At 38.6% G+C, this 288,358-nt stretch overlaps 8 protein-coding genes and 1 long non-coding RNA gene across 10 annotated transcripts; 6 read left to right on the top strand and 3 right to left on the bottom strand.

Moving 5' to 3' along the window:
• Nucleotides 1–5,407: 5,407 nt before the first annotated feature.
• Nucleotides 5,408–14,526, top strand: LOC117293149 (lens fiber membrane intrinsic protein-like). 2 transcript variants are annotated; one of them, XM_033775386.1, is made up of 4 exons: nucleotides 5,408–5,462; nucleotides 6,342–6,419; nucleotides 11,183–11,320; nucleotides 12,274–14,526. In XM_033775386.1, exons 1-4 carry the CDS (start codon nucleotides 5,426–5,428, stop codon nucleotides 12,540–12,542), a joined length of 522 nt encoding a protein of 173 aa, XP_033631277.1. In that variant the 5' UTR covers nucleotides 5,408–5,425; the 3' UTR covers nucleotides 12,543–14,526. The 2 variants fall into 2 exon arrangements, with proteins under 2 accessions (XP_033631277.1, XP_033631278.1); XM_033775387.1 differs by lacking the exon at nucleotides 6,342–6,419.
• Nucleotides 14,527–17,965: 3,439 nt separating this feature from the next.
• Nucleotides 17,966–23,949, top strand: LOC117292780. Its single transcript, XM_033774933.1, has 5 exons — nucleotides 17,966–18,374; nucleotides 19,288–19,435; nucleotides 20,704–21,255; nucleotides 22,107–22,250; nucleotides 22,952–23,949. Exons 1-5 carry the CDS (start codon nucleotides 18,249–18,251, stop codon nucleotides 23,185–23,187), a joined length of 1,206 nt encoding a protein of 401 aa, XP_033630824.1. The 5' UTR covers nucleotides 17,966–18,248; the 3' UTR covers nucleotides 23,188–23,949.
• Nucleotides 23,950–29,321: 5,372 nt separating this feature from the next.
• LOC117292981 lies at nucleotides 29,322–34,950 on the bottom strand. Its single transcript, XM_033775168.1, has 3 exons — nucleotides 34,671–34,950; nucleotides 33,472–33,890; nucleotides 29,322–31,831 (listed from the first exon to the last, which is right to left on the bottom strand). The coding sequence occupies exons 2-3, from the start codon at nucleotides 33,826–33,828 to the stop codon at nucleotides 31,667–31,669; spliced, it is 522 nt and encodes a 173-aa protein (XP_033631059.1). The 5' UTR covers nucleotides 33,829–33,890; nucleotides 34,671–34,950; the 3' UTR covers nucleotides 29,322–31,666.
• Nucleotides 34,951–69,602: 34,652 nt separating this feature from the next.
• On the bottom strand, nucleotides 69,603–73,377 carry LOC117292814 (UPF0472 protein C16orf72 homolog). The gene is made up of 4 exons (XM_033774975.1): nucleotides 73,047–73,377; nucleotides 72,094–72,177; nucleotides 71,217–71,513; nucleotides 69,603–70,858 (listed from the first exon to the last, which is right to left on the bottom strand). Exons 1-4 carry the CDS (start codon nucleotides 73,243–73,245, stop codon nucleotides 70,662–70,664), a joined length of 777 nt encoding a protein of 258 aa, XP_033630866.1. The 5' UTR covers nucleotides 73,246–73,377; the 3' UTR covers nucleotides 69,603–70,661.
• A 1,330-nt stretch (nucleotides 73,378–74,707) lies between these two features.
• Nucleotides 74,708–109,459, top strand: LOC117292200 (ubiquitin carboxyl-terminal hydrolase 7-like). The gene is made up of 34 exons (XM_033774161.1): nucleotides 74,708–75,090; nucleotides 85,177–85,347; nucleotides 86,092–86,194; nucleotides 86,733–86,828; nucleotides 88,714–88,784; nucleotides 88,968–89,032; nucleotides 89,588–89,676; nucleotides 90,896–91,004; nucleotides 91,434–91,564; nucleotides 91,877–91,931; nucleotides 92,548–92,628; nucleotides 92,872–92,962; nucleotides 93,596–93,678; nucleotides 94,025–94,134; nucleotides 96,089–96,242; nucleotides 96,658–96,802; nucleotides 97,475–97,544; nucleotides 97,844–97,975; nucleotides 98,287–98,449; nucleotides 98,893–98,992; nucleotides 99,945–100,037; nucleotides 100,507–100,574; nucleotides 100,804–100,904; nucleotides 101,317–101,470; nucleotides 102,327–102,394; nucleotides 102,943–103,051; nucleotides 103,477–103,554; nucleotides 104,519–104,619; nucleotides 105,550–105,649; nucleotides 106,217–106,333; nucleotides 106,927–106,998; nucleotides 107,404–107,452; nucleotides 108,088–108,138; nucleotides 108,768–109,459. The coding sequence occupies exons 1-34, from the start codon at nucleotides 75,027–75,029 to the stop codon at nucleotides 108,869–108,871; spliced, it is 3,348 nt and encodes a 1,115-aa protein (XP_033630052.1). The 5' UTR covers nucleotides 74,708–75,026; the 3' UTR covers nucleotides 108,872–109,459.
• Nucleotides 109,460–117,118: 7,659 nt separating this feature from the next.
• Nucleotides 117,119–147,262, top strand: LOC117292581 (transmembrane protein 184B-like). The gene is made up of 7 exons (XM_033774689.1): nucleotides 117,119–117,623; nucleotides 124,818–124,983; nucleotides 138,935–139,025; nucleotides 139,762–139,932; nucleotides 141,078–141,247; nucleotides 142,144–142,376; nucleotides 143,770–147,262. Exons 1-7 carry the CDS (start codon nucleotides 117,261–117,263, stop codon nucleotides 144,040–144,042), a joined length of 1,467 nt encoding a protein of 488 aa, XP_033630580.1. The 5' UTR covers nucleotides 117,119–117,260; the 3' UTR covers nucleotides 144,043–147,262.
• Nucleotides 147,263–151,560: 4,298 nt separating this feature from the next.
• LOC117292490 (protein BUD31 homolog) lies at nucleotides 151,561–154,730 on the bottom strand. Its single transcript, XM_033774552.1, has 4 exons — nucleotides 154,540–154,730; nucleotides 153,664–153,786; nucleotides 153,083–153,249; nucleotides 151,561–152,633 (listed from the first exon to the last, which is right to left on the bottom strand). The coding sequence occupies exons 1-4, from the start codon at nucleotides 154,631–154,633 to the stop codon at nucleotides 152,583–152,585; spliced, it is 435 nt and encodes a 144-aa protein (XP_033630443.1). The 5' UTR covers nucleotides 154,634–154,730; the 3' UTR covers nucleotides 151,561–152,582.
• Nucleotides 154,731–154,820: 90 nt separating this feature from the next.
• Nucleotides 154,821–204,927, top strand: LOC117292491 (tubulin-specific chaperone D-like). Its single transcript, XM_033774553.1, has 31 exons — nucleotides 154,821–155,040; nucleotides 156,480–156,628; nucleotides 157,297–157,398; nucleotides 158,425–158,574; nucleotides 159,571–159,626; nucleotides 160,315–160,397; nucleotides 160,964–161,013; nucleotides 162,525–162,570; nucleotides 163,392–163,524; nucleotides 164,230–164,375; nucleotides 165,089–165,149; nucleotides 166,064–166,138; nucleotides 166,655–166,749; nucleotides 167,337–167,396; nucleotides 168,528–168,682; nucleotides 170,086–170,282; nucleotides 171,202–171,275; nucleotides 172,046–172,163; nucleotides 173,422–173,482; nucleotides 174,070–174,187; nucleotides 174,792–174,908; nucleotides 175,401–175,519; nucleotides 176,240–176,331; nucleotides 177,191–177,331; nucleotides 178,146–178,229; nucleotides 179,203–179,358; nucleotides 183,005–183,143; nucleotides 183,801–183,919; nucleotides 184,142–184,219; nucleotides 185,186–185,275; nucleotides 204,719–204,927. Exons 1-31 carry the CDS (start codon nucleotides 154,842–154,844, stop codon nucleotides 204,828–204,830), a joined length of 3,375 nt encoding a protein of 1,124 aa, XP_033630444.1. The 5' UTR covers nucleotides 154,821–154,841; the 3' UTR covers nucleotides 204,831–204,927.
• A 49,935-nt stretch (nucleotides 204,928–254,862) lies between these two features.
• LOC117292758 lies at nucleotides 254,863–261,237 on the top strand. Its single transcript, XR_004519318.1, has 3 exons — nucleotides 254,863–254,968; nucleotides 255,959–256,040; nucleotides 257,705–261,237. It is a non-coding gene; the product is annotated as an uncharacterized LOC117292758 (long non-coding RNA).
• Nucleotides 261,238–288,358: the final 27,121 nt, after the last annotated feature.

The following is a 288,358-nucleotide window of genomic DNA, read 5'->3' on the forward strand; positions in this document are numbered from 1 at the left end:
GGTTTGAGGAAGCTATCAACAAACTCAGAAATGCGCTCTGTGGGGCTACCATTCCCAGATACAATAGGTCTCCCCGGGTTATTGGGCTTGTGTATCTTAGGTAGAAGGTAGAACCTTGCTGTACGGGGGTCATGTGGGAGGAGATAGTTAAATGTATCTTTCTCAATATCATTGGCATTATAAATCTTAACCAGGGTGTCACTGATATCTTGGGAGAAAGATTCAGTGGGATCAGAAGCACATTCAATGTAATGATCAGTGTTACTGAGCTGTCTAAGGCCCTCAGCAATGTAGTTACTTTATTATTATTATTAAAGTCACCTGGAAGTGGTATTTTTTCAAAATAAAGCTTTTGTCACTAATATATGTGTTTTGATGAGTGGAATGTGAATAAACAGTTAACTAAGGTTTTTAAAAAATCAGTTCTTATGTTATTTACAAATTTAAGGGTAGACACCGACCCGAGAGGGCGCTGTTCGTGACGTCAATCGAGGCAGACTTTGCCTGTAATGCGTAGAGTAAACACAAATGTAAAGTACATGTACGGACCAAGTCGTGAGTTTGTACGTTTAAAAAAAAATAAAAAAATGTTTTTTTTCCGGCAATGCCAACCAGGTGTATTGCTGCTGAATGCAGAAAAACACTTTTTGAAATGTACCAACTCACGAATTGGACGTATATGTACTTTGCACGTGTGTTTACTATACGCATTGCATGCAAAGTCTGCCTCGATTGACGTCACAAAAGGGGTAGGCGGAGTCAGCCCCCCAAACAACTTTATATATTTTTTAAACATATAAATCGTGACAAACAATTACTAAAAAAATTGTTTTATTGTTCGTAAGCATATACTCTTATGTTTGAAAGAAAAACAATTCTATTTCCAGGTGACTTTAACAACAAAACAACAACAACAACATCAACAACAACAACAAACAACTACAAACAAACAAATAAACAAACAAATAAACAAACAAATAAACAAACAAATAAACAAACAAATAAACAAACAAATAAACAAACAAATAAACAAACAAATAAACAAACAAATAAACAAACAAACAAACAAACAAATAAACAAACAAAAACATTCGCATGTTAGTCTCCACATAATGTAGGAAGAAACTATAAATAAAATAGTAAACTTGCGGGTACAACCATGAAGCTATAACAACCACGTGTAAACCTCTTTTGTAAGTGTGGGCTCTGAGAAGAGCCGGTTTGGTCTCGACGTTTCGAACAGTATACTCTGCTCGTCTCCAGGAGAAACATTTGCTTAGGACAGAAGGTCAATGTATGGTGTACTCCCGAAGTGCTCTTTTGTTTTGCTTGCAGCGTGGTTAGTTACCTTCAAGTTGTCTGCTTAAAGGTTGCCTCATTTAACAAGGCCTGGTTCGGCCCCATGATCAACGATCGAGCAGTCTAGGTCTATCGATATGCATTACGCTACCTTGTCAAAGTGTTCAGAGGTTTTTAAAGGCACTGGCACTATTGGCAATTACTCAAAATAATTATTGGCATGAAAAAAACCTTCTTGGTGACGACTATGGAGAGCTTTTGGAAGTATAACACATGGTGAGAAACGGCTCCCTCTGAAGTAACGCAGTTTTGAGAGAGGGGTAATTTCTCACTCAATGAAAGGACTTGAGGCCTGAAGGCTTTTTTAGGTATCTGAAAGTATTGCAACAAGGGTGTTTTTTTCTTTCATTATTCTCATGCAACTTCCACGACCAATTGAGTCCAAATGTGCACAGGTTTGTTATTTTATGCATATGTTGGGATACACAGAGTGAGAATACTTGTCTTTGAAAATAATTACCAAATGTGTCCAGTGCCCTTATTACGAAATTGCCACACTCGTCACCGTCGTTTCCGATTAAAAGTGCATTGTCAGCACGTTTCGTTACTGCATTATTTGTAATGGAAACAAGAAGGAAATAACTATATTATACATAAAACTAACCCCAACAACAACTCATACTGGAAATAGATTTCTAACTGATATTTAAATGCAAAGTTCGTTCTGCAATACAAAAGTGATAGGCTAAGTGTAATCAAATAAATGTTGTATGACGTAAATGCTCCCCTGACAACGAGCGCGGGAAAAAAAAATGAAATACAACAAATTCTGGTTGTTTTGTTGTTGCTGGGAAACCATATCAATAATAATCTTCAGCTTGCTAAAAAGAACCTCTCGACACTCAACCGAAACGTGACATATCTTGTTAAGAGAAGAAGAAATTGTCCCCTACGTCTTGAGATGCGTCTAATATAAACTGTCTGGATGTCTAATGATCCAGTGCCTGTATCAGGGTCCAAGGTTCTAGTATCCTTCTTTCAAAAACAATGCAAGAGGTGCATGTTTTAAAGGGCCTCACCACCTTTGGGAATATTATCAAAGACCAGTATTCTCACTTGGTGTATCCCAACACAATGCAAAACGTAACAACTCTGTGAATATTTTGACTCATTGCAAATGAGTAATGAAAGAAAAAAAAACCTGTTTCACAAATTTGTGTGCTATCGAATGTCTAATGAAAGTTAGCCTTGCTCAAGGCAGTCGTATTATTGTCTTCAGGTTTGAGGTCTTTCTCAAAACCTACCTCTTTCTAAAGAACTACGTTACTTCAGAGGGGGTCGTTTCTTACAAGGTTTTATACTATCAACCGCTCTCCATTGCTCATTACCTTTTTTTGCCTTTTAAAAAATTATTTTGAGTAGTTACCAATAGTGTCCTGACCAGTGCCTTTAATCCGAGGGGGAGGATAGTTGTTTGTGATGTGATGAGTTCTTGGTAACGGTCTTAGAGATTAGAATATCTTGCAGTTCTTTATTAGGCACGTCTTGCCTGGTTTCCTTTACACCACCTTGATACGAACAAACACAGATGAGGAGGCTTTTAAGAAAGTGTAGAAATGAGGGTTGACCTTTAAGGAACACGAATTGCCCTGGATCGGTCGAGTTGGTCTTTGAAAAACGTTTGTAACCGTTTGTTATGAAATTCATAAGGTTGGAAAGATGTGGTAAAAGTAGAACACAATGATCCACACAAGTATCACTTGAAATTGCGTGGTTTTCCTTTTACCTCGTCGACTAACACGGTCAGCCATTTAGGAGTCAAATTTGGAAAACCGTGCAAATTGTGCGGATCAAATTGTATTATACTTTTAAAACATCTTTCCAACCATTATGCATGTTATAATAAACGGTTACAAACGTTTTTATATACCAACTCGTCCGATCCAAGGCAATGTGTTCCTTTAAGGCTGGACAGGACGTACATTTAAAACAGAGAAGTCTTTATAATAGTACCGGGATTCTCCATCATTAACCTTAGTTGTATTTAAAAGCTAATATTATTTTTGAATGTTTATGACTGGATTAAATTGCATGACATTGTGTGTGGTGCATATAATGAAGACACCGTTTAGAGGCACCGGACACTATTAATTATTAATCAAAATAATTGTTGGCTTAAAAACTGACTTGGTAACGAACAAAAGAGAGCTGTTAATAGTATAAAACATTGTGGGAAACGGCTCCCTCTGAAGTAACGTAGTTTTTGAGAAAGAAGTAATTTCTCACCAAAATATTTAATTGAATCCGAGACCTCAGCTGCTGAGGTCTCGGATTCAGACATCTGAAAGCACACAACTTGTGCGACAAGGGTGTTTCTTCTTTCATTATTCTCTCGTACTTCGACGAGCAATTGAGTTCAAATTTTCAAAGGTGGATTTATTTTAAACACATGTCATGACACGGCGAAACGTGCGGAAACAAGGCTGGGTTTTCCCGTTATTTTCTCCCGACTCCGATGACCGATGGGCCTAAATTTTCACAGGTTTGTTATTTTAAATGTGGGCCTTTACTTAGACAATACTGTTTACCGATGTTGTGCGATTGCTTTAAGAAAGTTTGGGTGCTACGCGGTTGTATTTTTATTACATAGGTTGTTTTACCCGAAAGTCTGTATAGCTCTACTAAACAATTCGACGTATTATTTTTCTCCTTTTTGATACAATGCAAGTAACAGCACATTATTATATATTTGTTACCATGAAAATATAACCCCGGTTGGCATGGTAACAGACATACACGCACTCAATCGAGCGGGAGATACTCCCGCACATTAGCCACGCTCCCTTGCCAAGGGGTCGTGTACAGACCTGGCCGAGTGTGTTATAATATGCCGGTTTCCATCTAAGTTTCCATATATAAATGCATTGTAATAGAGGGAAGTGATGGCAACGCGGTATTAGCCATTAGAGGCACCCTAGTCCTTTCCCCTAGTGTAAATAATACATGCTTTTTTGTGCAAGGTAACGGAAAGATATCAACAAGAATAAAAAGAGATGGATGTGCCGTGTAAACTAGAACACGAATCTTGACTTTTTTTCTTTCTTTTTTCAAATGAAAAACTTGGGACGTAGGTTTAGCTCGAGATAGGAATTGTGTGGTACTGGCCCGTTGCTCGTTGAGACAATAGACAATTTATATTTAATATATACTGTCCGCTCCGGACATTTTTGCATATGCAATCGTGTCCGGGGCTATGCAAAAACCGTCCGGTGGACATGTGCATGACTGTACATGTAAAGTGCGCGCGTAAGCGAGAGTGCATGCACTGAACCCACGTAGTATATGCAGCATGAATATTCACGTAGTTTATGATTGCAGCGAATACCCAACAGCCGTACATTTCCCATGTCATTCATGACATGCACTTAGCTTGTACAAAAACGGCGTACGTGTTCCGTCGACCAAGGGCGTTTAATTTACTGCAAGGACGGTTTTGCACGGGGGCGGACACAACTGCATATGCAAATGTGTCCGGCCGGACACAATTGCATTATGCAGCAGCGTCCGGGCGGACACGATTGCATTATGCAAAACCGTCCGGCGGACGTTATTGCATATGCAATACTGTCCTCCGGATAGTATTGCATAGAGGACATTATTGCATGCGACACCGGTCTACCAGATTTCCTCCTCCCATTCTTAGGGGTCAACAGAATAATATTTGACACTGGTTCATCTTTGCTCCTGTATGCAGTGGGCAGCAAAACACATCCTTCTCTGTCTGATTTTTGCTGGAGCTTGGGTATAGGTTCCCATACAAGACTTTGTTGGTCAAAGATAAAGAGGAACACATATAAAGAGGACCTTTGTGTTCAAAATATTTGAGAAGATGTTTTATCAGGGTATGGAACGAACAAAATAAAGCCCAACAGAAGTTTCCACACACCACAGGGATGCAAAAATATAAATGTATAGCTTTGATTGTGTATTTACGTATGGTTGTTTTTCTGCTCTTTTCATAAACTATCAGTAGGATCACCTATTTACCTGTTTGCAGGGAACGGTTGAATATTTTCTCTAACTTTTTTTTATTTCGTTTACAGATTGGGAGTGTTTAAATATCATCATGAATCTATCCACCATGAAAAACGCCAAGGAGTTGTGTAAGTACCCCCCTCCATCACCTCTTTCCTTATTACTACACTTTTCACGACCCCGCCCAAGACTCTCGCCCGCTACAACGTTAATGGGTATGCCGCTTTCAGAGTTCCCGGGTAGGGAACCTTGTTGGTCAACAGCCTTGGGGATGAGGATGATCTCAAAACTAGACTACCACGATTTAATTTTTCCGAGCGCCATTTTCTTTTGAAAGCAGCACATACGTCATGCATGAAGGAAAATAATGCATGTTTAGTGTTTCAAATCGATGATGGTTGGGTGCATTGTGCTGTAAACCCAATTGGCTGACAGATCAAAATTCACATGAGTCTTAGAATCTTAAGAAACACACACACTACAAACTCAAACATTGCACTTAAGTAACTTATTAATGAAATGGAATCTGATTGTATCAGTAAACAGCAGTAGGTTATCGCTAAGCTTTTCACTAAACGTCAATGGAGCATAGAAAAATGGAGGAAGACTTCATAAGGAAGTTTTTAGTACGACGTTTTTATTAACACTGGCTTGGAACATGTGTCTTTGGTCTGTTCGTATAACACAAATCAATGTGCAAGAATATGTAACGAAAATGAGACAGACATATGGAGTTTCCAACGCTGTTAATGAGGAGTTGCACAATTAACTACAATGTGATTGCACGTGGTGATCTTTACTTATTAACGACTGCTTAAAAAATGTGTCAAAAGACTGACAAAGTTTGGACGTTGGTGGCAGCATCACATGCATCACCAAAGGGATCGTGTATAATTATTGCCCTTTAAGGCAGTGAAGATCGTAGTTCATTAGAAAGTAAAGGCGAGTCTTTAAAAGATTAATAATCGTATACCCAAACTGCTTGATTACTTATTGACTGCCGACAGCTCCTTTGGCTGGGGCAATATCGAACAGGACAAAACCAACCGAGTTTACTCTAACAAAGGTTATAGAGACATCAGAAGGTTAGTGTTTTTGTTGCTTTTTTTCAACTTCTTTTTATTCACTCACGCAAATCTATTTCTCATAACATGATGAATTAACACTCATTCTGTGGCAGTTTTCTTGTATTTTTTTCTTAATCTTTCCGCAATTTTTATGTGTTCATTGCACATGTGCACTGGCAAGGAATGCCAACATTTAAAACTCGATGCACAAGTGACACCCATGACACTAATCAGAAAGAAGAAGCAAAACACAATTTTGGAAGAGGTTTTATTTTTTAACTTGAATATTAAATTGGTTTAAGTGTTTCGTCCGTCTGTCCGTATTCACGTTTAGGCTTTTAGTCCTTGACGTATTTTTGTGTTCTACTATTGGCTTTAGACCTAGGCCTTATTAATACTTTTTTATCTGCAAATTAACATTCCTTTTGGTAAACCATTTGGATTAATTCCATTAAATATTTTGTTGATTTGTTTATTAACCTGCCATCTTTGTTAACATTTTGTTATTATTTTATTAACCTTAAACAAATACACTAATTATTTTAACAACACTCCCTTCAGACCCCATCCCCCAAAAATAACAATGTTTTTAATGAGAAATAAAAGACTAACAAACAAAAAACTAACACACAAAAACTTGTCGACCACGTGAGAACTCTTCTTTGTGATACCATTGTTTGCAACCGTAGTTATGGTTCCCGGAAAGCGGGGGCGCTCAAACTGACAACAACAAAAACACGCTCACACATATACTGATCAATCATTGAACAATCTGCTGGAAAAAAACATTGTATACAAACAAGAAGAAGAATGCAGTATCTTAGAGTTATAAATGCGGTTTTTTTTGGTAACGGGAAGAAAAATTATCACACGACTATGAATAGCATGTACGTCGATGTCATCTGCAGAAATCATAACTTTCTTTTTGATGAGAAACAAATAATTTGACCCAGGAAGGGACATGCACAAATTAATTTTGTGATGTACTCAATATAGTCCTCGCGTTAAAATGTTGTGTTTTTATATTTGGCAGGGGTCTGGTTTTACACATTTCTAGATAAGATAAGATAAGATAAGATAAGATAAGATAAGAACTTTATTATCCCACACGGGGGAAATTAAAACTGGCCTTGATTTAACAGTAAAGACAAAAACACTAAATAAATTGTATAACAATACACATACAGATAACAATATAAATTAAGAATATCAGGTATAAAAATATGTTTCTTGCATGGATTAACACAATTATGCACAGCAATATTTATATACAAGGTCAAATGTACACAAGAGAGGTCCTTAAAACCGACAACGACAGTTAATTTTTATACTTTTGTGTAACCTTGACAGCCACTTGTAATCACTGTGTATGTCTAAAGATTTAAAATAAATAAATAAAAATAAATTACCTTCACAGTTTGATGACATGTGAGTAAAGTTTGGGCTCTACAATTTTGTACGAAGATGTTTTTGCTTCATCCCTTGTTGTTGTGGCGTCCAATGACATCATGATGTCTTAAAATATACCAATTTTCCCCAAAGTGATGACATCAAATGTTTTGAATGTTGACAATTTTATTGCACTATAAGGTTATCGAACATAATGGCAAGTTAAAGTCAAATTATACCATTTTAATGTGAGGTTAGAGATTTGTAATTTTCCCCTACTGACATGAGGACTCTATCGATTGAAAAATGAGTGCATCACAAAACTGAATTGGTAATTTCCCTTCCTCTTTTATGTTTTTACAATCTAAAGAATTGAAAAACAGAATCTTTTTAAAAGTGTAGACGTCCCGCGGGGTCTCATTCTTCAAAAATAGCTCTTGATATTGTAAAAATAATGAGCGCTTGATGCCCGCTGGGGCAGATAAAGGGCTACAAGTCAAGAAACTGGTATAGTAGGCCTATACTGTATTTTGTTATTACTATGATTATTCAGAATAGTCTATTCCTGGAGATAAGAGTGGAGGGCGCACAGACCTGACAGATATATAGAATTGAATCTGAGGCAATTAGCAATTTCAAAATCCAAAGCGCGAACTCATTGGAATATAAGTAGACATAATGTATAAGTTTGCAAATCAGGAAAAAGCAAAATTGAAAGTTGTATTACTTATTTTTTTTAATAGACAGTTGCCAATCACAAGGCCATCAAAAGGTCTCCCAAATGCAATGGTTTTTAAGTGCGAGATGTGTATTAGAAGAAGAAATATAAAAGTAGAAAGTAGGAAGATGACCATTGATAAAAAAAACCCGGCATTTAAAACATTTTGATGATAATTTGTTAGGGGTTAGATTTGAGGTATCGGAAATAACTTGGTTTGTGCTATGTAGAGCTATTTTCAAATCAGGCAATTTTTTGCCTCAGCTTTGCTGATTTGCGGTGTTGCCATATCATGCTTGGGTGTCCATGCTTACATTCTAAGCAATTTTCTAAGCAGCTTAATATTCTTTGCTTAGCTTTATTGTTGCCTCTTTTTCTCTCTCTCTGGTCTTGCTTTTTGTAGTACTGCTGTATAAAGCAAACAAAAAAGCAGCAGCTGATATCATCGCAGGCAGTTTTTAAATGTATGTGACCACAGTGACATTGTTGGCCCACAGGTAGTTGTATGCTTGTTACCATCTAGGGTGACATAATTAGCTAATTGTACAACAAGCAGTCATGTAAAATCTTCCTTAATTCTTATCGACAATAATTTGTTTTATCTCTTCTGTAAATAACCCGGCAAACAGCCGTTCAGAGTTGAATTGACGTTATTTGAAACAACGGCCGCATTTTGAAGAAACGTCCACTAACACTCAGGTTTTAAACGTAATGCGAGCGGGCATTTTTAACTTATGTGTGTCTTTTGGGGCTCCCGTATCCCTTGATGAAGTCGGCAATAATTGTTCAGATTTAAATCGTTAATCTGGTAAGTTTGTATCAATGTGGTGTATATGTGAAGTAAAATGTGCACGGGTTTCTTAGGTAAATCTTAGCACAGAGAGGGACAATTTGTTTGTATCCAATTCTGGCACGGACACATTTGTGACCATCCACCACCAATAGGCTGTAAAGTTGCACTTGTACATTGCAGAGCCTATTAAATTGTTTGGGTTTTCAAGAAATCTTTGAGAAATCTGAATAAAAAAGTAGGTGGCTTTGAGAAATCATAACTTCGTCAAGAAAAGTTTGATTTAAATGTGGATGGTATCATTTTGAAGCTGATTACACACTCTCTCCAAAAATGCATTGAGCCCATAACAGTAAAAGTGTCAACTTTACAGCCCATTGGTGGTGGATGGTCACATTTGGCAATTATCAAAGACCATTATTCTCACTTGGTGTATCCCAACATATGCATAGAATAACTAACCTCGGAAAATTTGGACTAAATTGGTCATCGAAGTTGCAAGAGAATAATGCAAGAAAACACCATTTGTTGCACAAGTTTATGTGCCTACAGACAAAAGGTTTCAGGCCTGAAGTATTTTATTATTTGAGTGAGAAATTACCTCTTACTTAAAAAACTACGTTACTTCGGAGGGAGCCGTTTCTCTCAATGTTTTTACTTTATAAACAGCTCTCCATTACTCGTTACCAAAAGGTTTTTAGTGCTCAAAATAACTTGGAGCTATCACCTACAGAGTCCAGTGCCTTAAACACATCTTAGCTGTTTGTGAATAACATTTGGCTTTATTACTAGAACACCATTAACATAAGAATACATTAATTATGTTTCGGAATTATTACTAATTTCTTTGGAGAAACTAATTGTCTCTCTTGTTCACTTTTCATACTTCAACCTACAATCATGCACCCTTTTGCTGCATTTTATGCTAATTTATTGTTCTTTCATCAAATCATTGTTTCCAAGCATTCTTACACAGCATTATTAATGTTTAAACGCACCCACATGCGTGTGTGATCGGCAGACATGTTTTTTGAACTATCTGCTTAAAGTGCAATCGGTCTGTATGGGCCAGGAAAAGTCCTTATGGGAACAAATAGGGCCACCATGAAAAATATAAAATATGAAGACTCGGCATATACAATTATACACTGCAAGAACCGAGGTGTTACAATTGACACCGTGGGTATAGTCACATTAATATAGACAACTAAAGGGGGAATCCAAGTTAACACCACAGGGTGTTGAAATAACACCAATGTAATTGTGTTGGCAAAAATAAGTGTTATTTTGTCACTAATGATGTAAATTTCGACCCATTTTCGGTAGATGTTTCACAATACATGTGGTGTCAGTTTTAACAGCCCAGTTTTTGCAGTGTTAGTAAAAAGGTTTAGCTACATGTTCGTTGATGACGTCATCACTGTTTGCCAATTCTAGCTCGCGCACAGGGATATTAACATTGACAATGGTAAGTTTGATAAGCTGGGCAATTTTTCACATGACGTCCGCGAAAAAATATGTCCTACTCCCACATTGACGTTCAGGTAAATACGTGTCGCTAAACTTTCACACATAATTTTTACTATCTTTACTATTTTTAGTTCCCGCATATCAAGTAAAATATTACTAATTAAAATCATGAACCTAAAAGGAACATGTGAAAGAGGGGATTGCACAGTACGTTGAAGATAAAGGTTGTCTGTACAAACAACCGTTCCCATACCAATTAAGAAAACCCTGAACATTTCGGGCAGCGAACAATGTGAACATCGATTGTGAAGTGGAACATTTGCCATCAATCTGTTCTGCGACACAAGTCAATACCATAATGTTATTAATTTGTGATTAATTTGTTTTGTGTGTCTTTGTCTGTATTTTCTCTAGTATATTTCCAGTCGATGCTGGCATTTGAGCTGATTGGAGTTGCTGCAACTCTAGCGGGATGTTGCGTTGCTGGTATAGCTATCTTCAAGCAGCAACCTCTAGCAGTACTCGTTGCTGCATTTACAATGTTCTTTTCAGGTGGGTAATTTCTCATATTTAAGAGCAGTACTGCTCAATGATAGAACAACTTCGTCATCAACATTTGCACTGGAATAGTTTCGTTGATGTTGATTTTGCCGTTGCTGTTACTGTTGTTGCTGCTACTGTTGATTGATGTGGCTATTGATATTGCTGTTGCTGCTGTTGCTGTTGTTGTTGTTGTTGATTGATGTGGCTATTGATATTGCTGTTGTTGTTGTTGCTGTTGTTGTTGTTGATTGATGTGGCTATTGATATTGCTGTTGCTGCTGTTGCTGTTGTTGTTGATTGATGTGGCTATTGATATTGCTGTTGCTGTTGTTGTTGTTGTTGATTGATGTGGCTATTGATATTGCTGTTGCTGCTGTTGCTGTTGTTGTTGATTGATGTGGCTATTGATATTGCTGTTGCTGTTGTTGTTGTTGTTGATTGATGTGGCTATTGATATTGCTGTTGCTGCTGTTGCTGTTGTTGTTGATTGATGTGGCTATTGATATTGTTGTTGTTGTTGTTGTTGTTGTTGTTGTTGTTGTTGTTGCTGCTGCTGCTGCTGCTGCTCCTGTTCTTCTTCTGATGATGATGTTGCTGTTAACGTTGTTGTTGTTGCTGATGCGTCCATTATTAGTGTTGATATTATTGTTTCATTGCTGTTCCTGCCCCTACTGTTGTTGTTGTTGTTGTTGTTGTTGCTGTTGCTGTCGTTGTCGTTGTCGCTGTCTTTGTTGTCGTTGCCGTCGTTGCCGTTATCGTTGTTGTTGTCGCTGCCGCTGTTGTTGTTATTGTTGTTGTTATCGTTGTCGATGTCGCTGTCACTATTTTGTCGTTGTGTCGATGCCGTTGTCGCTGTCGCTGTTGTTGTCATCGTCGTTTTCGCTGTTGATGTCGTTGTTGTTGTTAAAAGTTTTGGTTTTTAAATTTAAATTTAATTTACTTTTTTTTTTTTTTTTTTACAGGAATGTTCATGTTGGTTGGACACTCTATGATGCTGAGTATTCATACATCAAAAAATAACAATAATGAGTCATCCGGGGGTGGGTGGCATCACGGATGGTCATTTATTGTCGCCTGGCTTGCATTCGGCCTATGCCTTGTAGCAGGAGTAATAAACTGTATTGTGTACAGAAACTTCCGTAAGATGTCAGAGGAACTGACTGGGACGCCCTCTCGTGTCAAGTATGCCAACAGACCACATCCACCCGTCAATCTTGGGTCAAGCATTTGAAAGCACGCCATAGTGGCGAGAATGACGTCGCTGCGTGTTGCAGCCCGTAACAAAATAATGTTGCCTAATTTTGTGTAAAAGAACTGTTTAAAACAGTGCATAGTAAAATTACATTTTATCGTGAGTTACTGCAGGAAGTAGTTCTTACTCGTCGGGGAAACTGTGTGGCAAAGTTTCGTAAAAATTAGCAGTACATTATAGATTCATTTAATTATCTATATCATTTTTAAAAAAGTACAATCTTTGTTTCAAAACATAATTTCTGCAAGAGGTTTTTGTTTCTGTTGTTGGTATAAATAACTTACGACGTGAACATTTTAAGCATGGTTTAACTTCGTATTGTCAGTGCCTTTTTTACTTGTCCTTTTCCTTGTACATTCATGAGATTTATATACATTGAAAATATTTATTGGAGTGATTGTCAGATGTTTATAAAACGTTTGATAATCCACATAGAAGAAATATTACCTTAATATGCACAATTAACAATTAACATTTTAACAAGACTCTCATGATTTCCAAAGTCACCAGAGAATCAAATGTTACAAGTAACGGGCACAATCCGGATGGTAAGAAAGTTTGGTACTTTTGGACGTGAGATTGTATGGTGACCGTCTTCCCTATAGCAGTTGCACTGGCAAACTTGCATATTAAAGACGTTTCACTTCTAGCAAATCATTGTTTTTACCCCAGGAAATTTGGGTGTCCAAAACAGTATTTCCCAACAGGTCAAGGCAGTTTGTGTGTTAGGTTGCAATGGAAAACTGCTGGGCCACCATCTGCTTACAAGAATTGCTTGCAAGTTTGCTTCAGTATGGGTGGACTAGAAACTTGGGTTAGGGCAGCCCTACGTGAGGAGAAAACGTCTGATATTTTTTTCCCCCACATTTCTTCTGATATACATCAATGTGCACAACCATAAAAAATGCGCTGTTTAAGTGCATCCTCAGCACATGCAGTAAACATAAACCTATCATTACAAGCCAATTAGTTGACGATAAATCTTATGTCTTTTATAGTCTTTTGGAGGTTTTCTTCTGTACAAATATTTGTTCTAAAATATAATGTTAGAACGGGCTCTACAAGTGAAAGCAAACCGACTCTTTTACGACTGTGAACCTTTAACTGAATCATTGTGACCTCAAAATTTAAAAATATTCAAACACTTCCGGGAGCTCGTTTAAAACAGGTTACACTGGGGCCATTCCTGAACACATGATTTAACTTGTTCAACTGTTGTGGCGTCTATTGCTTAATGACGAACAAACCAAACGGATGCTGAGTGATGAATTAAAAAATTAGTTCGCCAAATTAAAGACGGTTACATTTCAGGGTCTTGGACGTTCAAGTCTCGCGCGTTTTCGAACATTTTGGGACCAGTCCCACGTACTTTGGGACCACGTGCGTATGCACGCGAGCTACTGCCATAGCTATTGAGCAATGCGGCAATGCCTCTTACAAAATGGTGGACAAACTATGACCTTCTATGAACCAATGTTACATCTTTCCTATTCATTTGTCTAATTGTTAATAAGGGGAAAATGTTCGATGGAACATTTAAAAAATCGATCAAATGTAACAATGAAAATGTTGAAATTAGTTTATATATTAAATCATAGTAAATATCCATCCAGACCTATGAACTGAAATGCATGATTTGTTTTATGACCGATATAAAGGTAATTAATCTGAAAGCTCACTCTGTATTTCGATTTAGCCAATCGTACCTAATGCGCACAAAATCAAGTCAAACATACGCAGTTTTATAATTAAGATTATTTTGTTTTCCTGATTATTTTTTTAAGTTTTTGTTGTTGCTTTTATTGAAACTAGAGGATCGGAATAAACCGACTCTTTCATGAATCGGTTGCAAGGATTTAAGTGGACAGCGCTAGATTGCTCAAACAACCACTGTTAAAGGCAGTGGACACTATTGGTAATTACTCAAAATAATTATTAGCATAACATCTTACTTGGTGACGAGTAATGGGGAGAGGTTAATCATATAAAACATTGTGAGAAACCGCTCCCTCTGAAGTTAAATAGTTTTCGAGAGAGAAGTAATTTTCCACGAATTTGATTTCGAGACCTCAGATTTAGAATTTGAGGTCTTGAAATAAAGCATCCGAAAGCACACAACTGGGGCGACAAGGGTATGTTTTTCTTTCATTAATATCTCGCAACTTCGACGACCGATTGAGCTCAAATTTTCACAGGTTTGTTATTTTATGCATATGTTGAGATACACCAACTGTGAAGACTAGTCTTTGACAATTACCAGTAGCGTCCACTGTCTTTAAGATCATGCACCATGCTTTAATAATTGCTATATCAGCGTCACTGCTTGTGTCTTTATACATCTCTAAGTAATTATTAATATTTCAACAAAATAAAAAAATTATAGATTTTATCGGGTGTCATCGAAGAGTGAAGAAAATGATCTGTTTATTTATGGAGGTGAAACAAATTAAAATTGAAAACTCGTTTTCACTGGTAAATACTACTATGAAAAGTATAAAGTAAAACATTTATATATTAATATTCCATAATATTATCTATTATTAATCGTATTCTTAAGTATACAACTATGCACGAATTTGGTATGTTTATTAATGACAGTTGTAAAAATCATCTTATCAACGTTTATAAAAGTGTACAGAATTATAACAAAATGATATTTGGTTCCAGTGTATTGATACAGTCTTGGCTCAAGACGTTGATAGTGAACAACGCTCAGATGTAAATCGCTACAGGGCGCCCTCTGACGATATGATTTAACCAACGTGACTGGTACAAGTCGTCAGTCAAGTTGGTTAATCCATGGTTTATCATAACTGAGCGTAGTAAACTATCCACTATCGATCACTGACGTCTTGAGCCAAGACTAGTATTTATATGAATGTGGGGAAAGAAGGAGCCGCAATACGTAGCCGCGGGACGGTAGATTATGTGCCTCTTATTACATCACAGAAAGTAAAGAAGTTCATTTAGCATTTAGAAACAATTATCTTTATAACTTGTTATATTCACTTTATATGCAATGTAACTATCCAGGACCTACTTCTCAGTGAGTTGTTTAACCATTTTCTTCTTGTCGCAGTTTATACTTGCTCAACAGAAATAGTAATCGAACTCTGCAAAAACATATTAATCGTTCTTAACAGCATATTTACCCATTGTAGGCCTACTACAACCCTTGCCAACTATAGCAATCCGTTTGAAGTGAACCGATAATGTTTAGTGTCAAAGGCATTTCAATTCAGGTTTGCCAGTTATAAAGACTCATTGACATTGCCAAAGTTTGCCGAAATGTTGATTTTTGTTTTCTTCTTCTAAAACCTGAAATTTTAAGTCACCAGAAATTTTGAACCAACAGCTGTTTATTTGACGATAGTTACAAGCTGAGCGCTCAAACTGAAGACATGAAGTCAGAGTTTCTTTAGTTGACAGTTTAATATTATTATTTACAAACTACATCCAAATATTTTGTTTAGAGGAAACGTCCGTTGTAGCCTTATCAATGTTGTTTCAGCAAAGATTAAAAAGATTATATGAGTAGACTTGTGCAAGTCTCACCTGTCTTCGAACGTTTTAACCCGCTGAAGTGCGATGTTTTGTTCGAACACGTGCCAGACTTTTACGGTCTATTACCACCGAAGTTTTGTGTACTTAACATAGTGCACCTAATTTCATGACAGTATTCAGTCACGTAAGAATAATCAACATAATACATGCATTTTTGCCAATTTGTATTGGAAAAGGAATTCTTAATTTTGAAGATTTTGGGAAAATGCACTCTTACTGTTATAGTCTGTTTTATCGATTTGGAGCCAAGCGTCTGGTTGCATGTTTTTTTTATTGTAGTGATGGTTCTAATGTTAAGCTTTAAATGAATTACTTAAATGAGAGCACTCTTTTTTTATGATAACTGAGTTGTTTATTTTACGTTCTGTGGTCGTTGAGGGTGAGGTTTCTCTAGAATCGGGGCCCAATTTCATAAAACCTGTAGGCACAAAAACTTGCTAAACAAAGAGAAGAATTTAACAGAAAAAGCCTACAAGCCGAAATAACATTACATTGCTGTGACTGGTGCCCAACTGTTTTTGGGCCAAGTGCCTAACTTCATGGCTCTGCTTACCGTTAGCTTAAAGGAGCACGTTGCCTTGGATCGGACGAGTTGGTCTATAAAAAGCGTTTTGTAACCATTTGTTATAAAATGCATATGGTTGGAAAGATGTTTTAAAAGTAGAATACAATGATCCACACATGTTTGCCTCGAAATTGCATGGTTTTCCTTTAACTTTGCGAACTAACACGGTCGGCCATTTATGGGAGTCAAAAATTTGACTCCCATAAATGGTCGACCGTGTTTGACGACGAGGTAAGAGGAAAACCACGCAATTTCGAGTGATACTTGTGTGGATCATTATATTCTACTTTTAAAATATCTTTCCAGCCATAACAAACGCTTTTAAAGACCAACTCGACCGATCCAAGGCAACGTGCTCCTTTAAAGTCAGCTTAATATACGTCGAGCTTAATTTCACGGGTTAGCAGGGAGGTTTAGCCTGTGCGAGTTAAAGGGAAGGTACACGTTTGGTAAATTGTCAAAGACCAGTCTTCTCACTTGGTGTATCTCAACATAAGCATAAAATAACAAACCTGTGAAAATTTGAGCTAAATTGGTCATCGAAGTTGCGAGAAAATGATGAGAGAAAAAACACCCTTGTTGGACGAGTTTGACAAATAACCTCTTTCTCAAAAGCTATGTTCCTTCAAAGGGAGCCGTTTCTCACAATGTTTTATACTATCGACAGCTCTCCAATGATTACCAAGCGTGTAGCCTACCTTCCCTTTAAGGGGAAATTAAATTTGTATGTGCCTTTGGGGAGATAAAAAAAATGGTCGTATCGCACTAAAATTATTTATGGTATTTATTGACAATATTGATAAAAAATTTTTAAAGATTACTCGACTTGTTCTTAAGTTATTAAATCAATTGATATCAGAGTAAAATAAAGGAATTTAATTGATTTATTACGACAAACTGCTCTGTATTGTTTATTTGTGCTTAAGTCCCTCGGTTTGACACCTTACATAGCCTACTCCCAGTCGTCAGGCAGTGTACCCATAAAAAAATTCTATATGTGTCTCCACCCCCCCCCACCCCCTTAAATGGTCAAGCGGTTCTGTGATTTAAAAAAGAGCAAGGTCAAACGAAACCCTAGAATTCCAGCTTTACAAAGAATTCTGGCGTAACACAATGTCAAGGAACAATCACCGAGTCATACATGTGCCTTCCCGCAGGGTAAAAGAATTAATTCACTTGGGTAATACATATGGACATGAATCACCAATTATCTCACAGTTTGTTGATCACTTTGCAGCTTCACCAATGCTGATGGCTGAACTGTACGAAATGCACCACTAATAACAATGCAGTATATTAAACAATCAGTGCATAGTCTTATTATTCGACTTTGTGTGTATGTACAAAGTGCACATTCTTATCACATTGTTTCGTCCCTCGTGGTCTAGTGCATTGTGTAAGAGGTTAAGTACAGGGGACTACACATCCGGGTAGCATCTTGTGGTCGTGGTTTTAAGCAACATGGAGCCTGTGAACTGAAAGACATTTGTTCAGAGACTCGGCGTTGGCCGCCATTTTGTGGCGATTGGGTTGGTTCATAATAGTATTAATTGGCAATGGCAATGGTGTATGATGTGTGCATCGTCGGTGCTGGTATGTGGGGCTCCACAGCGGCTCGCTACGTCTCAGGACACAAGGATTTGACTGTGTGTTTGGTTGGACCCGAGGAGCCCTCATCACAGGTAGGATAGACTTACGGACCAGTAGTTATTAGTAATTTTTGCGTTCTGACTCTCTCCGCGACAAACATAAACGCCTTGGTCACACGTCTACAGGTAGGCCTATACATGCGGGGACTAGTTTCATGGTGGGGTCCCGCACTAAATAAACTGCCAAAAGCAAACAATGCCAATTGATCGATATTTGAAACAAATCTTGGGTGGATTTCACAAAGAGTTATGGACTATAGTCTTATCTCGAGTTAGGACCAGTTACTCGTCCTATTTCAGGACTATCCATGCAATTTGTTTATCTTCTAGTCCTAAGTTAGGACTAGTCCTAACTCTTTGTGAAATCGACCGGCTACTACAACCTTATTTTTCTTAGCCATATAATGTGTTATAAGCACTGTATACTCAGTACTTAGGGGAGTTATAGTGAACAAAAAACAAAAACAAATGCAAATCATTCTGGTGGGATTCAAACCCACGACCTTTGCGTTTAAACTAGAGCAGATGTCTTACCTTATACCACCGAATTAGCCCGGTGGCTAGAGGCAGTTGTTGACAGTACCGCAACGATATTTTATATGTTAGTTTTGCATCGGGGTCAAATCCCAATTTTTCGTTCAATGGAACCTGACCCTAATCTCAATTTTTCGGTCAATGGACACTGACCCGGAATGGGTCAGGTCCCAGGGGACCCAGCCATCCGGGTCAAATTTGACCCGCCGTGCAGTATAATCAATGGTTCAGAACTACGTGGGCAAAAGGAGCGTCACCTGATTTATCTAAAAAGATAACACTTCAATATCACACAATGGGGAAACATGACAAACAAGAACCATTACACACAAATTTCTGCCACAGCAGGGTGCATCATAGTCCCCAATTCTAGTTATTTTCACCTTTTATCAAACAGTCTTCATTTTTTCAGGAGTTTCCCACACGTGAAATCTTCGGTGCTCATTATGACGCGGGTCGCATCTACACCAAGTTCCATGACGCTGGTCACGTTGGACGTATCAGGAGTGTATTGAGTGAACGAGCAATAACAAGGTTTCCAGAGCTAGAGACACAATCCGGTAAACGAATGAAGTCAAAATAATCTGGCTTGAAAAAAAATCATTAGTTTGCTTCTGCTTTTAAAGGCAGTGGACACTATTGGTAATTACTCAAAATAATTTTTGCCATACAACCTGTCTTGGTGACGAGTTATTGGGAGAGGTTGATGGTATAAAACATTGTGAGAAACGGCTCCCTCTGAAGTGACATAGTTTTCAAGAGAAGTAATTTTCCACGAGTTTGATTTCGAGACCTCAGGTTTAGAACTTGGGGTCTCGAAATCAACCATCTAAACGCACACACCTTCGTGTGACAAGGGTTTTTCTTTCTTTCATTATTATCTCGCAACTTCAACGACCGATTGAGCTCAAATTTTGAGCTAGTCTTTGACAATTACCAATAGTGTCCAGTGTATTTAAGACGTGAAACTGATCCCTCGCATTGCACAATGCACGTCCACCATTCCAACCATTTTATGAGTCAACAATAGGGAAAAGGCAGCTGCACGTTACGCGAGCAAACATGTGAACGTGAACGTCAGAAAATTGTGTCGTTAAAATCTCACGTTTTTTAGCGTTAATGGAGTTACTATTTTTCACGTCAGGTACGTACGTGCGCACAGACGTCATACATGGGCATGCAAAAAGCCCAAAAATGGTGACGTCACCCAGAAACAACACCATTTGTTCACGAATTTGCTCGCGTAAACGTGCAGCTAAACCTCTCTATTGTTTGCACGCTATGTGGAAAACCAGATAATTCCGCCTTTCTCAGTGTTATACACATGCAACTGATCAATCAGTGGCACATGTTCAGAAAACTACGTTTAAAGGTGGAAATTTACCTGGAAGTCTGCTGCAACCTAGCGTTCCAAAGTCTTCGATTCCTTTGTGTACATGTTGACTCCTAAAATGGCGGACAGAATAGGCGCGTGTAAGTGCGCTGCAAGTTGTGCAAGGGTCACTATTTTAATAGGCCTTGTGCTAACAAGGGTATTTTTGCGGACAATTTCTATAAAAAATATTATATTTAATGGTGTTTGTACCAGCTTGTTTAGGTAGAATTATTTTATGTACATGCCTTTTTGGAGAGATAAATTAAGTGCGAATCCGATCCTGTTTTTGACCCATGTCTAAGAAGCCAATTTTAACAATTTATACGATGGCTCATGCATGTACATCAGTTATGTTGATAATGCTTTAAACAGTGTTCGCAGACATGCACACCGCCATTATGTTAAAAATTTGCCTAAAATTTTGACAATCTGTGCTTTATCTTATCATTACAGGAATGCAATTTTACAAGGAAGTTGGTTTCATCCAATTTGGCGACTGCATAGATGAATTTGACTCGATCCCAGAGGGCGGTGTTCAACATTCAGCCTCAGCCATACAGCAACTCTACCCGTACATTGACATCAGTGCAGACAGTCCGAACGGGATACTCGCCCAAACGAACGCAGGATACCTCATAGCACGTGACTACGTCAAGGCGCAGACATTGGTTGCCCGTCGACAGGGCTGTGACGTCATCACTGACGTAGTCAACCGAGTAACCAATGGCTTGGCTGGAGATGACCACGTGCTCGTTGAGACCGAGGGTGGGAAGAAACTGAGAGCGAAGCGCGTACTACTGTGCACGGGTGCCTTCACACATTTTAAAGATCTCCTGCCCGAGGGATGCAAATTAGATGCAATGGTCACGACTGACATTGCTGTTAGGTTTGAAATTGATGCCGAGTGTGCGGAGAGGCTTCGGGATATGCCTTCTGTGACGTCAGACTTTCAAGAGCCATCACCGAGAGAGTGTTATATCCTTCCGCCGATCAAGTACCCAGACGGTAAATTCATCCAACGGAACTGTTTTATTCATTTTTATTTATTTTTATTTTTGTTTTACGCTCGTGACCAACGAATGAAATGATTAATGCACTGAGTGGCCCAATAAATTATATCATGCCTTCGTGTGCCTGGAAGAAGGACTTTAAAAAAAGTGACTGAATGCGGTGTGCTAAACATTGTGTTTCAAGAAAACTAAGTGTGAAAGTATGATTGATTGATTGATTGATTGATTGATTGATTGAAGTTACTGTAAGAATGTTAATTCTACATGGAAATGGGCAAAAATGTCTTTGGATGGCAACAAAATGAAACAGTGGGCCTACTGCCACTTATTTGTTTCCCTTTTGTGTGTGTTTGTCAGGGGCCATTGTGTTGCTTTATTGTCTTATGTTACTGGAAAAGAGGTACTTTGTGTGCCTGACTGTGAAAAGGGCATTGGGGCATTAAACGCCCATCTTCCAGGGGCACTTTGATGTGGTGAATGTGTCAAAACAATACACTACAGTTCTCGTGCAGGTAGTTCTACCACACACAACCCTTCAATCAGTTCAATGCTTTCGAAGGAGTAGACCAACTAATATACCTTTATCATGGTGCGGCCATCTTGATTTTCTCAAATTCAAATTGATCTGATCAAACCAAGGCTGGAAGGAGAAATAGTCTGGTTCCTTCTTATACTTGAACGTAACCATATATTACTGTCATTGGATACAGGGAACATGACCAAGATTGTGGTAGCACGATTAAGGTCTATATATCTGTCCAAAGTTGAGGGTTGTTCATTCGTGGCATTTTATAAAGTGACCCGAGTTTTCATAATAACAAAGCACGGTTCGTTCTTTGAATGCAGGTAAAATTTACGTGAAAATAGGCCACGGCGGTTACTTAGAGGAAACGTTGTCTTCATTGGATGAAGTGAAACGATGGTATACCGAGCCAGCTGATATGGAGGTTGTAGACAAACTCAAGACAATATTCCACAGTATTATCAAAGGTAAGTAATCACAACCAAATTAAACCTAAGCCCCACCCATGAAACAAATTCGACATTAACATACTGTAAAGGCTTCTGAACTGACAGGCACCTCCGAATAAATAATTATTGTCCGTTTGTTCTAGCCTGTAATATTATTTAAATCAGAGTGTTAATGTTAAACTTCCCTTTTCCTTATAAACTCGGTTGCTGCTTTGGTGACGTTTATTTTTTGAATGCCAGTTAGCTGAAGGCGTTTATGTATTACTTATCTGACTCATTTAAAGATGCTATGTCAGATTTTTGGCGGCCCCCAACATTAAAAAATAGATTTTTTTTGAGTGAATGGTATAAATTTCAAAGAGTATCACCCGCTCTAACGGAAAAAAAAGTTTAACTTTTACTTTTAGTGGTCAGGAACCATGACAACAATTTAAAACGTTTCTTATAAAACACATAAGAATTGGTCAGGTGATATATTGTCGGGATCCCGACAAAAAATAGTTTTGAGGACTTTATTTCACTGCTACTAATAATTGGCGGACCTTTTCGAGCAATGGCTCAAATGAAAGCTTGTAACTTTCTCGAACCCCATCAAAATACCTATTGAATTTTAAATCAAAATGTTTTGGTCAAATCGGCAAAAAATCTGACATGGCATCTTTAAGTAGAACTAAAAGTATGTTTTATATTTGCCTTTTCGTAAAAAAAAAAAAAAAAAGGTGTCAAGCCGCTGTCAGAGATATATTACACATGTGCGGACTTGGACACAGCCACTCATCTTCCCTATTGCGGAATGGTTTCGTCCAGTGTCGGCGTGCTGGTTGGTGGAAACAGCTACGGAGCGATGATGGCCGAAGAAATGGGGAGGATCGGTGCCGATATGATCACTGGGAGGGGCGAGTGGGATTGCGATGTTCTAAAAGATGACCTGAGAGTTCGTTACATTTCAACATAATGTTAATTCCAAAGTGTTTGGCAGAGACTCGATCCGTTCCTAGATGGGATATTATGTAGTGCCAAGTTGACGTCACATTGAAGGGCAAAGCCGGTCATCTTTACGGATTGTTTGTTTGTTTGTTTCTTGAGGTGTGTGTTTTTCGATTATGGTCTTCCCGTCAAGGGAAATCAGCAAACTCCTATAAGGGGATATGGCAACAGCCAATCTCTTTTATACAACTACTACGTATATGATTATTATGAACTCAATGAACTAAAAGGGCCATAGACTATGTAAATCGGGCTTTTCTGGCGAAAAAAATGAGCGAGTAAGGAAAATTTGTTTTCAGTCTAAAGACTGCAGACCTTTTGGGCCTATGACCCTTTTCTCAACACTGAACGCACCTCTGCACAATGCGCGTTTACAATTTCCACCGTTTGGGGGGATTTAATTCCTGTGTCTACATTTCGACTTCCAAAATGACTGACAAGATAGGCGCGTGTAAGTGCGCTGCGCATTGTGATGTGCAAGGGGCGGCGGGGTCTATGTTATTTTCTTAAAATGTGTGTCTTTTGAGACTTCCATTTGGCTTCATTTTTATTAAAGCGCCCAATTAAGGGCAGTTAATGAGAGTTTTGTTTATCTGTTTTCATTGTGCCTTGCCCTTCTTGCCTGTCCCTATTTATCGAAAATAAACCATTATGGCCCAGTGAGTTGTCCTAGTTGTGGGGAACAGACTCTCCAGCCACACAAACAATAGTAAGAACGTATGCCCTTGGTGTCATTTCAGACTAAGAAATTTCTTGTTGATGCAACTGTAAATCAGTGCGGAAAATGACCATTGCTGAAATAGCGTCTTTAAATTATTTTACGTCCCAGCAAAACAAGCTAAAGTAACCCATATATTAATCAAGACTATAGTTGTCCGATCTAGACATTGTACGGATCGGGGTGTATATGACGATTGGTATGCAACCAGATTCACACCGTAAATTGCAGAATAATCCTCATGGAAAGGCACAAAGGAGTTCAACAAAGGGGGAAGGGGGTGGCCAAGGCAAATACGAAAGCGCTGATTGGAAATATTACCGGTTGGTATGCAAATTATTCAATTGATCATGGCTTCATTATGTGGTACGGTGTAGCCCCCCCCCCCCACCCTTTTGTGGCTTGTGTTCCTTGAATCTCAGGAATTCTTTAGATGACTGGGGGGGGGGGGTACTTCTGTTCAAGAGGGTAATAGTGCCTAAGATAAGAATAGGAACATAACGGACTTGGTATACAAATGTTCCTATTGTGGTGAGCGGGATTAGTTTTAGTGAGAGATGCATGATATTTAAGAACTGCAGTATGGAAGCAAAGAGGCTATCAATATACATGAACTTTACTGGAGAGCATTGTGCTGACTTACATTGCTGTAAAATGGCAATATTATTAATACTGCGTACACCGACATGGTCGTGTTCCGTCAAGGTACGTTTCTACCAGCAGAGGGCGCAAACCGGGATTTCGTTTTGATCTACAGCGCAATTTTGTTGAAAGAATCCTTCCTCCATGGTTATATGCATGCAGTAAATGAACGGACTGAAGTGAGTTCTTGGAGGAATTATAGAATTGTTGATTTTGACTAAAGTCGGACCATAAACGGGATGAAAACAGAGCCTTGAATTTGTCTCCAAGTATCGGCTGAGCTGGGGCATACATCTATCACCGATGCCCGATTCCCTGTAAATGTTACGGTGGTAGAGCGTATTAGAGGCCCTCGCCCGGACGTGCTGATGGGTCCCCGCGGATCTCCTCTCCCCACCAAGTGGACGGTCCAATCCGGTACGAGCACAAGCATGAACGAGAGGACATACCCGGAGGGTCCTCAGGGGGAGATGTCACCATTTGTAGATTCCATGATTGTGGTTCTCAGACAACAACCAAGGTAAGAAAAACATCATTCATTTCTAGGTTGAATTGTCAAGTTTAAATGAGTTGATGATTTTACACGTCTCTCAGCTATTTAATTTATAAACCAACCCGAGAATTGGTTAAAGAACATTGCCGTAACATTGTCGTGGCTAGGTTAAGGTCGAGTATGGCGATAGGTGCAGTCAGTCTCGGACTAGGATGGGGTGAGGGTCAGTGGTCTAGTGGTAAGACATCATGCTCTGGAGTGGCAATAGTCGTGGGTTCGAATCCTGTCGGAGTAATGTGCATGTGTTTATTTTTTTCAAAGGACTCGGGAAAGTATTGAATGCTTTACACATATCAGTGTGTGTGCGTGTGTGTGTGTAAAACCAAATAAAAGCTGGTTAACCAAGTCATAACCAACGAATATGCACGAGGTGATATTTCATTCAAAATATGATAACACTTTGTAGTGTGTGCCGCCCTCTGTTGACCAAAACATGGCTGCCAAACCACGCTGTAACACAGCTTTATATAATTGATATTATTGTACACCAGCGTGCCTCAATTTATTAATCATTTGCAGTAGGCCAAGGGCCTGTACCATGCACTCTTTCGAGTGGCAACTTTTAGTCACATAAGTGTTTGGGTTGTATAAATTAACATTATTATCTGTTCCCATTAATTTATTTGCTAGCACGTAAGTGAGAAATGAAGCAAGAAATAAAAGTGCCCGTTTTCAGCACAAAGATCGGTCCCATATTATGCAGTAAGAGGGCGCCACTCTCCAATAAAATCAACGGGGAAAATGTTTAGTACCTTAAGTTGAAGGAAGAGTTCGTTGTTTAGTAGTTTGGTGTTTTTACATTAATTTTAAATGTACATCAGAAATTAAAAGGGCTAGAGAGAAGATTGATATAAAGATGTTCGACCACAAAAAAAAAATAGTTTTCACCTTCTGTGAACATTCATGAAAAGTCTTGATTGGCCTAGACTGGGCCCCTGTCTTTATCCGCAAGGGTAAGCGAGCCTCGAAGTGTGACGTCAGATGTTCAGACTATGATTGGCCACGCTAGACTTGTTTGCCGGTAGAGGGCGCAATATCGGCTGGCTAAAGGCTAAAGGGGGGACTGGACAACTTGACGAATCTTGTTCAAACCTTGTGACACAATATCTCTCCACAAATCAAATTTGTATAACAAAATTTAGATAGTGCTTATTTCGAATGTGGCAAGCTACGTTTCTTTGGAATTTTGTGAATGTTATTTGTGACCCACTCTGTGAAAATAAGTCAGATGTCGCCCAATGCGTTATTGAGTAAAGGACAGTTTAATGTGGAAAATATTATTTGCATGGTAAACCTTTAGAACACTTATTTTTAGGCAATAAAGCTATTATGAATACAACAATTTTGTGATCATACTATAGTCTAATTTCTACCCTTTTGCGCGAAATGGTAGTTTTAAACATCACTTTACTTGTAATTCGTTTTTAACCAAATGATATACTGACTATTTCAAATGAGAGTAACTTAGCAACGCAATATATCCAAAAGCTTAGACATAATCATACCAAATAACTTCTGCTGGTGTGTTCTTTCCAGCATGCATATAACTCAATTTTGTCAACATCTGACTCATTTTCACAGAGCGGGTCACATTTTCTCGTTTTTGCCAGCAGATACGTTCGAAGAAAACATTTCGCTAAGGAATTTACTCTAGGAAAAAGCTTTAGATAGACACTACTAACTTGCCTCTTGCAAATCCTCTACTTTTGTGTTTAAAGCCATTGGACCCTTTAGCTACAGAAACAACAAAAACAGTTCACAGATTTACAAACAACTTACAGGGTTTACAGAAGGTAGTGGTGAAAGACTTCTCTTGAAATATTATTCCATGAAATGCTTTACTTTTTGAGAAAAACAGTAAAACAATATCTATTCTCGATATCGAGAATTACGGATTTATTTTAAACACACCTCATGACACGGGGAAACGTGCGGATACAAGGGTGGGTTTTCCCATTATTTTCTCCCGACTCCGATGACCGATTGAGCCTAAATTTTCACAGGTTTGTTATTTTATATAGAAGTTGTGATACACTAAGTGTGGGCCTTGGGTATTACTGTTTACCGAAAGTGTGCAATGGCTTTAAAGCAACACATTTTTTTTCTCTCAAATTGACAATCATAATCTTTGTTTCTTTTAATGGAACAGGGTTTAAATTAAAGCCATTGGACCCTTTCGGTACAGCAAAAAAAAAAGGTTCACAGATTTACAAATAATTTACAGGGTTTACAGAAGGTAATGGTGAAAGACTTCTCTTGAAATATTAGTCCATGAAATGCTTTACTTTTTGAGAAAACGGTAAAACAATATAAATTCTCGTTAGCGAGAATTACGGATTTGTTATAAACACATGTCATGACACGGCGAAACGCGCGAAAACAGGAGTGGGTTTTCCCGTTATTTTCTCCCGACTCCGATGTCCGATTAAGCCTAAATTTCCACAGGATTGTTATTTTATATATAAGTTGTGATACACAAAGTGTGGGACTTGGACAATACTGTTTACCGAAAGTGTATAATGGCTTTAAGACAAATTGACATTAACAACGACCTCCACCAGTCTTAAGAACTCATTCACCATTTTGTGTTACAAAAACGTTGCTTTTATGCAAGTGTAGCCTTGAATTTAATTTAATTATTGAAATTCAACGTGACGAGGAAATTTTGAGTTGGATGCGTGGGCAGAGGACAATGCAGTATGCCATGAATTAAACAATAGAGAATGTTGAAGACAAAAGAGAAAGACTGAAGTTTCATTCAACTTCGATTGTTACTAAGGATAATTGGACAACAAAACGCGAAAAACATTACCATGCAGGGCCACACCCTTTTGTAAATGTCATGTATTTTTGGTGCGAAAGAGTGACGCAATGAATTAACTTGAATGTAGAACAAAATAATTATTCCCGGTCTATTGTCTCGGCTGCCTTGACGAGTCGGGCTCTCCGCTGGGGCTGCGGCGCGACGGCCCCGGTTGCTAGAGCTAATGCGACGACCAACCAAACCTTCCTTTTCGTTACGTCAGGGTGGTTTTATAACTTTAATGTAAAATTCACTGTTGTTGTTTATGTTTTGTCTCCTTGCCGTTTGTGGACTCAGGCATAATACTGCAGATTTGAACCCTTTCAGTGGGGCTTTACTAACTGTTTGTTTTGAAGGTAGAAAATCAGCCGCTGTGGCAGGAGATTCTGCCCCGGAGAACTGTCCCACCGTATGGCAAAGTGTGAACAAACTTCACCTAATAGCGCCCTCTTTTGAATAATATTCTCCCTCATTGCTTGTTAATTTCCCATTAGAATCTCCTGGGACAGATCTCCCTATGACACTACCGGGACACTACTACCGTTTGCTTAGTGGATCGGGGGGGGGGGGACTTCTTCTTATAACCTTCAATGCCATGGGGTGAGTTATTATTTTTATCAACGTGGGCCCAATCATAAAGCTTGTAAGCACATATAGTATTGCTTAGCAGAGTTAGGTTACCAGCCCAATTACGATTGTGGCTGGTGCCCTAAATTCAATTTTTGCTTAGCAAAGAAAATGTTCAAGCAGTGTTTTTCTGCGTAACGGCTTCATAAAATTGGGCCCCGTTGCTGGTGGGGGATTATGTAGGCATTGATGTGACTGCCTAGTGCCTTTGAATCAGATACGCATTAGAGGTCCAGGATTTAAAGCCTACTGAATTATGTGTTGAACCATGGTTGAAACAATATTGACAGGTTGGCACAAAATAATGAGCAAGAAAATCTATTCGATTTTGGACTTGGTTTCGGGTTCGTCGATTACATAGGCCCCCTCTCAATAATTACTCCATAAATTAACTACAATGATAAGACAAAAATAAACTGGTCAATTCGAAACAAACAATTTGGAGATTTAACCATCAGAACTGTGTTATCTAGGAATGTAGCTCTTAATTGTTAAAGTGTTTCTAATTCCTCTTGTGAAACTACTTTACTCTGACACTTCTCTTTCATGTATACACAATTGGTTTTATTTTATTTTATGACAATAATAAATAATAACTTATAAAATATATATGACAATATAAACAATAATCACCACCATACGCAGGCAACTTTTTTATCGATTATTAACAAAATGAAAGTAACCTCACATCAAAAATTAGTGCTTTATCAATATTTGTATCGTACGCTTAGGCTGGCGATAAATAGCGCAAGTTAATTATTTTATACATTAATTGATTAACAAAAAACTAACACCAAATTGAGCAGGTTTTATAGTCACATTGGTCAAGAGTCATTGATTATCCAAAATATGTATACATGGCCTAGCTTAACTTCACAGTGACTTTCAAATGTCTCCATCACCCTGTTGTAGTGAAATCTTTAGCTCAATAGTATTTTGTAATTATAGCGCGCCCTCTTAGCGAATGATTTCTGGTCAACAAGTAAGCTTTTGGATATGTCGTTTAATCGCAGTGATATCGAAACGGCACTCCTGTGTGAGATTACTGCTCTCACGACTACGATCCGTAGTCGTGAGAGTAGTAGCCTCTACGCGACTTGCGACTTGTCTACAAGTCTAGTCAAACGAGAGTGTATACACACTCCACTACCAAACCCTACCCGCCCGTCTTGTGACAAGACTAGCTTCTACTTATTAGTTCGTTTTAGGGAAAAAACACAGGCATACAATTGCAGTTTGTCAAAAAAAAGAGGAAAGGATGCACAGCATTTGTTTTGACCTGTGTTTTTAAATGGATGGAAAGCCAAAAACGACAAAGATAGGTTGTATGTCATCATGGATACCAACAAAATGGCGCACAAAACTTGGAATGAAGAGCAAGTAAATTCATGTGGCTATCTTTCGATTCGTTTTATTTATATCTTGAATTTTTTCTCAGGTTGCCGCAATGAGCTTGTACACGTAAACAACTTTTGTCCCAGGGACGAGACATATAAAGGTCAATTCATCCACAATTTTCTTCGTTCTACACAACACTATAAAACAAATTCTTCTTCTTTTTGTGAGAAAGTAAGATTCGTGAAGTATAAATAACAAGTTGAGGTTAATTGCTCTTACACTTTAAGTTTAGACCAACATGATAATACACCCATACCGAGAAATATGATGCTTTTCTTGTAAAAGGTATGGTTTTCACAAACCCTCATCTAGGCCCATGCAGGTCTGTGTTGCATACACTCTGTGGACATGTACAAGTCCACACAGTGTTTCATGTCACTGAATTATGTGGATTTATTTAGCTCTCAGGTACACACTCCGTAACGCTTTATTAAACAATGCTGTATCTATCTCCCATTCGCTTTGTTTGCTCAGATATATTGTGTTTAGATTCCATAACTTAAGATAAACCTGCTTTGTAAAGTAACTACATGCTTTGTATCAAATAGTACTTGGAATACGATTTCATAATTAATAATAATAATAATAATAGTTACCAATATTTATTTACAGTAGGTTTGATAAATTATATTTACAAATACAACAATATAATGCACCTTCATCGATTCAATGAAATATCCAATGAACAAAGGCATGTTATGAAAATACATCAATATTACAGCTTTTGTTAACCGAGTAGCCAGAAAGCCCCCAAATAGTTATACAGATGGGGGGGGGGGGGGGGGGGGTGGCAACTTAAACACTAGTCATAACAGTTTACAGATTGATACACTCTGGGCAGAAAGGTAATCGAAAAATGGGTGTTTGGCAGTGAAAGCAATCTTGCTAGTAGACTATGTCATAATCTTTTAGTGGCAGTTCAAACTGTCAGTGACGAAATCTACATGTTGCAAAGTGAATGAAGCTCCATGGAAATTCATGGCTTCTTGATTCATTAAGCTTTTCCCCTTTTTTTTGACTGTTGGTTATCGAACATAAAGCCAAATTTTCTCTTGCAACTTTGGGTACATGAACATCAAACATCAACGCCTTGCAACATCACCATTATGCTATTTTATTTTCTACCCAATTTTCGGTAGGCCTAATGTATTACTCTTATCCTTGTGTATTAAAGTTTTACCGAGTGAGAGGTACACTCAAAATTGTCATTTAACCGAATATTGACCGCATTGTGCATACTTGTACCCATCAGTGTTACACAGAAAACGCTTTTTTTTTTTACAGTGAATAATGGGGCCATACTCATACAATTTTCCCAACCTCGGTTTGAACGAAACTGACCATCTGTGAATTTACGGCTTTGGCTTCGTGATTTTGGACTTCACATGCTTCAACAGCCATAGCCAAGACGCTGTGGCAGTCAAGCTTGGAGTTTGGGAAAAGGAATTTTGCTTTTAACATTACCAACAGCCAAAGCCAAATACACTCAATTCGCAAAGTTGGGCTTTCTTTGCAGTTGGGTTTAATTTGCAGTAATGCTTAAATCACATTTGGTCTATTAAATTTTGTGATAGAGAAAACCGCAGACTGTGTCAAAGAACTATCAAATACAGACCGTAGTACGAAAATACAAACGAAGCAAAAGCCTTCAGACTTTTGCACGAAAATGCACCACACAAAGCGCAGAAAGATTATGTTCTTTAGTTTTAAACGTCAAGACAATTTGGGTGGTACAAGTCTAAAACTCGATCAGTCTGGCAACCGGTAACATTTGAGCCGAGTCTGATGCAAGATCCCGTATGGAGGGAAATCTCGACCACTTCAACGGAGCACTCCCTGTGGGTTTGTCGCCTCACGATCCGGTGGAATGCCTGTAATAATACACAACAAAAAAGGAAAGTCATTATTATAGACATCAGTTTGATTATTTTTTTAAAAAGTTGTCAGACTGTAGAGGCTACTCCCTTTTGCACTTTGCACTCTCTAAAAACTCCCGAGTCAGAATTGACCCGGATTTGGGTCCCAGGGGGCCAGAACCATTTCGGGGTCAGTTTGACCCGGAATCCGTGTCAATGTGTCCCGGAATCCGAGTCAAAATCCCCGCTTTTAAACAAATTTCTGGTCACAATGACACGTTTCCAGTTTGAGCCGTCAGCAGTAAAGGGTCCGACACAACACCAACCGGGTCTTTTTAGAGCCAACGCCGACTCTAAAAGAGATTGTGACAGTCTGCTTGCACGAGTTTTGTAATACGTAGCTCCAATGAGTCTAGATCTATAGTCTCTGTAAAAAAAAAAAAAAAAATGGAGTTTATTTGTTTTTGCTCCATGATGCTTTACTTCTGTTACATAATGGGCGATATGGCCTGCGATCGCGAAAAACTCAAATTTAAGCGCCTGCTTTGTAATGAGTCTTTCAGGGCCTACTGGTACCCGTTTCTCGGTAATTTCTGGGTTGCGCTCCGCAAGCAAGTCCAGATAGCTGTGTATGAGAGTTGCAACATGGATGAACAAGTTTTCTTATAGGTCACTTGATGAATTTGTTGGGTAAGAATGCAGCACAATATAGTTATAGTGTAATTTTTGTATACTTTTTATTTTCTGTATATTGTGTAATTTTGTCTTTAAATTTGAGTAAATTTTTGAGTAAAAACAACTCAAGATGCAGTCTAGTCTGGCACCCTGTGTGTGCAAGCGCAGTTGTTGGGGTTCGAAATGGCTTCACATCACAGTTGTTGCAACTTCCCTGTAAATCCCGTATTCGTGTTTGAGATACCATTAATAACATTATTTTATCAAAGATCCTTAACGGACAATGGGTGCGATGACACACCAGCCCCATAAACAGGTTTTCCTTTGAAAATACTTGCATTTACCGACCCCCCCCCCCCACCAAAGAATTATGAAATATATAAAATGTTATCTCCTTAAATGTTTTGTCTATTCTCGCAGAGTCTTGATCACACAGAATGGCACACACATTTGTGCAGCAAGTGCGTTTTTCTTCCGTTATTCTCTTGTAACTTTGATGATCAATTGGGGCCAAATTGGGATTCAAATCCACATCATTATGCAACGTGGGTAAAACCAATAGGGAGTAAGGAGTACAAAATTAGGCCAATTAACCAATTCTTCAAAAACCAAGAAAAAACCATATGGGAATACAATGGGCCTACGACGTAAAATTAAGCTACATATGGGTTATCATTTAGATCACAAAAGTACAATGACGATGTCAACGAAAAACTACAATGCTGCATTATCATTCCATTTCGATAAGGGGTACAAGTACAATTGATACTCTCGATGGCAACAGAAACCCAGTCCCTGGGAATTTTTTTCAAGATACAGCAAATCTACTTGCCGACTATGTTTGACAATAAGACATTCTTGATGAACTGTTTGAGAGCCCATGGTCACAATGTTTTAATTTTTAACATGATACGAATTTTTTATCTCGGAATCTGATAACCTAGCTTAGTGTGTTCTAAAATGCGAGGGCGTTGGCCTACCTTTTTGCTATCTCTGTCTTGGTTGATGTGAACTTGAGATGATAAGCGTATAGTTGTCTCGCCCTTCTCCAACAGTTCCCTCTGTTGTGACGGGGTAATAATGACGTTATGGCTGATTAGTCTGGAATTCCTCGTCTGGCTCTCCGTCGTCGCGGACTTGCTGTTAGTGTTGGAGGGCGACTTGCTACTACTACTACTACTACTACTAGCGACGGTGTCGAGATCACGTTGAAGCTTTTGAGCGTTGTGTGGTGTTCTCCTCGACACGACACCTGCCCATGCCATGCTTAGACAGCACAGTAAGACGACGACAAGGAGGCAAGATGATTTAAAGCTGGCGAGATGTGAGGATTGCATGGTGGTGGTGTTGGTCTTTCACGGTGGTGGTCACACAGGCTGAGGTTCAAGTTATTTGAAATCTGGAATTAGAAAAGGGTGGTCTGTTTTGTTTACTTTAAAATTGAGAAAAACAATGATGGACTACTACATAGTAATACCAGACGATAATATTGATATTGATTGGTTGTATTCCAAGGCCTTATCGTCTTGGCGTGAAAGTCCCGACCCCTGGTGTGAAAAATCGATTCGTCATTTTACACAATTTGACATGTCCACCCGCCCTTATGATAAGTTCCGTCTTGAAGGATCTCGCTAAGGTTGTATAGAGCATCTTAACTGCCACCGTTACCCAAATGTTTTTGCCAAGCATGGGCTCGGGATCATCGGTACAGGCATAATTCTAGCCACATACATTACTTATCAGTTGAGCAGTAGGCTACGTTTTGCTCGAGACTAATTTAGTCTGTGCTGTGTTGGCTGGAACGCCTCTCTTTCAAAATAACTGTTTTTGTTGAGAGTGCCGCCTTTTTCACATTCTTCAAGTTATTTATGTGAACCATGCACAATAATATTTACTGCTGTATGAGAGCACTATGTGTACAAATAACGAAAAGCAGAGAGTGTCGATAATCGTGTACATCGTGAACGGCTTGTCGAGTTTACATCTGCTTATGAAAACTGTTTGTAATTGCTTAGGCATGGGTAAAGCAATGGCATACATATATAAATCGACTGGCATTAATAACTACATGTATGTATCATAACCAATCTCATAACAGTTCAGAAGTTTAGAATGTATCGTCAGGCAATCAAACTGTAAAAAAACAACATAAGAAAGAACATCGTAAAATTTAACTCACATGAATGTTGTCTGGCAGGCAGTACAGCTTGAAACGACGGTTTGTTTTTTGGAGATTGAGATTTATATAGATGAGATTGAAACTTTGCGCGAGAAGAGCTTCTTACGTTCACAGCACCAACTTTAACAGATTTGTGTTTGTTTTGGTTTTGAGTCTTTTCACAATGACGACTAGCCAAGTTGAAAATGATGTAAACCAGCTACCTCTTCTGTTTTACTTCTCTGTCTCGCGTTGATTTTTAAGACACTACCTTTACGATGACAAATCTCTCCTTATTTATGTCTTGGCGATAAGCCGGGTCCCGGCATACGCACGTGTTACCGGCGTTTATAAACTAATAGTAAAAAAAATCTTCAATGAACGGAGAGTGGCCAATCAGATGCCAGTTTTCGCTTAAGCGAGTTGGACTGATCGACTTATAAAACAGGAGGGGTGGTTTTAATAGTTTTCTCAATGGAGGGTGAGCAAACTTAAAATTATAACATAACGATTTACATAAGTAAGTAAGTGTTATTTGTATTACATGCATGGGTAGTTCAAAGACAACCTTGTCTGTATAAAGGTGTCTTACCGCTACAAACCGATCAAAACAAAACCTCCTGTTTAATCGACTCATCCGCATCGTACGTTTTCCAACGGAGGTTTTTTCAGTGACTGCCTTTTTAGGGCGAGCCAAAAAAAAAGGGGGAAAAAACCAGCACCTTGGGAGACTGCCAACTTTGAGGATCTGAACTTCCGAAGCCCTAGATCGGAATGTTTGGTGAACTCTGTTGACATCTTACATCGGGTGCAATGTCTGCAAAAGAAAACTACAACAAGCCAGCTCTAAAATGTTCCCACACTTTTGTACACAAACTTCAGTGTGTAATGGCCCTGGCATACCACGGCGTAACACGGCGTAATATATAAGGTCTGTCTCGATTTATGATGAAACTATTAATAGCTTGTATACAGTTTGATGTTGTTTACATAACAAAGTTGTCCCTTACCTTGGATTGGGAGGGGGTGGGTGGTAGAGTGTAGCTTTACAATGACTTATTATTAATGGGAGTAATTATCATCAATTGTATTTATGATACAACCTGCAGTTTTGTAATATCTCTTTTTGTGCATAATCTTATATTGCCTTAATTCGGCGTCTGCTGCGAGGACCTTTGTTTTATTATTAATAAATCATATTTAACGTTGTTTATTACCTTATGTTTTCTTCCTTTTTGTTTTAGCCTTAAGTTTTGTGTAGGCCACGCCGTTTTGCTTGCTATTCTAGTTACATTTGTGATGAACTTAGTTTAATTTGTGTTTTTAAAAATCAAGTTTTAATCACATCTGACCACCTTTGAGGAAAGGTAATACTGTAATAACATCTTACCTGATTATAAGTACAACAACTTTCGATAGTATTAAGTATTTTGGGAATCATTTCACCTCGAAGTATTGTGGTTTTGGACAAATGTAAGTTTCAACTCCTAAAGTTGAATCTGAGAAACGTTTCTGTCAGATACGTTTCTCAGGTTGTGCATTCTATACGGATCGTTCTTCCTGCGTAGATAACCCCTCCGGGGTGGATTTCACAAAGGTAGTCCTAACTTAGGACTAGTCTTAGGCAATGCTAAGAGATAGGACTGGTCCTAGGTTTGGACAATTAACCCATCCTAACTTAGGACTGGTCCTATCTCTTAGCATTGCCTAGGACTAGTCCTAAGTTAGGACTACCTTTGTGAAATCCACCCCAGTTTTTTTTGTCGATATATCAAAAACGCTACCACCTCATTGAAACGAATAGGATTACAACACTGGGATCGAACCAATCGAACTGTTTCAAAAACCAAAGGTATAAACTGTCTCTTTAGCTGGAACTATATGCTTAACGGCAACGGTGACTTTTAGTTCCTCTCAGCAATATTGTCTTTTTTAAGGTCCGTGTAATGCCTTTTATCGAGCTTTTGTTTTGCTGTACCAGTAACCTATTAATGATCCAATTTCATTTGGCAATAATGTATGGTAAACATTAATTTTATTGTTTAGATCGATTTTGGTTTGCAGTTTTCCAGATTCGACCATTTCACGCTGCCGTGCCCTGACGATATTTTCCGATCTAATTAAAATTTTGTTGACAAAAAATACACTGTTCAATGAAAAGCTTCTACCGGCCGTAAAATAACTCTATGTTCTATTACAGTTGACAAACAGGTTGGTTGTTACTACGTCATCATGACGTCACACAGGTAATCGTAACCTAATTACTACATAGCTTTCGAATGGTGATAGTCTCCGCGTATCGGGGCAAGGTTTCTAGACGTGTTTCAAACTGTATATAGCTGGCGGGGAGGCTAGCCGTGGTACAATGGTGTTGTTCAAAATCGATCTAAAGAACCACTATCCGCCCACGACTAAAGAGCTTGAGGTAAGCTATTACAGCCGGCCCCAGCTTGCCCGTACGTAACCTCTCGTAAACCCCACCGTCTCCCGGATGATTATGGGAAGCTTTAGAGCTCTCATCCTCAGCCTACAGACAGCTTACATCTTAATCTTGATGGAGTAAAAAGGGGAAATAACCCCTGTTTTTTAACCCCATTTTCTGTGAAAAGTTACTTGTTTTGATTCGAAGACAGTCGCTTTGTGTAAAAAATATCAGCGATTTAGGTCTGATATGCATTTCTACTAAAACGTTCAAGGTATGATTTAAGTTGTTTTTCTGACTGATTAAATTGTCCCAGTCTGCTCCATCACGCTAAGAGGTGCAGTGTCGGGAAAGGTCGGTGGGTCAGGTTCCACTTGATACTAAATAAACGATGATTATATAATTATATTATTCAAAAAAAAAAAAAAAAATGAGAATTGTTTTTCCTATGAGAATTTCCAGGTTAATTATTAGTACGAATAATTTATTTTGTGGAATTATTGCCACAACTCACAAAGGCTAACTGTTGGAGTTGTGTGAGCCGAAACGAGAAACAATATTCAGTTTTATTTGTGGTAGGAAAACCCAACTCAAATAGGGGAAACCCGCAATCGGGTGGGGACTGAAAACACAATCCACATGTTAGGCTTCGGTCTGAGGTGGCATTCGAACCAGGGTACGCAAAGGTGAAAGGCAGGGAAAATACCACTGAGCCAACCTGAATGTTTCGGTCTGAGGTGGCATTCGAACCATGGTCCGCAGAGGTGAAAGGTAGGGAAAATACCACTGAGCCAACCTGAATGCTTCGGTCTGAGGTGGCATTCGAACCATGGTCCGCAGAGGTGAAAGGCAGGGAAAATACCACTGAGCCAACCTGAATGCTTCGGTCTGAGGTGGCATTCGAACCATGGTCCGCAGAGGTGAAAGGTAGGGAAAATACCACTGAGCCAACCTGAATGCTTCTGTCTGAGGTGGCATTCGAACCATGGTCCGCAGAGGTGAAAGGCAGGGAAAATACCACTGAGCCAACCTGAATGCTTCGGTCTGAGGTGGCATTCGAACCAGGGTACGCAAAGGTGAAAGGCAGGGAAAATACCACTGAGCCAACCTGAATGTTTCGGTCTGAGGTGGGATTCGAACCATGGTCCGTAGAGGTGAAAGGCAGGGAAAATACCACTGAGCCAACCTGAATGCTTCGGTCTGAGGTGGCATTCGAACCAGGGTCCGTAGAGGTGAAAGGCAGGGAAAATACCACTGAGCCAACCTGAATGCTTCGGTCTGAGGTGGCATTCGAACCATGGTCTGCAGAGGTGAAAGGTAGGGAAAATACCACTGAGCCAACCTGAATGCTTCGGTCTGAGGTGGCATTCGAACCATGGTCCGCAGAGGTGAAAGGCAGGGAAAATACCACTGAGCCAACCTGAATGCTTCGGTCTGAGGTGGGATTCGAACCATGGTCCGTAGAGGTGAAAGGCAGGGAAAATACCACTGAGCCAACCTGAATGTTTCGGTCTGAGGTGGGATTCGAACCATGGTCCGTAGAGGTGAAAGGCAGGGAAAATACCACTGAGCCAACCTGAATGCTTCGGTCTGAGGTGGCATTCGAACCAGGGTCCGTAGAGGTGAAAGGCAGGGAAAATACCACTGAGCCAACCTGAATGCTTCGGTCTGAGGTGGCATTCGAACCATGGTCTGCAGAGGTGAAAGGTAGGGAAAATACCACTGAGCCAACCTGAATGCTTCGGTCTGAGGTGGCATTCGAACCAGGGTCCACAAAGGTGAAAGGCAGGGAAAATACCACTGAGCCAACCTGAATGCTTCGGTCTGAGGTGGCATTCGAACCATGGTCCGTAGAGGTGAAAGGCAGGGAAAATACCACTGAGCCAACCTGAATGCTTCGGTCTGAGGTGGCATTCGAACCATGGTCCGTAGAGGTGAAAGGCAGGGAAAATACCACTGAGCCAACCTGAATGCTTCGGTCTGAGGTGGCATTCTAACCAGGGTACGCAAAGGTGAAAGGCAGGGAAAATACCACTGAGCCAACCTGAATGCTTCGGTCTGAGGTGGCATTCGAACCATGGTCCGTAGAGGTGAAAGGCAGGGAAAATACCACTGAGCCAACCTGAATGCTTCGGTCTGAGGTGGCATTCGAACCATGGTCCGTAGAGGTGAAAGGCAGGGAAAATACCACTGAGCCAACCTGAATGCTTCGGTCTGAGGTGGCATTCTAACCATGGTCCGTAGAGGTGAAAGGCAGGGAAAATACCACTGAGCCAACCTGAATGCTTCGGTCTGAGGTGGGATTCGAACCATGGTCCGTAGAGGTGAAAGGCAGGGAAAATACCACTGAGCCAACCTGAATGCTTCGGTCTGAGGTGGCATTCGAACCATGGTCCGTAGAGGTGAAAGGCAGGGAAAATACCACTGAGCCAACCTGAATGCTTCGGTCTGAGGTGGCATTCGAACCATGGTCCGTAGAGGTGAAAGGCAGGGAAAATACCACTGAGCCAACCTGAATGCTTCGGTCTGAGGTGGCATTCTAACCAGGGTACGCAAAGGTGAAAGGCAGGGAAAATACCACTGAGCCAACCTGAATGCTTCGGTCTGAGGTGGCATTCGAACCATGGTCCGTAGAGGTGAAAGGCAGGGAAAATACCACTGAGCCAACCTGAATGCTTCGGTCTGAGGTGGGATTCGAACCATGGTCCGTAGAGGTGAAAGGCAGGGAAAATACCACTGAGCCAACCTGAATGCTTCGGTCTGAGGTGGGATTCGAACCATGGTCCGTAGAGGTGAAAGGCAGGGAAAATACCACTGAGCCAACCTGAATGCTTCGGTCTGAGGTGGCATTCGAACCAGGGTACGCAAAGGTGAAAGGCAGGGAAAATACCACTGAGCCAACCTGAATGTTTCGGTCTGAGGTGGGATTCGAACCATGGTCCGTAGAGGTGAAAGGCAGGGAAAATACCACTGAGCCAACCTGAATGCTTCGGTCTGAGGTGGCATTCGAACCATGGTCCGTAGAGGTGAAAGGCAGGGAAAATACCACTGAGCCAACCTGAATGCTTCGGTCTGAGGTGGCATTCGAACCATGGTCCGTAGAGGTGAAAGGCAGGGAAAATACCACTGAGCCAACCTGAATGCTTCGGTCTGAGGTGGCATTCGAACCATGGTCCGCAGAGGTGAAAGGCAGGGAAAATACCACTGATTCAACCTGAATGCTTCGGTCTGAGGTGGGATTCGAACCATGGTCCGTAGAGGTGAAAGGCAGGGAAAATACCACTGAGCCAACCTGAATGCTTCGGTCTGAGGTGGCATTCGAACCATGGTCCGTAGAGGTGAAAGGCAGGGAAAATACCACTGAGCCAACCTGAATGCTTCGGTCTGAGGTGGGATTCGAACCATGGTCCGTAGAGGTGAAAGGCAGGGAAAATACCACTGAGCCAACCTGAATGCTTCGGTCTGAGGTGGCATTCTAACCAGGGTACGCAAAGGTGAAAGGCAGGGAAAATACCACTGAGCCAACCTGAATGCTTCGGTCTGAGGTGGCATTCTAACCAGGGTACGCAAAGGTGAAAGGCAGGGAAAATACCACTGAGCCAACCTGAATGCTTCGGTCTGAGGTGGCATTCGAACCATGGTCCGTAGAGGTGAAAGGCAGGGAAAATACCACTGAGCCAACCTGAATGCTTCGGTCTGAGGTGGCATTCTAACCAGGGTACGCAAAGGTGAAAGGCAGGGAAAATACCACTGAGCCAACCTGAATGCTTCGGTCTGAGGTGGCATTCGAACCATGGTCCGTAGAGGTGAAAGGCAGGGAAAATACCACTGAGCCAACCTGAATGCTTCGGTCTGAGGTGGGATTCGAACCATGGTCCGTAGAGGTGAAAGGCAGGGAAAGAAACCACTGAGCCAACCTGAATGCTTCGGTCTGAGGTGGGATTCGAACCATGGTCCGTAGAGGTGAAAGGCAGGGAAAATACCACTGAGCCAACCTGAATGCTTCGGTCTGAGGTGGCATTCGAACCATGGTCCGTAGAGGTGAAAGGTAGGGAAAATACCACTGAGCCAACCTGAATGCTTCGGTCTGAGGTGGCATTCGAACCATGGTCCGTAGAGGTGAAAGGTAGGGAAAATACCACTGAGCCAACCTGAATGCTTCGGTCTGAGGTGGCATTCGAACCATGGTCCGTAGAGGTGAAAGGCAGGGAAAATACCACTGAGCCAACCTGAATGCTTCGGTCTGAGGTGGGATTCGAACCATGGTCCGTAGAGGTGAAAGGCAGGGAAAATACCACTGAGCCAACCTGATATAGTGTTTCAAAACGAAGGTCTCACAAAAACTTGTGATGCTATGTATACAATGGATCCTGCAAAATTGTACATAATAGCCGATTGACTCGTATCTTTCTAACATCTTTAAATAATATCTAATTAGAATTTAATTGTAAGATTTCGGGTCAAATAGGTCAAAATCAAACCTAGTGTCTTTAAAATGTTCCTTGTCGAAAGAGAATAGACAAATTCTTTGGCTAGAAAATCAGCATCTTCGCAAGTTGACTCTTACCTGTCTGGGATTTTTCCCTTATCTCTCTTCATCTTTCTCTTTCTTCGAGAATTTCCAAGTTCTTTTAGGGAGACTTAAAGTCTCCCCCCCCCCCCAAAGTCACCCAAAAACGTGTATTTTGGCTGCATCTCGCGGTGCAGTGCCATCATTTTCTTTAGTTAGATGTTGGAGAGGGCAGCAGCCCTCGGTGAGCAGATGGGTGATCCGAGTCTCTTGCCCGGGCTTTGACACGTCTGTGAGTCCCGTTTCTGTTTTGGTTTTCCGTACAATCTTCAGTTATTGGCTATACAGTAATTGTTCCATTCAGTGTAGATGTTCATATCTTTTCCCATAGGTCTACTCATCGGTTAGTGTACTTTTGAACTCCCCACATTCAAAACACGTTTAGCCATTGGCTGTAACTCAGTCGATAGGGATTTTTAGCAGCAAATCTGATGATGACAAAAGTGTCATGGTATACTTTCTGTATTTATTAACAAAAGGAGGGAAGGACGAAGAATAATCCAAAAAAAAAAATAATAAAAACAAGATTTCCAGCGTGGATATGAAGTGTAATTAGTACGTGGGTTCAGCTCGGATATAAATGCACAATTTAAATGACAATTTCTTAGAAAATGGTTATTACTGTAGTCCATTCCCATTAATCTGGAACGTGCGTGCATCGTCTAGTAACCCGTGTCAACCCCAACTGCCTCCCATGTCAACAGGTGCACAGTCTAGTCTTTGGAGAAAACAACCCCCCCCCCCCCCCCAGGCATAGATTGGATGAAATTTACTGTGCGGAACGCTACCATGCTTAATTCACACAATCGAATCTTATTTCTGATCTATACATAGACAGTTAAACCATAGAGAAAGGACACTATCCATATTGATACAGTACACATATAGATGGGTGTCCTTCATCAATAAGACTTGTTGGGTCTCTTGGAACATGCTTGGAACAATCTCAGACAGGAGGATGCGGGCATTGCCCTACCATTATTAGGCAAGATTACTGCCGGTCTAGTTGACGTAAAGAAGGGCGTAGGGGGGGGGGGGGCTTTTGGTAAAGTATAAGTATATAGCTTGGATATAGAAGGGAAATTAAAGTTATGTTGTGGTTGTTTTTGTTGCTTGTATTTTTAGTACATTTCATTCAGTCAATGCGCCACAAACCAAACTGTAGAAAAGCCATCGAATCAGATGTAGCAATCGATTGTAGCAATCAAAATAAGCAATGTGACTTTGTTTGTGGGTGATTGGGGTGTCTTTAAGTTCTCCTGTCCAATTTGATGGACAAAATAACATATGCATCAAATAACAAATCTGTGAAAATTTTGACTCAATTGTCATCGAAGTTGCTTAAGAATAACAAAGGAAAAAACACTCAAGTTGCACAAATTTGTGTGCTTTCTGATACTAAGAAAGGCTTCAGTTGAGTGAGAAGTTACCTGTTTCTCAAAAACTACGTTACTTTAGAGGAGCCGTTTCTCAAAATGTTTTGTATCAACAGCTCTCCATTGCTCGTTACCCGTGTCCAGTGCCTTTAAAGCCATTGGACACTTTCGGAAAAACAGTATTATCCAAAGGCCCAGACTTCGTGTATCACAACTTATATATAAAATAACAAACCTGTGAAAATTTAGGCTCAATCGGTCATCGGAGTCGGGAGAAAAAACCCACCCTTGTTTCCGCATGTTTCGCCGTGTCATGACATGTGTTTACAATAAATCCGTAATTCTCGATATCGAGAATTGATAATTGTTTTAATGTTTTCTCAAAAAGTAAAGCATTTCATGGAATAATATTTCAAGAGAAGTCTTTCACCATTACCTTCTGTAAACCCTGTAAGTTATTTGTGAACTTTTAATTTGTTTTCTGTTCCGAAAGTGTATAATGGCTTTAAGAGATTTTAATCAATTTATTTTCCGATACCGAATCCTTTTTCTTTTGTCTTAACACTACAGCTTGACATCTTCCGACACTACGTCTTCACACTGACGAGTCCGGACAAATTGCACTGTCACGATGTCCTTTATCAATAATGCATGTGGGTTATGTGTGGGCGCATGTTCAATATGCATTACTTCAGCCTTGATTCTGGTTAAGCGAATCATTTAATTAGTTTGGTACGGGATCTTATCAGATTTAGTTAGTCAATATTTGCATTCAAGGGTGTCTTTGCCTTCAGACTACTTGATTGTAAAGTCATCTTAAAGACACTCGACACTATTGGTTATTGTCAAAGACCTGTCTTCTCACTTGGTGTATTTCAACATATGCATAAAGTAACAAACCTGTGAAAATTTGAGCTCAATTGGTCATCAAAGTTGCGAGATAATAATGAAAGAAAAAACACCCTTGTCACACGAAGCTGTGTGCTTTCAGATGGTTGATTTCGAGACCTCAAATTCTAAATCTGAGGTCTCGAAATCAAATTGGTGGAAAATTATTTCTTTCTCAAAAACTACTTTACTTCAGAGATAGCCGTTTTTCACAATGTTTTATATTATCAACAGCTCCCCATTACTCGTTTCCAATTAAGGTTTTATGCTAATAGTTATTTTGAGTAGTTACCAATAGTGTCCACTGCCTTTAAAGGATTTGGGTACTGTTTGTAACACAAAACACGATGTCCACAGATTTGCATTAAATTTGCACCGTTTGAAGATAATTGTAGTAGAAAGATTACCTTAAAATATTAGTTGCTGAGTTGCTGTTTTTTTGAGAAATGAGTTAAAAAACGTCATGAAAATACATTTTAACACGCTAAAATAATTATTCGTCTCATGATCACCGAGACGAAAATATTTTCATTACATTGTTTTACTCATTTCTGAAAAACTACAGCACCTCAGCAAGTAATATTTTCAGGGAAGCTTTCTACTATCAGTATCTTCAAACTGTATAAGTTTAAATGGAAATCTGTTGACATCGTGTTTTTTTGTCCTTTAACCGTTTAGTTTTACCTATTAATATGCTCCGATGTTGTTAGCACTGTATACTCAGTACTTTCCCGAGCGCTGTGAACAAAATTCACAGGTACAGCACTCGGCTGGGATTCGAACCCACGACCCTTGCAATTCTAGAGCACCAACTAGAGTAACCAATTGAATTTTTACCAAGATGTAGAACTAAGTGGCAGGCCTAGTAAATGTAGAACTAAGTGGTAGGCCTAGTTAGTGTAATCGTTCGGGTAAACCATATAGGTAAACCATTGGTAAACCTTATCCATAGAGAAAACCATGTAAACAATGATAAACAATAATTTGGTAAACCCATCCATAAGGTAAACCAAAGGTGAACAATACATACACTACGGGTAACCCATATAGGTAAACCATGGGTAACTTATTGGTAAACCGCGAGTAACCAGCATGTGGGTCATTCCATGTCAGACCAACGCACTTTTTTACCTCATGTCTTCCGATTTTGATAAAAATTGCTGTGCTTGTAGGACCTAATGAGCAATGAATTCAAACAAATTTTCAGCCGGATCGGACTTTCCATTGTAAATTTTGAAGAGCCCAGTTGTTTCTTGGTTGATTGTGATAGAGGAAAACATGTTCTATCAAGTGATTTTAATTTTGTTGATTTTTGGAATGATGCATTGTTTCACAAATTGGGTCAAAGGTCACGATAACATATTAAAGATCACGGTACTTGTACAAAAATAGTCATAAAGTTGTAACTTTTGAAGAGCCCAACTGTTTCTTAGTGGATTCTGATAGAGGAAGACATGCTCTATCAAGATATTTTTATTTCATTGATTTTTGGAATGATACATTATTTCAAAAACTGGGTCAAAGGTCACGATAACATATTAAAGATTACAGTGACCTACATTTCAGAAAATTTATTTTTGACAAAAGAACCGATTTGAGCATGCAATTCTCATCATGTTAATACCAAATTTGCATATATGTGATGAGAATTGACATGGTTATGACATATTTTTACCAAAAAGGTGGTATTTTACCCTAAAAATGTCAGATTTTAATGGTTTCTGCCCTGACCACATGGTAAGTCCGATCGGGCTAAAAATGACTGTGCATTCATTGCTCATAAGGACCTACAATCACAGCAATTTTTATCAAAATCGGAAGACATGAGGTAAAAAAGTGCGTTGGTCCGACCTGGATTGACCCATGTACAACCTGTAAAAACTATTGGTAAACCTTAATAATCTAGTTGTTGTTGCAATGAAACGAGCCGGTTTTTGTTCTCCAAGTTTAGCCCAGTTTAGTTCTAGTCTTCGTCGGTAGAGACTAAAATTATTTTCAAATTACTCATTGTATTATTTTGTTCAAACGAGTTTAAAAAATCAGATTAGGGCGGTCCATGTTGAAATGGCAGTTCATTTTAAACTGAGCCTTTTCCCATTTTGATTTCTGTTTATAGAAACCTAACAAATCCCCATCCACTGTTATTATAATACACGCTGACTTAGTAGTACCCCAACCCCAACGACCTACATTTTTATGAACCGGGCCGTCCCCTCTCCCCCGCTTGGCCAGGATTTATTGCTTGAAGACGGTACTAGAGTTGTAGCGTCAACATGGGACGTCTGCCCCATATCAGCCCAGACAATGTCTCGTGAAAGAACAGAAATACTACTTGACCTCAGTATAAAATGAGTTTGCAATATTTCGTATATTGTGTTCGAGTGCCGGCTTCAACTCCAGTTGAGGGCACGTCGAAAAGACATTGTACAATCAGCAATATAGGCCATCAAACTTTCTGGGTTTGTTTTGTCTTGTTGTTTATGTGAAAGTTTAAAAAGTATAAGTCTATGTTGACAAATCCAATGTTGTACATGTACCTATTGGTGAGTGGTAATGGTCCCTACCGTAACACAGGTTTGGGCGTGTTTTGATGACATTTACCGTTCATGACCTGGTGGAGGCGATCTGTGCCGGAATTCATGAGCAGGTATATGGGGCATGAGCCCCGCCTCCTTGTTAAAAAGGAATCAGTAAATATATCAAATAATAATACTAATAATAATTAACCATTCTTATATAGCGCATAACACATAGAAATCAAACATGTCCCTAAGCGCGATTTCCACTCTTTTTTAAGTCAACAATGCTATCACCCTCCAAGAGGGTTGATATTTGGGCTTAACAATACACTATTTGTAAGGCACGTTGTGTATTTTACATTTTTGAATATTGAATTGAACCAAATTCAAATGCAAAGTGGTGATTACATCTTTACAGTTCACAATTTATAGAAACTTGCTAGTAGCCAGGCCATCCCCCACCCCTTATCGAAATATATAGGCCCCACAGTTTGGCTTTAACAAGAACGTTGAATATCCACATCCAGATCTTCTCCTTTTCCCGCTCGATCAGTAAGCGCGTCATAGAGTTTTCAAGTCACTTAAAAAAAACCTGGGTTCGTGACCTGAAAGTTGAAGAGGCCTTTACTCCGTATTGAAGAGGCTGTTGAAAGATCACCTCATTACTAATATTGAGTTATCAGTACGCCAAGGCCATGACTGACGCAATAGCTTTGGGTCCAGTGATTTCCATGAAATCCCTTCCGGTGCAGCACACAAAGTATAAACAATTGTTCGATTTTATTGTTCTTGAAAGCAAATCAAATATATTTCCATTCTTAGTACTACTTGTGGTTTCTTGTATATAGCGCTCATTTTTCGTCTCTCAGAGACGCTTAAGGCGCTTTAACTTTAATTTTTTTCCTGAAAGGTATTGTGGAGCTACGTTTTTGAAATGGGACTAATTTCTATACATAACAACAGTATTGGTTTACAAGGTGCTGGGGCACAATATTCAGCCAATCAAACCAGGAACACCCCTTGTCTGTTTGGAAGTGCACCGGGTTCTTTTACGTGCATTACACAACACACGGGAAATACGCGGCTTTACGTCCCTTCCGAAGGACGCAGCAATAATCGTGTCCTGCAGCCGATTTTACGAAACGCTTTGATTAATCCTATTTTGAGTAAGGACGAGTAACTCGTCCTAACTACGAATGGGTTTAATGCGTCCAACGTCTATGGATACAGAACTTAACTCGTCCTAAAGTCCCCCAACCGGGACTCGAAACAAGGCTCACCCACTACTACCGGGTAACCTGGTCAGACTCCATTCGGGAATAATTACCCTACACTTTACAGCCAAATAGGGTATTTTTTTAGAGGGCTGTGTAGAAAAGATGAGCCTTTATAGACAGTCAACAACCAGGGCAGAATATTTGACTATTTTCCCACAAACCATAAAAGCTGTAACCTTTAAATCTTTGAATTCAGATTTGTGGGTATGTGTGGAGGCTGTATACTGAGCAAGTTGGTGTAAACATGGCTTCCTTTATAAAATACAAATCGAGATGAGATTCTGCAAATAACATAAGAAACTGAAAACAACATTCACGTCATTGGTGAAGATGTGTTATCTGATATCACATTATTTAGGGGCAATTTGTTTTAAGTGTGCGCTGAGTGTATATGGCGCCTTAAGATTGTCTAATGGGTTATATTAGCGCTGGGAACCTAATGTGCCATCTATACTCCAAGGACCCCATAGTCACAGTGCAATATACAGTGGAAATTGCTTGGGTTGTTCATTCATACATAGAGCTAGCTCCTAGCTCTATGATTCTCAAACCATGAACCACGGACGGTCCATTATGTTGTATTACAGTGAAGCTTTCAAAACTGGCATTTGCTGACATTTTGACGCAATTCACCTGACGTCATCATTGCACATCTACATCCCCATCTATTCAGTTACTTATTGTTAAAACCTGTTCAGCATCTATAGACAAGGGTGTGGCTGCCGACGGTGGACGGTTTGTGTACTCATTAGGCGCTAAAGTATATACAAAAAAATTGAAATAAAGTGAAAAACATGACGCTGGTTGACAATACATTTTGCGTCATTTGTAAGTCGGTTCATTTTCTACATTACTTTTCCATTGCACAAACATCACACGCGCGCTATGAGACTTTTATCATGTTGCCACCATTTTGGTCATGTTCCCTGTATCCCATTACGAAGATGGATGTTAAAATTAATTGTTCAAAAACGGGAACCAGACTATTCCTTCTTCCCAGCCTCGGTTTAGTTATATACATTTGAATGGGGAAACAAATCAAGATGGCCGCACAGTTGATAAAGGCCATGATATCCTGCGACGCTCGCCATTTCGGTGGTCAATGATTAAACGTGTAACAAACGCGTGTCGCCTAAAAATGCGCACTATCCAACTTTGATAGTAGCACATGGGCGTTGAATCCCGAAATGGCGCAACTTAATTGACTCTCAAGTTGGCAGACCATGGGCAGACAGTGGCATGAGACGTCTGGGTAAGGGGGTCATTATTGGAATGCTGAACAGATCTTAAGGTCATCAAACCTTTACATCTAAAAGTCTACGACCTAGTTTATCTCTGTGTATATAGGCGTCTTTGATGTTTCAATTTCAAAGTTTATAAAAACGAAATTCCCCCCCCCTCTTTTCTCCAGAAGATGATCAGAGCATACTGATGAAAAAGTCGAGTTGTAATCAACGGTTCTTTTTTCAGAACCACCTCAACTCATTGAGAGATATTCATTACATGGAGCATGGAGGAACCGCAGACTTAGTATTCACACCGTGCAAAGTTTCAAACCCTACTTAAAAATGAATTAGTATCATGGGGTGGGACGTAAAGCCGTTGGTCCCGTGTGTTGTGTATCGCACGTTAAAAAAAACCCCAGTGTACTTATCGTAAAGAGAAAGGGTTCGCCTTGGTGTTTCTGGTTTGATTGGATTCATATTGCGCCACAGCACCTTGTAAACCATCACATGGCTATGTAAAAAGGAGTATTGCATGTCTCATAATTCAAACGTAGTCCCACATACCTTGCAGGAAAATACTGAACGTTGAAGAAAACGACTTGAGCGTCACTGAGCAAAGAAAAAGAAGCCGCACTTCTATTATTTTGTTCTGTCCCATAAATTGTTATGGAAGTAGAGCCTACATTTGCCTGCTAATGTTGCCAAGACGACAATTGCTATTGGACCTTGTTGTAAACTATGCCACTCATCTCAAATGTCTGCAAAATATTTGAATCATAGACATATAGTATTCTTGAAAAAAGATATTTGTTGTATGCATACTTCTCATGATGCGCTACCAAGTTTAAACCGAGCCTTGAAATAAACAATTATTTCTCCAGTATAATTAACAAGGAATCTATATATTTATTTATTTATTTATTTATTTATTTATTTATTTCCAGGCAAACAGTACATACAAAGAATAGACAATAAAAATGTGAGAGAACTATAAACCTTACTTTACTTTCTGGCGTTGACCCTTTATAAGTTTAATAATATTGATAAATAATCATTATTATGGTATATTATTATTCAAAACGTTTTCCATGATAACCAGGGATTGAATTAGGGGAAAGTAGCGGTTTTTCTTAATTTTTTTTTTTTTTTTTTTTTTTAAAGCCCTTTGTTTTCAAATATTCACCAAAGCTATAGGAAGTCAACAAACCTTAGCCTATAACAAATAGGCCTATAATGCGAAAAAACACCTTCTCTTTTTTTCCCTTTTCCCCCCACCATCTTACACTTAGGCCTACAGTACGCACTGCTCATTTTGACGAGGAAAACATTGAAACTAAATGACACTGATCTGCATAGCAACCTGTTGTTACAGGAGAATTTGAAACAGGAAATGTGCAATTAATGTTTTACAATCCATCAAGTTTCAAGTTGATGAATTAAACTTTACACAAATGGAAAACTCATTTCAAGATTCTTAGAAGAAAACTTCCTGGTGATGACTCAATTCTAATGATCTTTTCTTGTTAATGACTTTTTATTATTATTGTAAAACCTGTTTTTTAGCATTCCACTTTAGACCCTTCGTTGTCGCAGCATGTGCTTCTTCCATCATTTTTGACACTTTTCGGCATAAACGTCCGGTTACGTACAGAAACAAAACATTTTCAAGGTTACCCAAGAAACATAAGGTCTAACCCGGTTAGTTTTTCTCCCTTTTCCCCCATTTTGTTAAAGGCCGAGGTGTCGTACCCCCCCCCCCCTTGAGAGTTTCAGGAAAACAAACTTGTGACGCATGCTATGCTTGAATGTTCTTCAACCTGTTTACGTTGTTTTGAATCTTGACGTACACGATGTAGAGACTAAACTACAAAAATCACTCAACTCTCCAAGCCTTCTTAAAATCATCTTTAAAAATTACATCATTTTATAGTTGTCTCAGTTTTACAAATCCCCCGTCAGAATCAGCCTGGGATTGGGTCCAAATTGGCCATACACCGTGATGGTCCAGTGGTCAGACTGGACTTGCAACCACAATGTTGTAGGTTCAAATCCTTACAAAGCTCGCCCCTGATTTCACAATGACTGGACGTAGGGTGGTCGTCTAGTTGTTAAAATCAAAATTGATTTTTGCAATTCACAACCTTAGAAGATAGACCAATGTTGGTTGGCAAGTAAATACCATAGAGAATACTTATGCCTTGAGTTTTGTCTGCATCTGCTAGTTTGCACACCAACCAATGTGCGAGTATACTCCAGATGAGGTTTCTGCATATGTAGGTAGATGATGATAATGATGACTCGGGATGACAATGATGATGATTGGATGTTGCCAGATTGGTGTAAATATCCCCTTATGGGAGTGGAGTTCGTCGAGTAATCATCTTAACAAACCAACAAACCAACCAACAAACAAACAATAATTATTATTAAACAAACAATCAAACCCGTGTGTGGGTCAGCAAGGCACGTTATACCGGTCAACCTTACCCATAATCTTAATTAAAAATCACACATTGCTCATCCCGGTTTCTCATCAGTACGACCTCAAACAAGGGTCAGGCTGACCTTGAACGATGTAGGACTGGTTATGACCTTTGCCCCTGTAATTTACCAGGGGTCATTTCTGACCTGAGGTATCCCCACCAGTACGACCTCAAACCATGCTCAAACAAGGGTCACGCTGACTTTGAACAATATGTAGGAATGGTTGTGACCATTGCACGGCCTGTAATTTACCGTGCGGTGTCCTCACCAGTACGACCTCAAACAAGGGTCACGCTGACCTTGAACGATGTACGACTGGTTCTGACCTTTGCCCCTGTAATTTACCAGGGGTCATTTTCTGACCTGAGGTATTTTTGACCTGGGAGTTTTAGAGGGGAAGAAGCTGGTGGAAGCGTCCATCAACGGTGCTTTTGCAATAAAACAATAGCCATTAGGTCAATATTGTTAAAGCCACTCCAAGAATCTAACTTAAAGGAACATTTCAGAATTGGTTTTGCTAGCGAAAAAGTTGCTGGCAGTGTAAGCACTTTATGTAATCCACCGTATACATAAACTGACAAACCTGTAGAAGTTCGAGATCGATCGGCCATCTGGGTCACGAGAGAATAGTGAAAAACTTATTACAAATTTTGCATTGCTCACTGAGCGCTAAACTCCAAACGCGAAATTGGATTATTTATTTCTCATAAAATATGAAATTTCAGACAGAAATATTTCAAGGGCTGTTTTCTACTATCATCAACATTAGACCATGTAAGTTTTATGTAAATCTGTGGTCTTCACGATTTTTGTTTCTTGCCAATTCTGTAACGTTCATTTCAACTATGATTTGAGTATGCAGTGTTGATTGTTTTGGGGCACTTTCTGTTATATCTTTAGGACTCTAAAGAAATAACAGAAAGTGTTCATTTTATTTGGAGGGAGATCAACCTGTTGCTTTGGTTATTATATAGAATTCTGTTTATAAAGGACAGATCCGGACCAACATTTTAGGGGGGGGGGGTGCAAATTATTATCAAAGAAGGAGCATGTGAGCGCGAAACCTTTACAGCGTCCAGTAAGGGGGCCCGCTTAAGGGCCTTGGATAATGTTGCATTCTAGATGCTCTGTGGTACAATCTTAGGCAAATTAGAGGCTTATCGACAAAGAAAACAGAACAAAAAGGCTTATAATTTGAATGTGGGCCTTTTTGATTTTGGCAATACTTTAATTTCCATAACGTAATGCATTAATCAGTTCGAAACACATTTCTCAGCATTAGATTCTATGAAAATTCTTTTCAAAATGCATTTATTACACTAGGAGGGTGGGGGCATGGTAATCCCCCCACCCCCGCCACGGATCCGCCATTGTATGAAATTTCAGCTTATCAGAGCACTTCCGGAAAATCAGTTGTTGCATTATTTATCTTTTCTGGAGCAAGTATCAAGTGGTCCTGTAGTGTTTATTGTCGTTATCGTAGCGGAGCCAAGACAAAAATCCACGATTGCCGAAAAGTGGGACGGGTGGTTGACCCAAGCAGTGTACTGTTTCGTGACCCCTTTCAAAAAAGTGACAAAACCATTTCCGCTTTGGAACGAGCATTTAGTATTCAGACATACCATGGAGGTAGCCCTCCATGGACATACCAAGTAATGGTTATTAGATCGTCACCGTCACTTCACCTTACCGTGTCTGATGTCAATGCACCCACAAACCGTGGCCTCGCGAGGCCACGGTAACAAAGTTAGAAATGACCCGGTCACCCATAATAGTATTTCTTTCTACTCGACGACCTATATTTGAACCGAAGTACAATTCCAAGAGATGTGGTGAATATTCCCACAAACCAGAAGGCATAAACGTGTTGTATATATGTGAATATTATAGTATTACTGACCATTGGAAGTCTTTTGGCTTAGGGGTTTACAAAACAGGAACACTGGTTTGCCACCCCTTCAAGTTAGTTCAATAATCCTTGGGTGATTAAACACAATGAGAACGGAAACGGGGGGGGGGAGATAAAAGGGTGCGTCTTGTTTGACTGTTGGTGGTCGATTCGTGTAAAGAGACTGGAGGACGTTACCCTAGGGCTGGCGGCCTACTTTATTTGCAGATTCTTTTTTCCCCTGCATAGGTGGCCTCATAATTGTCCTTCAAATTAAACTAAAAAACCGCAATCGTGGCCTCGGGCAGGTCAGCATGCCCCACATATCATAACCCATCTTATAAAAACCGTCCACAGCTTGCGTGCAGTTCAAATGTCGGCAGTTTTCAGATGTCTTCCCCTTTCTTTCTTTTCTATTTTGTTTGTTTTCCTTTTTCTAAAGTGGACCCTCGGTGGATTCCCGCAGAGAATTTCAAGGAAACCTGTCAGGGGGTTTTGGCGCGCAAACTATCTCTTGAAAATGCAACTTTGCCCGTATCACAACTCAAAATGCTTTAGTGCCATTTCGAACGACCCAGGAAGTCAAATGAGAAAACACTGTATCAAGCTGTAGCCCCGTGTGACAGGAGTATGCCCCCGTACATACAGCCGAGTTTTTAGAGGCTCAGTCGGTCAGGTTTTGGTGAGGGAGTTGGCACTCTGTATTTGTGTACAATCTGTCAAAGTTGTAAGGCGATAGCCAATTTTATAACCGTGAGTACGGCTTGTTGAATCAGTTACAGTTTGAAGTGGAAGGTACGGTGAATACGCCGCGGGACAACACTTGAAAATTGTGTTGACGTTTTCAAATCAGGCGCCAAAAGACTACACGCATCTATACTGCATCATTGTTTCTGCAACCACACGTATAGTGCGGTGCCCTTTTTATTTCACATGCTTCAACTGGCAGGTAGAGAAATCATAACACTGAAGTGTTTGAATTGATGTTATGTGAGCTTAGTGTAAGATGAGACATTGGTAATTAGTCAGTGAAGACATCTCTTGTAGAAGTCACCCGAATGAAAACCGAGCCGTGGCGGGTAGAGAGAGGTGCGACTCGAATGTCCCGGTGATGATGGGGTCACGAGAAGTTTGTTTGGGGGTGTGTGGGTGGACATCCAGGGGAGGGAATGTGGACTCGAGCATAATAAAGAAGAAATCTGACTTATCAGAAGGAGTCCAATGTGTGGGCGCATTACGTTCACACCACTCATCCCTATGCTGGTATGCTTTTATCAAACAATCCGTAGGTATGTAAAACAAACAAAGGGAAAGAAGTTTGAAAATCCTTCTTTCGAAGAAGTGAGCCGAAGAATAAACATCTCTTTTTTACCAGGTATGATTGTGAAGTAACCCTCACCCCATTTGCAGGTTGTTGTTGGCTAGGTGCCAATGGTGAAAATGAACGTGCGAAAAAATAAACTAGAATGAAGTACTCACAACAATAACATTTAAATTCAATTCACTTGGCCGTGGCCGAGCGGTTAAGAGCACCGAAATCAAACTGATCAGCAGAGTGTAGGTTCGCGTCTACACATTTTGTCCTTTAGCAAGACGTCCTTCGGATGGGACGTAAAGCCGTTGGTCCCTTGTGTTGTGTAACACACGTAAAAGCATTTATTGTGGATGTTGTGACCAAGTTACCATCTTATAGAAAGAAGAGCTGCTATATAGTTGTGACCCAGTAACAATATAAAAAGAAGAGTTTCTGACCCAATAACCATCTTTGAAAGTAGAGCTTCTGACCCATTAACCCGCCGTCTTGTAAGTAGAGCTTCTGACCCAGTAACCATCCATAGAAAGTAGAGCTTCAGACCCAGGATCCACCTTTAAAAAAGACAGCCTCTGACCCCGATAGCCATCTTAGTAGAGCTTCTGACCAAGTACCATCATATAGAATAGAGCTTGTGACACAGTAACCATCTAATAAAAGTATAGTTTCTGACCCAGAGAAACCATCTTATTCTTAGAAAGTAGAGTTTCTGACCCGTGACCATCTTAGAAAGTAGAGCTTTAACCATCAAGTAACCATCTTGTACACAGTAGAGCTTCTAACCCAGTAACCATCTTATAAAAGTAGAGTTTCTGACCCAGCAACCATCATATTCTTAGAAAGTAGAGCTTCTGACCCGTAACCATCTTAGAAAGTAGAGCTTCTGACCAAGTAACCATCTTAGAGAAAGCAGAGCTTCTAACTCAGTAACCATCTTATAAAAGTGGAGTTTCTGACCCAGTAACCATCTTATTCTTAGAAAGTAGAGCTTCTGACCCGTAACCATCTGATAAAGTAGAGCTTCTGCTCAGTAACCATCTAATAGAAAGTGGAGCTTCTAACCCAGTAACCATCTTATAGAAGTAGAGTATCTGACCAAGTCACCATCTGATAGACTGACCCAGTAACCATCATATAGAAAGTCGGCTTCTGACCCATTAACCATCTGATAGAAAGTACAGCTTTTGACCCAGGGACCGTCTTGTAGAAAGTAGAGTTTCTGACAGTAATCAAATAGAAAGTAGAGCTTTTGACCCAGGATCCACCTTTAAAAAAGACAGCCTCTGACCCCGATAGCCATCTTAGTAGAGCTTCTGACCAAGTACCATCATATAGAATAGAGCTTGTGACACAGTAACCATCTAATAAAAGTATAGTTTCTGACCCAGAGAAACCATCTTATTCTTAGAAAGTAGAGTTTCTGACCCGTGACCATCTTAGAAAGTAGAGCTTTAACCATCAAGTAACCATCTTGTACACAGTAGAGCTTCTAACCCAGTAACCATCTTATAAAAGTAGAGTTTCTGACCCAGCAACCATCATATTCTTAGAAAGTAGAGCTTCTGACCCGTAACCATCTTAGAAAGTAGAGCTTCTGACCAAGTAACCATCTTAGAGAAAGCAGAGCTTCTAACTCAGTAACCATCTTATAAAAGTGGAGTTTCTGACCCAGTAACCATCTTATTCTTAGAAAGTAGAGCTTCTGACCCGTAACCATCTGATAAAGTAGAGCTTCTGCTCAGTAACCATCTAATAGAAAGTGGAGCTTCTAACCCAGTAACCATCTTATAGAAGTAGAGTATCTGACCAAGTCACCATCTGATAGACTGACCCAGTAACCATCATATAGAAAGTCGGCTTCTGACCCATTAACCATCTGATAGAAAGTACAGCTTTTGACCCAGGGACCGTCTTGTAGAAAGTAGAGTTTCTGACAGTAATCAAATAGAAAGTAGAGCTTTTGACCCAGAAACCATCTTATAGAAAGCTAAGCTTCTGGCCAATAACCACTGTAACAAAAGTAGAGCTATTTCTGACCCCTGTAACCATCTTAACGAGCAAAGCTTCTAGCCAAGTAACCATCTTAGTAGAGCTTCCTACCCAGTAACCATCTTAGAAAGTAGCGCTTCTGACCCGTAACCATCTTAATAAGTAAAGTTTCAGTCCAACTAACCATCTTAGAAACTACAGCTTCTTAAAAAGAGTAGAGCTTGAGTCGGGTTCGTGTCCTCAAAGAGCCGCCTTGGTATCGAGTCTCCCTCTTGGGTGCTTTGTAGTCCACGCCCAAACAAGACGACTAACCCACTTAAGAATTGTCCCACGAGGACAGCGTCGGCAGCCCGTCCTGTTAATCAGTTGGAATGCATTGCTGTCAGACGAACAAGGTCATCAGATATTAGGCTCAACATCCCCGCGGTTTACTTTACAACTGGCCCGCTTTCTGTTGCCTCGGCAGTTGCAACGTTTGCTTATGATGCCTTTACCTGATAAATTCAGCGTGGCAGAGACTTTGTTTTTATTGGTTGTTTCCTTACGATGACGTCTTTAATGTTTGTAAACGCATGTCATTCGAGGTAATGTTATGGCGAGACAATAATGTGAACATAGAGCAAGGAACAAATCCACAACATCTTTGTTACGGGGGAATATGGACAAACTAGCAGGCACTAATCTAAAATGTTTGTGTTTTTTTCCACACTTGCACCTGTAACAACCGGTAAAGATTATATGGATTAAACCAGTACAATTAAACTGAGTAAATGCAAACATTGTATAGTGACTTGGCAGCTTTGCGATACATGTGTGCTGAATAATACTCACGGTCAAACTCACGGCTGTTTATTTACAAACATCGTGTTCACGTACAGGGTGCGTCTCGTCCACGTTGATCAAGGATGGCTTCGCGTCGCACGCGGCCCGACAGTCACTTGACTCGAATTAGGGTCACGTCACACAATTTACATGCAACAAGTTTCAGCATTGTTTGAACAATATTTCCCATGCGCTACTAATGGTACTGAACTGAAGCATTTGTTTTCTCCTAGTTGTCTGTAAAATTTGCCTCGTGTGACCTGCCGTCGATTTCACAAACGCTTAAATTAGTCTGAACTCGAGTTAGGACGAGTAACTAGTCCTAAGATGAAGCTCAAGTTAGGAAGAGTTTTGTGAAATCGACGGCAGGCCCTTGACTCCGGTGTTGCATGCAATTATTATGTCCTCTTCGCAATACTATCTGGAGGACATTATTGCATATGCATTAATGTCCGCCGGACGGTTTTGCATATGCAATCGTGTCCGCCCGGATGCTGCTGCATAATGCAATAGTGTCCGCCCGGACACATTTGCATATGCAGTTGTGTCCGCCCCCGTGCAAAACCGTCCTTGCAGTATATTAAACGCCCTTGATCGACGAAACACGTTAGGTTAAGTGCATACACGCTTGCTTACGCGCGCACATACAATCATGTACATGTCCGCCGGACGGTTTTTGCATAGCCCCGGACACAATTGCATAATATGCAAACGTGTCCGGAGCGGACAGTATTGCATGGCGGACACAATTGCATCTGACACCGGTGCAATGACCGGTTTGTAATGGAAACTTCCCTTTATACAAAACCTCAAATGCTGCTTCACAGCACCGCTTGTTTAAAAGTTTAATTGACGTTAACTGTTTGTTTGTCACCCGTGGACTTCTCTCTTTTTTTTTCTTTTCTTTTTGGCATAAGGATGAGACACCACCCAAGGTTTTTGTCTGGAGGCTACAAAGGAGACGTTACTCAATGGCTTAACTTAATTACATGACGTAGAATGTTGAGTGGCTAGTAGTAGTACAGCAAAGAGCTATAGGGGTCAATGACCCTATCTTTTCAATGTCGATCAAACAATGGACTCTTAAATGTCATTGGCTCCTTGCCAGAAGTTGGGATAATGCTAAACTAAAGTGGATTTTTGTGGACTCTTGCCAACACATGGAGTGGGGGAAATCACAGCTGGAAAACTTCGTTTTTAGGATGTCACGAGAACTTTGTTTATATATATTTTTTATAAACAAACAAACAAACAAACATGAATCCATAACCAAAAGCCAATTACATACAAACAGGCAAACGAACAACAAACAAACAACCAAAAATTGCAGATGAGGTGTACTGCCTATACCATTCATGTGGCAGGGAGAAACTGTTCGCCTCCCCACCGTTGTAGGTAGGAAGATTAAAGTTTGTGAAGCACACATTCTTCAATAGTCCTCATTAAAGTGGAATAAAAGTTACACGTCTCTAATCTCATCACGTTAAAACATCAATTTATTTGAAACTTTATCGGGCGAGCATTTGAATCATGACGTCATCGGACATCAAACACGGGTCTGTATATTCCAAGGAGAACATTTTTGCGCCAGTCAAAATGTTCAAATTCAATGCCTTTTTAATCACACAAATTATAACACCTCTCTCTACAAAGATGTACAGACCATTATTTTGACATTTTACGCCATCCGGAACGCTTTTGGATTCATCAAAAATTGTATCGAGACAATGGCATGTTAGATCGTTTGAAGGTGATGTGTTATATAGACTTGTTTTCCACTTTCATATAATGAATGTTTTATCTATTGGGAAAATCAGTGAGTCACTTTAAAAATGAACATGAAATTTATACAACCCCCTGTCATGAGCGTTTTGCGAGCAAAGTGGTAATGCTTGAACAGCCTTACCCATAAGTGACGGGAGGCTATACAGAATAATTGCCAACCAAAATCCTCTACAATAAAGAATTCATGAGATCTCCGGAATACACAATGAAGCGTTCCGGTTACACGCAATGGGAGAGCGGGGTTACAACCAACTCACAAAATGTTGGGCACTGGTAGCGTTAACTCCCTTTACTGCGGTCCGCTGGCCAAATGCCAGTTATAACACATGAGGACAAGTCAAAAGTCTCTCCAAGTAGGTCGGGCTGGCTATAGACCATGTGGACTTTGTTTACAATAAGTGTGACATTGTACTTTCTTTGGCTAGTCTGGCAGGCAAGATACTGCACTGGTCATATGGGAAAGTTGACACTTAGTGGCATATAATTTCCACATAAATCCATATGTTATGAAAGTAAAAGCTGGACAAGTTTTGAGATGTGCTCCCTTTCAGCATATCAAAGTTGATAAGACTCAGGACAGTGCAATTTCCATAAAATATAAGATTGTATGTTTCCTTCCATTGGGCTGTGTACAAATCGTCATTGCAGGAAGTCCAGGCTTGGTGGCTCTTTTGTAAAACATGTGATGTCACAGGTCACATCGTCTACAGGTCAGTTTCGAAAAGTGCGAAATAATTACTAAAAGACCTATAACGGGCTAGTAAAAAATGAAAAGTTGACTGGTCCTGCTGGTGAGTCACTGGAGACTTAGGGTATAATTTACCTAAATTCACATCACTTTGTGATCGTTTTGTATACATAAGGTTTTTTTTCCAAGGATGTATTGTGGGTTGAAAAAAAAAAACACTGAGTGAAAAGTTACAAATTCACGTCTTGAATTGTTCTCCTGAAGACGAGCAGAGTATACTGTTGGAAACGTCGAGACCACACCGGCTCTTTTAAGAGCCACTCACTCCCCAAAATGAGATTTAATATTTTTACCTAAATTCACATCACTTTGTGATCGTTTTGTATAGTGCATAAGTTTTTTTCAAGGATGTATTGTGGTTTTTTATTATGTTGTAGAACACCACCAAATGACAAAGCCCTCCGACATCTCACGCACCCTGCATCCGCTCCTGGGAACCCCTTGCCACCACCTACAATTGAAAAGATCACACGAAGTTATGTGACGATTGCCTGGAGCACTTCTTCATTTCCGGATTCTTAAAACCAACTACCCAATTAAGTGCTTATTTCTCAATACCCGGCGATTGTCATTCTAAGCTATGAAAATAGTCACCCACTGTTGCCCGATTCTTTCCTCTTGCAGAAAACGTAATTTTGTGGAGGTCGTGAGATTAAAGAATCAAGTATGCACGACTGGACAACGTCTAGACAGAGTTGCTAGGATGGGACGCCCCCCCCCCATCCCCTAAAAAGTAAGAAGAAGACGTAGAAGAAGATTTCGGTCAATTTCAAAGGCTGATCTTAAATCGGCTTTCGGATGGGTGTAGGGTCTAGTTAGGTAACAATTCTGTGCTTTTATTATATTATGGTGGGTTAATGGGGGTCTTTGCCAAATTTTGTTTGTAGGTTTTTTGTATAATAATTCCGAGGGGCTTTCTTGTAATCATCCTAATCCCAGTCACTCCCATGGCTGGGGACCTCTGTTCAGTAAAGGCATACATGAGTGATTTTGGTGTTGAGTTTGGAGGAGGGGCCTATTTGGGTGTGGGTATTATTTCTCTTGAACATGTCTGAGTGGTTTGTTGATGTTGAACAATGTGTATACCTCGGGTTTTGGGTTATGTGGTTTCATGCATACGATTTTGTCTTCATCATTCTGTTCTCATGAATTGCATACTAATACTGATTCATGAATTGCATACTAATACTGGTTCTATCGTGCAGGATATTCCTTCCTCCAATCTAATAAAAAACACGCACTACTACAGACTATCTCCCCAGACTCAGCTTTGTTACGTTTATTAGACATCATGGAATACAAAATTAACGGCGGTACCATCATACCATCTATATGCGGTACCATCTATGCATCTTGCTCTATGATCAAACTGTAGTGTTTATTATGTAAATGTTCAGGTCTTCACCCCCACCCCTCCCCCTACACACACGCATAACTACACCACTCCACATCACTGCCACCCGACACCGCCCACGTGCAAACACGGACTTTGTAGACGACAATTATAAATTGTCCATCAAGTAAGAATGTTGACATTCAAAATGCAATTGTCTCTCACCAAGGATCGTTATTTACGCAATGGCCATGGCGGTTGTCAGCATTCGAAAATTGTGCAATGAAAAACCCTATAGCCTTCACATATAGTTCTGATACCTCTTAACCCAACTATAGGAGGCTTACACAGCAAAAACAACAGTGTTGATATCGTGGGGGTGTTCATAAGTGGATAGTAAGGGCAGTCAATTAGAACTGCAAGGTGAACGGGGGTGGGGATGAACCGCCATGTTTTACATAGTCTTTGAGATTCAAGTATTTCATGCCCGGATCTTCAGATCCATTATGCGCGCTGATATACGCCGCCCACATCCAAAGACTGACAAAAAAACACCAATTTAACAGATTTCCGGCACCCTTAATGTCAAGAAAATTAAGAGAGTCTGGACTTAATTTTATTAAGTGGTACTCCATCATGCATTTTTTTGTGTACTCGAAAGCCTATAAGTTAATAACGAGTTTAGAATTAACGAATCTGCGGTTTCGTAAACTATTTTGTGGTCTGTGATTTTTTATTAAGAGTGGGTTGTTGTTGCCATGACAATGCCTGGGTTTTCATTCAAGTATTGGTGTTTTGGCTTAAGGCCAGGGCGCACTTTTTCAGAGGTTCGTTTCAGTAATAATCGGCTTGGTATAATGGGATAACAGAAATACTATTTACAATGGGGTGTTGGGGGGGGGGGGGGGGGTAATATAACTGTGCCAGAAAATCCTCATTCCCACGGTACGTCAATAGCATTATTGTGATCAACAGAGGGCAGTATTGTTAGATGTATGAAGCAATGACTTTATGTTGTCAAAAAATGTAAGCCTGCCCGGCCCAACTAATTTTGATCAGAACAATAACGAAGCTTGGATGTTGCATGACTGAATCCGAGGAAAGTTTTGTTTTGGGTCTGGTCTTACTGACCCGGCTGGGTACCGAAAAGTATGTCACCGTTTGATAGATGTTGAACCGTGGTTGAGCCGACTGTTCTCGAAATTGAGTCACTGCCATTTGGACATAAAGCGGCGTCTTATTTAATAATGTATAACAACGGTTCATTATTATATACCGCATTGTTGCAAAAAGCCTCTAAGCGCTTCAAACATGAAACATTATTATTGATAAGATAATAACGAAATATATAAGCAAAGAATTAACGATCACTTGCGGCTAAATTTAAACATAATGTGTTTTCAACCTGGACATAAAGTGTGGAAGTGGATCGAGCGAAACCATGATAGGCTTTGGAAGACGCCTAAAGAGAAGGAATTTTGTAGATAATACGAAAAAATGCTTGGGAGCCAGTGTTTGTTGTGTCATGCACGTGTCGGCCCTACGAGAATGTGTTTTTCAGTGTTTTCAGCCCTGTGGGGAGTGCTCCGGTTTGTAAAATCTTTCTCTGCAATAAAGTTGGAATCTTGGCTCTGCATAACCTTTGTCGTAAACACAAACATGCGCGAACACGGGCGCTTATTTGTGTGGCATCATTGTTCGTGATTTTGAAAATGTTTTCTGGTGTACCTTTTCTTCAGACTTCTTTAGATAATTTTGAACCATTTTAAGGGTCTATGTACTTTTTGCTAACATAAAACACAATGTCCACAGATTTCAGTTTGAAGATTATTATAATAAAAAGCTTCTCTTGAAATTTCACGACCTGTGACTTGTTTAATTGCATTTCAAAAAGTGTAATTCACTGCTTAAAATGATAAAATGCATTGGTACACAGTACTTGCATACTTGACCCCGTGTTAAACATGACAAATACATTAGTTCTTATATTGGCCTATTTTGTCTTTACAAAAGATCATTATCTAGGGTGGTCCTGAAGGGACACCGGGCCTACACTATCTGGCCGTAGACCCAAATTATTGTTCCGGCGGTTGAAGATTGAATTGGATTGTGAGAAAAAGGTTTCTTATTTATTTTCTGACTCGTTCTAGAAACCTTTTTGGGTGTGTGAAATAATAAAAGTAATCCCCTGTAATTAATAGAGTAGTTTTCTATCATACTTTACTGTAAATTATAATTGTATGTGAGGCCTAGAACTTTCAGGGTGTCACCAGAAGAGGGCGCCCTGTTGACAACGTCGTTTTTAAAAGTTGAAGGGTAGGCCTACACACATGGCAGGAGATTCTGTTCCCCCGGAGACACAAGTTAGGTGCACAGTGCACTCCGACAGTTTCCGTTATAGTTCTAATTGTGTAGTTTAAAACTGTTTTATTTTTTTGAAAGGGCCCGGGCACATGATACCAGCACGTTAAACTGGAGATCGTAGGTTCACATCCAACTCTAGTAACACACAATTTTGTTCAACCCTTAATTTGCAAACTCTACATGTCTTAGACTTCCCCATTTTATACGAAAGCCCCGATGAATTACAAATTAGAAATCACATGCCGCTGACCTTTTTTTCATCTACAAATCACAGAGCCATACTGCAATTCATACAAGCAGGATCCTAGGAGTGAGTTTTAGATTGTGTACACTGACCATACAATTTGAAGCCCGCCCTCTTGTGTGGCTATGTGATAAGGCTTGCAACAAGGAAAACCTAGAATTATTATTCCACTCAAAACAAAGAAATGTAAACTTGCAATATAATAGCAACCTGCCTGCGGGGAACAAAATCCAGACTGACCGAACATGCCCACTGTTGATAAAATAAAAAAAACGCCCTGACCAATTTCATTTTTGTGTGTGTATCCAACAAATTCAACACTACTTTTGAATAGTTGTGACATTGTTACAAACTGTGGCTTCCCATTGTCTTCCCACATCAGTTGGCAAACTCGGGCCGTGATGTTTTCGATAGAAAGGTCTATAACTAATTGAGCGTACATGGAAAATACAAATTAATGTTTAGTTCTACATTGACTTTTAATTTCTATCCACAATGAATCGTACTTGAGGTAAAACCCAAAACCGCGCCAAAGCAACTCTATGAACTTTCACTAGTTATTGGTCCTGGCATGGATGGATGAATTGGTTTGACTAGGAATTCATTTTTATTGTTCATTACCAAAGACAAGTATTCTCACCTGGTGTATCCAACATAATGCATAAAATAACCAATCTGTGAACATTTTTGGCTCAACTGGCCATCGAAGTTGCAAGAGGATAATGAAAGAAGAAACACCCTTGTTGCACAATGTGTGCTTTCAGATGCCTAATAAAAGGCTTCAGCTGAAGTCTTTTATTATTTGAGTGAGAAATTACCTCTTTCTCAAAAGTTATGTTTCTTCAAGAGGGAGCCGTTTCTCACAATGTTTTATACTATCGACAGCTCTCCATTGCTTGCTACCACATGTACCAAGTAAGTTTTCATGCTAACAATTATTTGAGTAGTTACCAATAGTTTCCAGTGTCTTTAATGTAACAGTAACAGTAATATTAATGTAACACCAGTAACAAAACTTTGAAAACTCCAGCGCAATGCCGATTACATGTATCTTAATTATGTTCATTTATTGTGTTTGTTTGTTGTCTTAAAAACATCGTTAACATCGTCATCTCAAAAACAATATGTTTTGTACAATATAATGGCAAATAATATTACATTATACAAACACAAAAGATACACTATAGTGTGACAAACATCACTCCATAACTAGGCAGCTCTCTAGAAACAAAAATTATTTGTAATTATTATATAAATAATCATAGTAAATAAAAAATAACTCATAATATACAATAAGTATACTTAGATGCTACTACTTGAATAGGGGACATAAAATTTATATTTTTTATTAATTTTTATTTTTAAGAAGTAAAAATTAACTTACAATATTGTTTGGAAGAGTGAAACATAATTATTCAGACCCACACCGTGAAACTTAAAATTTGATCATTTTTTAGCTCATGAAGTTTTAGGGGGAAAAAAAAACAGCATTAAAATTGTTACAGTTGAATATAAATTGACAAATACCTGCAGGTTGTTGCCAAAGCTGCAGATATAATTGTCTGTACATTGGAACTTAACTTATTTGAGTATAGTCTGTAAAAATACATGTTAAGAAAAGGAGCAATAAATTAGATATAGGCCTACATGTACATGTGTAATAGCAATACAAGCCAACTACTTGGGTGAGACACTAAGTCCTTCCTTACTCAACTCAAACAAAAATCCAACAGCAAAATGGTAACTCAACATCCAAACTGTTAGACTATGGTTATGGAGGTACATGTATGCCTGATCCCATGTAGAGCATAGTGGGTCTACTGCTGGAGTGCTCAGTTAAACAGAATCTAACAAAACATGCAGTTGGATTTTGATGGGTTTGTGACATTAGGGCTCATCAGAGTTGTGTATTGAGAGAGTTGCGACAACTTGCGATTGTCCTTTCTGGGTGCCCCCCCCCCCCACCCCCCCCCCCAAAAAAAAAAAACATCTCCATGTAACACATACAGGGTGTCACACTAGACTAAACATTGGGTTGTGCTACAGTTGGACCAAAAATGGCATTCAGTAAACAAGTGAACACCAGAAACAGGTCCCTCTATGTCGCAACTCTCTCATTACACAACTCTTTGGAAGATCTAGTATCGCCAGGGGCCAGTTTCACAAAGAGCTAAGATTGATCTTAACAGCATCATACACCTCTCTTAATATTTATGCATGAGGTACGTCATAGTGCTAACTCAAAACAAGGCGATGGGCGCAGCCATGCTGCAAGTGATGGGGGACGTGTGCCCATAGCCTCATTTTGGGTAAGAATTATGACGTCATGCATAAATATAAAGAGAGGCGTATAAATCATAGTTAACAAGTAAAGTGTGATATCACAAAACAAATCACTATGGTTATACTGACAATTGTCTTTCGATTAATTTTATTGCTTTGTGAAATCGGCCCCAGGCCCTATTTGACCCTTGACAATAAAGTAGTAAAATCTTAGTATAAGGGCTGACCTAGGTAGGCTTAGGCTTTGATAGAATGTTAAGGCTTAGTAATTAGCATACAGATGTTCTGACTGCAATATAAATGGAATCAGATAAAAGTAGGAAGAATATCACGGCTGGTAACAAGAACCATTTCTGTACAAATCAAACTGATTGCCAAAAATGATCACAAGGATTTTGTTTTTAATCTTTATCTCTGACAAAGGCGATGTTTATACTCTTTTCTTAAAATGAAGCTACAAAATTGTATTTTTCACACTATTGAAAACTACAATCTATGTAAAATTTACAGTTCAGTCCACATCTTGAAATGTGTTGTTGTACAAGTTTGTGATTTGAAATGAAACAATGAGTTATAAACGATTTCACACGGAGCAAATCACAAAATGAAAGTCTAGGTTTCCTCTGGAATCAAAGTTTACAGATTAGGATTCAGAATACACTGGGTGCCTTCGTTTAGCTTCCCTGGGTCGACCCCGGTGTGTAGCATTTTTTTTCTTTCCAGGACGAACGTGGGTAATTATCTGCACACGTTCGTCCTGGAAAAAAAAAAACACCACACACCGGGATCAACCCGGGGAAGCTAAACGAACGCACCCAGTGATACTTGTGTGGTTTCAAATCATATGGTCAAACAACAGTGAAAGTGTTAGTCCCGTTTCTTTCACCATGCAGTTAATACACCCTACATAGATTAAGTTTTATTTGTTTTGTGCAAAGCAAGTTTTTGTGCTTACAGGCTTTATGAAATTGGGGCCTGGATATAAGAGGTGCTCTTAAAGAACACTTACATTACTTGATGAAATGTCTGTAAATGCATATGTTGTGGATTTTTGTTAGCTGCTGAAAGATTTCAAAGATGGGGTTATGCATCCAATATCCATGTAAACAAATGTTGTTCTTTGTGTGGCGTTTCTAGTTTTGTTGATCTGTTTGTCTGTACAAAGGGCGCTTGCAATTTCTGTGCAGTTTTATGAACAGTGTTACAGTCTAACAGAGTTCCAGTCAACTTACTTTTCAATTATCTTGACAACTCATCCTAAGCACTTTTTAAGATTTTTTCTTCTTCAAATTTGACAATTAAACAATGACCAATATATTACGCCCATTTTTTATTTTAATTTTTTTAGTTGCGTACTTCCTAAAGGAATATTGTTATGGTTTCAAAGTGCAGCAGCAGCTAAATGTGAGATCAGTTTTCTTTGTACAAAACAACATTATATAATAATATTTGGTTTGCGGTAACACCATGTGTGTATCTACTTGCCAGGTAGATTTCGTTATTTTAAAAATTTGTCTTGCTTTATATGCTACTACCGCAGAGTGGATTTGGTGAGTAGGTTGGTGTGCCTAAAATGTTCCATGTATTTAATTTTCAGCAGCGTGCTAATCTTCTCACCAGTTTAGGTTTTAATCTTTGCCAACACATGAAGCAGCTTTGATAAGAAACATTGATAATGTCCATCACATAGTTTATACACTCACAAGCGTACCATATGGTTAAAGACACTAGACACTATTGGTAGTTGTCAAAGATCAGTCTTCTCACTTGGTGTATCTCAACATATACATAAAATAACAAACCAGTGAAAACTGGAGCTCAATCGGTCGTCGAAGTTGCGTGATAATAATGAAGGAAAAAACACCCTTCAGATGCTTGATTTCGAGACCTCAAAATCTACATCTGAGGTCATGAAATCAAATTCGTGGAAAATTACTTATTTCTCAAAAACTACGTCACTTCAGAGGGAGCCGTTGCTCACAATGTTTTATACATGTACTGTCAACAGCTCCCCATTACTTGTTACCAAATAAGGTTTTATGTTAATAATTATTTTGAGTAATTACCAATAGTGTCCATGTACACACCTTGTATGGTCATGATCTCTCAGTTAATAAAAGGTCTTTCTTTGATCTCAACTAGGTTGATACATGTGCGCATCGAAATAAGTTCAGTCTTAGATAGATGGCGCTTTATAAGTTTTAGTTATTATTATTATTATTATATGTGTAAGGCATAAAATTACACACAGGCCAGGAAGGCTTTGTGCCCCTTCAAAAGTTTCCCATTGACTAAGTGCCCTCTGCAAAATGAATTATGGCCCTTTCAAAGATTGATGTGTTGATTTGAGTCATGTTTGGTCAAGCCTCTTCCTATGTTGTTTGTGTATTAATTGTACATTAGAAGTAGGAACAGTGCCTACTCGACATGTGTTTACTATCCATAGATATAAAATGGCTGACATTTGTTTTGGTGAGAGAGAATACAAAAAACGATCAACGAGACAGTCCATGTACCCCACACAAATTTATCACCAGCATTATTACAGTACACTTAATAGCAACTTTCACCTCCATTAAAATACTGATTACATTTTTAAGTTGCTATTAACCTTATACTCGATCTTTGGACATTTCTAGCAGGGAACATGAAAAGACTACATGTAGCTCGGGGGAATTTAGTATAAAAATGAAGTCCACGAGCCATGGGCACCATATTGGATAGGTAGACCAATAAAACAGAAGAAAATAAAATAATATGAAACTGCTAGTATTCTCATCCAAACTGGAATGACAGCCAGGCAAAGGGTGAATAAATTACTATTAAATACTACACATGTACTTGTACATTACCGGTACTCTCTACGTCTAAATTATACCTTAGTCATGCAGTGCCCATATTGGTTTTTTTTTTAAACCAGAGTCTGACTCTGTTCCAACCTACACTTGATATGTGGTCCCATTTGGGGATAACTGATGGCGCAGTGTAGGGGGGGATCAACATTGACAGCTACTTGTGTCACATGAACTGGGGAATCTTTTACTCAAATACATTTCCACTTGAATATTAGTGTTCAGGCCAGATGCTTCATGGAGGCAACACGGGCGATTACCTGGTCGTTGCCTTGGTGACCCTTGAAACATTCCAATAGAAATCCACAATTTCCTCCTGGAGGTTTCCTCTTTGAAAGAGAAAACACTTTGGTGCCCTTTCAAGAACGAAGCATCAGGCGAGAGTATGTAGTGAAAGCTACAATCCTAAGGATCAATTAATTCCCTTGCCCATTCCAACGCGCTCAGCTGGCTCACCCTGTCAGTGACCACTTTGCGTAATTTTGTTGCCAATATCACCATCTTGCAATGAAGATTTGCCATAAAGAGGGAATACAACTCAAAATGTTTCATTTTATGTCATTTTTTAGCGTTTCCATTGCCCTGTGTATAAAGAACTATAATTTGGTTTTATTGATGGAAATCATCATGCATTTGTGTGAGTGCTGATTTTTTGGCATGTTGCAACACTGTGCAAGTTTTTCTCCAATCCTTAGTTTGTATTGACCTCATTAGCCAGGGAAACACTGCAGGGGGCTCGATTTCACATACCACTATGATTCATCTTAAGACAAGCTGTTTAGTATCACCATCGTGATTTGTATGGTGACATCACACTTTTGTCTAGCAACTAAGATCAAACGCACTGCTTAAGATTTTTTATCTGATTGGTCATGAGAAAACCTGTCAATGATAACTTAGAATAGTTACGAAGAGAAAACGTTATCATGAGCACTAGGACAAGTCCAGTCAAACTTATAACAAGTGGCTTTTGATTGCAGTTGGGACAAGACACCAGACATTTTGAGCGTTCCGAAAAAGTGTCTTGTTCACATCAACACTCAGAAAGACTACAGTACACTGCAAACTGTAAATACAATCCCTTGCAACATGTTATGAATGACGGAACTGGTCCTTCAACCAAGATATAATTGTTAAGATCTACTCTAAATAAAAGTGTTAAGAAGAAGACTCAGCCTGTAACAGACTCTCTCATCTTTCATCGTACTTAGAGTTATAGTTCTCGTCATCTGCTCACACGCGTAAAGACAGTCGAAAAACTGACTTACCATGACCAGAGAGAAAGATGTGTTCAACAATGTCTACACTTCACTGGAGTTCATTCAATACAATATGAACAGATGAGAGGTAGTCCGAAGACAACTTAAGAACCCTCATTCCTCTTCTCTCATTGTTGAGGTTGTAACAGCTCCGAAGCAGTCTTGATTTGTCGCACATCTCCAGTCCGAAATGTTTAACATTCCTAAGCTCCACCGTTCAAGTGTTCTATAACAATTTTAAACCACTGCTTTTTTACTTTGTTCATTTTTTTTTTTTTTTTTCATGTGTGTGTTTTTTTTTAAATATTTTTTTTAAATGTTCTTTTGATGGTAGTATAGTACACCTACAGCGGCCAGTCTGTTTCTTCTTTTCATAGTAGCCTGTTACGTTTATGTGAAGGGGAGTCCATGTGAACATCGTTAGGTGAGGTGTTTCTCTTACGGGAATCTGGATGGGCAAAGAGTTCATCCGGGAAGAGATCTAGTACGTTTCCGTGGCGGCGACGTGAATGAGAGTGATGCGGTGGAGACTGGGACACACCAACGTTGGCCATCGCTCCGTTTAAACCTGTAACAAAATAACAATCACAACACAAGAAGTTAAAACTTTGCAAGGACATTTTTAAACAACTTTTTTACTTTTTTTGTTATTCAAGAGTACGTCAACATGGTCAGAGAGAAATAATCTTGTCAATCTTGAGCATGTTTACATCCTATCCCTCCAAAAAACCAAAAACCTACTGCGTTTGCCTAAGGTTGGACAAAGAACCGTTCAAGTAAACTTATTCTACATGGGATTTTTGTCAGGCATTTCACCCAAATAACTAATCTTTTGTGATGCATGGCAGTTTGGCTGCGCAGTACCAACTTCATCAAACTCGAGCAACACCAGAAAAAATTTGGGAGGAAGATGCCCCTCAACTCACCTTGTAATGCTAAAGCCTCCCTGAATGGCTGTAAATCATCAGTAGTTTCTACAGAATGTCCCACCACATCATGGGACTGTGTGTGTGATCTCGGAGATGACCTCTCTGCTGAACTTCGACCCATCTGACTTGGACGAATACGAGGAGGGGGTGCTTTACCACAAAGAAACGCTAAGAGATCCTCCCGTTTGATGAAGCGTCTCCTTTTTTTGACCCAGCCCACTATGTCTCTTGTACGTCGCTGGTAACCGATCTGAGTACCGAGCTCTATCGAACCCCTGTGTGCTTCTAAGCTGTCTGAAATTAGCAGGAGAAAAGTGGGAACATGGTTACAGCTAGTTATGGAGCTTTAATGCCTCATGAGGCTCCACTTTTAACAGAGGTCAGCAAACCCATGGCATGGCAAGTTAAAACACCAAAGGACTATTCTGTCGTCAGACATGAAAACACGCTCTTGAAAAGTAAACCGTTAATTGTTTAGATTATTTCACGTTCAAGCCCCATAGGAAATAAAAATGCTAAAAAGAAACATTTCTAAGGTTTGACCAAAGAAGAAGTTTGTGGACGAGGTTACAGTTGTCATTTTGGCTTGTCCTTGAAACATTTCTGGACAATCCCCGCTCTTTCTTTACAGGCACTCTGCTGAATGAACCAAAATAGAAAGTGTGTAGAACATGCTGGATACATCCAAAGATATTGCTTTGTCTTCTGCGGAAATCACCCAAAATATATTCATTGTTTTCTTTGATCTATCTTTTCATAACTATTCATTGCACGTTCGCAATGTCAACAAAGAAACTAAGAAATTTCAAACCTATAAAGTAAATTAAATGAAATGCTTGAAGAAAAGCTGTGAAAGTGCTTATCTGAACATTACCTTTGTACATTTTTGTTACTGAACTAGCGGCATTCTGAAATGCAAGCCAGAGAGGAAGGGCATTGGATTGACCAGTCAAGCGCTCTGTAAAGAAACAAACATTGGAATGATTTTAACGAGTAACTAACCAAATACAACTACATGTAGGACCATGCTTTTCTTGATCTTTTATGAACTAAACACAAGTCATAAAATGAACATTTACCTTTAAGAATCTGCATTGGCTTTGCATTGTAAACAACCTATTCAAGGCTATAATGAATTGCAGTTGCAATAATCGTATCCTCCCATTTTCTCGGTGGTCGAATAGGATATTTTTTAAAGGATTACGATTATCGCAACTTATAATACTAAATTAATGAGAAGTCCATGTCAGTTCTTTGTTCTGAACAGAATTTTGCTTTATTATTCAGAGCCGAGTGCGACAATTTGTTTGTCATCACATTCACATTCCAGAATGTTACAAATTAAGCGAAAGCCCAGGGAATATAATAATAATCAGCAAGAATAAGGGAGGCTCTCCCTCAACCTTGAAATAGTAATTCTCTTGTCTGGTGTGCAACTCTTGAGCATGAATCAATTAGACAATGAATGATTTAGCATTTTAGCCTTTAATTTTTGTAGACATAACTAAACAATGATGTCAGCAATTTATAACTGGTTACATTAAAAAAGTTACACGTACACTGTTGATACAAATCAACTAGCATTAACAAAGTATTTTGTACAAATTAAGCAAAACATAGTCATTAAATTTAAAAGACAAAAGACATAGACAACAGCAGTAATTCGTAAACACTTTGGTAAGCAAAGCAGTGACCTCATTTATTATTCAACTGGCAATCTGTTTACTTTTTATCATCATGTTTATCTTTCAAACAACTATCAGTCTGTACAGTTTAAAGCATGTAATATTGCAAGTACAATCTCCTTTTCGATTCCATAATTCTCACCAAGTTTATACAGATGTGTCACAGCACTTGCGCAAGTCTGAAAACTGTACCACAGTTTATCAACTGCAAACTGGCGTTCTTGAGGAAGCCGATCGTCCAAGTTGGGTTCGCTGTCCAACTCGTCCAGACATTGTTGCTCCCAACTTGACGTCCAAAGTTCGCCCCCTGAATCTTCACCTCTCTCTTTCTGCTCGCTCATGATAGTAACTAAGAGGTAGATTGTCCCAAATTGACACTAAAAATGGTACTTTGGGCCCTAAAACATTACGAAATATTTGGACAGAATAAATTAATACGCCCTGAATAAACGTCGAATGTCTATGTCGCAGTGAACTCGCAATGGTTTGTGGGAAGAATAATATGCGCATGCGCACAGTGTATTGCACATCTGTTCCTAGCCCTCGCCAAATTCTAATTTAGTATCATTTCGACAATTTTTTAGTAAGTTTATTGTCGAAAACGAAGTTTTTTGAGCGTTGTGAAATATATAACTTTATATAAATTACAGCTTTCCAGAAAGGGAAACAAAATAATTGAACACAGGAGGCGGGTGTGTTTTGTCTAGGATGCTAAATTCACTCTGTTTGAAGCTGAAATTCTGGTTTCATGACGTCATCAAGTGGGGTTAATAGTACGACGAGGCAAACAACGAGCCGGCTGATTCCTCATTCAACTTGGTGAATTTAGAATTACACCGTCTTTAACGCTCGTTGACCTACGGTGCCCGAGAAGAGACACAATTATATCGTTGCTATATGTGGAAACATGTAAAAAAAAAAAAAATTCTTTCGGAAATATCGCTTTTTAAGTTAGTAAATGGAGGTTCCCAATGGTGTATTTAACCAGATGACCATAGGCTGATCATTCACAAAAAATCGTCACTATTTATCACTTGAAGATGTGACTTGAAGTTAAAGTTAAGACAAAAAGTACCAGATAAATTCCACACCTCAAGAAAATAACAATAGTTTTAAGGCCTCTAATTTTATAAATTATTTTGATTAGTGTCAATTAAGTCTGGACCTGTGTCAGCGAAAAGTTATTTCTCCACTAGTGGGAAATTACTGGTGGGCTTTGGAGCCAAGGAGGATTCACAAGAGAGCGCTATCATAAGAAGTTTGTACACAGTTCGCCGTTGGGGGGGGGGGGGGGGGGGGGGCAGAGTCTCCTACATAACATACCTACCTGCACAGAAACCACACACACAAACAGTTTGCTTCAAACATATTTGGTTTATAGACCAAGACTGTCTTGACTATAGTCCTATACCTCACCCAGCTCGAAGTTGATGTCAGATCGTCTAAGTCTAAGTAAAGTTTCTTATGGAAAAGTTTGTAAGCAAAAACTTACTGAATACAGAAATATTTTCTGCGCAAAAACAAAATAGCGCCCTCAATGTCATGGAGAATCTAACCTTAGCAAAAGAAAAGGAAAAACATCACAACATGACACAAAACGGCTTTCATTATCCCAAAAAATGTATGTACATTTGTAAAATAACTATTCATGTCAATTAATATAATCATTGTTTTTCAAAACCCTTTCACGAAAGCTTTAACAAAAGTACTTTGACATTATCGTGAAGCTATTATTATAATTACATGGCATTTCCAGGTCTCCATAAGTCGGCCTACCCATAATGCACACATTTCAATGTATGGCGGCCATGTTACTCGGGTTTTATGTTTTTTAGACAGTGTTATCGAGAAAGCATGAAACAGTGCATGTATTTCACTGTTTTCCGGGTAGCTGTGAATTCTTGTTGTACATAGACAATTACTGGACTTAGTTTCTTAATGAGTGCCCCTTAACGGAGGGGTTAAGACCGCCGAGATTGGGCGCATCGCGAGTAAGCACGTCAAGGTGCCTCCAGCGTCCCGGAAAACTCCCTCGTCGCCCGGCAGTGAACGGGGATCGGTCGCGGACAAGTCCGAGCGGAAATTTTTAAGGAGGTCGAACAACAAGAGTCCGATCAACAATATGAATCACTGTGAGGAACAAGAACGACCGCAAAGTGAGCCAGAGGAGATGGAAACGCAGGAGGGTGAGGCTTTAGCAAGTCCATTAAAAAAACCCAAATTTAGTGACCGTTTCTTGTGCAAAGAAAAGAGCTATAATATATTAAGAAAGATATGATGAGTAGGGTTAGGGGGCTAGGCCTAGCTAGGCCTCCCTAATAATTTGTTTATTAATTTTTAGCATGATTTTATCATTAATGAAAAAATAAAGATACATTATTCCAATCCATGTCAACATGTATGTAATGAAATGATATAGATAAGCAGCTTTCGAGGGATAACTTTTCGTACGGCGCCACCACTTTTTCACTCATTTTTACAAAAAAGGATATCTCATTGAGGTAAATTAGATAGGCCTACTATAATATATTTCATATATATAATGAAAAAGTGGTGGCGCCATGTGGAAACTTTTCCCATTTGAGTTTCAAAATTTGATTTTGAATACACAGTTTACTCCCTCATTCCTCAAGTCAAGTCAAAAACTACAACAATACGACTTTCTTACGCAAGTTACAACTTCAATTCAATTCAAGGCAAATAAATATGACACTCAAATTAAATGACTAAATTAATAACCATTATTGCCAACGCTTTCTCCCGAGTCCTAGTCCTACATGTAGGAAGGTATGTGGTTTGTTTCGCTATCGATTCCACGGGGAGATGATAGCAAAGAGAACCGCATACTATCTATAGAGGAAGGAAATAGAAGGAGTTCGAACGAATGGACTTCAAAGGGTTAGACTGAACTTGTTGTACCGCGGTTGTATTAACGACACCTCGTAATCACCCACATACCTTCATACAAACACTGGGCGACCTGGCTTCTGTGAGTCTGTGCGTGCGCACTTGGTTCTTCACGCAACTATAGAGTCGTAAGTCGTATGGATTTATATAAAGATAAAACTACTTTTTTGGGATTGATAAAAGTCGGACACCTAAATGATCAACACAATTGAATACAAACCACCCTCCTGTACTATTACCCAAATTTGGAACCACTGCTAGTGACCGGAAAGTCGCAACAAATCTAAAAATATGCAATGATATTTCCATGCACCACAAACGGTAAATGAAGAAGTCAATCACAACTCAACATCTACAACTCCGATTTTCATGTAAAAAAAAACAAATTAATAGTTTGTACCATGTGCGCATCCATAAAAGACAAGGAAAAAAACACTGCGCATCCGAAAAATTTATTTTTGCAATTCCTGTCTCCAATGATTCATCTTTGCACGCAGGCAATGCAGAGTGGCGGTACCGCACGTTCTGTACAGAGAGATCTAATAATCGCTCTCGTTAATTGGCCATCCTGTTGGAGGTCTCCTATCTTTTCCCATTGGTCAGACAGGGGCATGTCAGAGTTTTGTTACTCTGTGGTTTGGCGGGCCGTTCAAACTCCTTCTCTTCCTACCTCCATGCTCATACCTACAATAGGACAAGGAGTAGTATGCTTACTTTTTTCCACTCATATTATTATAAATAATCATGATGAACAAAATTTACTTAAAATAGAAACAAATTTTATTATTTGTAAACAATACATTTTTTTTTTTACATAATGATTGCAAGTGAACAGCAGTTAAATTTGGCATCATATTCATTTCAACAAAACATGTAAAAAGATGTAACAATTTCATAAACTGTGTGTGAGTAAATAGTTGTGTAGTTACATGTACCTCAATTCAAATCTCCCAATGGTCAACATTTAATAAGGAAGATTGTTACAACTGCTGCTGCACCACCACCAACAATGTTACCTGGCCTGAAAAGGCAGTGGACACTATTGGTAGTTACTCATAATAATTATTAGCTAAGCAAAACCTTTCTTGGTGACGAGTAATGGGGAGAGGTTGATGGTATAAAACATTGTGAGAAATGGCTCCCTCTGAAGTGCCATAGTTTTCGTAGCCTTGCTCAAGGCAGTCGAATTATTCACTCCGAAAAAAGACCGCCGTTGTACAAAAACCCACCCGTATTCACTGTGCGTAACATCGCACGACACGATGCCCCCGTACACTATCCGCATGCGGAGGCCGTCAGGCCGACAGCCTTGTAGGGTCTGTGTTGAAGCCACTGACCTCATTACTATAATAAGCGAAGAGTTCCCACGGTCAGCTCATTACCATAATGCCCGCAAAAGACGAGACATGTTTACATCACACACGAACATGATAGGGTCCAAAGGTCGTGATAAGGGAAGTGCGTGATTGGACGTCAAAATGAATAATTCATTTGCTTCCCATCCTGTGTCGTCTGCAATTGGTCAGACGAAAGATTGTTAATATTCATGAGCTGCATACAAGCATATCCTAGAGCCCCCCCCCCCCCAATTTTTTCCACTTGTGGAAATTTTTCAATACAACACATTAAACCCGGAAGTTACAGACCCGACAAGGCTGTCGGCCTGACGGCCTCCGCATGCGGTTAGTGGTACGAGTGCGGATGGCTTGTGTGCACAGTAGTTGTACGATGTGACAGGTGTACGGGTGGGTCATGCGGTGTGATCGCACGCACCACGCACAGGGTATACGGGTGGGTTTACAGCGGCGTCTTTTCGGAGCAAATAATGCGACTGCCTTGAGCAAGGCTATAGTCTGCAACTCTTTAGAACTCCTTGCCTGGTGCATGTTTCCCTCCACCCTACAATGTAGACCTTTTCAAGACGAATTTCAGTTTCTACCTCCAGCTTCCATGAATTATTTTCATCTTAAATATATGTTGTTCTTGTTGCCCCTTACCTAGAGTTGCTTTAGCCTTGTTTTGGGACAAGTTTGCATTGACAAAAACATTACAAAAACAAAACAAAACAAACCCCCTCCCCATCAAAAAACTGTTATTAAATATCAATGTTATTTGTCTTTTGGGAAATTTTATTTTTTGTCCCCATATATTTTGTGTTACCCATGAACCCATCTGAACTGTCAAACATAATACCATGGTGAGCATTATCTCCACAACTGAAACCAATACTTCAAGTATTCAATTCCAAGAAATTTGTAAAGTACATTAATACAAACATTTGGTGCATACCGTGTAGTCAAAGAATCTAATCATGAGGTGAAATCTGGACTTTATAGACCTACTAAAGCCAGATTTCACTGAATGCATTCAATAGACTATTTGTTTTATAGACTCACACAGAATGCCTGATACTTCACGGAGGCAATGAAGGCGCTTGCCTCCATGCCCCCTGGTCATTGCCTTGGTGCCCTTGAAATACTCCAGTAGAAATTTAAAATTTCCTCTTAGGGTGCCCTTTACCAAGTAAAAAAAAACACCTTGGTGCCCTTGCCCTTTCAAGAATGAAGCATACAGGCCTGCACACAATGTACAATATTCTTGTCATGAATTTAAAATCTGTTTTCAAAGTTTTAATACAAAAAAAAGATATAGAAGCTCATCCACCCGACACTATAGTTTTAAAAACTTTTCAACAAAGTGTACATTCCATTTTGACACCAACTTTGTCTGCCATGACACAACCTTGCCTCATTTGGACAAACTTGCAAGAACGATTAGCTTAAGCATCCTCTAATTATCAGTACATGTACATGTACTGTACAAACATGTAGGACTATTCAAGTTTGGGGAGTTCTTGGCAGTAAACATGGCAAAATTACAAAGGAAAACATGTTTTGTTATACATGATTGATTCATGTCTGCAATGATCTGGGTCCAATTTAATGGCTCAGCTTTTATAACGCGAAATTCTGCATGTATGGCATGCGCACCAGCAAAAATTCCCTGATCACATAAAATAAATCACGCTTGGCCTGAGTGTGTAATTTCCTGATTCCAACAGCGCAGATTCTTTGTTTACGGTAAGCAGAGCCATGAAATTGTGCCCTGTTGTTGCACCTTAAGAGTTGCTTGCTGAAATGGCGTCCAGTGTACGTTTCACATTATTGCAGCCCGAGTTCTGACCGAGAATCTTCATGGTCAGTTGGTACCTGAACCTGCAATGGTACACTCCCATACACTATTTCTGGTCATGCTTGTGATGGCACGGTTGGCTGGTTGTCTAGACTGGGGCACATTCATAGATACATGTACTGTACCTACACCATTGACCGCGGTCAGTACTCGGATGGGACATTAACCTCTACAGCTACACACACGTTTACAACATACATTGTACATCCCCATGTACATGTACTGGTACTGTATGCATCCACTTGTACGTGTAGTCTTTTTTTGCACGTCTGGATGGAAGGAAGGTTTAAGATGGCTCATGGGGCATGTTTAGATACTTTGGATTATGGACTGTGGAAAGTAGTCAGCACTTTTTTGCATTGGGCAAACAAGTAAAGCAACATTGTTGCATTGGCTTCAAGTTTTTGATACTTTTTTTTATTTTAACCAGAACAAAAATTAAAACTTAAATTTATTTGTATACATGTACATGTATATCATGTTGTACACTGACTAATTAACCTTGGTATGGATTGTATAGTATGGGGAAATTCCCCTCTCCTATAATGTACTACTGGTATGTGTAAAAGGAAAAGACCACTGCAAAATTACAGTTTTGTGTACATGTACGTTGCACATTTTTTACTACAAATGTAGTCCACATGGTAGTCCAAATTTTTGACTCCATAAAATGGCTGACCGTGTTAGTTCGCAGAGTAAAAGAAAAACCACGCATTTTCGAGGCGTATTTGTGTGGACCATTGTATTCTACCTTTAAAACATCTTTCTAACCATGCATTTCATAACAAACGGTTACAAACACTTTTTTATAGACCCACTCGCCCTATCCAAGGCAACGTGTCCCTTTAAGGACGAGCCCTGAGCTAACTGGTCACAGAAAAAGTTAAAGTCAATCGTGATTAACCATACAAAACAATCTGCACCTACAATGTCGTGCAGTTTGGTATTTGCTAATACTGCAATATGAATTGATTTTATTGCTAAACCCATCTGATGATCAGATCGCATTCATTTCACGTACCAGTTGTGCATCAATCCCTCAAGGAAAGACAATGGTAAATTTATTTGATTAGTGTGAACACAGAGAAACAGAATGATTCATTCACACCCCCCCCCCCACACCCCACTCCCATGAGCAATGATAATGCAGGCCATCTCTGGGTGATGTGAACTGATTGGAGTGATAAAAAGTAAAATGGGGTAATTGAACTCATGCACACAGATGACTAGGTCAGGCCTGGAATTATATCTTTGAAAGGGCAAGGACATTTTTAATTATGAAAAGGGCACTTTCATTATAAAATCTTAGAGTCTTTGGGATACTTTTGAAAGGGGCACCAATGCCAAGACCAGGGGCAACAGAGGCCTTTTATGAAAAGGGCACTTCAATTGTAAAATCTCTTTGGGATACTTTTGAAAGAGGCACCAATGCCAAGACCAGGGCAACAGAGGCCTTGGCCTCCCTGGCCTCTGCGCCATTTCAGGCGTGATACTGATCCCAACTACACAGGTACTGAACCCTTGTTTTGCAAAACCATAAAAGGAAATCCTATAGACGATGTGACCTCTGATGCACTCGAAAACCATAACATGATTCGCTCGCATACCGCCGGGCAAAACCTTTGTGTTTTGGCAGCCAGCTAGAAATAGTATGCAATCTTACCATGACTACGGGTCTTTTTGCCCAGCGAAACATGACGTATACAGTGTTTTGTCAACAGAGGGCGGTTTGAATGTAAACATGGGTCACATCGTCTGTGTACATGTAACTTCAAGTTTTATTTTTATGACATACATACTGTGTACTTGACCTTATTTTTTTAGTGTTTCTAGTGTTAACATCGTGAAAGATGGATCTGATGATCTGGGTGAAAACAAATTCCACAAGGTGTGGATGAGTTAGGCTACAATATGGGCAAGGAAAGATTGGTGCTCTTGGATTAAATGGATTATGTACATGAATAGGCCTGGGCGAGTTATTTGAATATCCGGTTAATGGCGAATAGGTTTTCCTATCCGTAATCGCGAATGCCTTTTTTTCTTAACCGGATGTCCGCATAGGGCGCGAATAGCTATTTATAAACCGGATAGTTCTGTAATTACAACCAAGTAACCGGATATTCTTTAATAGGAATATTTTGTCTGAATCCTTATGAAACTTCTATTAAGACAGCATAAAACAGCATAAATTAAGTATTTAACTATGCTCACCTCCGTGAAGAGTTAAAACAATGACATTTCTGACGTAATTTGTTCAAAGATTACGAAAGGTTTCCTTCACGTAGAGTCAATCACGATCAAAAGAAACAGCAAATCGCCATCTTTAAATTAGATCCGGTTATTTTTATGAATGAACCGAGTGACACTGTCTAAAACTAATATCAATCCGCCCATAAGATCTTCTTTTTTTTTCTTTTTTTTCTTAATAGCGCCCTCTAGTGGCGAAAAAAACTATTTGAATATCCGGTTAATTTCGGATAGTTGGCCAGCGGTATCCGAATACCAAAATTTCACTATTCGCCAAGCACTATACATGAAGGCCCTCGGGGTACTTCTTATGATGCGTAAATCCGGGTCGATCCGCCTGAATTATGCGTCAAATTGTGACCAATCAATAGGCAAAAGTCTAATTAATAATAAAAATTGTAAATTAAAACCTTTCTGGCAGGCAAGATCTACATAAAGTACATGTGGTAAATTTTACATTTCTAGTCATGACTTCCACATTAATTGAAGAGTTATAAAAAATAACAGACCCTGTAGTCGTTGTGTATGTCTTCTTCCAATTGAGCTGTGTACAACTCGTGCCTGCAGGAAGCCCAATCTCGGTGGCTCTTCTGTAAACATCGGACTATTTTGATCAGTCGTACAGTAATTTTTCGATGCACATTTGGAAATCAGCTACCCCCCCCCCCCCCCGACTATTGTTTTGCCACTCATTTGTATTCCAGAAGAGTCTTGTGTTGCCAGTGTCTAAATACAGCCATAATTGTATAATAGTACATGTAGCATACAATGTGAACAGATATCATCATGACAATGTGGTAGCTATGCATATAATATGTAGCTGAAAACTTTCATTCTATTATCTGATTATCAGTAAAGGATAAATATCCCTTGTATAGCAGAGTAAAATGCGACACAAAATGTTTCAGTTGCTACTCAAAAACAAATCATGATTTGCTACTCAATATTGGCATTCAGAGTGCAAACAAAAAGTTCAGTTTAAATTTGTTGCTATGCTTAATTGCTTGACGAAATCGTTCCCTGATTTACATACGTAGTGCATACATTGTACATGATGTGTTGTGTAGATGTGTTGGCTTTAGAATCAGGTAAGTACATGACTTGTGCGTGTGTGGGGGAGCATATGGATCTAAAAAAAAAATGACTATCATTACTTGCTTGTTAACGGCAGTGGAGACTATTGGTAATTACTCCAAATAATTATTTGCATAAAACCTTACTTGGTAACGAGTAATGGGGAGAGGTTGATAGTATACAAATATTGAGTGGCTCAGAGTGGAATGGGAGGAATATTATCGCAAGGTAAAATTTGGACTGTTCCATTTCACGAGGCGAAGTTGAGTCAAATGGAACAGTCCAAATTTTACCGAGCGATAATATTCCTTCCATTCCACGAATTAAAGCCACTCAATATTTGTTTTATATAACTGACATAGATCATTGTCATTTGATGTATTTTAAAAGTATAACATTGTGAAAAATCACACAAATTACTGACAACCAAAAATCATATAGCGCCGCGTAGCGGCAACAATGCACAAATCGGATCACAACCTTTTGCACAGGTGCTCCTTTGTTTTAGCAGCGGCGCTGTACTGCTCAAAAACGTTGGAAACAAGGATGATCCTAACTGTTGAACAGGAAATGCTATTCCCCATGGGCGAATAACTTTTTGATCGTCGGTGCGGATGGGAGTAATAGTGAATGTCACATGAAGTAAGTTCCACCAATCAAATGACAAGGATCTGTATGTCAGTTATATAATATAAAACCTTGTTAAAGAAGTAATTTTTCACGAATTTGATTTTGAGACCTCAGATTTAGAATTTGAGGTCTCAAAATCAAGCATCTGAAAGCACACAACTTCGTGTGACAAGGGTGATTTTTCTTTCATTATTATCTCGCAACGTCGACTAGTTGAGCTCAAATTTTCACAGGTTTGTTATTTTATGCATATGTTGAGATTCTCCAAGTGAGACGACTGGTCTTTGACAATTATCAATAGTGTCCAGTGTCTTTAAGAAGCACTGCAGCTGTTAATGAAATGTGTAATATTTTTAAGAAACGTTTCCCTTCAGAGGAATATGGTTTGTTCTGCCAGACATTTCTGCGTGACACGTTTCTTAGATTGAGTAACTTCTTACGCTTCTGGTTTTGGTGATACTTCTCAAAAACACTACCACCTTTTGAGATGAAATTTTCATAGGTTTGTTTGATTTACATTATAATGTAGGATTTATACAAAATTGTCTACATCAAATGGTCCTAAAAAACCAAAGATACAGTGTACTTTGTTCACTTTGCCTTTAAGTTGTATGTTGCATCAAAGTGACATACATGTGCTCATGTGGAAGCAAACATACATGAATTGGGGCATGAATAAAATCCCTTTAAAGGGTTTGGGTTCTATCTGTACGACACAAATGTCCACAGTTTTACATTAAACTTACATTTTTTAAGATAATGATGGTAGAAAGCTTCCCTAAAAATATGGTCAGGAGTGTACAGAGTTTTTGAGAAAGGAGTATAAAACAAGCCCACAGCAATATTTTCCTCTCATTGAGACAAAAAGTTATTTTAGTAACTTGTACAACGGATATACGTGACTCTCCTGAAAACATTGCTTTTTTGGTTTTCAACTTGACAACTTATATGGGTGAAACTTCTACAGGTAAATTATATTAGATAATGTACATCTTCATTCACAGTTAAAAGGGATTCATGTCATTGCCAAAAACTTGATATACGAAAGGTATCAAGCATCAAAGTGTCATACATTTATACATGTATGTGCTCATGTACAATAATTGGGGCCCTTGACAACGATTGATGTTGCCCAATTTCATGACGCTGCTATTAACCACAGAAATCTGTGCTTACTGCCAATAGAATCACGCACCCCACAGGGATCGTAAGCATATTTATTCTGTGGGCAGTAACAACGTAAAAGTGGGCTCAGCAGTGTTGACATACTGTTCATCTAGTTGTCTACTGTAACAATGTAGACAACTCCTACATTTTGTGTAAAAATAGTTCAAGTCAAACAACAATAATATGAACACCAGCCAAGAACAAAACAATACCTTGTACTATATGTTGTAGTTGTCCCAATTCCATGGCCATTTTTGTATTGTGCTCATGTGGACATGTGCCTCAGCAGTTCTCTGATATTTGTGATTTTTGTTCTCGTAAAAAGAATCAATCAAGTGAAGTGGAGCAGATTTTCAGGAGATATGTTTACTGTCTAGTGTCAACACATTAATTTCAACTAGTGTACCAGATTTCGTTTTTCTTTCTGATTCTGTGTGGTAGGGTTGGGGCGTGGTACATATTGCAATCTTTATGCAAATTTTTTGCAAGTACATACATCATGCACATAAATACATGTTTAACAAGTTGCACACTGTGCAAATAGCAAACTTAAGTGTCAATAAAAAATTAATTCAATTCAACAACATTTTGTTAATTAATTGATACATAGGGCCTAACATTAAACCTTGATGGATAAAACTGTGTGTACATGTACATGTGGCACAACGGTGTACATACATTACAATTCAAGTATGATTAATTTAATTTTATGTGCAAGCATTTTCTTTATTTCCTAAGAAGAGTTTTCCATCCCCTTCTGGAGAAATGAACAGACATGGTACTTTGTTGTTGTAAGGGCAAGCTTAGCAGGAAAGTTGTTCCTCATATGAAGGGCCCCTCTACATGTACAATGTACGAAAAAGTTCATTTCTACTGGAATTTTTCAAATGGCACCAAGGCAATGACCAGGGGTCTGGAGGTAATTGCCTCTGTTGCCACCTTAAACTATCAGGCCTGCTATGGATGCCTGCTATGAATGCCAACTGGTGTTGACATGGTTGTTTACATGTTTGTTGACATGGTTGTTTACCATGTTTGTTGTTTATATCTTTCAGCACCGGATGACTCATTAGTCCCTGAGGTCCAAGGTTCCGATGTCAATAAGGCAGACAGTGGAAACCATGAGGGGGGCAAGAAGGAGGCGGAGGACCAAGTCACTGTCAATGGAGATGTCGCTATGGAAGGAGAAGGGAAACAGACTGAACATGAAGAAAATGCTGAAGAAGGTACTTAGACTTTATGTTTTAGTGATTTGGGCTTGAACAATCCCCTTACATGTATATGCACAGGACATTATTGGTAATTACTCAAAACAATTGTTAGCATAAAAACTTACATGTACATGTACTTGGTAACAAGTAATGGAGAGCTGTTGATAGTATAAAACAGTGTGAGGAACGGCTCCCTCTGAAGTCATGTAGTTTAAAAAAAGAAGAAGTAATTTCTCACTTAAATAATGAAATACTTCAGCCGATGTCTTTTATTGTGCATCTGAAAGAACACAAATTTTTAGACCATGGGTGTTTTTATCATTCATTATTCAGCTTTGATGACCAATTGAGCCCGAATTTTCACAGGTTTTTATTTCATGCATGTTGGGATACACCAAGTGAGAGTAGTGGTCTTTTACAATTACCAAACCTGTCCAGTGCCTTAAAGGTGATTCCCTGGCTGTAGCTTCACAAGTTGCTACACGGCAGTTAACGGTTGTATGGCCGGCTTCTGACTGGCACCCCCAAAGATAGTGACAAACAAAGATATTGACAAAATAGGGAGACTGCCAACAAAGGGTTGGATAGCTCAGAGTGCCGGCATGTTAATCCTGAGGTTGTTGGTTTGAGTTCTGCTCTAGTAATGTTATCTTTTTCAACCCAAAATGATAAAAAAAAACGACTTGTCAAATACGGCGTTGCCGCTTTCTCTCATACTACTTGAAATGCTAGTGTTTTTATTTTGTTTTCATCTTTCAGATGGGAGTCGTTCTGTAGCTACATTCAGGTACACTTCGCATGGCATCAGTAAGCTCAAGGAGACATCACTCAGCCCGTCCGTTATTGTTAGGAACTTACCCTGGTAAGAGACATTATGATAAACACCAGTGTGATGAACATTTGGTTTCGCTGGGTACAGTGAATTTTATTTGGTTGAATCTATTTTTAAGTGATTTTTTGTTTGTTTAACCCTCCTGTCTCAGACTTTTTAAATGGATGTGAATGATAGATGCACTACACCAGCCTGCAATATATGCATGGCACTGGCTTTTACAATGCACTGGACTCATGCTCTGGAGTTTCTGATCTGCAGAGTGTGGGTTCAAATCCTGGGCCCAATTTCATAGCTCTGTTTACCGTAAGCACAGAATCTGCGCTTACAGGAGCAGGGAATTTTGTGCAAACGTATTTCACGTGTAAGCGGCCAATTTGGGGTTCTGCGTGGCATACTCCGCGTTACTGGGGATTCTACGCTTACAAGGCTAGCGCAGAAATTTGGTCTACACTTTTCAAATCTGAAATCCTCTGAACGTGCAAGATTTGAAAAGGTTAATTCCTCACTACATTATCCAGCGTTGTTTCCAATTCATGCTTACTGGTTTTTACTTTCTGGTTGGCAGGAAAATCATGGCGATGCAGAGGACTTCAAACAGTGGGGAGCGAACAACGAAGACCCTGGGTTTCTTCCTGCAGTGTAACGCAGAGTCAGAGTCTCAGTGAGTACAACCAAATCTTACACAGGAAACAAATTTAGGGCTGTTTTTATTTTACCCAGTGTTGTCATCGAACAATCTAGTGTACTGTACTCAAAATCTGATTGGTAGGGTGTCATGGGCGAGTGGTTAAGAGCATCAAATTTAAGTTCTGGTGGTTAAGTCATCGGAGTTTGTGTTCGAATCTCGGTCACTTGTGTCCTTGAGCAAGATGCTTTACTATAATTGCTTCTGGCATCTTCTTTGAAATATGGACCATTTTACAACCTCAAATGTCATTTTTCAAAAAATTATTTTTGACCTTTTCAGATATTTCAAATAATTGTATATACATATTAAGGTTTATTAAAATGTTCATATAAGGATAGAGCAGTTGATTTTAATTACGTGTGGTGATCATTTTAAAAGTGTAGAGTCTGCAGCAGTGAAACCTGTGGTGATAATATATTTAATTCAAAACTAGCTTAAGTAAATCACAAGGAACATTCATTGTTTACTATAATGAGGTCCAACAGATGTACTTTCAAATAAAATCAGTAAAAAATCAACAGAACACCAAACACAGGAAATATAAGCCTGACAGAGGAGGGCAAAAGGTTGACAGAAAAACAAAGCAAATATTGTCTGTAATTATTTTTTTTTTGGCACAAGACTACTGTAATTTCGCTGATTATTGCAGCCTCTCATACCTAATATCTATCAAAAATAAAAACTTTGTCAAGCGTCCACATTTTTTTTTTAGGTAAAAAACATCAGTTTCGAACGTAATTTTTGACAGATTTTAAGTGACGATGGCCAAAAAATTACAGATTTGCATGACGTTCCAGAAAATAGACGGACTTAATTGCAAAATGACGTTCCAGACTTTATTACCTTCGCGCAATCCACATCAAACGTACCTCAACGGAAGTTGATTTAGTTTCCAAAAACTAGCGTTCTGAAGAAAGTATTTCCGTTGTAAATCATCTGAAAGACGTTTTGGTTTTTCGTCTGGAGCTGTCCGATGGATCGTCGAACGGCAGTAAATGCTGACGTCATTTTCTTGACAGAATTATTTTGCCCGAGTATAAGATCGCGCAGAAAAACGATTTCTGATCGCGCGTTCCGTAAAAACACTGAGGGTGCCTGACTACAAGCAGACGTTTGAGGGGGCACGTCTCGTGTCAAAGGTCAACTTACAGGCCAATCAGAAAATTCATGAACGTTGCGCGGAAGTAAATGACAGACAAGGAAAAATTACATCGCTGGAGATTTGAAAAACTGATTACTCTGATAGTTGACCAGGTATCGCAGCAATCATTGTCACAAAATAACCATTATTTAAACGTGTTTTCTTTGTATTTATTTTGAACGTATTGAATGTCTTAAAAATTGGTTAACTCACATGTTTCTTATTGTTGATATTTTCTTTCATTGTCGGACTTTGATTGTCTTTTGCTGTTAAATTATTTGTCAACATCCCCCACCACCTGCGCATTCAAAAGTTAAATAAATGCCCTGCAAATATGAAGTTTTTATCATTTAAATACCTCAATTATCTAACAGGTTGTTGAGGTCTGTCAAAAATGCTAGCGTCAGGAACTCAAAATCTTCTACCTTGATTTATTTGAAAGGCATGGGCTGTCAAAATTGTGTATAATATCTTGCTAGGTACCTCTTAGTTTATTACAATGTATAAATAAACAAAATAGCGTTCACTTATGAAAATATCAGGGTCCGAATTGCAGACTTACAAATGGTCCACATAATAAAGAAGATGCCTTCTCTTTGCCCAGGGCCCTGTTTCAAATAATTGTTTCACTGTTTTCCCCTTACACTCCATATCATTAACCTTATCCAAGAAAGAAAGGCTGATTGAGTTGTTTTGCTTCTGTAACAATTCTTGCAGGACGTGGTCATGCCAAGCTTCTGCAGAACTTCGGCTTCTCAACCAGCGTGATGGACCAGATCATACTAAACGTTAGTATTTGTTTATAGTAATCAACAATCGCTTGTTTGTATTGTGTTTGTATGGAAATAAATGTTGATTGATATGATTTGATTAGATTTGAATTGAAATGTTTTAAAATTGGAACGTGAATGTCTGATTTTGGCTTGTTGTTTTTTTTTATCAACATTGTAAATTTATCTTTATTTCCTCAGAAATTATTCACCTATTCTACAGTAAAGAGAATGATTGGGGATTCAGTCATTTCATAGCCTGGTCGGTACGTATCACCATATATTTTTGAACTGTCTGAAAAGCAAACAGTTTTAGGCAGACGTATTTCTTTATGTTTATAGTCTTCTTTATGGGTAGTGTCATTATTTTATTTTCCCGACATATTGCTGTTTTACAGCAAAACTATCAAGAATACAATAAAAGTAACATGTGAAAGTTTCAATGTAAAAGTTTCCAACTAGTTGGTAAGAGTCTACTTGAAGAGCAATATTGAAACGGGTACCATGCAAATTTCACAAATTCACCTACAGGCGATCTTTGGAGATTCAAATTTGTTAAAATAATTGTTGAAATAATTTCTCAGGTTGGTTTACCACCATTACCATCTTCACAAGAAGTAAGCTTTCAGATAAAAATTACATAATTCATTTCTTTTCCAAAGACTTACAGAACACTGACTTATATAAAAACATGTATGAACTAAGATAATTCCATGGTGTTACTGCAAACCTTAACCAGAAACAAATTGCCCGATCGCCACCCACCGCCTACTGCCCATCAATGATTGACTCTGACATTATGTTATGATGATTGTGTTCAGGATCTATTGGATCCAGAGAAGGGTTACATCAAGGACGATGCCATTGTCTTAGAGGTCCAAGTAGTTGCAGATGCCCCTCATGGAGTCAGGTAAGTCATTGAGACCGTAGGAACCCCTACTATTGACCACTTGCACGCACGTCACATGCAGCAACTGTGCCACGCTCACCATTTCGGCTGGCATTAGGTTTACGTGTGGACGCCGCGTCGCCTAAAATACATACTTCACTAAATAACGCACAATGACATTGCCCACCAAAATGGCGGTTACATATGAACCAGGTGAATTGGGTCAATACTTTATATCACCCACAGCTTTCATCCTACTGTCACCACTTTTTGCTTTTCGTTTGCAACTGATATAATACCAATATGGTGACTAAGATTCCAAATGACAAAATGATCTTTCAAAGGAGACACAGTTGAATTCTTCAATAATCTTAAGTTTATTTATAACAAACAATTAATGACGATGCTTCAACAGCTTTCTCCAGAAGACGAATAGAGCATACTGATCGAAACGTTGAGTTGAAACCAACGGTTCTTTTCAGAACTACCCCAACTTTTTAGAGATAGTCATTACATGGTGTTAGCGCAAACCTTTCCATATCGTATTTCCAGCATGCAAAGTTTCAAATCCTACTTATTGTTATAGCTGCTGTCCAGTAAAAGTGGCTCGCTGGCCAAAGTGCCCGAGGACAGCCGACATTCACTTCAAGTGGTCTGTCTGGGTAGTGCAGTGTTGAAAAGCATCCCTATTTACATGTAATATGAATGTATGGACAATTGCAAAAGCTGACGGACCAGTGATATGAAAAAGTACATGTAACTGATCCTGTTGGCTAGTCACTATAAACAAACTACTGTCTACCACACTCCTCATTTTTGGAGTCAAATTACACATTATGCTGTTAATATGCTCATAGACTCTCAAAATGAGGCGACCAAGATTATTGTGATGATGATGTCAAGTGAATTTGATCAAAAGACGGATTGCACTAAGCGTCATCAACTACCATATTTGATAAACAATGCAAAAGTGCATACGTACGTGTACGCGCTTAGCACAGCTCTTAGCCAATGATAGCCTTTCACGCGCGCACATTTCATCAAATATGGCGGTCGATTACGCTTAGTGCAATCCAATTCTTGTCTAGTGACTCTTCTCTAAAACTCTTTGGAATCTATAACATAATTTAACGTACCTTCTTACTATTTGTATATAAGTTTCAGACCTAGTGTCAGCAAAGCATGACTCTCCCTCCTGAAAGTTGACAATAAATGATATTGTTTTGTTTTGATTTGACAGTTGGGATTCCAAGAAGTTGACTGGTTATGTTGGACTGAAGAACCAAGGAGCCACCTGCTACATGAACTCCTTGCTACAGTGTCTCTTCTTCACTAATAAACTCAGGAAGGTAAGGACTTGTTCCGCTCTCATTGTCTGGCTCAGGATCCGGCTCTGGCTATGACTTGGACCTTCAGAGATCATAGCTTGTACCAAAAACCAATTGCAGCAGATAGTGGCTTGTACAAAAAGGCCTATAGCATAAGCAAGTAGACTGTACCAAAATGCCCATTGCAGCCACGAGTAGCCTGTACCAAAATGCCCATTGCAGACACAAGTGGCCTGAACCAAAATGCCCATTGCAGCCACGAATAGCCTGTACCAAAATGCCCATTGCAGACACAAGTGGCCTGAACCAAAATGTTACAGGTTAAGACAGTAGTAAAGTAGGGTAATAGTTTTTTTTTTAGTTTTTTTTTTAACAAAATCTCTTTGATCCTGAAAACATTTGATTTTTTTAAAAATATACCTGTTGCTTTTTATCTTTGTGGTATTGCAGGCAGTATATCTGATGCCAACAGAGAGTGATGATTCATCTAAGAGTGTACCCCTAGCGCTACAGAGAGTCTTCTATGAGTTACAACACACCGAGAAAGCTGTAGGAACAAAGAAACTCACAAAGTCATTCGGGTAAAAAACACATGCCAGTCTTTACTTATTTATTTAGTTTACTGTGAAACTATAAGATCCTCTCTGTTATAAGTAACATCACTCTCATATTATGAATACAGACTCCAAAATCAGTGTTTCCTTTACATGTATTTCCAATAACCACTATGTACGGTTGTGTACCTACAAATTTTTCTCAACAGTTAACCTTACTACTTTGTAGACAAGACAAGGTTTGGTGTTTTGGTGTTTTTAAATGTTGAAAGTGGTTTTGGGTTTCAATAGTTATTAATACTTGTTTATGAGATGGCTGGTTTTGTTTTTGTTACGTAGGTGGGAAACCTTAGACTCTTTTATGCAACATGACGTCCAAGAACTCTGTAGAGTGGTAAGTTTTTTCTGTATTTCCACCATCATGGTGGAGGGGCATGGTTGGCTTGTGAGTAAAGCGCTCGCCTTTCACCAAGGTGACCGTGGTTCGATACCATGCCCAGGCCATATGTGAGTTGAGTTGTGCGTTGGTTCTCTGCTGTGCCACGAGGGTTTCCCAGACCATCCGGTTTTCCCTCCCTTTGGAAAAATCAAACACTTTCGTTCTCTGGCTGTGCTCCGTGGTCATAATGGGTTGCTGTGGCTGGCTGCCAAAGGCGCCCTTGCATGCCTGCTTCTTGCAGCCGCGTCCTTGCAATTCAGCTCTTAGCTGCGAGTAAGGATGATTAGCCTCCCAAATTATTATTATCTAATAGACGACTTACATATGACGTCATGAACACAAACATCATCCTTACTGCGGTCAAAGGAAGACCTTACATTGCTTGGTATTTAATGTATAATATCGAATAGTCAGACTTTAGGAGGATTGACTGTGTACATGCATTCACCACATGATGTCGATGTCATTGCAGGCTGGCATTGTTTATCATTCTACAATCACAGTGGATTACATTATTTGGTCAGACAGTAGGAGGGTTAACAACTTAATTTCCCCATACCTTTGTTTTCAGCTTCTAGACAATATAGAAATCAAGATGAAGAATACGTGTGTTGAGGACACCATACCTAAACTCTTTGAAGGCAAGATGCATGTAAGTGATCCAAAGATTTTCTGATTTCCAATTTTACTTTAATCTCATTTTCAATGTTAGCACTGAAGCAACCATGTGGATTGGGTGTTCAGTCATAACCTGACTGCGTTGGTTTTCCTTGGAATAATTCTCTATGGTTTTACTCTCACATCTGAAAGTTAAACTTCCTTTGGTGTCTTCTCTTCATTAAGTCCTTCATAAATTGGTTTCTAACACTTGTTTCCCGTCTTATTTTGTCTGCAGTCGTATATCAAATGCAAACACATTGACTATGAGTCGGTCAGAAACGAACCCTTCTACGACATTCAGCTGAACATCAAAGGCAAGAAAAACGGTACGTCTAATGAAGTTACTATTAATATTTGCTGCAAATTCTTAAGCCTGGTTCATACGTCCTGCGAATGCAAATGCGATACCATTTTTGATGCCACAGGGCTGTTTTCACAGCGAACGTTTCGCAAGAGTTGATTACAATTCAACTGATGCGAATTATTAATTTCGAATTTGTGTCGTCAGTATTCGTATCGCGTTCGCATTTGCAGGAAGTTTGTCAGCCGCCTTAATACTCCTACACCTAGGTGCATATGTAAAGGAAAAAACTCCCCTTAAGCAATGTACACAACGCTGAGGTAACCCATTCCACACTTTCCTTGTCATCCTGTTATTGTGTTTGTATGTGTGATCAATCAGTGCCACACCTTGCCGCGGTTGATACTGACCACCAAAAGAAGCCTCATCCACACTGCACTTTAAGCACAGCTTGTGGCTTATCGCATTTGGCACTTTAATTGAAGCACTTTGGGCAGTGGCTCTGTGGCATTGTGAGGTATGCTATGGTTTTCTAAACAAAATAAAACTGTATTGAAATAAACGTTGATAAGCAATTTGAGACACCCGTTTGTAAAAACAAATTATTATAATAACTATGACTATTAATATTCCATTGTATGAATGAAATCTTTTGCAGTGTACGAATCCTTCAGGGACTACATTGCTACAGAGACGATGGACGGTGAGAATAAGTATGATGCGGGAGAACATGCTTTGCAGGTACGCATTCAAGAATCCTTACCCACACCCTCATATGTCTGTCAATCTGTCAGAGCAAGAAACAAATACCAGAATGTCCAGCATTATTCATTAAATGAATTGTCCGAGTCCCATGTGGGAAGTATACCTGGGTTTGTTTCTGTAGTAGGATAGCATGACGCTGTAAGAAAATGTCACTTGTTCTACCAGAGCGTTCATTTTTACATGCAGTGCAGTTGGTTGTCTCCAAGTTGCCCATAAAAACTGCCATGTGTGCCTTTAGTCTTCCAGCAAACCCTCATAATGCATTTTAAACATTTTTTATTAAAAAGAGTTTTTTTTCTTTGTGTTTTTTTGCTATACCCAGGAGGCTGATAAGGGTGTTATATTTGTCAAGTTTCCGCCCGTACTTCACCTTCAGCTGATGAGGTTCCAGTATGATCCAGTGACTGACTCCAATGTGAAAATCAACGACAGGTAAGTAGCACAAACCACTCCTTGTCATCCATGTGACCCCACACCCCCATCCTCATTACTGACATCAATGATGGGTAAGACAGCAAAAACCACTCCTTGTCATCCTCCATGTGGCCCCCTCAACTTCCTTGTTTCTGCTGTCATCAGTAATGTTAAAGGGAAGGTACACTATTGGTAATTGTCAAAGACCAGTGGTCTCACTTAGTGTATCTCAACATATGCACAAAATAACAAACCTGTGAAAATTTGAGCTCAATTGGTCATCGGAGTTGGGAGAAAATAATGAAAGAAAACACACCCTTGTTGGACGAATTTGTGTGCTTTCAGATAGGAATAAAAGACTTCTAGCTAGAAGTCTTTTATTATTTTAGTGAGAAATTACCTCCTTCTCAAAATCTATGCTACTTCAGAGGGAGTTGTTTCTCACAATGTTTTATACCACCAACAGCTCTCCAATGCTCGTTACCAAGTCAGTTTTTAAGTTAATATTTGTTTTGAGTAATTACCAAACATGTACCTTCCCTTTAAAATTGATTGAGTGTAAGGTAGCACAAACCACTCCAACTACTCTCTCATCCATGTGGTCATCCACCCTCCTTGTTATTGCTGACATCAGCCATGTTAAAAATAAACGACTGGTTATGTGGAAACCAGTCACTCCAAACACCTTATCCATGTGGCCCCTCAACCTCCTTGTCATTTCTAACATCAGTAATGTTGAAATCAAAGACAGGTAAGGTGGCGCAAACAGCTCCTTATTATCCATGTCTACCCTCAACCTCCTTGTCATTGCTAACATCAGTAATGTTGAAATCAAAGACAGGTAAGGTGGCACAAACAGCTCCTTATTATCCATGTCTACCCTCAACCTCAACATCAGTAATGTTGAAAACAAAGACAGGTAAGGTAGCACAAACAGCTCCTTATTATCCATGTCTACCCTCAACCTCCTTGTCATTGCGAACATCAGTAATGTTGAAATCAACGACAGGTAAGGTAGCACAAACAGCTCCTTATTATCCATGTCTACCCTCAACCTCCTTGTCATTGCTATCATCAGTAATGTTGAAATCAAAGACAGGTAAGGTAGCACAAACAGCTCCTTATTATCCATGTCTACCCTCAACCTCCTTGTCATTACTATCATCAGTAATGTTGAAAACAAAGACAGGTAAGGTGGCACAAACAGCTCCTTATTATCCATGTCTACCCTCAACCTCAACATCAGTAATGCTGAAATCAAAGACAGGTAAGGTGGCACAAACAGCTCCTTATTATCCATGTCTACCCTCAACCTCCTTGTCATTGCTAACATCAGTAATGTTGAAATCAAAGACAGGTAAGGTGGCACAAACAGCTCCTTATTATCCGTGTCTACCCTCAACCTCCTTGTCATTGCTAACATCAGTAATGTTGAAATCAAAGACAGGTAAGGTAGCACAAACAGCTCCTTATTATCCATGTCTACCCTCAACCTCAACATCAGTATCCATGGGGCCCCTCGCCCTCCTTGTTATTTCTAATATTGTCAATGGTAAAATTAATTACAAATTTGTAGCATCTGTGCCTGAAAGTCTCCTTCTTTTCCCCCTCATCCTTCTCCTCTTCCCCTCCCCTCCCCTCCCCTCATCTTCCATGCTCCAGTCAATGGCCCATTAAACTGAGGGAAGTTAGCTAAGGCCTGGGCTTATTTACCCACGACCTTTGCAATTCTAGAGCAGTGTCTTACCAACTAGACCACCGAGAGTTTGAATACTATATTTTAGCAGCAGGTACCGCACTGATTTAATTGATGGAAATTTACATTGGGGATTAAGAATTTAAATTTTGGTTTTACCCATATACACTGATGTGTGTTATTATTCTTCTTATGCAGTAATTCTAAAAGTACGAAGGTGAAGTTATGTTTTTTTTTCTTTACCATGACATCGTCTTTTTGTTCCGTTGTCTCCAGGTATGAGTTTCCATTTAAGTTGAATCTGGATCCGTTCCTGAAGGAGCCTGAATCTACGCCTGCCGACTACACATTACACTCGGTGCTTGTACATAGTGGGGATAATCACGGGGGACATTACGTCGGCTTTATCAATCCAAATGGAGATGGCAAGGTAAACAAATTATTAGAAAATATGAGTGCAAAATATTTAAGTAGGTCATTTCCATTTTTAGAATAAAAAGTGAGCCCACTTTCTGTATTTAGTTTAGTCATGATACCTCTGAAAACATATTTTAAGTTAATTTTTAAATACTTAATTTGTACTTAGTTTGTATTATCGTAATTTTTCTATTTTAGTGTGCTGAACGAACTTCTGTGGTTTCTTCTAAATCATTTGATCAATGTAATTTCTTGTTTTGGAGATAAATTTCTTTTCTCCAGTCTTCTTCATTTTTATTTTTGTATTATTATTTTTAGGGGCATGGGCACTTTCCCAGTGGATGTTTTGTTCTGATTTGTTGCATCATATTATGAGTTGAAATCCTTCCCTCTCTAATACACTTGTATTTGTTGCTTTCCTTTTTCAGTGGTGTAAATTTGATGATGATGTTGTATCGAGATGTACAAAGCAAGAGGCCATCGATAATAACTATGGAGGTCACGAGGACGACCTCTCAGTCAGACACTGCACCAACGCATACATGTTGGTGTACATCAGGGACAGCTGTAAATGTAAGTGAAGAGGCCTGGTAGAAAAACTAGCAATCATCATTAATTCATCTATGACTGGACCCCAAGGCGCTGTACAAATTAAAATAACACCAAACAAGGGGTGGAAGTATTCAACGAGCATTAAATTTCTAAAAATATAAACCACAAAAATTACCAGCTAATTATTAAAGCTACACACCATGAATGTCAACAAGTAAGTTAAGACTAAGACTAAAAGTAGTTAAGTAGTTAAGATTAAGTAGTTCATACAGAATAATAGATGTTAAATTTGCATCGGGGATAAAGAATATTAATTTTGGTTTTTACCCATACACCGATGTGTGTTAGCACTGTATACTCAGTACTTTCCCGAGTCCTGTGAAAAAATATCACAGGCATGTTACTCGGGTGGGATTCGAACCCACGACCCTTGCAATTCTAGAGCAGTGTCTTACCAACTAGACTACCGAGGTTGCCCGGCGGCTAGAGGCAGTTCGAATCCTAGTTCATACAGGTTGAATTTCACTAATTTAGCTTGGGATAATATAGATTCTACCAGTTTGGAAAAAAAGGTGAAGATCATGACCTTTTCTACCAGTGCAGACTTTTGCAACTGGAGCATTTGATTAATATATACATTACGTCTGTTTATAGAGCACTGCGTGTAACATTCTATTGTATTTTACATTGTAGCTGATCTGCTTCTAACGGTGACTGACGAAGATATTCCTGAGACTCTCAAACGAAGGCTACAGGAGGAAAAGTAAGGTTTTTTTTGCCAGGATTATTCCTTATATCAGGACTTCAGGGCCAAATCATTTGTAGTGATAAAGAAAACCTGAAAATCTCCAAAGGCGTAACGGAACCTCCTTCTGTCTTCTGACCAAGCAGAGACACTACACGGTTATTTTTTTTCAGAATTCTTCTATTTTGACCAATCCCACTTCACATTTTTGTTTTCTTGGGGTTTTAGTTTTGGGGTCTTTATTGTGTCCCACTAAATATGATCAACATTAATGTACACACAGAAGATCTTATGAAGATTGCGATTTTATTTCCTAGACGGTTGGAGGCTCAGAAGCGCAAGGAACGGACGGAGGCTCATCTATATATGACCTTACAAGTTGCATCAGAAGACGATTTGTATGGTCACCAAGGCAACGACCTCTGTGACTACGATAAAATGAAATTTAGGTAAGTTTTGTTTCACCCTGTGTGCTGAGCACTATATACTCGGTTCTGTACAGCTTAAAACCAAACAATATTCGTTTATCCTTAAATCATTACTACATGTTACTTTTTGCCAAGAGAAAAATTACAATTATGAGATATGAATTTTTTTTTTTGAGATTTTTTTATAGTTTCTTTTATTTTGTTGTCCTTATTTTTTCCCTCATCTTTAAGAAATAAAATGTTTTTTGTCAATTTCGAAGTGTGTAAGAGGGAATTTACCTAGGTAGAGAAAGTTTGCTTTTATTGATTGCATTGTTGTTGGTTCCATGCAGGGAGTTTCGTCTATTAAAAACGGCAACGTACCGTGATGTCATGACGATGTTGGCGGAAGCGATGGGGTACCCTGAAGATCAGATGAGAATATGGCCATTCATCAATCGAAGCAATCAAACTTATAGACCTACAGTGCTGGACTTTGAAGATCCAAGCAAAACGGTAAGAGGGACATAGTGTTTGTTAGATGGGCGTCCAGACACCAGCCTTAGTCTGGTTACTCGGGTTGCAGATAGAGAAGAACAAGCTTGCTGCTTTGTAAAACCAGGCTACCCCTGAACGAGTCATTTTTGGATCATGAGCAAACCTGTCATTTCCACACAATGTCCACAGATTTAAAATAAACTTACACGGTCTGAAGATAATGATAGTAGAAAGCTTCCCTTAAAATATTACTTGCTGAGTTGCTGTAGTTTTCGAGAAATGAGTTAAACAAGGTCACAACAAATAATTTCTGTTGAGAAAATTAATTTAGCATGTACAATGTATTTACCGACTCTCCTGAAAACTTGACGACTAATGAAGCTGAAACTTGATCTACAAAAGGTATCAAAACCCTTTAACGTTTGAAGAATTTATTGTCTTATTTTTGTCTTTGCTCCTAGATACATGACATAGCTAATGGTGAATCTGTATGGACGGTCTTCCTGGAGACACAGCAAGCAGAGTTCCCTAATGCTAGTCTGCCTAGTTTCGATAAGGAATGTAAGTAGTAGGCATCCGTCCTTCAATACTGACAATGGACTGCTCCCGGGGGGTTGTCCCCTCTCTTGCAGCAGCTGCTGTGGCTGAGAAGTCCGATTCTTGCATGGCAGTCTCTGCCACAGTTGTTGCAGACATATGGGGATGGGGCTGACACAGGGGTGGGGGGCTGCTACTCGCATTTCCTTCTCTGCCTCTTCTCCTGCAGCAAGGAAGTGGGCCTCTCTTCAGAGTGATTGACCCCTGTGGCAACCTTTCATGCGTTGCGCTCGCAAGCTTTCACGCTTTGCGCTCATATAGTTCAGGGTTTTTTGTCAACAGCCTATCAAACCCCTGATATACACACATGGTGTTACTGCAATTTGAAGATACAATCCTATCCAATGGATAGAAGGACCAATTAATAACTCATTCGGCAGCAGTGAACTTTATAACAAGAAGCCCCCCTCGATCTACTAAACGATAGTAGTAGTCCCAATCGATTTCCTGTAGTACTTAGTCAGCAGGAAAGTTCCTTTTGCAGAACTAATAAGTAGTCTCCCGATTTCTGAAATCTACAAAATGTAGAAGTATCATGGATGTGATTTCTCCATTTTTAAACCTCCGACTGAAAAAGAAAGTTCAAATTGAAACAAACAACAAAAATTAATACAAAAATTAAACCATACGGAGCAGAGAAGGGCTTTGAAAACCATAGATAAATTTATGTAAGCAGGCTTTGCACTAGAACGCTTTCGTGCTTGCACCCTTTGATGAATTGCACTCGCAAGCTTTCACGCTTTGCGCTCATATAATAGTTCAGGGTTTTTTGTCAACAACCTATCGAAATCCCTGATACACACACATGGTGTTACTGCAATAAGAAGGTTCAATCCTAAACCAACCCCGCCGTCCTCCAATGGTCAACCGATGGTAACAGTGTACTATTTCTCATCTCTTTCTTCATCCTCTTCAGGTGACGTCTTACTATTTCTCAAGATGTACGATTCGAAACTCAAGAGAATGTCCTTCAACGGTCACATCTACGCCCCAATCAGCACCAAGATCAGTAAGTCATTCTCCGTCTCAGAGTTCAAAAACTGTAACGTTCTAAACGTTTTTTGAACATGTGGTGTCATAAATCATGGCCGAACTTCATCGAACGTAAAGCGTATTTTCATTCTTTTCCCACAGCAGCGAAGGGTTTTGCACTGTTACACTGCTAGTTCCCATCTGGAGATGAGACCAGGGCCCAATTTGATTGCTCTGCTTACCGCCAAATTCTGGGCTTACGATCACGATTCCCCGCTTGCATGCAAGCGCTGAATTTCTGTGCTAGCCTTGTAAGCGTAGAATGCCTAGTAACGTGGAGTACGCACGCACAGAAGCCAAAACTCGCCGCTAACCCGTGAAATACGCTTCCCGTAAGCACAGACTTCCCTGCTTCTGTAAGCGCCGATTCTGTGTATACGGTAAGCAAAGCCTTGAAATTGGGCCTTGTTTGTAACATTCTTCTGTATCTTTGTTTTGTTTAACAGGTGACTTACTACCAGTGATGTGTGAGCGAGCTGGATTCCCACTGAGTACTCCACTAGCCCTATATGAGGTCAGTCCAAAAGTATCTTGTACGGCAAGGTTAACATGCATTTTATTTTCAAGATTTTGACAACTCAAGAAGCTCAAATCGTTTAATGAATTGAGTCAATACTTTTAAAAGCTTAAACCAAAACCCACAAGCACCTCGGGTAAGGTTTGAACCCACAAGCACCCTAGGTAAGATTGGAACCCACAGTCAGACAGGGTATAATAACAGTTCCGTGTTGTGTTGATTTCAGGAGGTCAAACCTAACCTAACAGTAAAGATTCCTGACGTGACATTACAACTTGACAAGGCTTTGGATGAGTTGATGGATGGTGACATCATTGTCTTCCAAAGGTAAGGACCACAAACGACTTTTTATTTTGGTTTTAAAATCGAAAGGAACCAATTAATTGTTATAATTTTTCACAGATTTTCACAGAAGTTGAACTAGATTCTCAAGGTACTGTTTTTTGGAAATGCAAAATGGTCATGCTAATTGGTGTAATGACAAAACTAATACGTATTCTATGGCTCTGTCACACCTCTGTCACAGCCAGCGTATGATGGTGTATTGACAAAATTTTTCTAATACGCTGGCGTACCTGAAATAAGTTGTGGGTAAGTTTTGTATAAGTAAAGAGCATGCTAAAGCACGCTCCTATACGTCGTAGTACAGCGAGGTCATCAAAAATAGTATACATAAGTTGTATGTATCATTGGTATACGTTCACACTCATTATTTTTAAGTTATCAATTTTATTTTCAGGGATGATCCAGACAACTCACAGTATGAGCTGCCAACGGCTAGGGATTATTTCAGGGATCTCTACTATCGTGTTGATGTGACTTTCCTGGATAAGAACAACCAAGCTGATCAAGGATTCACGCTCGTCTTATCCCAGAAGATGAATTACTTCCAGGTCAGGGTCAAAAGCACTAAGCGAAAAACTGTCTTCCATTTTACTGATTCAAAAATTCTGCTCGGTTATACCTCAATGCTACCATCCCTCCAAAATTCATCTTATTGTTTCGCTTGAAGTTGATGGATATGGTGTCTCCAAATTTTGTTTATACTTTTTTTTATGCAAGTCGCCAGACACACAAGGCCTGAAGGCCACTTCAAGGTGTGGGCTACAACTATTTTTGTCCAGAGGCCGTTGCCACCTACTCCTAGGGCTGAAACAGGGTTACCCCTTTTACAGTCCATACGGATGTAGGCTTGGGTATCATCAGTCCGAAGCCTGGCCGGTAGAGCAGAAAGCACTACCTCCCCAATTTTATACAGCAAGTGTCACGACCGGGATTCGAACCCACACTCTGCTGATCAAACAGCAGAGCTTGAATCTGCTGCTCTTAATCGCTCGGCCATGACACGCCACAAAATGATACACCATGATACACCCACGCCTTGCATGAGGACAAGTATACAACCTTGTCAAGTAGCCCCAACATTTGGTTGTCTGTTAACATAAAGTTTTGATGACAAACTGTTTTGACTGTCTGAATGATTGATATTGATGTGAGCCTTGACAGCATAACTGAGAGAGCCTCGCATGGGGATGGGGTTTTCAGTCCCAACCTGACTACGTGGGTTTTCTCAAATGAGGGTTTGTCCTCCCGCATCTAAAACTGAACATGTCTTTGTCATCTTGTCTACACCCCGTATCTTTAGGCAAAGGGTGAACAATGTAAAATTAAACAAATAAATGAATAAATAATGGTTGATGGTGTTTCATGTTTCTCTCTGTCTCTGTCTCTCTGCGTGTCTGTGCACAGATTGCTAAGGCTGTAGCAAACCAACTAGACACCGATCCAATGCTTCTACAATTCTTCAAGAGCCAAGGGTAAGTTCTAATCAGCATTAGTCAAGATTTTTCCCTTAATCAACCTCTGCCTATCAACTTTTCATGACTAGAGCCGGCTGGTCGAAAAATTGATTCCAATGAAGAAGTCACCCTGCGGCCGTGAAGTTAATAATTAGAAGTCTCCGTGATCCACTAAGCGAAAGAAGTAGTTCCAGCTGATTTTCCTATCTCCCCAGGTAGTTTTCAATAAAGTAGGACAGTTTATTTCAGAACTCAGAACTAAAATAAGGAGTCCCCCGAATTCCAAAGACAGCAAAGTAGATTTAGTGTTACCGCAAACTGAATATACATTGATAGTTCACCATGCAATGCCTGAAATCCTATCAACTGGGTTCGAATCCCACCTGAGTAATATGCCTGTGATATTTTTCACAGGACTTGGGAGTATAAAGTGCTAACACACTTCGGTGTATGGGTAAAAACCAAAAATTTATATTATAAAACTCAGTGTTCATAACTTGTGTGCTCTGCGGGAGTTGGGCAGATTTGGGTTATTTTTTTGAAAAACTATTATTGGTTTATTTCAGACATAGAGATGGACCTGGCCACCCACTACGCTGTACATACGATGGAACCCTTAGAGATTTGTTATCTACGCTAAAACCAAGACAGCCCAAGAAGCTGTATTACCAGAAGGTAAGACTTTCACGTTATCTTTCCATTGCAGAATATCATAGAGTGAGCACAGTCTGGCCAGGCATTTTTTTTTCAAAGACTATTTTCAACCATGCGTCTGAAACAATCGGACCGGTTCAGGCGTAATCAAGTTCTTTACCATCAGAATTTCTCAAAAGAACTCCAGTTTTGTAAGAGTCATTTTTGCTCTTGATGACTGCTAGTCCTGTGGTGGATTTCACAAAGAGTTGAGACTAGTCTTATCTTGAATTAAGACGAGTAACTCGCTCTCTAACTTAGAACTAGCCTTAAGTTTTGAATAACTAGGACTAGTCCTAAGTTAGACTATCTTTGTGAGATCGACCCGATACTTGTTTACATATTTTTATAATTGAATCTGCCAACAATGTACCTTATTGATTGATTGATTTATTTATCCTGCGTAGTTGAGCATCAAGATAAACGAGTTGGAGAACAAGAGACAATTCAAGTGTATCTGGGTCAACGTCAAACTCAAGGAAGAGGTGAGAAGACGAAGAGAATGTAAAACCTTGAAGAGACAAGACCTACAAGAACATGTTTACACTAAAAAGAACAATTCTTTGAAATCATTTATACCATACACCTTGACAGGGCTAATATTGTTGATTTTCCTGACTTGACGTCGTTTTCAGTAACAAAAAGAAAAAGTGAGATATGGTACGTAGACGTTTGGTTGAAAACATGGATGTTTGTTAACATGAGGAAACATTGAAAAATTTAAATTCTGAAAAAAGGGTGTCGTTCGACTTTTTGGGTTGTGTGGCAGAAGGTCTAGTTTAATGGTCGCTATAGGCATTTAAGTACAAGAGGCCACTATGGTCTTTGAAGGGTCAAAGAAGAATTTATTTTCTTTCTCTATTTTGTTTGTTTATTTTTATTATTTTTTTTTTTAAGATGGGGGGGGGGGCATATTCTCATGGTATTCTTAGATCAAGCTCTAATTGCTTTGGTCAGGGTCCCAACATCAACGGACCTTGTCTGTTTTAAAGCCATTGGACACTTTCGGTAAACAGTATTGTCCAAGGCCCATACTTCGATTATCACAACTTCTATATAAAATAACAAACCTGTGAAAATTTAGGCTCAATTGGTCATCGGAGTCGGGAGAAAATAACGGGAAAACCCACCCTTGTTTCCGCACGTTTCGCCATGTCATGACATGTGTTTAAAATAAATCCGTAATTCTCGATATCAAGAATTGATATTGTTTTGATGTTTTCTCAAAAAGTAAAGCATTTCATGGATTAATATTTCAAGAGAAGTCTTTCACCACTACCTTCTGTAAACCCTGTAAGTTATTTGTAAATCTGTGAACTTTTTTTTTGTTTTCTGTACCAAAAGTGTCCAATGGCTTTAATCATGGTCTCTATGCAATTCAGACTTTCAATTCAGGTTTTCATTGATATGATTTTCTGAATGCTGTCATCTTTTACATCTTTGATTTAGGAGCTGGTGTTATATCCCAACAAGACAGACACAGTGAAGGACTTACTAACAGAAGCCAAGAAGTACGTTCAACTGTCTGAGAGAGGAACAGGGAAACTAAGGTATGCTTGTCTCATGCTTCACTTCTAGAAATATTCATCTTGAAACTGCTTTCCCTCGCTATACGTACATGCAATAGATTGTATGGGTACACCTGAAATTGTCTCTTGTGGGGAAGTGGTGGTAGTTCTGGAAAAAAAGGTTATTCTAAAAGTTGTGTTTATTCTCCGTACATCAGTAATTACATCTCAAACTGAGATTGGCATCTCGAACTGTGTTGACTTTATAGGGTTTCACATTTATAGATGTCTTTTTGGGAGAGTTGGTTCTTTGGGGGAAAAAAGGGTAGTTTTTTTCATCTTGGTTTGTAGGGAGACTTTATGTCTGTAGTGATGGTGTTTTTATGGCCTGTCTAGGCCAAGTGGTCTGCCATATCACACTTGTATGTTTATTCTTAAACTTCATTTCTAGTGTGTATAACTGCCCTCAGGAGACCATAGTGTTTCTGTCCTTTGGAAACTGGTTAGTTAACAGTGTTGGTTCGAATCCCCAGCTGTGACACTAGTGTCCTTAAGCAAAACACTTAACCATTGCTCCGTCCTTCGGATGGGACGTAAAGCCGTTGGTCCCATGTGCTGTGTAACGCATGTAAAAGAACCCAGTGCACTTAGCGAAAAGTGAAGGGGTTCGCCCCGGTGTTCCTGGCTGTGGCTGCTGAATGCGCCGTAAGGTGCTACATAATTGGGTCTCAGAATCCATCACTGCAATAACATATCTTTCTGAAAGTTTGTATATACTCAGCGCCTTGAGTACCTTCTTTGGTAGATACGTGCGCTATATAAGACTTTGATATTCATGTTATTATTATTATTAAAATGAGAGTGAAAACTATGATTAGATTGTACAGGATTTAGCTGGTTTTGAAAGACAATACTCTCAAACATTATCGAATACCCATGAAAGTACTCACCAACCCACTTCTGAATCCTTAGATTACTTGATGTGATCAGCAACAAGATTTACCAAGAGCACAAGGAAGAAACCCTCCTGGATCATCTCAATCCTGCAGGAACCAAGACCTATAGGATAGAGGTCAGTTATCACTCTGTGTCTTAATCCAAATAGGATCATTAACCCTCCTACTCTTGGTACCATTCTCAAGTGAGTTGACCAACCATTTGAAACCATTCAACTGTATGAGTTACAGGCCTGTATGCTTCGTTTTTGAAAGTGCAAGGGCACCAAGGTATTGGTAAAGGGCACTTTATGAAGGAAGTTGTAAGTTTCTACTGGCGCATTTCAAGGGCACCAAGACAATGACCAGGGGGCATGGAGGCAATCGCCTTCAGGCCTGGGTTTGTTTACAACTGTGCACAGAACTGTGTACTTGGGTAGATATTGTGTAAGCACATAATGTTGTAGGCTGGCATTTATCATTCATAAGTACCTCGGACAGTTTATCCATTCTTATTCCGACAAGAGGACATCATGTGGCCATGTTTAAGAACTGGTACAAAATGGCAGGGTTGTAGCCGTGTGATAAGGGATGAAGGCGAGGTCCTTGATTGCATGGCCACAACCCTTATGGTTTCAAACGGCCATTTTAAGACTAAAAAGTACAAGTCTTTTTATTTAATTGTATTCTGTACTCACGTGTAGGAGATACCCGCAGATCAACTGGAGCTAGGCGATAATGAAATGTTGGTTTGTACGGCCCACTACCATAAAGACCTATTCAGCACATTTGGAACTCCATTTCTTCTAAGAATCAAAGAGGTATTTATTACTTTTGTATCTTTACTTTTGTAAAAATTGTATCTTTCTGATGCATTAATGGTAGCAATCACAACAAGTATAAGTGGCCTATTGACCCATTTTACCTGACGTCATCAACAGAAAAATCTTTAATGCGCCATACTGGCGTTTTCATATATAACTCTATGCATAGAGTATTCTGTGCGTTATGCAGTGAAGTGCGCATTTAAGGCAATACGGCGTTAATATACGTAAACCTAACTTGCCCACCAACATGGTAAGCGTGGCACCAGTCGCCGCGTGCAAGGGGTCAATAAAGTTCACTCAAACACTCCAAAATAACTTAACACATTTAAAACATGTTTAATTCACATCTGAATGATAGAAATATGAGCATTTTAAAAATAGTACGTTGTACAGTTTTTAGTAGCCCACAGGACAAGTTGAGAGGTGATGTTTTGCTCGTCAAAGTTTTTACAAGACAATGTACGCCGGGGTAGTTCTAAGGGCGAGCCCTGAGTAGCCCTTTGCTTGGTAGGGAAAAAATAGTCTCTTGTTTGAATGGAATGTAGTCAATATATATTGTTTTTAATGTATCTGTCGCCATCTTCTAGGGTGAATCTTTCGCAGATGTCAAGGAACGATTGCGAGAAATTCTGGATATCTCAGAGAAGGAGTTAGAAAAAGTAAGACAACCTGCATCATTATTGTTGTCATGACGCCATGTGGTTTAATCTAATTTGTTCCTGAATTTGTGGTAATTTAGAATCTGAGGGGCTTCATCCTCTGAAACCCATTTCTCACGATGGCTTCATTTGTGTTTCACTTTCTTTTCTAATTGTCATTCATTAGCGAAACATATCAGTGCTTAATTGTTTTTTTCCAGTCCTAACTTTACACTAGTCCTAAGACCCTTTAGGAGTTAATAAAAACTTAAAGCTAGTCCTAAGTTAGAGCGAGTAACTTATCTTATCTCCAGATGAGACTAGTTTGTGAAATCCCCCCCCCCCCCCCCCCCCCCCCCCCCCCCCGTATGCCTTTTTAACTGTGTTGTATTTTTTAAACCTATAATTTATATTTTCAATTTTCAGATCAAATTTGCAATAGTTGTCATGGGAAGGCCGACATATATTTCAGAAGGTAATGTCTTAAATATTTGAATAAAGTTGCATATTTTAATTATTTTATTATATCTTATAAGATCAATTTTATGATCCCTGTTTCAGCACCAAAATCTAGTCACAAATCTAGTTACCACAAAGTTGAATTCCTTGTTTTGTTTTTAAGGTGGATTTTCTTTTTCTTTGAAAAATGTTCCACATAGACAGATTAAAGACAAGTTCTGTCAACAGTATGAAGGGGTCAGGAATCATGTGCTCTCAGTAGTTTCTTTCCCTGCCTTTCAACTCTGTGGACCCTGTTTCAAATCCCTCCTCTGATCGGAGCCTTTCATATGCATCTTAGTAAACTAAAAATTTCTTGTCATTTCCTAATCACCATCCTAATATTGGTGCCTGCGCTTTTGGATGGTTAAGTAAATAATTTTGTCCACAATCGGTGTTAAAATCAACGAAAATCAGAGAAGAAATTATTTGATCTACCCATCAAAAACTGTTCGCAACACTGCAAAAAAAGGAAGTTATTCTAACTACCCATCAAAACGGTTCTGGGGGTTACACAGATATGCGAAAAACAATGTTAAGATGAAATAACCTGGACTTAACGTACTCTTATTTGAATGTTTTAAAAAAGAATTTGTACGTTTTTTTTTACAGAGGGTGATGTCAAAGTTAGTTTGAAGGATTTCCAGCCACAAATACACAGCGGTAAGTCAGATGATCTGCTATTAACCTCAAATATATCTTACACATTTGCACATTACCTAAGAAAAGGGGCTGTCCTGGAATTTATTCTTTTAGAGAACAAGGCCATTTTCATTCGGCAAAAGGCATTTTCCCTCAGGAAACCTTTAACTCTATGGGAAAACTTTTGAAGGGGCACCAAAGCCAAGACTAGGGCAACATAGCCCATGACCTCCGTGGCCTCTGTGTAAAAGATTGATTCGTTAAGCGCTCCGCCCCATTGCGTATTGACCAATCACAACGCAACGAAGGTCCGACACTAAAGTCCGACATGCGTTTGCGTATTATGGCGCGCGCGGCAGAGTTGTGCAGAAAGGCATTGGAGAGCCCCACTTGTTCTTTCTCACACGTGCGTCAGGGGCGGAGCCTACTGGATCGGTCAATTACAGGCTTGCCATCTTAAAGTGACTTCCTTCTAATCATCTTTTATGAAACCTGTTTACTTGTTCTTGTACCTTGATGATTTATTGATCACATTTTGTGGATCTTCTTTTTTTACCTTTAAATGATTTCGTGTAACAAGAAGTTATTGTTGCAAAGCGCCTGGGAGCTATATATATGTGTTTTATTATTATCCTTTTATTATTTTGCAGGTGGCACAGCACAGCCGAGGCCCTGGCTTGGCCTAGACCACATGAACAAGAACAAGAAACCTAGATTTAACTACTTTGAGAAAGCCATCAAGATCTTGAACTAGAGCATCTCCAAGCACACCAAGCTTCTCAATCCCTCCCGCCCCCAATCACTGCCGGTAGCAAGTGGCAGCGACTTTACAGCAGTCGGTTTATAAAAGTTGCATTTTATCCTTATATGATAATTATTACCATGGATTTTTTTAATCCACTAGAGGAAGTTTCTTTTTTTTTTTTTTTTTTTTGTTCTCCAAGGAAAAAATCAATTTCTTAAACTGTGTATCCAATTTTTGAAGAGTTTTCTTGAGAGTGTTTTTTTGGGAAGAGGTAGTACATTGTAAGCTTCAGCGTTAGAAAGGTGCACATAGAAGCAAGCATCCTGGGGGGCAGTTTTTATTAAGGTTTTTTTTATGGTTGGCAAATATTCTCCGCTAACCTGTGTAATACGCTTGCTTCTGCAAGCGCAGATTCTTTGCTAACCTTAAGCAGAGCCATGAAATTTGGCCTTGTTCGTTGGATTAGTAAGGTTTCTGTGTGTACCTTTATGAAAGAAACCGCTGTTTTCTCTAAATTCAGTATGGGGCTATTAAAGGAACACGTTGCCTTGGATCGGTCGATTTGGTCTTTGAAAAGCGTTCTGTAACCGTTTGTTATAAAATATATATGGGTAGAAAGATGTTGTAAAAGTACAATACAATGATCTACAGATATATGCCTCGAAATTGCACGGTTTTCTTTGTACCTCGTCGACTAACATGGTCGGCCATTTATGGGAGTCAAATTTTTGACTCCCATAAATGGCCGAACGTGTTAATTCGCAATTTTGAGTGATACTTGTGTGGACCATTATATTCTACTTTTAAAACATCTTTCCAACCATATGCATTTCATAACAAACGGTTTCAAACGCTTTTTATAGACCAACTCGTCCGACCCAAGGCAACGTGTTCCTTTAAGGCCATGTCCGAATTGACGGCTACGTCTTGATCATCATGCATTGATGTATTAGGGCATCCTTAGCAACAGTCGTAGCCACAGCTGTAGCCACCCTATCGAATACGACCTGAGGCTCATTATCAACTAATTGAGACATTGTTCAGATTAGCTGCAGCAACATACAATCCTTATATCTAGCGAGTTCAGAAACTGTCAAGCTTACAACTTTCTCTGAGTTGATTGATACACAGCCTGATGAATGAAATTGCTTCGGATTTTTGTGCTTGAAGGTGGAGCTCACTGATAATGGTCAAAGCTACCCCAAGTCGTGTAAACGACGGGCATGCAACTTTTCAGCTGATCAGCTGTTTCCGCACTTTCTTTGAAAGCATTGCTATACAAAAACTGAAAAACACTGTACAAAAGTCAAGTGTGATCAGCCATTTCCTCTTTTTTATTTGCATGTCTGAATCGAGTCAAAAATGGATAAAGCAAAGAAAATCGTCATTGGTTTTTTTAATGACTGTATTTGAGAGGTTGAAGTGCAATAGGAGACTTTGGAACGCTAGGTGGCAGCAGACTTACCAGGTAAATTTCCATTGATTACGTAGTTCTGAGCATGCGCACATGACAGAGAACAATGGATTTTACCTGGTAAGTCTGCTGCCACCAAGCATCTCAAAGTCTCCCATTGGAAGGTGATGAGTGAAAGGTCAAAGCGAGGTAGAGTGTTCCGATTGACCCAACGTACCTGGGCCAAGTTTCATAAAGCCTGAAAGTATAAAAGCTTGCTTAGCACAGACAAATCTTGCTTAACAGAAACTGGTACCAGCCAGAATCCCATAAAGTTTACATTGTTGCAATTGGTGCCCCACTCATTTTTTGCTTAGCAAAGAAATTTGCTAAGCAGTATGTTCTGCTTAAAACAGCTTTATGAAATTTGGCCCTGATGTCATGTTAACAATATTCTTGGCACCATTTTGCGGAGTAAATGTCCCCCTGTGTTATACAGTTACACTGTGGTGTGCGTTTGAGGCGATCCAACATTTATTGCTACATGCAATTTTGCTATATTGCTACATGCAACTTGACTCCCAAAATGGCGACTTTGGCAGACAGTAGTGGCGTTGGTGCAGAGGGTCAGTTAGAAATTATTTGTGCCATGTATTCATTTTATGAGATCGGATACACGATTATAAGCCGATTTGATGGACTTAAAATTCTGTACAAAATTAAAATAATAATAATACTAATATGTTAATAACACAAACTCATGAAATACTGATGCTATAATTAATTTCGCCTTTGTTTTGTCTTTGGACAGATTTTAATAATCTTGTTAAAGATTCTCTTAAAGATTCAGAAAAATTGCACTCAAAAGTAACACTTGCTCAAAGGACTCTTAAGATATTTATAAATTTCTACAAAAATTTTAAACTTTATTTGTCATGTAAAGTGCATTGAAGCAACAGTTCCCCACCTCCACCCCAACAAGTAAATACTCAAATCAAATTCCTCGGACTAAACTCCAGTATTACTTTGTCACATACTTATCAGGTGCGAGCTTTTGCATAGTTACAACTGGGACAACAAACACCCCGTCAAACCTCTGTCTTTGCCAAGAAACAAATCTTACCTGAAGCTCCTTTACCATACTAGCTTATCTTTTCAGTTTTTTGGTTTCACAATTTAATATGTGTCGCCATGTATTTTGTTTTTTGTTGGTTTGTTGTGGCTCGGCTGTGACCCCCGTCCTATGATCCATAACAAAGGTTGAACGATTGCCTGTGTAAGGTAGTATCCAAATTGGCGGCTACAGGTACGGCTACTGCTGTTGCTAAGTGTGTTGCTAAGGACTTACTATACGTCAACGCATGATGACGCATAAATCTAGCCGTAGCCGTAGCTGTAGCTGCTAATTGTGTTCAAGCAAATATTCCTTGTGAGTTGTGAAAAAAAGGATGATGTTAGGAATAATTGCCATTTATATCGCGCCGGTATCCAGGTGTTGCTCATAGCACATCAAGCTAAATTAATCACAAGGGCAATCTCTGCTCTCACCGGTACCCATTCACTCCATGTGAAGAGACGCATGTAATAGTCAAATGTCTTTCTCAAGAACGACAACTGTCACAACCAGGATTTGGATCCTCTCCCTCATGACTTGCCCATGACACACCTACATGTATTATTGGAACATTTCGTAAGTGATTTGTTTTGGATAAATCCGGAAACTTTGGTCCTCATAGTACCAGACAGATTGTGGAGTACAGTATTATGTAACTATTTGGTTTATAAGTATACATTTTGTAGGTCCCTAACTAGTAGGAGAATGTCATTGACTGGAATAACCATCAATTGATGGATTGTGCGTGACGTCATTGACCAGCATCGTTGATGAAACATGCACGCGTGAAAGGCTAGTATTGGCTGAGAGTTGTGTGCAGCGTATGCACGCGCTCACTTTTCCGTTGTTTATCGTCTAATATGGCGGTTGATCAGATTAAGCCTAGTTCAATCCATATATGTACCTGTGACTATGTTTATAAAGAAGATTTGTCATGTGAAAAGGTTTAGGTTTGTTTCACAGGGGAAATGTCCGATGCTTGGCTAGGAGAGAGGAAGGCTTTACCTTTAAGAAAGCTAGACCTACTGTCATCCTCGACTTTAACTATGACTATCATATTTCCACAAGAGTTAAACAGTTTGTTTGTTTTGTAAAGATGTTATGAAGGATTGGTAAGGAAAAACCCAAATCCTTGTTTAATTTTAGTCTTGGAGCTTACTGATTCTTAAGTTCAGACTAAAAGAAGAAAAAGGTTTTTCTAGGAAATGAAGTCATATGCAAGAAATCTAATCTGAAAACTTAAACAAAAAATTAACAACTGAAAATTAAGGATGCTGTGTTTACAAGTTGAAATTGATGTGTAGGGTTTTTCACTGTTTTTTTCTGACTCACACAAAGGATTAAGCCCAAATTTTGCACAAGTTTATTAACTCACGTGTAGGGTTGATCACACAAAACATAAACTCTGTCTGCGCCTATTTTGTCAGCTCTGCCAATCCTGTATAATACCTTTGATGAAAGTTTTCTTCTCGTAGTTTTTGATCGCCATGTTTCTAAAGTCAGTAAGTTTTCTTTGTGTTTATACAATGGGCCGACATGTTTACAAAAGGAAAGATTGCAAAGGTTGTAAATTCTTCTCTCGTGCTCTTAAACTTGGGAGTGTTGGGGAACGATGGATGTAAGTAGGATATATACAAACCAAACCTTCCACGAAAGTATCGGACTGATTGTATTCATTGGCCAACGAGAGGGTGTCCAATTATGAAAAGTGGGTGTTTTTTTATATAATTTGTCAGCAGAATTGAATGGGACATGGGGTGCCAGTTGCGCTGTAACGGGCTTAAAATCTAACCTACAAAAGCTTTGTATGTTAGTGGTCCAGGATGGAGCTATGTTTTGTGAATACTTTGTAGATAGGTCCATATCTGTCATTTTACTATTTAACTTCTCTCCATTTGTCTTATTGGATCTTAAAGTTTGTGTGTATGAATTTTGTTTCTGATTTTTTTCTTTTTTCTTTTTTTTGCCAAAATGGAAAGATATTCACATGTTATCTGTAATCGTCAGTCTGTATATACTGTGTAGATTATGTGGAGAAAGAGACCCAATAAGTACCAGTATTTTTTGCTTTCCAAAATTGGGGGATGAAACTTACCAATTGGTCGGAGACTTTCAAGGCATATTTGATGTTAAAGAAAATACAACTTAATCCCTTTGTTTATGGACTTTTCCTACTTTGAGTATTCTATCTGGTTTTTGGACCTTCCCAAAAATGATAATGAATACTTTTTTATTCAAATGATTTATAATAACTTCATGCGGAGTGATTTTGTGATAATTTTATGCGCAATAGAAATTGTAGTTTTTGTTTCCCCAAGAATGGCATCGCAAAATTTTGCAAATTACATGACCATTAACATTATGCTACAGCGGAATACTCAGTGTAGAATTGTCCATTTGTACTTCAAATCTAGAAATGGGAACATGTTCAGGTTTAACAGCTGCCAGGACTGGGTCACATTTGCTTATTTTTGTTTCAGTCAACTTGGACGCAACCATTGAAATCCGCTGCATATTATACAGGGGCAGTTAACAGTAGCACAAGAGATGATTTTTCCTAACAGTGTCTTTACCATCCTCAAGGAAATGATAAGGACATTGCAATGAGAAAGTTCCCCCCCCCTTCGAAACGGTTTCCTGTAACGTGACTTGTATGTCGTGACCCTTGGATCAGAAGAGTGAAATTAACTCTGTTCTAGTTGAGGGACCTCCCTTGCACTCTCCAAAGCCTCATATCCTACAGCTGCTTAAGTTTAAAATACTGCTTAAAAATATGCGGGTAACCCTAGTCACTAACAGTACACTTTACTACTTTGGCTTGTAGTTTAACCTTATCTGGTAAGCAGAATTGTTAAGTGCCTAGCTAACTTTTGTGGTTAAGCAGTTTTAGTTGAGTGGGCTTAGGCTTTTATATTTGTGTGTTCTTGCCGAATATGGTGTTCATCAAAGTATATTCAAAATGGCTGGCAGAGGATTTAAAGGCGAACATGTGTCAAATTTTAACCGTAAATTTGTTTCATCAAGTTGAGTTTATTCAGTCTATATACAGAAGTGTAAGTGAACAACCTTATTTTAATCTTTGACTATTTGGAATAGTGATGTTTTATCTGATCATTTGAATGTTTCCTTAAGACAGCTGCTGTTATGAAGCTTTTAAGTAGGCGTGCAATATACAATTTTTGGTGTTGCTTTACTTCGCACAGAGTTAACCATTAAGAGGGGAGAATTGCTCCAGAATCTATGTGTTCTTCTAAAATTTATCACTAAAGCAGTATAAAGGAACACAGAAGTTGGAGTTTCCATCATTTTGAGTAAAACTCTTGACATTGGTGTGTTAGAAACGATCTCAAGCATCTGCTAATACTTTTTTCGATAAAATGCTTCTTGAAATTTGAAAACAAAATTACAAATATATGTACATGTAGAAGTCGAACATTCTTTTGTCCAGCGACATTTCCCCGTTCCAAATTTGTGTTCGTTCCTTCCCGTAAACAAACCCCCAGATTACAGTTTCTTGTAAACGTCACTATATGACTATCTCTTAAAAAAGAAAGTTAAGTATCTATTAAAACTTTAAAATTAAAAAGGAAGAAAACAAGGTGCAAATATTTAAAGCAGAAAAGCACAGTAGAAAAGCAGGTTGGCTCACATACATGTATATATATATACATGTCTATGTATGTATATGTATATATTTCATAATTATTATCATCTTTAAAACAGGTCGGTATTTTTTATTGCACATTTGGTAATACTAGTTAAGAAAGCTGTTTAACAGTATGTGATTATTGAGTTGAATGGGAGTGTCATGAGTTTATCCATTTAAAAAAAATGCTTATTTTGTTCAGTTGATATTTGTATGGTAAATTGTAAATAAGTGAAGTTATAATGTTATAGACAAAACAAAACAACAAATCCATTGGGGTGAATTAATGAAATTTGGTTGAATATAGCCAGTATTTGGGGTCTTACAATGACAACTTTCTTTTTTGTTGAATTGTAATAAAAAAAATCACCTTGTAAATGTCTAACAAAGGAAATTTGGTGTGAAGTTTGTGTTTTTCTGTTGGGTAATTTTGTACTCGGAGTTTGTGCAAACAAAAATGTTATCCACACAGCCTTACCCTGGCCATGGCCTTGGTGCCCACATACTTTGGAATTTTCCAAAAGAAGTGCCCTTTGCAAAATGAAAATGCCCTTGCCCTCTCAAAGATAAAATTCAAGACCTCCCTACTCATCTTCAATTACGAAAATAGAGTGTAACTTTTGGATTCCGATCGAATGATTCAAATTAATAGAAAATTTTCATGCTATGTAGAAATTGGAGAAAACAATACTAATATGATGTTATAAATTTGTTTGTTATCAATTTCTTGAGGTACTTCAATAACATTGAATAGATCCATTTTTAGTGTGCTTATTAGAGCAGATATAGTTACTGTAAAAATTGGGGAAAAGTAACAATTACACTTGGGGTTGGGTTAAATTCAAACTACAGGGCACAATACAACATTTACAGCATTGATAACAAATTCAGGAGTAATAAAAACTGGGGGAAAACTTGTCATAGTCGAGCAAATAGGATCACTTGATGTCACATATCACCTTTACTTTTTTATTTTAAATTGCTGCAGTCGGAAATCAGAATAGGTCTGACATGAATATTCAGAAAATTCCTGCAAAAATTTAACCATATCGAAATTAGATTGTGGAAATTAATTAACTCTTCCAAAAAAAAAGTTATGCACTTTCATTTTTTTTTAATGCAGGCCTGGCCTTACACAGAGGCGACAGAAGGCCATGCCCTCCTGCTGCCCTATTTTCGCCCTGGTGCCCCCTTTGAATGTTTCCCATAGACTTTATAGTTTTTTAATGACAGGGTCCTTTGCAAAAATTAAAGGGGCCTTGCCCTCTTAAAGATGAGATTCCAGGCCTTTAATAAGTAGCTCCATTTCGCTGGAATTCTTTGGAGAAGGACCACTTGGACAGAACCAGTGTTTTATAAAAGCAGGTACAGTTATGCTTCACATAAGGTTTAAGAGCCACGGTGGTAAACAAAATCTGTTGGGGCATAATAATTTTTTTTTAATGTCAATAATAGTTCTAAAACCGATGGCCTGTAGTTGAGAGAGGGTTACTCTAAAATTAATTTGTCACAAAATACAGTCCCTTTTCAAATCACAATTTTTATCTTCATTGTAAATTGAAGAAATTCTTTGACTCTCAATCCGATCAAACAGTCATGTCAGATCACAAGAACACGTCATACGGGTCTCAACTTAAAAACCACGTCATACGGGTCTACGTCTCAATGTCAATACAACAAGTTGATGAGCTTCAGTCATGATTTGTTTATTTACCGACTGAAACCCTGGAACCGCGCCCCTTTTCGATCTCGATCATGTTTTTAAACGACATGTTCACCCCCTTTTTAACACAACAACTGTTCATTAAAACTAAATAGTTTTCAAAGAATTTAGCCCCGATCATTATTTATAGGAATGTAATTTTCCAAAAGAGGTTTAATCAAGCGCCAAATTAGTTTACTGAGATAAAAATAACAGGTGACAGTTACATTCATGAGTAAAACCGATACTACTACTGAAAATGATACTGCGCCTGCGTAGTAAGGACTTGTATTTTTTAGTCTGGTCCCTAAGCATCGTCTTAGCTGTGTGCTTATTGTGTTTAAGTGAATACGAAGCCAGACCGACTCGCTGATCAATTATTTAGCAGACAATTTTTGTGTTATTCCGGTTGTGTGGCGGTCAGATGTTACCAATTAATTACGCGTTTTGACAGTTATTCCAGAGTTCTCTGGTTTCAAAATGTATCCAACTTAGGTAAACACTCTTTCTTGATACAATTTGAGTTGTATTTTTAAACTAAAAATGACGGAATCACCGAGTATTTTGTCGGCAGCGGCTGTGCTTGTCGCAACTCTCAACACAGTTATAACAACAGTTACCGGACAGTCATCTGGCGTGAGTCCTGAAGTGATACCGACTAAATCACCCGATACACCGCCGACCTTCCCGGGTGGTTCCGCTTCAGTTATAAGCATGGTAACGACATCGCCAAAGGATGTAGTAACAACGCTTTTACACACTGTTCTCGACCCGAATACCACCACAATCACAGAGAGTAATGTGACAGAAGTGCCGGCTTATTCTCGAATCTTTCTGCAGACGGCAGCAGCACAAACAATCGCTGGTGTTTTTGCCTGGGCTGCAATTCTTATTACTTGTCATCAGGTAAGTTGTGTCTGAGGAAGAAAGTAACTGCAGGGTATAGCATATATTTTGGAAAAGTTTCCGTATGGCGCCACCACTTTTTCATTCAATATGAAATAATATACTAATAATATAGTATCTTATTAACCTCAATGAGATATCCCTTTTTAGTTTTTGTAAAAAAGGGTGAAAAAGTGGTGGCGCCATACGAAAAGTTATCTGTTGATTGTATGGAAATTTTAATAAATTGTATTTTTACTAAATTTTAGGAGGTACATGTAGGCCTATGGATGGGATTGTGTGAGTTTGAATAGATTGGTTGCAATTCGACCGTCATCTTTGATTTAAAACAATGGAAAAGTGCACGAGTGTATTGGCTGCACTTTTGACTCTCAGCCAATCTATAAAATCCTTGCATAACGCGAAATGCTATACTGACGTGCAAGTTTTCACGCACAAAGAGCATCTAACATCCAATCATTTGCCTGCTTTGACCCTGTGTGACGTCACATGCAAGGGTTCTACTGTTGTTGGGAGTCAACATTATTATTAAATGATAACAAGGACAGTTTACATGTAGTGGGTGTAAAACATCAACAAAGGCGTCCTCCATGGGAAAGTTCCATTGTTGTAAAGTACGCGATGTTCATGTTGCATTTGTTTATCAAGACTATCTTGTCTAGTACCGGTAAGTGAAGAATAGTCCCGAGTCTATAACATACTGGAGTGGCTAAAATCAAACAATGTACAGGTGTGCTTTTAAGCAAGTCCTGTGAATTACGTAGCACCCACTTTAAACTTTAAAGGAACACGTTGCCTTGGATCGGACGAGTTGGTCTATAAAAAGAGTTTGAAACCGTTTGTTATGAAATGCATTGATTAGAAAGATGTTTTAAAAGTAGAATATAATGATCCACACAAGTATCATTCAAAATTGCACGGTTTTACTTAGATACATCACGACCGTGTTAGTCGACGAGGTCAAAAGAAAACCACGCAATTTCGAGGCATATTTGTGTAGATCATTGTATTCTACTTTAACAACATCTACTACCTTGTGTAGATCATTGTATTCTTCTTTAACAACATCTACTACCTAATGCATTTTATAACAAACGGTTACAGACCGCTTTTCAAAGAGCAACTCGACCGATCCAAAGCAACCTGTACCTTTAATAAGTCACCGAATTACATGTAAACGTTGCATGAATTGGAAGGCCAATGAGCCCATGCCATTATTGCCCTGTTCTTGACTTTGGTGCTCCTTCAAAAGTTTCTTTCTTTCAATGTCGAGTTTATAATATAAATCCTGTTTGTTTAATTGAGTTTTTGTTAATTTTTGTTCAGGTTAACAATTAAGTTCATCAAAAAGCATCATACTCTAAATGTGAATTCATGCTATCATGGAATCAACATTTCTCTTTTCAACAGGGATATTAAAATGAAGTACTTATTTCCTCTTTCATGAGAGCTTACGTTTCAATATTTAGGGCCTAATGAAGAGATGGCAAAACATTTCCTCAAATGCGAAGCTCAAGCTGGAAGCCATAAAATCTATTACAAACTTCGGAGTCTGGGAAAGCATTGATTTTAATTTTTTGCTTCGTTTGAGGCATTAGGCCTACTTTTTTTTTGTAGCACAGGGTGATATAATTATTCTATTTAGGGTAAAGTCTGCACAAAGTTGGGCTCAGTGGGTTTACAAACAAAATTTGGAAAATATTGAAATTTGTAAACATTAATCTCTGAATTGCCCCTTATTGGTGCAAATACTGTTTAAAAAAAAATAATAATAATACAACGCAAATTGTGGGTCTTTTTTTCTGTTTGCATTTGATATTTGACTTGCAATTTGCTTTTCTTTTAGATGATAATTTGGAAACTAGCTTTCACTGTTCCCAATACTTATATTGTACATGACCTACGTACAAATCAATTGCATTGAAGCTCTTTACCTTAAAGACACTGGGGACTTCTGGTAATTGTCAAAGACTAGTCTTCACAGTTAGTGTATCTCAACATATGCATAAAATAACAAACCTGTGAAAATTTGAGCTCAATCGGTCATCAAAGTTGCAAGAATTTATTAATGAAAGAAAAAACACCCTTGTCACCATGGCACCTTGGCACCATGGTTACACGAAGTTGTGTGCTTTCAGATGCTTGATTTTGATACCTCAAATTCTAAATCTGAGGTCTCAAAATCAAAATTGTTTAAAATTACTTCTTTCTCATAAACTACGGAGCTGTTTCTCATAGTGTTGTATACTATCAACCTCTCCCCATTACTTGTGATCAAGAAAGGTTTTTACCAATGAGTAATTACCAATAGTGTCCACTGCCTTCAAGGTTGTTTACTGGTAGGAAAATATTTGTGCTTACTAAAGTAGAAACACAAATTAGGTCAAGCGCAATAAATATTTCAGAAACAAATAACAGGATTTGACAGGTTTTTGCATATTGGATTCACAACATATTTGTGCTGAATGCATCACATCCATGCTGATGAAATTATTGTCAGCAAGCATGCCTTTTGCCTCTGCTTAAAAATTATGCTAAGTTGATAAGAATTGCAGGCAGAAATTGTTTGCTTGACTGGCACTGTGAAATTGGGCCCTGAAACGCTCACTGGAAGCTTTACCTTTTCAGTGGTAATTATTCAATGCCTTGATAGAGCGTTGGTAATAAAGGCAATTCCACAGTACAAGTGAGCAGAAATATAGACCAATTTGGTTTGCTGAAGGTTTTTGTATTATGTATGGAAAATTTGTGTTGGGAAAATTCAGCTGTCTAGAAATGAAAATTGTTCAGACAATCTAGTAGTACTGTATTTGCAATCACACTGGACCACTAAATCAAGACAAGTAAATTGTCATTTTTCATTGGGGTACCGTTATACTAACCTCAAAACCGAACACATCTGGCAGTTTTTGTGTGCGTTTTTTTCCTACAACATAACAAAAAACCTTTTGAGACTAGCTTTCGCCATTCGTGGGCATCTGAAGTCTCACAAGGAAATTGCACCCCAAGACAATACATTTAAACAAATACTGCACCAGCGGTGAAGCTTTGCATCTAATACAGACAAGGCATCACTTTCAATTAAAAACTCAAGTTGATGTTTATTGTTTAGTATTTCTAATGAGCCTCTAACTCTAACTTCTAACTCAGCAAGTGATAAGGATAAAATAATAATGTAATTCGGGCCTTGCCTTGTCCACTACCTGTATTAAAAAAAAAAAATTGCGCCACAGCATCTTGTAAAGCATTTTATGGTATTATCAGAATTAGGTTTCTTAATTCAAACGTAGTCCCACATCTGACAGGAAATACTGTATGTTACAGCATCAGGACCGTCACTGGGTAATGGACATGTGCGCTATATAAGGAGCCACAACTATTTAATAGTATTATTATTATTATTATAGTGCTTTACGAGTCAATTTAATGGTAGCTTGCTTTTTTGTATATTTGGTACACCTACATGTGTTCGTCTGTCCTTGTTGTCCCTTGTCCTAGGTTCATAACCGTTCATTGGTTGTACAATTCTGTCCATAGGTTAAGGGTACAAAAGCTTCGTGCTTCACCTTATACATGTACCTCAATGTTGTCTTGATTATATTGATTGCTTATTACTGAACCATTGTGAACCCCATACTATATTGCTTTTGTTATTCCAACATAAACGTTCGTTATTGTTTTATTGTTGTGTTATTGTATTATTGTATTGTGCATGTGACAACATTGAAAATGAGGGTGGTTGCATTACTTTCTGAAAAGTATTTTGCGCTGCACAACAGAAGTTTGCCACGGCAGTCGATAGTGCCAGGTTGGGCCACAGATCCCTGCCGGTCCTAGTGAATTGGGACAGAATTGTAATAAACGTGGTGTACGTGTGTACTACGTTGTACGAGGTTGCGAGATCGCGTGGTTGCGAGATCGCGTGGTTGCGAGATCGACCCCCACAATAATATAACGATACTTCGTACACCTGATACCCACTTGGCTTTTGGCATGCAAGAGGATATATGTTTAGAGCCTTGGAACTCTATGGCAGTGTACATTCTTCCAGTTCAATCAAAGTTCAGAGTAACATGTACGCTGTACAAGCACTGTGGTCTGGTGTCAAGTTTTGAGTTTTTCTTCAAATTTGAGCCTTACATTCAACATTTTTCTGGCATTTGCCCATAGACATTGTTTTATTACTGAGCTACATGTAGACTCTGTCTTTAATCTTGAGTGATAGGAAGCTGTTTTTTATGCTAAGGTAAACACTTTACAGTGGATCAATACAAATAATCATTAGTGCGTGATAGTTTTCCTTACCCTCGGTAATTGCATTTTGTGTGCACAGTTAGCAAATATGCTCATCATACACTGTACAACATTGTGCATGTATTATGTATGGAATATTGTATGTAGACTACATGTACTATGCCCTTTATACTCTCACAGTTAAATATCACTTTGTCTTGTTTTCGTGTTTGTTATTTTTACAGTTTTAAGGACATTATGTTGGTTGATTTTTTTTTTAAATCAAGTTTTTTTTTAAACCCCAGGTTTTTTTTTTCAACTGAAGTATTTGTTTCTCAACTGAACATATTTACAAGATTGTCTTGTTATTTATTCGCTACTCAATGCTTCTGTTGGCTAGCAAAAAACACAATTTACTAGACTCTGCAGGTTAGCCCTGCCTAGTTTTCAAGAATTACCCTGCTATATCAGGTACCTGTATGTTGACTTGACATCATGTTCAAGTAGGTTTTTTTAATTAAGATAGATGGCTTGATATCAGTCGATATCTTGCAGCTGATTGCCTTACTGTGATATTCCTATTGTATAATGTAATACTAAGGCCAAGTAAAAAAAATACCAGTTGATTATCTGGGTTTTTCCAAAAAGAGGAGGGTCTGGGCCTTTTTATTTTCTATTTGTTATTTCTGTCGAAGGTGACCGCCAAGCATATAATTCAAACTGGCCATCAATTCTTCAGTTTAAAGTCATCACTTACTTAAATGTAGTTACAAGTTCTTTAAAGATTATTAAGTTAATCTAGAAATACACAGGTTAAATTTGTCTTTTTGACATTAAAATGTAGACTAAAAAAATTGTAAAAAAAGGATGTCGTCTCAAAATAAGGGTGAAGGAGGGGGACGATCAACTGTTTTTTAATATTTATTTGGCCTAATAAAGTGAAGGTATCTTGGTGAGCATATGGTGGATTCTTCTATTTCTAGAAGTTCCTTCTTGCAGCTGATTGCTCAACTGTGATATTCCTATTGTACAATGTAATACTAATAAAGTGAAGGTATCTTGGCGAGCATATGGTGGATTCTTCTATTTCGTTCCTTCGTGCATCCAGTAAAAAAACCATCCAGGACACCACTCCAGAGTGATTCACAACATGTGCTGAATACCAAAGCAGACCGTGCGTAAAACTGTTCCACAATATTAAAATACATGCGTAAGGCTGCCCTAACTGTAGCTCCGGGCGCAACTTCAAAACAACGGGAGGAAGGAAAAAAACAGAGCGAAGCGGTCATGATAAAACGCAGCATATGGCAGTCCTCTCCCCTACTTAGCATCTAATGTAAAACTATGCATTATAGTATTTGTGTGTACTGTATGTGTCATAGTCTATGCATATAATGTCAATACAATTAAAATACATAAACCTTATAATACAATGATCAGGAATGAGGTATTATCTTTTTTATAATCTTCATTTTGAAATTTTGTGGTTTTAATCTGAGCTGATAAGGAACAACGCATGATAAAACCTTTTTGTATGAGGAATTGAAAAAAGTATGTGTCAGGTCTTATTTTATAATATGTAGGCTACACTGTATGTTGTTCAAAATGGGGGATATTTTTTATTTGGGTGAAAATCATAAAAGAGTAAGAGAAATACATGTATGTAAACTGTCAAACAATAACACTGAAAAACACAGATGGTCAAAATTGTTGTTCAAAAATGTCCATTTCACATGTCGTCTCATTGGAAATGTTTCAAAAATGTGTAAAATGAAAAAAAACTTCATTGGGCTTTTGGTTTGTCCTTTGGCCTTTGTCAGAGATAACTTGAATATCAAGGCATGCAGTCCCATATTATTGTTACAAACAAATATACAAATAAAATAGTGTTCACATTCTGTTCCATGTAAAGCAAGCAGACAGATCCTTGAGAGACCTGTTAAGAATCTGGTCTGATTTGTATCATGCTGACATACATGTAATGTACGTTGTGTACGAGCTGTTTACGAGCCGTGTACGACTGGGCCAATTTCATGGCTACCTACTGTGAATTTTTACATTAATGGCTCATGGAATTAATGCCCTTTACCTGTTTACAGGGCACACTAAGTGCAGAATTTTATGGAAAGCTGTTTCATGAAAATTTGTAGTGTGTACGTGACACACTGCAAAGGGACTGTGTACACCAACATATACTGTTTATAGCGGGCAATAGCCTATTATTATTAAAAATGAAAACAAGAAGTGCCAGATGAGTGAAGTTAATCACTGGATAGCTCACAAGCCTAAGGAAAACAAGGGTGCTTGCTATGTGAACCAGAATCACCAGGGTCAACCCTGGCAACTCTTCTGTGCTAAGTGTTCTGGGTTCTTTTGCATGCACTTATCAATTTTAGCTGGCTTGATGTCCCATCCAAAGGACAAAGTCTAGTTATGGTGAAAAACATCTTCCTCAGGGACACAAGTGTCACAACCAGGATTCGAACCCCCACTCTGCTCAGAAACACCCGAACTTGAGCATAGTGCTTTTAATCGCTGGCCCATCACACACCACAATTTAACGATATTATTACAACAATGCCTAAGACGAAAAACAGCGTAAGAGCTTGCAAAAGCTGTGAAAATCACCATTTGCTACCTCCACACCTTACTACACTTGCATAGAGTTACATACATGTACGTACACACCTTTCCACTACTTAGTTGATGATAATCACTTTTGTACAAGGTGTCCCCATCCAACCTTGAATGGCTTTCTGGTATACTAGTCTAACCTTGTGTAGGGGTAAACATCAGTGATCAACTTCTTCAAGCCCTGATACATTGATCCAAATATATGCAATGAGCCCCCTTCCCCCAACATGGCTACCCGCTAAAAGCATCTTTGAAGCATTAGCCGTAATTTGATCAAGGTGTAATTTTTGTTTCCTTCTTTTTCCTCTTTCTTTCCCCATGACGCAGATATACAAGCATTTAAGGCACTACACCTGCCCAGGGGAGCAGCGTTGGATCATTCGCATTCTCTTCATCATTCCTATTTACGCTTTTGATTCCTGGCTCAGTCTACTTTTCTTCAGTCAGGATCATTACTACGTGTATTTTGACAGTGTCAGAGATATTTATGAAGGTGAGAATGTGTTCATATTTGAAACAAGTCAACCGGGGTTGAATTATGGAGAATATCCTAAGGCTGTTAAAGCAGAACAACATTAAGAGAGGTTTGCGGTAACACCATGTTAACCACGCAAAATTTTGATCAGTATGCTTTGAGAATGAAGACAATGAGATCATACTGATCGAAACGTTAGTCATTAACCACCGGTTCTTTTCAGAACTAACACTACTCAAAAAGAGATTGTCACCTGATGTTACCGCAAACCTCTCTTAGTTAAATACTTTCACCACGCAAAGTTCAAATCCTACTCAGAACAATTATTTGTACATATGTAAGCTTGGCAGAACTTACAAATAATGCTTTCATGTAAGTGCAATTATGCAAATTTGGCCTTGTTAAACCTTGTCCCGTTTTCAAAGCTGACAAACACAGAAAGCTGCTTTAGAAACAGGTTACCAGCCAATGAACATTAATAGTGACTGTTACCTGCTTATTTTTGCTTACCATGTTTATGCTAAGCATTTTTTTTTTTGCTAAACGGCTTTATGAAATAAGGCCCTGTTAAGTTTGGCTTGGGTTCAACCTCCCCCAATCTCTAGTTACCTACCTCAGGTTACCACTTATTAAATTCTGCAATTTTCCTTGAACACATTTAGGTTCTGTGCACATAGTTCTGCCACCACCTGCAACCTGTGCAGTAGAATTTTTCCCAACGGTCGGTAACTCGCCATAAAATGTTCCTCGGGAAGGATGGTTGATATATTATTTTAATTTACCTAAAAGCGTCAATGTTTACATGCCTAGACTTTTATCTAATTATTTAAATTCAATTGATTCAACCAAAGTCCGTCACACGGAGTAATTAGTTTGGGCCATGTACACGTAACTGATGATGAAACGTCCAATTTGCTCATTAGGAAAGTCAACGGATGGTAGACCATGGAGATGCAAACCAATTCATGACATGTCATGTTGGCAACCAGCAGGGTGTGTAAGGCTCATTTATTTACATTATGCTTTTCAGTTCTGTTCCTTGTCTACCCATGCTGTTTTCCATTAACCCTTATTAGTGGAATCGTAGTTCAAATTTTAAAAGATAGCCATTTCTTACCCTTTCGGTAATATTTGTATAAAAGTACAAGTTCTCATGGGAACAATAAATGCCTCTCGTTAAACGACTACGGTAATTTTTATGGCGAATATGTTTGTGCACGGATAAAATGGACACAATAGCTTTTCAAGGCTTTTGTCTGGCTCAATGCTCATACTGATTAAATGCGAAGGCGTTAATTTTTGACAATATCATCATAAATGATGAACAATTTCCTGTTTACTATAGTGAGCGTTTTTTTTTCGTAAGAGCTAAATTATTTCATCATCATTTGCTTCGACAAGTCCACTGTGAAGGGAGAATCAATAACGATCTATAACAACTAGATATACTAACAAATGCGTAGACCTACTAATGACTATCGAGTTTTCTTTTGATGTTCCTTTTTTTCTACAAACACAAGCTAGCGAGGTTTCCTCGTACCGCATACAGTGTATCGCTATAGGCGGCTGGGCGGTACAGTGGCTAAATGGTTAAGAACTTGAGTAGCATTTTTAAGGTAAAAGTTACATGCTGCGTGCCACCCTATGGATTTGAAGGACTTTGGTTCATTTAGTGTTCAAAATGATTCGCAGGATAACAAATATGTTCTGTACTGATGTGGAGTATTTTGTAAGGGCTTAAAACAAATCTTTGGATTTATTTAAAATTAATTTGTATTGAAGATGTTGTTTTCCAAATTTTTGTTCTGTCCGTGGTCTCTATCTAAGGTACTGGAAATGAGCACACAGCTTTGTGTTGAAGTCACTGTGTGGACACTATTGGTAATTACTCAAAATAATTACCAGCATAAAACCTTTCTTGATGACCAGTAATGGGGAGAGGTTGATGGTATAAAAAATTGTGAGAAACGGCTCCCTCTGAAGTGCCATAGTTTTCGAGAAAGAAGTAATTTTCCTCGAATTTGATTTTGAGACCTCAGATTTAGAACTTGAGGTCTCGAAATCAACCATCTAAACGCACACAACTTCGTGTGACAAGGGTGTTTTTTTCTTTCATTATTATTAGGCAAGTTCGATGACTGATTGAGCTCAAATTTTCATGGTTTTGATATTTTGTGTGTATGTTGAGATACACCATAGAGTCTATGGATACACCAAGAGAGAAGACTGGTCTTTGACAATTACCAATAGTGTCCACTGCCGTGAAGTCACTGTGTGGACATACCTTTGCTTTGTACAATTGAGGAAAATCCTATTCTTCATCATAAATACATGTAACACTGTGCTCATTTTTGGAACCTTGTGGAGACCAAGGACAAAACAAAAATGGGAAAACAAAAGGACTCTATATGGGAATTGTATAGACTGGGGTGCTCCCCAAGGACATTTGTGTAGGTACGCGCAAACCACTTAGACAGTTGGTTTGTTGTAAAGTAGAGCCTAGTTGGTAGGCAGGGCCTAATTGATAAGGGCTAGACTCCTTGCATGAATGTCAAATAAAGGAAACGTATAATACATGTATACATGTATGTGCCGCGCACAACTTTCAGCCAATGATACATGTAGGTCTTCATTGACCTCATTGAGGGCGCTGGTTTGGGCTTGTGACCTCGTAGGCAACGGGTCTGTTGAGTGATTGTTGATGCCATGCATAACGATGCCTAGTGGCTTCATTGAGAGCTTGAGTTTTGTAAGACTAAATCATTGTGCGTGACACTTCAAAGAATATTAATTTTGGTTTACCCTTACACCAGTACACCGATCTGTGTTAGCACTGTTCACTAACTTACCTAAGTTAAAAGTTCTGTGAAAAAAAGTCACAGGCATATTACTCAATTGGGATTCAAACCCACGACCTTTGCAATTCTAGAGGAGCAGTGTCTTGTACCAACTAGACCACCGAGATTGCCCGGTAGCTATGCAGGCATGAGAATCTTCCGGTTTAAACCGGAATTCCGTTTTTTTTCCTTTCAAAATTGTGGTCTCCGAGTTCGATGTGAATTTGCTATAAAATTCGGGGGGTAGGTTTTTGGGGGTATACATTTGGATTTCTCTAATCCCTCTTCTCTAGTCAGACAATGTAAGTTTACCTTTGTAATTGATATTATCGCGCATCCCCACACGTCGTTCATGAAATACCGGCACCTAAACAATAAATTGCCGTCCAGCAGCTGGCCCAATTTACGGCTTGTTGTCTTCCTGGCATCGCGCATGCATGCAGCAGCAGCGACAGATGTATAAACTTGCCTCATTCCTTGCTTCATTTATAGTGGTACGGTTCAATAATGTTGGCGTGTAATGTGCTTGCTGCTGCAGCAAAGATAACACGTGTGGAGACTTTTGAAAGTCTACTGAAAAAACAATGCACTTGTTTGCACCATGTACTGTGTACTGTGTACTGTGTACGTGCGGGTTTGCACACGAACCAATGAGCGGCGCGGCACGAATCTCAGATCGCCGGCAGGCCACGGTAAACTGGTACCTGCTATTGCCTCACAACGAAAGATACATTGGGAACCAGTGAACACACTGTACGTTCGGACGACGTGCTTTCTTCATTGGTTCTATTATTATGTTGGGGTCTAAAAAAAAGAGAGGAAAAATCACACAAAAGTAGCTCTCTTCTACCTGGAAAAATAGGTGTCAGAAATGCATCAGAGACCACCACAGAGCTTCTAAAATACCCAGAGCTCCCAGGGCCCTTAAGCGGGCCCTGGACCCCGGCTGTAAGGGACTTCGCGCTGCGCGCTCGTATTGTGTGCTTTGCACACAAAAATGATGGAATATTGACATTTCCAATCAACTGAATTTTTTCCTGTTTTTTTATCATCACCCATTCTCATGCCTGAGCTATGTATTGGTGTAAGCATAAAACCAAAATTAATATTCTTTATCCCTGATGCAAATTTAACATACTTCAAAGAATCGTGATCATATATTGTTGCTTTAATTAGACAGTGTTGTTTGGTCAGATTGATCAGTAGTTCTGACTTGACTCAGTATTCACCAATTTGTGTACAGTCTGAGTGGATGTCATCCTACAGTACAAAGCTCATCTATTCAGCAGTGTTAATTTGGAAACACTTGTCACTTTCTGGGGCTGTGGAATATATTCCCATCCCATGACTTCACCTCTTGACATTTTATCTCTTCCGGGATGCACACAGATTTGTCTTCTTCTTCTGTTAATAATACCCCCAAGTCTACCGTGCAATCTGTTCTTATTCTTGAATTTTGTCAATGTGACGCAGCCCCCTTGGAAGTTTAGTCGTCTGTCTATAAATCGCTTCCCCCCTTGTCGAATGGAGCCACTTTCGGACCATTGATTCTGATTAAATAAGGCAGCGTGCGGACATGGAATTTTGAACTGATTATGGATTTTACGACACTGAATCTTTCAGATCTGTCTGGCATTCATTCTTAGTAATGTACCTTGCTGTTTACAATGTACATTTACACAGAATTTAACAGCATATAACGGTTTCTTATAAAAGGTTTTATGCGTTAAATACTTTTTGGATTCCTGAAGTTTTCAACAAAATGTTCAACCTCTTTGTTCATCTCCTGCTTTCTATCTCTTTCATCTAGTCTTGGCAGTCTTCTTATTTTGTCTTTGTTGGGGGGGGGGGTGGGGAGACATGCTGGCGTACAGCCAGATATCACGCCTTGGTTGCGATCCAATCAGAGAAACCGCTGTAAGGGGATTACAATAAGGGATGCAACCTTTAAATAAACAAATTCAGGCTGACATCTACTGGCATAAAATTCAAGGATGTACACTATGTAGCTTCAGATTTAAATGAAGGGTCAAGGTTGTTTTTTATCAGCGTAATTACGCTGATTTACAGGCAAAATTACAACCAAGAAAGATCCAATAAAAGTCATCTAGTTTCAGTTGAATAACCCGCTACTTGTTAAGAAAAGAGCAAAAAAACTGTCACAATATTTTCATCAAGAACGTCAAACTTGAATCTATCCAATGTTTAGCAGGTACCAACTATATCTCTGGCCGTATTGAGGGCAGCATTCAAACAGATGCCACAATAATTTCAAAAAGTCAAATTTAGGCGATCTTTTTTGACATACATACATGTACATTGATTTCTAACCAAATGTGAAACTTCAGACAAAATAATGTTGCAGGATCCTTGCTATCATTATCATCTTAATAACAAGTAGGCTTTCGGGGAAAATTACACAATTTTTATATTTTGTTGATTACCAAAGAATGACTCTACCGTTCAATTGTACACACTTTTTTGAAGCTCAGTTGGTAGTTTGCTGCCACATAAATCCGGCAGTCTCAGGCTCAAGTTCTGCTCTTGAAAAGAAGTTTCCCTTGTGGTTTACTACTTGATATTTTAAATACAGTTTACCATTCCCTTAAGGTGATCCCTCTGCTGCCACTTCTCCTAGGTTATATCGTAAACTTGGGTGTGATCCCTGGCTATACCTCAGAGACAGCTTATATATGGCCTCTGACTGGCACCGAAGAACAACGATATTGACAAAATAGGGAGAGCGCCAAGGTTTACTTACAACATTAAAGCCATTGGACACTTTCGGTACAGAAAAAAAGATTAAAAGTTCACAGATTTACAAATAACTTACAGGATTTACAGAAGGTTATGGTGAAAGACTTCTCTTGAAATATTACTCCATGAAATGCTTTACTTTTTGAGAAAACATTAAAACAATATCAATTCTCGATATCGAGAATTACGGATTTATTTTAAACACATGTCATGACACGGCGAAACGTGCGGAAACAAGGGTGGGTTTTCCCGTTATTTTCTCCCGACTCCGATGACGGATTGAGCCTAAATTTCCACAGGTTTGCTATTTTATATATAAGTTGTGATACACAAAGTGTGGGCCTTGGACAATACTGTTTACCGAAAGTGTCCAGAGGCTTTAAGGACTACATCATGTAGATAGCTCAGTTGGTAGAGCGCCGGCTTTGAGTTAATCTAAAGGTCACAGGTACAAGTCCCACTGTCGTCAATTGTTTTTCAACCTAAAATAGATAAGATCATGCTTGTATCCATGTGCAGAGATACCTGTAAACATGTAAATTTTTATAGAGCTTTATTTCAAGAGGATTGATGTTGCCGCGCAGATCAGAAGCTGTTATTTGTTTTTTAGCCTGACTTAATATCAATAAACAGGACTCAGAGGACTTGTCCACTTGTGGGATCAATACTCACCAAGCAACCATTTTTTGCATTATTAATTTCTTCAAGCTGAGTAAACATGAACATGTGTAGGAGATGAAGGTGCTGTAAAATGAACTCAGCATGCACTTATTATTATTCAGTGGCCTCGTCTGGTGGCATGTACTGATCCGTTATTGTCATTTTTGTTCATAGGAGTACAGATTTTAAAGGGTCTGGACACTATTTGGTAATTACTCAAAATATTTGTTGGCATTAAAACTTACTTGGTAACAAGAAATGGAGGGCTGGTGATGGTATAAAACATTGTGAAAAACGGCTCCTTCTGAAGTAACGTAGTTTTCGAGAAAGAAGTATTTTTCCACGATTTTAATTTCGAGACCTCAGAATTAGATTTTGAGGTCTCAAAATCAAGCATCTGAAAGCACACAACTTCGTGTGGCAAGGGTGTTTTTTCGTCCATTATTATCTCGCAACTTTGACGACCAATTGAGTTCAAATTTTCACAGGTTTGTAATTTTGTGCATATGTTGAGATACACCAAGTGGGGTAATAGTGTCTTTAAAGGAAAGGGCATAAATTAATACAGTTCACTTTGACTTGTTGATGACTTACTTTGATTCAACATTGTGTGTACAGTTAGAGGAAGCTTGATATTCTAGATACAATGACTGATGTAATTTATCTTTCTTACTTTCAAGAACTGTTAATAATGCAGGATGACAAAAATGATTTTATTTTTTAAAGACTTTAAGACTGAGTGACTGAGTGGTTCAATGCTGTGTTTATGGGTTAGAGGTCAAAGGTGGGATTAGTAATTCAAAACTATAGAAAATAAGTAATTATACAGAACAACTTATTCTCCTTTCTTTTTCATTTCAGAAATTTGTTTTCATTTTTCGTAGCATAGTACAGATAATAACAAGAATTTATAACAATGGCAGGCTTTAACACAAGAAGCCGAAGCTTATAAGATTTAAAAGGGAGAGGCTTTCAATCTGCTGGAACCTTCATCCTTTATCACAAGGTTTTAAACAAACATTCAAGACCAAGTCACCACTCTTTTATTACCTTATTAAATGCCTACCAAAGCCAGTGCACAAAATGCCCACTGGACCACTGACCTCTTATCCAGTAATCTTCGCACTGAGCGAACAAGTCCTGCAGTCTAATGTTTTTTTTGCCAAGCCACATATTAAATTTTGAAACTGACTTACTGTTACTACTGCTTTTCAAATTCCAACCTCCCTTATAAAAATCAGCCAATATAAGAAAGAGAACTCAATAATTGTTCACGGAAAATCTTTTTCATTTGCAGTGCTAATTTTGAGCCAAACCACATATTAAATTTTGAAAATGGTTAATTATTACTGTTGTAGTGTTTCAAATTCCAACCTCCATTTAGAAATCATCAAATATAAAAGAGAGAACTCATTAGCTGGTCTTGTAAAATCAGTTCTTTTCCATGGTTAATTTTGAGCCACAAGACCTGTTATTCACCAAGTGGATATCCTTGACATTTGAGCACTGTTTCGAGCAGTTTTCCCAGCATCTAGTTGCCATGTTAGCTGATGAATCAAGAAGCCTTGTTTCCTGTGCAGGAATCTGCATTATGTTGAGTAAAGTGCAGAACGCAGGTGTTGGGTTCAAACGAGGTGAAGACATTTACAGTGAAATACAGCGTGGTGTCATTTAGACATGACATCTGCTCCCTGAACAGCAAATGCACTGAGATGGGTAGAGATTAGGGATGGATTGGTGATTTGTGCGTACATGTGGAGCTGCTGTAGGCATGTAACAATCTCTTGATAATGTTACTGCAAACCTACTATTCATTACATTTTGTTTTGTGTGGATATTAGTGGAAGTTCATGCGGTAATCGTGTTCATGAATCAATACTGAGCTTGCAGGGAGTACATAATACACAATGTAGGGTAACTGCATTTATTGGCCAGTTAACTCAACCAGATGCCAGAGAGCAGTGATTATAGCATTAGGCCAGGTAACTCGTGACCGAAAAAGTCTAGTGGTCTGATCGTTAAAGGAACACGTTGCCTTGGATCGGTCGAGTTAGTCTTTGAAAAGCGTTTGTAACCGTTTGTTATAAAATGCATATGGGTAGAAAGATGTTGTAAAAGTATAATACAATGATCCACACACACATGCCTCGAAATTGCACGGTTTTCCTTTTACCTTGTCGACTAACACGGTCGGCCATTTATGGGAGACAAATTTTTGACTCCCATAAATGGCCGACCGTGTTAGTTCGCACAGTAAAAGGAAAACCACGCAATTTCGAGGCAAACTTGTGTGGATCATTGTATTCTACTTTTAAAATATCTTTCCAACCATATGCATTAAAAAAAAAAAGGGTTACAAACGCTTTTTATAGACCAACTCGTCCGATCCAAGGCAACGTGTTCCTTTAAATTTTTTACTTTCAGTCTGATAAATCGTACCTGTGACTTAAATGAGATGTAAATCTTCTGTTAGTGCATATTCAAATGTTAAACTGTGTTGGTGGGTTTTTTCTTCTCATTTCATTTGCTGGTCTTCTAAAAACAATACAAGCCCTATGATCTTGTGGATTTTTTCCCCCAAAATTCGAGACATGGCAATGTTTTCATTAATTTGATCGGCGTTTGGGTGAAGAACAAATGTTTTTTTTTCTTTTCTGCAAAAACAGATTTGCATGTCTGCATTATTGTTAAAAGTAATTTTTTGTAACAATAACAATTTCTTGCACATGTTCTATGTGGGTGTATTGTAGTGCACATTGTGGATAAAAAAGGGAACTGAGCTGTAATGTACATCTGTATTCATTACAATGCAGTGGGCACTTGTGTAGATTGGAAGGACATCTGGTTTGGTTTCTCCTGATAGTGGTATTGTTAATTGTGACGCAAAAGTCAGTGGTGGCATATGGTCTGTTGCTATGGTCACAGCATAACAAACAGAAACAATTTGCTGATGTGAAGTGTCAAAAAATTATTAGAGCGCTACGATTTATGTGAAGTCACTCCATATTGTACAATTGTGCACAAGAACCGAACAGCAATACAGTCCTTTATTTAAGAAATATGAGGACAGAAGCTTCTTCAATTCTTACTTAGTTTTCCAGATGTCTAAAAAGTCAAGTTGTCTCATTCTACACCTCCATTTTTAAGGAGTACGAGTGCAATAACTTTCATAAACCAAATAATAATTATCTGAAATCTGAGACTTCATAAAAAAAAAATACTAATTGCATTAACGCATGCATACAAACACTATCAGTTGGCAAAGTGGCCAGAGGTTTGCACTAGACAGACGAACAAATGTGCATCACGCCACCAACAGCCCTATACAAAACGCCACGATGTTCCCATATGCTCTGCCTCACCAGTAGTGTCAGTGCAATAATAAGGGCGATGTGCAATTTACGTATAAGATGGTTAGGATCTATTGTAGCAGGATGTACCAGATTGAAGGCCTGAATTGGAGGAGTTTGTAAATTTGTGTTACTTGATCAAAGCAAGGGTTCATCATCTTTGTGAGATTTTGTTTGCAGTCTTCTTTGTCTGTTTGAACACAATTTAACTGCAATTTTTATGTAGTACTCGTAAGAAATTTGTTCAAATTATCATTGAAACAAAATTTAAGTTAGGATGAGGGATGTTATTTTTTAGAAACCTGATTTGCAAATAACGTCTAGAATTTGTGCAATCATTACATAAGGTTAGTGATGACATGAACGCAAGTTGGGCAACATTCTTAAAAGTAATCAGAAACGGAGTTCAAGTCAGTCTTCTCCTCAGGTTTTCTTTCTTGACTTGTTAAATTTATTCCATGGCTAGATTTTACTTGCCTATTGACCCCTTGCACGCGCGTCACACGCGGCGACTGGTGCCACGCTCACCATGTTGGTGGGCAAGTTATGTTTGCGTGTATTAACGCCACGTCGCATTAAATGCGCACTTCACTGCATAACGCACAGCATACTCTATGCATAGAGTTATAAATGAAAACGCACAGTGAAATTGCCCACCAGTATGGCGCATTCAAGATTTTTCTGATGATGACGTCAGGTGAAATGGGTTAATTACTATAATTTGTATTGCCATAAACTATTTTAAGCTAGGTTATTTTACAAAAAAGAATCACACACAAGTACAACTCAATATGGTTGGGACACCCTTGGTCCTGAAACTTCAAATACGTGCAAGACTTGCACAGTATGTTTGGAGCCACCAGTACATGTTTTATGCATACAGCATTGTACACAGGTACGTATGTACCCAGGTGCATGTGAACATGTCTACACATTCAATGTTCAAACCGAGGACTTTAAAGGAACACGTTGCCTTGGATCGGTCGAGTTGGTCTTTGAAAAGCGTTTGTAACCGTTTGTTATAAAATGCATATGGTTAGAAAGATGTTGTGAAAGTAGAATACAATGATCCACACAAACATGCCTTTAATTGCACGGTTTTCCTTTTACCTCGTCGACTAACACGGTCGGCCATTTATGGGAGTTGACTCCCATAAATGGCCGACCGTGTTAGTTCACAAAGTAAAAGGAAAACCACGCAATTTCGAGGCAAATTTATGTGGATCATTGTATTCTTCTTTTAAAACATCTTTCCAATCATATGCATTTTATAACAATAGGTTACAAACGCTTTTTATAGACCAACTCGTCCGATCCAAGGCAACGGGTGTCAGTTCCTTTAACTAATTTAGGATCTGGGATTATAACATGCATGTAACATTTGTGTATATAGCAAGAACATCTTCACTCTCATATGTACAAAACCATGCCAAAAAGAAAATAAGTCCAAACATTGGAGAACAAGGGAAGTCCTCAGTTATGGCAAGACACCTATTCTGGTAAGCATTGTTTTGTTGTGCTTAGCATGTTTTGTGCTTAAGCAGACAACAAATACAAACATGTCAAAAAGGAATGGACTAGACATGTATTTTGGAGAAATTAAATCATTTTAATTTCATTAACTTTCTTACAAATATCATGAAGGCATGTAATGGTACACTGTTTGATGTTTGATTACAATACTGTTGTAAACTTTGGTCATGAATGGCAGCAATGATGAAAATTCCACTATGTTCTGATAACAAGAAGAATGGACAGACGGTCTACCCGTAACCCCACGAGCGATTTTTTTTTTTCATGAATGTTTTCCGTATCGATCACAGTGTACACACTTACTGGTGGAATTGAAATCAATGTTGGGACTATGGGTTTGCATAACGGACAGATTGACAATACACGTACACCTCACTTTCACCTCACATAGCGCTGTGTGTACATGAGGTACAATTTAATAAACGGGTTAGCTCCTGGCTGTGCACAGGGACTCGAACAGAATCTGCGTACTGTGGTGTTTGGATTGTGCGTAGCATTTACCTGATCGGTTGAATGACTTAAACCGGGAACTGAATCCAATTATGCTCACTATTTAAAGATGGACTGTTGAAATGGAGTTTTTTTTATTTTGGTCGTCAATAATTACTCTAGCCATTAATATTCATGGTGTTATTTTGATGTACATGGTTGAAGAATTATTTATTACAAACCATACTGTTTAGAACATCCAGCCTATATTTAGCTGCTATGAGGCCTTCAAAAAACGCACACAAAATAAAACACACTAGGTATTCTATTTTTGTGCATCCCTGTGGAGACATCCTTTGTTCTTTCCCCTGTCCCTGTAATTAAGAACCTTCCATAGACTTTGTACACACAATATTTTGTGGAGCACCACGGTTTTTAGAAATCTCTATGGAGACTACTATTTCTGTTCCCTTTTCTGTTTCGTTCTCGGTCTCCATATAAGGTAGGGAAAATGAAATCAATAGAATTCTTCTGTATCACACATTATAAGTAGGCCTTAAAAAACTCTAAATATAATCCCCGTAAGATCGAAAGACAGCAACAACTTTTCCCCCTAAATAGCACAAAAAGTAAAAAATGAAACGTACAAAAAAGTCCTATCTATAGGCGAAATACCTATAGAATCCTTTAGGATTTAAGTAGTATGGATTCCTATAGAATTCCTATAGATTTGTTATCACTTCTTTGATTCCTATAAGATTCCTATTAAGATTCTTATAGGTTTTTTTGTAAGAGTTTTTCCATTCTGACTGTTCGAGAGGAGATCATGTGGCCATGTTTAAATACAAGGTGATGAGTTTTTAAACATTGCTTGAGGATAATCAGTCAAAAGAGGGCGCCATCAGGTTAATGTGCATATTGTGCAAATTTCACAGCATGAAATTTGTAATTTGAATTATAAGCATTGCGTGCATGAGGAGCTATTTACATGTAACGCTCAACGTAGAAAAAAATTCAACACAAAGTCATAGCAAGCTGAAGCTACACTTTCGGATTTGTTCTTAACTGTTAAATGTTTTTGGATGTTTTTACGGGAAAGGTAGTATTTATGAATGTAAATAAAAGAGTGTTGACTCAATCTTGAGCTTTTGTTTAAATATTATTGAATGGTTGTGGCTGTTTAAAGACATTGGACACTATTGGTAATTGTCAAAGACCAGTCTTCTCACTTGATGTATCTCAACATATGCATAAATATCAAACCTGTGAAAATTTGAACTCAATTGGCAGTCGAAGTTGCAAGATAATATGAAAGAAAAAACACCCTTGTCACACGAAGTTGTGCTTTCAGATGCTTGATTTCGGGACCTCAAAATCAAATTCTGAGGTTTCGAAATCAAACTCGTGGAAAATTACTTCTTTCTCGAAAACTATGTTACTTCAGAGGGAGCCGTTTCTCACAATGTTTTGTATTATCAACATTTTGAGTAATTACCAATAGTGTTCAGCGCCTTAAAGTTATATTTTTAACAAACTTTGTCTGCACGAAACATGCTAGACAGATACTGTATTCATAGTGTACATGTACAGTACTTTTAAACAATTTTCGTGACATGGTTTTACTCATTTCTCAAAAACTACAGAACAATAACAGCAAGTAATATTTTAAGGGAAGCTTTCTACTATCATTATCTTCAAACTGTTTAAATTAATGTAAATCTGTGGACATTGTGTTTTGGGTTCCAAAAAGTACCTAGACCCTTTAAGGCAATTGCTGTGGGTGCTGTGGGTTAATTTGAGGCATGTGGAATGTGGGCAGACAGTATTATACTCGGTGATCCCCATACCGTTCTATTTTCCCTACGCTGCGCCTCGGGAAAATAGAACGCTCCGGGGATCACCTCGGGAGTCGTAGTTTTAACCATAGCACTCGAAGTAGTCAATATTTGTTTTATAACACCCTAACAGACTATTTATCATCCTCATACGCGTAATGTCCGTACACGCATTTCAGATACACAGATGCACAACTGATTGGGTTTGAGGTGGGTAAAAAGTCGTCTGGGTACTGCACGCCGTGTGATAGTCTTCGGACTATCACACGGGTCGGACTATCACACGGCAAACAATGCACTATCACACGGCCGCCGTTTCTAGTATAACTAAGACATATCATGCGACACACTCTAAACTTATAAAAGGCAGAATATTTGGGGTGTTATAAAATCCCATGTGACATTGGTGCAAGGAAACAATTAAGCAGAAATCTAAACCACTATACCACTGAACATTCCTGGTAATGAGATGCCAGTTTGAATCCTGTGATTAGCAGCAGACACCCCTTAATACTCTATTATACAATCCTCATTAACTTAATGATGTCTTGTTTTGTTTGCCTTGCAGCTTTTGTAATCTACAACTTTTTGAGCCTTTGCTATGAGTACCTGGGTGGAGAGAGTTCAATCATGTCGGAGATTAGAGGCAAAGCTATTATGTAAGTCTCCTATTAAAGGCACTGGACACCTTTGGTAATTGTCAAAGACCAGTATTCTCACTTGGTGTATCCCATCATAAAAATAACAAGTCTGTGAAAAGTTTGACTCAATTGTCATTGAAGTTGCAAGATACTAATAAATACAAAAAATACCCTTGTTGCACAAATTTGTGTTCTTACAGATGCCTACTAAAAGGCTTCAGGCACCAAGTAAGTTTTTAAGCAAACAATTATTTTGAGCAATTAAGTGCATTTAAGCTGGGTTCATACTTCATGCGAAAGCGAATAAGAAGCATAAGAGACATAAACAATGAGGTACAGTATGTTAATTTTTGTTTACCCATACACCGATGTGTGTTAGCACTGTATACTCAGTGCTTTCGCGAGTCCTGTGTAAAAATTTCACAGGCATATTACTCAAGTGGGCGTCGAACCCACGACCCTTGCAATTCTATAGCAGTGTCTTACCAACTAGACTACCGAGGTTGCCCGGTAGCTAGCTATACACATCAAGCAAATGAGGTATGTGTTTTTTTCCCAATGTGATGCAAGGAAATCTGCTTGGCTTTCACAATTCAAGTGAAGTATGAACCGGGCTTTGGTCAAACCTAGTTAAGTAAATTTGGTCACCCTCTTACCAAATCTTGTAAAAAAAAAAACCAGTAGTGAGGCGAGAGGATTTCGATAATTTACCTGCATTGATTTTAATATTTCCATCTATTATGATCTTCCTTAGACCCACCAGTTGGTTCTGTTGTACCTGCTGTCTACATGGCAGAACCTATTCCATTGGCTTCCTTCGCTTCTGTAAACAGTCCACTCTGCAGTTCTGCTTCATCAAGCCCATCATGGTCCTTATAACACTTATCCTGCTACCGTTCGGCAAATACTCCGATGGAAACTTCGCGTAAGTTCACATTTATAGTAAAGGAGATGAGTGTCTTCTACATGTAGGCAGGCCTGTATGCCTTTTTCTTTTTGAAAGGGCAATGGCACCAAGGCATTGTGTCCTTATAGTGAAGGGCACCCTACGAGGGAATTGCAAAGTTCTACTGCCAGAGCATTTTAAGGGCACCAGGGCAATGACCAGGGGACATGGAGGCTCTCCCATCCATTACCTCATTGAAGTATTAATAGGCCAGCCTCCTGAAATTTTGATCCTATTTTAGATCTTTTTGTCAGGAATGTTTCTCACTCCTGGAATTATATATAGCCTTATTCATGTATGAGTAGCAAAGTTTAAATATGCAAATTTATTCACACTTTCCAATGACTCCAATGTGTTTGTGCAATTTGTAATGTATAAAGCCTGGTTCATACTTCCGGTGAATGCGAATGCGATGTGAATTCGATGTGAGTTTGACGTCACAACCCCTCTTTTGCTGTGATATTCGCAAGAGTGTTGAGCACAACTCAACTTAGTGTGAATTTCATTGCAAATTTGTGACGTCAAAGTTCATATCACAATCGCATTCGCAGGAAATATGAACAGAGCTTAACCAGGTGTTTTAGCGATTGTGTGTTTTTACTTCTTCATTGTGTGCCTTTTTTATTCCATGAAAACTTAGTGTACCATTTTGTCTCCTGATTCACTGGTTTACTGTGTATTTTGTTGCGTTTTGAGATTTTATGTAAAATGGTGTATTTAGAAATAAGTGATTATTTTTATTATTTATAATAATAATACGGACATTTAAACTATTCTAACCATTAATAGTTACCCACCCTTACTTTCAATGGATGTTTCCATGGTTACTCTTGTAGTAATTGACCACATAAAGTGGAAATTGCTTTGGGAATGATGTCTTTTAAACTTGAGCAAGTTTATCATTTGGAGGTAAATTGCAAATAATCTCCACACATCCAGCGATTCCAGGTAAGAAAATAGTGTTCAAAATGTTTACTCCTGTGCTCAGTGTAATGTGACTTACACAGTATGCACTAAGGAATTGTCCATAAGTAAATTCTCTTTTGACATCTTCTTTTTGCTTTTTAGAAACTGTACTGTTTTGTATACATTAACATTGATGCCATTGTTTTTCCTATGTACAGTGTAGGTGATGGTTACCTGTACATTACCATCATCTATAATATCTCGGTCAGTCTTGCCCTGTACGCCATGTTCCTCTTCTACTTTGCCACCCGGGATCTGCTCAGCTCCTTCAGACCAGTGCCCAAATTCTTCATGGTCAAGTCCATCATTTTTGTCTCTTTCTGGCAAGGTGAGTGCTACAGAATTACTTCAGGTGTCATGGCTGCGTGATTGAGAGCATCCAGTCAAGGTTCTAGTCCCAATTTCATGGCTCTGCTTACCACTGAATTTACTTGCAACGCTAACTGTGTAAGCGTAGAATGCCTAGTAGCGTGGAGTACGCACAGGTACAAGCCAACATTCCCTGCTAACCCATGAAATGGTATCCAGAGTGTGGGTTTGAATCCCGGTCATGACACGTGTGTCTTTGAGCAAGATACTTTACTACTGATCGCTCCTTTTCACCCAGGGGTATAAATGGGTACCGGCGAGGGTAGAGGTTGATATTGTGTATGAAAAAGCCACTAGTGCTGTGTGAAAATCTCTTTGGAGTAGTGTTGGTTCTGAGAAGGACTGGTGGTTGACAACTCAACGTTTCGATCAGTATGCTCTGATCGTCTTCAGGAGAATGGCACACAATTCAATCTCTGTAATTAAAGCCATTGGACACTTTTGGTATAGAAAAAAAATTAAAAGTTCACAGATTTACAAATAGCTTACAGGGTTTACAGAAGGTAATGGTGAAAGACTTCTCTTGAAATATTATTCCATGAAATGCTATACTTTTAGGGAAAACATTAAAACAATATCAATTCTCGATAGTGAGAATTACGGATTTATTTTGAACACATGTCATGACACGGCGAAACGTGCGGAAACAAGGGTGGGTTTTCCCGTTATTTTCTCCCGACTCCGATTACCAATTGAGCCTAAATTTTCACAGGTTTGTTATTTTATATAAAAGTTGTGATACATGAAGTGTGGGCCTTGGACACCGAAAGTGTCCAATTGCTTTAACTGCGGATAATACTGCAGATGAAAATAAGGTTAGTCGTAAGTGTAATAAAAATGGATGTTGTTTTGTAGGTGTTCTTCTCGCTATTCTGGAAGTGGGCGGTGCCATCAAACCCCTGGAAGTAGAAGGGGCAGGGGAGACGGTGCAGGCCGGTACGGTCTCAGCTGGCTACCAGAATTTCCTGGTCTGTGTGGAGATGTTCTTTGCTGCAATTGGACTGCACCTAGCTTTCCCGTACTCAACATATGAACAGTGTACACTGCTGTCTGATGGACCAGAGGGAGCTAGAGCATCTACCATGCAGGTAAACTATAGACCTTTATCAACTGCGCAGCAATCTTAAATTTCTCCCATTGATATCAATGTTACCAAACCGAGGCTGGAAGAAAAAAATAGTCTGGTTCCTATTTTCAAAATGATTATTAGCATTTATTATTGTTATTCAATATGAGGAACATGACCAAGATGGAGTCAGCATGATAAAGGTCTAGTGTAGGCACTCCAGTGTTAGGGTCACAGAAGGGTTAATACTCAAACAATTTACAGCCATACAAACTTTCTTGGTGAAAAGCATTGCAGCTGTTGATGGTATATAAACTGTTTTTAGAAATGATTCCTATCAAAGTAATATGGTGCGGATATATTTTTCACCCCAAACCATTTGAGGAACAACTCGTGTCCATTTCGTGAGTACTGTTGCCAGAGATATGGTTGATACACCTTCTGTCACCTCGCTAAATGTTAATGGATTCAACGTTCTTGTAAAAATACATTTTTGTTCCTGTTTTCTCAGCAAGTAGACACTGCATTCAGCTGAAATTAAAAAAAAAAGAAAAAAATTTTTTTTGTATCTCTCTTGGTAGTTTTGCATATATTATATTTAATAACCAATGAAATTTGTTGTTTACATACACTGATGTGTATTATGCACTGTGTACTCGGTGCTTTCGTGAGTTCTGTGAACAAGATCCACAGGCAAATCATTTGGATGGGATTCGAACACAAGACCATTGCATTACTTGACTAGGTAGACGTCTTACCACTAGACCACTGAGCTTGTCGGTGGACAGAGGAAGTTCGAATCCTATGTTTTTGCAGCGGGCAACGGAGAGGTTTAATAACAATATTGACGTCTTATATAGCGCACGTATCTACCAAACAAGGTACTCAAGGCGCTGAGTATATACAAAGTTGCATCAGGGATGGGATAAAGAACATAATTTATTATTTGTTTTTGACCCGTACACCGATTATTAAGCACTGTATACTCCGTTCTAAGTTCAAATTAGAATTTTAACTATTTTCACAGTTTTATTTTGTGCATGCTTATTTTTTTTTTTTTTTTTTTTTTTTTTTTTTTCCAAAGATGTTTTTTAGATTTTTTTGTTAATGATTATCTTTCCAAAGATGTTTTTTAGATTTCTTGTTCATCATTTTCTTTCCAAAAATATTTTTCGTATTTCTTGTTAATTACATGCATACATAATAGGCTATGTGAATATTTTTGTATATTATTATCCTTTTCCTGTAATTGGCGGCTCTTCCACTATTGGTTTGGCCAATATATAAATAAATAAATAAATACATGAATAAATAACTTAATGCTGGACACAGTTAACATTTAGCAACAAACTCTAAAATTTTGTTTGTTTTAACAAAAATACTAAAAATTTGTTTGACATTGTATTCTTGTCCAGAGCATTTCCTCCAACTTGAAGGATACAGTGAACCCCAGAGACATGTTCCAAGACACCATTCACAACTTCTCTCCTGCCTATCAGACCTACATGCAGCAAGGAACCAAGGACGATATCGAGTCAAACAACCACAAGAACCCCGGAGTCAAGGGGAGTATCAACGCGAAGGGCGGAGGAGGAGGAGGAGGCGTGGGACCTAGAATACCAAGATTCCCCAGCAAGTCTAGTCAGAATGAGAAGTCTGGGCTTCTGAGTTCCGATGATGAGTTTTAGACAGGGTTTTTAGTTTGAATTAAGCGTGTGCCACTTGTTTGCCACTGTGTTTATAAAGCAAGCCTGTGATGTCTTATCATGAAGTTTTGGTTGGCATTGATTTCTCTTTGCCATGTAAATTATGGATTGTTATGTGATGTGAGGGCGTAGTCTATCCTACACCAACGGGACTTGGTGGCAGTCCAGCATTAGGGTACTCACCCTGTGTCACTGAGGCCAACATTGTTATATCAAAGGTGTAGAGATACAGCCCAGTTTATACCTAAACTTATAGTTTTATGATAATGTAGAGAGTCTGTACCTCCTCTAAAATGGAATTCCCTGGGGAGGGGGGGGGGAGTCAGTCTGGCACATGAGGAGACCACCTTTTTACAATCTCTAACGACAATGATTTAAATAAAAGCATGGAATTTCAACCTGAATGTGGACGCTTTAATATGAACGTCTGTGGGAATATGTTGAAGGGGCACTAAGGCCAAGACTTAGGGGCAGCTACAGATACAAAGACCAGGGTCAACGGAGGCCATGGCCTTGCCTTCATGTAATATCATTGAATGTTATTCATGTGGTTTTTGTTTTGTCAAAGAACTTTACAGAATGAAAACAACTTATCGAATGCACCTGTATGGCATTGAAGTTTTCCGCTTTAAAGAACCAAAACTAAAAATGCAGACTTTGAAACGGTAAGTTAACTTATACATTTTTTTTCCACAAGGTTTCCCAAAGTATCAGGGTTTAACAATGTACTTATTTTGTCCGTTCATATTACAGGACAAACATAAACCGTTTGTTGCGATTTTGTTACTCTAAAACCTCAATGTATATCTACTTATTATGGCTCACAAACTGTACTTAAAACCATATTTTTGAAATAATATCAAATATTTCTCAAAATGTTGGAAGTTTTTGAATTTTTTGAAATAATTTTGTGTCTAATTGTTCCAGCAAATCTGAAATAATTATTAGTTGATAAAATTTAAAAAATTGATAAAAATAATTACTCCATTTCAAATTGGACAGTTTGAATATTGATACTGTTGGATCCAAGTGGTAATATCAAGTCTTTTAGGATTTATATATTTTGATTACTGGAGATTAGGTTTGCAGTTTGTATCCAAAGTAAAACTACAAATGTTATGTTTAGTTGTTTATTTATTTGTTGAAGGGCAGAGTTTGTATCCACTGGACTTTTTGTTCTATTTACAAACTTTAAGGCCTTGTCACGCAGCGTATCGCTTTCAGACAACTTTGGAGGCAACCAAGCAAAAGGAAAAATTCAAAAAGTTCGCTGTTTGTCTGCATGGTTTACAAACCAGAATCCAAGACTTTACTGAAATATTTTGTCAAATCTGAATTCTTAAGCATGTAAGAATACCTTAATATTCCTATCCTGATTATTTTTTGCTTTATTTCTCGGCTTGCACTTTGTAAACAATTTCCAGAAAAAATGTTTTACCTAACCAACACAATTTGGTACAGGAAACAAAAATATCGTTTGTTAAAAAAGTTCTTATGGATATAAAGTTTGGAACACACGTGTAAATATGAATGTGTTAAGAGAACAGGGTGGCCCAAGTGGTTTAACTAATAGACTAAATAGGATGTTTTTGTTAGAATTATCCAGACTTGTGTAATATATGTACAGTAGGTTATCTTTGATATAAATGTATGTACTGTACATAGTTGTAAGTATGGGAAAGAGGAAGTGAGCAACCTCCTTCTCAGGAAATAGTCTGATTCAATCGTTTCACTATAGTACGCACTGACTTGGTACCTTAGGGCTTTGTGGCATTAGATTAGTGCTGTAGTAGAGTATATGGCGTCTTTTGTGGGATAGAGGTGGTCAACATGCCCTGGACTGTCAACTGTCTGGGAGGGCGGGGGACTAGGCTGGAACCACACCCAGTATACAGTCAGCTGTCTGGGAGGGGGGAGGGGAACTAGGCTGGGACCACATCCTTCACTGTTAGCATATCTGTCTGAATTTCTTTTGGGAACCATTTTGGTGTCATTTGACTGTGAACAGTATTTTAATGCCATGTTTTTAAATTGACAGTAACTTTGGTCACCTATTTTCCAGACAGCCAAGGCCAGATTAGGAAACACAACTTGTTTGAGACCAAGGGAGCTGCTGAAAAAAAACCCATCTACTGTGGAAATTCATGTTTAGTTTTAATGATGTAGTTTAGATCACATGACTACCTACAATGTACTTAAAACTGCAATGACAACTGTATAGACTGTTAGCATGCAGCGTTATTGTGAATGATGTAATTATGTTACTATGGTTAACTGTGTGATGTATGCAGCCTGTGTAATTAAGATACAATGTAGTCTGATTAAAAACATCCAACGGTCTCAAAGGAGATCCATTAAGCTCCACCATTGAAGCATTGGCCAATCCCAACGACAGCTCACCTTAAAAAAGTTGGCACGTTTGATTCCCAGAATGAACACAACTTTTCGTTATTTGCATCGTTGCGGTGTGCATTTAGAGTGTTGCTGTGGCATAAAGTCATATAGATACTAGAGGAAGCACTTGTTATTTCAAACACGTAACCACGCTGTCCAACTGTGTGTACAAATTGCTATGTCCACTTACAAAATTTTGGCTTAGTGAACTGGTATATGACGAGTCGGCACCATTTTCTCGAATGCTTCTTGGCCGTGTGATTTAGTTTTGTTCAGTGAACGGTTTGCGAATCAGAGACTAGTGCAACCTTTAGGTTACCACCCAGGGGCGCAGTTACTTGGCTGTTGAGATGGTGGGTGGGTTGTAATGGATCTGTTGATTATTAAACCAGTCCTCATGAAGAATGTTACATCTATTATAACATGGTCACAATCTTAGTCTTTACCGTACACCCGTGTAGTTGACGGGTGTGTTCACATTTTGGCAATGAATAAGATTCCCTATTAAATTTTGAGTTCTTAATTTGCTTTGATAAAATATGCACATTTGCCAAAGAGGGAGAAATCTGTGAATGAAATGTACAAATCATATTAAAATAATATAATTTATAGATATTTTATCTGTAGGGTGTCGAATGGTAGCTAGTTTTAGTTGAGAGGTATAACCAACCTATGGGTATGTGTGTAAGTATGTAGAAAATACATTGTTATATTTCTTGTGTGCTGTTTTGTTATTTAGAAAGAAAGTATTACGAAATGTGGCATATAATAATTTGGGGTGTTTAGAAATTAAAAGGTTAATCTGAAACATGTATGAAAGGTGTATTTAGTTTATTTGAAATATAACCAAGGGTAACATTGTATAGCTGGTGGCAAGGTAGACTTGACTCAAGTCTGAATTTTAATTGTGGACTAAATCCATTGTGTCATCTTGGCCCTGCTGCCCGCTTGCACAATGCACATGACAGAAATTAAAGACGTTGGACATGTTTGGTAACTGTTAAAGACCAGTATTCTCACTTGGTATGTCCCAACATATGCATACAACAAACCTGTGAAAATTTGGGCTCAATTGGTCATCGGAGTTGCACACGGTTCTGTGCTTTCAGATGCCTAATAAAAAGCTTCAGGCCTTCAGTCTTTAAATATTTGAGTGAGAAATTACCTCTTTCTTAAAAACTACATCACTTCAGAGGGAGCCATGTTTTATACTATCAACAGCTCTCCATTGCTTGATACCAAGTAAGTTTTTATACTAGCAATTGTTTGGAGTAATTACCAATAGTGACCGGTATACCATAGTGACCAGTGCCTTTAAATCAGTTTGTGCGCCATCTTGTTCCAGTTCTGCAAGATGGCTGCACTTTCTGGGTTTCTGCACTGTGTTTTGCAGCTGTTGGATTACCTTTGGGTTTTGACCGCTTTGAGGAAAATCTAACTTGGTCAAGTCTTGTGCGATAACATATTATTAAATGCGATAGATAAATACTAGGTGTATCATACAGAGGGACTGTGTATAAGAATCATATACTTGTTGCCATGATAGAGGTTTTTATTGGTGTTGGGTACATGTAGGTCTAAGGGTGATCAGTACGAAGTGGGAAATATATTGTGGTTTTATTTCAGGGAGAGATTATAAACGCATGTTGCATATTTATTATAAATAATCGCGTGGTGGGATTTGGTCTCTTGGCTTTTGGAGCGTTTTTTTTTTTTTTTTTTTTTTGGGGGGGGGGGGGTCAAAATCAGCAAGAAATTCAGATGTGGAATGCACCTCTGCAAAATGCCATCCACAATTTGGGGTCCATTTCTTTGTGTATATTTATATGAAAAAAATGGGAGACAGGATAGGCTCATGGACTGGACATTGAACACAAGGTTTTGTAAACAGGATTTTCGGCAGAAATGTCTGATGAGCTCGGCTATGCAAGGGGCTTGATGTTGGGACAAAAAGCAGGTTTTGCTACTGGTAATGGAATGAAATTCACAGCTTAAAGACACTGGACACCATTGGTAATTACTCAAAGTAATTATTGGCATAAAACCTTACTTGGTAACGAGTAAGGGAGAGAGGTTGGTAGTAGAGAAACATTGTGAGAAACGCCTCCCTCTGAAGTAATGTAGTTTTCGAGAAATAAGTAATTTTCCACTAATTTGATTACGAGACCTCAGATTTAGAATTTGAGGTCTCGAAATCAAGCATCAACTTCGTGTGACAAGGGTGTTTTTTCTTTCATTATTTCTCGCAACTTCGACGAGTGATTGAGTTCAATTTTTCATAGGTTTGTTATTTTAATCATATGTTGAGATACACCAAGTGAGAAGACTGGTCTTTGACAATTACCAATAGTGTCCAGTGTCTTTAAGGAGAGTTTAAAAACCTGGGTAAGGGTGGGTTTAAAAGAATCTCTAAATGATATACTAGGGTAGTTTGAGCTTAGCCACCGCCTCCATGATTAATACACTGGCTTTATGCCAGGGCAATCGGTACTAGGAAATGAGGTTGAAGTGGGCATCTGTTGGCCTACTTCACTTGTATAGAAAAGGAAACTTCAAACGGTATAGATGTGTCATATGAAATCACAGGGTTTACAAAAGGCATATACATGTAGTGTGAAAAAGGGATGTGCTGGTTGAACAAGTCGTAACATGGCGTTTCATGATGCAGATTCCACAATGGTACATTGTTATAAATTTGTTATCTGTGAAGTGGGATACATCTAAATCTGTTATCAGGTTCTTGTTAAGTATGTTTGCTTTTTACTATAGACCCTTGAGATCAACGTCAAAACATTAAGAAAGCACTGTCACTCTGGTCATGATATAAGATGGTGCCACACTTATTTGGCAACTGGTTTAGACACAAATGTGTATATAAGAGGTGTTTCAATTGGCTGGGCTCAGCTATAATGGTTTCATATGCACGGGGGCTTGATGTTAGGACAACACGCAGGGCCCAGCAGGAAACACTCTAGAACTTCTCTTGAAAGGTCCATGTGTATATGTAAACAGGATGACATCATAATGTACCACCGTCAAGCAGCCAGAAGGAATCTGCGTTAACCGCAACGACTACTACTGAACAAAATGAGTCAGAGCTGTGCATTCCCACAGGTTTCAGTCATAACAGGAAGAGGGGTGTGGAAACTGCATGGATTTTGAACTTTCACAAGGAATAGGCATGTCAAATGTCAAAGGTCGCAGGTTATCCGTAGTGATGACTGTAGGCCTACATGTTTAACACTGATGTGTAGTTTAGTCTTAGTCTGCAAAGAAACCAATGTGTTTTGTGATGTAATTCCGAAGGGTAATGGCATAAGATGTTTTAGTTATACCCTTCATCAATGTGTGCTGTAGAACCATCCGTCGAACTCTTAAGGAGGGCAAAATCAAACTTATGTTTACAGTACATATATCACACCCACATTTATTGTTACCTCTGTAAATAACTCTGATTATTAATAATTTGGGGTCTAAAAATCTACCCATTTTTGGGTATGGGAGGGGGGGGGGGAGGTGGGCATGCCACCATTCGACCACCATAAATGCCTCACTTGACATACCATGATCATTCTTACATCGTACATGTAGTTTTCAGGGATTTTGTAATGGTCCACTCATTTAATGTAATTGTATTATTGATCACAAGTTAATTTCAACAAGGGTTTAAGCATCATGTGGTTACAATTGTATATGTACTTATAAGGGAGCAAACTGTTTATGATTGCATTTGTACTTAAACTCATGAAATCTTTGATTTTTTTTTTAGTTACTCATTGGTAAAAAATACTTAGTGTACTTCAGGAGGATGTTTAGAATTAAAAGCTTAAGAGTACATTAGTAAATCTTCAAACATTGTGTTTTTTTCAAAATCATTCGACTGCAGGACTTGTTTGTTTGTTGGGTTACTGGCTCAGTGCTAAAATTTTACTGTGGGTATTTACTTTGAAATCAGCAATTTACATGTAGGTAGTCAACCCCCTTGCATTGGCACAATGCTCAGCCAACGATAGCTCTCGATTAACCTCAGTGAGGGCGCTGTCTCACATAAGGGCTATCGGTGACCATAGTTTGACTAAGTTTGCCCAAACTCTGTCTAGTTGGTCTACGCAAGTTGACTATTTGGAACCAACCTACAGGGCACGATCGCATCGCTGCTTACCAATAGCCGTTTTCATAGCACAGCGCTGAGTGGACCAGTTATAACAAAACAATAACTCCGGATAAGTCGGATGTCGCACTTCAGTGCGCATGCCCTACGTAAGTCACTTAACAACCACTCGTTAATCATTGATCCGATTTGGGGTCCAAAACTAATGGTGGGAGCCGATATTGTAAACTACTTTTTATGAAAAACTGCCTCTTGTCAAATAATGACTTTGTATACAGTTTCTGGATCTTCCCACGTGTATAGTACACTCGTTGAACTAGAGTAGCCTTAAGATTATACTTTAATCTATTGAAGGAAATCAGGATTGATTATCAATGTTATGAATAAAGTCAGGTGCATGTTTAACCCCACTTTGTTGTTGTGCCAAGTGTAAACAGTCCAAGACTCAAGCTTATTCCAAACCTACCCCCTTTTTAAAGACACCGGACACTATTGGTAATTGTCAAAGACCAGTCTTCTCACTTGGTGTATCTCAGCATATGCATAAAATAACAAACCTGTGAAAATTTGAGCTCAATTGGTTGTCAAAGTTGCGAGATAAAAATAAAATAAAAAACACCCTTGTCACACGAAGTTGTGTGCGTTTTAAGGTTGATTTCGAGACCTCAAATTCTAAATCTGAGGTCTCAAAATCAAATTCGTGAAAAAATTACTTCTTTCTGAAAAACTATGTCACTTCAGAGGGAGCCGTTTCTCACAATGTTTTGTACCATCAACCTCTCCCCATTACTCGTCACCAAGTAAGGTTTTATGCTAATAACTATTTTGAGTAATTACCAATAGTGTCCACTGCCTTTAAACCGCCAAATGGCATCCCTGGGCTATTGGAAGTGGATGAGGCCACTAGAGAGCTGCTTCACAGTACATGTATTTTAGAAATCTAAACTGTTTTGTTCTCGCAAGAGGAAGAAGAAGAAGAAGTCAACACAAGCAAGATTGTTTTAAAACACAAATAACTTTTATTATCTAACCATTATTAAAAGAGAAAACCACTTAACATTTGACCCAGTATTTTTACAAAAGGAAACAACTAAAATGGACAAACATTCTCAAAATAATCCTAGGTTGTTTTTTGTCACTGGTTCAACGATTGCATAAACAATTTGTTTCTTAATTCAATCATACCAAGAATGATTGTTTTCTAGAAAGTAGACAATTTTATAATAGTACAAGTTTTTTTTATGGGACTTTATCACAGGCGTCTCATCATAGTGCTCACTATTTTTATGAAGGGTATAGTTTAGAAATGATGTGAGTGCACTGGGTTCTTCAACATGAATTACAGAACACACAGGGCAACAGCTATACATCCCATTCAAAGGACAAAGCAATAATGGTGTCTGCTGACGGATACAAGTATCAAGACCGGGACCCAAACCCACAGAACATTAGAACTTGAGTTCGGTGTTCTAGACTGCTCGGGCCATAACTTGCCACAATTTTGAATATATAGGCTGAAGTTTTCAAAGGCCAATGGTGTACCAGGATGTCATACTCAATGTTCAAACAGAAAAACAAAACAATAACACTGTAACTATACGTTATCATTGGATACTTCTTTAGCATTGCAGACCAAAAATGAGTAGTCCGATTCATGTTTGATAATGTACCTTTATGACACTTGAAATTTTATCACTGACAGTGTCATGTGTGCCCCCCAAAATAAGAATAACTTTTTAAAGATTTATCGTCTTAAATATAAGAATATGATCTTACATGTTTACCTGGTTATCTGTGGGTACTTTATACAAGATGTTTGATAAATTTCAAGGGCAAAGAAAATGGGGAGAAGTGAATGTTTTAAGCACAGTCCTGTACAAGGCTAACTATTGATGAGGTGACTCTCCAATGTCCTTGATATTTAAAAAGTTTTTAGCTTCGTGACTCGGGTGTTTGGGGGGGGGGTATCCTCCTGGTGCAAATAATTAATATCTAGAAGTTGGAGTAATCCAGGCATCTAACCCGAGCATCCTCTACATCCACAATGTACACACTCGACGATCCGTCCCTGCAACAACAATCAAATAGAAATAAAAGTATTAGCAATACATTCTCCCTTGGGGGGTTGCTTGATAAAGGCAAACCCACAGAACGAACAGTGTTACAAACCTACCTCCCCCACGTCCTACCCTAATGTAGTCAGAATTTCAGTATTTCCCTTATAGACCACTATCATCAGGATATGTACAAAATAATTAATGTCCTGACGTTTCAACCCTAGCAGAGTCTTTCATGAAGGCTTAAAGATAGGGTCGAAAAGTCAGACCAAAAACATTTATACTGTCCTTTTGGTTGGTAAGCAGTTTGCAACAGTTTGATCTCTTTTCTCATACACATCTTGTGTTCAATTGACATTTTCCAATGTTTCCCATTTTAACACTCATGAAGCGACTTTGAGAGCACAATGCACACATTGCCTGACAAAAATCACTTCTCAGAGCCAGACATTATTCTCACCTCCTCCAGTTTACTCTTTGGAACTCTGCAGATGCAGTTTGTGCCGAAGTTGGTGTCTCTTGCCTGGATACAGCGAAGACAGCAGAGATTTTCATAGCCTTGTTTCTTCCATTTTGCAATCAGATTCTTGTCTGCAAAGCCTTCCTTGATGCAGTAGTCATACAGCTCTGTTTCCAAATTAAAAAACATTGAAAGCATTGATAATTACTAATAATAATACCTGGGACAGTTTATCAATTCAGATTGGCCAAGAGGAGATCACATGACCATGTTTAAGCATGCGATATAAGACTATTTTAGCTGTGCTTTTAAGCTGAACTTGAGTAAAAAGAGGGCGCTATCAGATGACTGTGTGGAGTGTACAAATTTCACAATGACTGGAAAAAGTAGTGTCGTCTAGTTACTGAACCACAATTTCTTGATTTGTGCAACTAATAATCATAGACATTATAACAGTTTGTGTGAGAGAGATTTTCTTTTTCCAGCTTGGCGTGTATATCCCCTCGTGGAAGTTTGCCTTGTTGGGAAGATCATATTAACAAACAACCCCCCCCCCCCAAAAAAAAAAAACTTGAACCCACCTCTGCTGATTGCCTTTCTTTTGTGGAATAAATCGTAGACGTATCTGGACTTCTGGTGGTGGATTTTGAAGACTGGCCAGAGAGATTCAACCTTTCGTTTCCCTTCATGGGTTTCTGTTTCGGCTGTGAAGATAAATAAGATCATTTAAATTCTCATATTATAGGTGCGCCATTCAGTTATTTATTGTACATTGTATTTGTATAAACCCACAACAGGCCTGTATGCCTCGTTTTTGAAAGGGCAAGGGCACCAAGGCATTTTCTCTGTGTTAAGAAAGGGCACCTATCCTCTATATGAGGAAATTATAAAGGGCACCAAGGCATGGAGGGGGCATGGAGGCAAGGCAATCACCTATTAATATGTGCATCTGTGAAGTATCAGGCCTGACCTGGACCCAGTAAGGCCAAATACAAAAAAATACAAGTTGATCGTCCCCGCCCGCATCTTTTTTGGGGCCGCATCCTTTTTTTTTTTAATCCATCCTTTAATTTGGACTGGCCTAGAAGCTTTTCCCGAGTCTAACGTGATGCTCTCAACAAACACGTTTAACCATCTGTTTCAGAAAACAATATTTAGTGAAAGTGAATGCCTACTCCTAATTTCGGTTTCGTTCCGCTATCGTCTCCGACCCTCTCAATGAGTCTCATGCAACAAATAGATATAAAATAAGTTTGCGGTGGGTTCAAACTGATGGCCAGTTTGATTTGAAATACTAAGCGGCCGTCTTGGAAAGTACTAGCTAGTTTTAAAGGTCGAGTTGGTACTGACTATCCTGACTAGTGTTACTCTTTGAACACAATTTAGCTGCATAAAAAATATATATAATTTCATCGATATTGGATCGTCACAACACAACACAGAACAAGTTTACTTACCTTCTCTCATTTTCTGCTCAATTTCTTCAAGAGTTGGTTCAATTAACTCCCATCCCTCGGGTGGAGGCTTTCTAGATCGTTTTACTTTGGGCATTTTTGTTAAATATAAACCGCTAGTCTGTGAAAAACTGTGAATTTTTTAAGGACAATCGCGGACAAGTTCGTTCTCTTCTCCGTCGCACAAAAAACCACAAGAAGATGTATGATCTGTCTAGCGCCCCCAAGCGGTGTGTTTTCATCAGATCCCTGACACATGACCAAGACATGACTAATCTGTTTGTAAACCAACGTGTAAGAACAAAATGGTGGAGAAAACAAACATTGGTACGGCAGCAACAACTGTCAACATGGACGACAGTGCCGAGGATGCAAATATTGCTCAAGCTGGGAGCACTCATGAGGAGTTTGCTGAGGTAGACGAGGTGAAAGGACTCATCACAAGTCTTGCAACAGTTTACAACGACCAAATACCAATGGAATTAGCGGTGGAAAAGTTTACTTGTATGTATTGAAATTGTGCTTAACCAGTTATGATATGGATGCCTTTCCCCAATTTTGCAGCTAATTTGTTTAAATGAAAATGTTACATAAAAAACTTCAGTTAATATGAAATAGGGATCCTGAAATAGTATAGTAGGTATCTAAATCTAATTTACTTCAGTCAATGAGATTGAGATATTCCTTTTTTTTTATACTAAAATTGTAAAAACCAGTGAAAAAGTGGTGGTGCCATACAAAAAGTTACCCGAGCTACAAACCAAAAAGTTCCTGTGGCACTGGCACTGTGGGCGTGGCAGGCTACGGAAAGTACAGACATCATGTACACTGTAGTACTAGAACGGATGTCAGACAACTCGTCCATTGGACAACTCTAACACCCCTCCCCCCTTCCCGGCCCTGTGCGTGCCAGTGCTGAGGCCCCCGTCTTGGCCATCCGTCGACTTGTCTTGGTCCTAAGTTGAGTTGTGTGACAGTTGAATAAACCGTCCGTCGAGTTGTTCGAACGGTCGAGCTGTCTCAACCGTCGAGTTGTCTGACAGTCGAGTTGTCCGACGGACGAGTAGCTTGGAAACGCATTTGATAAGGCCATGAGAATGAAAATGATAGATTTGCGTCCACCGCCCGCATGCTCTGAAAGCTACCGCCAAAAAATTTCATTATTTTCACAAAATTTCATTATTTTCACAAAAAAGACTCTGCATCACAAATTTTCAAGTTTTAAATCATCGAACAAGGGTAAAAGGTTATATTTACGCATTTTAGTAGTAGTACTTTACAGGGCAGACATTCCGCCGCGATCGTGATTGCGATCGCGATCGTTTTGTTTGCAGTCAGTAAAACACGCAGCTGCTGACGTTCATCTGTCGAGCGCAATCCTCAAATTTGCGCAACAATATTCTGCGCAATTTCCAATTTGCGCTATGCAGAATAGGCAAATTTGTGTATCGAGCACCAGTTTGCGCAATCTGAAGATTGCGCATCTTCATGTGCTGAATAAAGAAAAATGAAAAAAAGCCTCACGTCATTTCAAAAATGCCCGGACGCAAATCTAAAACTTTCATCTCATCTCATGGCCTATGATATGTTACCCTTTAAAAGAATCCCTTAAAAAGTTGCAAAGGTAGCCACATTTTATTTGTGTCTGACTGTATCGATAATCCTTTGCCTCTCCTTGTCAGGACCATTTTCTCTTCTTACCGATAAAAAATTGAAGGCCTATTCCCTCTGGGCGGTTCGGCTGTTTAATTGAACCAGCTAACTGTGTTTACTTACTATATGATTGCCCTGTATGTTTTGAATATGTTTAAATAAGTAACATTTAAAAAAATTGCATTATAATTCAAATTGGTCAACTTCCTGCGAACAACTCTCCTCGCTGTGTACTGAGTGTAGCGCGGTTGAGTTTACTAATCGTTTGAATATTATTTTTTTGCCACCAGTTATCGTTGATAAATACCAGGAGCAGCCTCACTTGCTGGATCCACATCTTGAAGGAATGCTTCTTCCTCTATTGGATACTGCTCGAGATACAAAATCACCACCTGGACTGTCTCATCTTGCGTTCAAGTTCCTCTATTTACTTACCAAGGTAGGAGACTTATTATGCAATGCGCCAGACACACAAGGCCTGAAGGACACTTAAAGGTGTGGGCTACAATTGTTGTTCTTCCAGGGGCAGTTGCCACCTACTCCTAGGGCTGTAACAGGGTTACCCCTTTTACAGTCCATATGGATGGGTAGGCTTGGGTATCATCAATCAGAAGCCTGGCCGGTAGAGCAGAAAGCTCTACCTCCCCAACTTTATGTAGCAAGTGTCACGACCGGGTTTTGAACCCACACTCTGCTAATCAAACACCAGAGCTTGAATCCGGTGCTCTTATCCGCTAGGCCATGACACGCCACAAAATCGCGTTAGTTTTGTTCAGAAACTTTTTCGTTTAAAATTGATTTTGACCTGTCATTAGCCCTTTTAACACAGTCTCTTATCCCCATTGAATACAGCCCAGGGGAGTCCCAAGCAAAAAATAGCTAAGAACAACAAAATTATGTTTACCAGAAAAAGGTTACCAGCAAAGTACCATGTTTGTACAATCTGTGACTGGTATCTTGTTAATTTTTGCTTCGCTTAACATTTGTCAATTGTCTGCTTAAGCAGCTCTTTGAAATTGGGCTCTGTCTTACATTCTGTGAACAATGTTGCGTGATAATTTTTGGAGATGGCAGAGAAACTTGTAGTTTTTTTTCTTTTTCTGATAGGCACGAGGTTTCAAGACAGTTATCAGGATTCTTCCTCATGAAGTCGCCGATATGGAACCAGTCTTGGCTATGTTGGACAGGCAGGATCCAGCCGACTTCACGGTATGAGCAGAGAAGGCAACCAGCCCAGGGGTCGATTTCACAAAGACAGTCTTAACTTAGGACTAGAAATTTCACAAAGACAGTCTAAACTTAGGACTAGTGATTCCACAAAGACAGTCTTAACTTAGGACTAGTGATTTCACAAAGACAGTCTTAACTTAGGATTAGTGATTTCACAAAGACAGTCTTAACTTAGGACTAGTGATTTCACAAAGACAGTCTAAACTTAGGACTAGTAATTTCACAAAGACAGTCTTAACTTAGGACTAGTCATAGGACTCTTTAAAAGTTATTTAAAACTTAAGAGTCCTTAAACGAGATAAGACTAGTCTTAACTCTTTGTGAAATCCACCCCTGGCACTTCAACACCCGTGGGGCCCAAATTGTGTCTGTTGTGCATTGCAGGGTTTTCTCCAGAATTTCTAAGACTGGAGGCATTCTGGTCCCAATTTTTTCGATGTTTGATGGAAGCTCGCTGAATTGAAAAATGGTCTGCAGCATGTTTTCTACTTGGTGTTTACTATTTTTTTTAAAGTCCTTCTGTGCAATCTAAAAGCATTCTCAATAATATCTATATGGTTAATTTCTCTTTATTTTTGTTGTGGAAAACAAATAAATTGTTGCATATCAATAAACTTGCCGGTATTGGCATGCAAATCCTGCACATATTGCAATTCGTGCATATAGGGCCAATAGGCTAGCTTGTGCAGGGTAGAACTGTGCATTGAGTGTTAGTCTTAGTGTGTGTTAAAATTATTCTAACACTAATAATATGGGATATAGACCCCTGCACAACACGGAACGCACCTCCTAAGAATGCGCGTCTATCATTTCCATCATTTTGGGAGTCAACTCCCTTGTGCACAATTATGACTCCCAAAAGATAGGCGCGTGTAAATGCGCTGCGCATTGTAAATGCGCTGCGCGTGTAAATGCGCTGCTCATTGTGCGAGGGGTCTTTAGTGAAAGAATTAAATGATTCCTGATGAGGTCTCACTCTGTTGTTTTTTTTCGTTCCTGCGACAGACCTGGGAGACTCGTTACATACTACTGCTATGGATGTCCATAATCTGCATGATACCATTTGATATGGCTAAACTAGACAGTAATGCGCCGATAGATGAGGACGGGCGGAAGAAAGAGCCAACTATGATAAGAATCATCAATGTAGGAAAGGTTAGTCTAGTAGGACAAAAGGGAATACTTATGAAGCAAAATATTTCTGGGTAGAACTACGGTGTTTTGTAGACGCCTGGAACAACTTCTGGCAATCCATTGTGTACCATCACTGACACCTACCGTGCTAGGCTTTATTTATCCTTTACAAAAAGAGGTAAAGGGTACTGGTATTTGTGCTCAAAATCTCCCTTTTTCCTGGGGTTATTGTGCAATCCTGATTCCTGACGTTCATCTTTTTTCTTTTTTTTACAATTAAGGTTTACGAGAGATCGATAGGCTGCCACCATTGTTTTTTCCACATGGGCCATATTGACTGTTATATACCTCATATATATAGAATCCTCCAATCTGATCGGTTAAAAATGGAGTAATTGAAATAGCTGGGCCCCCCTTTTTTTATCAAGATGACGTCATAGTTAACTCTGCCCGGGGCATAGCATTCGACTGTGCCCGCCCTGAAAATAATGGTCGCAATTAGGTCGCTCTTGTGTACTGTATGTATGACATAGCGTTCCGCATCACAGTAGTCAGGGTTTCTTGATTAGAAGAATCTTTATTCGGTATATAAAAGAAATATTGACAGCTTAATAATCTGGGCAGAGTTAAAACTATAGGCTCTCTGTGATGTCATCACCTTGGGCCAATAATTTTAACTGTGCCCCTAATAGCAGTCAATATTTCTATGCTGCTAAACCACAACAACCTTACAGATCCAGTTTTTGGGGGGTCCTGCTATTGTTTTTCTATTATTCCCTGTTCCGAAGAATTCCCTTGTGGGGTCCATTGTTCCATGGCGTCAAATACCCAACAAGGACACTCGTGTTAGCTCATGTAAACACAAACAGAAATTCACATGCCAGGTTGTATGACTTTAGCTGTGTAATAGCTGTGTGCGTTATTCTGTCCGTCAAGCAAACTGGCTTATTCTTCTGCAAGTAAACAGTTTGTCAAAACCCTGAATTTCTCATGTTGTGTTTTTTTTTCTTTCTACAGAAATATCTTCAAGTGTCTGATAAGTCCAGAGATGCCGCTGCATTAATGATCTCAAAGTGAGCAAGTTGAATATTGAAATTTCAAATGGAAGCTTTCAAAATGTGCTTTAATTATTAATTTGTTTAATTAGGAGTGTTAGTGGCATGTGGGAAATATGTGTACCTTTTGTTTTCGCAATAAATAGTTTTGTACTTTATTTTGATGTTATTAGTTTAACTATTTTTTTATTTATTGTGATGCGCAAAACTGAATGCGCATTTAAAGGATGGTGTACAGTGTCTGGGTGTACATCAGTCAGTTACAGGTTGAATGGCTTCTGACAGGCACCCCGGAACAAAGATATTGACAAAATAGCAACACAGCCAAAATAGGCCTAGTAGATAGCTCAGTTGGTAGAGCACTGGCATGTTATTTCGGAGGTCGCAGGTTCATGTCTCACTTAAGTAAATCTTTCTTTGTTCAACTATTAAAGACGAGCCCTGGATGAGGAGTAGAATATAGAAACTAGAACATGACCAGGGCCTTATTTCATAAAGCTGTTCAGCAGAAAAATTCTGCTCAGCAAATTTCTTGGCTAAGCAAGAAATGACCGGGGTACTAGTTGCAGCAATGGTAAATGTATGGTATTCTGGTTGGTAACCTTTTTATGCTAAGCAAAATGTTTTGCCAACCAACTTTTTGTGCTTACAGGCTTTATGAATTTTTGCCCTGCTATTATGTACTTGTTTCTATACTTCTTTACAGATTTCTTACACGGCATGATGTTAAACAGCAACAGCTACCGAGCTTTCTGGACTGGTGTCTGCGAACTCTGTCTGATACAGATTGTGAGTCACAAGTTGTACTTTTTCTCCCAACATTACGGAATTATTTTAGAGAATTTCTGAATTTGGCCACAAAAACTTAGAAGAATACATCGGTTTCAATAAGTTGGTGTATTAACTTTGAATTCCTTGGGTCATTAAACTTAATGGATGAGCAGTTAATCTGCTTTGGACCGTCAGCAGCCCTACTGGCTTGTTCCTGATCCAATTAAGTCCACTGTTTTGGCAAAGAAAATACATGGAGATAACAGATGTGAGTTGCCAGACGAAAAGGATGTTTTGTTTTAGCCTCTTTCTTTTATGGAGCTTTCCTGACAGAATAATCCGCATGATGTTTGCTACCATTACCATCTTCATTACCAGTAACCAAAATTTTATTTTATTTTTGTTTAATCACGCCCTTACAAAAGCATTTTCTTTTTCATGAAAAAACCTGACCAACTAATTTGAAAACATTTAAAACTTATTAGTAGTATGATGAATATATATGCAGTAATATCAGCATTTTGCTGACTATGGATAATGAAAGAAGTTTTTTAAAGTTGACTTTTTTTCCATTTTTCCTTCAGATGAGACAATGTCTGGTATGGCACTGCTTTCAGGGGTGCTTGCCTCATTGGTAAGTAAGAAAAAAGATTTCATTTCTTTTAACCCTTAAGTGCACAAGGCGGTCGTTAATGACCACCAAAAAAACCTGTCAAATTGGACTCTTATAAACAGTTGTAACTTAAAAACTACAACCCCTATACATAATGCCTTCATTCGGTCGTTTTAGAGCGATTGTTGAACTTTCGTTTGGTGTGATGTTCAACAGGTGGTGCTGTCGAACAAAATTGAGAAAAACACGGGAGAACATGTTCTTTTTTGCTTAAACAAAAATTAATATGTGCACCAAAGGGTTACTATACGGTCGCTCAGCTATGGCCAACATTTCCAGCGTTAATACAGCATTATTTTCAAGTGATTAATTACATTTGGTTTTGGAAGGACATGGTGGCTGGTTGATAAGAATGTAATTAAAGGTTCTGTGTACGTTTGGTATTAACTCTGGAACCTGATGGCAATAAAAAGATACTTGGTAAGAAGGAAAGCGGCTTTAGATAGTATAACCCATTTTGAGAAACTTTTGACTTTAAAGTGGTGTCTTTATTGAAAAAGGTACAACATTTTATCCTCCAAAATTTGAATCTGAGGACAGTGACTTGCTTGTGTATTCCATATGCAGTTTTAAATTTTCACAGGTTAACTTTATGATACATTTGCTGCTATAAAGCATTGAAAAAACAGTGGGTTCTTATTACCAAACGTATGCAATCCCTTAAAGCCATTATACACTTTCGGTACAGAAAAACAAAAAAAAGGGCACAGATTTACAAATAACTTGCAGGGTTTACAGAAGGTAATGGTGAAAGACTTCTCTTGAAATATTATTCCATGAAATGCTTTATATTTTGAGAAAACATTAAAACAATTATCAATTCTCGACATCAAGAATTACGGATTATAGTAAACACATGTCATGACACGGCGAAACGTGGGGAAACAAGGGTGGGTTTTCCCGTTATTTTCTCCAGACTCCGATGACCGATTGAGCCTAAATTTTCACAGGTTTGTTGTTTTATATATAAGTTGTGATACACAAAGTGTGGGCCTTTGGACAATACTGTTTACCGAAAGTGTATAATGGCTTTAAAGGCACTGGATACTATTGGTAAATGCTCAAAACAATTGTTAGCATAAAAACTCACTTGTTAGCGATCAATGGAGAGAATTTGATAGTATAAAACAATGTTAAAAACGGCTCCCTCTGAAGTAACTTCACTTTCACGTAAGAGGTTTTTTCTCACTAAAAGTATTTGAATTTGATTTCAAGACGTCAGAATTTGATTTTGAGGTCTCCATTTCAAGCGTCTAAAAGCACACAACTTCTTGTGACAAGGGTGTGTTTTCTTCCATTATTATCTCGCAACTTCAACGACCAATTGAAATACCAACGGTGTACAATGTCTTTAAATAAACCCAAACTTGGTACAGTCTTACCACAGCATTCTTATCAAGGCTCCAAACTATGTACATGGTGCAAGGTATTTAAATAACATCACCTTTAATCTTGTTTTCATTTCTTTAAAGGCTTCGTTGTTCAAGCTCGGTAAAAGAGAGGACATTGTAGATTATGGTTAGTATGTGATACTCTTTATATTACCTTTACACCCCCTTCCAGGGCTTGAAATTAACAGTGGACAGTAGGCCCAGGGCCAGTGATTTTAGCATCGGCCCAGTCAACTAATAATCGTACAAATCCCTTGGTCTTGTTTTTTTTTTATTTTATAATAACACCTCAATGCCTTTTAATTTAAATTGATCAATACAATTTTTCAATTCCCTTCTATTAGGTCTACCCAAAAGATAACTAACGTCCATTTAAATTTCGGTCTTGTAACAAACTCTCTGGTCCGGTAAGAGATTTTAGCTTCAAGCACTGCACTCTTGTGGATTTGTTTCCACAAGTTTGCCTCCCTGCCTTCCTTCGCCCCCACCCCTGACCTTTCGTTTTTATGCCAGACACAGTTTAAGTCAAGAGGGCCCATTTTCATGGCAGTACAATGTACTTGCCGCAGAACAGAGAATACTGAACTTTAAAGGGCCCAGCATTCTGCACTCAGCAGTACTATCCCTTTAGTGCAGAGACCCAACTGGCACTGCATAGCATCTTTCATATTCGTTTTTTTTTTTACCCATATACACCGTTGTGTGTTAGCACTGTATACTCAGTACTTTCCCAAGTCCTGTAAAAAAAATCACAGGCATATTATTCGGGTGGGATTCGAACCCGCGACGTTTGCAATTCTAGAGCAGTGTCATACCAACTAGACCACCGAGATTGCCCGGCAGCGAGAGGCAGTTGGAAATCCTATGTTTTAGCAAAAGATAATAAATTTGCAGCGATTCAAATTTATCATCTATTAAATCTTTCATACTTCTTTTGTTATTCTACAGCTCCTGCTGTATTGGAGAGGCTGGTAGCCTGTAAACTGTTGAGCAGTGAAAATACTCAGATCCGCAAGCTGGCTATGAAGCTTATCCAACGGTTAGGCCTGACATTCCTCAAGACGAGGACCGCTGCCTGGAGGTGAGATAAGAAAATGGTATTCTGTGGGTTTGTATTCCACTCTGAATCAAGCCCATGTTCAGCTGTAACTTGCCTGAGCGTCTAACCTAACACTTTGAGGCCCGTGAATAAGGCCAGATACCTGCCTAACCGGATGGTACCTTTGACCTCACATTCATTTCACACTGAGATTCGCAGTCAGTTCACACATACATATACACACATTACAAAGTGAATAAAACAACACTACATGATGTACACACCATTATGCACACGTACAGATCGGAAGTGCAAGCTGACACTACATCATCTTGGACCAGTCATAACACAGATATGGAAAGGTTACGTAACTGCCACACATTATTGTAGCCAATGCAATCATTGGACCTGTAAAGCCCGGTGCATACTTCCTGTGAATGTGAATGCGATGCAAATTTGTACGTGAATTTGACGTCACAACTCTGTTTTCGCTGCGATATTCGCAAGAGAGTTGAGCACAACTCAACCCCCTTCGAATTAATCGTTGCGATGTTGTGACGTCATCAAGTAGGAACCGGGCTTCAGACCAGTGCCTGGTATGATAAATATGCGTAACAAGGAGTGGCTCTACAGGAAACTATTCTTTCAATCATAGACCCGAGCCACGACAAATTGCAAAATTGAACGTTCTCCTTTTGTTTGGATTCCAGTTTGGTAAACTTTGACAAGTTTTTCTTTTTTGATCAGATATCAGAGAGGAAGTCGATCTTTAGCGGAGAACCTGAAGGCACAAGATGTGGCTCCCATAGCTGTAGCTACTGGTGGCTCTCAGATTGCTAAGGAAGATGATGATGGTGATTATGATATACCAGAGGAAATAGAAGATGTAATCGGTAAGGAATAGTACGATGCATTAGGCTCCACCCACGGCACACGTGTGAGCAAGAACACGTGAGCCTCTCCAATGCCATTCTGCACAACTCTGCCACATGCACCAAGTATATGTGTACGCATGTCAGACTTTATTTGTTGGACTTTTGGTTGCGCAATGGGTTGTGATTGGTAAATAAGCAATGGGGCGGAGCTTAATTGATCGGTCTATAGGTTGTGGGCTGGGCTTTAGGGAAGATGTGGCCTGCGTGTTTGTGGGGACTGTTTGCTGGGCTGAGCATTATTTATTGTTGTTGGCACATGTGTGGTGTTATTTAGGTTTAGCGTTCCAGAGCAAGGCTCTCCTTTTGCATGATGTTTGCAATTTTAAAATAGACTTGGGCAAGTCTCGCATGTATTCAAAGATACATAGCTAAGATGTATTAAGGAAATAAAACCCCACATTTCCAACACCAGAGACTTTCGCAGTCTCTCCTACTAATACTGAATAAATTGTTGTTAACCCTTAAACCGATGTTTACTAAGCACTGTATACTCAGTACTATCCCAAGTCTATCACGAGTATTTCGAGTCTATCCATGGCAAATCACTCGGGTCGGATTCAAACCCACAACCGTTGCATTGCTACAGCAGATGTCTTGCCACTAGACCACCCAGCGCAACATTTTAATATTGCGTTACTCAAACTCCAAACTCTTTTGCTTTCATTTTCTAGAGCAACTTCTCGTTGGTTTGAGGGACAAAGACACAATAGTGAGATGGTCTGCAGCAAAAGGGTAAGAACAATGGTCTTTTGTTTAGCATAATGTAAACGCATACCAATTAATGTTTGGGTAAAATAAAGGTAACATCAATGGAAATTTTTGGATTTGGGGAAATGGTAATTTTATTTGGTGTGGCTGATGTGTGGGGGGGGCCATCTTGTGTATATTCTATTTGACCCAGTGAAACCAAAATGAGACTGGAAGGAAAAGATGGTCTGGTCCCTTTATGATTTGAGAATTAGAACTGCCACTTTCACCGTTGTATGCAGGGTACCTGATCAGAGTATCTGCAGATTGTAGTTTTTGAGGCATTGCATGGTGAGGTACATGAATTGATGTATATTTGGTTTTCAGTAACACAATGTGTATATGATGGAAACCAATTAAAAACTCACTCTGCCGCAGTGAAGTTAATAATGAGAAGTCCCCTCGATCCACTTAGGGTAAGTTGTAGTCCCGGCCGTTTTCCTACCTTCTGCGCGGGTAGTACATTGTAGATAAAAAGCAGGATGGTTCTTTTAAGACCTAAATTGTCTCCTGAATTCTGAAGTCTACTCGGCGACAGTAGAATAGAAAGCAATACCTTTTTCCCAAAGAACAAAATCTACACAGCCAAATAGATATACACATGGTGTTACACCAAACCGAATATATACATATCGGCATTGTGTAGTTTATGATAAAAATATTGTTTACAAATATTGTTTAAGATGTGTTGTATCTATCTGCAGAAGTCACCTGTGGATCGTTCTCATAGATGGCACTTTGTTCAAGTTTTTTTTAAATTATGATACCAACCGAAAACTGTTTAACATTAAAAAGATGTTTTGGAGATGGTGGACATTCCGAAAATGTCCAAACCTTTATTAACAAACTTGGCCAGACGTCAAAGAGATACAACAGCGATTTGTTTTTTCTTTGTACAGTATTGGTAGAATGACTGGAAGGTTGCCGAGGGAGTTGGCTGATGAAGTGACCGGTTCCATGTTGGAGCTCTTCAGGTAAGTCAGAACTCGACAGGCTTTGCACTTAAGCTTTTTGTAAAGTAGCCCGCTGGGCTTGTAAACTGTGCTCTTTACTTGCTCCAGGAACTTTGAGTTGCCCAGATTTTAAAACACCAGTTTGCAGTTTTTACTAGACAATGTACTATGGGTTAGTGCTAAAGGGTCTGGGTACTTTTTGCAGCACACAAAACACAATGTTCACAGATTTACATTAAACTTACGCAGTTTGAAGATAATATAGTAGAAAGCTTCTGTAGTTTTTGAGAAATGAGTAAAACAAGTCACAAACATAATTTTTCGTCTCAGGAGACGAAAATTAATTTAGAGTGTGAAACGTATTTTTGGGACATTGTTCTGCTCATTTCTCAAAAACTACGGCACCTCAGCTGGTAAACTATCATTTTCTTCAAACTGTGTGAGTTTATTGTAAATCTGTGGACATTGTGTTTTGTGGGTTGTTTCTTCCCAAACACAATAGTGTATTTCACCTTAAATGTTAATGTCTTGATTTAGTTTGCGTGAGTCTGATGGGGCGTGGCACGGTGGATGTCTTGCTTTAGCTGAGCTTGGACGACGTGGGTTACTCCTCCCAGAAAGGTTACCAGAAGGTGGGTACCCGATGCTGCCCCTCCCTACAGTACCTTGAATTGTTTTGATTTTGGTTTTAACTTTTTTATCAAGAACTGTATTTGTTTTTGTGGTTTATAAACCAAAAATGAAACAACCACTTTTTAAAGCTAAAATAGCTGATGTGTAAAAATCACACCCCCCAAAAAATAGAACAAAAAAAAAAAGGGAAATAAAGGAAAACAAATTTTAGTAGTGCACTGATTATAGTGCACTAAGTTTATTCAAATGCAAATCCTGCGGAGAAATATTTCCATCTGAAAAAAAAAAAATCAAAGTTAGTAAAATTAAAGCCAGTAAAAGAAAAACACTTAACAGACTGTTGCTGTAGTTTGATTTCAGCAATCAAATAAAAGCAAACAAGTGTATTTTATGATTTACAGGTGGAAAAAAAAAGATTGAACTTTTCTTTAAAAATGAAATGATTAGTAATCCCTGTTAATTGAAGAGCGTTATGGTAAAGCTAAACAAAAATTGTATTTCAATGCATACTAATTTAAATTTAAAGAATGAAGTCAAAGAAGTTTGGTAAACTCGCTGTCTTACTTGATGGTTATTTTCTCTGCAGTTGTGCCTGTCGTCTTGAAGGCTCTCGCCTATGATGAGAAGAGGGGGTCGTACAGTGTTGGTAAGTTAGACATGGATTTGTTTCTAGAGTTATTTGGTAACTACAATTTTCAGGGTATATACAAGTGTTGTCAGGTAACAGATCCTCAAGACGTCATCTGGTGTTTCTGATCAGCAGTGTGTGGTTCGAAATCCCCCAGGCATGACACTTGTGTCCTTTACCAAACCGTTTTCCATTGCTTCATCCTTCGGATGGGACGTAAAGCTGTTGGTCCCATGTGTTGTGTAACGCATGTGAAAGAACCCAGTGCACTTTCAAAAAGAGAAGGGGTTCACACCGGTGTTCCTGGCTGGATTGGCAGCATAATGCACCACAGCATCTTGTAAACCATTACCTGGTGCTAAGGATTAGGTCTCATAATTCAAACTTCGTCCCTCTCGCCTTGCTGTTAAAATACTTGTCGCTTTGTATCCTTTGAATAAAGGCACGTTATAAATAGAGTTATTTTTATCATCTCTTTATCACCATGATCTTTGATCAAGAAGTACAATCAAGCATGTCTGTGTGTTTTCTTGTTTGTCTTGCCATACATAGTGTGGGTCGTGTCCTGCAGGGACCATTTTTAAAAGCTGCTTATGCACAAAAAGTAACTAAGCACAAAACAATTTTCAATCAATCAATCAATCAAAAGAAACTTTTTTTCCCAGCATGCCTTGCTCGATCATAACCCCTGGAATTGTCAAATTTAAATGTGCCATTAATGAGCATACATATTCATTATTCAAAATTTTCTACGCGCGCACGCATGTCTTTCGTCTAAAGAATGTTTTTGTTTTTAAAAAACGTGTTTGTGTCATAAAAAACGCGGGCATGATCAGCATACAAATGTCTTAAAACTACGCGCGCAGGCACTTGTCATCTAATGCATAACCAATTTTCTGAGCCAACCAGCGATGTTTCCCAGTACATCCCTCCCAGGGGTTAGTGACAAGGGTATTGATCTGGCACGCTGCCCATTGTAGCGAGGCTGGGTGAACAGTTATAAGGTTACCAGCCAGAATTACATGTCACATGTACTATTTGTGACTGGTTCAAAATAACACAATGTACCTGTTGTAGAAAATAATCAGTGCTTTGAGGCGACCCAAAATAAATTGCTAGATGAATAGTTAGTGTACCTATTATTGCCAGGTGCTCATGTGAGAGATGCAGCTTGCTACGTCTGCTGGGCATTTGCTAGAGCCTACGATCCTAAAGACATCCAGGACCATGTGAATAATCTGGCCTCGGCTCTCATCATCACCACAGTCTTCGATCGAGAAGTCAACTGCAGACGAGCTGCTTCGGTGAGTAAAAATTCAAAGTAACAAACATCGCTGTACAATTTGGTTGTTAGAATCTGTATACATGAATAACATCATCACAGCGTCATCACAGCGTATCCAATAGGCCGATCCACTAAGCTCCGCCCCATTGCGTATTGACCAATCACAACGCAACGAAGGTCCGACAAATAAAGGTCCATCATGCGTGCGCGTACCTTGGCGCGCGCAGCAGAGTTGTGCAGAAAGGCATTGGAGAGCCACACGTGTTCTTGCTCACACGTGCTTCGTGGGCGGAGCCTACTGGATCGGTCTATTCAAACTGGTCACATTTGTCTTTCAATGTATCTGTGACATGAACCATACACCACTGTACCTCAAAGAACTCATCATCCGGAATGTTCCAGCAAGGAGTGGACTGTAGTCTGCTCAAGAAAACAAACTTCCTATCATCCCCTACACTGGTACATTATCTGGTGACCGTGGGTTCTATGCTGCTAGGCAAACTAGTTTGAACAAAAGGCCTTATAACATTCACCATGCATTATTGGCAGCTTTCCAGAAAGCTCTTAAGACTCATTTATTTGACTCTATAATTTTTGCTATTCTTTTATTATGCTTGTTAAAGGCACTGGATACTATTGGTAATTGCTCAAAATAATTGTTAGCATAAAAACTTACTTGTTAGCGATCAATGGAGAGATGTTGATAGTATAAAACATTGTGAGAAACGGCTCCCTCTGAAGTAGCTTCGTTTTCGAGAAAGAAGTTACTTCTCACTAAAATATTTGAATTTGATTTTGAGACCTCAGAATTTGATTTTGAGGTCTCGAATTCAAGCATCTGAAAGCACACAACTTCGTGTGACAAGGGTGTTTTTTCTTCCATTATTCTCTTGCAACTTCGACGACTAATTGAGTCAAAATTTTCACAGGTTTGTTATTTTATGCATATGTTGAGACACACCAAGTTAGAAGACTGGTCTTTGACAACTACCAATATTATACCGGGTTTTTTAAGTGCAGTGATACAGCTTTGTAAGACCCCAATGAATTTTGGTATTGTATTTGTATTGTATCCTCATTCTGATCTGCAAAGAGCACAGTGATGGGGAGCAATCGCCATAAGGTGTCGACAGATTAAGTTTATATTGAAAGGTTTGCGGCAACACCATGTAATGATCATCTCATGTAATGTAATGTTAACCTTTACAGATTATCATTACCACAAACCTTTCTATATCGTATATCCACCATGCAAGGTTTCAAACCCTACTTACATGTAGATAATCTGATTAAGTCAAAATGTATTTGTCTACCTGTACGCCAAATTTGGTGCCGTTATAAAAAATTGCACAATTTGTTTGCTATGTTGCCCTGGTTTGACGATGGATGTGTCTTTTTTTTTTTTTTTTTTTAAATTCACAGGCTGCATTCCAGGAGAATGTCGGACGTCAAGGCACGTTCCCCCACGGAATTGATATCCTGACAACCGCCGACTACTTTGCAGTCGGTAACCGAAGTAACACGTATCTCAACATCAGCTGTTACATCTCTGACTTTGAAGAGTACACCATACCACTGATTGATCATCTGGCCAAAGTCAAGACCGGTCACTGGGATGGGTAAGTTAGAGGCCCTATCTTTTTTTTGATATGAAATAATTTGTGGAATAATTTTGAACTTTTGTTACTTGAAATATTTTGTTTATTTGAAGGAATAGTGCCTTAAAGGGTCTATGTAACTTTTGTAGGACAAAAAAACACAATGTCCACAGATTTACACTTAACTTACACAGTTTGAAGATAATGATAGTAGAAAGCTTCCCTGAAAATATTACGTGCTGAGGTGCAGTAGTTTTTGGGAAATGAGTAAAACAGTGTCATGAAAATAATATTTGAAGGGAAGCTTTCCACCATCATTATCTTCAAACCCTGTAAGTTTAATGTAAATCTATGGACATTTTGAAAAAGTACCCAAATCCTTTAATTGGTGCAATCATAGTTTTCATGTGTTTAAACATGCACACAATTCTCGACAGAATTTCTTTTACATATTTTCACTGGTTTCCCTAAACAAAAGTCACACCCTTGTCTAGATGATGAAAAGGCTTTGACAAGGTAGCTGGATAGATGTACATGTACATGTACATGTAGATGTAATGAAATGATAGCAGTTTGGTTGTATTTGTTTTGTTTTGTTTTATTGAAATTTAACAGATTAGATAAACTAGTTCCTCTTATTTTGTTTTATTATAAATTTCTGGTAATGAAACCAAGTACACCTATGCCTCATAAGTGAACTTAGTCACTGTAGTTGCAAGTCTGAAGAAACCTGTAATTGAAGGGTGCTTGCTATGTGAACCAGAAACACCATGGTCTACCCCCAAAACCAAACATTTTGTCTTGATGACGTAACCTGGCCGAAGTTGCGTCACTTTGCTCATGTGACCAGAGGGACACAGGATCCCTGTCTGTGTTGTTGTTCTGCTGTCTGTCTATTAATGAATAGATATTGAACTGATATTTATTCCAAATACTACAGTGCAGTGAGGGAGCTGACATCCCAGGCATTGTACAAGCTGACAGAAAAAGCACCAGACTATATGATTGAAACAGGTGAGTTACATGGACAGGGGGTCTTTCTCAAACCTCGGCTTGGGCTCCGGCCCAGGCTTAGGCTCTGCGCGCTGTGTACGCAGCTCGGCCTTTAACCTGCATTTTCAGCGCGTAATTGCACAGACATCAGCACGCGGAGCCTGAGCCGGAGCCTAAGCCGAGGTTTGAGGAAAGCCCCTAGTGTATGTAGTATTTACTAATTACAACTTTGTAGCTAATTGTAGTTGTACACACTATCTGCGTGCAAACATAATCTCAGTATTTACAAAGAAATACGTACTAAAATTAGCGGAGCATGTTAAATCACCCATGTTCAGCTGTGGTGTAGTAAGTAAAGGGTTTCAACTATTACTATTTTACTCAACTGTACTTGGTAATAGTTAGTATTAAAAACTGTTTTTTAATTTGATTGTTTTGAAATTAAAGTATATGGTTTGCGGTAACACCATGTTTATATCTACTTGCTGGGTAGATGATGTTCTTTAGAGAACTTGTCTCGCTTTATATTCTACTATCGCGGAGTAGAAATTTCAGAATCCGGGAGACTTCTCAGTTCTTAAACGAACTGTCCTGGTTTTTAACTACTACGTGTACCTGGGCTGAAGGTAGGAAGTCGGCCGGGACTATTTCTTTCACTTAGTGGATCGAGTGGACCTCTGGTTATTAACTTCACTATCGTGGAGTCAATTCTTAATTGGTTTCAATGTTTCGACTTGCTTGCTCTAGTCATTGTCAGGAGACTATGAAAATAAACCCTTTTTTATCTCCAGTCCTTCCGTCGCTGATACCCCTGACCACTGGGATAGATATCTACACCAGGCATGGTGCACTTCTGGCTGCTGCAGAGGTTACTCATGCACTCTGTAAATACGCTGAAGAGAAAAGCCGGTCAGTAAAAATTACTCAGTAAAATATAATTGTTAGCATAAAAACTTACGTGGTGACAAGCAATGAAGAGCTGTTAATAGCATAAAACATTGTGAGGAACGGCTCCCTCTGAAGTAACGTAGTTTTTGAGAAAGATGTAACTTATATTAAAAGCATAAAACAGAAGAGCTGTTGATAGCATAAAACATTGTGAGAAACGGCTCCCTTTATATTAATAGCATAACACTTTTTGAGGAACGGCTCCCTCTGAAGTAACGTAGTTTTTTAGAAAGATTTAATTTCTCACTTAAATAATAAAAGACTTCAGGCCTGAAGCCTTTTATTATGCATCTGAAAGCGTACAAAGTAATGCAACAAGGGTGTTTTTTCTTCCATTATTCTTTTGCAAATTTGATGACCAATTGATCACGAGCCTTAATTTTCACAGGTTGTTATATGCATGTGTTTAGATACAACAAATGAGTATAATGTTTTGTTTTAAATAAGCAAAAGCGTCCAGCGCCTTTAAAGTTTATGTTATATTCAATAGAAACCATTCAAAACAATTTAGTAAAATTTGGTTTGGCTCTGTAGTTAATCGATTTGAAAAAGATATAAATATATTTTTTTTCCACCTTTTTTTATTCTGTACAAATAATTTTTGATTACCATAATCAGGCACATGAATTCTTAAGATTAATTCCTGATATAAGTTTTTGTACAATACCTGTGAGCCTGCAGGTTTTCTTAAAAGAAGTAACAGCAGTCAACACAGGGAGAAAGAATTAGTCGACATTGTGTCCGAACCTACAGTTTTGTATCTTTTTTGTGATGCGCAGAGTCTGTATACCTCCTGAATGGAAACATTTGGAATGTTCCCGATCTAGAAAAAGGGTGAACCATTAGGGCCCACAAACCATTCTCAGGAATTTTTAATAATAATATCGAAGTCTTATATAGTGCACGTATCTACCAAACAAGGTACTCAAGGCGCTGAGTATATACAAACTTACAGAAAGATACATTGTAGGTTATTGCAGTGATGAATTTTAAGACCCAATTATTAAGCACCTTGTAAAGTTTTACAAGGTGCTACGGCGCATACAGCAGCCACATCCAGGAACACGGGGGCGAACCCCTTCTCTTTTCGATAAGCGCACTGGGTTCTTTTACATGTGTTACACAACACATGGGACCAACGGCTTTACGTCCCATCAGAAGGACGAAATTTACAATATGCAAATCTGATCCCTGTATTATGTTTTCTTTGCTCCTGCAGCTCTATTGCTGATGTGCTTGGAGCTTCCAGTGTCAATGGTCTGAAGGAGATAGTCAGAAAGGTAAGGATGACATAGAAGGACATTCAGTAATTATTTGGTTTGAGTGTATAACACCCGTTTCAGACGAGGGCGCCAGAGTCCCACCAAACCAAATTCTGAATTAAGTACAGTAAAAGTTTGACGTCCAAAACAGTTAGGGACGAGTGGATGCGCTAGAATTCTAAAAGATCAACTGTTGCAGTCGTTCGGAACGACTCTTCTTCTTTTTCTTCCGTAAAAGTACAGTCCACCATCTGGTGTATTACGTACTGTGGTTGTGATGTGCATGCGAGGGTGTGGATATATACAGTGCAGGTGTGGGTGAACAGTGAACGTAGAGTGCGGCTAAAAACAGCTCAGGCTGACCTAGCGGAGCTGGACTGACTGTACAACCTGCTTAAAGCTAGCAAGAGTTGTGCAGTTGATCAGGTCTTCCGGGAGATTGTTCCATATTCTAATGGAACACCTTGGTTTCAGACGTCAATCTTGTCATGAGCTGAGTCAATGTAAATGTTATGTGAAGTTCGCCTGTCTGAAACTAAAATTTATATGGGTCAACCTTAGGTCGCTCCTAATCTGTCAGTAACAATATTTGTGTTTGGATGTAGATGGTGGATGCTAAGATGTTTCGTGGGTTGACTGGAGAGGTTCTTCGGCCGGCTGTCTGTAACTTCATTGAGAAGATGTCCCTCTCCAAGATGCCCTTCCATGGAGATGATATCTTAGGTAAGGCGTGGTTGGCAGCATATTGCGCCACAGCACCTTGTAAACTATTACATGGTGCTATGTAAAAGGAGTAGATCTCATAATTCAAATGTAGTCCCACATACCTTGCAGGAAAATACTGTATGTTATGTGCCTTGAGGGGTGACACCATGAAATTATCTCTTTTATTAGTAGTGAGAGTTCAATTCAATTCAATTAGTCTTTATTTTGTAACTAGATCCCAAAAGGGTAAGTCAAATGCTCGCATACACTAAATATCTTGGGCAAATGTTCATGTTTTCTTTATGCTAAGTGCACTGTACGTAGTGTGTATGAAATATAATGCATGCCAGGCAAGGAGCCTACTTTTATCCCGTAAGACGAGCTGAGCACAACTTTGGAAATGTTGAGAAAATCAAATTAGCTGTTGCAAATTGCTTACCGACCAAAAGAACCCACATGTACTGTATGTTATAAATGCAGAGTCTTTCTCAAAGGTTGAAATGGTTCCATATATATACTGTAAACAGCTAACACAAGTTTTCAGGCTGACTTCCCCATTTCTACTTCCAAACTGTTGAGGCATTCTGGACAGTAATGTCAACTGTTGTGTTGTTGTGTGCAGATGTATGGAAGGAAGTGTTAGATGACAACATCGTTGGTGTGCAATATACACAGATAGACGTACAGAGCTCCGCAGTCAGTGCATTGACAGCGGTATCAGTGGAATACTACCAACAAGGTACATGTACACACACTTTATAATCATAAAATTTTTTTTATTTTTAAATCCACGGAGGAAATTATTTTACACTTAAGACCACTCCTCATATTACAAAAAAAAATACAATGTTAACCTTGAACCAATAGTTTGAAAGAGTCCTATCTTTGTGGAAATTTTACAGTGGAATCATTGGTGATGGAGATGTAATTTCTCTTTATAAGAGATCGTCGAACACCCCTTTCAAACTGGTGCTCCAGAGGTCGCCCTAAGCCAAATTCTGAATAAAGTACAGGAAAAAACTCATCAAACGCTCACTAAGCGCTAAAATCCAAACGGGAAAATAGTTTGATTTATTTCTCCTCCAATATGACATTTCAAACGGAAATATCTCAAGGGATGTTTTCAACGATCATCATCATTAGACCATGTAAGCTTCATGTAAATCTATGATCTTAGACGATTTTTTTTCCCTGACCAATTCGTGTAATGTTCTTTTAATAATTGACGCAGATAAGATTCTACAGAAGTATCTGGATGAATTGAGCAATAGTCAAGAGAAGGCGAGGATGGGAGCTGCAATGGCACTGGGAAGCCAGCCCAAGTTCATGATTCAATCGCAACTCATGAAGGTAAAAATAACATTTCTGTACGGTTGGTTTTAGTCGCCAGCCAGGTGTGGACAAAGAGTAGTCAAAGCGGCAAGCCCTGTATTCTTTTAGATTTATCCCCCACAGCCAAGCCCAGAGATAGCTTTGGAACCTTACCATGCGCCAACATCCAACATGTCCAAAAGGTTATATCCAAATAGAAGACTACAGCTACGGCTACGGCTACGGCTACGACTGAAACTAAGGACGTCCTATACTTCAATGAATGATGAAGTAGCTGCCAATTCAGACACCAACAATTTGGAACCAGTGGCAACAATGTATAGTTCATGAAATTTTGGCTGGTAACCTGTCAATTGTCAAATGTAAGCAGACACACCAACCAGACGAGATGAAATGGGGGGGGGGGAAATAGCTAAAAAATAAGTACAATAAATTGATAAAATAAAATTTTCTACAAATGAAAAAAAGGAAAGATTAGGACCCGATTGAAGCACAATATTAGAAATGAGAAACCTAAAGTAATACAGAATCGAACCAAATGAACTTAGCTAGCTAGATCATATAAGCAGGAAGTTTTAGCTTAGCAAGATCTATTTTTACCAGAGTCCTTTGCCTATTTTTTATCAGAGTCCATAAAGGCTGAAAGTCCTTCAAGCAAGACTCTGCTCAGGTCGAAACATCAGTCCATTAAAAACATTTTCAAAATAATAATTGCTGATGTTGTTTTGGACATTTCAGGTTTTCCAAGGGTTAATCAAGGCCTCCACAGTCAGCCCTGCAGTGGAGAAGTTTGCTGAGTCCAGGAGAGATGCAGTGACTGCAATAGCAAAGTAAGACTTCACAAACGCATCAAGAAATATACGCAATCAGAAAACTGAACATATTTAACAATCTCTTTGTGGTGGCTCTGAGAGAACCCATAGACCCTCCTCAATGATGTCACTTTTTTAAAGCAAGCTGGAGTATGCATATGTAGGATACTTCATGTGTTCCTGGAAGAAGGGCATGAGGCTCTATGCCCTTCCATCCCACCACTCAAAGTATTGTTTCGGTCACAAAAGTCCAAAAGCAATCAAATGGCTCCTGACAAATAAATAACCGGTTAAAATGATCCCCTGGCTGCCGCCTCCCAGGGCCCAATTTCATAGAGCTGCTAAGCACAAAAATTTGCTTAGCATGAAATTTCTTCCATGGTAAAAACAGGTATACCAACCAAATTTACATTTGTTGCATATTGCTTGTTACTGGTATTCAGCTGTTGTTTGCTTATCCTGAAAATCACATGGACATTTGGCTGGTAATCCTATTTTTTATCAAGGAAGAAATTTCATGCTAAGCAAATTTTTGTGCTTAGCAGCTCTATGAAATTGGGCCCAGGTTGTATCGTAAACTTTGGTGCGATCCCGGCACCCCGTACAATAATATTGACTAACATGGAAATCGCCATAAAGGGCTGGATAGCTCAGTTGGTAGAGCGCTTGTACGTTAATCTGGAGGTCGCTGGTTCAATGTCCGCGCCAGTCAAATTTTGTTGTTTTCAAACCCAAATAATTTTAAAGCTAAACTACCACCTTTGTCCTTTTACGTCTTCAGTTAGTTCTTCAATCGCTTTGGTTTGGTTTTACTCCAGACTTGTCCCAGTGGTAAATGTTTACTGAGGTTTTGAAAGCGTTCTTGTTTTGTTTTCAGGATTTGTAATACTGTTGGTGTGAAGGCAGACGGCCATCCTGCTATGGTGATTTGCGGAGATAACATCGGAATGGTGTACTCTGCCATGCTTACTGCAATGAAAGATTACACTAAAGACAGCAGAGGGGATGTGGGCGCATGGTAAGGTTCCAAAGCTAACCTCTGGGCTGGGTTGTGGGGGATAAATCTAAAAGACCTCAGGGCTTTCAAGATGAGAGTCTAAGGTTTGATAAAGATTCTCAATGTTTCTTTGTAATTTTTAACTTGTTTAATGCTCTCATGCCAACATTTTAAATGGTTCATTTTTGATTTCTAAAATATTCCCCTTTTTGATTGCTTGTTTTTATATTATATATTTATATACTTAAAGGGATTGCTCTTCTGGATTGTGAATTGGTTCGCTTTTGGGCAATCCCTTTGTTCTTTGTATTTGGGTATGTCTCTTATGTTTTTGTAATATTTGTTATACATTTCAAGTGTTCTGTTGCTGTGTCTTTTTTACTTTTTAAAAGCCTGAATGAATAAATAAACAATCAAATAAATGGCCAAGCAGTTAAGTTCACCAGATCCAAGCTCTTGTGTCATGTGTTGCCAGCAGCAGAGTGTGGGTTCAAATCCCGGTCATGACGCTTGTGCCCTTGAGCAGGGCACTTAACCATACTTGCTCCGGAAAAATTTGGGAAGGTAGTGCATTCTGCTCTACAAGCCTGGCTCCAAGTGGATGATACCCAAGCCTACATCCGTATGGACTGTAAGGGGGTAAGCCTTGTCCCAGCCCCAGGAGTACATGTATGTGACGCCGTGCCCCTGGTGACAGTTGATTTGAATCAACAGCCCAAACCATTTAAGTGTAGCCCTCACATTAATGTTGCCATCCGGCCTGTTGGAGAAAAGCGATTTCTCATCAAAACAAAACAAGAACCGAAACATAACTGAGTACAATGTTCTCTTGTAGGGTGAGGGAAGCGAGTATGTCAAGCTTACGAGAGATCACCAGCTTAGTCACCAAGGAGGCCCCAAGTCTACTCATTCCAGAAATGTAAGCTCAATTCATCTGTAGTAACCATCTCCATTTTGGTTTCAATGCCTAAAACGTGGGATCAATTTCATTGAGCTGCTTAAACACAAAAAGTAGCTAAGCACAATACAAAATATGCTTACCAGAAAAAGGTTACCAGCCAAATTAGCATGCGACATGTTCTATTTGTGACTGGTATCCTTGTCATTTTTGCTTAGCAGAAAATTTCTAAGCAGTATTTGTGACTTAAGCAGCTCTATGAAATTTGGCCCAGGTTCACACTTGCGACGCGAATTTGATGTCAAAACTCTATAATAGCAGTGAATGTTTTCACAAGAGTTGAGCGCATTTTAACTCGAGCAAAGCACTCCTTGCAAATGTTGTGAAATCAAATTTGGTTTGCTTTTGCATTCGCATAAAGTATTAACTGGGCTCAACTATGCCATGCTACACAATAAAATTTACAGGCAACTGGTACTTGGCGTTATAGACTTTTGCAGGTATTTGAACGTTTCAGTCTATTAAAGTTTGCAGGTTTGTTCCACGCATAAAGCAATGTACTTGGGACCAAACACTGGACACTATTCGTTATAACTCAAAATAGTTGTTAGCATAAAAGCTTACTTGGTACGAGTAATGGAGAGCTGTTGATAGTATAAAACATTGTGAGAAATGGTTCCCTCTGAAGTAGTGTAGTTTTTGAGAAGAGTAATTTCTCACTCAAATATTAAAAGACTTCAGGCCTGAAGCCTTTTATAAGGCATCTGAAAGCATACAACTGTGTGCAACAAGGGTGTGTTTTTCTTTCTGTCATTATTCTCTTGCAAATTTGACTATCAATTGAGTCAAATTTTTCACAGATTTTTTCACATGCGTATGGGATACTTGTCGTTGACAATTACCAACGGTGTCCAGTGCAGTGAAGGGATCTCTACATAGAAGTATTACATTAATATTACATTATTACAACATAATGTTATTCTATTTCATCTAGAATACTGCAGATAATGCAGTGCCTGGTGCAGCAGGCAGCCGAGAAGATTGATAGAACCCGAGCATGCGCCGGTGCGGCGTTCCTACAACTACTACACCATGAACCGGAGGTGCCTCATATTCCATGTAGGCAGCAACTCTTAACTATATTCCCAAGGTTGGTGAATTTTTTGTGAAGTATGTTTCTGCCCATCTGGCTGGTTTTTATAGCTGGACTTGCACCTTTATTCATATTCTAAGTCACCAGATTCGTGTGGGTTCGAATCCCGGTCGTGACACTTGTGTCCTTGAGCAAGATACTTCACTATAATTGCTACACGTCACCCAGGTGTATAAATGGGTACCTGCGAGGGTAGAGGTTGATATTGTGAATGAAAAAGCCTTTGGAGCGCCACGGCAGCTCAGGGCTGTATACTCCACAGGGAGCTGAGAAAGATTAAAGGGATGTTATTGGCCCAATGACCAGGGGACTAATGTAAAGCGCATTGATACGGTTATTGTGAAATGCGCTATATAAGAACTAGTTATTATTATTATTATTATTATTACTCTTACTTTGCTAAATCTTTACTATGTCATGTTTTAGTTCTTCGTAATCATTTTTATTGTAAGGTGCTTTTGATAATTTTTTTGGTATGGAAAATGGGTGGTATAAATAAAATTAATGTTATTATTATTATTATTATTATTATTATTATTATTCTTATTATTATTATCGTTATTATTATTATTATTATTATTATTATCGTTATTATTATTATTATTATTATTATTATTATTATTATTATTATCGTTATTATTATTATTATTATTATTATTATCGTTATTATTATTATTATTATTATTATTATTATTATTATTATTATTATTATTATTATTATTATTATTATTATTATTTCATTTTATCACAGCATGCAAAAGAAAGATCTCATTTTCCTTTGTGCCGGTAACTCCTCGAGCCGGGCTACGTCCCGTAGCCTTAGATCTCAAGGGTCTTTCTCAGGATCCTCGCTGTTCCCAAAAGCGCTGCCTTCTGTAATAGATCTACCCTCACATTTGTCCCTATTTCATCTAGATGTTTCCCCAGTGCTTTGGGAATGGTGCCAAGTGCTCCAACCACCACGGGGACTACTTTTACCTTTACCTGCCAAATCTTACGAAGTTCCCTGGCCAGGTCCTGGTACTTCTCGATCTTTTCCATCTCCTTCGAAGCTACCCTTATATCACCTGGCACCGCTATGTCAATGAGATGACACATCTTCTTCGTCTTATCTAATAGCACAACATCCGGACGCCTATGTTGTATAACATGATCGGTCTGAATGTTAAAGTCCCATAGGATCTTGACCTGGTCGTTCTCTACAACTTTCTCCGGAACATGGTCGTACCATTTCGCAAGTACTTTGACACCATACTTCTTACACAGATCCCAGTGAATCACCTTGGCCAGCTTGTCATGTCTTCCTTTGTACTCCGTCTGGGCCATCTTACTGCATTCGCTAACATTCTTTCTGCATTCTTAATGCATTCTTACTGCATTCGCATTATTATTATTATTATTATTATTATTATTATTATTATTATTATTATTATTATTATTATTATTATTATTATTATTATTATTATTATTATTATTATTATTATTATTATTATTATTATTATTATTATTATTATTATTATTATTGTTATTATTATTATTATTATTATTATTATTATTATTATTATTACTATTACTAAGGTGAGTCCGCCCATCTGGCTGGTTTTATAGCTAGATTCGAACCTTTATTCGGAAGTGTCATGGCCGAGCGTTTAAGAGCACCAAATTCAAACCCTGGCGTGTCTCATCAGCAGAGTGTGCGTTATAGTTCCACTTATCGTGACACTTGTGTCCTTAAGCATAGAGCTGCTCGAGCAGAATGCATTGCTGAGCAGGAATGAGCAGGGTACCAGTCACAAATTGTACATGTTTATGACATGGTAGTTTGGCTGGTAGCCTTATTTCGGTAAGCGTAATTGTATTGCACTAGCTGCTTTATGTGCTTAAGCAGCTCTGTGAAATTGGGCCCTCCTCCCCTCTGTTGTCTTAATCAAGTAAAGGTCTTGAGGTCTTTTTTTTTAAGATTTGTTTTACATCATTCTTAATTTTGGTTTTACTCTTACATCAATGTGTGTTAGCACTGTAATAATAATAAATAATAATTAACCATTCTTATATAGCGCATAACACATAGAAATCAAACATGTCCCTAAGCGCTTCTGCGAAAAACACAACAGAATACAAAGACAAGATGTACTGGGTAACAAACAAAATGGATGAATTAAATGATAAATAAGTGCGTCTTTAAAGCAATCTTAAACCTAATAATGGAATCAATGTTTTTTATGTGTTCCGGGAGATTGTTCCATAAGGTTGAGGCAGTGTGAACGAAGCTGCGTTCACCATATGATTTGGTCATCACTGGTGGAATAACAAACAACTTTTTCTTATTAGAACGAAGATTTCTAGAAGGTGTGTACAATGTTAACAGCTCTGTCAAATAAGGAGGCGCAAAATCATAAAAACATTCATATGCTAACAACAATATTTTGAATGAAATGCGAGAGTGGATAGGTAGCCAGTGTAAGTCTCTTAAAAATAACAGACACAGGTTCATGTTTCCTAATACGATAAATAAGACGAGCTGCAGAGTTCTGCACAACCTGCATCTTTTGCACTTGACGAGCCGAGATCCCAGAAAGGAGGCTATTGCAAAAATCAAGATGACACACCACAAAAGCATGAATCAAGCGTTCAGTGGTGTGTTTATCTATCAGGTTGCGAATTTTCCCAATTTTGTGAAGTGCAAAAGATGCTGATCTGCATTTCTGTCAAACAAAACTGTCCATAGTGAAATTATCATCAAATATTGCACCCAAATCACGACACTTCCTGACAGAATTAACCTGTGTGCCATCTAAATCAATGAATGATATGTGATCTGTGGAACGAAAACGGGAAGATACATGTATGTGAAGGAATTCAGTCTTAAGACCGTTGATTTGAGACCATTCCTTAATTGCTTGAACACAGTCAACCATCTGAGTAATAACATCACGTGCTTCTGAATGTTTAAATGCAATATAAAATTGAGTGTCATCAGCGTAGAACATTTTATGAACATTATGATTGTCAATTAGTGACTCTAGTGGAGCAGTGTACAGTGTAAACACCAGGGGACCTAGCAATACAATAACTTGACGATTGTTCATTTCCTATAACAACAGTGTGGTTACGATTTGACAAATAAGACTCAATCCAGTCGAGTGCCTTACTGCGAATACCAAACCTTTGCGACAATCGTTGCAGCAAGACATCATGCTTGATGGTGTCAAACGCAGACGAGAAGTCTAAGAGGACAAGTATGACTTCCTCGCCCTTATCAAGTGTCAACAATACATCATTTGTTATTCGCAGTAAGGCAGTTTCAACACTATGGAATGATCTGTATGGAATGATCTGTATACTCAGTACTTTCCCGACTCCTGTGAAAACAATTCACAGAAATATTACTCGGGTAAGATTTGAACCCACAACCTTTGCAATTCTAGAGCAGTGTCATACTAACTAGACCACCGAGAGGCAGTTCAAATCCTATGTTTTAGCACTGGGTACCTCAACGATATACATGTAATAGATGTTGAATTTGCTTCGGGATAAAAAAAAAAAATTATGTTTTACCCTTGCATCGATGTGTATTAGCACTGTATACTCAGTCATTTCTCGAGTTCTGTGAAAAAAAAAAACGCTCATGTTTTTCTCTCAGGTCTGATGTTCAACATTTGAACTGGAGCGCCCCGTCAAAGTCTTTCCCGAAGATCACAAAGCTTCTTGCGTTTCCAGAATACAGACCACACGTACTTCTGGGACTTACTGTTAGTGTAGGAGGTTTGACGGAATCACTGGTAAGTCTTGGCATTGGAGAGTGTAATAATAAATCATCACAATATCGAAGTCTTATATAGCGCACGTATCCACCAAACAAGGTACTCAAGGCGCTGAGTATATATGTACAAACTTTCAGAAAGATAGGTAATTGCAGTGATGAATTTTGAGGCCCAATTATTTAGCACCTTATAAGGGTTTATAAAGTGCTACGGCGCATACAGCAGCCACAGCCAGGAACACTGGGGCGAACCCCTTCTCTTTTCGAAAAGTGCACTGGGTTCTTTTACATGCATTACACAACACATGGGACCAACGGCTTTACGTCCCATCCGAAGGACAAAGCAATGGTTAAGTGTCTTGCTTAAGGACACAAGTGTACATTTAACAGAGCTGCCCACTCTCCTTGAAAGTACACCAATCATTCCATGTTATAACAAAACATATTTGAAAATCTCCTTGATTATGGAAACTTGATTCATTTGAAATGGAATTGCGTCAAAATTCTTGCATTTTGACATGCGCATACTAAGCATCCTACAAGCCCCGACTTGGATGTGAAAAACCTCTTTACAAGAACTGCGTATTGTTATTGTTAAATGTAAGTTTGTGTTGAAAATCATTTTGCTCTTGGTCTTTTTGTTCAACTTGTTCTTCTGTTCTGCCTCCTGTATAAGGTTCGTCATTCTGGCCAGTCCCTGTTGGCTTACCTCAAAGATGTGACAACCATCAGTGACATGGGGGAGTTTGTGGATTCATTGCTGCAAGTCTTTGCTGATAATGAGAAAGTTGAGCGGTAGGTGATAGGAGATCTGAATTTTACTACATTCTCACAAGTACATTTAAAATTAGATTTCTAGGTGGCTTCGGATAAGAGCCAGTTAGTTTGGCACATTGTAAAATGCACATCTGACACCTTGTGACGTAGATGTATGTGGCTTTTTGTGAAAATGGTGACCATATTCAGCCGTCAAAGGATTGATAATTAATTTTCTGTGTGATTATTTTGTCTCTTCAGTGTAACCATTCCGATGATGAAGATGCTCGACATGCTGCTGTCCAGCGGATCTCTGGAGATTTTCCTGGAACAAGAAGAGTGAGTTTCTGATTTTTGTATGCACAAAATTGTGTGCTTTCAGATTCTAATGAAAGGCTTCAGGCCTGAAGTCTTTTAATTTTTGTAGTGAGAAATTACCTCCTTCTCAAAAACTACATTACTTCAGAGGGAGCCGTTTCTCACAATGTTTTATACTATCAACGGCTCTCCATTCCTCGTTACCAAGTAAGTTAATATGCGAACAATTATTTTGAGTAATTACCAATAGTGTACAGGGCCTTTAAATGTGTTAAAGAAACTGGACACTATTGGTAATTGTATAAGACAAGTCTTCTCACTTGGTGTATCTCAACATATGCATAAAATAACAAACCTGTGAAAATTTGAACTCAATTGGTCGTCAAAGTTGCGAGTTAATAATGAAAAAAAAAAAAACTTGTCACACAAAGATGTGTGCTTTTAGATGGTTGATTTCGAGACCTCAAATTCCAAATCTGAGGTCTCGAAATCAAATTCGTGGAAAATTACTTCTTTCTCGAAAACTCTGACACTTTAGAGGGAGCCGCTTCTCAGAATGTTTTATACTATCAACCATTATCCCCAGTACTCGTTACCAAGAGATGTTTTATGCTAATATTTATTTTGAATAATTACCAGTAGTATCCACTGCCTTTAAAGGATGTTTTGTACCTGATGTGATTTGGAAGTTAATTCCAGAGTTTGGGTCCATATTGGATGATTTGAAAGTGGTGCCAGACAGTAGTAGCATTAAAGGGTGTTTTATCTTTCATTATTATCTCGCAACTTCGACGACCATTTGAGCTCAAAATTTCACAGGTTTGATATTTTATGCATATGTTGAGATACAGCAAGTGGGAAGACTGGTCTTTGACAATTACCGATGGTGTCCATTGTCTTCAAAGATCCTTTCATCTGCTAAGGCTTCATCTTTATTGGTGGAAGATTTGAATTTCAAGAAATGTTTGTTTTTTTCTCTGGTACCAGTCACCCATTCCCGAAGCAACTCCTGGACACGGTCAAGAAGGAGATCTCTAAGAGTGGCAATCCACAGAAGCTCTTGACCAGTATTGACGTGTAAGTAGCTTTTTAAATCTTATTTTCTAGGCCCCTCTGTTTTAGCGACTCTATAGAACACCGCTTCACAAGTTGTTCAGTGGTCTACTCTCCCATGTACTTTTGTTTGTTGGTTTTTTTTTTCTTCATCTGTTGTCTGTATCGTTTTGGGGTTTACCCCGGTTTCATCTAGCATGGTTTTCTCCGATCACATTGCGCCACAGCACCTTGTAAACCATACAAGGCGCTACATGAATATAGATAGGTCTTATAACTCCAAACATAGGCCTACTCTTATAACTCCAAACATAGGCCTACTCTTATAACTCCAAACATAGGCCTACTCTTATAACTCCAAACATAGGCCTACTCTTATAACTCCAAACATAGGCCTACTCTTATAACTCCAAACATAGGCCTACTCTTATAACTCCAAACATAGGCCTACTCTTATAACTCCAAACATAGGCCTACTCTTATAACTCCAAACATAGGCCTACTCTTATAACTCCAAACATAGGCCTACTCTTATAACTCCAAACATAGGCCTACATAACCCATTTCGAACCATTCAAGATACCACCATCATTTTCATGGCATTATTTCCATTGTATGGTATTAAATGTTGTTATTTGACATCTACATGAATATAGATGGGTCTTTATAATTCCAAACATAGCTCTGCATAGCTGTAGAAAAAAAATTATAAGCGATATTGGACACTTTTAGGGTGCAAAGTGCTAGAATAAAAACTGTGCATGATTGTGATTATTATCTTGTCTGTCAAAAGGGTAGGGTTCAAATGCTTCATGTATTCCTCACTCTTGTGTAAATATTGTCTAGTGGATTGATTATGCCTTTCATACAATGCAACTATGAGACCAATTCAGAACTGACTCCGCGGCAGTACAGTTAATTACGATCCTATAAGCTAAAGTAGTAGTCCAGTCTATTTTCTATACCATCCGCCCTGTTAATAGTTCAAAAGCAGGACAGTTCTTCAGAACCTCCGATTATCTACTCCGCGGCAGTAGAATAAAGCAAGACAGTTCCCTAAGAACAACTCTACCTGGCAAGTAGATACACACATGGTGTTACCGCAAACCAAAGTACAACTATGTTGTTATTATCAATACTCGGTAAAAAAAAGAGTGATTTTTGTGTTTTGCTGCGGCAGTTGATGTATCATTAACCTACAATGACAGTATTGAAACAAATGTTGATAGTTGAATGAAAGTTGAAAATGAAACCTGTGTCCTGCATGGCCAATTTGACGGAGCTGCTCTAAAAGCAGAAATTTTTGCCTATACCTCCGTACAAGTGTTTGTCCTTTATAACCTGCAGTCTTGATAGGATGTCAGATTGCTGACTCTCTGCACAATTACTTATGCAAACAAAAGTGAAGTACTTGGACTACATAGCGTTGTTCAGATAACAGCGTCCTTTGACCACTTGTCGACACATCTCAAGCTCCTTATATTACTCATTAATGACCGTTTCCGTATCCACGTGAAGCCAAAGGAATTTGTGGAATTGGTGTATAGGTTTTATAATCAATATTTAATGATTACACGTCCCTAAGAATACTGTACTTCAGCCAAGTTCATACTTCATGCGAATTGCGTATGCCAAGTGAATTACCTTTTGGCACAATTTGGACAAACTGCAAATACCTGACTGTCTGTGTCTTGCTATTTTGCTTTTGCCTGAAGTATGAACCAGGCTTTAATTGGGGAGCGAATTCCTTACATGGTTGATGATATAAGGTTTTGGTGGGGTTGGGGAATTTGAGAAGAACTAAACTGTTTGGAAATGTACCCATGGGATCAAGTCTTCAGCCTCATGCCAAGAAAAAGTACTCGCGGCTGGGGGAGGGAGAGTTTGTTGGTTTTTTTTCTGAACAATTATGTAAAAGCATCGTAGTTTATGTCCCTGGGCGAACTTTACAAATGGTTACTTAAAATATGGCAAGCTGCCTGAAATTGCTCGTCTATTGCCCCAGGCGTCAGTCTTGGCTTCAACATTTTTCCCCTAGACTTGTAGATTTTTCCAATGGATGTGCCCTGCAGAAGTGAAAATGACCTTGTCACTTGAAGATCAAGTTCTGGCCTGACATTTTGCTATCTCACTGTGACTCAATCGCGTACAATACTTTATAAATCCTTGACAATGTTTGTATCACTGATTAGCCCACACTACATTCAACATTCAAATTCTGATGTTAATACTTAACTGTGGACTCATTTTTACATCCACCCCCACCGCCCTCGAAAAGAGTACTTTGCTACAAAAATGTGTCTGATGTTGTATTATACTCGTCGTACCCTACATCGGATTTCTGTTCCTCATCTTCAGTATTTACCCATCTCATTCATGCTGTAACTAAGACAACGGAGTTTGCAGGTATCATCCAGAGATCCTCCACTTAGCCGTAATTTGACAAGGAAACAACCGGTAACCCCAAACCTGAGAGAGTTGATATAAACTCTACTCGATAAGCACCCCCCGCTTGTGGGCAGGAGTGATACACGATCGTTTAATTGCTCTAAGAACACGCTTATCAGGTGACAATTATGGGAAGTGTCTCTGTTGTCAGGATGTTGCCTCTCGGAAGAGTTCATCGGAGGCGGGAGTTGAATCTTGCAACTTGTTCTTGAGGGTTGACAAAGATGAATTTCATTCTTTGTCGTTTCTCGCAGAGCATCATCATTTGTCAACCTGATTTGCGATATTTTGTATTCAGTAATCTATTGGCAATGGCATCAGAGGTACTTGTAAGATATGGACATTTTTTTCTTTGGATGTGGGTTTTTTTTCTTTGGTTAAAAATACATTTAGGTTTTTCCCTTTGAGCTGTCTTGAAAGGTATTAACTTCTTTGCATCGAGGAAAGAAACTACACAACCCTGATTTTTACTTGCCTCTGCTGTAGTTTTTCATTTATCACAGGAAAAAGTACTTGACCAAGTTGATTTCTGATTTACTATCCAGATGTTAATGATGAAGTTTATTTTAGTCTAAGCTCCAAGCCGTTGTTTATCAGGATTGTTTTGCGTTTCAGGATTTTTTTTCACAGTCTTTAAAGCCATTGGTGTTTAAAGCAATTGGACACTTTCGGTAAACAGTAATGTCCAAGGCCCACACTTCGTGTATCACAACTTCTATATAAAATAACAAACCTGTGAAAATTTAGGATCATTCGGTCATCGGAGTCGGGAGAAAATAACTGGAAAACCCACTCTTGTTTTCGCACATTTCGCCGTGTCATGACATGTGTTTAAAATAAATCCGTAATTCTCGATATCGAAAATTGATATTGTTTTAATGTCTTCTCAAAAAGTAAAGCATTTAATGGAATAATATTTCAAGAGAAGTCTTTCAACATTACCTTCTGTAAACCTTGAAAGTTATTTCTCTTTGTCCTTTGAACTGTCTTGAACTTTTTTCTTGATCGTAAATCTGTGAACTTTTAATTTTTTTTTTCTGTACTGAAAGTGTCCAATGGCTTTAAAAGGTAAACACTTTCTGCCATCAAAGGGAAAGAAGTACACAGTCCTTACATGTATGTGCACGATAGCTGCTTGTGGAGGATTAATTGGTTGCTTTTTGTCACTTGTCAAAGATGCAGGTTCGGGACAGATCAGGTTTTTTCCTGCTTTCAAGATTTTTTGTTTGTAATATTCTCTTTTTCCTTTGAACTGTCTTGAACTTTTTTTCTTGATTGAGGGATGCAAGTACGTAGCTCTCTTTTGAACAAACATGTCCACTGTCTGAGAAAAGGACTTTTCAGAATTAATTAATTGCTCTTTGCCTAGGTAAAGATGCAGTTTTGGATCTGGAATTGTCCGTTTTTGAGCTCTTGGTGAAGGGCACCCTATGAGGTAATTGTAAATTTCTACTGTCATTACTGTAGCATTTCAAGGGCACCAAGGCAATGACCAGGGGGCATCGAGGCAATCGCCTTCGTTGCCTTCGTGAAGTATCAGGGCTGCCTTTTTTGTTCACATCTCTGCCCTAGTTTTCCTTTTATCAAGTAGAAAAGGACTTGTCAGAGTTTTTAAGATTTTTGTTTTGCCCAGATAAGGACGCTTTATTGGGTCTGTTTTTCATTTTTTTCCTTATCTCAGTATATTTTTTTCTCCTTTAAACTCCCTTGAACGGTTTGAACTGTTTATATCAAGAGAAGAACGAATGTGTACAAATGTCTGCTCTTGTTTGTCATCATGTCTCGGAGAAAAGAACTTGTCCAAAATAATTGGATTCTGATTGTCGATTTGCCTTTGATCTGTCTTGAAAGGTATGAGCTTTCACATTGTAATACTTGTGAACTGCATTCATGAAAGCAAATTAAGCGTGAAATTCCTTCCACGTTATCAAATATCTCGTCGCTTTCCAACTTGACTTCTGACAATCATTCTTGTCACCTTTTCATAAAATAAACACCAGTTGAGATATTGCTGCAAATATTTCTTTTGTGGGGAGTGTCCGGATATCTTGAGGGTTTATGATTTACGTTATTAAAAAGATAATACATCATTGGCTTAAGGAAGAGGCTATTCGTTCTGTGTCTTGTCGTGGCTGAGTGGTCTAGTTCACCAGACGTAAGCTCTGATGCTGTCAGCAGAAATTTGACATAATTTTGAGATTTTTGTCAGAATTGCACTTGAAGGGAATCAAACACAGCGGCATTTGACAGACTTTAATTTTGTTCACCCAGATTTTGTAAGGACTCTTTTGGAAAATGAGTGCATCTTGAGCACCCAGCAGGGTGGATATGTGCACATTACAAGTCTTATTATTATTATTATTATTATTTATTATCACAAAACTGAACTCGACCCTGTATATTTATTATAAAACACACCATACAAAAAAACCTGTTAAATGCCATAATGTAGTGGTTCTATATGTAAGACAACAACAACCTGCTAAAATGATCTCAGGGATTTTATGCATGTTTATAATGTACCTATTTTCATGGCTTGAAACCCACACTAGATGGTGGGCCTGAGGCCAGTAATTTAAGCATCAGGTTTAGCAAACTCATGGATGGATAAGTCCTGTGGGCTTGTATCTTTGTTCAAATGTTGACTCTCTGATAAAAAAAATTTAAATTCTGTTCATTATTGAAAAAATACTTACCATACAACAGGAGAAAAGACTTGTTCAAATGAAAAAATGACTAGGGATATGTTTTTCATTTCAACTCTGGTCTTTAAAATAAACAATTCTGGCCCTGTAAACATTGTGAGCTACAATCCCTTTGGATTTCCAGCTCCCCCCCTGCTGAGTCCTGGATTGTTATAGTTTCCAAACTTAAAGTAGGCGACAGACAGTGTTTTCTTTAATGTAATTTCTTCTTACCCTAACACCAATGTCTATTAAGCCCTGTATACTCAGCACTTTTCCGAGTCCTGTGAAAAAAGTCCACCAGCAAACCACTTGGGTGGGAGTCAAACCTATGACCTTTGCATTTCAGAGCAGATGTCTTACAACTAGTCCTGGGAGCTAGCCCTGATGGTCAGAAGCAGTTCGAATCTTATGCTTTAGCAGCGGGTACGGCAGCACTTTTATAGATGTTAGTTTTTACATCGGGTGTAAAGAACATAATTTGTTTTTACCTTTGCACTGATGTGTATTTAAAAAGCACTGTTTACTCAGTACTATCCCGAGTTGAAGAAGTTTTTAAGTCTTCAAATTCTAATTTCTAGACTTTGACAGTATTCAGACATAATTCTCTGGAGGATAGGTTAAGGTACAAACTTAATACCTAATGTGCTCAATCTCAGATCGACTGTCATCAAGTTTTATTTTTTCCCCCTGATGATTGATGTTCCTGCACTTTTTCTTGAATCTTCTGGACAGAGTAGATCATACAATAAACTTTAGTTTGCAGTTTACGAGAGTGAAAGGTTTGTAGATTCCCAGGTCCAAGTCTTCAGTAGTGAGGAGGGAGGGAGGGGCGGGACGCTGAATGAAAAAGAAGATGCCTCATTCATTAATAGGGAGTCTTTACGGATGGGTTAATGATGAATCCCACATTGATGGCTTGTCACCTCAGTGTATTTACTCTCCTCTTTACCTTTACTAGGCGGAAGGAATGCCCTCCGTGGAGCCTAATGGCTCTAACGGGGTCATCGTACTCGGGGTTCTAAACTATCTCCATCCATTGTGGTATGAGGGTAAGGTACTCTAGGGTAGACTGGTCCCCTTGTCTTTATCCACAGGGATGAAGACAGGCACTGGTCTTACAGGCCCAAGGATTTCATTGGATACAAGGATTTCATTGGATACAATGATTTCATTGGATAAATGAGGAATATGCCCTCCGTGGAGCCTAATGGCTCTAGCAGGGTCATGGTACTCAGGGTTCTAAACTATCTCCATCCATTGTGGTATGAGGGTAGGGTAGACTGGTCCCCTTGTCTTTATCCACAAGGTCGAAGACACAGGCACTGGTCTTACGGGTCCAATGATTTCATTGGATACAATGATTTCATTGGATACAAGGATTTCATTGGATACAAGGATTTCATTGGATACAAGGATTTCATTGGATACAAGGATTTCATTGGATAAATGTACAGTGACATAAGCTTCTGTGTTGTGATTGGTCCGAGGTGATGTACATGTAGTGTCTGCTTGCACTTTCGATCGTCTGCAATTGAAGCGTATGTGTGCATAATGTTGTGTACATCATATAATGCTGTTTTATTCACTGTGTAATTTTAAAATACATGTATGTGTAATTGTGCAAGTGAATCGACTGCGAAACCTCTGTGTGAAATGAATGCGAGGTCAAAGGTACATTTGTAAGGATCCATACATCTGGTCATGCAGATGTCTGGGGTTAATCACGAGCCAAGAATTTTCCCCAAAAACACTACCATCTGAAGATAAAATATGTGTTTGTGACTAAGAGCGGATGAGAGCACTGAACTCAAGCTCTGGTGCTTTTGGTCAGGGGTAATGATGGGTACCTGTGAGGGGCAGAGATGGTTCTTGCGATTGATTTAGCCGAGTAGCGCATATTAATGTTGCACAAAGCTGTATACTCCCAACCAGGGAGCTGAGATGGTTTAAGGAGTGACCAGGGGTAATAATGTGAAGTGCTTTGGGACGCATTAACCCCCCTCTTATACCAATTTGACTAGACTAAACATTTCAGATAATTATAACTATAGTAACTAATAGCCTTAAGCAGTTCAAATCTATCATTTAAGAGGTGAGTGCGTCATCACATCCAATATTTGAAGAGGCTCTACAGCGAGGAATGGTTGTCAGAATCCCTTCATCTCAAAGATGATTTTGATCAAACACGGTTTTAAGTGACCTTTTGGGAGTTATTTGATCAGGCGCAAACTCAGTGCTATTAATGGGACCCGAAAGGCTAGAGTGCAGTCCTGGTAAATTTGAGAGGGCGGTCGGGTTACAAATATAAATTTTATTATTTTTTTTCTCCGGCCTCGAATTAACCCATAGCACCACAGCAATTGCCGTGGTGCCTTGTGCAATTGCCGTGGTGCCCTGTGCTTTTGCCGTGGTGCCCTGTGCTTTTGCCGTGGTGCCCTGTGCTTTTGCCGTGGTGCCCTGTGCTTTTGCTGTGGTGCCCTGTGCTTTTGCTGTGGTGCATAGTTCCAATACAAACTTACATTTTCCCCATAGAGTGCCCCTTTTACCAGATGGAAATTGCTGTGCCCCTTTAAGATTGAAGTTCAAGGACTGTGTTCTGGTTTATATAATTGTAATCCTTGGTTCTAAAAGTGATGCAACAACATGCAAAGAAGCAAAAAGGAATATGAGATTAATGTAAAGTTTTTGTACTATTGCTAATTAGCAACCAGTAGGCCTACCAGTTGTTAAATGCATTCAACTAGTTCTTTGAAAATCCTGAGGCATTTCTTCGTGCTATCTGGAAGGGACTTTTGTGCACCCTCTGGTTTGCAGTATTTAACACCCCTTCAGAAAACCTCACCAACGCCCAAACCTTCTTCAGAATAAAACCTAACAGTAGTCTAAGATGAGCACCAATCCATAGCAATCCCTGCACTACAACATATTGTCCTCAAGTTCTTCCCATGTCTCTTTCCAACTTGGCATGGCTGGCTTGTGCGTAAAGCGCTCGCCTCTCACCAAGGTGACCCCGGTTTGATTCCCGGCCGGGGCCATATGTGAGTTGAGTTGTGCGTTGGTTCTCTGCTGTGCCACGAGGGTTTTCCAGACCATCCGGTTTTCCTCCCTTGGGAAAAATCAAACACTTTTGATCTTGGCTGTGCTCCGTGGTCATAATGGGTTGATGTGGCTGGCAGCCAAAGGCGCCCTTGCATGCCTGCTTCTTGAACACATTGTAGCTGCATCCTTTGCAATATAGCTCGTAGCTGCGAGTAAGGATGATTAGCCCCCCAAATTATTATTATAAAACGTTCAAAATTTCAGGGCATTCCTTCCCCTTTGTGTAGGTCGCAATATCCCTATCAGGATTGCTGCATATTGGCAGCTGTCAAGTTGAATCTCGTCAAACTTATTCTTGTGTAAACATCAAATTAATTCAGAGTCCTGTAATCGCTTTTAGGAGTGGGAATCTGGGATTACTATGCACATACCATTAGTCAAATTGCATTTTGGATTTATTTGTCACAATTATTTGAGGTGTTTGAGTGGTAGAGTGAAATTGTAGATGTTTTAATTTTTCATTGTAAATAGGGGGTTATATGAAAACAACCTAGAAAACAACCCAACACTAACCGGGGCTTATGTTTGGGAATGAATTTTAACTAAATTTAATTTGAATTTGACTCCCTAGCCTCAGACATGATATTTTTCATACTTACCAGAAAAAAAAGAGATTAAATAGTAAAGTCTGATTCAGTATCTTGACAGTCCATAATTTAGCTTGTACCTTATTATACATATAGGTTAACCCCTTTGCAAGAAAATTGTACTGCTTTTTTCAAAGGGCCAATTATGATGCCTGTTTAACACAAATTTAACAAATATGCTAGGGTTAATAAGTGGAAAAAAAATTAAAATCTAGTAGTACATAAAATGAACCACAATTGCATTAAACAAAATTATGATAATAAAGACATTTGTAAGGGGCCTAATGCAAAAGCGTCTAAGCACATAAAGAGAACAAGACAATAATACAATGAGTGAAAGATACAATACAGGTACATGTAATAGAGTACAAATAAGCAGCTTCAAACAAATGATAATGGGTGCGTTCGTTTAGCTTCCCTAGGTCGACCCCAGTGTGTGGCGCTTTTTTTTCCCCAGGACGAACGTGTGCAGATAATTACCCACGTTCGTCCTAGGAAAAAAAAACGCCACACACCGGGGTCGACCCAGGGGAGCTTAACGAACGCACCCAATAACATAACAAAAAAACTTTCTATTGCAACATCATGGCACTACCATTAAGAATCCAAATACCTCCCTCTACTGGTTGTGTTATGTGAAGGTTTGGCAGAGTTTTTTATCCCCCTAAGTATTAAGACGCTACTTGACAGAATGACTCAGTTCAGCTGCCAGCTGTCTTGAACTCAAGCCAAGACTTAATGGTCCCCTGTTTAAGAAGGAAGGGATACTGTGGGAGTGAGGTCTGGCTGAACCACAAAGCAGCCTTTCAGGGGTCTTCTTCAATTCAATCCAACCAAAATACTGCAACCTAAGGAGCAACAAAAAAAGACAACATTTGTAAGAGTCTTTGTGTGTCCCAACATATTCATGAACTAACAAACCTGTGAAAGTATAAGCTCATTTTCCGAAGTTGTCAATGTACGTTATATGCACATCTTCCAGTGTTGAGCGTAGTGCACCATTAAATTCAGATGGAGATTAGATTAAGTGTGAAGAAGTATAGTTGGATTTCGGTAATAACTCATTTTGCAGGCTTACTTTCGCGTAACGTTTGCCTAGTCTGGCTGCTGAGTTATTTTCTTGAAGTTGATTTCAGAATGATTTTGAGAAATCAGGGATGTGATCTGTCGGGACACTTCCTGACAATCAGCTTTTCTGACTGATCTCCTTTGACCAAGTATCTCTTGAGAGGGATGAAGAGAAAGTCCTTGTTTTGACCCGGGTCCAATTTCATGGCTCTGCTAACTGCCGAACTTTGTGTAGTAAGCGAAGAATGCCTAGTTAAATGTGGAGTACAAGCAAAAATTCTATGCTAGCCCGTCAATTACGCTTGACAAAAGCCTGGAATTACCTGCTTCAAATTCTTTGCTTAGCACAGCCATGACATTGGGACCAGGGCCCAATTTCATAGTGCTGCTTAACGGTAAGCAAATTTCCGTGCTTACTGTAGCAGAAAAATGTGCTTAAGCCTTAGCGTATTTCACAATTAGCAGAAAAATTGGGCGCCCATATTGCGTGTTTACCGTGGGTTTGCATGGTGCCATCATTTATTTTCGTACGGTAAGCACCGGAAGGTTAGCATGCCTTTTCGTGTGCTTACCGTAAGCAGCGCTATGAAATAGAAATTGCACAGTAAGCACAAAATCGGTCGCTAAGCAGCGCTATGAAATTGGGCCCTGAACTCTATATTTTTAATGATGATGTCATGAAGAGTCTGCAAACCTCTTAAATTTATAAATCCTTTATATTCAGGAGGTTTCATCTCCAGAAATAGAGGAAATCACCTTAAATTCGTCAGCTTTTGTCTTTGCTTGTTCTTTCTTCACTCACACCTTTTGTAGAATTAATAATAAGTAATAATAATAGTTTGTTGAATTTTTATTGCGCTCTCTCCAGGACCAGCCTGTTCGAGGGCGCATAACAGTAAAAATGGAAATTACCCAGAAACAGTTTAAGAAAAAGTACATCAGTAAAAATAAGCAAAATAGAAATCAAAGCCTTGTTTCACACAGCACAGACAACTTTTCAAATTTATCGTTAAGACTAAGAGTATTCCAAAAAGCACTCTCAGCGTGAAGTGGTTACAAGTACTGAGACTATCATTGCCTCTGACAAATATGTCCTCTGAAAGACTTCTTTCCCACTTATAAAGGCTCTCATCTTTGAAGAATAGACAGCTGAAGATGCTGAAGGGACTTTTTAGGAGCATGTAAAACAATAACAAGAAATAGTAGTAGAATTCTTTGGGGGTAGTACTTATCTCTCTAAGGTAGAACTGTTGGCTCTGAAAAGAGCCGATCGGTTTGGTATTAAATGTTTTTATTAAGTATGCTCTAGTCGACATCAATAGGTTGAAGAGTGTGTAGGGATGATGGGCTTAATATCTTGAGTTGGACTTTGAGGATCTTGTAAAAATAATATCTTGTGTAGTTTTATCATGAGTCTTTGAACAGACAAATGCAAAATTAAAACAGGCATGTAAAACAATAACAAGAAATATTAGTACAATTCTTTGGGGTACACTAACCTTTCTATGTAGAACTGTTGGATCTGAAAAGAGCCGATCGGTTTGTTATTGAATGTTTTGACTAGTATGCTCGAGTCAACATCAATAGGCTCTTGAGGATCTTGTAAAAATAATATCTAATGCACATTTTTATCCTGAATCTTTGAAGAGACGAACGCAAGACGAAGAACAGGCACAGATTCAGGGTTTAGTTGTTCGTCTTACATACATTATCAGCATTTATTAGAGGCGCCTTTTTCCCAAAGTTACAAAGCGCCTACAGAAGATGCAACAAAGAAGTCAAAACTCAAGATGTTCCAATGTGAAAATGTGAAATGTTCCAATGTGAAATAAAACAGCCAAGTGTTTCTGTATGAATGAGTCTTAAGTAGTTTCTTGAATTGTCAAAGTAAATTTGCATGGCGAAGATGATGGTTATGAGTTAGACTGGTCCCCTGTCTTGATCCTACAGGATAAAGACAGGTACATGTGCTTGCTTTTCAGAACCAGTGGTTTCATTGGATACAATGACTTCATTGGATAAACATGCAGTGACGTAAGCTTTCCATTCCACATATTGATTGGTCTGAGGTGATATTGAATTTGACTGTGTATATCTCTCCATGTGAAATGTACATGTATGTACAAGTAGGTGAAAGGTGATCATGGACGGGGATTGACGTGGGGGGGGGGGGAGGCCACTCTCTGGCATATTTCCAGAGCCTCGAAGTGTGACGTCAGATGTTCAGGCGAAGTCCCTCCCTGCTCTCATCAACTGTGCTTTTCTATTTGTAAACTTTGAACTTGTTCCATCACATGATAATATGCCTAATCTCACGACAGACCTAAGTTCGTATTGCCTCTTTGCATCGGTGGCATGGTTGGTCCGCCTCTCACCAAGGTGACCCCGGTTCGATTTCCGGCCGGGGCCATATGTGAGTTGAGTTGTGCGTTGGTTCTTTGCTGTGCCACAAGGGTTTTCCAGACCATCCGGTTTTCCTCCCTCGGGAAAAAAAACACTTTTGATCATTGACTGTGCTCCCCCGTGGTCATAATGGGTTGATGTGGCTGTCAGCCAAAGGCGCCCTTGCATGCCAGCTTCTCAAACACGTTGTACATGTAGCCTTCGCAATTCAGCTGGGAGTAAAGATGAATAGCCCCCAAATTATTGTTATTATTATTATTATTATTATTATTATTATTATTATTATTATTATTATTATTATTATTATTATTATTATTATTATTATTATTATTATTATTATTATTATTATTATTATTATTATTATTATTATTATTATTATTATTATTATATTATTATTATTATTATTATTATTATTATTATTTTATTATTATTATTATTATTATTATTATTATTATTATTATTATTATTATTATTATTATTATTATTATTATTATTATTATTATTATTATTATTATTATTATTATTATTATAATCATCACGAGCAGCTAGGAACCTTTTGGGCAGTATTTGTGGTAAAATTGAAATTACAACAAATAATTGGCAAGTTCAAAAAGTTAAGGTATCCATTTGATTGGGTTGGAGAGGAAAGGCATCCACTAGAGTTATGGAGACTGATTGATTTGTGAAAATGTCATCAAATAAGGCGATGGAATTGTACAGAAAATAAAAAACAGTTCATGTTTGGTCAGGAATTTTGTGGACGCTTTTATCTGGGTTGTTAATGCAGTAATCTCCGGATGTTGAAATCATAATGATTGGATGAGGGAGGAAAACCAATGATAGGAAATATGCAGACTTTTATAGATTGATGAAGGTATCAGGCCATCTCTGGAGTAAGTCAAATTCCTGATCTGTGAACTCATGGGCATCTCAGATAAACGCCATCTTAAAGACATTACCGGATTGATGATTATCGGGGTACAAAAAATCCATCTTTTAAAATCGGGAAGCTCAATCATTACTTTTATTATACTATTTGTGGAAATGAAACCAAGGATACCTCATAAGTGAATCTAATCACTGAAGCTTGGGAGCATGAGGAAAACTGTAGACAAGGGTGCTTGCTATGTGAACCAGAAACACAAGGGTTAACCACTACTCTTCCATGAAAATTGTTCTGGGTTTACCTAGGGCTTAATGTCCCATTCCCAGAATAAAAAGCAGTTATGCTGAAGCAGTTATGGTAAAGCGTTTTGCTCAAGGACACAAGTGCCACCACCGGAACTCGAACCCATACTCTGCTGATCAGAAACACCACAGAGCTTTAGTCCAGTGCTATTAACCGTTCCTGCATAACACTTATAAAAAATCATACCAGTATTAATGATCCAGAGAAAGATTTCCAGCGGAAAATGAAACACTAACCCTCAAGAAGTCTGAAATAGTGTAAAAGTCCAGAATAGCATCTAAAATAAAATAAAAGAAGGTTAAAAAAAAAAAAAAAAAAATGACTTGCTTTTTATGATTGCTTAATTTGATTGCAACAATCAAAATACAATTCATTTGGTCATGCAAAAAGAAAAGGTTTAACAAAACAGTACTATTTATCTCACCCTCCAAATGGGACCGTGGCATGTTGAAAACTAGAACATTGACATGAATGAATACTTCTGGAACCAATTACGTGTTAGAATGTAATTCATTTTTTAGTCCAGAGTATAATGTTAAAATGTCAGCAACACTTGGGTCCCACTTGAATGTGCCTGGCTGATTGGAAACACTTTGCAGAATTAGGGCAGCAAATTGTATGACACATTCTTTGTGGTTTTGCATTTCATGTTGACGCTTGTCCTGACGCTCACTGCAGCAGAGACTTGTTGTTATTAAGTCAATGTTTTCCCCAAGTGTCGAGAGTTTCAAATGTTCGTTCGTAGTCAGAGTCAAGAGACTAGAATGTAGGATTGGAACTGCCTCTAGCTACCGGGTGATTTCGGTGGCCTTGTGGTAAGATATCTAAGGTTGTGGGTTCGAATCGCATTGAAGCAATACGGGGTTTTATTACAGGTCTCGGGAAAGTACTAAGTACATGTATGCAGTGCTTTTGGTGAAACTAAAATATATTCTTTATCCCCGATGAAAATAAGACTATTAGACTAGTCTTAGGGTGGCATGGTTGGCTATTGGATAAAGCGCTCGCCTCTAAAAAACGTTGTGTTGTCAGATTTGATTTAAGTGATGCAAACTGATTTGAGGTAAATTATTATGACTGCAGCGACGCCACCCACTGCGTTTTCTAAATAATGTGCCTCTACAAATTGAAATATCACATGTCTACTACATAATTATTTGATATGATTCAATTAACGTTCTGAAATCATCAGTTCTGTCCTGGTCTGACGAGTACCCTAGGACCCTACCGGTTTCGTTGACATATGACATCATGAAGCCTGCCCCCTAGTGACATCAGAGGCATCGTTCACACCACAGCACGCTGTGCGGTGTCGGTCTCTTGCTGTGCACTCTAATAGAGTATTAAGTAAGAAAGGCTTAAACCAGAGTGTACAATTTGTGTTATGACAGAAGCAGATCAATCAAATTGGGGCTGTTTCTTCCTTGGACTGTGGAGTAGAAATTCGTTTCGGAATGAAGTATCAGGCCTGATAGTTCGATGAGAAAGAGTAGAAAAACCTTCTCTTTTATAATTTAAGAAAAAAAGCCAACTCAACATAGATGCAGCATCGCTTTTAAGGTAGGGTCATACTTTAGTAATGATCCTGACAATTAAAAAACAAAGTTATCCAAAAGCCTCCTTGTTATAAAAATGGTAATGATAGTTTGTAGACTGAAACATTACGCCCACCCCTGTTGATTAGAAAGCAATAAAAGTATGCCAACCATATTGAACCTACAAAGATCGCCTACTATGCCAACCATATTGAACCTACAAAGATCGCCTACTATGCCAACCATATTGAATCTACAAAGATCGCCTACTATGCCAACCATATTGAACCTACAAAGATCGCCTACTATGCCAACCATATTGAACCTACAAAGATCGCCTACTATGCCAACCATATTGAATCTACAAAGATCGCCTACAGGTGACTTTTGAAAAGTCAAATTGCAGCGGTGTGCGTTTGTCAGTTCTGTGCCCAGAGATGCGGTTTATACCTGCTGTCACCTTGCTCAACGAGGATTGTTTTGATGTTCTTGATGGAAATACCATGACATTTTTTTGCCATTTTCTCTTCAAGTAGACACTGCATGTTAGCTGAAAATTTTGCAGGTGGCTTTTATTGTTACTTGTATCTCTATGGATAGTGTATATAAACTTTATCATATAAATCAGCAGAACATGGACAAAAACCAATGACCCTATCGTTAATTAAAGTTGTGACTTTTTTAACTGCATTTCAGGTACATTTATTTTGCCATTTTTTTGACAGAGAGTTGACCTTTCAGAAAACAATTACTCTGCTATATATTTCACTGATACAAGCTCCTGATTTCTGTAAAGAGCTTTAAATGTCATGGTGACCCGGTTGTCGTAGAAACCTTTGTTATCTATTTATTTTGTCTAAAGAGTTGCCATTCAGCCAGGAAATCTATCACTATGACAACAGTTCCTATGATTTACTCACTTGTTGTCATTTTCCAAACAAATCCATTCACACATATTAATATCCTTCACTCATTCTAGCGCTAAAAGTCATGACCTTTGAACCCCCATGAGGTTTACTGCCATTTCTAAAACTTAGTAGGAAATGACATCCTGGGGAATAAAAAGACCGAAGATTGATGGTAGGTGCTTTGCCCAGGTGCAGACATGATCATTTATATTATTTGGATGTAGGGTGTTTGTTTGCACCTAGAAAACATCCCTGAAATGCCTTGAAATTGTGTGCCAAGTTTATGTACAACGGATATAACAATCTAACATGGGCTGAGTTAATGTACTTTATCCAGGCAGATTCAAATGCAATTTTGTTAGAAGTAAACTCACTAATATAATCATTGAAAATAAATCAATTCATAACCTCCTTTGGATGTCATTTGAAAATAAATCTCACCAACAAATTTTGTTTTTCCTAGAGGGGGACAAACAACTGACATGGATTGATTGACTTCATAGTTTTACACGCCTGTCATTTTAAAATTCAATCTGGAACAGCGGATATTCCCCCCCTATCGCCCAACCTCCCAAAACAAATTGTAGTTGACAACAACTTGCCTATAAAATGCCTAGCATCTCAACAAGGCATTCCAGCATGTCCAAGGCAGTCTGTAGACCCTGCTCTATTTTCTCAGCCTCCCCCCATGGCTTGCAGTTACACATCGTTAACCTACTGGGGTGAAACTTGCTGTGACACAAATACAGGCCTCTCTTTTCCCCCTATCCCACTGACTCTCTCTGGAATCTCTCCCGCCCACTCCACTCAGCATGAGAAATGATTTGCCTGCAATAAATTTGCAGAGAGTTTTATTAACTGGGACTGATGGGCACTGCTAAGAATGTAAATCAACTTGTGGAGCTGGTGATGATTGGCTGAGGGGGCTGGTAGACAAATCAACTGTCTATTTTGATGTGGATGATATTTTATACGGCTCGAATGATGACAAGCGTTGGACGCTTTATTTCAAAAATATTTTGCAGAATTCTTTGGAGGGGATTATATACAATGGAACACTTGAAGACTGTCAAGTATAGTCAAAATACTTGTTTTTATTATTAATACTTTGAAATTGTATTTCTAAGTATTACTGAATATGGGTTTTGGGGGATGGAAAACATGGTGTTAAGAATTAAAAGGCTATATAGAATGTTTGATTGATGATGTTAATATAGTCCTCATATTTTAGAGAACAATTACTTGTAAACACTTTTCAACTGGTTTGTAACAAAATAACACTACTACATTTGTTTGGTAAAAATCCATGAAATAAATATCTTTAAATACCTTTTCAGTTTATTTAGTGTTTGTATTTACAGGCCTTGACTTTCATCTTTGAGAGGGCAAAGCTGTTTTCATTCTGCGAAGGGCACTTTTATTGAAAACTTTGAAGGGGCACCACGGCCAGGACCAGGGCAATAGACGCCATGGCTTCTGAGTAATTCCAGGCCTGGTCTTGCAAAAAATATTTCATCTGTTTGGAATTTTAAAGACACTGAACACTATTGGTAATTGTCAAAGACCAGCCTTGACACTTGGAGTATCTCAACATATGCATGAAATAACAAACCTGTGAAAATTTGAGCTCAATTGGTTGTCAAAGTTACGAGATAATAATGAAAGGAAAAAACACCCTTGTCACACGAAGTTGTGTTCTTTTAGATGGTTGATTTCGAGACCTCAAAAATGCTAAATCTGAGGTCTTGAAATCAAATTCGTGGAGAATTACTTCTTTCTCGAAAACTATGTCACTTCAGAGGGAGCTGTTTCTCACAATGTTTTATACTATCAACCTCTCCCCATTACTCGTTACCAAGTAAGGTTTTATGCTAATCATTATTTTGAGTAATTACCAAGAGTGTCCAGTGCCTGAAAAGAATTAGAAATGTGTTCGGCAAAGATAAACACGAATTGTAAATGTTAAAGTGAAATGATGAATCAATTTTTGAGTTGGCGTACTTAATAGGTGACTTATATACTGAACCCCCAGGCCTCACTATAGAGTCAGACAGAACAGAGGGAACCAGCATGTCCATATATGCCGTTCTTAAACGTTTCCAAGTTGATCTCCCTTACCCTGGCCTCCGGGTATGTGTAGCTTTGCCGGAAGTAATTTCCGGTTCATACAAGTTCAGTATATGAGGGTTTCTCCCACTTTCAGTTAGCTAGTCAGCTGTACATTTGACTTGCCTGTACCTGTAGAACATCTGGCGAGCCAGGACTCAAAATACCCACTGGACCCTGAGTCCAGTAACTTTTGTACAATAAAGAAGAACTGAACAAATGTACTAGTTTAGATTTATTCTCTGACACATTAAAAGGAAATAACAAGATAGTCAAACTAGTAATTAAGAAATTACCAGGCATGATATTCTTCCTACTTTAGTCTGATTGTTTTATTTTTGCTTCTAAAAAAATCAGAAAAATTTCCATCAAATAGCCTGCACCATATGAACAAGTAGGTCAGCCCTCTTGCTCAGAAATTGGTTTCTTCCATTTTGATTAATGTTTGCACTTGTTAAATATATAAACCAAACCCAACACTTCATCAGTAATTCACCAACAGAAATGTGGGTCAAACTTTTACCGACACCCCCCCCCCCCCACCCCCAATGTTGTGATTACGCCGGTTACTCAGGACAACCACAGGTGTGTTATCATGTTTACGGCATACCAGCATGTTATCAGGGGAACTGGTCTCTGCCTTTTGTGTCATGGATACGTATGTTCCATATTATTATCCATCAGAGATTTGATTTTTTTTAAAGGCAATGAAGGAAAAAACACTCCCATTATTTTTTTTGTATTTGTATTTGTTATTTTACTTTGTGTATTTTTTCAAATTTTAAGATGTTTTTACGCAACACTGCCCCCTTGAAAAACAACTTTGGCTGAAGGGCTACCGTGTATATTAAACAAATGTTGGTTTGAAAAAAAACAGGAATTGAATGAAATGAACACAAATACAAATCATCTAACCTTATTTGTGCACAAATGAGTGGCTTTATATCTTGTGTACAATAATTGTAAGTCTCAATGAAACAACTTAACTTTCAGGATTGACCTATTTAATTTTAAGGGTCAATTACTGTAAACTCAACATTCCAACTTCACCATTAACTGCTTATTTTGCATGATGCAGTATAATTCTGCCAAAAAGTAAAGGTTCTCTTGTTTCAATTTAATTTTGTATCAGGAAACTCTACAAGTCTGGAATTAATATTCTGTGCTCTTCCCTCTGTCTTCTATCAAACATTTTTCCTCAAACCCATCAGGCACCCCCTCTCCTCCCATGACACAAACCGACATGCCTCTTAAATTACTCTCTCATAATTGTTATTTTGTCCCTTTTCCCATCCGCAATATTTAAAAAAAACAATCCTTTACACATACTCACACCCTGTTATTCACAGCGTACATATTTTGTTTCTTCAACGCATCCTCAAGTCACTAGTAAACCGGTAATTATCCCTTTCCCTTGTTTTTCATATTTTTCTGCAGATTTTGCGGCTTGGTTTTATTCCCTGGTGTAACTCGAGGAAAAAGCTTGCTCCAACTTCTCATCTTCCTGTGTCACAAGTACCCTAAGGTAAGTGTTTTGAGTTGTCTTTAAGATGGCGGAGGTATTGAGGTTAGATCTCAATGATGAGGCCCTCGGGAGGAGGATGCCACATGTTTCAAAGTTCATGAAGGGATGTTCAGTTGATTCCACTGGCCTTTGATAGTACTGTGAAATATATATATAAACATGTTTTAAATACACCAGGCAAAGAAACGTTAAATAATTGACAAGAGACGGGGAGGAGATTTAAAACATCAGTGAAAATTTATCTTTAGCAATTAAAAAAAAAAAAAAAAAGATGAAACTACGTTTTAAAGTTCCATCTGAAGGACAAAGCAATGGGAGACTTTCTGGGACGATAGAGGGCAGCAGACTTACCGGGTAAATCCATTGTTCTCAGAATTATGCGCATGTTCAGAACTACGTAAACAATGGAAATTTACCCGGTATGTCTGCTGCCGCCTAGCGTGGAAAGTCTCCTATTATGGTTAAGCACTTTGCTCAAGAATACAAATATCATGACTGGGACTCAAACCCACACTCTGCTGATCAGAAACACCAGAGCTCGAGTCCGATGCTCTTATTAACTCCATGGCTACGACATGCCACTTGTTGTCACCCTGTGTTAAAGAACCTAGTGCGTTAAGAGCAATGGCTTCTGTGGTGTGTCTGTCTATTAACTACACACTGCGCTGCAGCAACTTAATAATTGTATGTACCTTTAATGTCAGAATGACACCCACACCCTGCTGTAGAAACACCAGAGCTTGCTTGAAATTTTACTGTAAAGTGTTGTGGTACCTTTTTTTGTGTAAGAACGCTATATAAATGCTTAGATTATTATTGAGTCCTGTGCTCTTATAACTGCTAGGCCACAACCACCACTTGTAGGTCCCCTGTGTTAAAGAACCTTAGTGCGTTAAGAGAAAGGGCTTCTGTGGTTTGTCTGTCCATCTGTCTAGTGACTGCACACAGCGCTGCAGCACTTAAACATTGTATGTACCTTTAATGTCGGAATGAGCACTTCCATGTACCTGTAGGTAATGTGCAATGTGCTTTCTAGAAACACCATATTAATGAGTGTGTATTATGAGAATAAATTATACAGTGATCAATTTTATTCAGTCGTAACTAATGCCAGTCTTCTCAATTGTATGGTGAACTGGCTCATTGAACTTGATGGATATTATGTGTTGTAGGGTATACCGATAGTGTGTTGTATCATGCTCTATGGCTGTATACTGTTCAAAGAGCGCTCAAGCAGTAAGTGAGCGTATTCAAGAAATCTGTCAACGCCTAGGGGTCCCTTGTAAATCATAAACCCTCCAGCATGCAACAGTGAAGTCAACCAGTCCAGTTAAAGACGCTGGACACCTTAAAGTAATTGTCAAAGACCAGTGTTCTCATTTTGTGTCCAAAAATAGTATGCATAAAACAACAAATCTGTGAACATTTTGACTCAATTGGTCATCCAAGTTGCAAGAGAAAGGTGAAAGAAACAAACATGCTTGTTGCACAAACTTGCTTTCAGATGCCTAATAAAAGGCTTCAGGCCTGAAGTCAGTAAATGTTATGAGTGCGAAATGTCCTCTTGGTCAAAAACTATGTTATTTCAGAGGGAGCCGTTTCTCACCATGTTTCATACTATAAACAGCTCTCCATTGCTCGTTACCAAGTAAGTTTTTATGCTTACAATTATTTTGAGCAATTACCCAAAATGTCCAGAGGTGTGGATTTCACAAACAGCTAAGACTAGTCTCATCCCGAGTTAGGCCGGTTAATCGTCCTAACTTAGGACTAGCCTTATATTTTTGTAATTATCTCCCAAGACTTGTCCTAAGTTAGGACTAGTCCTAAGTTAGGACTAGTCCTAAGTTAGGACTAGTCCTAACTTGTTTGTGAAATAGACCGATCCACTAAGCTCCGCCACATTGCATATTGACCAATCACAACGCAACGAAGGTTTGACAAATAAGGTCCGACATGCGTGCGCGTATCTTGGCGCGCGGCAGAGTTGTGCAGAAAGGCATTGGAGAGCCCCATGTGTTCTTGCTCACATGTGCGTCGTGGGCGGAGCCTAATGGATCGGTCTATTGACCCCAGTGCCTTTACCGTGATTGTGGCAGACTCATAAAGAGCAAGGATTGCATAGAAATGATAGAGACCCACCCCCCCCCCCCCCCACCCCACCCCACCCCCACCAAACCCAGACATGTCTGCATGTTTTTTATGTTAGGCTCGACGAGACGAGGAGAAAGTACATGTATGTTATCATGGCCTAGTTCTTGTAAGATTCCATCATGTCTGTACTTGGGTGGTTATACTAGCTCATTCAGTAACAGGTGGTCTACAGTCCCCTATCAGTCTGCCAGATTGTGCAGTATCTAGGAACAACGGCTACAAACAAACTGCATCAGTCCAGTTGAAGGAAATGCTCTTATTGGTTGTCCGACAACCTTTTACTATTCTTGAAAGTCAAATCACATGATTGGTGAAAGTGGTTCGTGTATTGGTATTCGTGATAAAGTGAAATGTTAGTGATTATACAAGTTCATAGTCTAGTACCAGCCCTCCCATAAGTTAGAACACAGATGTTTATATTAAACCACTTTGTTTCAAATCATACCTTGTAAACGTCAGACAAAAAACAGAAAAATAATGAGAAGGACAGAATGGAAGCAATCACACTTGAGGGGTCGTTCATAATTATCACCATTTTTACAAGCGTACAAACCATACGCTGGAAGGGAGGGACTAATACCAGCCGTTTGCTTTCATTTTCAACTTTTCTTTTTATATTTCTCATATCTGTGCTTGTATTATGAACAGGGTTTGCATGCTTTCTCACAATCACGTACAAGTATCACTATGTAAAATAGTTTGGAAACTTTTCTTATTCTTATTCTTTATTTGGCCAATAAACAATTACAAATACAAGCAGACAGAATGTCAAATAGATAATTATAAGTACATGTACAAAAGTAAATACAAAGCAAGAAAAACAATAAGGGCACAGGAAATTATAAAACAACCCTAATGTGATGGCCAGGATCAACAAAAGTATAATTAAACACTGTAGCTCGAAAGCCTGTTAATCCAGTCACATAGGGAAGCAAACACACTATATAAAATACTCTCTTTGGAAAATAATAATAATTTGAAATAAATACTAATATAAATAATCTGTTTACACAAAGCACAAATTAAAATAACAAAACCAAAACCAGAAATTAGACAAGCAAATAGCAAATAAATAAATAAAAAAATAAATAGTTAATTAAAACAAATAAATAAAAAGTATTAACAAATGAATGAATAAATAATTAGAAAAGTACATGTAAAAAAGAGATAAAGCAACAAATAATTCAATAAAGGGATGGATTTAACAAAAAATAGGTCAATCAACGAAAAAGTTAATCAAGCAATCACCTTTTCCACTTAAACTCTTACATCAATAAACAGATGATTAAATATGAATAAAGCAATAAAAACAACAAAACAACAAAACAACAATGAAAATTCAATATATGGCTAAACAAATAGGTGAATCAGTAAATGAATAAATAACAAAAAATAAAATAACAACACACGCAACGGAAATGAGCTCTTTTCAACATAAATATATCCAAAAAAATAAATAATGGATTAATAAATATAAATAAATAAATATAAATAGATAAATATATCAAACAATCAAACAATCAATTAATAAATAAATAAATAAATAAATAAATAAATAAATAAATAAATAAATAATTAAATAAATAAATAAATAAATAAATAAATAAATAAATAAATAAATAAATAAATAAATAAATAAATAAATAAATAAATAAATAAATAAATAAATAAATAAATAAATAAATAAATAAATAAATAAATAAATAAATAAATAAATAAATATTTATATATACATTTTAGCGTGATCTAATCACGGTGATCGAGAAAAACAATGGGTAGAAATTATTTCAGACAATCAAGGTTAATAAAACAAAAATAAATAAACAAAAAGGTCATAAAAAGGAACACGGCGACGGCCTTTGGTGAGAAAAGCAATTAGTAATCGAAATTGACATCATCATTAACAGTTTGTATGTTATCAATTTAATTTATATGTATTACAACCAGTAGCTCATTTAATCTGTTATATAATAGCAGTATGTATTGGAGCTTGTTGTATTGATGTATGTTGTTGCTGATAATTGTTGTTGAATAAACGGAGTAGTATAACTCCACATCAAGAGAAAAAAAAAAAATAAATAAATAAATAAATAAATAAATAAATAAATAAATAAATAAATAAATAAATAAATAAATAAATAAATAAATAAATAAATAAATAAATAAATAAATAAATAAATAAATAAATAAATAAATAAATAAATAAATAAATAAATAAATAAATAAATAAATAAATAAATAAGAAAATAAATAAACAAATAAAAACCAATATAAACAAGATGAAAGGAAAATAAGTGGATCTAAAAACAAAAACAAAAACAAACAAAAAACTAATAGGTTTGTTGGGATTGAAGGTCATGATAGTAAATAGATAATTTGTTACAAAAAACATTCAAAGTATCCAGGATAAGTGAGTCTTTTAAGTATGACGACAAGTTGCTCCATAACCGAGGAAATGAATGAATTGGCGTGTACTTAAGAGACTGTGAACGACACCTACTTGTGTACCACAATGCTTCCAAAAGAAAATCCTAGGTATTTAGAAATCCTACTACAGCAGTCCGTCCTTGTAAAGGTTAGACTATAAAGTGTCAAGGATCTCCTCTTGATTTTAGAACCATCTGTGAAGAAGATGAAAGAAACCTTCACCCTCCACCACAGCACAGAGTCCATGTACAACACTTTGATTAGTATGTCAAGGATTACAGATTAGTAATCGTCAGTTAGACTCATTTATGTGGAATTATTTACTAATGAATAATAATATTAATAAACGGTGCTTATTTGAGCGCTATGCCAAAAGAGGCATGATTATAGCACTTTACAATATGAAACCCTTATAAAAAAATATACAAAAAAGCTGTTAAAAACACACAAAAGCAAAGCAATCATAAATAAACATATTATTCACTAAACTATTTGCCAAACTAGGCCTGACTCATAACAAACCCGGACTGAACACTATCTGTATTCCGTCATTTCCTTTCTGGGTATATGCTCATCCTTCATGGACAATGGTTTCTACCTGTACTTGACCGACTTAAACTTACTAGCCTACATGGGTGAGGTCATTCAGACACAGTGCTAAAGACGGTTTTATTAAAGCAGTTTTAACTCATTCGGTCTTAACTTTAAGTGTCTGAACTTTGTGTGTTTATCAAGATTGATCTACCATAAAATAATGTACATCTTGCGTGTTGATTGTTAGTAACAATAAAAATAATAACATAGCATTTATAAGGCACACTTTACTGAAAACATTCAACAGTCTGGCAGTCTGGAAGATGTTTGATTGAAATGTTGATTCATAAATACCCCAGACAGTTTCTCTACTCCTATTGGTGGAGAGCTCATCACGTGGGTGTGTTTAAACGGTTGATAATGACCAGTGTTGATAATGACGCGTGTCAGGCGTGCAAGATTATCAGGCGGAACACAATTCATAGCTATTAGTAACAGTGCGTAATCTATTAAGCGCGCGCGTGTAATCTATTTATAAGCGCGCGCGCGTACATAAAACCCACACGCAATAGACTCTTCACAAAGTTTTTGAAAAAAATATTTCAAACCTCAAACTTTCAACTGTCCAAGTGTCTGTTATTGGGTTTTTAAAAACGTTTTTTAACAAAAGGGCATTTATGAATGGGAATAAAAGAGTTGTGACTCGTTCTTAAACGTCCGGTTAAAACCTTGCAGGGTCGTTGCCGTGCGCTTTATCACACGGCAATTCGACCCTGCCGGCTTAACCGGTTTAACCGGTTGTGTAAGAATTCGTCGCTACCCTTTTATTCCCTTATTTAAACTAACTATAGCTGGAATGATTTCTTGAATGGGTGCAGGGGTTGCCGTTTTTCATTAACTCGTAGCAAGACTAGATTTGAGGGTGATGGAGCCATGCTTTTTCTTGTTACAGATTTAGTCTCCTTTATCCTTTTAACTTTTCTTGAAAGAAGTAAAGCAATCACCAAAAAGGGAGAAAGAAATAGTCCACATTGTGTCCCAACCTGTAGAGTTGTATTTCTCTCTTTAAACTTCATGAATTGTACCATCTGGAAGGTTCTGGGTCTACAATATAAGGCCAGCAAGCCATTTTCTATGAATGTTTACTTTCATCAATTTTCATCCCTTATTACGTTACAAAATGTCTCTTCAGCATGAAGATCCCATTTCTCATCACATTCTTGTATACAAATAACATCTGTTTTGATACAGCTGTTGCAAGCAAACAATAAACCAACAATGAAGAGTAAACTATTTATTATCATTTCCCATGGAGCATAAAGGAACAAATTGGATTGTTCAGCTGTCCCTACATTGTTCACTCCATTGTCTTTACTTTATCTCAAGAGTTATTCACTACACACAAGTGTAGTGAGTAGAACACTTTTGATGCAACAAATCACAAATAAGAACAGCTTTTACATGTAGTTGAGGGCACCTTAACTATTTGAACTCAGACCTAAGAACGTGGAAGTTATCTGTAAACTCACTTAAAAACAATTCTTTTGCAATTATCACTGAGGAAAGATCAAAATGAACAAATTGACGCATGTCACGTTTTTTTTGTTCGCAAATGGAAGCCAGCATGACGCCATCGCTGTAATTTATTTAGATCTATGTCCTACGCCAGCTGACAGCTGCTGCTAGTGCTGAGGGGATGAGTTTGTATTATTCAAAGCTTTGCAAGTTTAAAGGTTTAAAAACGATGGGATTTGGTTTGCATCGGAAATAGAATTGATTGAATTTCCAGTCCAGAAACTCAACTGATTGCAAAGGGTACATTCAATGCCAACTCTCTTGAGTTAAAATATGAATCTTCAATACTATTTTAACTCGTATATTTTTAACTTTTTAACAGCCTATACTTTGATTGCTGAAAATGAAATCAGTACAAAATTTGAATCGTGTGCTCGAAACAAGGTTGTTTTTTTCTTTCATAATTCTCTAGCAACTCCGATAACCAATTGAGCCCAAATGTTCACAGGTTTGTAATTTGTATGTAAGTTTGGATACACCAAGAGAGAATACTGGTTTTTGACAATTAGCCAACGTGTCCAGTGCCTTTAAACCACATGGTCATTGCACTGATGGTTCACATGATCATTGCTCTGATCGTCCCATCCTCTTGTGTGAATTCTGGGTGTTGTTATTGTCTACATTTGCATCATGTCGATATTCATATGTGTGTATTTTAGCACTCTTGAGTTGAGAAACACAGGTGTGACATTGGATGTGAGGATTTCAGCAGGAAGTAATAATGACCTCATTTGAGGGCAAGGTCCAGTATTACCAGGAAGGGCAAGGGCTTTTATAACTATGGGCGACTCTTTGATTTAAAGTACTGCAACTTTTCTGTAGGACGACAAACTAAAATCCAATTGGGACGCAAGGTTAACAGCAGGGTTCGAAATTAGCGGTCGCCCGGTCGCCAAATGCGAGTGAAAATAGCTGCGGGCGAGTGAAAACCCTTTCTCACTAGCCCGCCGGGCGAGTCAAATAATTATTCCTTTTCACATATAAATGAGGGTTCAGTGACAAAATCCCACAGAAAACTTTTACTAAAGCTTTTAAACTAGTAAGTTTGACAATTCTAGATACTTGCTAGTTTTTTTTTTTTGCCGTGATCGGGACCAGAAAAAAAAAGTTAAGGGAAACCCCTGTAAACTGCCCACCCTGTCAACTTACCACGACCATGATGTAAAACTAACAGGCTAAACAATAATTCTGGAGAAAATAGTTGATACTGCAAAAGGGTCCTAGCACTGGCAGAAGAAGCCATTCAACTTTTCGTTTAACCACAGATAAGACTTTACTATACAGCCTGGGTAGTAGCAGTACTTTAAAATCAGCCTCCATTTTTTGAAAATTCACAAACCCTTCATAAATCTTGATTTCCGATACATTCAGTCAGCGTAACCCGCGTTAGAATCGTCCTCGCACAACAATCAGTGAGTCTTGTGGCCAGTGCACTTCCAATGTGACTGCACTTTCCTTGTACCTCCCATCCAGACTCATAATAATCTGCTTCATCTCAGACCAATAAATATGTTTTTGTTTGCCTACTTGAGAACTGATCAGGATTGTCAGTTGAATTTCCTGTATGATTCGATCTGTCAGACATAGCGATACCTGGGAGTAGGGGGGGGGGGCTAGTAGAAGGACGCAGGTGTGCAGTGTGGATTCAGATGTCCTGTCGTAAATCCTCCATATTTCCCTCTCGCTAACGACCAAGCAGCATCTTGGATTAATCTCACACCGGAATATCATATACCGAAAATGCCATATTTATTTCATTTTTCTTTTACTGATCAGGTTTGAGGTGATTGCCCTTTTTACTGCTGACCTAATGTGGACTTTCATTCCTTCATTATTATTCCATCACCACCCCCCCCTTGCTTCTCAACTGAGTCCATTGCAATGCAATATGATAAATAGATGGTTTTATTCTGGTAGATGTGAGAATCTCTTGCAGTATGTGTTACATGTCTGCCCAATACTGTTGCTTTCTAAGATGTTTTGTCTGTGTTTCATCTTATCAAAATTATATGAAAATCTCATGCTTACCCAACGCGAATGATGAGAATAGGAGACTTTCCAACGCTAGGCGGCAGCAGACATACCGGGTAAATTTCCATTGTTTACGTAGTTCTGAACATGCGCATAATTCTGAGAACAATGGATTTACCCGGTAAGTCTGCTGCCCTCTATCGTCCCAGAAAGTCTCCCATTGGTTGGACTGACTGCTCTAATGTATTGAAGCAGAGCAGTGATTGCATTGACAACCTTTTGAATGACTCAGAAAGGTTTCTGCAAGTTTCTGCAGGGATGAGAAACTTCAGACTTTTAAGAATTTAATAAGTCTATCTGGTGAACAAACCCAGTTTCAGATTTGTTGTTATCAGCAGTGACTTTCACCCTTGGTTTTGTGTTCAGGACTACTATAGCACTAAATGCATGATACCACACCTCATTGCTGGTACATTAAAGTGATGTCTCACACGAGGTACATTTTGTAAAACTTTACAACCATGCTATAATTTAGCGAGGGGCCCTTGCTAAATTTCTCTTGTGTGAAAGGGGCTTAAGCAGCTATGATATTTGGCCAATTAGTTCTCAGGTTTCAAGAAATGTGATACTTCTTTGCATCTGCTGGCATGTCCTCTTTCCATCCAGAATGAATAGCGTCTTTGTACTTAACGATTTATTGCATTATAAGAGGTATTCATGGGAACATATAAATAACTACCTGACCAGACTAGGTTGAGTGCTTCAAAAGACTGCAGAACTCTTTTAGTGCCAATATGTCAAAGAAGGTTACCTATCCTAATGTAGAATATTCCATCCAGCTGTGGCCCCTCCCCCTTTCCCCATCTCTTTCCCCCCTTCATCCTCAACCCAGGATGTGTCAAATATGTTCTCCATTTATACCCTTTACTGAGCACGGGGCTAGAATTTGTACATTGGACTGCTGACCTGGGCCCAATTTCATAGAGCTGCTAAGCACAAAAATCTGCTTAGCATGAAATTTCTTCCTCGATACAAACAGGATTACCAACAATATTTCCGTTTGTTGCATATTTCTTGTTACTGGTATTCAGCTGGTGTTCGTTTATCTTGAAAATCAAGTGGAAATTTGGTTGGTAATCCTGTTTTTATCAAGGAAGAAATTTCATGCTAAGCAAATTTGTTATGCTTAGCAGCTCTATGAAATTGGGCCCTGGTGTCAGTGCAGGCCTGGTACTTGACGGAGGCAATGAAGGCGATTGCCTACATGCACCTTGGTCTTTGCCTTGGTGCCCTTGAAATGCTCTAGTAGAAATTTACAATTTCCTCATAGGGTGCCCTTTCCAAAGGAGAAAATGCCTTGGTGCTTTTGCCCTTTCAAAAAACAAAGCATGCATGGCTGCAGGGATGTTGGCACCGGGCCACTGAATTCAAAACTGAACTGTGTAGTATTTATAATATAAATGGTGTTCAAATGTTAACTTTAAGTTTGAGTCTAGTAAAACTTTCAATTTTTTTGTTGAGTGGCATCAGAGTGTACTGACAATTGAGATACATCTTCTCTCTCAGTGATAGTTCAAGGTTTGACCTATATTTATTCCACATAAAGAGGACATAGTAAAGGTCGTATCTGGATAGGAAATTTTCCAATAAAGTAAGTTAACATCATATCCCAATTTCAAAACTAAGGTGTTTTTTTGGTGTTATTTCTGATTGACAAAATTTAAGTAAAGATATGAACAATATTAGCAACGTCTAGGCATTTTGTGACAATTGTACAACAATTAATAGTCTTTAAAGAGTTCAATTTGAAAGCTTATTAAATTCCAACTTCCCCAATAAACAACTGCACTACACAATTCTCTGAAACTTGCTTTCCGTAAAGATGTCGGTTTCATTGACCTATAGAATCCAAACACTTTGTGTCACGTTCAATTGTTCTAATTAATAGGTTTACAAGTAAATCCCAGCCATTACTGGGTAGTCATAGCGTTTCTAAATTCATCAAACAGCTGCTCTCTCTATATAGACATTCTAGGAAGAAGTACAGGGGTTGGACTAATCTTAAACAGTGTCCGAAGCTGGACAGCCTTACCGGAGACTCATAGATGAGCGAAATGAACAGTCAAAAAATAATTTGGCAGCGGCAACTGCAACCACTTTGTCATGGTTTTTCTTCAAAGAGATGCTTATGTTCCCACAGCCAGAATGTCACATTTTGAGTTATTTATTGATGTCACTGTTTTGGAAAATGTTTTATCTTTAGGTTGAACAGGAACATTTTTAACAGCCTGTGGAAGCGGATATTTTAAATCATGCACATCTGGCGTTGCTTTTCGTCAATGGATCTGTTATGAATGAGTAATTAATTGTTTTAATAAGATTGTCACTCCATGAAATAGGAAACAATACGACTTTTGTGCCTCCACCTATAATTTTACAATTTTCTTTATATTATAAAGGAACAGTATGTAGACCCTTTTGGGTTGAAAAAAAGGAAAGTTTTACTTTAGCAGGACTTGAACCGGCGACCTCCCGATTAACTATCCACCCCAGCACTCTACCAACTGAGCTATCTAGCCCTAAGTTGGCGATCTCCGTAAATTTGAACTTTGTGAAAACGGTGTTGCCATGAAACTTAAGTCAAACCAAATGTTGCTTTATCGAGTTTAACTGCAGACCTTCTGATGATGAGTGGAATTCATTGGTGATAAATTTGATTGCTTAATAATGACTGCTCTTAAGTGTTCCCCAGGAGTGGAATTAGATTCATAAGATTAAAGGGGGGGGGGGGGTTGGGGATTCAACCAGATGATCCTTTAATAGATGGAATTATTTGAGGAATCTACTAGGAGGCATGTAAAGAACAGATGGAATGAAATACCAGTACAGTCAGAGTCAACCCCAGTGGATTATTGGCAATACTGAAATGATTGATCAATCACCATAGAAATAGAAGCAAGAGAACGCTGAGCTCGGCCACCCTCTGTGTCGTCTGTGGACGCGGTGTATCGATACGGCGCAATATGCACGTAGGCAAAAAGATCATTGCATCATCACTCGTATGGCAATATCAGCATCACGTGACACGCGTGTATGGCAAGATGGCAAGATGGCATCGCACATAGACCGCTTCTATGTGTTTTCATTGGTGAAAAATGGTCTAACAAAGAAATTGCATGCCCCATGGCGCACTCAGCGTTCCCCGGGTTCTATTTCTATGTTGATCCCAGATATAATGTGTACAGTGGGCTTGTATTCATCTTTGCAAAAGCTATTGGGGTACCATTTTCATTGTGCAAAGGGCAATCCTATTGGAAAAGTTTTTCTGAATAGTTTGAAGAGGGTGCAGTGGCCTAGACCAGGGACAAGAGGTAACAAATACAATTTCTATGAAATCTGGGTGAATGGTTGAACTGAAATTGTCAGTATACAGTTAGTTATAATAAATAATATGCAGTTCTTATAGCACTTTTCACATCTGAAGGGCATCCATTTTTATACATGTAGCACATTGAAACGGTTTACTGAATGCGGCCATCCCTGCCAAAGAAAAACCTGGGCGAACCCCTTCTCTTACAATAAGTGTACTTGGTTCTTTTATGCGCATTACACAACACATATTGGACATATGGCTTCTCACTTTACCATTCCAAGGCTGAAGCAATAATGGTTAAGTGTCCTGCTTTGTGACACAAGTGTCAAGACTGGGACCCGAACCCTGATAATCATTCCAAGGCTGAAGCAATAATGGTTAAGTGTCCTGCTTTGTGACACAAGTGTCAAGACTGGGACCCGAACCCTGATAATCAGAAATGCCAGTGTGCTTGACCGCACGGCCACGGCACACCACGCGATCTGTCGTCGCATTAAAAGCTCAGTTTGAGAGAAAAGGATGTTTCAACTCCATTCTATGTTTTCTGTGAGGGTTATTTTTTCAATTCAGTTCTATTATTTGACATTTATTGAACATTTGTGATGGACGATTTTCAAATGGCGCCTGACTGTAATTAAAAGTCTTACGAGAAATTGTGTTTGACTCGTAACAATAATTTTCCGTTCCTGCTCGTAGAGCTGTCATGCCTCGTTCCAATTTACCACTATGTACCTGACAGTAGTAAGAATGTGTCTTTGTGTAGTAATGGTCCTAATGCGTCTTTTGTTAGAGGCAAAATCATAATTCGATGGGGATTTTTCTCTGGGGAGGTTGGAGTTGAAAAGGAAAAGGCTTGTAGAGTGGGTTTCAAGGAGTTCCTTTCAGTGGGTAATTAGATTAAGTTCTTTATATTTGTAAATGTTTTTAACTCCTTGGTTGTGACTTGATTCAGTTAGAGTTTTAGACATTGATATCAAAGCGCAGAGTTCAAGAACATGAGCGATCACACGTTTCTTATCTTGAGTTGTATTCCCTGAATACCGACGTTTTGTTAGCACTGGACTCAAATTTATACTGGACCACTGGCTCGAGACCAGTGTTTTTTAGTATCAGGCCAGTTAACTCAAGACCGGACAAGTCTCGCGGTCTTGTGTTTTTCTATTGAACAACAAAATACCTGACTCTGACTGTGTTCAAATTTTCACAGGTTTGTTATTTTATACATATGTTGAGATACACCAAGTGAGAAGACTGGTCTTTGACAATTACTATTAAAGGTGTCCAGTGTCTTTAAGCAGCGCTATGAAATTGGCCTCAGGATTGAAGATAGATTCTGAGAATCTTCTATCCATCCACAATCACATGACTACAAATGATTGGTGAACTTTCACTGTGCTACTACTGGGATTGAAAACGTAAATCCCACCTCAATGCTTCACTAGATCATAGATTGATGTTTAGGGAAGAAAGGATGTTGATTCCTTTCGCAGTTTGGCCTTGAGGCATTACATCCAAATGCCTGAAGCTAAAGCTCTTCCAGCCTTGCAAGGCTCTTTACGCATGCACACACGCTTTAAATCACACGTTGGGACGACGAACTGCATAATATTGGCACTGCAGAACTTGATAAACAGTATACCCTGGGGTCGTCACATGGTTTTTCAACTTCAAACAACGCACGCAGTAAATCCGAAAACGAAGCGACTTCATTGTACGAGGTTGAAAAACACATGCTTCAACTGTATACTGTGCCCCAAGTTTGTAGTGTTTTGAGGGTTGTTGTAGTAGACAGAGTCTGTTGAACATCAAAAATGTTACGTCTTATGTGGTTTTCATATCCAGGGGCCAATACCATAGAGCTGCTTAACGGAAACCACGCTTTTCCGCTTACCTAGGCAGAAACAGTTTCACAGACTTGCAAGAAAGGTTAGTGTTGTGGAGTATTTCTAGCCACAGGCCTGCAACTTCCAAGCGATCGGCTGATCTTTGATTTGATTTTTGCGTTGTTGAAAAGTGAAAACACTGTACAAATATTTGGTGTCCAGGGAACTGGGAAGGCAGTTTCCTCTGTTTTGGTAATTGCAAGTTTCATTTCTGTTGCCATTCACACTGGTGAATGTATTCATGGAGTAAGGACAGAGACTGTCCTTACTCTATGGTATATTGAACTACTGTATAATGGTGTATACGTGCACTTTGACGTATCAATACGTCCCACAAAAAAACACAATTTCCTGGAGCTGTGACTAAGACTACATCTTGTTCAGGAAGTAAGTTACATGTAGATGACTGATAAAAACAAAATTGTTGATGACATTAGCTGCAAGGAATTGAGTGATGTAGGTGAACGATATTATTATGTTTACCGCTGTACTTTTATTTACTGTTCTTGGTATGATGAAACGGGTAGCTTTCAAGCAACCTGGCCTCGACTGGGATCTTGTTGTTGAGTTTGTTTGCTTATTTGGGAAATAAACACCAAGCCATTCCAACAGCTTTTTCCATGTACTGCATTTTTTGGAACGCTTTGCCGATAAAAGCCGCTCAAGGCGCTTTAAAAAAAAATATGCAACTGCCATAATTAAGCCCCCGAAAATTATTTTAAAATGGACGATAATTATAAGTAATGACCATACAAATAGAGAATTCAAACAAAAGATGTATTTGCAATTAAACTAATCTCTTGCCATTCTTAGGTTCTCAGTTGACTGTCATAATGCCGTCTTGTCGATCTGACTCCTGCCAAAAGGCAAGGCAGACTCTCTATATGTATTTCCATACAGTATTGTTATCCTAATTGATTGTAATTATTCAAATCAACAAAGACACGCCCCAGTCATTGTGAACTGTCCCCAAGCTGTGCCATTGATTCGACCTAATTCATCAATCGAACCACTCTAAAATTCTAAAGGACATTTCAAATCAATTTCTTTCATGTTTTTTTTTTTCCCTGGCTGATAAGCAGACAGGAACGTGAGGATGCAAAGGGAATTCGGATTTCTGGTTATTATTGTTTGTATCATGTGTTGTTCAGCTCATAATGAAGTCAACAAAACGTTGAAATCCAATTCCTGTTTTTGGAAAAGGGGTTGTAGACGTTTACTACCTTTAAGAAAATTATTACTGAATTTTCCATGATGAAAACAAACTGCCTCGAGGTTGCAGAATTGTCATCACAAAATAAGCAACTATTGAACTACTTTATGTATGAGCACCAGGGGCCGATTTCATAGAGCTGCTTAAGCACAAAATTTGGTTAAGCACGAAAATAGCTTGCTTATTTTACACATGTTACTGGCCAAGATGTCATGCCATATACATTGCTTGTGACTGGTATTGAGCTATTGTTTACTTAGCATAACAATTGAGTGGAGTCTTGGCCAGTATTCTGATTTTACTAAGCATGGATTATTTTGTTTAAGCAGAATTTTGTGCTTAAGCAGCTCTATGAAATTGGGCCCATGTTGGAGAGATATTTCCACCAAACAGTCAAGAAATATCTTGTTGATACTTTATCTTACATACGTACATACACCAGAGCATTTGTAAAGCCCCTTTTTGACAAGATCAAAGAGCTATCTCGTGAGCAAACCAATGGAACTATTCTACAACATATTACATTTGATACTGATAAGTTTTAAGAGATTTATTGAAAGTTGTCAAAGAGTTTCAATTTGTAATGGATACTGGGAGGCTGTGCCACATTTGGGGAGCAACAGAGGTAAAAATCCAGTTGTGAGCAGGGGAGAGTGTGCTGATGGTTGAGTGTTCAGTATCTTTTCATCGGTTAAACAAGTCTTTTAACGTCTTAAATGTATTAATGCCAAACTGTTTGTGTGTTCAGAGTAAACAGCGCCCTCTGCTGGTAAGAGTCTCTGAGTCGTCTGCACAATCTCAATCCACAAGACCCTGGGGGCCAACAACGCGTAGAGCTGCTTAAAAGCAGAAAATAGTCCTCATCAAATTTCTGCTGAGCAAGTCACAAATGCTACATGCAACATGACACTCTGTCTGCTAACCTTATTCTGGTCAAGCAAAATTGTTTGTGCTTAGTTACTTTGAGGCTTTAAAAGCAGTTCTATGAACTTGTTGACTGGATACCCCCCCCCCAAAAAAAAAAAAAAAATCAAAAAAAAAAATCAAAAGAAATTGTCCTCACACAAAAACACCAATTGCATTTCCTTTCTGGTTTGGGGGGGGGGGGAGGGGGAGTCAAGCTTTATTTCATTATTGCCTTTTTGTAATGCATTTTTTAGTATTATTAAAATTGGAAAACCATGGTAACCCTGTGTAGACTAGTCAAGGCAATGTTGTCTGCTCAATTAAGCTGACTGATGTAAGGTAACAAGGTGAACACAGGAATCCAATTGGATTAATGTTATCTGCACCTGGATCGACTTTTCGCACTATCACAAATTCTTCCCGCTCTTTTCGTTTCTTCTTCTTCTAATCACAAAAAAAGTAATTTCCGAGGTCCCCATCCTGTTTGTGATTGTATGTGTGTACTTTTTAAGGCACTGGACACTATTGGCAATTACTCAAAATAATTGTGAGCATAAAAACTTACTTGGTAATGAGCAATGGAGAGCTGTTGATAGTATAAAACATTGCAAGAAACGGCTCCCGAAGTAGTTTTTGAGAAAGAGTTATTTTCTCACTCTAATATTAAAATACTTCAGGCCTTGAAGCCTTTTTAGGCATCTGAAAACAGGCATCTTGCAACTTTGACGACCAATTGAGCTCAAATTTTCACAGGTTTGTTATTTTATACATATGTTGGGATACACCAAGAGCGAATACTGGTCTTTGACAATTACCCAAAAAGGCGCCCACCGCTTGAATGAACTTTTATCTTCTAAAGCCCCTTTCACACGAGAGCAATTTAGCAAGGGTCCATTGCTAAATTGTAGCGTGGTTGTAACATTTTACGAAATGTAGCTCATGTGAAAGGATAACAATTTTGTTCTACTGTCCAAGTTCTCTTGAAAATCTTGTGAAATATTTCTACAGTTTACAACCATGCTAAAATTAAGCTATGAACCCCTGTTTATTGTTGTCGTGTGAATAGCACTTTAGTGTTTTGTTGGCACATTTTAGTTGGACTTGAGGAGAAATTGCGTGGGTGAAAATTTAATAAAATATGCAATGTGACCATGTCAGAAGGGTACTGTTTTTGTTTTGCCACTCATCCATCCTCCATTGGAGGTGTCCATTCGGGGGAGGTTGAATTAACCAAATTTGTTGTCAATACCTGCTTTTAAAAAAAATCATGAAACGGGAGCAACTACATCTTTTAACACTGTTTATTTATTTGTTTTTTGAACTTACAATATAATAACTCAACCTCAGTATAAATTCACTTATTGAATTATTGTAGATCTGAAATTTCTGATACAAACTTGTATCCAGTTGGCATTTCTCACAGACACATAATTACTATTTGTATTAAAGAAAATGTCATATCTGTTGCAGCTTTAGACGTCTATCGTCAATTGAGACAGTAGTTACACTTTAATTGGGAAAAAATAATAATAAAAAAAAAATAGAACAACGCAGGTGATATTTGCAGACTCTTTTCTCTCAAGTCCTAACCATACAAAAGTAGGAGGGTAAAAAAATCTCCACTTATTATGAGAAAGGGTTGGCACTAGTCTCACACTCCATTCTGCAGCCTTTCTTGTACTGTTGACACAGGCCTAAGGATATGTACGTGTTTCATGTTCTTAAAAAACTCCCGACTACAATGTCTTATAATACAAACCTTGAAGCGCGATATTACTCTACGGACACTGGAAGACAAAACCTTTTAATTCCCTGGTAAAGTATACAACTACTTGCTGGAGCAGCAAAATTGAATGTGCCAATCCATTCAATGCGTGGAACCCTTAAGTTGATCAATTTTCTTAAAGCGTGTCTGTCGGGCAGAGTGGGTTTTTTTCTTTCCCCATGGGTTAAAGGTCTTGGAAATGCATTCTGGAAGAAAACTAAAAAGGGAGAGAGGCGGAACTGGTAATTTCCTGAAGCAGAAATGCTGAGGCTCTATCGCCAGGATCGGTTTCTTTTGCGTGTTTTTTTTTTTTTTTTTTTTTTTCCCTTCTTTCTTTATTATCCTTCCTCGAGTTGTGATTGTTTGAGATTGGAAACCATTTTGTGAAACGTGCTTAATCAATATTGAGAGGGATCAGTGTGTATTCGGTTATTCAATAGGTCTGTATTTTCTTGGATTTGGACATACATCTTTATGAGATCCCCTTTTTTCCCCACGCTCGGTTTATTGGATAGATTGTATAAAGCAAAATCCAATTGAATTTCTGCAATCACTTTTGGTGATGTGTTGTGTAGGCTGAAATAATCCCACCAGGTTGTTCATTTCACAGATGAACAATTCTTCCATTTATGTTTAAAGAAACTGGACACTATTGGTAATTGTCAAGACCAGTCTTCTCACTGTATCTCAACATATGCATAAAATAACAAACCTGTAAAAATTTGAGCCCAATCGATCATCGAAGTTGCGAGATAATAATGAAAGAAAAAACAGCCTTATCACATGAAGTTGTGTGCTTTCAGATGGTTGATTTCAAGACCTCAAATTCTAAATCTGAGGTCTTGAAATCAAACTCGTGGAAAATTACTTCTTTCTCAAAAACGTATCCACTTCAGAGGGAGCCAATAGTGTCTACTGCCTGTTAACGATGTTTAATTAGCAAAACAACATTATAAGGAACATACTAGGATGTGTACAACACTCACTGTAACAGGGGATCGGGTGTGCTTAGTTTATCTTTATTACCTGCCTTTCACCTCTGTGGTCCCCGGTCGAATCCCACCTTGAATCAGTGCCTTGCCTGTGGATTGGGTGTTCAGTCCCCAACTGATTGCTTGGGATTTTCCCTATTTGGGGTTTTACTCCCACTTCTAAAACTGAGCATTTCTTCATCGTCTTCTCCACACAGGTATCTTTAAAGGCACTGGACACTATTGGTAATGACTCAAAATAATTGATAGCATAAAAACCTACTTGGTAACGAGCAATGGAGAGCTGTTGATAGTATGAAACATTGTGAGAAACGGCTACCTCTGAAGTAACGTAGTTTTTGAGAAAAAGGTAATTTCTCACTCAAATATTAAAAGACTTCAGGCCTGCAAGAAGCCTGTTACTATGCATCTAAAGCACACAAATTGTGCAACAACATTGTTTTCTCACTTAGTGTATCTCAATATATGCATAAAATAACAAACCTGTGTAAATTTGAGCTCAATTGGTCGTCGAAGTTGCGAGATATTAATAATGAAAGAAAAAACACCCTTGTCACATGAAGTTTTGTGCTTTGGGATGGTTGATTTCAAGACCTCAAAATACTAAATCTGAGGTCTCGAAATCAAATTCGTGGTAAATTACTTCTTTCTCGAAAACTATTTCACTTCAGAGGGAGCCGTTTCTCACAATGTTTTATACTATCAACCTCTCCCCATTACTTGTCACCAAGGAAGGTTTTACGCTAATAATTATTTTGAGTAATTACCAATAGTGTCCACTGCCTCTTTAAGCCTACAGGGCCCAATTTTATAGAGCTGCTAAGCACACAAATTTGCTAAGCATGAAATTTCTTCCTTGATAAAAACAGGATTACCAACCAAATTTCCATTTGTTGCATATTGTTTGTTTACTGGTATTTAGCTGTTGTTTGCTTATCCTGAAAATCACGTGGACATTTTGATGGTAATCTTGTTTTTATCAAGGAAGAAATTTCATGCTTAGCAAATTTTTGTGCTTAGCAGCTCTATTAAATTGGGCCCAGGTAAAAGTGTGAGTCACCTATTGGGAGTCCCTTGGAATTGGAGTTGTAGACTACACTACAAACCTGTGTGTTCACCTCTACTTATGCAAGTACTTACCAGTAGCTTGCATTATTTACATGTGTGCTTTTATCAGCGGCAAAAACATCAACCACTCTGAGTGTAACCTTCACAGATACCAGGAAATGTGAGACATTGACAAACGAAGCATGAACGGCCAGAAATTTCACAACCTTGAAGAAGCCATTTTCTTGACACACGTCCTGAAATGAAACACATACCTCAAGGTATTCCCTCCAAAAATAGGTAGGCCTATTCTTTGGGATAGAGTAAACAAGGCAATGTGAAGGTTATAGAATGAAGCTGTGCCCATGGGTACGATGTCGTTGTATTCTTGATAAGTAAGGTATGCTCAGTATGATATAAATGCATGGTACTTTTTCAAGCTACTGCAAATGTGTGCTACACATACACTGATTAGATTAGATTAGATTAGATTATAATTCTTTATTGTCCGCATAACATATACAGATAATTGTTTTCCATTGGCAATTGGAGACATTAAAAAATTATTATTATTATTAATATTATTATAATAAACATGTTCATAAAACCGAACAATAAAATGTAAAGCACAATACAAAACCACGAAAAAATTGTATATTGCTAAAATTACAGCGAATGATTGGAATAGATTACTGACAATACTTACAAGTTACTTTAAAATTATACAAAACATTTGTGGTACAGTTAAAAAATAAGTAATTACCGTTTGACTAAAGAATTAAAAAGATGAATTGAATTGGGAACAAAGGATTGTCGAAAACGAAGTGATTTTGTTTGTGGTGGACGGAGTCTAATACCAGAGCGATTAAAAACAAAGCAATTAAAAAGTGGGTGGGTCTGGTCCTTCATTGCTGTACTTAACTTGGCAACCATTTTTGTTTCAAATTCTATATCCAAGGATGGCAAGCTTAAACCTATGATCCGCTGAGCATTTTTCTTTACCCTGTCAGTGTTAAACACTGTGTACATGTACATTACAGAGTCCTGTGGAAAAGCAAATCCCCACACATTAGTCAGGTGGGATTCGAACCTATGACCTTTTCAAATCTAGATAAGAGGTCTATAGACCACCATGGTTGCTAGGTAGCTATGAGGCAGTTCGAATCCTACATATATAGCGACCAGTGCAAGGGGCTCAAAGCTCTGGTGTTCCTGATCACTTGTGTCTTTGAGGGACACTTAACCATCATTGCTTTGTCCTTCAGATGGGTAAAAAAAAGCCATAGGTAATGGGCCATATTTTTGACCGTGTGAGGGCGCTCTCAATCACTTCCGGGGGTATATTCATTCATACCCAAAACAGTTTTTAAAGATTGGAACACATTACCACCACAGACATCTAATCCATCACAGACAATAAGACTTTTAAAGGAGCCGTTATAATCCACCTCTAAAGCAAATTGAAACTACGGCGCAACAAAAGTGACAGAACGCCTATTATTTTGTGCAGGGCGAATCGCGTGTACCCCCGGAAGTGATAAAAATACTATTTATAGCGCCCTCGCGCTGTCAAAAATAAGGGGCATTAAGTTTTGTGCAATATTTATGTAAAGGAACGTGGTCGATTCCACAAAGAGTTGGGACTACAGTCCTAGGAGATATTAAAAAATTAAGGCTAGACGAGTATTTCGTCCTTACTCGAGATAAGACTCATCTTAACTCTTTGTGAAATCCACTCCAGTACACTTATCATATTGAGAGAAGGGGTGTCACCCCAGTGTTTCTGGCATTTTTGGCTGCATTAAGTTTGCACCATAGATCCTTAACAACCGTTACAAGGTGCTATTCATAAAAAATGAGTGTCACAATTCCACATGTTCCCTGTTTATTGACCAACCATTTGAAACCATTTATCAACCCAGTTTGTGTAGGGTGGCATAGAGCTACAACACATGTATTGTTTGTACTGTGTAGATGTCATATTGCAGGCTTGCATCATTTATCAATTGTTCAGAACCGCAGTGGATGGTATTAAATAGCCGGACAGTTGGAGGGTTGACTGTGTACTGTGTAGAGTGCATTTACCACATGATTTTGTACAAAGTTTATCTGTTAAATCAAAACCATAGTGGATTATACTGAATGGTCAGACAGTAGGAGGGTTGACTGTGTACTGTGTAGAGTGCATTCAGCACTTGTGTTATCATTTTGCAGGCTGTCAAAGTTTACCTGTCATTCAAAAACTGCAGTGGATGATGGTCGGACAGTAGGACAGTAGGGAGGGTTGACAGTGTACTGTGCAGCACATGATATCATATTGCAGGCTGTCAAAGGTTATCTGTCATTAAAAAATCGCAGTGGATGATATTGGATGGTCAGACAGTAGGAGGGTTGACTGTGCACTGTGTAGCACATGGTATCATATTGCAGGCTGGCACAGTTAACCTTAAAAACCACAATGGATGATCATGGTTGGTCAGACAGTAGGAGGGTTGACCGTGTACTGTGTAGAGTGCAATCATATCGCAGGCTGGCACAGTTGACCTTAAAAACCACAGTGGATGATATTGGTTGGTCAGACAGTAGGAGGGTTGACTGTGCACTGTGTAGAGTGCAATCTCATATCGCATATCATATTACAGTTTACCTGTAATTTAAAAACCACATTGGATGATATTGGTTGGTCAGACAGAGGGAGGGTTGACCGTGTACTGTGTAGAGTATTGGCTGGCATATATAGTTTATCTGTCATTCAAAAACCACAATGGATGATATTAGATGGTTAGACAGTAGGAGGGTTGACCATGTACTATGTAGAGTAACGGCTGGCACAGTTTATCTGTCATTCAAAATCAACAGAGGATGATATTGATTGGTCAGACAGTGGGAGGGTTGACCGTGTACTGTGTAGAGTACCGGCTGGCACAGTTTATCTGTCGTTCAAAAACCACAATGGATGATATTGGATGGTCAGACAGTGGGAGGGTTGACCGTTTACTATTTAGAGTATCGGCTGGCACAGTTTATCTTTCATTCAAAAACCACATAGGATGATATTGATTGGTCAGACAGTAGGAGGGTTGACTGAATCGTGTAGAGCACCGGCTGGCATATAGTTTTTCTGTCATTAAAAAACCACAATGAGACAGAAGGAAGATTAATCACAGCAAATTAAGTATAACTCACATTTAAAAAAAAACATGAGTAACTGAATTTGTCTTGTTTAACAGGCCATTTGATAACCAAGGGGTTGAGACACAGACGTAATACAAACAGGCTTTAACCCCTCTCCTTTAAATTAAGTTTGTCTCACAAGGCAAGTAAACTACCCAGCGTTGTTCAATCGATAATTCAGCTATTTCATCCTGATCGGTGTGTGTTGATATAACAGATTTCATGCGTGGACGTTTTTTTTTTCTATCGCGGACGACGTGACTATTCCTTCCTCCGGTTAGGAAGGTTTCCTGCGGTAAGGAAGGTGAGGATGGTTTAATCCGATCAAGACGTAAATAGGATTAAGTCTGTAATCCTCTAGAGACTGAGCTGGTACTGCTGAATGGTGAAGTTCCCTCCAGTGCTTCTAATATGCTTGATGGAATAGGGTAAACATGTACATGATGATGGCACTTTACTCACCTATATAGTAAAGCATGGAGGAAGAAAAATAGAAAGTAAGGTTTGCGGTGACAGCATGTCAAATCTCTTTTGTGAGTAGTGGAGGCTCTGAGAAGAGCAGGGTTGTACTGCTCGATGTTTCGGTCAGTGTGCTTTGACTGTCTTCATTGCTCACCTACAATGTATAGATGGATTGCACTATAAAGCGTTATCAACCGCCATATCTGATGATAAACAATGCGAAAGTGCATATGTGTACGCGCTGCGCACAGCTCTTAGCCAATAATAGCCTTGCACGCGTGCACATTTCATCAAATATGGCGGTCAATGACGCTTAGTGCAATCCTATTCTGAGCTCAGTCAGTCTGCCTGGCCTATTAATAGATGCCAAGGAATCTTGGTTTCCATGTTGTGTCATTTTAATCAGTGGAAACCGTGCTCTTGTATATTTTGTCTGGCTTATAGGAGACCTTTAAGTTCTCATGATGGTTGGTCTACTGCATGCCTTTATAGGGCAAGGTGAAATGCACTCCTGTAATGAAATATTGACAAAGACAAAGTCTCTTAGAGTAAGTTGCTTTTGTCAGATCGTTGTCTTTCAAGGTAGAACATATATGTTTTGATGTGACATTGCCGTTTGGAGGTTCATTTTGCCACTTTGTTCCTTTTTTCTGAAAGCCAGGCCTGGTAGTATACTTCACGGAGGCAACAAAGGCACTTGCCTCCATGCTCCGTGGCCCATGCCTCGATGCTTTTGAAATGCTCCAGCTTGGTGCCCTTGCCCTTTCAAACATGAAGCATACAGGCCTGAAAAGCAACATAATCTTCTTCAAAACTGTACATGAAATTCATCCGTGTTTAGATGGACTCTTCGTTGTTTATCTACTACGGATGTCTTGTTTAGATTGTAGGATCAAACTGTACTTTTTAGCATTATACAGCATGCAATCAAAACGACGTTGAGAGCCCGAACATTGACACACATAGAGTCTCCTGCACTCCTAGACCACGCCTTGTTCATCTACGGTTACATTCCTCGGTCCTCTCCACCTTCTCACATTGTGATACATCTTACACTTCCCTTTCCTTATTTATGGGAAAGTAATAGCACGGATTAAACGGTTTTCTGCCGACTCGTGACCGCTTATTACAGTCACTCCGGGCCGAGAGCTGCTAGCGTCAGGATATTGTTACATCACATTGTGATGATACCTTTTTGGTTTATTGGACTTAAAAGTTGACTGTACGTGTCCGCTGTTTATGATTTGCAGCTGAAAGTCACCAGTCCTTGAAGATGAAGTCTGATTGGGATATCGGATGTCTTGGATAATTTGCCAAGGTGCTGGTTGTAGGGAGGGGGGGGGTAAGAGAATATCATCTTGGTGTGAAGTCTTGTTAATTCTTTGTGGATTGTTGAGGTTTGGGGGCAATCTTTTAGTGGATGATAAGGAATCGTCGAGGAATCCACAGAATGCTCTTTAAATTCTTCTATTATTAAGACTTAGTACAGAAATAGTAATTAAAAATTACAAGAAAATTATTACTATGCAAAATTAACAGTCTTTAAACATTACTTATGATCAGGGTATCAGTTTTTTTTTGGGGGGGGGAATTTGCTGGAGGCGGGGGTAGGGGGTTAGAGAGAATCATCAAATCAAATTCAAATATTTTAGTGAGAAATAACTTCTTTCTCGAAAACGACGTTACTTCAGAGGGAGACGTTTCTCACAATGTTTTATACTATCCACATCTCTCTATTGATCGCTAACAATAAAGTTTTTATGCTGACAATTATTATGAGCAATTACCAATAATATCAAGTGCCTTTAAGATTAAAGCCACTTGATTAGCTTTTTGTGGTAGGTTAACAATTATTTGTTTGTACCTTTAAAAAGTGTGTGTAGGCCTACAACAACAGTTTGATGCAACTTTGATCATTGATTGAGCTACAAATTAAGGTATGTGATGGGTCACATTAAGTGTAGATACTTGGCCCTATTTCATGGCTCTGCTTACCGTAAGCACATAATCTGCACTTATGGAAGCAGGGAATTCTGTGCTTATGGCAAGCTTATTTCACGACCTAGTGGGGAAGTTGGGCTTCTGTCTGTGTGTACTCCAAGTTACTAGGCATTCTAGGCTTACATGACTAGCAAAGAAATTTGGCGCCAGCACGTAAGCGGCGAAAGGTGATCGTAAACACAGAAATCAGCGGTATTAAGCAGAGCCATGAAATTGGGCCCAGGTTCATTGACAATAACCAGAATAAATGAATACTGCATCAGTTTGAACAGATAAGTGTTTCTACATTTATCATTTAGGCCTACACATATAAAATTAATATATATTTGCTGTACAATTGAAGACAAAATAATTTAATCTTCCCCATTTTACACTGTTTTCACCTCAAATTATGGCCATATTGAAATTCACAGTCTCACAAAGATGAATTTATTTGTTCTGTATTTGAGATGCAAAAAAGCAATGCGTAATGTAATTAGTAAAAATGCAGTTGGTTCTTATAACCATGGCAAACTCAATGCTTGATTTCATTGAATGACTTCTGCATGGCCGTTTGATTTCTGAAGCCAGTTCGCCGTCTTTGGAAATAAATATTATCAAATTAGATTGACTCTGATTGAATGGGTGAGAGGTATAGATGAATGGGACGCTATATGAAAGAGCAATACTGCGTGGTACTTAACAAACACTGATGTAGTAATACCAAGCAAGACTTCAAAATAATTTAGATACAGAAATTTCCATGTCCCCGATTGCAGGTATTTACTTGTATGGGGGTTTTCCAAATTTCCTTTTTTTTTTCTTTTTTTCTTTTTTCCCCATTACCCAGTCATTTTGTTTAGTAGGATTTGAAACTTTGCATGGTGGGAGTTCAATTATGTGAGGTTTGCTGTGACCCATTAATCTCTTTTGAGTAGTAGTGGTTTTGAAAAGAAACGGCAGTTGACCACTCAACGTTTCGACCAGTATGTTCTGATCGTCTTCAGGAGAATGCTAGACCAATTTTTGATTTAAATGAGAAAGGAATTATTAATAGAAAGCAGAACTTCAGTGTTCGTAACTACATACACTAGGCATTTGGGAATATAACAGACAGTCAAACCATTTCCATAACAGATGGCTTTAGTGAGTTTCCTATTTAAAGCCATTGGGCACTTTCTGAACAGAACAAAAATTTAAAGTTCACAGATTTACAAATAACTTACAGGGTTTACAGAAGGTAATGGTGAAAGACTTCCCTTGAAATATTATTCCATGAAATGCTTTTCTTTTTGAGAAGACAGTAAAACAACTATAAATTCTCAATATATCGAGAATAACGGATTTATTTTTAACACATGTTTTGACACGGCGAAACGAACGGAAACACGGGTGAGTTTTCCCGTTATTTTCTCCAGACTTCGATGACCGATTGAGCCTCAATTTTCACAGGTTTGTTATTTTATATGTAAGTTGTGATACACAAAGTGTGGGCCTTTGTACAATACTGTTTACCAATGTTGTGCGATTGCTTTAATTGGAAAAAAAGGTAATACAAAAAGTAATAACTAAATACAAAATGTTCAAATCGCAAAGAGAAATTAAAGTAATTGTTTCTAGAAAGACCAAGCCCCTTGTTTGGGATGAGTTTTTTTTTCTTCAGATTTTGAATTAGTTTTTAAGGTGAACATTTCAAACGTTAAAAATGTTGAATAAATTTTGTTAGAAATTCAGCAGGGAATTCATGCAGTGTGGAAGAGGTTTTAAACACAAAGAGCGTAATATGTGTCCACCATCTTATAATCAAGCCGCCAAACTGAGTTCAAGGTCATACAAGACTTGATTAATGTTAGACGATTTCTTTGTCATTGTGACCAAGCGAGCGGCGGAATTTTGGACACGTTGAAGAAGAGCAATCTGTTCTTGAAGAATGGCCAAACAAAAGAGAATTTCCTATATCTAACCTGGTCGTTATGGAACTTTAAACTGAGTGTGCGGATTGAAATGATGTGAATGTAAAGCTGTGGATGTTTCCTAACTGTCTTGATGTCCCCTTTGATTCTTCAAGCGCTAATGTGTGGCATGTCATGACGTAGCAGTTAAGAGCACGGGATTAAAACTCTGGTGTTTCTGATCAGCAAAGTGTGGGTTCATGTCTTAATTGTGACACCTGTGTCCTTATTAAGCAAGACACTTAACCATGATGCTTCATCCTTCGGATGGGACGTAAAAAGCATTGGTGCCGTGTGTTGTGTAATTCGGTAAAAGAACCCAGTGCAGAGAAGGGGCTCGCCCTGGTGTTCCTCGTTTGATTGGCAGTGTTTCGCCCCACAGCACCTTGTAAACCATTACATGGTGCTATGTAAAACTTAGTCCCACATACCTTGCAGACAAAAACTGTATGTTAAAGCACCTTGAGGGTTACTGAGTGACGTATATGCGCGCTATGTAAGAAGCCACTATTATTACTCATGTTAGGGTCAGACACAATGTGCCAAAATGGCCTCATGTACATCATCGAGACACATCTGGTGGTCTCAGAGTAGGAATCCCATGCGAGGGTTTTTATAGTGAGAGGTGTTTAATATAACAGTTCCAGGAATGAGGCATCACTTCAAGATGTACTTCTCAACTTCTCACGTTACTGACTGTGTTAATTTGTTATCCCATCCTTGAGGATTTTTAGTTTATGTTCCAGGCCTTTATGCTTCGTTTGTGAAAGGGCAAGGGCATCAAGGCATTTTGTTTATGTCCCAGGCCTGAATGCTCCGTTTTTGAAAGGGCAAGGGTACCAAGGCATTAGGTTCCAAGCATGTATGCTTCGTTTTTGAAAGGGCAAGGGCAAAGAGGCATTTTCTCCTCGGAATATAAAGGGCACACTATGAGGACATTATACATTTCTACTCTGAGCCTTTCAAGGGCACCAAGGCAAAGACCAGGGGGCATGGAGGCAATCGCCTTTGTATGCTTCGTGAAGTATCAGGCCTGATGTTCCGTATTGAGAGCACACATTGCGTTAATTTTTTTACTGCAGGTCGGTTGCTAATAAGCATTTGGTGTTAATTCCCTTCAGATAACAACTTGTAAAACAAAATAAAATAAATCACGTGACCACACTGTTTTTAGAATTTGAAGAAGGTCTCTTGAGTGTGCTATTTTTTTTCGATTATAAAAGGAAACCGTTAGAGAAATCGGTTAACCTGTCTTTCCTATTCCCAAATGGCTAGTGTCTGTGCTGTTACAACCACGGAAACTCTACTTCTTATTACTTTTCTCATTAAATCAAATTGGATTTATGTACAACACTTCTCATCACTTCTCACCAACTTTAAGGGTAAAACAAATAGCAAATATTGGTCACAGTTGAAGCCAAATGTTTATGAGTTTTCACCTGTGATAGTTATTTCTATGGGGCTACTGAAAGTAGTAGCATTCTGTCTGTCAGTCCGTCTGTCAGTCCTATAGGTAGGATCAGCTAGTTCTTACTCTAGCCTCTTGGCTAAGTCTTGTAACTGTGAAGTACTCTCTAAGTGAAGTCTTCAATTTCGCTAAGTGGCAGTGTACAAGACGGTGAATTGAGCAGTCGTGGATAGGAACAGAGTGAAAAGAGCTGTAGAAGGGAAGGCTGTGCGTTCTGTATTTACTACACTGGACAATTTTTTTAGCAATGTTTTGTTGGGTTTTTTTTGCCACTAGCGTGAAAGGAGTCGAAGCTTTCGCATGATGTGTGAGCATTGTGACATGCCAGCAATGGTGGTGAATACATTAACAGGGGGTATATGCAAACAACAATATCAATTGCAAAAGTCTTGTGTTTTTTGGGGGGTAACCATAGGTTCCCTAGTAGATTTGGAAACTCCATGTTTTCAGTTAGATGTTCCAGGTTAGAATCCCAGATAGACATTTTGCCCTGGTACAATTTATATCAAAGTCTTATATAATATCAAAGTCTCCGGCCCTATATAGTGCACGTATCTACCAAACAAGGTACTCAAAGCGCTTAGTATATACAAACTTTCAGAAAGATAGGTTATTGCAGTGATGGATTCTGAGACCCAATTATTTAGCACCTTATATAAGGATTTACAAGGTGCTTAATATTGGGCACAGTGGGTAGGTTCATGGAGAACTGTGGTACATTGAACCGAGGTACATGTACATTGGGAACTGCAGTTGCATTTGGAACCCTGTGTTCACAGGTGCATTAGGGAACCACAGGTTTAAGGTTACGTTTTGGAAGTGCAAGTTTCTCTGGTACACTGGGAACCACAGGCTTTGTGGAAGTGTCGTGGCCGAACGGTTAAGAGCACCGAATTCAAACTCTGGTGTTTCTGATCAGCAGAGTGTGGGTTTGAATCCCCAGCCGTGACACGTGTGTCCTTAAGCAAGACACTAAAACCATTGCTTCGTCCTTCGGATGCACATGACTTTCACAGAAATAGCACATCCATTCGCTAATTACCAGCATTTTTTATTCACTCATCCCATAAATTTGCTAATCAACAGTGCATCTTTGAAATGAGATCCAAGTGTTAAAATCATGATTCTCAACAAGGCATGACACAAGAGATTCAAAATTTGCACGGTTTTGGCGAGAATAATGAATCTGACATCTCATGCATGAGTAACATAGCTCGGCAAACTCCTTCCCATTCACTTCGGGGCTTGCACATGATGCCGACGACCGGAGCTAATTCCTTCTCCTGTATCAATCGGTTAATATTCTCCACTTCCTATTTTGTTTTCTTTAGTCCGCACAGATTATTCTAAACAGTTGACGAACCTAAAACCAGCCGGTCAAATACATTTTCGCCAAAGGGGTTCCTCCTTTTTTTAAATTCAAAAATTCTTAAAAGTCCTGCGGCAGAGCGTTCCTGGCCCCTTGTCTATTGATTTCTGCCCCTGACATTCTTGGCGTGTGTTTTGTTTCAAAAAGAATTACCGTTTCTCACCAAAGGCGCAGAGGAGATGGGGGGGGGGCTGGGGAGAAGAAAAAATCACTTGCTGAATTGATCGATGGGATGTTTGCGATGTTGCTCGGCGGCGGTGATGTTGCCGAGGTCAGCGATTTCTCTTGTCATCCCCAGGATTGGAGCGGATCTTTCAAATTATTCCTCGTAGTCCAATTTGGTTAGGTTTATGGGGGGGGAAAAAAACGGTCGATCGTTGGGCGTCGCTTGGCTTGGGATACCTGTGTATGTAGAGATGTGATAACAAATCATCTGTAAAGGTGAATGCATCTTTGGGCTCTTACAAGAGTTAATTACTTCACATTGCTGTAGTTTCTCAGTCAATAAACCTTTCAATCAACTCTTATAATCGTTTCATTAATTTGGGTTCTTTTGTTTGACTTGAAGCTGCCAAAAATTGGTTTAGGTTTATTTCAGGGGTTCTTTATAATTAACCTTCAATAGACTGTCTCGTGTGCATCAAAGTTGAAGAGAAAAAAAAATTGGATGAAGACTCCGCTTTTTAAAAAATGAAACCAAATCTTCCTTTTTAAGGTAGGTTTTTTGATCTGTTTAATCATCTTAATGCTAATTAAGAGGCAAAATGTTGCACGAAAGATACAACAGAAGTCACCTGTGAAAGTTTCAGCTGGATGAAGCTACAAAATTTCATGATATTTTCATTTAGCGTTCGGATTGTTTATTTATTGATGATTCCCAATATATTTTTACATTTAATGTTAAACATCACTGTCCTAAGAAGGCCATTCTGCCCCTCATTCAGACTGTTAAGACGGCCCTAAATCAAGGATATACTGTCAGGTTTGTTTAGCTTCACTAGTCTTGCCTGTAATTTATAGGGAGCTGTTTTTTAATAAAAGTCCCTAGTGATAAATCATGGATCTGTATTGCTTTGTTTTAATACAGCGGTACATTAGGCTTGATGGTGAAGATTCTGTTATCAGTCTTGAGAGAAGGCTAGGGATTTGAGATTATAGGGCTCTGTAACACAAGGCAAGTTTGACAAGCAACTTGGAGGTAATAAAAGCGCTGCATGCAATTTGGAACACGGCACATATGAGTAAAGCCTGGTGTACATGTATACTGTTTTGACATCACAGCCCTGTTTTCGCAGCGATTTTTTTCGCAGGAGATGAGCACATTTCAAAGGTTGCGGATTATTAATTGCAAATTTGTGACATCAACATTCGTATCTCATTCATACTGGGGGTGCGTTCCACTCGCGCAAACGACTCGCAACTGTTCGCGCAAACGTTTTTTTATCTTTTGAACGATTGGTGCGTATACGCAATGTCAATATGGCGGCGCCCTGAAATGAAGATGGCGCCCACCATACGTAGTTTTTGTTTAACTTTGTTTTTGCTATAATAGTCCTCTTTTTGACATTACATCAACTAATTAACTTTGTTATTCCAAATCTGCATTATCATCCACCGAAAATACAATGTAATTATGTTTGTGACAAAGAAATTATACCGTATGCTTGTCCACCATTTTAAAAACCACTCGCCAACACCTCAGAAGTATGTTCGCCTAAAGTTGCCAGCGTCCGCCAACAGTGACGGCGAACAACTCGTTCCACTTGAAATTGTTGGCGGACGTGCGCAACTGTTGGCAACGTTTGCACGAGTGGAACGCACCCCTGGCAGCAAGTATCAACTGGGTATGGGTTTTGGCTTCTTTACTGTTCTCAAGAAAATTGTGTGAACTTTGAAACTTTACTGTTCTTGTTTTTGGTTGTTTTTTTTTTTTAATGGAGATTGCCTGGAACAGGATGTCTGTCAATTTCCCAGTTGGACATTGCCATAGTAAAAAAGTTAAAAATTAGTTGAAGTTGCGACTATTTGAGGCGCGACTAGCTGTGTAGTAAATTTTCACTAAACCAACTGAATCTTCCCAAAACACAAACCCTTACCAAGTAAACTGCTACAATTCTTGTTTTGAAGTTGATCTCTATGATGTACCCCCCCCCCCCCCCCCATCTGTAAACATTCTTGGCACTCTTTTCAATTCAGTTTCTTAACGCCTTCTCTACACTGGATGACAATGTCTCAATCACCAGTCAGACAGATCTAAATTCAATTTCGTTCTGATGATAGTGTTCCTCTAATAAGCGGTGTCTTCGTAATGTTTGAAGAAGAAGCTGTAATTGTTGAGCTTTCCAGCGAGTCAGACCACTGACGTCTCCAGGATGACTTCGCAGATGTTTGTTTTTAGTCGTCGTCAGGGGAGAGAAAGAAGACTGATTTCTTTTCTTTGTCTAGAATCCCATCTTTGTTTGTTTGGGGAGTTGCAAGGTCCTTTATATATGTTATATTGAAGCAGCCAGTTATGTCCTTATGGGATTTGAGGCATTGCATGTGAGGTATCAATACATGTACAGTACTTGGTTTTGCGGTAACACCATGTGGGTATCTATACTTGCCAGAAAGATTATGTTCTTTAGAGAACTGTCTTGCTATACTCTACTACCACAAAGTAGATTTGGGGGTTTCAGGGAAACTTCTCAGTTCTGAAAAGAACTGTCCTGCTTTTTAACTACTACCTGGGTGGAAGGTATAGAATGGCTAAGACTACAACTAAAGCTTTTGAAGGATGGTTAAACTTCACAACCGCGGAGTGAGTTCTTAAATTGGTCTCAACGTTTCGACAAGCTTGCTCTAGTCATCTTAGGAGACAGATCTGTCCTCATCCCACGTGTTTTTTGTTTGTGCGATGCACTTGGGTATTACTAATCAGAATGCAAACCTTGGAAAGACACAACTCTGCCTATGGCATTATCCTACAGGTATATGTTTTGTGGGCCTTACTTTCCCACTTTTATTCACCAAACACAACAACACAACAAAAATGTGAAACTTGACAAAATTAAGACTTGGACTTGAAGTCTCACGAGTTCAGAACATCTACTCCGCAGTACTAAAATATTAAGCAACACTGTTATCTGAAGAAGAAAATATACCTTGCAAGTAGACACACACACGGTGTTACCGCAAACCAAATATATATATTGACAAATTAAGTAACAACAATTTACTCCAATTGAAAATTCAGGCATGATATTTTTCCTGCTTTATTGATCAGATTTTTTTATTTTTTATTTAGCCCTTGGAAAAGTCGGAAATCAAAAATAGCCTGACTAATCTAATAAGCCTACATGTGGGTTAGCCCTTGTTCTCGATAAAATAGCCCTACATTTTTGGAGAGAAAAATAGGGAGACTGCCAACAGTAAAGCTAGAGCGTTAATCCGGAGATCACAGTCTCAAATCCCACTCTAGGAAATTTTTCTTTGCTCAACCCAAAATTATTTAAATATTTAGCCCACTGTCAGTTTCCCTTGTGGTTTATTTCTTGATAGATTATGAAAGCAGGTCCAGAATTGGTAATTATAAAAGTGATGTAGATCATTCTAAAATCTCACTAATTATGAACGTCTATCCAGTGCCAATTCTCCAGAGAGTTATTTGACTTATCCAAAAACAAACTTTGATATACTTTTCCCTGTGGGAGGAATCTGTTTTTACTGAAGGGTCAAATTACTAATCTAGACGTTTCTAATAGTTCCTGGCCTTAATGAGTAAAGAGTGGGGGAGTGGGAGCATCTTGATTTGAATTTTAAAATATTTTGCAATTAAATGGCAACTTGGAGGCAATCAACATACAATGCATTAAAAATGGATACCCCATTAGCTCTTCACATTTGTTCCCTTGATACAGTGTATATGTTGCAATCCCAAAGTGATTGAGTACAAATTACAATGAGCAGGTATTCACTCCTTGAACGCGCGTCACACGTGGCGACTGATGCCACGCTCACCATGGGCCAATTTCATAGAGCTGCTTAAGCAAAAAATTTGCTGAAGCACGAAAATAGCCTGCTTATTTTACACATGTTACTGGCAAAAATTTCATGCCACATACATTGCTTGTGACTGGTATTTAGCTATTGTTTACTTAGCATAACAATTGAGTGGAGTCTTAACTGGTAATCTGATTTTACGAGGCAAGGTTTTTTGTGCTTAAGCAAAATTTTGTGCATAAGCAGCTCTATAGGTTTACGTGTAAACGCCGCGTTTTGCCTAAAATGCGCACTTCTCTGAAGTAACTCACGTTGACATCGACCACTAAAATGGCGCATCCGAGATTATTCTGATGATGACGTCAGGTGAATTGGGTCAATACTTTTATCCACGTAGATTGCCTGGAACTTGGATGTAAGCAACATCCTTGTGTGACTTGATGGTCTGATCGTTCTCAGGCATCTCAGGGGACTGGGGTTCAATTATATAAAAGCTGTGAAGCACAAAAGTCTGCTTAGGAAAAAAGTCAAGCTCAGAAGTTTTTCATGTTGTTAATTCACTCTCCTATGATGCTGTAGCAACAAAAACAGATACAGTTAAAGCTCATTCTTACTTGAAGTAAATGCTTTCACAGCTTCTTATCCTTTGTGGGTTGAAGCAGAAATAATTTAGCATGCACTCAATTGAACCTTAAAATAAAATAATAAAGTAACAGCATCGCTTGTGACAATGAACGGTGAGACTCTTAGCTGAACGCAAGTAGAAATAACTCTACATGGCCGAGCGAAGGTTTTTTCTTTCTTGTTTAGTACTTATCTTTCTCTATCTTTAAATTTGTTTGACGTATGCATACACAGCGTCAACAAGCCTTCCGGAATTAATTCATCAGAGCGTACTGATTGGAGTTTGGACGGAAACTTTTAATCTAATTAAGCAGCACCTGTGTTTGCTCGCTCAGGTCAGTGGCTCCCCACGGATCGTTCATAAATGTTTCTTACGCTCTCTCTCCCTCTCTCGGATTCGCCTCAGACTCTATAATATCCACGATTCACACTCGGTTAAAAATCTCTCTGTTTGTTTGTTAAATCTCGCTTGGCGTCATACACTGTTTCCTAAATTACATCATCCTCTATTGTACTGGGAGTTGGGTCTTATATTGCCTGGTTCGATATGTGACGTGACTAACATAATGTGTTTGGTTAAAGGTTTGTTTTTTTCTTGGTCCGGCACACGTGCATCTTATGCGTGTGTTTTTTTTGTGGCTTTTGTTTGCGCCTATGATTGCATCTACTTGCATGGAATACTACTCTGCACTCAATTCAATAGTTGTATATTTACCAATGTGATTATTTAGAAAACAGTAAAGTTAGATTAGAGGTATTTTCCTCTTATTAAACTCATTTCCATCTTGTAGTTTTCAGTAAACACATGATTTAATAAAATGTTACAACTGCTTTAAATTATGGTGGTTATTTCAGTTGATGCAATGGCAATATTACTAAGAATGATTTGGGAGACTTCAAATGTTGTTTTCTCAACTTTGATGATACTTGACATGGAAATATTTCTCTGGAGGTTTTGTACTGGTATGAACTTAATCAGTGAGTTCCCAGAAGTTAATAATGTTATAGTTTTACTACACTTTATGTAGGATTTGAAACTTTGCAAGGTGGAGATAAAATCTAGTGAGGTTTGTAGTAACACCATGTACATGAGTAGGATTTGGAACTTTGCATGGTGGAGATACAATCTAGTAAGGTTTGCAGTAACACCATGTACATGAGTAGGATTTGAAACTTTGCATGATGGAGATACAATCTAGTAAGGTTTGCAGTAACACCTTGTACATGAGTAGGATTTGAAACTTTGCATGATGGAGATACAATCTAGTAAGGTTTGCAGTAACACCTTGTACATGAGTAGGATTTGAAACTTTGTATGGTGGAGATACAATCTAGTAAGGTTTGCAGTAACACCTTGTACATGAGTAGGATTTGAAACTTTGCATGATGGAGATACAATCTAGTAAGGTTTGCAGTAACACCTTGTACATGAGTAGGATTTAAAACTTTGCATGGTGGAGATACAATCTAGTAAGGTTTGCAGTAACACCATGTACATGAGTAGGATTTGAAACTTTGCATGGTGGAGATACAATCTAGTAAGGTTTGCAGTAACACCATGTACATGAGTAGGATTTGAAACTTTGCATGGTGGAGATACAATCTAGTAAGGTTTGCAGTAACACCATGTACATGAGTAGGATTTGAAACTTTGCATGGTGGAGATACAATCTAGTAAGGTTTGTAGTAACCCCATGTACATGAGTAGGATTTGAAACTTTGCATGGTGGAGATACAATCTAGTAAGGTTTGTAGTAACACCATGTACATGAGTAGGATTTAAAACTTTGCATGGTGGAGATACAATCCAGTAAGGTTTGCAGTAACACCATGTACATGAGTAGGATTTGAAACTTTGCATGGTGGAGATACAATCTAGTAAGGTTTGTAGTAACCCCATGTACAAAATGAGTAGGATTTGGAACTTTGCATGGTGGAGATACAATCTAGTGAGGTTTGTAGTAACACAATGTACATGAGCAGGATTTGAAACTTTGCATGGTGGAGATACAATCTAGTAAGGTTTGTAGTAACCCCATGTACATGAGTAGGATTTGAAACTTTGCATGGTGGAGATACAATCTAGTAAGGTTTGTAGTAACACCATGTACATGAGTAGGATTTGAAACTTTGCGTGGTGGAGATACAATCTAGTAAGGTTTGTAGTAACCCCATGTACATGAGTAGGATTTGAAACTTTGCACAGTGGAGATACAATCTAGTGAGGTTTGTAGTAACCCCATGTACAAAATGAGTAGGATTTGGAACTTTGCATGGTGGAGATAGAATCTAGTGAGGTTTGTTTGTACAAAATGAGTAGGATTTGGAACTTTGCAAGGAGGAGATACAGTCTGGTAAGCACCAGAACTTTAAATTATTAATTGTTGATTTTTTTTAACAAACTAGTCCTGTTTTTGTTAGGCTTTCTGGACGCAGATGTTCTTTAATGAATTTGTGCGGACTTAAGCCTCTTGGTGCTACATAATCCCCCTTTAACTTTGGAAGACCTGAATTAGAAAAGATGATGTTCTCACCTGGTGAATACTTATTTGAATTGTAAGAAACCAATCCTGTGGCTGCTTTGCCTTTCTGGCAACACTGTACAAGAAGACAGATTATCTCCTGAATGTGTTTTGCCAGAAGCCAGCGAGCGGTAAATAATTTTCCCCTTTAACTTTAGAAGAGCCGACGGTTCGCTGGAGATGTGTAATTCCCAGCTGGTGAATAATTGTTGATCAATTGTAATAAACCACTGAGTACCCCGCAATTACCTACGATACAGATCCATAACGGCATTGAACTACGGAACCAAATTGAATTTTACACTGAATTCAGCCGTGTCTTTCTTTACTTGGGGGGAATATTGATCAGACGGGGTCCGGGGGTCTCGGAGGCGGAAAAAAAAGAAGAGCCCCGCCATGGTTCAATCTTTTACCCTCTTAGAAAACGTTGTCGTCTCTTCCAGACATGTCAGTGAATCTAATCTAACTATGTTGAAGCCATGTTTATACCACTGGGAGATCTATAAGGGCCAAGTCTCGGAGGACCACGGGAATATTGAATTAAAAAAAAAAAAAGTCTGATGTAAACATTAGGCTTCCTCTGGCAGTGGACGTCACAAAACTTAAGACATGGCTTCTGCTGTGAAGTTTTCTGATGATTATTGATAGTGACGACTTATTGACTTGTTTAGAGACAAAGCATTTAAAGTTTGCCTAGTTTTAAAGGAACAAGTTGCCTTGGATCGGTCGAGTTGGTCTTTGAAAAGCGTTCTGTAACTGTTTGTTGTAATTAGAAAGATATTGTAAAAGTAGAATACAATGATCTACACAAATATGCCTCGAAATTGCGTGGTTTTCTTTTTACCCTGTCGACTAACAATTTCGGCCATTTATGGGAGTCAAAGTTTTGACTCCCATAAATGGCCGACCGTGATAGTTTGCGACGTAAAAGGAAAACCGTGCAATTTCGAGTGATACTTGTGTGGATCATTATATTCTACATTTAAAACATCTTTCTAACCATATGCATTTCATAACAAACGGTTTCAAACGCTTCTAATAGACCAACTCGTCCGATCCAAGGCAACGTGTTCCTTTAGGCAAGTTCTTGGGATAAGGCAGACTCCGTAGACGTGGCATGCGGCTACTTTTTCTGTCATTTCAGAGATTTGTTTATTTGCGAATGAGGGAAAATTTGAAGCATGTTGCAAGAACTACAAAATGCATTTCTTTTAAATAAATATTTAGTTTTTGCTGCTAAAAATCATTTGACAATGTGTAGAGGACACATAATGAACAAATGATGTTATTGGTTTTGGGAAATAGTGTTAAGTCAGACGATAATCTCAGAAGTATAGATTCTTGCAATGAAGAATTATACTTGTTTTCGGCTTGTAAATCTTACCTTTCAATCTACGCTTTCCTGTCTGTCCCTGAACATAAAAAGCTCTGATTATCACTTATGAACAGGTCTTCCTCTTAGTTATTTTTGCCTTGTGATGAAACCATTGATGTCAAATAATTAAGTTGTAATCCCTTTATATAAATAAGAAACCTTTGAAACATTTTAACAAGCTTGTTTGCTGTGAATCAGAAATGCCAGGGTTAAAACTCAAGTATACTGGATTCCTCAGACGTGTCATTTCTCAGGCTTTTTCCTTTTTTCATGGATTTTCTCAAAATCTACTGTCTTGAAACAAGTATATCATTCACCGAAAAGAGAAAGAAATAGTCCACATTGTGTTCAAACCTGTAGAGTTGTCTTTCTTATGATGCGCAGAGTCTGTAAACCTTCCAGTCAAGAACAAGCTTTCGGGAATTGTCACTTTCTTCAAATCTCATTCCTGGGTCTTTCCATGTGCGTTTCCCAGTCCTTGCACTTGAAACCTGTGACTCAAAGCCCATCCAAGGACCAAGCAATTATGGTGAATTGTCAAACTTAAGGGCACAATTATCACAACTAGACAGACAGGGATTTGAACCCACACTCTGTATTAAAGGCACTAGACACTATTGGTAGTTACTCAAAATAATTGTTAGCATTAAAACATACTTGGTAACGAGCAATGGAGAGCTATTGATCGTATACAGCATTGTGAGAAACAATTCGTTCTAAAGTAAGATTTTGAGAAAGAGGTAATTTCTCACTCAAATATTATTAAGAGACTTCAGGCCTGAAACCTTTTATTGGGCATACATGTTTGAAAGCACACACATTTTGTGCGACAAGAGTGATTTTTCTTTCATTGTTCTCTTGCAACTTCAATGACAAGTTGAGCAAAAATGTTCACAGATTTGTCATTGTATGCATTTGTTGGGATACACCAAGTGAGAATACTGGTCTTTGACAAGTACCAAGCGTGTTTAGTGCCTTTAAACTGTACTTGATTAAGGTGCACTAGACAGCTCGAACCATTGACACTCTCCAAATTAGTCCGTTCCACAAATTAGTCTGATCGTACCTTGTGTAACACTAGTGACCTTTAAAAACGGCTTTGCCAAAAGCTTCAACCAACGCAGTCCAAGATTTCCCAACTCAGTTAGTATAAACCTCAAGATTACATTAACATTTGTGTCCTGGATAAAAAATATTGAAATGACTGTTTACTTGTTGCGCTGAGCTAACAAAATCCAAATTGAACAAAAAAAATACAATGCGTCTTGGTTTTTTTTTTCATTGATCCACAGGGTTCAGGATAAGGGATTCCGAACCAATATTTGCTAGAGTTAATCAAGAAGGCACCTCTACTATTTACTTAAGAAAGGTTGTTTGGCATCCAATAAGGGCTTGCCAATCACCACAGTAGGAACTGTCAAGTCTAACAAACAATGACAGGTGGCCAGTAGAACCTTCATATAAAGTACTTTCTCCTCTTTCTTTGATTTTGTTTGAGACAAAGTACAGCGTTGGTTGGGACAACAAATTGATTAGTTTCTATCTGACAACTTAATGACTGAAAGTTCATTCCAATATCCTCCAGAGAAGTAAGTAGGATTTGAAACTTTGCACGGTGGAAATACGATTTGATAATCTCTAAATGAGTTGGAGTGGTTCTGAAAAAAACCGAAGGTTTCAACTCAACATTTCGATCAGTAAGCCCTGATCATCTTCTGGAGAAATAGTTCCATTGTCAAAGTAGAGAAAATAGCATTTGAAATCCCCGCCTTTGCTTATTTCAGTTGTAGCAATCGAAATAACCATGGATATGAACATTCTCCAAACCCCTAGCAAAAATTGGAAACCTTTTTTCATGTTTTCACAGGACCCAATTGCAAAAAGCCTGTAAGCACATACTTGTTAAGCATCGAATAGCATTGCTTAGCAGAAACAAGTTACCAGCCCAAGTTACTTTAAGTTTGCATTGTTGTTGCTTGTGCTCGACTAAAAATTTTCAGTGTTTTCGGCTTAACAGCTTTAGGAATGTATTCACTCAACCAGAAACATTTTGCTTTAAGAGGTACTAATTGTTGTCTACTGCTATTTAGCTTTACAGTTCAAGGCTCGATTTCACAAAACATGAAGATTAATCTTCAGATGAGTTGTCAGTATCACCATGGTGATTTGCAATTTGCATATGACATCACACAAAGCTTAGCAATAAGATGGACGCACATCTTAAGATCAATCATGGCACTTTGTGAAAACGAGCCCAGGCACTGTCCAGTATTACACATCTTCAAGACGATGCAAACTCGACCGGCCCCTTGCACAAGTGCGCCCATTGAAAGTTAAAACCTCCGTGAGAAATTTTGAAAGCACATATGATTTTTTATTTTTATATTTTGATCGAGATGCACTGTCCTGAACGACGTGTGGGAACGGGTTGAGAAGGATGAGGCAAGTGTCAAGACACAAGGAGTAAAAAAAAAACACTCACTGCCTTGAGATGTGTCGATGGCTCCAGGGGTCTTGGCAATGACTTGGGGTGTTTTAGGCACTTCATACTGGCCAAGGTCTCCTGTGGGGTGACAGGGAATGAAAACTCGTAGCTTGATTGTGGCGCGTTGCAAGAGGGAGATGCAACGGAAGATACGTTGCAAGAGGAAGATGCAGCGGAAGATGCTGTAGATGGGTGGAGTCAAGATGGCTAGAGGGAAAATTTAAAAAGCTCTGTTTGAGATGTTAGAAGCAAGGGTGTGAAGGGGAAGGTCATTTGAGGTTTATCAAAAAAGTTACTCATAGATGTTAAACTTGCATTGGAGATAAAGAATATTATTATCGGTCATTGGAGTCGGGAGAAAATAACGGGAAAACCCACCCTTGTTTCCGCACGTTTCACCGTGTCATGACATGTGTTTTAAATAAATCTGTTTTTCTCTATATCGAGAGTTGATAATTGTTTTAATGTTTTCTCAAAAAGTAAAGCATTTCATGGAATAATATTTCAAGAGAAGTCTTTCACCATTACCTTCTGTAAACCCTGTAAGTTATTTGTAAATCTGTGAACTTTTAATTTTTGTTCTGTTCAGAAAGTGTCCAATGGCTTTAAGGTCATATGAATATTATGAAGGATGTGCAATTCTGACCATGGACCTTTGGCATTATGTTAAAAGGGAAGAAATCTTTGTCTTTTGAGATGTAGAACAATGAGCCATTCCAGCAGCTTTATTCCATGTACTGCATCCTCTGAGATTATTGTAATCTTGAATATTTTCACCTTGTAGCCCCCCCCCCCTTACCAAGAGTGGCTTTTAGCCTTGTTTGGTGTAAACTTATATATTTGTCTCCGTTTTTTTAAGTAAATAAACTCCCAATGACTAGCTTTCAATGTCAACACTCACTACAGCCAACCTGTGAAACTTTCCTCAAATTCATTTAAAAAAACCCAGTTTATTTGACACCAATTTGTCTGCACATTGGGGAGATTCTGATGTTGCGTCAAACAAGGGTGATTTGTTAGGGTCATCAAATGCCATCTCCTCATCTTTGAGACAGCGTTTCAGACAGGACTATTGCCCTGGTGTTGCCTTTACACCCATGGGACCCAGTCGTTTCTCACCGTTGATCCCCATCAGGTTTTCTTTAAATTGGGGCTTGCAGACGATTCCTTTCTTTCCACTCGGATTTTGTTTGTTGGTCTTTTCAAATCCCCAGTTCACACAAAACACATTTTCAATTCTGTCTGGATTTCCGTGGTGAGACGTGTCATGTTTGTTTTAGATGTGGGAAGTTGGACACATTAGAACAAACAGGCACACTGGGATTATTGTATGTTATCTCATGTTGCATTGTACAGTTTCAAGACACTATTGGTAAATTGGTAATTGTCAAAGACCAGTCTTCTCACTGGGTGTATCTCAACATTATGCATAAAATAACAAACCTGTGAAAGTTTTAACTCAATTGAAGTTGCGAGATAATAATGAAATAAAAAACTCCCTCGTCACATGAAAATGTGTGCTTTCAGATGCTTGATTTCGAAACCTCAAAATCTAATTCGGTCTCAAAATCAAATTCGTGGAAAATTACTTCTTTCTCAAAAACTACTTTACTTCAGTGGGAACCATTTCTCACAATGTTTTATACTATCAACAGCTCCCCATTACTCGTTACCACGTAAGTTTTTGTGCTAATAACTATTTTGAGTAATAACCAATAGTGTCCACTGCCTTTAAAGAGACTAATGTAGGATTGGTGAGCAAAGTATTGTCTACATAGAAAGCAAATTATTATTTATGAGAGATCGCCTGACATCACCTGTCCGGACGGCCACTTACAGGTGTGGGCAACACTTAACTGCGACCCAAATCAACTGCCCCCAGGGGCATGTTGCCACCTACATACTCATGGTGCTGAAACAGGGTTACCCCCTTCACAGTCCAGAAGGATGTAGGCAAGGGTATCATCCATTAGGAGTCTGGCTGGTAGAACAGAGAATGCACTACCCTCCCAACTTTTTATGAAGCAATTATGGTCAAGTGCCCTTCTCAAGGGGTACAAGTGTCATGAGTGGGATTTGAACCCACACTCTGCTGCTGACAACACCAGAGCTTGGGTCCGGTGAACTAGACCCCTCGGCAAGGACACACCACATACTGTTTCAAATGTTGAGACAACACCGGTTCGTGTCAGAACACAACAGAGCTTTTATATTTGGTTGTACCCGTAATTTTAGTCTAATAGTTTTTCTTATGGAAAATTGATTAGTTTCAATCTGAGAGCTCACTTCATACCAGTACCACCCCCTCAAACAAATAGTAAACAAATATTAAAATTTATTGTAATTATGGCAGCAATGTAAGGCCCTGTATGAAATCCCTCCTAAAATGTGAACTGTTCTCCATTTGTTTTTATTAAACATATAAAAGCAACACGTCCACTATATCGAAATTTTCACAGAGTGTACGATCAGAAATCGAGAAGGCAAGAATGAAGATACTTGAACACCCAACAAAAAAACCAACGTTATATAATAGATGTTAACTTTGCATCGGGGATAAAGAATGTAAATTGTGGTTTTTACCCATACACCGATGTGTGTTAGCACTGTATAGTAATTACTTGTCCGAGTCCTGTGAAAAAATATCACAGACATATTACTCGGGTGGGATTCGTACCCACGACCCTTGCAATTCTAGAGCAGTGTCTTACCAACTAGACTACCAAGATTGCCCGGTAGCTAGGGGCAGTTCAAATCCAATGTCTTAATGTTCTATGTCTATGTCTTCTTCCTTTAATGTTGCACTTTGTATTTTGATTTAACATGTTTAAAGGCAGTGGACACTATTGGTAAATACTCAAAATAATTCTTAGCATAAAACCTTACTCGGTAATGAGTAACGGGGAGAGGTTGATAGTATAAAACATTGTGAGAAACGGCTCCCTCTGAAGTGATGTAGTTTTCGAGAAAGAAGTAATTTTCCATGAATCTGATTTCGAGACCTCAGATTTAGAATTTGAGGTCTCGAAATCAAGCATCTGAAAGCACACAACTTCGTGTGACAAGGATGTTTTTTCTTTCATAGTTATCTCGCAACTTCCACGACCAATTGAGCTCAAATTTTCACAGACCTGTGAAAATTTGAGCTCAATTGGTCTTTAATTGGTCGTTGGTTTGTTAATTTATGCATATGTTGATATACACCAAGTGAGAAGACTGGTCTTTGACAATTACCAATAGTGTCCAGTGTCTTTAAGGTTACTTGACACAAACATCTGACTGTCTCGATCTCACCATTGATGTCATTTGATGCTTAATGTATCACATCTCTGTTGTTTTCACAATCATCCGGGGATTTGAAGCAATCAACACTGTGCCCTTTCATGTTTGCTTAAGATTTAGGGACATGTGACACCCCTGCCTCCTCACAGTAATCAAAGTGCTATTCACACGACAGCAATTTAACTGGGGTTCCTTGCTTAATTTTAGCATTGTAAAATATAGAAATGTTTGAAAAGATTATGCAAGAGAACTTGAACAGTAGAACAATGGTTGTCCTTTCAGACGAAGTACATTTTGAAAGAAATTACAACTATGCTACAATTTAGCAAGGGACCCTTGCTAAACTGCTCTCATGTGAAAGCGGCTTTAGTGTGCTCATCTCTCTTTGGAGATAGTTATAACATGTTTCTGCTCTTTGACCACCCCTTACCATATTTGAAGACATATCCCATGCAGCACATGCAACTAAGGGCTCCCCTGCACTTAATTCTCTCCCACTACCTTAAGATTAATCAGGGTTTTGGGTCACAAGATACAGTGAGAACGCCTTAGGACCATTAGTAGAGAAGAGCTCCAAGTCAACTCCATCCGAGGCAATTAAGTTCCACTTTATCCAATCAAATCTGTTACATGCATGCACAGAGAGCCTGAGATGTTTGTCTCCCAACGTCACCAAGACTGACTTGGGAGATCTCTGTGAAATGTTTTGTAAGACGTTCTCGTTTGAAATGGCAGAGGAGAGACTCTATCATCTGGAGATTACCCCTGATACAAGACTGAAACAGTGACATAGCTTATGTCCCTTTTAAAGAGAACAGAATTTTTTGCCCTGATTTTGTGATTTCCCCCCCAAAAAGCCCTTGCAGAACATGTTATCTGGAACGTGCGCAGATGCAAGACTAAAACAATGATATAACCTATCGCCTTTTTAAACAGATTGTTTGCCCTGATTTTGTCTTTTTTCCCCCGAAGATCTCCCCTTGCCTTTTAACTGTCTTGAACAACTTGATCTTTTTATCAAGGGAAAGAAGTTAATGCACCTTGTCCCAACTTCTACCGTTCCATTTGTGATTGTGTAGAGAGTCTGTAAATCCCTCTCTTGGAAGTTAAGTGGTTTTCATCTCGAGACCCAAGAGGGGACTGCTTCTCTGTTTCATGGACTTTATATTTGTACAATTATTACACCCGGGTAACACAAGTGTCATTTTGTAAGACCAGAAGGTTAGGTTTATTAACTGCTGCTCCGGCCTGATACTTCAGCCTGCTCCGGCCTGATACTAGGCAACGAAAGCGAATGCCTCCATGCCCACTGGTCATTGCCTTGGTGCCCTTCAAATGCTAAAATAGAAATTTACAATTTCCACAAAGGGTGCCTTTTACCAAGGAGAAAATGTCTTGGTGCCCTTGCCCTTTCAAAAATGAAGTATACAGGCCTGGCTGCTATTAATGTGTAAGATTTCTCGTCTTACAGTCCTGATACTTCACAGAGGCAATAAAGTTGATTGCCTCACAGTGCCCCCTGGTCATTGACTTGGTGCCCTCGAAATCCTCCAGTAGAAATTTACACTTTCCTCATAAGATATGCCCTTTACCAAGGAAAAAAATGTCCTTGTGCCCTTGCCCTTTCAAAAACCAAGCACACAGGCCTGCTAATTTGTAAGCTTTCTTGTGTTATATTGTTTTCAATGATTCGGCAAGGGCGAGGACACATTAAAATGCATGAGAACTCCATACGCTCCCCAAGGTTTCTTTCCCATCCAGGGAATTATTTATTTTTGTATGTGGATGATATTAATAATTCATGGGAACACCCTGTGAGTGGGGAGATGAATCTAGATTCCATAAGTCTGGGAATTCCACAATCTCCTCAAGACAATTAGAATAAAGGGTTTTCTTGAGATGCAGATTTATTCATGTTCATCTTATGCGGGGCTGCTGGTTTCTGTTTTTTCTCATCGATAACAAAACTTGAGTGTTGAACTGAGCCAACAGTGTTGTCTATGGTATATGGTCAAATTTTTGGATTTGGTGTTTACAATTTATTGTTGATTTTATGGTTTGAAATGATACGGAATGAAATCTGTTATCTGTTTGGACTGGGTTAGTAAGCTAAAGCATGAGATTTATTGAGAATTTTGTAACTTTGAGTTTTTGGTCCAAAATAAAAAAAAACTGCCATGGCAAAATTTTCAGATTTAGGGTAAAAGAAGGTGTGATTTTATGGTTTCACTTGATACAGAACAGACTATTATAAAGACATTTTATGTGTGCGGACTAGGTATATGAGCTAAAGTTTGTCAAGATTTCACAATAATATGTAAGCTGACAGACTGTTCGGCCCTTCGGCTCATCTTGCTCAGGGCTAGCTGTGATATTGTCAACGGGTATCAAGTTATGAAATCCATCGTAAATTATCTGATGCGTCACCAGGGGAGAATCTGCAGGCCATGGTTTTTCTGAAATATCTACCCACCAATGGGCTGATTTTAATAGGCCTCATACTCTATCAAATTATTTTGTGGATGGAATCCGAGGTAGAAGCAGGAACAAATTTACCATATTTTTTACAATTAGAAGAAATGAAATCTACTGTTCTTTTCAGAACCACCCCCAACTCAATTAGAGATTATCATTACATGGTGTTACCGCAAACCTTACTATATCGTATTTCCACCATGCAAGTTTCAAATCCTATTTGAGACTTGATGAATTTTGCTAAGATTTTGATAATTGTAAAGTTGTAAAATAACTAAGTCAATTTGATTGATCATAAATATGATGAATATTAGTAGTATGGTACCTTGATGAGATTCAGTATCATATGCCTCGATCCCAGGGTGGGTGGGGGGGTCTGAGGAAGGGGGTTGGTAACATGTCTCCCTGAATAATTTACAGTCAAAATGATTTACATATTAACTTTACAAAGTGTCAAATCCACAGTATAAATATATTTTGTGCATATATACATTCATTGGCCCAGTGGGGTGAGGGGGATGTAAAGTGACACACTTTTCCGTAATGCATTGCACTATCCAGAGCTTGTGTACTTCTTTACCAAGTAAGTTTGTTATTGCCATTGATTTTCAGAGTCATTACCAAACGTATACTGACCCTTTAACATGTATTGTATATCGTTGCCGTACCCGCTGCCAAAACATAGTATTCAAACTGCACCGAGCAATCTCGGTAGTCTAGTTGGTCAGACACTGCTCTAGAATTGCAAGGGTCGTGGGTTTGAATTCCACCCGAGTAACATGCCTGTGATATTTTTTTCACAGGACTCGGGAAAGTACTGAGTATACAGTGCTAACACACATCGGTGTATGGGTAAAAAACCAAAATTAATATTCTTTATCCCCGATGCAAATTTAACATCTATTATATCGTTGCGGTACCCGCTGCCAAGACATAGGATTCGAACTGCACCGAGCAATCTCGGTAGTCTAGTTGGTCAGACACTGCTCTAGAATTGCAAGGGTCATGGGTTCGAATCCCACCCGAGTAACATGCCTGTGATATTGTTTCACAGGACTCGGGAAAGTACTGAGTATACAGTGCTAACACACATCGGTGTATGGGTTACAAACCAATATTAATATACTGACCCTTTAAGCTCTCTATAATTTTTCTAAAAATGTTTTTCCTCTGCTCATAGAGATAGCACTTTTAAGTCCAATTACCTAACAGGCAAAATGGAATGATGACTTGCAGATTTACTGTCATCTATTCATTTATTTATCTGTGTAGAATATATCAAACAGTATGAATAATTGTAATCCTTTAGTGTGTATTTATAATTGTAATACAAAAGCTGTTGCACACTGTGTTATCTGGAATGTGTCTCCACCGGAAACAGCTGTTAAGTTTGTAAATCAATGAACATATTATAACGACAGTTTGACAATCACAACCTAAAGGCATAATAAGCTAATTTTGTTTTACTAACAGAATTTTAAAGATTTTTTTGGCATGCCGTAGAGGCATCACTCAACAGACATATTTGAATGCAATTTATAAAAAAAAAAATTAAAGGTAAAAATCACTAACAAACTCTTCTTTTCACAAAAATCATTATAAATTTTGGTTATTCCAGGAATGTTGTGATTATATTTAGAATATTCGTGTCAAGGGAGTGATTTGGTTTGTGCATAGAGGATGACTTTGTTTTACCAAGGCCAAAGGGATGAATGATCGATAGTTCAATATTCGAATTACTGGATGAATACCAGTTTTCAACATATTTTAATAATTGCATTGATTATTATTTAAATTATCCCAATCAACTGGGATCCAAGGCTCAAGTGGTATACCATCTGAACTGTCATAATAATTACGTGTTGTGGGGAGCATTCTAGGGCACTGGACCCAAGCACTGGTGTTTCTGATCAGCAGAGTGTAGGTTTGAGTCCCAGTCTTTACACAAATGTCATTAAGCAAGACACTTGGCCATTATTGCTGCTTCCTTTGGATGGGACCTGACGACGTATTTCGCGTGTGTTGTGTAATGCAAGTCAAAGATCCTGGTTTACACTGATCATTAAGAGAAAGGGGCCTAAAGGGTCTATGTAACTTTGCAGGACAAAAACACAGTGTCCACAGATTTACACTAAACTTACACAGTTTGAAGATAATGATAGTAGAAAGCTTCCCTGAAAATATTACGGGCTGAGGTGCTATAGTTTTTGGGAAATGAGTAAAACAATGTCATGAAAATAATTTTCGTCTCATGAGACGAAAATTATTTTAATCATTTACAAACAGATTTTCATGACATTGTTTTACTCATTTCTCAAAAACTACAGCACCTCAGTAAGTGAGATTTGAAGGGAAGCTTTCCACTATCATTATCTTCAGACCCTGTAAGTTTAATGTAAATCAATGGACATTTTGAAAAAGTACCCAAATCCTTTAAACGAAAGAGTTTGGCGGTCGGGTTGGCATAGTAGTACATTTCCTTGCCTTCCACCTCTAGGACCCTGGGCTAGCCCTAGGCCCCATGTCATAGAGCTGCTAAGCACAAACATTTGCTAAGCATGAAATCTCTTCCTTGGCAATAACAGGATTACCAACCAAATTTCCATTTGTTGCATATTGCTTGTTACTGGTATTCAGCTGTTGTTTGCTTTAACCTTAAAATCATGTGGAAATTTGGTTGGTAATCCTGTTTTTATCATAAAAGAAATTTCATGCTAAGCAAATTTGTGTGCTTAGCAGCTCTATGAAATTGGGCCCTGGTGTTTCTTGAACAGTTGACAACAAGCTGATTTTGCCAAATAAGCTTGTAAACCCTTGCAAGGTGTTGTGTAAATTGGTCTCGTAATTTAAAAACTTCTGTATGCCTACCTTAAAAAAAATATTAGACGCATGTTGCTAAAAAGCGCTTTGTAAGAACCCATTTTTATGACTTCTGTAATTTAAAAAACTCTTTATGCCTACCTTTAAAAAACCCATATTAGATGCATGTTGCTAAAAAGTGCTTTGTACGAACCAATTTTAATGACTATTTTTTTCCCATTTTCTTATTCATTGATTCTCCAGGTGAGAAAGACCACATCTAATAAGATGTATGAGATGTTACTGATGTTCGATGATGTCATTCCTGAAGAGAACCAAGAGGAAGTCTTGACAATACTCAGCGAGACCAAATGGTGAGAACAATTGTAAAGGATATTCCATCAATATTCCACCATCTAAAGATCACAGACATTCCTGTGAGTTGTCAAGATTTTATTCACTTTAAAACTGTTCTGAGAAAGTGGTTAAGGCTCTGGACACCTTTGGTAATTGTCCAAGACCAGTATTCTCACTTGATGTATCCCAACATGCATCAAATAACAAACCTGTGAAAATTTTGACTCAATTGGTCATTGAAGTTGCAAGAGAATAATGAAAGAAAAAAACACCCTTGTCACATTACTTTGTGTGCTTTTAGATGCACAATAAAAGGCTTCAGCTGAAGTCTTTTATTATTTGAGTGAGAAATTACCTCTTTCTCAAAAAACTATGTTACTTCAGAGGGAGACATTTCTCACAATGTTTTATACTATCAACAGGTCTCCTGTTATTTAGAGTAATTACCAATAGTGTCAAGTGCCTTTAACCAAAGATAACCTTATTTTGTCCAAGCCTGTAGATTTCCATTTGTAATTATATCGAGAGTTCCAGACAGCTCAATGGAAGAGCGAGTGTTATTACTGCTGGGTTAATCACCATTTACCCTGGTCAGTAATTGTATGAGACCAATCCACATGCAAGATTGCAGTGTGACTGGCATTCAAACTGGGGGTCCAATACAAATTTAACCGTGTGACCTCAGCAAAACTCAAAATATGTAAAGTTTTCAGTTTTGTTTATGTTTCCTCAAAAAATTGTTCCATCTGAACTGACTGAATAGTAAGTTTATGTTGAATTTGTTTCTACTGTCCCCAAGGATGATCCGGTTGAATGCATTCGTCCAATCAGCAACTAACTGCGTGACCTCATGAATTATCAACATATTTTATTGTTGAATTTGTTCTTTATTGCTATATCCAAGGATGACCAGGTTGAAAGCATTCGTCCAATCAGAAACCAGCTGTGTGACCTCATGAATATTCAAAATATTTTAATGTTGAATTTGTTTTTTTTGCTACCACCAGGGATGACCCGGTTGAAAGCATTCGTCCAATCAGAAACCAGCTGTGTGACCTCATGAATATTACAAGGCCCAAGATGTTAAAGGTATGACTTGTATAACGTGAGAAACACTTAAACAGATAAATGTGTTAAAACATTTCAGCAAATACTTTTGTTTTTTCATCTCTATCCTTCTTGTTGATCTTGCTTAATGCAACTTTGCCCATACGAATAATTATACTTTTAGATTTCATAGTGTACTTCAGAATGTATAGGCTACTGCATTGAATTGGACATGCATTTATTTTATCTTTCTTGTCCAGCTGGTTTATTATTTGATCAGTTCTATGACGTCATAATGCTTTCATTATGTGATGCATGGTTGATCATTTTTATGTAAACCATGTAATGGTACAAAAACACGTTTCAAATGTCATTTTATTTTAACGTGAGTTTGATTCTAATGGATCTCTCTCTACTTTGTGATTTTGTCTTCAATCTTGTCCTGTTCCCTTCTCCCTGTCCTTGTAGCACCTCCACCAAATCTCTTTTCTTAAAAAGCAATCAAGGAAACAAACAAACAAACAAACAAATAAACAAACAAACAAACAAACAAACAAACACACCCGCACAACAATAATTAAAACCTTACATTTCCAGGTACTTATGAGCCTTTTTTCAGTCATGTGATGCAGTCTTCAGGAGTCCACTTCAAAGAAACAATTTATCACTCTAAAGAAACATTTTGATTCCATCAGCTCACTTTTTTATGACATAAAAAATGTTGAGCACTTGAAGTGGTTGTCTGTGAACTCATTTGACTTAATAGCACACTGCATGTACATTTGTCTTTAAATGTCAGGCATATTATTTATGTCTTGATGCAGTTATGATTGTCAGGTTGAGATGTTCTCACGTATGAAGTTTGGGTAATCAAGGAGCAGTGGTCTGCCCCCCACCACATCCATCGTCTTTAGACACATCTTAAGACACATACCGTTCCCGCCACTTTCGTTCCCACCACTTCCCCCCAAGAGTAAACCTCCAAGCCAGACTCTACCAATAACCGTTGTGCTCTGACTGTGAAGCAGAATTAATCTCCCCCCTTATGCAAACTCCTCAAGGGGGTATATACCGAGACGATAAGTCCATCTCGCAAAGAGAGAGACACATAACGAGCGACCCCCCTCTCTTGGGAGGCTGAATGATGGCCTTAAGATTGACAATATTAGATTGTCCTGTCTGGATGACTGCCGGCATTAATTAGCCTTAAAAATTTCCAATCAGTCGGCTTGCGATGATATACTCTGCTATAGTTTCTAATTCGATGTGCCATCGGCGCTGTCCTTCTCATCATAAAAATAGTCACAAGCTCTGAGGTTTTTTTTTCCCCTCAAAATCGCAGATATTTTTTTGTGTCGGTATTTTCCCGCTTCTGCGAGCTTGTATTACCCAGTAATACCCTTAATGTGACATAATTGATTGTTTTTTTTATTGGCTCATGGATTCACGAGGAAGGGCCTTAAACACATCCCATAAACTTGGACAACAGTTGCATTTTGGATTTAACCTCAAAATCCATTTGATAAATTCGCTGACAAAACACCCAAGAAATACTAAAGAGTTGATTCTGTTCATGTGTTTTGAAAGTATGATAACTCAATACTTGTTGTGTTGAAATAATCTGAGCTGTTTTTATATTGAGTTTAGCATTGTTTGTTTTTTCTCACAGTAAGATTAATTTATTTATTTTTCTATTGTTCCCTCAGGGTGCAACACCAAAGGAAGGTTAAACGTCCACGGAACCAAACAACAGTTGAGCTATCAGGGTCAAAGTTCAGGGTCCATTTGCATAAAGCTTGTAAGCACAACAATTTGCTTAGCAGAAACAGGTTACCAGCCCAAATTACATAATTATAGGCCTTTTTCAAGACCATGGTTCGGCTTTGGATTCGGTTTCAGGCTGAAACCCTGGGCGCGTATACGCAAAGCAGGCGCATTTGTCAAAAGAACCGCTGGGCCAAGCTATCATGAGCCAAATCCAAAGCCAAATCCAGTCGTATCGAAAAGGGCCTAAGATTGCATGCTGGTGGCAGTATTTTCTGCTTATAAGTTGGGCCCTGGTCATTTTGGATTTGCACCATATGGCTGCTGGTGCTCTTCATTATTAAATTAGAGGGAAGTGATTGGTCAGTTGATGGTCAATTGCTCAATTGTGATTGATTTGTTTGTGAATATTCTACAGCATGAAAATTTAAGAGGTGTGTTTGGTCAGCTTGCACTTAATTTAAAATGTGTTTATGTGTGTATTGATAGTTATTTATATATATGAATAATCAAAATGCATTTATGTTGGGACCAATTAATCCTGAAACGCTATCTGTTGATTTCATGAGTGAGGTGTTGTGGTCGTTATGTTTGTTAAAGGCTGTAGGGGTCGTCAGAAATGACTGGCCACCCTAACTGTGCCCTGCCATGTCAAACTGCAAGATGGATTCACAGTGTTTGATATGGGCGTGATTCCTGGCTCTACTGCAGTAACAGGTTGAATGGCTTCTGACTTGCACCACTGAATACAAATACTGACAAATTAGGTGGACAGCAAACATTAGGACTAAATAGCTCACTTAGTAGATATATATCTAGCCTATGTCGCTCCATACTGCAGAAGGAAGGCCTCTTCATCACCATTCCACCTTCTGATCTTCCTTGTGCTTATCGCATCCATGTGACATCCATGTGATTTTTTTAAATTCTCTGATGTCGTCCATCCCAGCGCCTACTTGATCTGCCTCATTGTCTTGTAATTGGTAGCCAGCACTAAATCTGGAGATTGCAGGCCCAAGTACTGCTCTGTCATTTTTACTTTTTTTTTCCAACCCAAAATGATTTAAACATTAACCCAGTCTGTTTTACTCACTAACTTGTCTGTGCATTATGCCAGACAATGGTAATACATGCAATACAGACAATATATCAGAATACAGACAGCACGACAGCGAAGCCAAGTCTGTATGCACAAAACAGTGAACACATCTTGGTTATGCTGTTTAGACTCTTTTCATTTTTCTCGTCCATAATATGAATTTTCATTTAACAATTTATAGTCACAGTGTGGGCCCTTCTCTTAATAACAATGTCAGTATTTCAGAAAGCTTGTAAGCGTGCACAAATTGCACAGAAAAAAATTGTTCAACCGAAATAGGTTGCCAGCCAAAAATGTCAATTTCGTTTAGATTAACGTGTTTAGATTGCTGTGACTGGTACCCCACAGGTAATCAGGGGAAAACAAAGAGTGGAAAAAACCTGGAAAAAAACTAGTTCTAATCTTTCTGCCTTACAGCTTCAATCAAATTTGGTCCAGCATATACCTATAATTGACTTTTACATGATGTGACAACAGAATCACTTAGTAGAAAATCTACTCAATGTTTGTATTCAATGAGCTAAAAATTGGAGTGATATAACAATAATCTCTGAACTGATTCAAGATTGTTTAAGGTTTCACTTCAGTTTATGAGAAACTGTGATGCAAGTCTTTCAATGCACATTTAAGGCTTTAAATAGAAAACACAATTAATTGTTATCGCTAGCAAAGAAATGAAGTGTAAGTCACAACCTTGGAGCTTACTGATTATAAAGTTGATATTATACCTTAACAAAATAGACATGCCATTTGAAATAAATTTGAACAGATGACATGTAAAGACTGGCGTGTGATTTGTGAAGATTTGTCCTTATTACAGGATTTCTCACTGATCTCCCTGCATCTTCAAATTTTCATGAAAGAGCAGACTTGCCAAGACTTATATGAAAAGACTGGTTCTGACCAGACGTAAAGGTATCTGTTTGAAATGATCTACAAAGTCTGCACACCTCTAAATTGTGACATTCTGTACATTCAGGTAGCTTCGTTTTGACAAAAAGGGGAAACTGTTATCCATTTTTTTTTCTTCTTCAGGTTTATACAATTTCACAACTATCGACCATAAAAAATCACAATTGCCTTTATATTTGATCGATTGCTGCAATGGAAATGCTTGTAATGTATGGTAGGAAGGTGCAAAAGAAAATAAGCAGGAGTAGAATATAAAGCAAGACAAGTTATCAAAAGAACATAATCTACCTATAAGCAATCAGATACAACAAACATGGTGAGCTCCGCCAAACCAAATAGATAGAAAAATAAGTTGTTTTTGTTGTGTTCACTAAAACGAGAGTGTTTAGAGACAACAATGAGAATAGACTCTTCCCCAACCCAATGATATACTACATATCCTTTAAGCTGTAATGGAAAGCTATAATGGTAAAAGTTCTAAATGGAAACCATTATTAAACCTCAGTGTGCAGCAAAGCCATTGAGTCTGATTGATAACAATCAAAAAGTGCCGGGCAGCTGTAACTACTGCCTTAAGATTGCCACCCTGCATCGTTATATTGTGAGGATCCCAGTTAAGTGTTAATGCGGGCAGTAATAGCGTGAGTTGGGGGTCGTAAATGAAGTCATTCCCCGCTCTGAAAGTGTCCCTAAAGTAGCGATGTCTCGGTCTTTGACAAGTGTGTTTGTTGCTTTCTTGCATTCGCTACATCGTATTCAGACTCTATTAAATGAAAGAGGGGGGATCCATTTCAATGATCAACCCAGCAGTCTTATTTATGGTTACTCGTTTCCTCTCTGTCTTCTCTCCTTTATGTCTTGACAAATCTGCGACGCTTAAGTGCTGCATTTGTCAGCGTTTTGACTTTAGTTCTTTTTTTCTTTTTTTCTTTTTTTGCGGGAATGAAAGATGGGTAGAACCACTTTGTGATATGAAACCCGCACGCACAGAGCACGATAATGGGTTTGGCTTTAATGACACCAAGGTGAATCGAATGGAAATGGCAGATACCGAAGATTAATGACTCGGCGGTTTGAAGATGGAGCAACAAAACAAAAACAAGAATTAGGAGCAAGTTTTTAAAAACCACTCAAAGGAAGTTGTATTATCTAAGGGGGGGGGGTGCTATACAATCCAGATAGTTCGTACGTCATGTAAGACATCATGACATGACGTCACAATATGCAAATTATCGTAGACTGCTCCCAGTTAAGATAACATATTTTACTGAGTATCTGTCTGTAGGACCTGCTTTAGTTGGCAGATTGGATGACTTTACTAAGGAAACATTTACACCAGTCCTGTTTGCAGGGTGGAGGAATGAAAAACGCTTATCTTTTGCTCAGAACAAGGTCATTAAAGGCAGTGGACACTATTGGTAATTGTCAAAATCCAGTCTTCTCACTTGGTGTGTCTCAACATGTACATAAAATAACAAACCTGTAAAAATTTGAGCTCGATTGGTCGTCGAAGTTGCGAGATAACTATGAAAGAAAGAAAACACCCTTGTCACACCAAGTTGTGTACTTTCAGATGCTTGATTTCGAGACCTCAAGTTCTAAACTTGAGGTCTCAAAATCAAATTCGTGGAAAATTACTTCTTTCTCGAAAACTACATCACTTCAGAGGGAGCCGTTTATCACAATGTTTTATACTATCAACCTCTCCCTATTACTAGTTACCAATTAAGGTTTTATGCTAATAATTATTTGAGTAATTACCGATAGTGTCCACTGCCTTCCATGGCGATTTCATATAGATGTAAACAATGATCAACAGATTATTAAATGAAAAATGCGTATAATTTGAAAAAAAAGGAAACGATTACTTAGAAAACGTTTGTTTCTTTTTGCCAATCAAATACTTTGAAAACCACTCTTGATACAAAAAAATAATAAACATTTACCAGGAGCTCCAAGATATGCAAAAGCAATTTTACCAAAATCCATACAAATTGCACTAAGAACCTTATAAAATAGCAGACAATATCAAACAAAATGTATCATAGAGAAAAAAGCTTTATCTTGTGGTTTCAACAGCACCAATCCAATAAATTTATACAGGAACCAGAATGGTTAACAGGTAGTAGTAGTTCTGCCATTCTTCAAGAGTAGAACAAGGTGTGATGACAAAGACTGTTGAATATAATTCAAGCAAAACAGGAATAGCTATCAACTCTCCCTGGTTCTGCAGAAAGTTTCCTCGAAAATAAACAAATCTTTCCATGTTTTGATGAACAATTTGAAAAACTGATTTTGAAAACTTTTGTTTATCTATTATGTTGAATGTAATTGTACTAAATCTCACTGATTTTGTAAACTTTGTCCCTATTATGTTGAATGTTATTCTTGTTGTACACGATCTCGCTGATTGCAAGATGTAAATAACCGCAGCTGTGATACAGGTTCGTATTTACCATATTCAGTGCTTGTGGCGATTAATTTGACCTGTAATTTTTTTAACGAGGGATATCGTCACTTGAATAAATTATGGTTTGTATATGCAAGGTAGACATGTAAATGATGTATCTTGCATGATTTCAAGTGTTTAGTGTGTGTGTGTGATATGCAATTTTAAAGCCATAAGGTTTATAACAACGAATAAGAAGAATGAATAAATCAATGTTTCGCATTAGTTAAACTGAAGTGTTCCTGTGTTTTGCTTTAAAGCACCACCGTATTCGACAAGGTTCGTGAGATACAATAATGTGTCGGACATAAATGTTGTGTTGGAAACGATGTGTCGGACATAATGGTAAGACATTTTGGCAAGTATCGAGTGCACACGTTTAGTCGACCCGTGATTGACTAAAGACCAGCAACGTACATGCACAGTGACACACTCACTGGAACGACTCGTTTGGAAGCCTAGTCAATCTTCGGTACCACGACATTCAACACTTCGTTGTCTTCCGCGTTTTCGCTATAGTGTAGCATGGAACAGGCTTTTGGGACCAGTGCAGAAACCATGGTCATGAGGCTGGTTCAAAATGGTTGACAACATTAGTCAACCAATGGTCGACCAGCATGGGTTCGAGTCAAAATAGTCAACCTTTAGTTAACCATGGTGCACACTCGAACTCGCTCTTATGTGTCTGCCGTAATTGGTCGGGCTAATGATTTTTTGGACACAGTTGGTCAGACAAAATAGTTCTGACGCATTGGTCCATGTCAAACGTAATAATAGTTGTCTGTACATGTCGAACGTAATTGTCAATTACAGGCGTAATGGACCATGTCGAACCATGTCGAACATATTGGTCCATATCAAACGTAATAGTCGATATCGGACGTCAAGATCCAAGTCTAACCTAATTGTGTATGTCCAACGTTATTCCCATGTCGGACGTATGCCTGATGCCTGAAATAATTAACGTTTGAAACGTATTTGCTTCGTCGGGTGGGGGGGGGATAACGTAATTGTATCAACCCTTTTATTGTCTGCATTGGTGGCCATGTAACGAGTGTTTGTAGGAAAGTTGTAACTCCTTTTGTAATTCATGGTGATCTTAACAGTTGTCAGGATGTTGTCTCGGTATCATTCCTTCGGGTCCAATTAAGACTATATCTGATGATTGTATCCACTGTATACAAAGCTTGCGCAAATCACCTCGTTGTTCAATTACGTATATTGCAATCGTCAAAAGAGCACGTCCTCGACATTTTATGAAAATCTAGATCAAGAATAGAAAACATCGCTCTGAAATTGTTTGACCTATATCATACTGACTTTGGTTTGGGGTGCTGTTATTTCATTCATCCGTTTCTGTAAATGATATCTTCCATCAAGCTATCAAGGATATACACAGTCGTGATATTCCATCAGGGGGATAGTGTTTGACTGAAGTTAACCGCCGATTACTTTTTGCGTACATTGACTGTGATAGCAATCAGACGCTAATGAGAATGATTTCTATTCAGACAGGGCCCAGGAAGTAAAGCGAAGAATCCACTCTCAGTCCAAGGTGATCCTCGTCCGCGGACTTGTCTCATTTGATAAAGAGAATTATTCCACAAACTCCCCCGCTCGTTCTTCATGGACACGGACGTTTTTAGAAACGTGCACTGATTTTTGTTTGTGATGGATTGGAACGTCCTGTTTGGGGGAATTTTCGTCGTCTCGTTTTTAAAAAAATCCTGATTTTGTTTTACCGGAACTCAGTATAATGGGGGAAATTGCGACTTGCCGCATCGCAGATACACGAACTCTAAAAAGGTGTGTTTCTTATGGTTTAGAGTTTGGTAGGATTTAAGTGCTTTTAAGGAGTAGTAGCCGATTTAGAAGTAAATGGGTTTTGCTTGAGCGTGGGCGCAATGACATGCGGGGCCCTTGTCCCCGAGTTGGGGGCCTGGGACACGGCCTGGTGTAAGGACGGTCTTCACGGAGTACTAAACCAGTCATAGACCGGACATTATTACAATCTAACTCACAAATGGCTTATACTTAAACCATACGTTTTTAAAACATGCTTCTTCTTTTTTTTTACATTCCTAAATTCAATTGAAACTTCATTATTGAAATACAATTTGCACATCACAGAAACCCTCCTCAAATATAGTTCGAATTAAAAAAAAAATGCTGAAACAATTTTTAAATTAATACAATATTGTGTGAATTTCCTCAAAAATGAAAGCACTCAACTAAAAAATAAATAATTGAATAAATAAACTACCAACACAGGAACAGGGTCAAAATAACCAATGCTGGCTAATGCATGCTCCCCGGCTGGCTGCAAAAAAAACCCACTCATAAGGTCGTATGTTAGATTCATGTAGATTTATTCAGGATGATCTTGCCCAAGGCAGCAACACGCTCTCCCCTTCTCGTGTTGCCCTAATTGATTTTGATAATTAAAAACAACAAAGATTATGCGAAGAAAATATAATATTCAGAATACGCTCCTGACTGGCTAGGATTTCTGCCGGCAGTATAACGCATATTTCAGAAATCTGCTTAAAAGCAGATTTCTGAAATATGATAACTCTGATAGGTTTATTCAAGTTCAATATGACGATTTAAATTCCAGATATGTATTTATAGTTCAGTTTGTTTATATTGTGATCTTTTTAATTAAACAATATGAGGAACTTGCTTCATATATAAAGGCAGTGGGCACTATTGGTAATTACTCAAAATAATTGTTAGTATTAAAAACTTACTTTGTAACGAGTAATGGAGAGTTGTTGATAGTATAAAACATTGTGAGAAACGGCTCCCTCCAAAGTAACGTAGTTTTCGAGAAAGAAGTAACTTTCATCTGAAATGTTTGAATTTGATTTTGAGACCTCAGAAATTAGATTTTGAGATACCAAAATTAAGCATCTAGGCACACAACTTTGTGTGATAAGGGTGTTTTTTCTTCCATTATTATCACGCAACTTCGACGAACAACTGAGTACAAATTTTCACATTTGTTATTTTGTGCATACGTGTTGAGAAACACCAAGTGAGAATACTGGTCTTTGACAATTGCCAAAGGTGTCCAGTGTCTTTAAGAAGTTTATCATTTCCAATCTTCGAAAGAAGCTGTTGTCTGATCAATGTCTGGAATTGTCGCTTGTGAAGACATACCGTTGTTTGTTTCAATGGCTGCAATCGAAATAGACCAAGTATCAACTTGTACAAGAAACCATGACAACACATGAACTGCTTTTCGTCCATGCATATCATTTGCTTGTCAATTATCTTGAACAGATATAGTGTAAAAGCGTATTGTTAATGTTATTTGGCTGGGATCAACGTTACAACCTCTTTCCCCATCCTAGGTCTGTACCCAATCTCTATCTTTTCTTCAGATATTTGTTTCATGGTAAATGTTCCACCAGTGTGTCTGACCTGGTTCCTCCTATATCAGTAGGGTGTTTGAGCGTGAAACCAGGCTTTGTGCTACTTCTCACACATACACTTGGCTTTGCTGAGATGTAGAGCAAGGAGCCATTCCAACAGCTTTATTCCACGTACTGCCTCTTTGGAACTCCTTGCCTATGATGCACGTTTCCCTCCAACATCTAGGGTATTGAGGACTAGCAATTCTCAACTGCAGCCAGCTCAACTGAGTTATTTTCATCTCTATTTTTTCCTTTTTCACCGAGGTTTACAACTCGTGATATCGGTTAATAAGTTGAAGTTCTCAAGTGCATCATTGAGAGGGGGAAGTAGGGTAGTACAATTATCGTTTCGTATAAAGGGACAATGGTAATGTATCGGGTCAGAGTGCAGTAATTTGCCATGTTTCTTGGGCGGCTCTCTCATCAAGGCTCTGTGTTTATTTTCTCTCAGTTTCCAATCTTAAGAAGTGGTTTATTTTTCTTTCGAAATGTACAAGACCGTTGGATTGAGGTACACTCATTAGGCAAGAAGTTGGTATCTGACGACTTGTTCATGTCTATAAAACCACTAAGTGACAAACACGCCAGCTCTTGTTAGTGAATTGTAAGACCGTTGATGGAGGTACACGTATTAGTCAAGACGCTGGTACCTCACGACTTTTTCATGTGTAAGAAAATACTAGGGGACAATCACTCTAGCTTTTAAGACCTTTGATAAATGTACAAAAATAGGCGAGAACTTGATACCTGGCGACTTTTCCATGTCTGAAAAATATATAAACAAACCGGGAAAGTCGCATCTGCAACTGACCGATCGATCAAACATGTAGGTTTTGAAATAATATTGGGTCTATGTGGGCGAATGTATGCCTTTGTTTTCTATATATTAATGTTGATTAATCTCTATGGTTGATCTAACAACAGTGAAATTGGTAAATGATTACACTGTATTGCGTGACAATATCCATCGGTACAGAAAGGGTGGTTTTTCTTAGTTCACGCGTAGTTTAATTGATTTATGATGGAACTATAGCGTATAAAATTAGGTCACACTAAAAAGGCTATAATGTATGGCGATAGTATTTTTATTTTGTTTTTAGGAAGGATGTGTGATGCGTTCAGTTTCGTTGGTTGTCATGGCGTTAGTAAATTAAAGCCGAGCTACGATTTATTTTTGTATACATGTTTTTCATATTTTGTTTATGCAAGTTCGCCCCAAAAAAGGCTAAAAGCCACTCTAGGTTAGGGGCTACTAAAAGAAAACAATTGAACATGAAAATAACTCAGGAGAGCTGGAGGCAGGAGTTGATATTCCTCTTAAAACAGTCCAGATTGTAGGATGGGGGGGGGGTGAAACATCCACCAGGCAAGGAGTTCATTGTGATTGGTTCTAATGTTAGCCTGTTCACCGATTCTAAAGTTCACATCCAGTACCAATCCTGAAAGGAAGTTTCTCAATGTCCTTGTTGTTTTCAACGCAAGTGAATTCAAGGCATTGACACTATTGGTAATTACTCAAAAGAATTGTTAACATAAAAACTTACTTGGTAACGAGCAACGGAGAGCTGTTGATAGTATAAAACATTGTGAGAAACAGCTCCATCTGAAGTAAAGTAGTTTTTTGATAAACAAGTAATTTCTAACTAAAATATTTTAATTGATTTCGAGACCTCAGCTGAGGTCTCGAAATCAAGCATCTAAAAGCACACAACTTCGTGTGACAAGGGTGTTTTTTCTTCCATTATTCTCTCGCAACTTCGACGACCAAATGAGTTCAAATTTTCACAGGTTTGTTGTTTTGATGTAAGTTTGGATACACCTAGTGAGAATACTGGTTTTTGACAATTAGCCAACGTGTCCAGTGCCTTTAGACCACATGTTCATTGCACTAATGGTTCGCATGATCATTGCTCTGATCGTCCCATACTATTGTGTGAATTCTGGGTGTTGTTATTGTCTACATTTGCATCATGTCGATATTCGTACGTGTGTGTTAAAAAAAACTAAAAAAAACAGGTGTGGCATAGGATGTGAGGATTTCAGCATGAAGTAATAATGACCTCATTTGAGGGCAAGGTCCAGGATTACAAGGAAGGGCAAGGGCGTTTATAACTATGTTATTTTATGCATAGGTATATGCTGAGATACACGGATACGCCGAGTGAGAAGACTGGTCTTTGACAATAACCAAAGGTTCGAAACCAACCATCTAAACGCACACAACTTCGTGTGACAAGGGTGTTTTCTTCTTTCATTATTATCTCGCAACTTTGATGACCGATTGAGCTCAAATTTTCACAGGTTAGTTTTGTTATGCATATGTTGAGATACACCAACTGTGAAGGCTAGTCTTTGACAATTACCAATAGTGTCCACTGCCTTTAACTTTATATAAATAGTAAACTTGCGGATACAACCATGTGTAAATCTCGGTTGTGTGAGTGATGGCTCTGAAAGAGCCGGTGTGGTCTCGACGCTTCGAATACTCTCCCCGTATTCAGGAGAAAGTGAATGACATTGTCTCGCTGTTTGTATGTTGTGTTTGGGCCTATACTAAAAACTAGAGAATTTTAATAAAGTGACTGGCCTTAAAAATAAAACAATTATGTATATCTCTATTTAACTTGATGTGAACCAGTCATCAACATCACACATCACATAGACTTACCCTGGTATCCAAGTATGTACAAAAAAATGTGACGAAAAAAATGTTGTCATATGTTGAATTTGACCAGCCTGGCAGTGACACTGTACCGTGGTGAAAGATACCAATGTTTACACGTGGGCGATATGGGATTAAATGCTTTGGACACCTTTGGTAATTGTCACAGACAAGTATTCCCACTTGGTGCATCCCAACATATGCATCAGCTATAAAACCTGTGAAAAGTTTGACTAAATTGGTCATCGAAGTTGCAAACGAATAATGAAAGAAAAAAACATCCTTGCACATTGTGTGCTTTCAGATGCATGATAAAATGCTTAAGCTGAACTCTTGTATTATTTGAGTGGAAAATTACCCCTCTTTCTAAAAAAAAAAAACTATGTTACTTTAGAGGGAGCCGTTTCTCACAATGTTTTATACTATCAACAGTCTCCAATGCTCGTAACCAAGTAAGTTTTTATGCTGATAATTATTTTGAGTATTTACCAATAGTGTCCAGTGCCTTTAAACAAAGCTCTTATTCATCTTCACTGAGAATGTTCTTTCATCATCCATGATGGAAAGCTTTTTGGCGTTCAATGTTAACAGATTCTTTCTGAGTGCTTTCGTTGAGACAACGAAAGTGGTTTTTACAGGTCTCTCCTCGCCCACAACTTCCTGAAGGAAGTCACACGCGAAGATTGTCTTCATCAGCCGTTGGTAAAGGTTAGGGTCATATAGAAGTCACCTTAAACTGTTAGCTGATGAGGCATTACGACGTCGTCTGAGTGAAACGGCTTCGGCTATGTGGCTATGGCTGAGGCAGTCAGTGCAGGCAGCGGCAACATTGAAGTGACAAGAGGCCGCATCAAAACCACGGCTTTGGCGTAGACTTGGGCTTAGGCTCGTCATTTCTTTAGAAGATGTTCATTACGGGTCTCCAATCAGTTATATAACAACGTCATAAAGTCAAAGCTCACCGTTATGCATAAGGGTTTCCCCCGATCCAGGTGACAAAGCAATGCTGTATTTTGTCGAGTGGACTGATGAATTAAAATATAGGCCCTTTTCGAGAACAGCTTTGGATTCGGCTCAGGCTAGCTTGGCCCCGCGGTTGTTTTGACAATTGCGCGTGCTTTGCGTAGGCGCTCAGGGATTCAGACGAGAGAACGGAGCCAAAGCCGAAGCCGTGGATTCGAAAAGGGTCTTCAGCATTCATATTTTGAACAAGTGTGTAATAGAAGCCTCGGTACGTGGCATCAGTCAACTTTTAGGACGCGTCCGACTTCGGCTCAGCTTTGGCCGTTGGCTGCAGCGTTAATGTTGAAGAATGACTGACAAGACTTTTCCTCGGATAAGATCGTGCACCATCTAGATTTAAATCTAGAAAAAAAGGGGAAAAAATTGCAAGGAGTAAACACTCAACTTTATACCATCAGGGCTTTGTCTGCGTGAAACATCGTGGTGTATTTCTGCGTCAATGTCAATGATTCAGCAGTGAAGCACATTGGTGATGAGTACAATGTGTTGCTTGTAAGTCTGGAGTTTTGCCAGTGGTTTAATGTTGCTACTATTTCGTCAACATGTTTCAACTTGCCGAGACTGTTTTTGCAACTTAGGGAAACTGTTAAGGGCAATTAAACGCGTCCTTGAAGTTGCACTTGCAAACACCGGATTGCCCCAACTTGTAATTTTCGTACACACTTTTTTGTCACTTCGTGAAAACGTCACTGATTTTGGGGTCAACCAATATGATCCGTACTGATTTCAGATGAAAGAGTCGTAGATATGCTCACAGAAGGAGAGAGGTGACAAAAAACCGTCCCCAGAGGTGCGTTATGTCTCTAATCACAGAGTGATGAGTAAGCGTTTGGAAACCTTATATCGTCACTTGCTTATTACGTTTCCTTTACGAACCCCTAGCCACTCTCTCTCTGTCTACTTTATACCGTCTATCGCTCTGTGTAGCCCCATCGGCTCCTGATTTCTGTCCCGGTGGTTTGACGGTGCTGCTGTGTGAATGACCTCACTAACACTTTCCTATCGGCATTGTGTGTAGGAGTTCTTAACGATGTTGCTCTTGCCGGTTTGATGGTTTAATAATGTGACGGGTTTCATGCCTGATTGACGCGAAGCACCGATGGCTGATTTCAGTTTCTCGTCTTCATTTTGTTAATGGAGGGAAGATTGGATTTGTTTCTTGCAGACATTGGCATTTGCCATTTTGAACTCGTTTTCTCCTACCCCCCCCCCTCCCCCTTCTTTTTCTTTTCAGTGCATCGAGCACTTGTCCCACGCTTCACTGAAGAGCCATAAATGAGTAAAACGTTTAATATTAGAATTGCTGTCTTCAAAGCACGATCGCGAAGCTACTGGAATGTCTTCCTCAAAATCGGTGACTTTATTTTGTTGAAGTTTTGTAGACTGTAATGAAGACTAATATATTTTAGCATTCAGTGCAGTACTTTCAGACAACAGCCAACGCAAAAGTTTAATATAGGTTTTCTCGGTCAAATACGGCAAACGAGCAGTCAATTTCATTTTCATGCGTTCGAAATAAAGCTGTTTTGTCTCGCCAGTTGTTACTGTGTTTCAAATTCAGAATTCGGCCATTCAATTTCGTTTTGGGTCGAGTCAAATTCCTTTAGCACTCTGTTCAATTTAGCGTAGCATCATTCGTTTTCGTGACACACACGCCTCAAGAAGCGTCTGCGAATTTGAATGCTGCTTTGATGAATTGTTAAATTGAATGATTATTTTGTTAATTCGAATGACGCAGCATTACATTTGACTAATCCCAAAACGAAATCGAATTACCCTTTTGAGTAGCATTCGATTTTGCGCGAAATAGAATAGCTTGATGGTTAAATGGGCTGCTCATTTTCCGAAATCGACCGAAAAAACCTATAGAATGGCACAGTTGAAAACAAACCATTCTGCAGGCCGTGTTAGTCCTGCAGGCCATCCTCAACCGAAACCCACCATTCAAGCCAGTTCATTACCTCACCCCTTCCTTTAAAAACACATGGACCAGTGTTTGAGATACCACGTCAGTTGTTGTACTGGCCATCCAGTGGCCAACGCAACAGTTTAATAGAATTACACAGTTGAAAAACACATTCTGTAGACCGTGTTCATTCTGCAGGCCACGCTCAACCACAACCCACCATTCAAACCAATTCATTACCACACCACTCCCTTTAACCCTTCCTTTGGACATGTGTTTAAGCATAGAGTAAGGACTTACTCTATGGTTTAAGATATCACGTCAGTTCTTCCTTCATTTTGTTGAAATGACTCCTTTTTGAGTGGTTGTTGTTCCCGGCCCCAACGAGCATCACCAGAACTTCTCGATCGACGATGGGAGTATTTGCAATGACGCTGTTAAAAAAAACGTCAAACCTCACGGGTTCGGTATTACGAGCTTAGAACTCTACCCACGGGCTCTTCAAAAAGGGAAACAAAATATATCAATCCCAGTATCTCAACAGCATCTTTTACCGTCAAGGAATTAAAAAAAAAGACTCAAGTTTCCCGTCCCCGAGCCCCCCCCCTCCCCCCCCCCCCCCCTCAAAAAGAAGACGTAAATGGTTTCCTTGTTGAGCTGCGTAACATCCTCCCTCGTGGCTGAAATAGAAAGAAAAAAAAACAGAAAGCACTAAAGTCTCGAGCAATCCATCCAGCATCACCGAGACTTCGCTACTTTTCAATTTACCTTATTTGCCGTATCACTTGGCTTTTAATGTGTGGATTGAGGTAGAAACTATAAACGAAAGATGCACTCCCTCCAGTTACAGTTTTGCAATATGAAATTTCAACACAACCACTCAGCGCATCAAGTCAATTGGAATCATAGCCGGAGTGATAGTCCCCATACCAAATATCACTGCACTTTTGGCGAGAGTACGGGCCTGAGGTTGCTTTTGTTCATAACAAAATGTCTGCCAACCAGCAAATGAAAAAGGGCAGAAACTGATGATTTGACACTCTTTCCATTTTGTGCAGTTTCCCATGAAGAAGCTGATGTGGGGATGCTTTTGGCGCTATATTCCCCTTGAGGGGGAAACAGAGTAAAACTACACTTTTTTTTTTCTTTCGTAATGAACCTTTCTAAGGTCATCATGTAACTTGTCGATTGGTGTCTGGCTAAGGGCCTGAGCAATGTGTAAAATAATGTGTCCTAACTGCCTACTGGAAACTCGTTTCTCGGGCATAACATTTTTATTATAGTTTAAAAGAATGTGCACAACTTTGAACGTATAGGTTTTCTCGGTCAATTTCGGCGAATGAGCTACTCTTTTTTCGCGCGAAATCGAATGCTACTGAAAAGGTTAATTTGATTTAGTTTTATGATTACTCAAGTATAATGTTGCGTCGGTTAGTCATTCAATTTAACAATTCATCAAAGCAGAATTCAAATTCTCAGGCGCTTCTTGAGGCGTGTGAGTCACGAAAAAGAATGACAAATACGCTAAATTGTACTAGTGCTAAAACGAAATTAAATAGCCGAATTTTGAATTTAAAACGCAGTAACAACTGGAGGGGCAAAACAGCTTTAATTCGAACGCTTGCAAATGAAATTGGCTGCTCACTCTTGCCGAAATTGACAGAGAAAACCTATGTTTAGAGCAATTCTACATTAGAGTTGATTCTTTATTATTAGCTGAGTGGTATGATATGGCATTCTGCTGCAGGGAAGACGGCAATGTGCACGCAGTAGATGTGCATTCGCTCTAGGATCTGCCGGGTCAGAATTGCTGACCCAGTTTCTGTGTCCCAGGGTTCCTGACACATTTCCGGGTCAGCCTGACCCGGAAATGGGTCATAACCAGGTCATACAGTGCGATTTGGACTCGGATGCTCGGATGCTGAGCGGATAAGAGCACCGCACTCAAGCTCTGGTGATTCTGTTCAGCAGAGTCATGTGGGTTTGAATCCCGGTCGTGACACTTGTGTCCCTGAGCAAGACACTTAACAATAATTTCCTCTCTCCACCTTAATGTGTATACCTACATGGCACAGATGGTTCTTGCGATTGACTTACCCGAGTAGCGCATGTTAATGTTGCACAGACTGTATACTCCCCAGGTAACTAAAATGGTTTAAGGAATTATTTAGCCTTAGGCCCAGTGACCAGCCGTCGATTTCACCAAACTCTTTCTAACTTAGGATTAATCTTTGGACTTCAGGACGAGTAAAGTTCCGTATCCAAAGACGTAGGACGCATTGAACCCATCCTAAGTTAGGATGGGCTACTCTAACCTCGTCCCCAGGGGTGATCCATCTCGCCGCGCCATTTTTTCCCCAGCATGCCTTGCTCGATCATACGGGGACGCAGAGCAGCGTGATACGGCGCGCTGCCCATGGTAGCGAGGTTGGGGTTACTCGTCCTAACTCAGGATAGGATTAATCCTAGCGTTTCGTGAAATTGGCTGCAGGGGTAATAATATTGGAAGCGCTTTGAGACACCCTAAGCAGTCTGTTAAACCAGACTGCGTATACAATTTTCACAGGCTGCTATTACTACTTACAGGCTGTCATTACAATTATGCATTCTCCGTTAAAGTCTAAATGAAAATAAACAATTTAGAGCCCACTATACCTTATTAATGACCCCATTTGCTAAAGCGTTATTGACTGCCCCCATGCGTTGATTTACTATCGACCGCCCCGTACCAGCCCACAGTTGTCCAATTATACGGGAATAATTGGGGTATTCGCTTCGACTCAATTATCGACTAATTCCTGTCGGTTACTGGTGAGTGTCGATTGCGTAACCTACAGACTGTACCTTCATTAACAGCTTTTAGCTTCCAGAGACCAAACCGGCTCTTCTCAGAGCCATCATTCACTCAAATTGTTTTTACACATGGTTGTACCCGCAAGTCTACTATTCATATTTATATGTATAGTCACTCTTAGCTTTCTTTATGTAGATACCGAATATTCGGGGGGGGGGGGGGGGGGGGTGTCAGTTTTTTTGTAGCCCGTAAATGGAAAATATTGCAAATAGATTTTCGGTTTGCGGTTTAACAAAAGATGTGGTTTAAATCGGTCAGATTACCTTTTTTGATGCACCCATTTTCCAATAGATAGAGTCCATTTGAAAGTAGAGAAACACTTAAAGGCACTGGACACTATTGGTAATTACTAAAAATAATTATCAGCATAAAACCTCACTTGGTAACGAGTAATGGGGAGAGGTTGATAGTTTAAAACATTGTGAGAAACGGCTCCCTCTGAAGTGACATAGTTTTCGAGAAAGAAGTAATTTTCCACGAATTGGATTTCGAGACCTCAAGTTGAGAATTTGAGGTATCGAAATGAAGCATCTAAACGCACACAACTTCGTGTGATAAGGGTGTTTTTTCTTTCATAGTAATATCTCAACTCCGACGACCAATCGAGCTCAAATTTTCACAGGTCTGTTATTTTATGTATTTGTTGAGATACAGCAAGTGACTGGTCTTTGACAATTACCAACAGTGATCAGTGTCTTTAAGTATCCAACCTCACATTAAAAGTGTGTAACAATGACATTGTATTTGATATCCTTCCAATGCAAATGTTGTCATTATCACAAACAAAATCAAATGACGTCCCTAAAGGAGCTAGAAAGTCTGGCCACACAATGGCTAATTGACACCAATTTTACCATATAATCGTAGCTTACTGAGACAATACACTATATACACATTTCGATTACTTTATAACATTTTAGTTTATTCCTGAATTTTGATGATAAAATATTAAATAAAAAAGTTTTTGAATTTGACTTTTTTACTGGCGCAAAAATTCCTCTTTGGAATGTGCAACCCATTTATTGTTGATATCCAATGACGTAATGTTGGCGTGACTAATGAATATTCATGTATATTGTCATCGCATTGATTTATTTACAAGTCTGCGTCAGTTCTTATTATAGGACTGGATCAAGTAAGGACTGAACACTCTACTATTGACCCATTTCACCTGACGTCATCAGCAGAAAAATCTTGAATGCGCCATACTGGTGGGCAATTTCACTGTGCGTTTTCATATATAACTCTATGCTGCGCGTTATGCAGTGAAGTGTGCATTTTAGACGACGCGGCGTTAATACACGTAAACCTAACTGCCCACCAACATGGTGAGCGTGGCATTGGTCGCCGCGTGTGATACGCGTGCAAGGGGTCAATATGTAACTCATAACCTTATTGAACATTATCTTGCGCGTCTTCTTTTGCACATGTGCCTTCCGCGGCCCACGAGATACAGCGCTATGATAAACTACCGCACTTTGAGAATGTTGTTTTCTTGAAAGAGAGTAAACACTCAGTCATCTCATTGCCATGGATGTACCTTTCAACCTAATCCAAGATGAAATCTCTGGAGATCTATAAATCTCTAAATGTATCAGCATCTAGCCCCACTAATGATACATTACTTATAAGGATTCGTAGTGCATAGACAAGTGGATGTTGAGATCGAGGACAGATAGTCTTAAAGGCAGTGGACACTATTGGTAATTACTCAAACTAATTATTAGCATAAAACTTTACTTGGCAACGAGTAATGGGGAGAGGTTCTCATTTTGAGAAACAGCTCCTTCTGAAGTGGATTAGTTTTCGAGAAAGAAGTAATTTTCCACGAATTTGATTTCGAGACCTCAGATTTAAAATTTTGAGATATCGAGTCAAGCATCTGAAAGCACACAACTTTGTGTGACAAGGGTGTTTTTTTCTTGCATTACTATCTCGCAACTTCGATGGCCAACTGAGCTCAAATTTTTACAGGGTTGTTATTTTATGCATATGTTGAGATATACCAAGTGAGAGGACTGGTCTTTGACAATTACCAATAGTGTCCAGTGTCTTTAAGGGTTTATAGTGCATAGTCAAGTGGATGTTGAGATCGAAGACATGATAGACTTAAAGAGGTTCTGGCGGAATTGTTTAAGTGGAAGAGTAAACCTTACCCTAACTTGTGTATGAAATTTAACCTGCAAAAATATCTTCGAGATGGTTCATATATTCCTACGTATTAGAGACCCCTCTGAATTCTTCCGTTATCTTTAGTCTGGTGACTCAACACTGAATGTTGGAATACTTGGGACTAGGCAGAGAATGTGTTGAGGTTCAGTAACATGTCATTTAAGCAGGCATAACCAAGAAAAGAATTTGTCAAGACTTTGGACTGTTGGAGTTCTTAAACACCTTACCATAGTCTTACAAAATCCCGGGTCGGAATTTACCAAAAAATTTGGGTCCATGGGGTGATCGATTTCAGGGTCAGACTGGCCCGTAAAGTGGTAAAAAAAAATGTATTTTTTTCACCCGGAATCAGTTTGATCCATTAATAGGTAATTTTGAAACAGACTCCGGATCACGAACCGGAAATTGATCAATTCTGATCAAAAAGCTTTTAAAGTGCATAAGACATGGTGCAGATTTATATATTGCTATTGTGTTTTGTGTCGTACAACCAGGACCCCAAACCCTTTAAAGGATTGGAAGGATATATCAGTTTGGAGACAAATGAAGACATGATGACGGATGGAGACACTCCAAGATGTAAGCAGGAGATGGAGATTGGATGGAAGCTGAAAAATGAAGGAAGACGTTAGGAAATTAACCACTGGGAATGGGTATCGTGTGTGTAGGGGGACGCTGAGGAGCAGAGATTAAGACTGAAGAGGACTCAAGATGGATGTGACGCGGACAATAAGATGTCTTGCAAGATTTCAAATTGGGCAGGGATGAGAAACTTCAGACTATTTTTTGTCTGAATTCATACTTTTGAACGAAATGTTGTTATTTTCTTCAGGTTCTGCTTCTGGTGTGCACACACGCTTGATGTTGTGTTTCAGTCAGAACTGACCGAGCGCAGTCTTTGGCAATCATCCAGGTCTATAGCCTTGCGTTTCAGCTCCAGCAAGGCACATCTGAGTATAGTATGTGGTTCTGAACCGCATTTTGCAGGTGAAGTCCTGGCCGTTAAGACATCCCAATTACTTGAGAGTTTTCTTTGCATACAAATAAATACAATTGCTCTTTGATCTAAGGTTTCCTTGTTTTGTATAGCATGTTGCTTATAGTTTGTGTGATATTTCCGTATAGGATGTTTTGCCGAGTATTACATAATTCAGATTCAGAGCTCCTGGGTTATCCATGGGTGGCATTTCCATCATTTCAAAACACCCCTTGGATCCAAGTATTATACTTTGTGTCAGCAGTGACTCTGACCCCCTAATATAGTAAAAGGATGAGTTTGCCATACAAATATGAACGGAATTGTGAATCAAATAGATATCCAAACTGGATGTCACGAGGACAATAACATGAGTCTTTTGCAAGATTTCAAACTGAAAGGAGTGAGAAAACACTGAGAAATACAATTTAACATAAACCATATAATGACCTTGGGTTAATTAAATGCACAAGTGCTTTCAATGGCGTGTCAATTCCTTGTGGGGCAATGAGAACTGTTATAATGTATGCCTATAAATTTATTATCTCATTGTTTTAATTTGAGTTCAAATAAAATGGGGGGGGGGACTTCATCTTTTTCATTTGGAGTTTTCCCTCGCATCTCTTCAAAGGAAGGGTAAAGACATTGGTAATACTCAACAAATTATGAGAGACCATGAATCGTAGTTGGTTAGAAGCACTGTATAGCAGTCATAATGTATACCATTTTGAGGAAACGCCTCCCTTCAAAGGAATGTAGCTTATAGATAAAGGGATTCAAAATATTGTCAATCTGAGGAACGTTCCTGTTTCTACATGAAACGTTTGTCAGATTTGGATTCCAATTACGGATCATTCTTCCTGACTTTTGGGAGGAGAAAGTGTAGATTCGTGAATAGAATGTACGAGCCAAAGGCGAGTACATCGTAGTCACGAATCTATTTCCCCCATTGGTTAAGTAACAGTTTCAATGAAATTGAAGATTCGTAACGAAAGTGTAGATTCGTACAAATAATCTACACTTTCAACAATAGAGTGACGTCACAGAAATAGTTAAACGCTCCAGAGTTTCAGCGAAATCACTAAAAAACGGTATGGCTCTTAATAAATAAACAGTGTCCCTATGGTATCGTCAGTCCTACTGATAAATAATAGTGATATGTAGTTGTGATGTATCCATGAATTCTTTATGAGAACATTTCTGAATAATAATTCATATTTAAATAGTATTGAAGCAAAACGATGCATGATGTGGACTGGAAAGGTTATACAAACAGACTTAATTAAAATATATTCGCATGAATCTGTAATTAATGAAAGGCATTCGTTGCAACATGTCACTCGACTGGACACAATCACCCGTCACAGTCAAGGTGTTTGTTGTATTGGAGAGCCAAGCGCCCTTGTAATAATAAGCAATCGCTTTTAATAATGTTTAGAGAAATTAATTTTGGTCTAGCCCGTATAACTGGTATTGATGTAATGAGTGACTGGTGTATATACCTTGAGCCATTAAAATATTATTTATTTTCATACATTGGTGTGTTGTTGCGTGGGGCACTTCTAAAATCAGTTGATAAATTTCACCGCTGAAGGCAGATACTTTCGGTGATGAGACTAGTATCCACACATGTTGGGAAATTTTAAAAGACATTTTGGGCTCAATTGGGCATCGCAAGTTGCAAGAAAAATATTGAAAGAAAAAAAACACCTTTGTCGCATAGAACAGGTGCCTTCATATCCTGAGAAACGCTTCATGCTCGAAGCTTATCTCAGATTCAAAAACAAATTGTGAAAAACTACCTCTTTCTCTATATAACTTCATTACTTTGTAGGGTGTCTTTTCTAACAATGTGTTATGATAGTCAAAGCTTAAAGGCAGTGGACACTATTGGTAATTGTCAAAGACTAGCCTTCACAGTTGGTGTATCTCAACATATGCATAAAATAACAAACCTGTGAAAATTTGAGCTCAATCGGTCATCGAACTTGCGAGATAATAATGAAAGAAAAAAAACACCCTTGTCACACGAAGTTGTGTGTGTTTAGATGGTTGATTTCGAGACCTCAAGTTCTAAACTTGAGGTCTTGAAATCAAATTCATTGTAAATTACTTCTTTCTCGAAAACTATGGCACTTCAGAGGGAGCCGTTTCTCACAGTGTTTTATACCATCAGCCTCTCCCCATTACGTTATGTTAATAACTGCCTTTAACAGTGCATGCTCTGTACCAACTAAGTTTTGATGGTCATTCATTTCGTTCGTAATTGTCCAAGGTACCCTCCCTGTAAATCAAAAAACTTATTTAAATCAAATTCCAGTTTTAATTTTTGAAAGCACATTTCCTTTTACACAATTCACAATCAGCAAATAAGGATGTGTACTTCCATTTTCCTATACGATATTTCTATCTAGCAAAAAAAAAAACCATCTTAACATTTCAAGTGGTTGATTCTTGTATAAAAACGAACTTGCCTTGTCACACCACGTGTCAGTTTTGTACAGGCAGCTTTGAGGCAAGTTACTATCACTGTAAGAAAAAGGAACACCATAGGGAACACACGACACAATTTCCCATTTGGCCATGTCTCACGAGGCAATTTACAGACCCTCTACAAGAAGCAACGACATTCACATTCAATTTTCACTGAATTATCTCTGGGACATAAAGACAGCATGCCTCTTGTTTAGAACGCAGTGCAATGCGTGCTACGGTTTGCCTTAAAGGAAGGGTATACTAAACCTTTGGTTATTCTCAAACAAATTATGACCACAAAAACTTACTTGGTAAAGAGCTCCAGGGAAGCATTTGAAGTTGTAAAACATTGCTAGAAACGACACCCTTTTAAAGTAAAGTAGTTGTAGAGAAAGAGGTAATTTTCAACAAAAAATGTGAATCTTCTTAGGCATCCTAAAGCACACAATTTTATGCAGCAAGGATTTTTCTTTCCTTATTTTCCTGCAGCCTCGATGTCCACATGAGCCAAAATTCTAACAGATTTGTTATATAGCATGGGTATGTTGCGATATACCAAGTGAGGATACTGGTCTTTATTACCCAAAGTATACTCTGTCATTAAAGACACTGGACACTACAATTGTCAAAGACCAGTCGTCTCACTTCGTGTGTCTCAACATATGCATAAAATAACAAACCTGTGAAAATTTGAGCTCAATTGGTCGTCGAAGTTGCGAGATATTGTCACACGAAGTTGTGTGTTATCAGATGCTTGATTTCGAGACCTCAAAATCTAATTCTGAGGTCTCGAAATCAAATTCGTGTAAAATTGCTTCTTTCTCGAAAACTACGTCACTTTAGAGGGAGCCGTTTCTCACAATGTTTTATATCAACAGCTCCTCGTTGCTTGTTACCAAGTAAGGTTTTATGCTAATAATTATTTTGAGTAACTACCAGTAGAGTCCACTGCCTTTAAGTTGCCTGTAAACAAAAATAGCCCCACGTGACAAGGTCATATCGGTAAATTACATCTCCAAGAAAATTGTATGAAAATTATATTGAAATGTGAATGTTTTTTTTTGTTATTCTTCGTTCATTTAAAATAACCTAGAAGTGATTGGCAGCCTTTTAGCCCCAAGCGGCATAGCCTGAAGAAGAAATACATCATTTGAACGAAGGCCCCCTGCGCCAGGTTTCCTTAAAAAAAGTTGCGAAGTAAAATTGCGTCCACGTAGATAACTAGAAAGCGTCGATTTCCTGTTATTGCATCGAAATGTGATTCGCTTTGTTTTACGTCACGTATGATCGGGCACAGTTTATTACTGAACCCATAACTTACAACGTTGGAACAATAACCGATGACACTGAAGTAAAAGTTTGCAACCTTCACACCACTTACAGAGCAATTTCGTTTGTTTATTCATTTCTACACAAATAATTTTCTTGCTTCAATTGTTTTTAATTTGAAGCCAATTTGATCAGTCAACGTACTGAAGGTTACTTTCTAATAAATAAAAAATGAAATTTTCATTTTAACGACACACGAATAAAGAAATAATGAAGCGTTGCCTATGACGATCTTTTCGCTCTGGTATTAGACTTGTAAACAAGTCCTCCCAGATTGTTTATTTGGATAAGCCAGTATTACGCATATCCCCTTGGGGGTTTAGCGCGTACGGGTTTCCCTAGACTGACGTGAGGACGGATATTCCTCTGGCGACCTATTAATAACAATAGGCACATCTGAGCAAATATGATGAGCAGACCCATAATGCCAACATGAGCAGACTCAATCAATGATGAGGATGGATAGGAGACGGTGAACGAGACATTGGGGGGGGGGGGGGGGTCGTCAGCATCTCGCTGCTGAGAAGAGGGCAACCCAGCAAGCTATTTTGTTTTCTGTTCATCAAAATTGCCACTGTCGTATTGCTTTTCAATTGTGAAATTTTGTTTATAAATCGATTTAAAAAAGGGAATCCTTGGAGAACATTTTTGTGTGGATGCCAATTTTATACTACTGTAGAAAGAAAAGATGAAAAAGTGTAGACACGTCAACTGTTTCACGTGAACATCTTGAGGGTTGTTTAGAATCTTGAGGGTTGTTCTAATGCTAAGCTGTTTGACTGTAGTGTCCGTTCATCTCAAGACCGTATTAGCCTCTTTGAGATATGTTGGACATTATATTATGATAATAATTAATTTCTGCATTTCTTTTGCGCCATCTCCATCTGAACAATAAAAATTACATAATATAAAAAATAAAAAATAAAAAATGAATATGCATATTGCATATACATTTGCATAATTAAATTTGCATATAAGAACAGGTGGAAATTAGCCAATCATTAGTCTGTTTGTAGATAGAAAAAATATGTAGCAAGCTGAGCTCAACATCACTTTAGAGGGTTATCAAAATTTAATTCATGTTTGAATAGCCCCCTTTGCCTCGAAGGGAGAACGTGCATGGTGAATGCAAATTGCCATTATAAAAGCGGGTTATTTCAATTTATTTATCTTTTCAATATCTTGCTATATATCTGTGGCTATAAATATTTTGAAATGATTAGTATCGTATATCGCAGGAAGTATAAAGAATATAAGCGAGTTTCGTGTGGAATTAAGTCCACACGACTGGGTTTTCATACAGTGTCGGTATTAGACAGCTTTCGGCATGTCCCGATCCAATTAATTTCACACGGATAATTAAGCAACCAGGTGGTGAGTGGCAATATGGCAGAGATGTCGGGAACCCGTAATGATATAGGCTAGTCCCGACAGTCAGTTTATAATGAACGGGGGCTTAAAGCGAATTCATGGGAATCACTCTAGGAGGGTTGCGATAGTAAACTAGTATGGCCAAACCACCAATAATGGGTGTTAGCCTATGTTTAATACATGTTAAATTTGCATTTTGGGTCTAGGTAAATATAAGCATATATTTGTTGTGGTTGTTGTTATTGTTGTTGTTGGTGCTGCTCTTTTAAATCTTACCATTAAAGGAACACGTTGCCTTGGATCGGACGAGTTGGTCTATAATAAAAGCGTTCGTAACAATTTTTTATAAAATGTATATGGTTAGAAAGATGTTTTAAAAGTAGAATACAATGATCCACACAAGTTTGCCTCGAAATTGCGAGGCTTTCCTTTTACTGTGCGAACCAACACGGTCGGCCATTTATGGGAGTCAAAATTTTGACTCCCATAAATGGCCGACCGTGTTAGTCGACGAGGTAAAAGGAAAACCGTGCAATTTCGAGGCATGTTTGTGTGGATCACTGTATTCCACTTGTACAACATCTTTTTACCCATGTGCATTTCATAACAAATGGTTACACACGCTTTTCAAAGACCAACTCTACCTTTAAGAATTATGTTGTTGTTGTTGTTGTGGTGTTGGTGGTTGTTGTTTGTTTGCAGTTGTTGTTATTGTTGTTTCGGTTTTGACTGCTGATGTCCCTTCTTTTGTTTGTGTTGTTGCTGCTGCTGTCAATTATTGTTGTTGCGGCAGTGATGCTGCTGCTGTTCCCACAGTGCTGTTAATTATGCTGATGTTGTTGCTGCTGCTGTCGCAGCTGTTGTTGTTGCTGCTTTTGCTGCGAACCGTTTTTGCTGCCACGCTGCTGCTGCTGTTGTTGTTTGTGAAAAACCCACCTTGTTTTAGACTTACACTTTTCGTTGTTTACACATAAACATATTGCCGAGAAACACAATGTTCTCACTAAAAAGCATCATTTTAGTTGAAAAAAACTTTCGTTATGGTAATGGTTTGTGTACAATGTACACCAAGTTAAGTTTTACGGATGAAACTGATTGGTATTCCTTAATAACTGTTGAACAAAAAATTGGTTCATTAATATTTGGGTTGATGATGAAGTGGGCGATTGTTTTATTCATGCGGTTTGCGTACATTATTCATTACACTCAATGGGATAACAGATGTCTTAGTAATGAGCCCATTTCATTATCACACTCAGTGAATTCACAATTAACCTCCAGGTATATTGGGCTCGATTTCATAGAGCTGCTGAAGTCATAACTTATGCATAACTATTTCTGCTGAGCGGAAATTAGCAGGATCCAGTCATAGATGACACTTATGTGAAATTGTATTCTGGCTGGAACCGAGAATACCTTTGTGCTTAGCAACATTTTGTGCTCAAGCAGCTCTCTAACGGTTGGTAGCTGCATGTCTATACAAAACAAAAATGGCAATTTTTAATTTGAAAGACTAACTTTGTTAACTTGATATTTTTGTAATTCCACACTCTTCAAAATCATATTATTATTTTCCCTTAAATAACATTTTAAACAAAAACAAACCAAAACAAAATCGTTGAAAGTGGGTCATCCTTCGACACACCATGTTTAACCAATATGTAGTCAACGAAAGCCTGCCCATAATCGGCGATCTTTATGCCGTTTCCAAACAGACTGATTGCTACGGGCTTGATACCCATCAAATCTGTACAGGATAGCTTTTAAATCCAGAACCCACAATGTCAATTTACTTTGATCATCTTCAACCAACCAACCTTGATTGTTTGAAATAGAAAGAGAGACTATCGCAAACAACCCCCTTCCCAGGCGGTTGTACAGCATGAACGTAGTATGCAAAACACACATTCATTATTGACTAAGAACCATGTTGCGATATTATCAGTGCATATAGCGGGATGAACACGATTTGCTTTTCTACCTTTTTAAAGAATTTTGAACCATTCAATGTATTGCAAACCATCAGACATACATAATAATTGACAAAAATAACAACAAGAAAACTGGAGTAAAACAAAAAACAGTTCAATAAGTTATTTGAAAATTACAGAACAATCATAATGAAACAATTTAAAATTTAAACACAAGAGACTCATTCTGAACATGGCCTTGTTTTGTGTATTTTTTCCTCGACGGTTTTTTCACGATAGTACAGCACGATCGTGTGCAAAACACACATTTATTATTGACTAAGAACCATGGTGCGATATCATCAGTGCATATAGCGGGATGAACACGATCTTATGAACTGATTGTTACTGCAAATGATGTTGAACCAGTGACAACAGTTTGTGTGTCGGTGTCATTTGCGAAAGGTTAAAGGCAGTGGACACTATTGGTAATTGTCAAAGACTAGCCTTCACAGTTGGTGTATCTCAACATATGCATAAAATAACAAACCTGTGAACATTTTAGCTCAATCGGTCATCGAACTTGCGAGATAACAATGAAATAAAAATAACGTTTAGATGGTTGATTTCGAGACCTCAAGTTCTAAACTTGAGGTCTCGAAATCAAATTTGTGGAAAATTACTTCTGTCTCAAAAACTATGGCACTTCAGAGGGAGCCGTTTCTCACAATGTTTTATACCATCAACCTCTCCCCATTACTCGTCACCAAGAAAGGTTTTATGCCAATCATTATTTTGAGTAATTACCAATAGTGTCCACTGCCTTTAACATACATTCGAGTAGATGGAACATCTTTATGGTGGGGGAACGAGTTTTGGAGACACCTTAGCTTGTGACATGTTGTAGATGACAATGTTGTAACAGGTACTTATTTTATCAATATAAACAACAAGGTACTTATTTTGTCTTATGCACTACCTAAGCTGGTCCATAAGAGTGAGACGCTACACCGTTCACTAAATTCAGACTGGGTTAATTTAAGTTTTTCTTCGGCAGAGTAACATGACATTGTATAGTCTAGTGAGGTTTGCAGAGACATGTAGGCCTACATACAACTATCTATGTGAGTTGTGGTGGTTCTGAAAAAAAGCGTTGTATAACATCTCGACGTTTCAATCAGTAGGCCTTTATTCTGATTGTCTTGGAGAATACTAGACTTTGTTGCTGTATTTCGCTTAGTGTGACCATGGAAGAATAAGAATCCTCCATGTTGAGACGCTACCCTTCCCCAAATTTAAGTTTTTCTTTATGATCTAGTGAGAGGTTTGCGAGAATATACATATAACACCTTATGAGTTGTGGTGGTTCTGAAAAGAACCGGTCATCTCGAGGTTTTCAATCGGTATTCTGATTGTCTTCGAGAGAACGCTGGACTTTGTTGCTGTATTCCGTTGTAAGTACTGCCAATGAGGTTTGTAGGCTTAGCTCAATGGTACGTGTGAAGGTGGGACGCTGGAACAGGATAAGCTGGGCTTAAGTCAGTGATGCGCGTATATAGGCCTGGGCTTAGCTCAGTGATGCGCGTATAGGCTGGAGCTTATGATTGGAGTTGGATGAAGATGGCAGTTTTGACATGAAGAAAGGGCACGTTTGAAACCTTCATCGGTTGTACTGTTATTTGGACTTATTACGTGGGAATTAACATGTGAACAACTTTATAGAACATTGCCTGCAATGAAAGTCCCGAAATACTCATTAGTTTTCGCAAACAATGTAGGCCTAGCCTGGTCCATCTTTAGTTTGATGAATTATTTACTTAGTTTTACTTTGGAACTTCAAAAGTATCCATGAGTATACGAACATGGTACAGACAGTAAGGTCGTCGCTTGAAATCTATGTGCTCAGTTTGATTATGTGTTCCATACCTCTGTGGGTATTGCCTTAGTAAAACCTTTAAGTCGCCTACATGGGCTTCAATCAAGAAGTGTAGTTAAACTTGTCAAATGCGCGACTTCCAAGACACAGATTGAGCTTTACGTTCCACGACGAAAAGCTCAAGGTACGCGCCTAGCTGTCTTGATATAAACGAAAACAAACACGGTTGACTTCATTCATCTGCGTCTAAATCCCGAAGTTAAAGTAAAAGTACCCTTGCAGCAAACGAATGTGATGTTTGTTTCCAGGGCATAATCCTACCGTAGAGCCGGTGTTTGATTCAACACAATCACACAGCAAGTCACATGTAAATCCTCTATCGTGCCCCGGGGGGAAGAGCCCAAAGAAAGGGTTATAGAGACACCAACGGGAAACGCACGTTTGTCTACGTTGGTGTTAACCGAGGACTCTATTTGGTAACTGGTCACGGTTTCTACAAAGCAAATTACAATGTCCAGTCTCCTGACGATGACTAGAGGATAGAGCAAGCTATAGTCGAAACGTTGAGACCAATTATTATAGTAGTGAAGTTACAAAAACGAGAAGCCCCCCACCCCCCCCCCCCCCATCCACTAAGCAAAAATAGCAGCCTAGCCAATTTCCCACCTTCCATGTAGGTAGTTAATAAGCAGGACAGTTCTTTTCAGATCTGTATGAGAAGTCTCCCGAATTCTCAACCAACTCTGTGGTAGTAGAATTAAAAGCAAGACATGTTCGCAAAGACCAAATTCTACCTGGCAAGTACACTGTAAAAAGTATCCGTATTTTAAAGGACTCCGTAAAGTGAATTATTCCGTAAATTTCCAATCAACCACGTTTGCCCAAACACATACACATAATAAAGTACATGTAAGTATATTATTTAGTTTCAGCCACAACCGTGTACACATGTACAAACCCACGTTAAGTGATTTTATATTTTTACGGAATGAAAAACTTTGTCCGTGTAATTTTGCTGCAGGAATACGGATTTTCTTTTTCTTTTCCGGCAGCAAAATTACCGGACCTTTTTTATTAATTCCGTAAAATATAAAGCCCCTTAACGTGGGTTTGTACATGTGTACACGGTTGTGGCTGAAACTAAATATGTACTTACATGTACTTTATTATGTGTAGGTGTTTGGGCAAACGTGGTTAATTGTAATTACGCTAATTAGCATAATTAATATTTGCATATACGGAAAGTCCGTAAAATAACGGCAAGATTTACGGAATATATCATTTTACGGAGTCCGTTAAAATACGGATACTTTTTACAGTGTAGATACACACATGGTGTTACCGCAAGCTAAATATATTTTGATACCTCTCCATGCAATGCCTCAAATCCTATATCCTTTCACATTGTTTTGTTTCTATATGACAAACCAAAATAAGAAACTAATCAGGGAAGTGTTCTTGTTTTTCGCACATCTCAGAATTTTGATAGAAATATTTCAAGTATCAAGGTAAAAGTTAAGCTTTGAGATTAAAATTCAATCGTCATCTTTCTCGATCATCACCGTATACCGTAACCTTTAAATATTTGGAATAATTTTCAGCGCATTGAGATGAAGTGACAAATAATGATGTCAGCTGGACCATCATTATTTCATTGGCATTGAGAATTAGACTTGTGCTGTCAAAGGGTGATATAAATTTAAGCATCGCAGTCGCGTCATCTTTGGAAGAATCCGGGAAGCTGTTGGGGAGTCTGTTTTCCCCGTGTATAGGAACCCATTGACAATGAACTATACAGAGACGAAACTTAAAGGCGCAAAACATATTTGATAATTGTCAAAGACCAGTGTTCTTGCTTTCTGTCCGAACATAATGCAAAAGATTACAGATGTGAAATTCTGGACTCAATTAGTCATCGAAGTTGCAAGAGAACAGTAAAAGAAGAAAAACACCTTTGTTGCATAATACTTCGGGTGCTTTCATATGCATAATAATAGTCTTTTAGTATTTGAGTGAATACCTCTTTCTCAAAAACTATGTTACTTCAAAGGGAGTCGTGTCTCACAATGTTTTATACTATCAACAGCTCCCCATTGCTTGTTCCTAAGTAAGATTATATGCAAAAAATTGTTTTTAAGTAATTATGAATAGTTTCCAATGCTT

This window comes from Asterias rubens, chromosome 7 (assembly GCF_902459465.1).
Source record: "Asterias rubens chromosome 7, eAstRub1.3, whole genome shotgun sequence".
NCBI lineage: Eukaryota > Metazoa > Echinodermata > Asteroidea > Forcipulatida > Asteriidae > Asterias > Asterias rubens.

Bases quoted from the DNA above. Each gene is read 5' to 3' on its own strand.
- LOC117293149 (XM_033775386.1), top strand. From the start codon at position 5,426: ATGAATCTATCCACCATGAAAAACGCCAAGGAGTTGT. The intron at 5,463-6,341 runs GTAAGTACCCCC...GACTGCCGACAG, and splicing joins GAAAAACGCCAAGGAGTTGT to CTCCTTTGGCTGGGGCAATA. The intron at 11,321-12,273 runs GTGGGTAATTTC...TTTTTTTTACAG, and splicing joins ATTTACAATGTTCTTTTCAG to GAATGTTCATGTTGGTTGGA.
- LOC117292780 (XM_033774933.1), top strand. From the start codon at position 18,249: ATGGCAATGGTGTATGATGTGTGCATCGTCGGTGCTGGTATGTGGGGC. The intron at 19,436-20,703 runs GTAAACGAATGA...TTATCATTACAG, and splicing joins AGAGCTAGAGACACAATCCG to GAATGCAATTTTACAAGGAA. The intron at 22,251-22,951 runs GTAAGTAATCAC...AAAAAAAAAAAG, and splicing joins ATTCCACAGTATTATCAAAG to GTGTCAAGCCGCTGTCAGAG.
- LOC117292981 (XM_033775168.1), bottom strand. From the start codon at position 33,828: ATGCAATCCTCACATCTCGCCAGCTTTAAATCATCTTGCCTCCTTGTC. The intron at 31,832-33,471 runs GTAGGCCAACGC...GTATTATTACAG, and splicing joins AAGACAGAGATAGCAAAAAG to GCATTCCACCGGATCGTGAG.
- LOC117292814 (XM_033774975.1), bottom strand. From the start codon at position 73,245: ATGAGCGAGCAGAAAGAGAGAGGTGAAGATTCAGGGGGCGAACTTTGG. The intron at 71,514-72,093 runs GTAATGTTCAGA...TGCTAATTTCAG, and splicing joins AGTAACAAAAATGTACAAAG to ACAGCTTAGAAGCACACAGG. The intron at 70,859-71,216 runs GTGAGTTGAGGG...ATTTTGTTACAG, and splicing joins GGAGGCTTTAGCATTACAAG to GTTTAAACGGAGCGATGGCC.
- LOC117292200 (XM_033774161.1), top strand. From the start codon at position 75,027: ATGAATCACTGTGAGGAACAAGAACGACCGCAAAGTGAGCCAGAGGAG. The intron at 86,195-86,732 runs GTAAGAGACATT...TCTGGTTGGCAG, and splicing joins ATTGTTAGGAACTTACCCTG to GAAAATCATGGCGATGCAGA. The intron at 97,545-97,843 runs GTAAGGTTTTTT...TTTATTTCCTAG, and splicing joins CGAAGGCTACAGGAGGAAAA to ACGGTTGGAGGCTCAGAAGC.
- LOC117292581 (XM_033774689.1), top strand. From the start codon at position 117,261: ATGACGGAATCACCGAGTATTTTGTCGGCAGCGGCTGTGCTTGTCGCA. The intron at 117,624-124,817 runs GTAAGTTGTGTC...CCCATGACGCAG, and splicing joins TTCTTATTACTTGTCATCAG to ATATACAAGCATTTAAGGCA. The intron at 141,248-142,143 runs GTGAGTGCTACA...GTTGTTTTGTAG, and splicing joins TTTTGTCTCTTTCTGGCAAG to GTGTTCTTCTCGCTATTCTG.
- LOC117292490 (XM_033774552.1), bottom strand. From the start codon at position 154,633: ATGCCCAAAGTAAAACGATCTAGAAAGCCTCCACCCGAGGGATGGGAG. The intron at 153,787-154,539 runs GTAAGTAAACTT...TTATCTTCACAG, and splicing joins TGAGCAGAAAATGAGAGAAG to CCGAAACAGAAACCCATGAA. The intron at 153,250-153,663 runs GTGGGTTCAAGT...ATTTGGAAACAG, and splicing joins AAGAAAGGCAATCAGCAGAG to AGCTGTATGACTACTGCATC.
- LOC117292491 (XM_033774553.1), top strand. From the start codon at position 154,842: ATGGTGGAGAAAACAAACATTGGTACGGCAGCAACAACTGTCAACATG. The intron at 174,188-174,791 runs GTAAGGCGTGGT...TGTTGTGTGCAG, and splicing joins CCATGGAGATGATATCTTAG to ATGTATGGAAGGAAGTGTTA. The intron at 174,909-175,400 runs GTACATGTACAC...TAATTGACGCAG, and splicing joins AGTGGAATACTACCAACAAG to ATAAGATTCTACAGAAGTAT.